The 207,945-nt window shown below is 43.7% G+C and overlaps 14 protein-coding genes and 1 long non-coding RNA gene across 35 annotated transcripts; 7 read left to right on the top strand and 8 right to left on the bottom strand.

Moving 5' to 3' along the window:
• Window positions 1-1,968: 1,968 nt before the first annotated feature.
• Window positions 1,969-22,602, top strand: mettl24 (methyltransferase like 24). Its single transcript, XM_040160379.2, has 5 exons — window positions 1,969-2,792; window positions 12,797-12,895; window positions 14,934-15,067; window positions 17,991-18,216; window positions 21,550-22,602. The coding sequence occupies exons 1-5, from the start codon at window positions 2,487-2,489 to the stop codon at window positions 21,865-21,867; spliced, it is 1,083 nt and encodes a 360-aa protein (XP_040016313.2). The 5' UTR covers window positions 1,969-2,486; the 3' UTR covers window positions 21,868-22,602.
• A 59-nt stretch (window positions 22,603-22,661) lies between these two features.
• Window positions 22,662-35,090, bottom strand: cdc40 (cell division cycle 40 homolog (S. cerevisiae)). The gene is made up of 15 exons (XM_040160378.2): window positions 34,314-35,090; window positions 33,851-33,937; window positions 33,176-33,305; window positions 32,971-33,057; window positions 32,705-32,850; window positions 32,241-32,337; window positions 31,876-32,015; window positions 30,602-30,676; window positions 30,459-30,504; window positions 29,051-29,152; window positions 28,009-28,124; window positions 27,228-27,361; window positions 25,065-25,141; window positions 23,663-23,807; window positions 22,662-23,256 (listed from the first exon to the last, which is right to left on the bottom strand). Exons 1-15 carry the CDS (start codon window positions 34,503-34,505, stop codon window positions 23,079-23,081), a joined length of 1,752 nt encoding a protein of 583 aa, XP_040016312.1. The 5' UTR covers window positions 34,506-35,090; the 3' UTR covers window positions 22,662-23,078.
• wasf1 (WASP family member 1) lies at window positions 34,823-73,388 on the top strand. 6 transcript variants are annotated; one of them, XM_078093332.1, is made up of 11 exons: window positions 34,823-35,127; window positions 50,308-50,462; window positions 51,464-51,598; window positions 58,277-58,430; window positions 59,826-59,943; window positions 64,188-64,271; window positions 67,509-67,565; window positions 68,076-68,239; window positions 69,768-69,947; window positions 70,871-71,442; window positions 71,619-73,388. In XM_078093332.1, the coding sequence occupies exons 2-11, from the start codon at window positions 50,330-50,332 to the stop codon at window positions 71,774-71,776; spliced, it is 1,755 nt and encodes a 584-aa protein (XP_077949458.1). In that variant the 5' UTR covers window positions 34,823-35,127; window positions 50,308-50,329; the 3' UTR covers window positions 71,777-73,388. The 6 variants fall into 6 exon arrangements, with proteins under 6 accessions (XP_077949458.1, XP_077949460.1, XP_077949459.1 ...); XM_078093331.1 differs by lacking the exon at window positions 34,823-35,127 and adding an exon at window positions 35,359-35,502; XM_078093334.1 differs by lacking the exon at window positions 64,188-64,271.
• A 1,098-nt stretch (window positions 73,389-74,486) lies between these two features.
• On the bottom strand, window positions 74,487-80,795 carry kif25 (kinesin family member 25). 3 transcript variants are annotated; one of them, XM_078093330.1, is made up of 15 exons: window positions 80,723-80,795; window positions 80,343-80,408; window positions 79,483-79,599; window positions 79,193-79,334; window positions 77,780-77,916; window positions 77,630-77,715; window positions 77,492-77,531; window positions 77,337-77,404; window positions 77,179-77,253; window positions 76,915-77,061; window positions 76,502-76,678; window positions 76,241-76,395; window positions 75,900-76,154; window positions 75,364-75,519; window positions 74,487-75,077 (listed from the first exon to the last, which is right to left on the bottom strand). In XM_078093330.1, exons 3-15 carry the CDS (start codon window positions 79,522-79,524, stop codon window positions 74,926-74,928), a joined length of 1,632 nt encoding a protein of 543 aa, XP_077949456.1. In that variant the 5' UTR covers window positions 79,525-79,599; window positions 80,343-80,408; window positions 80,723-80,795; the 3' UTR covers window positions 74,487-74,925. The 3 variants fall into 3 exon arrangements, with proteins under 3 accessions (XP_077949456.1, XP_077949455.1, XP_040016311.2); XM_078093329.1 differs by lacking the exon at window positions 80,723-80,795 and adding an exon at window positions 80,547-80,709; XM_040160377.2 differs by lacking the exon at window positions 80,723-80,795 and adding an exon at window positions 80,547-80,709 and having other exon boundaries at window positions 77,813-77,916.
• A 197-nt stretch (window positions 80,796-80,992) lies between these two features.
• ccdc167 (coiled-coil domain containing 167) lies at window positions 80,993-82,735 on the top strand. The gene is made up of 4 exons (XM_040160376.2): window positions 80,993-81,180; window positions 81,347-81,441; window positions 81,539-81,591; window positions 81,927-82,735. The coding sequence occupies exons 1-4, from the start codon at window positions 81,130-81,132 to the stop codon at window positions 82,043-82,045; spliced, it is 318 nt and encodes a 105-aa protein (XP_040016310.1). The 5' UTR covers window positions 80,993-81,129; the 3' UTR covers window positions 82,046-82,735.
• A 3,995-nt stretch (window positions 82,736-86,730) lies between these two features.
• gpr6 (G protein-coupled receptor 6) lies at window positions 86,731-91,198 on the bottom strand. 3 transcript variants are annotated; one of them, XM_040160369.2, is made up of 2 exons: window positions 89,580-91,198; window positions 86,731-88,226 (listed from the first exon to the last, which is right to left on the bottom strand). In XM_040160369.2, the coding sequence occupies exon 2, from the start codon at window positions 88,198-88,200 to the stop codon at window positions 87,193-87,195; it is 1,008 nt and encodes a 335-aa protein (XP_040016303.1). In that variant the 5' UTR covers window positions 88,201-88,226; window positions 89,580-91,198; the 3' UTR covers window positions 86,731-87,192. The 3 variants fall into 3 exon arrangements, with proteins under 3 accessions (XP_040016303.1, XP_077949464.1, XP_040016302.1); XM_078093338.1 differs by lacking the exon at window positions 89,580-91,198 and adding an exon at window positions 88,811-89,111; XM_040160368.2 differs by lacking the exon at window positions 89,580-91,198 and having other exon boundaries at window positions 86,731-88,742.
• A 327-nt stretch (window positions 91,199-91,525) lies between these two features.
• fig4a (FIG4 phosphoinositide 5-phosphatase a) lies at window positions 91,526-129,898 on the bottom strand. Of its 2 annotated transcripts, none has more exons than XM_040160366.2 (24): window positions 129,636-129,898; window positions 129,372-129,487; window positions 127,707-127,805; window positions 126,768-126,891; window positions 123,901-124,057; window positions 123,474-123,524; window positions 123,151-123,314; window positions 122,766-122,894; window positions 121,808-121,908; window positions 121,101-121,263; window positions 118,794-118,891; window positions 117,383-117,516; window positions 116,721-116,837; window positions 106,814-106,859; window positions 106,166-106,314; window positions 105,759-105,925; window positions 102,959-103,097; window positions 102,132-102,190; window positions 101,822-101,969; window positions 101,560-101,643; window positions 100,498-100,696; window positions 95,701-95,786; window positions 94,290-94,364; window positions 91,526-92,045 (listed from the first exon to the last, which is right to left on the bottom strand). In XM_040160366.2, the coding sequence occupies exons 2-24, from the start codon at window positions 129,432-129,434 to the stop codon at window positions 91,868-91,870; spliced, it is 2,730 nt and encodes a 909-aa protein (XP_040016300.2). In that variant the 5' UTR covers window positions 129,435-129,487; window positions 129,636-129,898; the 3' UTR covers window positions 91,526-91,867. The 2 variants fall into 2 exon arrangements, with proteins under 2 accessions (XP_040016300.2, XP_040016301.2); XM_040160367.2 differs by having other exon boundaries at window positions 100,498-100,693.
• ak9 (adenylate kinase 9) lies at window positions 129,893-140,462 on the top strand. 9 transcript variants are annotated; one of them, XM_040160352.2, is made up of 35 exons: window positions 129,893-130,209; window positions 130,418-130,515; window positions 130,616-130,679; window positions 130,758-130,810; window positions 130,899-130,995; window positions 131,122-131,234; window positions 131,368-131,526; window positions 131,784-131,894; window positions 131,994-132,068; window positions 132,330-132,431; window positions 132,574-132,713; window positions 132,802-133,100; window positions 133,322-133,440; window positions 133,665-133,800; window positions 133,923-134,019; window positions 134,124-134,230; window positions 134,373-134,567; window positions 134,787-134,917; window positions 135,040-135,246; window positions 135,328-135,612; window positions 135,697-135,821; window positions 135,928-136,147; window positions 136,265-136,318; window positions 136,392-136,607; window positions 136,929-137,147; window positions 137,263-137,479; window positions 137,602-137,803; window positions 137,955-138,101; window positions 138,230-138,447; window positions 138,552-138,748; window positions 138,905-139,074; window positions 139,471-139,569; window positions 139,676-139,778; window positions 139,868-139,982; window positions 140,100-140,462. In XM_040160352.2, exons 1-35 carry the CDS (start codon window positions 130,194-130,196, stop codon window positions 140,306-140,308), a joined length of 5,115 nt encoding a protein of 1,704 aa, XP_040016286.2. In that variant the 5' UTR covers window positions 129,893-130,193; the 3' UTR covers window positions 140,309-140,462. The 9 variants fall into 9 exon arrangements, with proteins under 9 accessions (XP_040016286.2, XP_040016290.2, XP_040016287.2 ...); XM_040160356.2 differs by having other exon boundaries at window positions 129,904-130,209; window positions 130,427-130,515; XM_040160353.2 differs by having other exon boundaries at window positions 130,063-130,209; window positions 135,043-135,246.
• A 7-nt stretch (window positions 140,463-140,469) lies between these two features.
• Window positions 140,470-143,824, bottom strand: LOC120807907 (required for drug-induced death protein 1-like). The gene is made up of 2 exons (XM_040160375.2): window positions 143,233-143,824; window positions 140,470-141,553 (listed from the first exon to the last, which is right to left on the bottom strand). The coding sequence occupies exons 1-2, from the start codon at window positions 143,512-143,514 to the stop codon at window positions 141,416-141,418; spliced, it is 420 nt and encodes a 139-aa protein (XP_040016309.1). The 5' UTR covers window positions 143,515-143,824; the 3' UTR covers window positions 140,470-141,415.
• A 57-nt stretch (window positions 143,825-143,881) lies between these two features.
• On the bottom strand, window positions 143,882-154,327 carry LOC120807901 (structural maintenance of chromosomes protein 6). 2 transcript variants are annotated; one of them, XM_040160361.2, is made up of 27 exons: window positions 153,897-154,327; window positions 153,483-153,652; window positions 153,176-153,305; window positions 152,654-152,759; window positions 151,646-151,782; window positions 151,029-151,090; window positions 150,823-150,903; window positions 150,624-150,725; window positions 150,267-150,386; window positions 149,955-150,053; window positions 149,637-149,783; window positions 149,386-149,474; window positions 149,110-149,274; window positions 148,485-148,663; window positions 148,114-148,315; window positions 147,830-147,944; window positions 147,419-147,579; window positions 147,103-147,238; window positions 146,862-146,942; window positions 146,476-146,646; window positions 146,019-146,156; window positions 145,529-145,674; window positions 145,246-145,371; window positions 144,916-145,021; window positions 144,630-144,782; window positions 144,450-144,547; window positions 143,882-144,247 (listed from the first exon to the last, which is right to left on the bottom strand). In XM_040160361.2, exons 2-27 carry the CDS (start codon window positions 153,609-153,611, stop codon window positions 144,154-144,156), a joined length of 3,273 nt encoding a protein of 1,090 aa, XP_040016295.2. In that variant the 5' UTR covers window positions 153,612-153,652; window positions 153,897-154,327; the 3' UTR covers window positions 143,882-144,153. The 2 variants fall into 2 exon arrangements, with proteins under 2 accessions (XP_040016295.2, XP_040016296.2); XM_040160362.2 differs by having other exon boundaries at window positions 153,726-154,160.
• Window positions 154,328-154,425: 98 nt separating this feature from the next.
• On the top strand, window positions 154,426-156,307 carry tmem18 (transmembrane protein 18). The gene is made up of 5 exons (XM_040160373.2): window positions 154,426-154,559; window positions 154,735-154,852; window positions 155,251-155,305; window positions 155,432-155,525; window positions 155,619-156,307. The coding sequence occupies exons 1-5, from the start codon at window positions 154,467-154,469 to the stop codon at window positions 155,715-155,717; spliced, it is 459 nt and encodes a 152-aa protein (XP_040016307.1). The 5' UTR covers window positions 154,426-154,466; the 3' UTR covers window positions 155,718-156,307.
• A 280-nt stretch (window positions 156,308-156,587) lies between these two features.
• LOC144389386 (uncharacterized) lies at window positions 156,588-171,374 on the bottom strand. Its single transcript, XR_013453386.1, has 2 exons — window positions 171,287-171,374; window positions 156,588-159,680 (listed from the first exon to the last, which is right to left on the bottom strand). It is a non-coding gene; the product is annotated as an uncharacterized LOC144389386 (long non-coding RNA).
• Window positions 171,375-186,467: 15,093 nt separating this feature from the next.
• On the top strand, window positions 186,468-190,784 carry alkal2a (ALK and LTK ligand 2a). Its single transcript, XM_040160370.2, has 6 exons — window positions 186,468-187,279; window positions 187,704-188,104; window positions 188,444-188,497; window positions 188,680-188,760; window positions 188,881-188,955; window positions 189,941-190,784. Exons 2-5 carry the CDS (start codon window positions 187,813-187,815, stop codon window positions 188,943-188,945), a joined length of 492 nt encoding a protein of 163 aa, XP_040016304.2. The 5' UTR covers window positions 186,468-187,279; window positions 187,704-187,812; the 3' UTR covers window positions 188,946-188,955; window positions 189,941-190,784.
• Window positions 190,785-192,076: 1,292 nt separating this feature from the next.
• acp1 (acid phosphatase 1) lies at window positions 192,077-200,414 on the bottom strand. Of its 2 annotated transcripts, none has more exons than XM_040160371.2 (6): window positions 200,316-200,414; window positions 199,783-199,856; window positions 198,847-198,960; window positions 195,187-195,248; window positions 194,241-194,346; window positions 192,077-192,416 (listed from the first exon to the last, which is right to left on the bottom strand). In XM_040160371.2, exons 1-6 carry the CDS (start codon window positions 200,356-200,358, stop codon window positions 192,339-192,341), a joined length of 477 nt encoding a protein of 158 aa, XP_040016305.1. In that variant the 5' UTR covers window positions 200,359-200,414; the 3' UTR covers window positions 192,077-192,338. The 2 variants fall into 2 exon arrangements, with proteins under 2 accessions (XP_040016305.1, XP_040016306.1); XM_040160372.2 differs by lacking the exon at window positions 198,847-198,960 and adding an exon at window positions 198,666-198,779.
• A 3,574-nt stretch (window positions 200,415-203,988) lies between these two features.
• Window positions 203,989-206,838, top strand: fam110c (family with sequence similarity 110 member C). The gene has a single exon (XM_040161478.2). The coding sequence runs from the start codon at window positions 204,741-204,743 to the stop codon at window positions 205,737-205,739; it is 999 nt and encodes a 332-aa protein (XP_040017412.2). The 5' UTR covers window positions 203,989-204,740; the 3' UTR covers window positions 205,740-206,838.
• The last annotated feature ends 1,107 nt before the right edge of the window (window positions 206,839-207,945 follow it).

The following is a 207,945-nucleotide window of genomic DNA, read 5'->3' as shown; positions in this document are numbered from 1 at the left end:
GATGAAGGCTAACAATTGTTCCAGTTTAAAATGAGCAATGTAAAAGAGAGATACAAAAAAAATCGCACATATATATATATATATATATATATATATATTATTTTTTTTTTTTTTTTTATGGCCCAAACAGATGTTTCCATGAGTGAGACAATTTAAGTCTCTTTGGTGTTAGAAACTGTAAAATTATACCAAAGACCAATCTCGACGGTTTTGATGAGTTTTGCTTCTGTGAGAATCAGAGAGGTAAAGTCCTGTGGCTTTGAAAATAACATATTGATTGTATCTTTAAAACGGTAATGAATTATGATAATTTTCCATATCCCTTTTGATTTGATCTATTATTTGCATTTACTTCAAATGTGCTTCAGATATTATGATGCCAGCAAAGCAGCAGAGAATAGCGTGATAACCAAAGCTTCATGTTGCTGACATCATCTGTCAACCGGTCTCTCAATGCTTAAAAAAAGTGAGACTATATTGTAATGTGTTATAATACAATTTACATGGCAACTGTGTGTGTGTGTCTGTGGTATTTTGAACACCAGGCAGTTAATGTTAATTTGCTCCTGTTGCACTGAAAACCTTTTTGTTGTGAAACTTGCGCCTGCATCTCTACATAGCTTCTAATCACACACACACACACACACACACACACACACACACACACACACACACACACAGACATTAGCTCATTATGGTTTGACACAGCAAGACCTCGAGGTCCTTTGTTCTATGTGTTGTTTTAACGCTGAAACTCTCCCTGAACTCAGTTTGATATTTTGGTGGAGGAGAAGAGGAAACAGCTTCTCGCCCTGAATGCGTTCCATGTGGCAGCGGATTTCGGTCGATGCAGTTAAATCACTGCAATGTGTGCAACGCAGAGAGGGGGGAGAAAAAAACATATCCTTTGTTCAAGCTGAAAAAGCTCGCTTCATGCACAAACACAAACGTAGTATGTGGAAACATGAACCTGAATCTTACTATGGAAAAAAATCATTTGGGTGCAAATCTTCATCTAGTTTAACCTGCTGCATACTTTCTAAATGCTGTCATAGCTTCCAGTGCCGAGCAGCTCAATTACCATTTGACCTACATCATTTCAGGCATTCACAGACTCTCATTGTGTTGTAATTGGTCCCGTATGAAGGTGATGAGAATAGATAACTAACCACTATGTGGCAGCAGAGGTTTTCCTGCTATAATCCCGTTTTGAGGTTTTAGAACTGACTTGAAATTTGACTTGATTCCTTGTAATAGTCTAGACTTTTTATACTAGGCATGATTATTTTATTTACAATGAATAATAAAAGCAAAAACCGGTTGACTAATTGCCCTGGTTTATTGTTCCCATACAGATATACAGACTTACCAGTGATAGAAAGTCAACGTTTCAGACAAACTGTGACTAATAATCTTATTGATTGACTGCGTTATTAGAGAGTGACGGGGACGTATTGTTTCGTGTTCGGGGAGGGCAGCACAGCACAAATTATAATTAAATGCAGAAAAAGGAGCGCTGAAAATTGTTAACAAACAATGGCAGATGCTGTAATCTTTGGAGGAGAATGAAACCAAAGTACAGAATTATTGCCACAGAAAATAAAACACAGAAGTTAGTTTCATTAAGTCGCGAGACATTATAAAACTGATGTGGTAACAGGAGAACGAATACAGGAACATAACACGTTTAAACTATAGAGGTAATTAGATGTTGTGATTTTTTATTATGGTAAACTGCTACCAGCAAGAATTTAAAGCAAATAAAATGTTATGAGGTGATAAAAAAGTCATGCAGCAGAATAGGACGTCAAACATCATTTTTCACGTCCCATTTTTTTACGTCTTGAAGCCCAAAAATAAAAAATGAAGTATGCAAATCGAGGCTGCAGTGTGGTGATTGGTGCAAAGTGTTTGCAGGTGGGGGGGGGCTACATGGGCCCAAATCTAGAGTCCCAGTAACCCGAGAGCGTGTCAGGCGGGAGACGCAACCCGAGGGAGGGAGCAGAGCGATGTGTGTGTGTGTGTGTGTGTGTGTGTGTGTGTGATGTGAGCCTGACAGAGAAAAAAACAAGGCACTTAAAAGGGGTGTGTGTTGGGGGGGGAGGACTTGAAAGCGTGAGGAGGGAGTTCCCAAAGTTTTCAGGAGGGCGGCACACATGGTGCTTTGGAATCCCTTCAGCCTCATGAAAATAAGCTGGCACGCACGACGCAGTTCAGGTTCATTCCCTTCGGCTCACACATGTGCAAATGTCTCATGAGCAGAGGCGTCCCTCGCGTTGACCCGCCGCTCTGAGGTCTCACTGAGGTGGACTTTTTGACCTGGAGGGACGAGGAGAGAGGAGAAGACAAAGAGTGGAGAAGAACGACTCCTTCTACAAGTGGGCGAGGAAGAATGGGATAGAAACATCAGAGAGGTAAAAAAACAAAAGTTCCCTTTGAGGAGATGGACTGAGGGGACAGAGAGGGGACGAAACATCTGGCCGGACATGGCCAGAGAGCGTCTCACCCGTGGACTTCTGCTGCGTTTGGGTGTTCTGCTCACGGCTGTGTGCGTGTGCGTGCATGTGTACCTGGACACCGGTTGGCGAGGAGCGCCTGGCCCCTCGGGACGTCCCACCCGGTCCGGTCAGAACCGGGGCCAACCGAGCAGAACCCAACTAGAAGCGGAGGAGCGGGACAGGAGCGTCAAGAGGAGAATCTCTTACGTCCGAACACTGAAGAAGGACAGCCGAGCCGGGAGGAGGGACGGAGACAGAGGGGAGCCCGCAGCTCGCCGCCGCCCGCACAGCAAGGTACGTTCTGGTGACCCGGTGGACTTCGGCGTTCTGGGTTTGCTGCGATTAAGATTCTTGTGAGGTTATCTGATCCCGGATCAGTGTGGCAGAACGCAGGAGGCGGCTTAAAGCTCAGTAATCCCGAGAGGGTCGATGAATGAAAAACAGGCAGCACAATGATGCACTTTGCTCCGGATGCAGAGTTTGTCACGGACGCTTTTTAAAAAGTTGCAGGTTTAAAGCCAAAATACAAATGAAACCAAGGAGACCATCTACACAGAGTCAAGTCTAACAAAGAGCCGTTCACATGCAATAAGTGTTGGAGCAAACCCAGCTATGCACTTATACGACACGATAGGGGCTTGACCCTTGACCTGTGAGAAGTGTGTTGAAGCAACGTTCTGACTAAACACCCACTTTCTTTGTCAATTCATGCTTTTGATTTATTATTTATTGAGTTTATCATTTGATCTTTCTCTTCATCCATTTCCCTTTTGTTCCATTTTACTCCAACCCTCCTTCACACACACACACACACACACACACACACACACACACACATGCACGTGAGAATCTGTCTTTCATTGACATCCTTCTCGCCTCTACTGACTCTTCTCTCTGTTCCTTTGGGCAACAAATGCTTGTCTTTAAATCTTTAATGACTTTTTTTTTTTTTAAATCACTGCGAGGCTATTATGCCACATCGAGGGATGGGCACTTGTGTGCCATCAATATTACATACCACCATATGCTCCACACAAACTTTGCCCTGGAGGGGCCCTGGTGAAATTTCTGTCATATCCTGCAGCCGATTAACTCGCTTTCCGTCTCTCATTCTGCATTCACCCCTTTCTCGCTATTTCTTGCTTTAATCAAAATCCCTGTTGCTTTTTTTCTCTCGCTAGGTCACGTTACCTCGTCCCCAATCTTCATGCTCTCATCTTCCTTCTGTGTCAATTTGAATCTTTAGCCCTGCCTTACACTTGTAAGCCAATGTTTCTCCTCCTGTCTCTTTCCTGGGTGCTCAGTAGCTCACAGCCAGCTCTCTCCTCTCGGTAAGACATTATTCAGGAAATAGCGGGATGGAAAGTGGGACGTTTCTTTTGCAAGGAAGATGAGGACAGTGACCTTGATGAATACCAATGGAGATCTTCAAGACGACAATCCTAGAGAAGCTCAGTGGTGAAAAAATAACCTTTAGGCCTGGAAATATCTTTAAAAGGCTGGATGCATGAAACGAATATATGCACACATTGCTTCCAGAATGTATAAATGAGCTTGATTGGAATAATGAGAGTCTGCAGGTCCCAGACACGATGCTGCCTTTGAAAAGGGATTTTATCAGTTTAGGCCCAAACGGATCAAACAGTTTGAAACACAAGATCCTTCACTTGTAGTTCTTGATGATGTGCAGGTTAACCACAGTGTGCCTGCTTTTTCTCTCAACAGATTGTGGAAAGATCTAAGTGTTACTTTGCGGCACACCATGAACAGAAATTGTTAGCCGCATCTCACTATTATCTATTTATGTTGCAACACTTTGCTCATATATCTCCGATTGTGTTTGACATTTGTTCTTCTTCCGACCAGTGAGGGATCATGTGGATAAATAGTTGAATGTCAACATGGTGTAACGAGGAGGATTTCTGTGCAAATTTTCATTATTAAGACCCCAATTATATCAAGACAATATATCAAGAAAAGAATATGAATAGTCGGTTTGGGCAAGTTTTCCAACTAAAGTGGAACTTTAGAGAGGTGCCGCAAAAATGTAAACACAACAAACCACGGGAAAATAAATGGAAGACTAAACGCTAAAACACATGCAAAAAATATGAAAGTACTACTGAGTTTCAGATCATATTTATGTTCTTGTAAACAGCAGCTGACAGAATAATCTCATGGTCAATTTAGTAGATGTATCAGAGCTTTTCATCGCAGCAGACGAATGTTTGAATATTTCATTGCTTACTGAGCACTTTAAAGACCTCTTATCTCTCTTTAAATTGTTTGCTCATTGATTCAAGGTCTATAAATTAGCAGTGCTAACACATTAAGCAGAGCACAAGTTATTTTTTACTTAAGAAAAGGGAGATGAAAGGACTGCTTTAGTAATAACCATTAAATGAAATCTAATCTCTTAGCAGTCAAGCATCACACACACACACACACATCCTCTTTAATCATTTACCTCACGCACTCATTCTCCCCCACTAAGGTTGAAGTTAGACAAAGACGTGAATTGTGTTGCTCCAAACGACAGCAGCAGCGCTGACGAAGGGAGGGGAAGAGAGAAGAGCAGCGGCCTGATGACTCAGCCTCCGGACTTTAACACAGTAATAAACACACTGCTGCCGCTGAGTCACAGTGAGGCACTCCGAGCAATTTCTCTCTCTCCTGCTGAAAAAACAACAACAAAAAAACGACTAAAAGCTTCAGAGTAGCTTAAAAACGTCGCCGGAAGTCACTAGATACGCTGCTTTGCATGACCATGCTCTCCCTCTGCTATCGGTGCAAGGGTTGCATAAGAGAAGCAAGTGCTAGAGATGTATGTTCTGAATCATTCTACAAATCTGTATCTATAATGACCACATTAGGCCGGCAGAGTTGACTCCTCTATGGACATATTTGTTGGCTTGAAGAATTCCACCAGAAAAATCTGGAAGATTAGAAATATTAATGGAACACATAATAAATGGTACGATATATCATTTTTTGTCTCGTCAAAGGAAAGCCATTGGTGGATAATCGTCTCCATCACGGAGATGGATGACAGATTACATGCCCTGCAGGTCAGGGCAACTTGAATTGTTATTAGTAATTGTTGCCTGAAGCCCAAAAAATCCCTTAAATTCCCTCAATCATTACATTACATGTCATTTAGCTGACGCTTTTATCCAAAGCGACTTACAATAAGTGCATTCAACCATTCCATCAAATGAAAGCAACACACACTTTTCTAAATTTGAATGCAAATGCTTTAATAATCGCAAACTGTGACTTTCGTTGCATCTTCGTCCCTGCCTGCTCGCCACAGCGTCCCATAATCACCTGTGACGGTTCTGCCAATCTGTGGTTCTACAGGAATTCTGTCCTGAACTCACACACGGCTTTCTCCCCGATGGGCCGGCTGTCATTCACATGTCGCACACACTCAACATCAAAGCCCACAGGCTTCACAACAGACATCCCACCAGGCCGCCCGGGCAGCTTTAGAAGGGTTTTCAACATGAAGCACCGAGGCGGCCCGTGGAAAAGACCATCCAGTGACGAAGGTGCAACGTCATGCAGTCCTGATCTTTTTTTTATCCTTTTTCCCCCTTTCAAATGAAAGCAGAGGAGGAGAATCAAAATAAACACAGCTACGCCCTTCGAGAATCCCTTGATCGTTACTCTCTTTGGATAAATCAGAACAGCGTTGATTGATTTTTTTTAATTAAATGGGAAGCGAGTTAATCTATAAACAAGGCGAGTCTTAATTAATTTGTTTCAAATAAGCATCGCCGTGATTCCAATTGAATTCTCTGATTAGTCCGTTGTTGGGGGGTTGAAAGCGCCACTTGTCTGAACAAAAGACACACAGCCAGTCTGTATTCGGCCCCCAGTGGGACTCGTTGACCGTGGCCATTTCTTGCAAAGCTGGAGGACCTGAGCTCCACGGAGGGAGAAGAATCTGAAGGTTGCCGTCTGTAATCCCAAAGGTCCGTTCTCAGGCTTTTTTAACCTCTGGCTGGGCGATTTGGGGAACCGCTCAGTCGCAATAAATCAAGGGCCTGGAATCGGACGTGTCGCATGTGTCACACTCAACTTCGTGTTCAAGGGACGAAGATATCATCCGTCACAAACAGCACCTTTAAAATGATTGATTTTACTTCGGAAGTAAAAATGCTTAGAAGCAAAAACATGCGTATGTTGTCATTGAAGCTGTCACTCATTTGTGTATATATATTAAATATATTACTTATTACCCAAATGGAACAGTGTCAAACTGGTGCTTTAAGGTTATCAACGCCACACGTCGCAAAATTTACACAATCGTATGATCAAAGGCACCTTAAAAGCAGCCAACATTTACAAGGAAATATACACGCTTAGAAATTCAAGCCCTTTTTTTCAACGTTTTTGGATCGTTATATAACGACAGCAGCATTGCATCAGCCCTTTATGCGCACGTCGGCTCCCCTGGAGGAGTGAACCGCACAGGCAACCCGCTTCGCTTGCACAATCCCAGATTAGCAATCGAGTCTAACTAAAGAAAACACGCCGGCCTGGAACCGTAGCCGAGTTATGAAGTGGGGGGGGAAAGCACAAAGAGACCTTTCAGATAATGAATCGACCCTTCTTGGCAAAATTACATTGGAATTACTATTTAACTGCCTTTCGGTATTGTTTACATGCTGTTTAAAGAAGATAAACGGCATGTGGAACTTTTATTTTGTCATAATTAGGAGCGTTATAGAACCGAAAACGATCCCCGTTTGTTAGAACCAGGCTGAGCAAAAAACAAGTCTGAGACCTGAAAGCATCTGATGTCTCCTCTTAAATAAAGATCCATACGAGCCCTGCGTAAGACGAGAAGACCCAAACCACATGTTCCAGATGTGGGAGCAGAAGCCACTTAACGCCCCCCCAAATGTCGACTGAGCAAACAGTGTGCCCGCTGTGTCGGACAAAGACTCCCACTGAAGAGGGAAAAGTCAGTGTCAAACTGTCAGGAGTCTCACAATGCTCCCCTCAGACACCGGACGCCCCGTCCGGAACATTCCGCAAAGTCCTCCGGCTCCCTTCCAGCTGATATGAATGAGTGAATTGACCTCCGAAGTCGCTCGCTCCGCTTCACACACGCCCCCACGCCCACCATGAATACCTGCACCTCGCCAACGTGACCGGAGAGCCAGTCGCAGTGAATCCATTACAGGGGCGTGTGACGAGCACCTCAACCACATGGGCCCGATTACCAAGACTGTGACGAGGCATGAACAGCACCCTGGCTGTATCTTCCAATTCATCACCATTTTCATACTCTGTCCAAGAAGCAAACAAATTGGCAGGAGGAGTGAAATGACGAAGGTTTTCCTGCTGCGTCGGAGGAAATGAATGTCGTATGGTGCTCAGCGGGCTCTTTCTGCTCCGCTCAAATAGATATCAAACACAGATTGCATGTCTGGGAGACCTTCCAGGAGGACGTGCGCACGTGTATGTGACTCACACACGCATGCAGGTTTTAACCACAAAGCTGCTAACAATGAGCCCCCATCCGTCTGTTGAGATGAAGCTGTGCGTCGATGACCTTTGCTCCCAGTTGCATACGTGCAACCATTTCAATCTGGGTTGTAATAGAGCATCATGAATAGGCCTTTGAGAATGCACGTATGAGTGAGATTGCCTTGATGTGAACGTTAACAGTGTTGTGACAGGACAGTGTTGCCAGGGCAACCCGTCGATCGTATGGATTTGCCGGATCCACAGCTTTCACAACTGATGCCGGTTGACTCCCAGTGAATAATTCTAATGGATAACAGACGGCCGGCGCTGCTGACCTTGTTCTCTGTACAGGCAGCTGTCGCCAATCTGCATTTTTTTATTCTGCTACTGAGCGATAGACGAGCCTCGTGTCCAGTCACGTGATTATTGTTTTTCGGACATGTTAGTATGGATGGAAATCGTTTTTTTTTTAAAACAGGGTTTAAAATGTTCGTACTCTTTCCTTTTGTGCAACCACTATTGATGAACTTCTGTTTTGTGTAACTCATAGATCAGGAGGTTAAGGCACTGATATGCCTTTTCTTTGTTCAGCAAAATCTATTGAAGATTTCGGTAAGGACGCACCTGCAATAGGAAGAATGCAAGATGGTGTCAGGTAGGCGGTGGCCTGAAAAGTGCTGAGTGACAATGGGCCTCTGCAGGCCTTCCATCAGATACGATTCACAACCGTGGGCAGATAGTGCTGCTGCAGAGTTTAGTTCAGCATGAGGAATGAGAGTGTTTGTGTGTGTGTGTGTGTGTGTGTGCGTGTGTGTGCACGCATTAATGCAACGCCTCAATTTGAAATAATAGTCAGAGGTTAATTCAACTTTACAATCAACTAGGAATGTTGTAGTTTTCTCTCTCTCTCTCTCTCTTTCTGGTTGATTCATGCCAGACGTGGGTTTGTCAGGTGCCTTTGAGGCTGAGACTAAACTCGTCTGAGATCAATGCCTTCATTAAAAAAGATCAGCGTAATCCTCCGCTTTAATTCCGCTGCAGCCTCCCCGATCGGCCGGCGAGCCGGACCTGCCGGAGGAATAACGGTGACGCGGCACGAAACCCAGACAGATGGGTCTGATCCGACTGCCAGTCTACCAGATTAGTCAGAATGAGAGAGCTCAGTGTGGCTGATTCTTTGTGATTCTCCTGTTTACCGTCACACAGTCATGCTGTCAGTATCAAGCCTTTTAATATACGTTTTCTATCACGCTCCTGTTATAACGATTCTCAATGTTTGATGAACACCTGATAATATGCTTCCCTGAGACCTGAGTTCTAAATACCAGCAGGTGGATGATGGGGATTGACACGTTGCACGTAACCACTAAATCAAACCTGGGAGATCTCTTTTGCTTTGTAAACTTTGTATCTGTCTTGTGTTGTTATCAATTCTCACTTGATTAACTCACAATAAACATCTCAGCTCCCCTCTGAACGCTACGATAATCCCAAAATGAGCACATCTAAAACCTTAAAATCTATAAATACATAGAAGTATACGAATGATTTCTGGTTGATGAAATGTGTGTGATCTCATGTCAATATAAATGATCAACTACACACAACCCCCCCCAAAAATAACATTATGTAATAGAGAAGAGAAATGTAATGAATGAAGTATCAATATAATTATTTGAGTAATGAGTAGAATTAATTTCCTGATGGACAAATACTGGGAAATCGCATCGTATTGTGCTTTTTAATATGATGGCGTTTTGTTTTAAAAGCAATGCAACTCTTCACTTTGTGTTGAATCTTACATTAAAGCAAAGTGAGTGTCACAGCGAAAGAAAAAACACTTTCTCCTTGAAATGGATTAGCGGGGTCCCCATGGAGCACACATCTGATGAGGTCTCACCCACTCCGTTAAACCAGAGGGAGGCTAATGTCAATCAGCCGCCTGCCGTTTTTTATTAAACCACAACTTCCCCGCCTGCCCGCTTGTCCGGCTCGTCTTGACCTTCATCTGGCACAGACGTACACTGTTCAGTTTTTACCCGAGCTGTCGGGAAAAATGCAGCCTGTCAAAGAGCATCAGCTCGTCAAAGAGCATCAGCTCGTCCTCGAGACGATCCACGGTGTTAAAACAACATTTCCCTCACCGCCGAACCGAAAAGCTCTGACCTCTTGACTTCACGGCCCGGTGGTTTGTCCCGGGATCATTTGCACTAATGGCAAAAAAAACAACAACTAAAAGAGCAGCAGGTCCGACGCCGTGGCAGCCGGCCTGCAGAACTGCAACAAGAAGCAGCTCACCTGTGCTTCACTCCTCCTCCGTGACAATTGACAATTCGTTTTTTATTCTTGGTGTAAATCCATAGAACTCCACTTGTTCCTTCACAAGGAGGCTAATTTCCCTCCCCTTCTACTTCCCCTCTTCTCACCCTCCCTCCTTGTTCTGCAGACCGTCCTCTCTTGTTTCAGTCATCCACCCTCTTCTGCCCAGTGGGGCCGGGGGGGTCATTCACGCTTGGCCTGGCATAAAACGGGGGGGTCAAGTTTTTCAGAAAGAAAAAAAAAACTACTTCGACTTCATACAAATTCATACGTGTTTTACTTCCAGCTGCTTCCGGTACTTAAACTTTGCTCTTCTCTCAAACTTACACATCAACTTGCACACTTTCAGGTGCAGGCGCGAACGCCTTTCCTTCAGAACGCCTTCTCTAATCATTTTCATTGTCAATCCATCCATTCATGTCAAGGCAATTACCTGAAATGCTTCTGCTGCGAGGTTGTTATATTTAATGTCACGGGATTATGGGCTTGACAGCAGAGGCCCGGCCCTTGTGAGTGATGTTCTCTGTGTTTGTTATTAACCCTGCTTACCTTTGCAGTGCCTGAGGCGCTGATGACTTGTTGCTTGACTGAACGCGGGGGGCTTTTGCGCTAATCTCATCACTTAGCAGGGATGATTCGGCAGTTTGTAGGGGCTTATAGAAACGTTATATTCGCACGAAGACACACACAAAATATCTATATTGGACCTCAGTTTAATTAAGCGCATTGAGCGAAAAAGAAAGTTTTCGTTAGCGCTGCTTTCCACTCACAACTTTGAACTAGAAACCTTGGATTCCAATGTTTACATTCCTTCTCTGCCATGATTTTCAATGAGGATGTGGGTGCACGTGAGCAACACTCTAAAGTGTGGAGGAATTGTCTAGACATGCTACTTACTCGACTTTACGTTTGAGATCTCTGCTGTGTGGCAGAGGGTCAAAGTCTGCGGCCTGTTTCTGCAACCCTCAAATGAGGAAAATCCAACCACAGAAAACTGTTGAATTTCACACAGAGAGCAGAAGGAATGAGAAGCAGCGTGTGCCAGCAAGAGTAGAAAAGACAGAATGGGAAATCAGGAATGCCTCGATTAAAGCCCAAACAAGCTTTCAGATGTTTTGACACGCCACAAATCGATTGAAGGCTCAATGCCAAGCAGTAAATACTGTTCCCGTGGATCCAACACTGCAGGCATTAAAGGGACAGACGATTCTGTCGACACAGATGATGCTCTCTTAGAAAATGCATAAGCCGATTTGCTGCGAGGGTGCATGTCCATATTCTGTCATGCTGGATGAATGAGTTTCTGAGAGTTCACAAGAGTTGGGTAGTTCAAGTTCAAATTAGGAAAACAAAGCCCCCTCATTGAAAATGAATTAGTAGATATTCCGCGCATGCGCTGCAGATTCATGACGTGTTTATGTTGAAGTACATTCAGATGTTTTGTCAACATGTTTTATCATATTTACAGTACGTGAGAATGTGCTTCATTATAAGGCAAGCGACATAAATGAACTGTGAGAGCGATTAGCTGTGTACTTCAAATATAGAATCACACAAAGCTACTTCTGTTGAAATGAACAGGGTGACTGAAAAGCAAAGCGGCTGAGCAAACAAAAACCTAAACTAACGGGCATGACTGTGAGGAGGAGGAGAGAGAAATAGGCCATGGAAATATGGGTGCGAAAGATTATTTTCCCAAACAGACCTGTTGTCCCCGTAGCGATCTATACACAGATTGCTCACCACATGTGCACACAGCATCCAACAAATACAAACGTCATCTGTTTTGCTAAGCCCAAAAAATGATCTGTTCAAAACCACGGAAATATCTGAAACTGCAGTGCCCAAAAAGCACAGACGACGGCAGGAGCATCCCAAGCAGGGCCGCACTGTATCCTGAGGAGAGCTTGTACATGAGCTGCTGATGAAATCGGTCCGTGTGTTTGTCCCAAGAACTTATTGTGCAATCAGAAACCACTCTGTTACACCCCTGTAAGGGCAGATAGAAAGCCACGAAGCAGGCAAGATGACGCTGGCTTCTCGGGGGCCTCTTTTTTTTTGTTCTCTCTCCATCTCACTGACTCCACTTTAATCATAAACAGACACATTCCTGTAGAAGGGAAGCAGAGCGCCGCCGTGTTTCAGGAATGCGATCGCACAGCAGCGCTGAGCTGCAGTGTGAAGCAGTGAGTCTCATTTTTCCACCACGAAACACTTTCCTTCCCCGCGTACCTTGCAGCGCAGAACGCGTGAGAATAAATGGGGCCGCCATTTTCACCTGAAACAACAATAGAAATCAACTTGACACTAACACACTCAAGTGAGCACATTGTGACCCAGTTCCATCAGTGTACAAATAACGCTCTGTTTGTTGTTATCCGTGCACTGGATTTCCTTGAGTGGCCTACTTTGATTTTTATTCATTTCCTTCTTTTTTTGGTTTGTTAATAACGTGTGTGTGTGTGTGTGTGTGTGTGTGTGTGTGTGCTCCGCTGCAGACTCCTCGGTGGCACATCGACCTGGAGCCCTGGGCCGCTGAGAGCCATTCTCTGGAGGAAGAAGCCAAAAGGTTCCTCAACTACATCACAACACGTCAAGTGAGTCATCATTGCTTACATTCTGGTTAAAGGCTCAGGTTGACGGGGAAATAAGTGTATTTCTTACTACTGCTGAATGCCCAAATAAAGTACATCAAATAAGGAAAGTGGAAAAGATTTTCATGGTAGATTATTAAGACGAAACAGCGTTATGAGTGTGAAACAGAAAACGTTTTTTTTTGGCTGGTTTCAACACAATCTGTCTTTACAGGGTTAAAAAAAAAGTGTTTTTCGTCCCTGCTGTTGTGTTTTTTATTTGCGCCGCTGTTAATGTGGTGTCATTTTTGCTTTTCTATATTTTTTTTATTTGGCTGTACTCTGACATCTTAAAGCGTTCACTGCTTTAACTTAAGGACCAAATATTAATGTAACACTGTAATTTAAAGAAAGATATTCAGATTATTTGAGGGGCTTTTGTTATGTCAAAGGGCGCCTGTCTAGACGCCTCTTACACATTCAGCTCAGTCGCCTCGCTCGACGGCACACACACACATAACTCATTACTCCATTGATTACCATACAGATGAAACTCTGAGCCCGTCTAATCAATGAGGTGTTGTGGTTTGTTAGTTAGCTTACGCCAGTATTACATTACTACAAATCGATTAAGATGTTCAGCATCATCATTTGAGTAAAAGCCTGCGATTCGGTGCCCTTGTCTCTGTCGTGAAGGTAAAGCAAAAGACGCAGCTTTCGCTTTACAAAACACAGAAGGACGTTTTGTGGCTCACATGTGGTGCTGTGTTGTTATTGTAAAGAGGGGATGAATAAGTCAACTTATCTTTCTCCCTCGCATAATATAACGAGAACACGGAGTACCGCGCTCCAAATGACTAAGGAAGCGTTCTCTATCTTCCACAGCAGACATTCAGCTCATAATGAATTAGCCCTGGGGTGTGTGTGTGTGTGTGTGTGTGTGTGTGTGTGCGTGTGTGTGTGTGTGTGTGTGTGAGAGGACGAGACAAAAGGATTGTTTGACGCCGTTGAAGCAAGCTGTCCGTCATACACACTGACAGGAACGGGTGGAGTTGGGGGGGTGGGGGGGTGGGTGGAGGGGGCGTAGCAGCATCCTCAGCTGTAATGCTGGCTGACTGGGTGCCTGGTGGAGCTGTTACTCTGAGAGACGGCCTGCGACACAATGGCCAATCAGGAGTGAGGACGTAAGGGCTCCTCCTTAGAGGAGGATGAGGAGCGGACGTCTAAAAGCGGGAGTTGGAGCAGCGTTGGCTCTGCTTCCAATTGCGAGGAGCCCTTCGGATACGGACGCCGCTTCCTCTGGAGGTTTTCCAGGGTCGTCCGAATGACAGGAGACCTCCCACGAGGAGCCCAAACACATCGCTTTCTCCTAGGAACATCTGGACTACCTCGGTTAGCCAGAGCACGGTACAGACGATGCCTAAGAGGTTCTTTTGAAGCTGAGAAAAAAAAAGTCGAACTCACTTCACAAGGGAATCTAAACATGCACAAAAATAAGATCCGTATGTCAGTTTTTAAGCTAACAACAGATGTGGGTTTGTAAGAGGCCGGCATGCAGTGCTAATTGCTCCCTGGCAACAGAATTCATCTGGAAAGCACTCTCACCGTTCCTGAATAAGAACGGTGTGCAGGAAGAACCGTAGATTTACATTTCATGTCTGCAAACTGACTCGGCCAGAGACAGAGCTCAAGGAAATGAAACATCAAACATTCGACTTGTGAAGCTGCACACAGACACACAATCAACACGCAGACATGTGTGCACATTTTGCCTGTGTGTATATAAATGTTTGTGCAAGGGGCCTTTTTGACCAAAACATACCCATACAAACACGGACTCGCCGCTGGTGCTGAGGCTGTGCGCCATGATGAATACCACTGAGGCCGGACACACGCCCAGACCCAGGGTCACATTCAGTAGCCGCCTCCAGTGATTTATAGCACTCGTGTTAGGTCACAGTACTCACAGTCTGAGTCAGGGAACGACATAACAACGTTGAAGAGACGGTCCAGTCGTCCATATCGAAATTGTCTGTTACAACATTTTCACTTGTGCGTTCAGGTGTCGTGCGGGTCGTTTGCCGGTGAGGAAGCGGCTCCGGAGGGGACCAAAGGAGCCTGGGCTGCATGTCTGGACCCCAAGTACAGCCTGACCCGCAGAATACACAGCAAACACTGCAGGGTGTACTCTTTTGGGTGCGTACGGACAAACACGCACAACACGCACGCCGACATGAACCCGGGAACGTTTCGCCACCAAATGTCAAATTTTGAACGTTGTGTACGTAAGCTTCGAGACGAGCCGTCATGCGTCTGTAGAGCGGTGGGATTGTTACCGTCGTTCAGTTGTCTGCAGAGCATCTGGTGCTGTGACAGCCTGTGATATATATCGAGTGGCCGTGTCAACTATGAGTATATTCAAAAGGAGAAATTATTTTGAATCACTTTTCCTTGAATAAAAAAGGGCTATTTTTCACACATTAGAAGAGAAATATCTGTCTCCCTGTTGGCCTTGTCTTTTAATGACTTCCAATTTCATCTGTCCTTGCCTGACAAAGTGGAAATATCACTTATTTTCGCCACGTAACACTTAGGTTTCTCTTTCTTTCTTTTTTTCTTTTTTGTAAAAAACACCACAGGAGGAAAGATAATCCTCTGTACTGCCGCCTCAAACGTCACGTGCACTCCACCTCTGCTTCCTTTCCTTGGGCAGCATGTAATCTTAAATGGAGTCAGCGCGGGCCAGCGAGGTATTTGACCTTGTTAAGATTGGCGAGTCAATCACTCCGTGTTGGCTTTGCCGAGTCGGGCCTCCACTTTGCTGAGGCGCTGCCAGGTTTTTCTGCAGGAGATAGGGAGGTTATTCATTTGACCGTTGAGAGACGGCACAGGTGTGCTGGCACCCGAGGCATACATGGGGGGGGGTGCTGTTTAAGACTACATGCCTCTCTATGGTGGAGGTTAAGGGTCAAATGGAGGCTTTGGAGAAAAAATCTGATATCCTCTGGCTTCTCGTCCGTAAGAGCCACGTCACTAGTTTTCCTTCTCAGATAAATAGACTGATCCCTCAATACCTCCAAAAGGGATTCAATTCACACACAGTGGACCTAAAACATGAAATTCCATAGAAAACAGAGACTTCAGAAGTCCCTGGAGCCCAGTTGGAATATCAGTTTAACTGCTCTAAAAAGTTTCACTTTTCTTGGCACATCAGTCGATCTTCTCCTTGCCATGTCGCTTATATGACCTAGATTCATAGTACCGTACATGCACACACACACACACACACACACGCGCGCAGACACTCATTAATCCATGCCAGGTGTGCAGAGTATCCTGAGCTCGGGACTCAGGAGACTTGTGCACTGCTGCACAGGAGACTCACAAAGCCACTGCCGCACATATCACTGGCTTTATGCAAATGTCAAGTAGAATTGTGGGCGTGCATTGGGAGGACTGAGTACATACACATACAGTGTATGCGTGTACACACATATTTTGTGTGGTTTTGCTGTCCACCTTTCACCTCTCGTACTCTACATCAACTCCCTCAGCCTCCTCCTCCTTCTCCCTCCTCCTCTTTTTCGATCGCACATTATTTTCCCTATTTTGAAGCGCAAGATCAGATGCTCACTTTAATAAAAGATGGTCGGAGACGATGAATCATACGTTGCCGTTACATAACAACCCAGAACACTCTTGAATTGGATGAATTGCCCCCTTGTGAAAAATGGGGAAATAATGATCGTCATTAGTTCTGGCTGGAGTGATTAATAATTATTTTTGTCAGAGTTCCAAGTCTTTATTCAGTGAGGGAGGATGTTTTTATGTCTTCAGTGTTAAAAATCTATTTATTTCTGTGGCGGCAATGGAGGATTCTGGAAATGCAAAAAAGACATTTAGACATTTAGAAGTCAATAGCTTGAACAGTGTCAAGATTTACAGTAAAACATACGCAGCAACTTTTTACCCTGCACTCAAAATGTTTTTTTTTCATTTCAGCATGACTCTGTGGCAACCAAACAGGGGAAATAAAGCACATGTGATTAAAACCAATAATAATAAGTGTATGACACATGAGACAGTGCAGGAATAGCTACATTTGAAAGGACCTCCTGCCATGATTACTATTTGGAGACGCTAAAGATAACATGACCCAACTGCAAGAGAAAGACACCAGGCAGCCGATTGTTCCCCAGACCACCCGGCCCTTGCTAACCACCGTCCGGGAGGGGGGGGGCACAACATCCGGAGACTGTTGACGTTATAGTTTAGTGAGAGGACAGGCGGACTGAGGGCTCTGTTTGTCAGGTTCACAATCCATTGGGTGTTTGTCACACACACACACACACACACACACACACACCCTTCACATCTGGTTGCCATGACATTCTATTCAACCATTGGAGAGTCACTGTTAGTGTCATGAGAGGGGATACTACAGCTAGTAGACACCCATCTTTTTCAGTGCTGTCACACAGGATGGCTTCTGATGCAGCGTGAACCCCACTACGCCATGAATAATCCCCTCTGGCAGTTGTGTAAAGTGTCCCAGCAGTGATTCCTGGCTAAAACGCCCCACCAGAGACAAGGGGGAAACTCTAACGGAAGTATATGAAACATTTGGCGCAGATGTCTAGTTGCATCTCAATCGCTCCCTGTATGTGCGCATCTCTAATCTCGCTGCTGGTGGGGATTCGTGTGGAGACCCAGTGACTCATCTGTGGGAGAAATGTGTACTCCCTCTGCGGCAATCGCACAACACAGCCGTGGTAGAAATTAGACACGAGGGAACGCGGAGACAGCGACTGAAGAAAGGAGAAGTGAAGAAAATTGCAGAATTCGAGAAGGCACAGGGGGAGGGGGAGGGGGGGTGAGGAGAGAAAAGCGTGGGAAAGAGGGAGAGGGAACGTTGGGGAGGAGAAGTACGGGAAAAGTGTCCCGCTACATTGATTTACACATCAAAACGAAGTTATTTATTTCTTGTTTCTTAAATCAGTGGCAGTTTAAAATGATATTATTTATTATTTGTGCTGAGGTTTCTAACCATCAATGAATTATGACGTCGCACATTGGGCCAAGAAAACCCTTTACAGTGCTGGTCTTGTGTGGGCTGCAGGCTGGGCGCGGACGATCGATCCCTGGAGCGATCTCTGGCGCGGGCGGGATGTGAGGTCCACTGCTTCGATCCCAGCCAGAAGCAGCCTCACCTGCTGCAGGGTGAAATGTGGCTCCATCGGCTCTCCGTGGACTGGAGGGATCCGAACCCGGCCGTCGTCGCTCAGCGTCAGTACGCCAGCACCAAGAAGCTGGCCACGATCCTCAACGACTTCGGACACAGAGAGGTGAGGGGCACGGAGCGGGAGGGCCCAAAATAAACAACTGGAACCATGTTTTTTTTCTACCTGTGTAAGTGAAAGGTTTTTACATTCCAGCGCACCCCACAACTCAACGCGGCCCATCATGACTCATTTTTCCAAGTGGATAAACACGGATATGTAATTAGCTTTCCTCCTTCGAATATCGTACTGAATGTTGCGTCTTCAAACCCCTCCTGGGATTTTGTCCCACCTCATTAGATGGGGTGATTGCACACGAGATCAATCATGTACACACACCAAGCCCACTGATAGCGAGCATAATGATGAACACAGTTATAGATCCGGCCAACAGGCCGGTTTATGTGAAGAATGAGGGATCATTCGCGCGCAAAGAAGCCAAACTTCCGCGCATTGGTCATAAAAACACCGCTGAAAGTCACTCAAGGCTCATATGTTTTGTCTAAGAAAACATCATTTTCTTTTTATCTACATTTAACCAGGAGAGGTTCTGTTGAGATCAAATACAAAATTCCTTTTCATTGGAGCATCATCAAAGATTACACATTCATATAGTATTTATCGTAAGGTTATGGAATCTTGCAGAGTATTTTCCAAGGCATGAAAGTGTGTGTATAGTTTATAGTGTTTATAAAAGTGAGGTTTCCCTTTATGTGCTGTTGTTTGTGCCCTACTGGCTTCGCTGGTTTGGCCCTTTTGCTGAGCAACACGACCAGGTTAAAACTATTTACTTTCATACAAAAACGCTCTAATGAGCAGTTTTTGTCATTAAAAAAAGTCATAATTCTCCAGTTGAAAGCTCGAGTTAATAATATTTTTTCTGGAGCCAAAAGCAAAGGGTTTTATTAAGATTCTGTGACAAGATATGAAGAAATACCTGTTGGTGCGTGTATGCGTTTGTGTGGGTGGCTTTGGACAGCATCCTGCTTCATGGGTGAAAGTACATCCGCTTGTTTTAAATGCAAAGCCGCGCACACATCCGTGTAACGAGGCATTAACGCCATTAAGTCCCTAATGTGCCGGAGGAGCCGAACTGCTTCTTCTCAGAGGCTCTCGTCCAGCATCTGTGAGGGGAAAGAAAAGCAGCGGCGAAGAAGGAAGCGTCGTGCTGGAAAGGTCGAAAAATGCTACACGGATGATTCATTGCCTGAGCTCCGGTGAACAGACAAAGAATCTGTCACCGCGGTGACAAATGTCAGGCGCAGGAACTCACGTCTCAGTTATGGAAAGAAACTGATCACATTGCTACGTGCAAAATACAAAGGTATTGGTAATAGAAAGCGGTACTTTCAGAATGAATGAAATGACGTGCTGCCACATTACAGGTAGAACACAAGCACAACATGCTTCCATCTTTATTTTATTTCAACAAAAAGCAGTCACGGTAATCGTTTCATCACATACATTAACGTTAATTAAAGTCCCTGCTGGAGGTGCGAGTTAAAGCTTTGGGGATCTGCACAGCTTTCACGATTCATCTCAAATGAAACTAATTTCCTGAAACTGCTCATGAACCATGCGTAGAGGTACTTTAACAAGGTGTTTCATTTTTGGTCTCATAATTTCAACTTATTAAATTGGAGGAACTATCTTTATCTGAAGTTTAACGGTCAGCTGCACAGGAAGTAAGAACAAAATGAAAAGCACAAATCGAATACACAGTGAGTGTAGATAAAGCTTCTAAAAGAAAGTACAGAATCAACAAACCTCTCAGATGTGAAATGAAATGTCACGGCTCACTAAGGAAAACCTTAAAAAAACGCATAATACCAAAAAAGGTCAGATAAGCTGTAATATTCATCTATCTGGTTTAGAGGTAACAGTTGAATTAGTGTGGCAAGACCGATTGTTGAACAAAAGGAGACATCAAATAACGGTTTTGTTTGTTGTTTAGCTGGGATTTGCCCACCATGAAATAAACACATTTCAGACATTTATTGCCACAAACGTTGGAATTTGACTTGGTGAATTGGTGCAATATAAGAATAAAATAAGATAAAAATACACAAGCAAGAATTAACAATATGAACAGATCAGTATGTTAAAACACGTCCAAATGTAAGTCCATTTGTTGCCATGGTGAGAGAAACCACTGTTCAAGTATTTATTTATTTATTGTCTGAGAATAAATGCATTTCTTGGCGAGGAGCCATCGTCTGCTTGTTGGGAGGCTGCAAGTGCTGCATGTAACATTTCATAAAAGCAACTGCTATTGGTACGCTTGTTAATTGTGCAAATAAAATAAATGAGTTATGTAACCACCCAGATGCTAGAAGGTGATATTGATTTGTTTTGGACGAAGCCAAGCCAGCCGTTTCCATGGTTCCTGCCTTATGCTAAGCTAAGGAGCCTTGCTCGGCCTTTTGACTGGATTGGATCAGAGGCTGAGAAAAAGGAAATAATAACGACACGTACACAGAAACGCAGCATGACACATAATTAAAAAAAAGCCACCCCCTTAGAGACGAGGTTAATACATCACCTCTTGATGATGCCATGTATTTTTTTTTTTCCTCCAAGAGGTTCCTGTCCAATTAAGCAGCACATCTCGACTCGTTGGAGCTTGTAGGCCCACGGGGAGGACGGAGGACAACACGTGGACTTGTTCTGCTGCTCGTTGAGAATCTCCAGGCCTTCGCTGGGCTCCGCTAATGAGGGCTGGGAATTCTGCAGCGCCACCAAAGACATCGGTTTTAAAGGAATTTCATGGTCGTGCTGTCACAGGGCGACTGATGATGTTTTTCAGTTTAGTTTCAGATATGTGAGCGTTTCCCACAATTAAAAAAAGTCCATGGCACCATGAAATTCCTTTGGTTAGTGTCTCATGTTATCTGTAATGAAATAAGACATGACACCACATTCCCCCGGGCCTATTTCTTCTTGTAATCTAAACCTCGCCTCAGGTCTTATCGCTACTAATTTAGTGGCTGCATGATATACTAGCTGAGAAAACGCCAACTCAAACACTGGGCCTAGAAAGAATAAAAGCCTCGTCTCCAACACGACTTTTACAGACATAAAGGTCGGACAATAGACATCTTTGGCAATGCAAAAGACTTTAAGGAATGTGTATTAAACAAGTCTCCTCACATGAACCCTACGGGTGCTTTTAACATTCACCTTATTAAGCTGTAATTTGCTCTTTGCTCCACTCAATCCATCACCGACAGCGCTGGAGCAGGAACAAAGGCCAAGCTTCACTTACTCCTTTTTATCAGCTTCTGCTTTCAATAATCCCACCGAGTTTATTGTCATTCCAGTCTCATGAATCGCTCATTTATTACCTGGAACAGGAAAAACCCAAAGCCAGTGTGTTCTCCCCCTCCCCCTTTGTTCTAGGTGGATGTGCTGAAGGCAGATATGGAGAGCGCAGAATGGAAGATTTTGGAGAACCTGATCCTGGAAGGAGTCCTGGACTCGGTGGGTCAGCTGTTGTTGGAGATTCACCTTCACTGGGCGGGCTTTGAGGTGGGAGGCGATGATCCAACCGTGGTGCGCTACTGGTTCAGCCTGCTGAAGGAGCTGGAGCACGCGAACTTCCGCCTCTTCCACGTGAACAGCGACCCGGCCGCGCCTCACCTCTTCCTGCATAAGAACGTCCTGAACGCCAGCAGCGCCTACACCCTGAGCTGGGTCAACGCGGCCTGGAAGCCTTAAAGGAAGCCAGAACGGAACCAAACAGAACGCACATCCCAGCTTCTGGATCAGAGCACACGTCGTTGCGAGAGCACGGCTGTTCTTAAAACGGACTTCCCTCCTCTGGCCCGACCCTTTTCTTTTAATTCGTGCCGTTACTCAACGCCTCCTGGCCTGCAGTGACCTCAGCCGCCCGCAGGGGCGGAGTCAACGTCCTGTAGTGGCAGTGTGGTTGGCTGCAGGTCAGCTCCTTGGATCACAGGGACCTCGATCTTCATGGTCCTCTCTGAGATTGACTTTGACTTCAATAGTCTCAACTCATCAACTGAACCACAGGAAATTGATATTTAGGGGCCGGTGCATTGGAGCTGCTTATAATACGCAGCAACAATAACAGGAATAAAGTGTCACCTCTAAATTTGTTCAGTGTGTTGGTTGGATCTTAGAATGTGTGGGCGAGTGTATAGGATTCAAAAAGAAAATGTGAACTTCAATTGTCATTTCTTTTTTTGTTATAAAAACCATTGAGATCTGCAGAAAAGAGCCTTTTGTGGAACTGCGGTTTCTTTTCCCCCTCCAGTTTTCTTTGTGTTCAAATTGGCCTCACGCCACTATCTCTGTTGCACCAGACCGTCACTTTGTGAAGATGTAGGGGACTAATTCCAACCTGAGCATGTAATTAAAATGAAAATGGCTAAATATTTCAATGCCGTTTGACAGAAAAAACGAAATAAATACGATTTCTCCGATAATAAATTCGATTTTGAGTTGAACTACGGGCGTGAATACACTGTCTTAGAGAAACTAATACATAATTTTTTAAAGAGGTCAAATTTACAGAATGTTTATTTCCACAATTGGATGTTCACACAATTGAAAACTAAGAATGGTTACCGAGGATTACAGAGGTACACTACATAGAACATTATACATTGAAATAACAAAAAGATATTTTAAAAAATGTCACGGTTCCACGCTAATATGCCGTTTGCAGAAGAAACTATTTTTAAATGCATGCGTGTGGTCATCTTTGTACAGATAATAACGCTTTTACTCTCACGGCGGGATACAAAAATACGCTGCAACAATTGGACTGGATACCAGTCCTGTGGCTTTCACTTTGTTTTTCACAAAATCCATGGGACAACCAGTGCCGTCTTGTCTGTCTATCGTGAACCAGTTCAGTTCTATTCCCCCTCCCAGAACAGACACACACGCACACATCCGGACATCTAGTCCCAGAGCTTGATCTGTCCGTCCCAACCGCAGGTGATGACCTTCGAGGTTTCGTGCGGATGCCACAGTGCGCTGATGCACACCTTGTCGTGAGCCTTGATCCGGTGGTACAGCTTGGTGGTCTTCCAATCCCAAATGTTCAGCTTCCCATCGGCATCTCCAGACACCACGTAGCTGGAAGAAAGGAGCAGAGATCAGCACGAAAAAGGACCCTGCATAAGGTCTAAATAAATAGTATTTATTCTAGCCAGGAGTTGCAGTGTTGCTATGGATACTGAAAGGTGGTCAGACCTGAAAATGTGTTGGGGCGAGAACATTAGATCATCTGAATTCCCTGGGCTCTGAGTGCACCCGGGGCGTTTTACAGTGGGTATCTGCTGAGTGCGATCTCACTGCTAAACTCAGTAAGACTTCCAAAACACCTCAAAGAAACCCACGAATCATCATTGGGTTTCAATTCTGTCAATTCTTTTTTTCTTCATTGGCTGAAATTGAATCTATTCTAAACTATTAATCAGCTCTGAGTATCTTCGCTGCCTACTGATCCCTTTCATCAGAAGATTGCTGAGTACAGGCTTACCTCATGTCGGGGGAGAAGTCCACTTGGCAGGCGTAGCCGGCCACCATGTGGCCTTTGAAGACCTTCTTCTTGTTCAGTCTGAAGCGATTTTGGGCTCCAAAGATCAGAATCTGGTTGTCCATAGACTGGCACGCCAGCCATTTACCTGGGGTAAGAAACAAGGAAAACAGCATGTAGCTAACAGCCAATAATACAACATGCTTATGAAAAAGACCCATTCAAGGATCAGTAAAGTTTAAAAGGTCCATATAAAGTAAGACAGCGGAAAATCATTTCAACACCCGAACATCTGAGCTCTGAAGGCTGACATTTGTACCATTAGCATGATTTCTTTACAAATGTGGATCCACGATGCTGCGCGTACGAGCTAAAAATGCCAGCTTATCAGATGCTCTGGCAGGTAGAGTCAAATACACATACGAGGTGGAAATATGCCTCATGAGCACAGACAAACAAGAAAAGGTGCAAACTCGAGGATTGAGGCGCAAAAGAAAACGGAACGGTCTCCTGCCGAGGACGCAGGGAGGAACAAACCACCTTGGCACAAACAAGAACGATGCCCAAAAGCCAGGAAGGGACTAGGGACAGTGGGAGGGGGAAGAGGAAAGGGAGAAATCAAAGTGGGCGGAGGGGGAGGGAACGGGCGACGACAGGAGAGCCGAGTTTGAGGGGAGCTGGAGCTGATTGGGTGCAACAGGGGATTCCCTGTTCAAATGGAGCCTCGCATTGGAAAAGGATTGATGGGACTTGTGTGTCACGTCTAAGAAAAATCATTCATTCGGCTGTTTATTCCGCTTCCACATGATACAGAAACGCAATGTCCCAATCACACGTCTTAACCCCAACCCTGAGCTGTGGACATTCATGTTAAGAAGCCGCATGAATCAGAAGAATCAGAATACATACTAAGTAAGAAAAAAGCATTTGAAATGGAATAGTTTGTTTCTAGGAAACCGGTAGCCTGTATTGTGAAAACACCAAGCCGTGAGGCAACTTTGTCTTGGCCCGGCACAGTAACTTCTTGGCAAAGACAGCGAGGAAAAAGACTAAGCTAAGCCGATCATCACCAGTATTGCTCATATTTATTAGTATTTTTTAAATGTTTTTACATTTGCAGATGGAGGAGAGCATCTTTCAGCTCAAGCTCAGCTTCTCTCATCCCTCTGTGACGTGTCTTTAATTGAAACTGCTCTACAGTTCACTCCCGCCTACACTGTGGGACTATCTACCCATCAATCACAATAGATCGGACCGGATCCCGAGGACTCCATCTAGACATCTCTCCGCACAAATTGACTGAGATGTCAAAGCGCATTGACCAACAATTAAAGATATGAAACCGAATCCACCTCCGTCCGGCGATATGGATATATGCGCCCCTCAGGCGCCTCTGGCTACTCACCGTTGGGAGAGAGTGTCACAGCTGGCATTGAGTGCATGCTGGGCTCAGCGATGTACTTGAAGTCCACAGGGATGTCCCTGAAAAACAAACAAACAGAAAAAGAGCACAGTGAGAACACTTGGAGAGGAGTGAAACGCTGGAGGGGCGAGCAACCTGCGGCCACCCCTCAAAGCTCAACAACAACTCAAAAGTGTGACCAATGCGTCTTTCTGCCTTCACACGATGTGTGTGTGTCTGCATCAAGTAAGTGGGCCGTTCCCGTTGGGCCTTCTGCTTAAACTAAAGCATGCCTGAGATGAGACCCAGCTGGAGCAGAGGGATGGCAACATGTTTGCACAGACCAAAGATGGTCTTTGAGGAACTGAAGACTGTTTAATGAGAAATGCAAACCCTTCTACACAACCAAAACGTATGCACACAAACACACACACGCGGGTTTGTCGGAGCAAATGCCTGCTGATGTGCCGCGCTAAACCCGGGAAGAAACAAAGCCATCAGATCTCTTCTTCTGAGCTCCAGAAATAACCGGCGTGAATGTTCTGTTGTCTGCAGCGCGGCGGGAGGAAGGGAAACAGATGACAAACAATCTATGGGGAGATTTGTGAAAAAATGTATGGCTTCTTGTTGCTTGTGGCGTTTTGCATCGATCGCATAACAAGCGGCACGTTTGTATATTTCATATGTGAGCTTTAGATTCGCAGGCTTGTCATCTGCAGGGAGGTTGAGGTTAAATTCTGTAATCAGCCGGCAAACAACAGAATCAAGACATAAGACGAAATGGTCGGCCAACACAGTCATCACGACTGGCCAAACATTTACAAAGTTATATTTAGGTCGGCAGGGCGTGCGTTTAAAAAGGTCAGGAGCACGATGGAAGTCGGGGCCCGAGGGAGATCGAGCACGTGGATGACATAGAAGACGTAGCAAAAATGTCCTTCACGCTTTCTCTTACATCTCAAAGAAAATCTTTTGTTAAAATGTATTTTTCGGCCCATAATCATCCCGAATGTCCCTTCGAGCTTTCTGAACAACAGCTTTGTGAAGTGCTGATTCTCCCTGCTGGCATGCTGGCACAGTGCACCAAACACCCCCCACCCCCCTCTCGATGACGAACGTCTGCTGCAGACGAAGCAGTCTCTCCAGAAAAGGTTAGTTATGATGGAATTTAAATAACGAGAAGGCTTTTGCAGCGTGACGTGGAGGGTTGGTCCTCACATTGTCACGGGACCGTTCTGTTATATTCACTGCAGGTCTCACCAGAGGGGTTAGCCAGAGGCTAATCCGCGGGAGAACGAGGGGCAGTAAAGCCGCTCTCTGTCCTGCACCGTTTGCTTCCACATTCCACAAAAGGACAAATAAAATGAAACTGCAACTTGAATTACAGGCTAAATAGGTCAAAGGGAAGCTTCATCTTTCAGACGGTCTTCAAATATTACTCGTCTCTGAGCAAAACAAAAAAATACCACCACCTGTTAATCCGCAAGTCACCAGAGCAACTACAAGCGGCTAAATCTGAAAATATCGGTCAGAAGGAGCGAAACTGAAGCCGGCACAACTCGGCGCTCAGAAGCGGTTATTCGCATGGTTTCACTTCTCAGAGCCCAGCGGCCTGATGGAGGAGCCCAATTGGTGGGTTTTCCTTAGGGCAAAAAACACGCAGCAGCACGTGTCACAATATCCAAACGCAAATAAGCTCCTGCAAGGCAGTGAACACGATTTTGTTAAAAAAAGAAGAAGTGGTTTTGCAAGGAAAGGAGACTTTAAAAAAAGGTTTACTTTGTCTAACCCGCCGGTTATCCAAGCGCCTCTCTCCTTTCCAATGATTTAATTTGTGGAGGCATTTCTAAATGCTTATTTATTAAGATGTACAATTGGCAACCTGGGCCCGGCTCAAAGAAGGATCCTGCTGGAGCTCGGTCGATGTACGTTGGCTCCGGGCGGGAAAAGAAACTGCCAGTGCAACAGATGCATGCAAAGCAGCCCCACCGAGGCGGAGGAGTCGGATTAGCGGCTGGGCGAGCTTCATCCACGATAGGCTTGTCTGGAGCTTTGGAGATCTCCTGTCCTTAAGAACCACTTTTTAAAGGAGCAGTGCGTCTACTAGATTATGTGTAATCAATTCAAAACACCGCAGGGCCGTTTTGAGCTTTGGTCTGTGCTTACCACTCCCAAACTCGAAGGCTCTTGTCGTCCGACGTGCTCACGAAGCGCCGGTTCTCATCCACAAAGGTGATGGTGTTGACGGCTCCCAGGTGGCGGTCGTACTCCTGAACGACCTCACCGGTCCTGATGTCCCACTGATGGAGAGACACAGGAGGTAAACACAGGATGAGCCAAAGCTAAATAAAGTGAATCAGTAAAACGGAGTCACAAAATCCCATCAAACTGGTTTCACCTTAGAAAAATGGCTTCACTGACACCGATGAGCTTTCCCGGAGAAAAGCAGATAGAAACGGCCCCCAGGCCTCACATTAAAAGGAAGCATTTCTGTCCAAACTAATTTGACATCCAACTCAATTCATGCCTTCTTTGGGCTTAATTTAGCTTTCCGATGCTCACAAGAGCAACCATCTGTTCTCAAAACCCCGAAGGGAGCTGCATGATTTAGCACAAACCCTCAATACTGTGCCAGACATTGTGATCGGGACTAGTGATCATCAGAAAAACTAGGAGACAAACTTTGGGCCGGCTGCACCTCGTCATATCATCAATGAATACTTTTTCAAACTTTCATCTGTAGAAGTTTGGATCGTATTTCTGGACTTTAAATCACAGAATGTTCCCCTTGCCTTCTCCTTCACCCAAATGCTAGCGGTGATTAATGGCTTTGCTCTAGTCCCGTCAGCCTCTGAACCTCAAGCCCCGGCTACACAAACACCGGAGTGTTTGTCCTGAGAGCACAGGGGGCCACGCAAAGAGAGCGCCGGCAACGCGACAACCCTACCTGAACTATCTTCTTATCAGACATGCCGGCCACGAAGAGGCTCTGCTTTTCCTCGTCCGGGTTGAACTTGACGCAGTACGGCACTTTCCTGTTGGTGAAGCGGGAGATGCACTGGCCTGTGGAGCGAGGGGAAAGGAAAAGTCAGAGCTGCGAGGGGAAGAGGAGATAAGAAATGACTGCAACACAGGGAGGCCCCTAAAATAAGAACAGAGGCTCCAATTCGGAATTACATCCTATTTTATGCTGCAACTGGGACAAACCTGGAATGTGATATAAGTGACATTCTAGATGCAAGGAACAACTTGTAATGGGGTACTAAGTTAACACCAATCACGGCATCCTGTTAACCGGCAGGGATGGGTGGGGGGGGGGGTTGTTGATTCTTTTCTGCCCTCTGCTGGAACGGCACACCCTTAAGATGAGCGGGTGGAGAATTTGTGATGAGACAGGTCTGCTTTGAAAATAGCATTCTTTGAAACCCAATTCCATTGAAAAGTTCAATGCCACCACACACACAGCGATGACATTTTAGCACAATATGGATACAAGACGGCATTTTAACAAGTATATCCTGTCGGTTTTGTGAAATGCCACAGGACACGTCCTACGAGATCAGATTGTGTCACAGATGGTGACGACATATCTGCAGACATGGTTTGCGGCACTGTGGAAATGTGCGACTGGATTTGAGTGTCTACGTTTGAAAAATGATCAAAATGATCCATCAATTAGCAAAATGGAGGAACGTTAGTGTACAATCTGTGTAAATGGCAAACGAACAACAACTTGGTAGAAATGTGTTTTTGACCTTCTGGAAACACACGAGTTCTGAAGAGAATTGTTTGATTAAGAAAAGGACAGAAGGAAGCTGAGGGTTCTGCCATTATTCACATTCTCGGATGCCGCCTTGTGAGATCAAGGTTACATATTATTGTACTGCAGCGGGTTATTGTGTGCGTCCATACACACTATACGTATAATGAATACCTTCCATTAAGACAACAACAAGAGGTGATGTGAAGGAGTCGTTGGTACCATCTACCTGTTTCAGTGTCCCAGAGTTTGAGGTAACGGTCGTAGGCGGCGCTGAGGAACTTGGTCCCGCTGTTGTTGAAGCAAATGTCTCTCACTGCTTTGCTGTGACCTAAAACAAGTGGAGCAAACGCACAAATATTACAAACAAACAAACAGACATGCGCCACACTAATTACATGCGCTCCACGCAATTGTTTACCACCTCAGGAAGACAATTCATTCAAGGAATGTGAAATCTGTGACTCGTTGAGGGACGAAGACTACGTGGGCTGTGGCAGACGAGGGATATGGAATCTTGAAATGGGCAAAAACGATAAAAAAACGACACGCCCGATCTGTCTTTTCCACCTCCTGCTTTTGAAATCCAAATCCAAATTCATGCAGCCCCCCCTTTAGCTTTCCTCGTGCAGTGCAGGTGATGAGAGGCCCCCCGTGGGCTCAGCGCACACGCAGACACGCCTCTCTAGTTAAAACTGGCTTTTATCAGGGCTACATTGTTTTCACAGCGATAGCGGCGGCGACTGAGCCCCGGTGCTCGCCTGCTCTGACCGCGAGGCGTGTGTGTGCAGGTCTGTGTGTACGGGAAAACACAGACACACAAACTACTGAAGGCAGAACGAAAACGCATACATAATGATATGCATACTGTTATTTCCTTCTTGATTGTTATGTTTGCCTCTTCCTTAAAAACGACGACACGTACAAATTAAATCAATGAGCAAAATAGTTGGCAATTAGCGGATTTCTCCTTGCAGCTCCATTAAAGAAAATATATTCAATTAAATTCTACAAAAAAATAAAAGGAAACGAGTGTGAAATAATGCTGTGACGTGAATAAACCAGACAGCAGAGAATAGAACTAAGTGCACAGCAACAAAAAACTACAATAGTCTCTAAAACATCATCATCTGACTCTGCTGCTGCTCATCAGCCACACAGACAGCCATTCTCTGTCAGTCTATCCCAGCCTAAGCTGCCTCCTCTCTTCCTGTACGCCAGCTCCGGGTCTCCTGCCCCCCTCCCCTCCTTCCCTTTGGCCCTGGCGCTGCTGAATTATGCACATTCTGAGAGGGGGTTGACAAGCGGAACCACGGCTGCAAACACTCTCGATTCAGACAATGTGCCGCCTCTGGCATGAGCGCAAGCGACCTGAACACATGAGCTAAACCCTCCAGAAACCCACCCATCCCTTTACTTTCCGTCAATGGTCAGAAGACGGGTCGCGAGTGCGGTTGAGCTTACAGGCTGTCCCTGCTGCGCATTTCTGTAAGCACATTTCACCTCAACAGGTTTGCTGATGATCGATTGATCGATCGATCGATCCAGTTAACTATCCTGAAATTATGTTTCTGTTTCCTTGAACTGATTATTAACATTCATGAGTGTTGACTAAGTCAAAAGTGAATTTCACTTACCAATAAATGTCCGTATGCACCTCCTCTCACCGTACACTTCCCACAGCTGTGGAGAGAAAGAGATTAAACAAGAAGTGAACACAGTTCGGCCATCATGGAATACTGTGGGTGTGAATGAATGCATTTGCTGAGGGGATTATCACCTTGATCTTACAGTCCATGGAGGAGGAGAGCAGAAGATGACCAGAGTGAGGAAATAGTCTGATGGCACTGACACCCTGGAAAACAAACAGACGGGAGAAGTTGGAAGGTTTTTTTTCTCCTGACCATGATTTCTATTCTTACATAAATCTTGCTCTACATTTTTGGCAACAGCAAGATTTACAGGGCAGAGTTGACAATGTGTGTGTTAACAAGCGTTTCATCATTTTAGAAACATCTGTTATTGAGCATTGAGGTGCATATGATATTGACCCGTATAATGTTATAATGCCACAGATCTGCATATTTAGAATGAAGAATTCATGAATGTCTGCTTGGACCATAAATCATCTATGATTGATATTATTGCTAAAATTGTTTATTAGACTAATGTCTATCCTTTTTGTATTGGTGAGAAACTTTAAAAACACATATTTTACTCTAACATTTAAGGAAAGGGCTTCAATTCAGCATTTATATTACATTTTTTTAATATTAAATCCATTCCAAAGGGGATACAGCGGATTCTTAATAAGCAGGGCAGAAAAGTGTGTGTGTGTGTGTGTGTGTGCGCGTGTGCAGACTATCCTGCCTTTGTTATAGTCATGGAAAGTATGTTGACTTTTAAGTTACCAAACTTCCTCCTAATAAATGTCATAAAACCTTGGTGACTACGCGTGTGCCATCCTCCATCTATTATCTCGACATCAGTGCTTCCACACGCTTATTATCTTTTCAAACCTCTTTGTATTTCAAATGAGGGCTGTGACTTGCAGCACAACGCAGATAGGAGCCAATTTAAAGCTTGAGAGATTTCTCTCTCCCTGAAGCGTTCCAGCAGGTCTGAAGATTGGATCGGATCTCTTGGAATGACCCAGTGTTTGCCTTTATATTTGAATCATGACAGTGGTTTCAATGAGGCAGAATGGTCTTGAATTTGTCAGGGACAAGCAGCGCGCGTACAACTGCGTTATCAGTTCCTTCAAAAGCACCGGGGAGGCTTTTACCAACTTAATCATAAATTCTAACACAGAGCATGATGGAATGTTCTCTCTTTTCCCCACAAACACCGGCGCTCTTTTTTTTTTTAGCACTTTGGAATAATTTTAAAACTACAGTATCAACCATCAGCAAAGTTCGGAGGGATAGAAGCGTCGGCTAAATGGCGTGTAATGTAATAATACTTCATTAGAATCATTAACTGGTAAGTAAAAGGGTCATGTATGTATGTATGTACACACAGAAACGCAAATAAGCCACGTCCCTTCCCACTGACCTTGGTGTGTCCGGACCAGACATGAATCTGTTTCTTAGGCAGGTAACACTTGTCTGGAGCCTCTGTAGAGCGCAGGTTGATACCAACATCCTGTGGGATGTGGAGGTAGGACCTGCCCTGGTAATCATACATGTCTTTAACTGCAGGAAGAGGAGGGGGGGGGGGGGGGGGCAAAGACAAAATATAATGAAAAACAATCCAGTTGCATTTGGATACAGCGGTTAGAGCCCACTGAACTGCTGACCTCAATTAACAAGAAGTCTTGTAAGAAATACTCAGCAAACCTCATTCGTCAAGGAAGATTGTCTAATGCCATGAAACTGGACTGGACATTATATGTTACTATATTAAGAGGTGCACGGTACCATGGAGAATAGTTTTCTCTTCTGCAGGAGCTTCTTCCTCGTTCTTTCCCTTCTTCTGCCGCTTGGCTGTGATCTCATCCAGCTCTTTCTGCTCTTCCTGTAAAACACATTTAAGCATACAATTACCAAAAACATGAATGCAGACTGAGCAAACTGAAGTCCGGATATGGGCCACTCTTTACTTTTCCCTGAGATCAGAGGTTTGAGTGAGTTGGTGGGGAACACTGTTCATGCATGAGGCAAATTACAAAGAGGCTTTCCATATGAACCATAAATCAACCATATTAGTAAGAGCAAGTCCACCTGTCTTACTGCCCAACACTAATCCTTACAGCCTGAACCTGGACAATGCCCTACCTTCTTCTTTGCCACTCTATGGAGTAGTGAATCGGGTTAATAATGGAGCAGTGACCTTTTCAAATACAGCCAGAATATTTGAAACCATATATTGAACACAGTTTTACCTCTGACGGTTTGGCACTATCTTTTTCATCTATGTATTTTGCCCATGGTCCAAGGAATGTATCAATCTCTCCTGCCTCGCCACCCTTGATCTTTTTTCTTTTCTCAGACCTCTTGTCCTTCTGTCCGGTCTCAAACACAGTCAGCCCTAAACAAAGAGACAGCAGACATATTTCTTACTTCATGCAGTTGAGACATACTATAAATAGAGCCGGTTCCATGTAGTCAGATGCAGACAAACGCATTGAAACATGGTTTGAAGGATCACCTTTGTTTTTCTCGGCCTCATCCACTGCGCCAATGTAGCTGATAGCGGTTACCTGGTGTGTGTCAACAGATGGATCTAAAGCATAACCTATAGGCAGAGAGAAGAGAGTTGTAAAAGGATCCCTAAAAGTCAGGATAAAAAGGAGGAATAGGAATACATTGGCCGCATGATTTAAATCCACCACACGGGTCACAGATGAGCTTACCATAGGTGGAGAAGGTTCTTCGTTGCTGTTCGAACATAAAGTCGTTGAGGTGAGCAGGTTCTGCATATCCAGATAACATGTTTCTGGGGGCAGCCATCTGCTGGCTCTTAAATGGGTTGACTGGCCCAAACTGAGAAAAAGAAATCAAACAAGCATTAATAACACAATAACTAAACATTGATTTTGGAAACATTAATTCTGCTTATTTATTCAATTGTGATTTAATGCATTCATGAGATGCAAGTGGCCGGCTGGTCCCGTTCAGCGCTGACTCTGCATTGTTCGAGGTGTGGCTATGAAAGACTCCCAGATACGTTGGTGCTCTGTAATTATGTAAGGACCAAATAATGCCCCCAAAAAATAAACTATTTATTTTATATTTACATGACTGGGATTGTTTCAATCGCAGATTGCCCGGATCTCGTTAAAGTGAAGAACCCTGTATCCGATCGGCAATTAATGATGAAACGTCACAGCATTTTCTCATAACTAGAGAATGTGAGACAACTTCAGAAGTTGCTGATTTAGCCACGTATCTAGCTTTATTTTCTTCATGCGAATCAGGGAGAGGAAGATGGGATCCGTCAGTTTATCGAATCAGGAGATGACGACTTGTAAAAACAAAAACGATCAACAACAATTGAAATCCGGTCTCATATTAAGACAAAAACTTACCTCTGGTGCAAACATGGTTTCAAACGTCGGGTTGTAGGTGACTTCTTTCAATGACGGGTCCAGATGTGTGCCAGTCTCAACAGCCTCCTAAAGTTAACATGCACAAATCAGCGAACTGATACATAGATGGAAAACACATACAACCTAAGACAACGTCAATGACGTCAGTTCTTCCAAAGTATTCGCGTAATTTTTAAAATAAATTAACGTGTAAGTGTTGGACAATACAACATCCTCCTGACATTCAAGTTTCCCGCTAACCGCTAACGCTAGCAACGTGAGCTTTGATCAATAACATTAATGTTTACACTTGTTAACTACACAATAAGCAATAATTAATTCAAAATGTTACGTTATTTGAATCTACACGTGTACCAATTATGCGTAAGCACGGAGGGATTCCTATCATGGGATTTTACACAATGTAACGTTAAGCTAACGTTGGTTAGCTCGGTTAGCTTACCTTAACGGCGACCTCGGGAGCGGAGTTGAGAACAGCCACAGACATCGTGGGGACAGATTTGAGAGGTTTGAGGTGAGCCGTGGCGTCCGGGTCCGTCGCGTCCACGTTAACGACACCGGTTTTAGAAGTTGACTCATTATCTGAATCCGAGTCGCTACCGTAGGAAACGAGGCAGGCTGTGGCGGCAGACATCTTGGATGTTGTGAATTCGCGTGAAGCTGGAGGGCTGTACTTCCGCTGTGACGAAACACGTCACTCACCCGGGGAGGAGGGGGGGCGGTGATAATGTAAGAAATAAAGTGTTGCAATTTTAGGAATAGCGTTACTTAAAGACTGAATTGAATTTACAACTGGAAACGAATGTTCTATTTGTAAAGCTACTCAAATATATACATGTCACACATCATACTACAGCTGCAACGCCAAGTAGATGTAGTGTGTGTGTGTGTGTGTGTGTGTGTGTGTGTGTGTGTGTGTGTGTGTGTGTGTGTGTGTGTGTGTGTGTGTGTGTGTGTGTGTGTGTGTTAATAATTAAATTATCCAAGGATCACATTATCTGCTCCTGTGGTGTTCGGTATTGTCCTTGACCTTTGCGGTGCATCTCTAGGATACACATCAATTGTGTCAATAAATGCATTTTATCTACAGCGGATGTTGGAATAATCGAACCAAACGAATCTCTTCAATGAATTAGATGTCACAGAATGACGGTCTGACATAACGAGCCATTACAGCGGGCGTGCGCGGCGTGCGCGAGCCTCCCACGAGCACAGCAGCAGTTGGAACGCTCTCTCGCGCCCCCAACAATAGAGTGGTAAGTACCATCATCGCCCGGTATAACGGGGACATTTTCTTGCGAATAAACGTCGTTTCCATCTTGTTATTTCGAAAATATTATCTTTGTCACAATAGCAAAATTAACGGGTTCTATTTTGTTACGAGACCCTTTTATTGGCTGGGCTGCACTAGTTTTTGAGCCGATTTCACCAACATCTACCGCGAGATTCCCTTTTGTAAAAAAGTGCATGGATTCTTCTCCGCCGCCTCTTCCACCAGGAGTACATTTGATATCAGAGACAGTACAATCATGGATCCGACCCGGGGATTTAAATTCTTGGACACGGCGGCGAGCTCTGCTGCTCACTGAGAATGGGAAGAATATAAACGGATTTTTAAGACAACATACCAGGTAATTATGTGACAAAATGCGTACCGAAGTCGAATTTAACTCGAAAACGTGACTTTAGTAACCTTACTCCAACGTTCTTGCATCTCCGCGCGGCAGCAACGAATTGCCTCTTTTTTTTAATACGGAGTCACCATGTTGTGAGAATACTCTTAAACTAGAGCTGCTTGACTCATAACGGTGTCGGTAACCCAACACTGCCTGGCCATCTCTGACCGCCACTACACCACTGGGGCAGTTTCGACAACGTTAGGACTCCAAAGTGGTCCAACCACCCCCCCCCCCCCCCCCCCCTTTAAAGTGAACAGCATGTTGAGCGATGCACACATCTGTAACGGGACCGCTTGTGATCAATTGAGAAAACCTCCACATCTGCAACAGCTCCTGCAGGAGGAGGAGCAGCGGCAGCGTTTTGACATGTTCAGCCTTAGCAAGACCATGTAGGTGAGAAACCGGGGGAGCAAATGATCTACATGCACAATTAAAAAAAAAATCAACATTTCGCGTTTAATGTGTTTGAATTCGTCCCTGGGTTGCGGCGTTTCAGGTCGGTACATTGTGAATTCGTTGACTCGGATCCGAGAGAGAGGGGGGAGAAAGAGGGGAGAGGCGTCGGGGTCTGTTCCAGCCAGCTCGGACTCCCAGTCAATGGTGGGGGGAGGGATGGTACAGCCCTCACCACTGGTGAAAAAAGGAGAGAAAAAATCATCATGCTTTGTGAAATTGGAAACCTTCTTTGTACTTCTTCAAGTCCAGCGAGACATGTGGGCACAGTGTCCTCGGCTTTCATATCGGGTGAGATATTGGGCGGCAATGGGCGTAGGGGGGGGGGGGGGGGTCACGTTGGACTGACCAGATGTTTGTTTTATTCCTGCAGCCATGTCCATTTAAAAACCCAACCGAGGTGTTAGGATGCTGCAGAAAACACGTTTCTCTACAGTGAAGCAAGCAGCCAATTTCACCTGCAAGCCCCTCAAAGTACAGAAGTAAAGTTGTGTGGCAGAGAGAGAGAGAGGGATAGAGAGAGAGAGCCCTGTTGTGGGAATTTGTCAAGTTTTTCTGTTGCTGGTGATTGAAATGGCAGCTGCAGAGCCCTTGATACTAGTTAACAGTGTCTGTTCCTCCTTGATTTATTTGAATTATGTTCACAACGGGCGTAATGATGAATCAGAAGAGACACAAACGCGGGTCGTGGTGACTGCATGTGATCATCTCGCTCTCTCTCTCTCTCTCATAAGGAATTTCTCTAAGTCTGGGCAGAAAGCGCTGACTCTACATATTAAAATTGGCCCCGCCGCTCCGTACACCTACACTGTCTGAACCGTGACACAATGGAACGTATCGAGAATGTATATTCATCCATAACGTTACAAAAAGATTATCCGTGCAGAAAAACGTACAGGTTCCCGTGTGGCGAAGAAGCAGCTTCGAATCCGTAGACAAAACAGTCCCAGAGCAGCACAGCTGTTGGATTTATCAACCTGCAACAGTGGCATCCAAGCTGTCACATGACCGGAGCCGTGTGACGTGCGTCGGCAGCCGCTCGGAGGAAGCGTACGGGTGCTCGAAACATTAGCAATATTGGATAAATTGAAAGTTGCCTTCGAAACCCTCAGAGTGGATGTGTGCTCACGGGTTCCTGCCGTGGCCTCAACCCCCCCCCCCCCCTCCTCCCCCGTTCTCTGTTTTGTGTCCCAAGGGGGGGTTATCTCCTGTGGTTCTTTTACTTCTGTTTTATGTGAGGTATTTTAAAGCCTGCAGGGGAAAACGTTAAACTCCGGTGAACAGCATCAGAGCTGAGGGGTTCACCCACACAGCCGTCTTTCTGCTGCACAAATCCTTACAGGTGTGTTCCCAAAATAGAGGCGAGCACATTGCCACGTTTTTTTACCTGATCCCGTACGTAAACTCTTTGCTCCGAGGGATGACATTCCTGCACAGTTTGCCCTTCTCTTGTTTTTTCTGGAAGGCTCTCGTAACAGAAGAGCTTTGGCAGGCCTCTCGCGGAGGCTTTTTGACCTCTTATTTGTTGACATTGCTCTGATCCCGTGCCAGTCTTTGGCGTTCTCGCGCCAGCATGGAGAATTTTCTCTTCTTTCTTTTTTTTCCCCGCGGCTCACTTTTTGTCTTTCGGGAGGACGCAAAGACCAAGACGGGGCATTACCAAAGAGAGAGAGAGAGAGAGAGAGAATGGCTGGAGATGAGAGTGAAGCGAGGGGTGGCAGCCTGGTATGAGGTGGGAAGAAAGTCAGCTGGGGATTCTGGGAAAGACGCAGAGAAAATGCACGTGTGTGTGTGTGTGTGTGTGTGCAATTCCCCTTTGCGTGCCATTTAGCGAGGCCACAGACGGACCTGCTATCTTCCAGCTGTTAGGATGCTCCCGAGGCTCCGGCACACTGCGGCCATTGTTCCTCCCCTCGGCCAGGCCCACGTCTCCATAATGCTGCCCCTGTGCCTGGTCAGAGGGACCCGGGGCTCCGTGAGCCTGTCTGACTGGTGCCCCTTGTGTCCTACTGCAGCCTCCGGCCTTAAATCCACCCTCCTTTAGTGACGTTTGTCGCGTATTTCATTGACCCAAGCACCTTTTTGCCCGTCTTTTCTCTAGTCCCTCTTACCACTTCATCTGAAGCTTCAACTTCATCCTCCCACTCTCAAGTCCAAAATACAGCCAGCAATTATTCTCCTCTCCTCCTCTGCCACTGGTTCTCAAAGCCAGTCCCTCAGTCCCTGTAATGCAACATCTCCTGCTGCCAACTGGTCTGTGCGCAGCGGCTGCGTTTGAATACATCCACCACATCACTTTAGGCTCTGATGACTTCTGGAAAGGGTTTGTTTTGCTTTGGTAGCGTCTCTGCCAATGGCAGCTCGGGAAAACGGCGTGCTCATGCTTTCCAGGTTTAAAAATACATGTATTTGTTTAGGCCAAGGAGTTTAGTGTCATCACAATCTTACTGTGGTTTAGAGCAGATCGCTTAACGCTGCGCCAACACGCAAAACAAGAAGGGGAAAGCTTCTGAGCCCTGCAATAATGGACTCTTTCCTCGTGCTCTTATGGGTCCTTCTGAACTGAATGAATCAGCCAGTAACGGCCTGGTATTTGGGACACGTAGCTCCGCGGTGTCCTGTGACTGACCTGGCCCATTGTTTTTTAGCAGTGAGCCAAAAGGAGCTTCACAACGGGACGAACTGTGCGCCGTCGGGGCCGCTCGCCAGGTGTCACGTGAATGTTCGGTCGGTAAATGTAGCCCGATACCTCTCTCGGCACAATGCGGACGCGGCCCGTTCCAAGAGGGAATCGGATACAGAGCTGCCCTCAGTAGCTTCTGGCCCGAGCACTGACCGTGTGTGTGTGTGTGTGTGTGTGTCACCGTGTGTTTGTGTTTACAAAGTCCACGGTGAGGTTTTTCTCCGTGCTCATATTAGAAAAACAATGTAATGGTCCTCATCTCGTAGGTCGCAGCGTATTTCTGTCCACGATCAAGCTCTAAATGCCGCCAATTGACATCAGAATGATATCTGCCGCTGTACCCGGAGAGCGTGCGCGTATTTGACTGGGTCTGAATACGCAAACTCATGCAAAACAGTGGACTCTGGCTAAACAACATCCAGAGTATTTCTCTCTTTTTCCGCCACTCTCCCTACTTTGAATATCTGTGCGCTCTTTTCCTCTGCTTGGTTTTACTGTCTTCCTTATTTCAGTCCCCCCCCCCCCCCCTCACCCCCACCTCCCCCTTTTCTCTGACGACTTCTCATTGAGCTGGTGCGGCCGGTGCGGCGCTCGTCGGGGAAGAGGGGGGGGTCGTGCACCGATCGATGGAGGGCAGCCCGAATCCCCGGCGGCGTCAGAAAGGAGACGTCCGCATTCGGTTGTAGAAGCGCCGCGTTTTCATTCCGTTTTCCACGAGGACGCGATTCCTTGGTGGTGGACGTAGAGAGACGAGAACAAAGTAGACATGTTTGTCCACCGTAGACGGTCCAAAACGCCCTCCCCCTGCAAATGTTATAAAAATAGCCTTCGATAGAAAGAAAATACCAAGGCCGCAGCTCACGAGGGGACTCTAAAGGGAACAGAGTGCTGAGAAAAGAGAAGGAGAACACAAGGCGAAGGAGCTTTTTAGCATCCTAGTGCGTTTGTCCGCAATTTCTACAGCAGGGGGGCCAACGCACACGGACAAACTGCTGCCTTCGATTAGGAGACAATATTTGGCCGGTTCATTTACAGCTCGCAGCGAGGATCCTGCTCCACTCTGCTTGAGGCACCAGGCTCGTCTGATTTGTGCCGGATAAAAGCCCAGCAGGGGGTTTGCGAGTGTACATTTCTCTTCTTATTTCAGAAGGTCCAAAGTGGAGGCGAGCTCGCGGCCCCTTTTTGTGATTTGTGATAGTTGGGGAGGAAGTGGCAGATTCACTTAAACCCCTCCGCGAGCGGCCCTCCTCGGCAATCACCTCCTCTGTGTCGTCGATAATCTATCACGCAGCAATGCTGGCCATCCACCAGAAGGATTCAGAGGTCGGGTAGAGGTGAGCGGATTGCTACCGGTGGAAGAAGCATCTGCTGAAGATAGGCCGTCGGTGGAGGGAGGTTGTGTTTCAGGGAAATAATGTAGTCTTCCTCTTCCCTCCTGTGTTGTGCGTGTAGAGATAGTGGTGTGTGAGTACAGCTGAGTACAGTATATTACTAAAATTGTACTCCATTACATTGATCCACAAGTTCCAAGCTTACTAAATCCCCTAAAACAAACCAGGATTGTTCTCTGGGCCCGTGGATGTGGACGATCAGCACAGGACCTCTGGGCCCCCCGACTCCATCGCCGTATCCTCTCGTCTTCATGGGACCGTGACTTGCTCTGGTTTGGAGCTCGGGCTGCTATTTGCACGGCCCGCCATCGTTGCATAAGAGAGAGAGAGGGAGAGAGAGGTGCACTTCACCGACTTGATGAATAATACAGGCATCTCCACGGACGGACTCTGAAATAGAATCCGAAACGAGGCTCAGCCGGTGAGCCACAGATGTGCTACAGATGTGCTGTGTCCACCCCGAAAGGGCAGCGATGGGATAAGACGCTGTGGATCGCACACTTGTTTTCATGGAATTCCTTCCCCCAGAATGCCCTGTTATTTTAACGGGGGTATATTTAACTTTAATAACACTACTAAGAAGTCGACCTTTACTTAAGTGTGTGTGTGTGTGTGTGTGTACTCAACACACACACGTGACCTCCATCCTCACACCCCACGGCGAGCTGTGACAGTCCCGTGAACCGCAGCAGATGGAGCACGTTAATAACGAGGCTTGACTTTGGCACGTGATGTCAACCCCCCCCCAAAAAAAGGAGTCAAATTCCTTTTATGTTCACACACGTGGGCAATAAAGTCGATTCTGATCCCAATGCGCCAGAGATGCCCAAACGCCGCATCGGCATTGGGAGTTAGACGAGCTCGGTGGGCGTGAGCCGCCTGGAGGGAAGAGCATTAAAGCAGCGGCCCCGCGTGGGACTCCTGCCTGGGGGGGCAGTGGGATAAGGTCAAAGGTCAGGTCAGTGCGGTGACGTAACCGTCGGTGGCAACCAGAGCCTGGTGCGTTCTCGTCGTGATTCCCACGAGTAGGCCCTTTCTTGAAAACAATGTCGAAGTGAAGCCGAACATCACTTTCAGTCAGTCATATCCATGTGTTGACTTTGATATATGTTGACATCTCATTCTGCGCTGGCTGAGGAGTTTTAGAAGACGGGACAGCACTTCTTCCCCAGGGGTCAAAACAATTACTTCCCGGAGTTTGAGCAGGCCAAATAAGTTCCAGATAGTAGTTGTGAGTCACGCACCGTCCAAAGCGTTGAGCATCTCCATCTGATCAGCACCCGGAGGTGCTTCAGGGCCCGTGGGAGGGAGGGATCTCTGGACAATGAGCAAGCGGAGTAGGTGTTTATCTAATAGCAAAAGGCCCGCGGCAGAGACGCTGACTGACGGGCCACAGTCCGACTGACCAGGAGAGATAACAAGGGATCGTGTGGGAGCAGTGATAACAATTGCTGGGGATTCTGTCTCACACACACACACACACACACACACACATACACACCGACAAGCCTCCCTTCGGACTGAGGGGAAGGCCAGGGGCTTGAAATATGCCCACTGATAAGACAAAACCAAGGGGAGAGAATAGGGGAGTGAAAGGCTTTGTACCTGCAGGGAGAATCCGACTTGTTTCCCATTGAAGATGTCGGAGACGAGCAGAGAGCCTCACAATACGAGAGCCAAGCGCATTGAGGGAGGGAAGGGGGCCGATACGGGGCCTTTTGTCCCTGTCCCGCTTTGGTCCCATTGACAACCATATCGCCTTCACCAGAGAATAGGCGGTGCTTTCTGGCTTGATCTAGTGATCAAATTCCATATCAGTGCGTGAGTGAAGGGAGGGACGTGTTGGGTGCCTCGTCTCATTTGTGATCCTGTGGACCCGCGTGACGTCTAACTATAGCAAATTGAATCAAGCAGTCACATTCTGCCTCAATCTCGTCAGGCGCATCTCGCTCCCGGTGAAAACTGCTTCGTAGTAGGCAATGTGAGTCAATGTCTTTAGCATTTTTCTATATAATGGCAGAGTAAGTGGTTTCTCCTTTTAAAGTGCTGCTAAGACGTGGCGGTTAGATCACGATTAGTCCTCTTTAGTCCCCGTCGCGCCGTAGACGACATTACTGTCTTTTCTTTCTCCCATTCGTTCTTTTTTTTTTCTCTCCTTCCATTCGTATGCAGAATGTTCAGCCAACATTTTCCAGACCAGTGGTCATTTTTAGGCGTAGCTGTCTGGGGCACGCGTGAAATGTCACGAGATACAGGTCACACGATGCCTGCAGCTGACCCTTTGACCCCTAATGGGCATGCCGTTCCTATAGAAGGAAAAAGGCCCAGAGGATAGTGACCCAGCGCAGCCTGTTTACCCGCCGTGTCGTGTCTTTGTGATTTATGTATAAGTGTCATGCTTCTTCCCACTCCTTTTTTCAAACATTTTTTTTTGTTGTGTCTTCGCTCTTTGTTATTCTATTTTTTTTGTGTGTGTACAAATAGTAACTTAATTTACGTAACGTAATTTTTTCCCCCTTTTATACATACAAAAATATTATATTAAATATGATTATTTTATTATAAAAATGTATTTCCATTAAATATGGAATTCATAATTGTTTAACTTGTTTAAAAAATTAACATTAACATTTTTTGTTAGCCGACTAAAGCTGGGGTTTTCGGCAGCTGCCACACTGTGCAGTACATTTGTGTGCATTAAACCTGTATTTAGCTTAGCGTGTTGCCGAACCCTGAACCCTCAGGCCTCCTCTTCAGAAGGGCACCTTGACTAACCACCGGCGCCCCGGCCTGCCAGCACTTTGTCCCCAGAATCCTCGTGATGCGCAGACACAGACTGTGACATTGGCCACAAACTCAGGAGACAGCCTATGAGAGGTTCTGCACAGCTGCCTTGGGCAGTGAGTGATCGGCCCAATTTATACAGCAAATCCTCCTCGCCCCCCCCCCCCTCCCACCCTACTTCCTCACAGATCCACTCCTCAGCTCCTGCCAAGTCGCGCTGTTCACTGAATGGGTGTGAATGTGTTGTGTAATCAGCTGATTGACCGTGCTCATACACAGTTGTTTGGTAAATGCTTCTGGTTGCTCCAGAAGAAAATCTTTGCCAACCCCAAAAAGCGATGTTTCTGTTTTTAAAACTCTGAGCGTGTCCTTTGTCGAAAGATTGAACCTCAAAGACCTTTTTTTCTCTTGAGGCACTGCTTGATTTTAAATTTAAAGAAAGTCTTTGTTTTATTAAGCTTTGAGTTAATGACGGGCTGGAAAAAGGGAATCGATAGCTGCCAGTTACTATTAAAGCACCCAGGGTACGTTCAGTGATATCCCCCCCCGCCTCCCCCCATCATGGCTTTACACTTTTTCTTTTGCCAAACGCAGTGGTGCATGCGAGACTGAAAAATACACTTTCCCTCCGAGCTATAGCGCCACACCTAAAAACCCCTCTCCTCCCCATTCTCGTCCCGTGACGTACTCGTCTGTGTAAATGTTGCCCTCATGGGAGTACAACAACATCACAGCATCACAGTGGCGCGGTACAGTATTTGCTATTCACGGGGAACTGTATTGCAATAAATTGAAACACAGAAGTATCAAGGTTAGGTAGGAGCTCCTTTTCTCCTGTGGTTTATCCTACCTCACTGCCTTGCAATGCATAGACCTCCTCCATCCCTGCACCGGAGCTTGGAAACTTATGTTGAAGGTGCAACAACAGGCAATGTTCTTCTTGAGATTCATATCTCCCACTTGTACAGTGTATTGTGCACACGTGTCATTATTTAACAGGAGGGACTGCATGCATCGTCATTACCAATATCCAGTAATACCATCGCAACTCTCAAAGTCTGATAAGTCTACGACATTTATTTAATAAGTTAATAAGGCCTGAAAACACACTCTCCTAAATAATAAGCAACAATAGAACCAGGAGCGCCGTACAAACAGTGCGTGGAGTGCCGCGGCCTCCTTATCAGTAAACATAATATGAAAGTCATGGAGAAAACGCTGTTTTTTTTGGTCGTTGTCTCCCCTAGAGTGCTTTCTGACGTGGGAGCTGACAGGGGTTCGCTGTGCGTTGGTTAGCTCGTGTGCATGTCCTTCACGTCTGCATGAACAGCAAGGGACTCGGTGTAGTGAAATTTACCTCAAAGGCCAAACAAGCACAGCTGCACAGTACATGCAGACATTTATTATTCAGCAGCAGGCTTTCAGTATTCACGCCAGTGGGTTTCTGTGCACTCAGCAGATAAACGTCTTTTGGGTCTGTTTGTTCATCGACGTTGTCACGTCGTGCATGAATATGCAGCGGCCGGACGTCAGCGGCGGGATGATGTGTGCATGTTTGCTGAATGAATGTCCGATGTGATCTACGCTCTTTGTAACGGTACAATGTGGGCTGTGTCCAACTCCTCGCCCCGCCGAGGTTTGGTTGTTGGACGCTCTGAATGTAAAGTGCAGCAGACAGACGGCCTCTGTTGAGTCACGTGGATTTCTTTTCATACAGAGAAAATATCTGATAAATGGGGAAGCTCAGATCCTCATCTTCTCCATAGAGCTGAAGGAGGGGGAAGGAAAACATGGCTGCAGAAAAACAAACATTTCTACAGCTGTATAGTCAGTCACCCTCTATACCTCTCATGCTTAGAGGTGCAACCCTGCAGCTGTATCATTCATTTTTAAAAGGTATAAGTTTGCATTTTTGAGTAAAATATAGATAAGATGAAGAGAACGTGTCCAGTCGACAATAGTCAGGAATTGCAATCTTGCATTCTGTCAGTATCGCAGCTGATGTTTGTTTCCTTTTTGGTCTGAGGCAACTTCTCAAACCCGTCCACAGCTTACTGGCGACCTTATAACTGCCTAGAGAGCCGGCCCAGGCCGATGGGGAGGGTACCTGCCAAACTCCAACGCACACGAGACTAAAGGCCACGAGCCGAGATACAGAGCGCTAACCAGCACACTGAGCCCAACCCCGCAGCACTGGGGCTGCAGGTGTGTGTTTTTATAGCCCCTTACTGGTGGGGGCCTGCAGGGTGTCATCTCACAGCTGAAGGGGCACCGGCTGGTGCAGAATTTTAATTGGACTGAAGAGTCGCTGGCACATGCAACGATACGTTCTGCCAACGTGATGTGCTGTGAAGGTTAGGGGGGGGGCGGGCAGGCAGATAAAGGGGGTTTGTGTGTGTGTGTGTGTGTGTGTGTGTGTGTGTGTGTGTTAGGGGTTATATGAGTGATATTGGTCGACTATTTGCACAGATCTTTGAGAAGAAACTGTTTTCAACTTTCTGGTTTTCCACATGTTCAGGTGATGTGCACGTTATTTCGTCTCCTAGCTGTGAAAAGGCGCCAGCTGTCCTCTCTAGTTCAACAGTCGCTTCCCACCAGCAGGGGAAGGGCGTTGAAACTCAAGACCAGCTAGTTTGTATGCGACAGGTCTCCTTTTCATTATGTTAACAATGTGTTAAAAGGTTTCTGCCCATCCGAGCTGTTTTGAATGGGAACACAGATAAAATTCCAGTCTTGTTTACTAAGAGAGAGAGGGAAGAACAAATAGCATTTAGGAATTATAGCTGCCTCATTAGAATAACACCAGCGACGAGCCAGACGTCCTACCTACCTGCCGCGTTGAGACTCGGCGGTCACAAAGGGAAGACACAAAGCTCCTTGATGACTTTTCAGTTTGACAACGTGCATTTTTCTTTTTTCTCCTCCTGTTTTGTTTGGAAAATGAGCTGCAGGTTTTCCCGCTATCTGCTCTACTAATTCAAACCAGCTGCTGTTGAGCTCCGGTCGGATCTCTGCTCGCTCGGCCAACGGCTGCTGCGGCTCGGCCAGTTTACCACAGAATAGAATCCGTGTGTTGACAACCAGTGACTTTAACTGTGGCTAAAAGAAATCGCGTAGCTGCTGGACATTTCCAGTAGACTAAATAACCCCTTTGTTCCATAATTTGCAAACCTCAAACCTCTACAAGAATGAATGCCGTTGTGTAGCTTTGTGTGTGTGTGTGTTCGTGTCACATCGTAGCCGATGCTGTGTATCCAGAGTCCGCCTCCACCAGGCGACCCCGAGTAAAAAGGCCCTTGACCTGCTCCACGCGGAGGCCTCCTCTGCCGTATTGTGAGGGAGTAAACGCCCCATTAGGATTCATTAGAGCCCCTCGTCGGACATATTGTCCTGAGTGCAATGAGCCGCACCCCTGCGGGGCCCCCTGCTCTCCGCCGGCACGTGGCGTCCCTCACCCCCTCACCCTGCTTTGCCGCTCGCGCACAATGGCTCCAGCAGCCCCACGTCTCCCTCTTCCCCCCCCCCTCCCCCCTCTTGTTTCGCCCTCCATTCATCAGCTGCTATCTCTGTTTTGACACATCGGCCCGATGCGAGCCCAGACGCCCCCTCCCCCCCCCCCCCCTCCCGCCCTCCCTCTCTCTCTTTTTGTCCACCGTCTTTGCCTTTTTTTTTTTGCCTCCCCCGCGATGTTACAAAGTGGCCGTCGCCATGGCGATGGGTGACAGCGGGGAAGTTTCGTCCCAAGACGTATGAGGCCGTAAAAGCAGCAAGACAGTGGTAATGGGTGGACGGAGAGAAACGAGGTAGGCGAGCCGATGGGGGGGGGGGATGAACGAAGGAAAAGAGGAGCAGGTTAAACATCTCCGTGTGCAGCGATCATTTAACGCTCATACGGGCCGCAGTGATGGCCGTCCTCCATCTTGCTGGCAAAGCCCTGTCAGGCGGAGGTGGAAGGACTGAGCTAATAGGGAAACCGTAGTTCACCCACAAAAGATCTTTCGACGGCCTCGTTCATTGAATTAGGATATAATTGAAAATGGAGGACTGTAATTTTCTCAGTGTTCGATCTGTCAATTCAGTCCTCCACATCCAGTCCCTCACGGAGCCCCTATTGTGCAGACAGGAAGCCGTCTCGGAGAGAGTTATCACCAGGCCCGACTTGAATGCTTCATACGCCTTCAGGGAGGATCAGCAGATAATCACTGTCGACCTTTTTATCTACGACTAAGAGCACTCTGTTAGTCCGGTATGAGTCACGGTGAAATGTTGTCAAGCTGAAAAGGTCATTAGAAGTGGACACGGAGACATTTTGGAAGCAACGTCTGAAATCGCCAACATCGACGCCGATCGGAAGACTTGAACTTGGCGCTGGCTTTTTCTCGTCTCGCCTTCGTTTTATTCATCTCTCCCCCCCCCCGTCAGAACCAAGAAGATGTGCGAGCCGCCCCTCGTAGGGACATGAGCAGGATTATCCTCAAGGGGAGCAGCGCTGTCGTGCGTTATCATGTCATTGGGTGGAATCGGGAACCCCGCGCAGACAGATGCAGCATGTCTGTGCGCGCGTGTGTTTGAGAGACCACAGCGGTCCTGAAACTCACGTCCAATCAGTGAGGCAGCAAATGTCTGCCGCAGTTATTAATCCCACGCACGGAATGCCGCCAATGCAGAGCGGCAAGGCCGTCCGAGGAAAGCCTTTTGAGATACGATGCGAACGAACGCTTTTAATGGTGCGTCGACGAATATTGAGAGAGCGTAATTGAGCCTGTGATGTTGTTCTTGCACTCAGAAGGGAAGCAAAACCGCCCCAACGTGAACTACTTCATAGCGGAGTTGTTGAGGACACATTGGTCCGCTTGTTGTTCTTTGTTTTATTTTCACAAACAGGAGTGATGGTGGAGGGTTAGACTTGGTGTTATAATTCTGTGGATAATTTTGGGACCCGGATCTTCTTGAGTAACTGCTTAACGTTCGAGCCAAAGTTCGGCATTCATAATCATTCTTGAATATCTATTTTAAAACAAAGGAAACTGTGTATCGTAAAAGCCCACGCCGGTGAGGTCAGCAGAATCCATCCCATCTTAACAACTACTTCTATGTGCTTTTATGTTGTGGGGCTCAGAGGGAAGGAGTGAATTCTGACTCCCTTTGGTGCTTTGGATCATTTCCTCCTGGTACGTCTGTGTTTATTAGTGGTGCTTGGGGGAATATAACAGTGCGCTTTTGCAGCAGATACATTTGTGGTCATCTCTGTGTGTGTGTGTGTGTGTGTGTGTGTGTGTGTTTGTGCGAGAGAGTGTGAAAAAGACTGTCCTGGGTATTGAAATGGAGAAGAGCAAATCAATAAACAGTTCAACGGTTAAACTGTCAAAGTTGATTTGACAGAAATAAAAGACCTGTTAAACTTTTTTCTTTTTTGTTTATTTATTTTCCTATATTTATATGGGTCTATTCATTTATGGGCCTATGAGCAAATATGTTTTAGTGGGCATTTGCTGCAATTTACACTAACGGCCGAAGTAAATAATAAATTGTTAATAATATGAGTGAAACAATGAACCTCAAATTTTTCTCACTGAAATAAGTGCACCTGAATCTGAGGAACCAGGCTGCTGCTCACCTGCCGCTCCGTCACTCCTTCCTCCTCCACCTCCTCGTTTGCTGCTGGGGTGATTTTTGTGAGGGGTTCGCATCGTCGACGCTTATTCAACAGTATTTTTGGAGAGTGAACTGGTTATCTTTTAAATGTTGCACTCCCTCAGAATCAAGATGTTCCTTGTTTTTCTTTCCACTCATTGACACATTATTTATTAAATCGGTCTTTTCACTCAACGCCACTCTTTCTGCCTTGACCTATTTCATCATTCCCCGCGTGACTTCTGACATTACAAGTTGGACGGGTCCACTTGAAAGGGCAAGGGGGTGGAGGGTGAGGTTGCTGGAGGAGGGATGGAGGGAAGAAACGGTTATAGCCACTGACGTGTCTCAGCCTGGACCTGTTTTTTTTTTTTTGGCAAACTGTACTTTGCCAAAACGGCCCCCAAACCGACGTGCAGGAAGGGAGTCGTGGCTTGAGGATTTCCGCTCGTAGTCGAAGCGTGACCTATGAAAAACAGCTGCCCAAACACGGGACTTATTAAAAGGGTTTGTGGGCACGCTACCCTCCAAAAAGCTTCTTCCATCTAAATGTTTGTGGAACAAAAACTGGATAACAATACTTTTTAAATTGTGCTTTTTTTCATTTTCTTTGTTCGTTTTGGCGCCAGGATGTAATATAAAGGAATCCAATGAGAAGTTTGTTCAATGCAATCAAACCTCAGCCAGCCTGATTCCTACTAAAGGTCATTCTACATGGGGTCACCTTTTGATGGCAGCGTAAAACCAGCCCCCTCAGCACGTGCAAAGAAAGATGACCCCCATAACGGTAGATGTTACATTAAGTAGCTTTAGGCCTGCATGTTAAAAGGGAAACACCTTAAAAAACGAAGAGGCGAGCGTTGGATTGGCCCTTCATTACTAAAACCTCTGGAGGCTGTAGAAAATGTCAGCGCACACCAGGTCAAGAGGTACCCAATCAGGAGAAGATGTTTGTAAAGAGTAGAGTTTGGGTTTGTATCTCGTTCCATCTTAAAACGACGGGCAGGTCCTCATTCTCTCCTTTTTATGGGCGTCTTTGCCCCCCCAGTTAAGATGCTTCCCAGACGAATCGCCTCAACAAAGCCGTTCGCTGGGCTCCCTCTCCCTCCCCGCCAACAATCCATAGCTGGGCCACTTCCTAGAATAGCCTCCCTTGCCCTACATTTTTATGGATACGGTCAATAGTCATGTTGATCCCTCGGTGACGGAAACACGGCCAAGGATACAGACGGAAATGAAAAGCACCCATTCGTCAATTAGCGTTGAATCAGTGCTTTAACAAGGCCTTATCACTGTCAATCAGCTGGTCAGCTGATCTTCAATCACAGTGACTTCAATGACTTCATCACAGCAGAGATAAAAGGTCATGCTGTTAGTTTCTGGTGGCGTTTTTTAATAAGGCTCTGCAAACATGCAGGAATAGCTTCACTCTCCGTTTCTTCTGTGTTTTTGGGAAATCGGCCTCGCTTTGGCAGTGAGCGCAGGAGAATTGGACCAAAGCAGAACGTCACCGCACCCCCTTAATGCCATTAGCACGGGCGAGGGGGCGGACGAAATGCTTGTTAGCCGGGCACCGCGTGAGGAAAAGGACAAGGTGACATGGCTGCTATTCAGCCGCCCTCTTCTCTTTCTTTCGGGAATCCCATAAAAATGCCTTTCTGCCCCGAGACTCGATCCCTGGGTGGTCCGAGCGAAAACTAAAAGTTCCTTTCTATTTGTGTCCACTCAAGCTAAATGACAAGGTATGACAAACGTTTCTCTTCATTGCCCCCCCCCCCCTCCGTCCTGCCCCTCTGCACCTCCCTCCTGCAGGTAGTGGTGTCACAGCAGAAGGATGCCGCTGGTGAAGCGCACCATCGAGCCCCGGCACCTGTGCCACACGGTGCTGCCAAGGAACATCAAGAATGAGCTGGAGTGTGTGACTAACATCTCCTTGGCCAACGTCATACGCCAGCTCAGCAGCCTCAGTGAGTGGCCCACACACACACACACACACACACACACTGTTCACCGCTCGGATGTTCGGCTCTGAGTCAGCTAATGCTTGTCCGTTTTTATTTCCGATAGTACATTGCCGGTATTTCAATATTCCTGAAACTAACCGTCAATTTTGATAATCGTTTTTGCAAATGCATATTCAGTTAATGATGAAAACTTCTTACACTACTTTGTCTTGTGGTTCAGTCTTTTTATTTTCTACACACACACACACAGTACCAGTCGACAGTTTGGACACGCTTTGCCATTCAATTGAATGTGTAACGTGTTCAGCTTTGTGGCAGCGTGCGTCCTGATCGTTCAGTTATAAAAATCCCAGCGCCCCCCGGGAGGGATCAATCACTTCGGGCAGCAGTAGAGACGGATGTGCCGTCACCCAGTTCAGAAGTAGTTTGGCACACTTTACTGACGGACAGACACGATGTCATGCTGCCCCGCCGTCCAGAATATTTACCATTTAACAAGAGTTACCATTAGAGAACAGCATTAGTAACAGTTTTCCTCTTTTAAAAAAAAATACATCCTATCACACAGCTGTCTCAAATCTCCATCTAAGCTGTCGGCCTCCGTCGTTATCGCCGCAAAGGACTCCCAGTCGCCGCTGACACAGCGTTCCTCAAACTCCCACGCCATCGCTTATCTCACATCTTTAAGCTGTGACGCTCCACAAAGAACGCACTCCTAGGCTTCTTTTTGTGTCTGGAAAAAGCCTTTTAGTGAAGCTTTTCACAACAAAAAGAGGAGCTCAGAGTTGTAGACTCCAGGTCCCCCGAGACCGCTGATGTGAAACCGAACCAACGGCTGGTGAAAAGCGAGAAATGACACTCGGGGAGAAAAAATGAATTAAAAGAAGAAAAAACACTGCTGCGTACAAAAGTGAATGGATTTGATTTTTGTTTTTTTGTGAATGAAATATGTTCTTTTAAAACAGTTTTCTGCTGTGTGTTTGTGTGTGTGTGTTTCTCAACAGGCAAATATGCAGAAGACCTTTTTGGAGAGCTGTTCAACGAGGCCCACACCTTCTCTTTCCGGGTTAACTCCCTGCAAGAGCGCGTGGACCGCCTCTCCATCAGTGTCACACAGCTGGACCCCAAAGAGGAGGAATGTGAGTGGTGTAACCACACACACACACACACACACACACACACACACAGTCACACCTTCAGCTCTTACTGCACCAAAGTGGATGTGCACTTGTTGGTGCCTTGTTGGGGGTAGGGGGGGGGCAGGGTGAGAGGGTAGCGTAGCTGCAGGCGAGTGCAATGGGCACAAAGTAAAAAGACGGGGGAGCGCAGCGGTTTAATCCCATGCTCCAAGGCACCGCATCGATTCCCCACGGGCCAGCGGTTTGTTTACGGCTCTGCACAATGCTACTCTAACTGCTTCCTTGTCACTGACACGGAGACAGTAAAAGGCTCACCGGGATCCACTCGGGAATGCGAGCGCAGCCTTTCGGTGGCCTCTTTTTTTCATTTTTTTTTTTTTTACAAGCGGATGAATTGTTTCTTAGCTTTTACAGGCTCGCGGGATTGGGTTTTAAAGGGTTTGCGGAATGGACTCTTCAAGATCCAGATAAATGCGCCCTAGCCGTGCATCCTGTTTTCTTCTTTCTCATTGCCTCCCCTTTCACCTGCCAGTCTCCTCTTCCTGCTCTCTGCCCACCACCCTTTCATCTTACCCCTGTGACTGCAGCCGTCCTAATTAAACGATTGTGTACGTGATCTAAATGTAGAAGTCTGTTGTGGACTGATAAGTGAATCCATACTATTCTTCTTCAGAGGTTGAAGTGCAAAGACACACTCATGCACTCCTTCTTTCATGCAACAAGGCCCACTATATTCCCCTGCATTCCCCTGATAAGATCGTAGTGTTTATCTGATAAGATACACATCTATAGATGGGAAATAACAGCAAAGCCAGTCTTTATTGTTCGGCACATGGCTTTTGTCCATATTCATGTCATGCTTGTGCATCTGTACGGTGATTATGAGTGATCACGTGCGCACGTGTGTGTTTCGCGCATCCCGTCATAAATAGGCTTGACTTCCCACCCTTCTGCCTGAAGCACTGGCTGTAGAGACAGTGGATAAGGATCAGCTCAGTGGCAGTTTAAGTGTGCGGTGGTAGGGGTTTTGGGGGGGGAGGGCGGATGGGAGTCAGAGGATTCGGAGGAGAGAGCAAGAAAGATGGAAGGATAGAGGGATGGGCGCATAATACAGGGCACTGCAGCAAAAGCAGTGGAGTGTAAAAGAATTGCACCGCGGAATTTTCTGGGCCAGGTAGAAATGGCCTCTTCTGCGGGTTGAAGATTTCCCGCTCAGTGCAACTCATTGGAAGGCCTAATAAATGGTATTTTAAATAGACAAGCCTGCTTAACTCTCCTCCTGTCCCGACAATTGTAAAAAAAGAATATTAATAATTTGACAGATGGAGAGTCGTTGGAGGGGTTTAAGCGTGTGTTTTTTTTTCCCGTTCTTCCCGTAAATGCCCCCTTCAGCCCCCCCTTCCCCCTCCGCCCTGTCTTTATCCTCTCAAACACATTCTGCTGTAAATAGTGGAAAGTGCATGCTTTTAGCACAATCGCACTGCTGGCCTTGTAATCGTCAGCGTGGGTCTGTGGTCGCCATGAAAGGAGGGAAGAAGAGGGGAGGAAAGTGCAGGCAAGGAGGGGACCATAAATCAGGACTGTGGAGGGATAAATTAGGGGAGGGAGGATGGTAGGATCGGGGAGAGGGGAGCACACAATATGTATTCTACAGATACTGTTGTGCCAAGTGCTTTAAAAACCCGCAATGACAAAAGAAATAGACATTTTGTGACCAACTAACAGATTGTAAATGATTCTTATTCACGGGGAAGTTAGGCTACTCGCTAGCCGTGGTACTTCCAGCCTTTACAGCGAGGACTTGCGGTGAATCACTGTAAAAAAAAAAAATATGATGATTGTGAACTAGGAAAGACCGCCCCCGCTCCATCAGCTAACTCCGCTAACCTCAACCAGAGCAACAGCGATGTGTCGTGATTCATTGGACAACGTACACCTCAGTCAACAGGCACGTGTTGGAGACAGTTAAACCAGCGTGTGCGTGGGGGAGAATAAGGCCCGCCGCATCATTCAGGACGCCGCCCACTCTGCAAACAGACTGGTTTCCCTCGTCCTCATCACGCAGCATCACCGATTCCGTTGCCTCAGCACCAGGCGGATAAATGGCCAGCTGCAGGGCGACTCCTGTGGTTAGAAAAAGAAGTTTGATTGCATGGATGGCTATGATGAAATTACTACTTCTCACTGGATTTATTACCTCTGTAACTATTTTAAATGTGAGTTTATGGTCTGAATCGCCAGGTGCAACTCTTCTAATACAGCATGGGTTAAGATCAACCCGAATATTTGCTGCTTCCTCCCCGTTTTGGGAATAGAGATCAATCCCGGCTGTTTCGGTCGCTCACACAGATGCGAAACAGCGGGAGGGCTGCAGGAATGAAATGCTGCACAGACGCACTGAAGGGAACGATGTCGCCACACGGACTCATGAAAGATGTTCAGCTGAAGGTCGTTGGGCTAGAGGAACGTGTGCGGTGTCATCTTGTGTGCTGTGGCTTGAGGTCAAAAGTGCTTAATAAGATGGATGACTGCACAATACACACGTGTACACACACACACACACACACACACACACACCGTTTGCTAAATAAACCTTTTTAAAGAGCAACGTCGTTCCCTTCAGGCCTTTGCACCCCTTCTCTTCTGACCGCTGACTGCCCCCCCCGACCGCACACACCTCCTGTCTTTGTTGTCCACCCTTGCCCACTCACATCTCTCTGATTGATCTCTGCTCCCCCCCCCCCCCTTGCGTGGATGCTATTTGTGTGCTGTCAGGCTGCCCTCCCACTATCACTCCAGCCAACCAAACCAATGGGCTGTAACCCCTATTTAACGCCAGCGTTATATCACCGCGCTGGCCGCAGGAGCCCCCCCGCCCCCCACCACGACCCCCTAGTCCCTGTGGGATCCGACTGTTTCTTAATTTACTCCATAGTCTCTCTTTACTCCTGCTTTTTCCATCAGTACTATTGCCAATTTTCCGTTTTCCAGTCCCTCACATGCCTTTTGATCTTTCTTTATTTGCTTCTTGTTTTTTTCCCCTTCTCCTGTTTGCTAACCCTTATTTTATTATTTATGTACCTCTGCTCATCTCCCTTTCATCGCCGCCAGTCTTTCCGTTTCTCCCATTAAGGTCTATTCAAATAAGCTTTGCTGGCGTGACTATTAAAACACCTACCAAAGCCGTAGCTGTAAATGCCGTTTATAATGGGTATATTATAAAACTACAAACTACAAAACTCCTATTTGTGATTTAATGTATCTTTATTTTCCTCCGTGTCTGGAAACATTCATCTTCTTAAAGGCTTTTATCGTTTTAAACAATCATTTTTTATTTTATTTTATTGCCCTTGAAGATTCTTAGATGACCCTTAATCTAGCAGACCTGTGTCGTGCAGCTGATTCAGAAAACGTTGGCGTGTGCTCGAGAGCTGCGTGCCAAGTTGTTTTGTTCACTGTAGGTGGTTCACATGTAAACTGGAATTAAGTGGGTGGAGTTAGTTTAACACTGAATATTGAGGAGGGAAGATTGTCTATATATTTGTCCGCTGTGCCAATAAGCGCTTGGCCTCCTTTTTATTAAAAACAATACAATATTCAAACGGATGAAAAATGCCTCAAAAAAACAACAGTGTATATGACATTTTATATCTCAATTTCACCACAGAGTTTATTTTTGGGAATATCACTGAAGCAATGCTGCTAATCAACGAGCAGGACGATTTGAAGGCAATATCCAATCTTTGTTCCGTTTTAATACAAGTGTTTATCCGTATGTGTATATACGTTTTTGAGGCAACAATTGCTTCTCATGCATCTCAACGACCCGCGACACCCAGCTAACAGTGCTAACAATGCCAACGGTGCTAACAATGGCGAAGGTGTTGACGGAGGTGACCTTGTTTGCCTGAGGGAGGGCCTGGGTGCCACTCCTCTGTGATGACACCATCGGTCGGAGCGGCGTTATAAGGTGTAACATCTCAGCAATTATGGAGAAGTTATAATTTACCCTTATGATAGGTCACCCAGAAGCATTGTGGGTGATGACCAGTAGACCGGAGTAAGAAACACTGATTAAAGCCTTCTAAAGGCCAAAACCAAAATGTTTAGCCAATGCACATAGTTCATTTACTCACTTCTTCAGTTACCTTGTAGCATCCCGTGTTTATACAAGAAGAGTCAGTAAGAGGACCAAATAAAAGAGAGGGCATATTTTCAACATAAAGAAGAAAGGGGTGGGAAAGAAATGACCAAAAACTATGAGGAGGAAGATTGATTAAGGGCTGCAGGAGGGGAAATATAGTGAGATGAAGGGCCATGTGCATGGTAAAAGATTCGGCCAATGCTTTTTCAAATCTTCAGAAGTTGTGTGTAGGAATGCATCGTAATGAGACCGGGGGCAAAGAGGGAAGACAAAAAACTGAATTTCCTTGAACCTTTTAAGGGAAGCTGAGGTGTGTGTGTGTGTGTGTTTGCAACATAACCTCCTCACCTCTCTTTGGTTGAGTGTGTTTCAGCCAGATGTTATCGGTCTCAGAGACAGATATGAGAGAGAGAGAGAGAGATAAACTCTCCACCACCAGCTTGCTGATAAGAAGTCTCACAGGCTGAGATCTGGGGCTGCTGCTCCACTTGACACACAAACACACACACACACACACACACACACACACACACATAAGCTTACAACCTCCTCACTAACTCACTCACTCAAAGTTCACTTACATTTTTCTCATTAGCTGAATGTCTTCATTAAACGGGCGTAATTGGTAGTTCAGCTGCATAAGTGACATTTTGTAATTCGATATCAGTGATTGTGTGTGTGCGTGTGTGTGTGTCCATACTGATCAGTGCTCAGTGTTGCCTGGCAGAGACTTATGGCCACCTCAGTCTGCATCAGAATCATCCTGACACACACACACACACACACACCACCCACACACACAGTTTCTCAACGTGTGTTGTTTTTTTTGCCTCTTCACATTTTAGTCACACCATCTGACGCTCTGCTCTCCCTAAAAGCATCGGGGCGGCGGGTCACGGCGTTCTAGGTCGGCGCGGAGCACTCAGCTACGTCAGATTGACACTCACCGGTTGGCCGAGGGCTCCTTCTTGCCCCCGGCGGGTTGTTTGTCATCACTCTAGAGTTCCCCAATGTCAAATCATCAGTGGGAGGGAGAACGGTGTTACACTTGCCCGACCTTCACTCTGACCTTTCAGTGGAAAGAGTGAAGGCAGGCAGCGAAAAGGCCGACAGGGATCCCCAAAGCATCACTTTGATCTTCATCAAATGTATCGATCTCCATATGACTCACTCCCCTGTGATTGCAGTAATTGTCATGCCACTGATTTATTTATTTATTTTCATTACTCACCTCTTGTGTCGCTGATCCAGGAGTTGAGTAAAGATCTCGGTCCACAGATGTACCTTCCTATTGGACAGTTCTGCTTTGTTTCCCCATGAAATGAGACATTGACCAATAGTCCTTCAGGTTCCTTCACTTTGGGACATGTCTCACATTTCTCTCTTACAGAGGTCATAATTTGTCTTTTTATTTATTTTATTTTATTTAACCTTTATTTAACCAGGTAAAAGTCCCATTGAAATCGAGATCTCATTTTCAAGGGCGACCTGGCCAAGAAGGCAGCAGCACACATTGTTAAAAAACAGCCATAAAATACATATACATGACATGAGTAAAACCACAATACAAATTAAGTTAAAAACAAAACACAAAGAAAAAATGGTCAAAAGCAGAGGCACCGTTCAATAGATTTTCGTTGTCTGTTTTATGGCTGTTGGTTCTTTCTTCTCTTTCCGCATGCTAGTTTTTATCGTCTTTACCGCCTTCTCTTATATATTCTCATCCTCTTCTCGCCATCAACGCATCCTCCTATCTAGGGAATGCTTCCTGTGTGTGTGTGTGTGTGTGTGTGTGTGTGTGTGTGTGTGTGTGTGTGTGTGTGTGTGTGTGTGTGTGTGTGTGTGTGTGTGTGTGTGTGTGTGCGCGCTCCTGCTCTTTGTTTTGCCGTTAGTGGCTCATTAATCCGTCCTCTGTTTACGTCCACTGACTCGGCTCTGTCCGAGCAGTTCTATTATCACCCCCCCCTCCCCCGTCGCTCTCCCTCTCTCTCCCAGAGGGTTACTTACCGAGCCCTGCTGGTGTTTGTTAATAGTGATACTTCAGTGCCTCAGGTGGCGGATGTAATTACCCAGACGTCAATGAAGGTCCTGATAACTCCATTGTTCTACTTGATTGGCTTATAGTAATAAATAGTTCAGTATCCGATTATATGATGTTTTATTTTTGTGTGTCGTACGATACAATATTCCTTTTGTATGCCACATGACTTTCAGTCTGGGCGCCATTGAAGTGTATCCATTTGTCATTCCCTCATGTTTAATTCAGATCCAGTTGCGACGCAGCGGATTTATTTCTTTTTCTACATGGCCCGACCAGATTGAGGGTTCGCATAAGTGTGGTTGTTTTTTTTCCGTCTTCCCCTCAGCAATTTTTCCGCAACCTGTTTTCTTTCTGAAAGATTCAGCTGTGCAGCGTTGAGTTATTCTCTCACCCCGCGTCAGCTGTACAAAAGACGTGCATTTATCTCCACGGCGTCTGACAGATGTCAGGGTTAGCCTGGCCTGACCAATACTCTCCTCCTTCTGCCCCGTAGTGTCTCTTCAGGACATCACCATGAGGAAGGCCTTCAGGAGTTCCACCATTCAGGACCAGCAGCTGTTTGACCGAAAGTCGCTGCCCGTCCCGCTGCAGGAGAGCTTCGAGACGTGCGAGCGGCCGCCACCCCTCAACATCCTCAGCCCCTACAGGTCAGACTCCAGTTTCATCACTTCACAAAACGCTGTCTGGGTTTTCTGGTTGCACTGGAAGTTTTGTTTTTTTAAAGTAATCGTATACTAAAAGTAAGTTCAAATGTGCACGTTGAGCCCACGTGTCGTTGATTGAGAAGCAACATCGTTCTTTAAGTAAAAAAGTGACGTTACATACACCTGGAAGGTTTAACTGCAGCTTTTTCTCAACCTGACAATCTTTTTTTATATTTATTTCTTCGTTTGCTGTTATTTGACCCATTCTTCAGCATCATACTTTTGCACACAAAAAACACCCGAACCTGCTTGTACACTTGTGTCGGTGCGCGTATTGTTATCCCAACCCCGGATAAGCAGATGAAAATAGATGAATGGATGGATGTACAGGAAGTTAGCTCCGGTTACCTGCCAAAAAAATGCCTTGCTCCATGGTTAGTGTCTCCCAGTGGGTGAAGAACTGTTTGGCAGAGTTTGCAAACTGAAGGCTGATGATTTGTCAAACACAGACAGCAGAGGGCTGTTGTTTGGTTATTGAGGGCGTGATTGAGAACGCTCCCATCTTTGAAAGGTTTTCCATACATTTCACAAATGGAAATACGAGTGCAGATGGCCATTTAGAAACAGGCCAGGAAGGAAAGAGAGACCGACATCACCGGGACAATTTGCAAGGCTTATTGCCGTATTGATATATTGAAGATGACGTCTCTGGAGAACATCGCTGGAGGTTAATCTCCTCGTCAAGGAGGACCTTTTCGATGGGATTACTACCTGAGTCTGTCGGAAGTCTTGTTCCGTTTCCCTCCCTGTAATCGTGGCGCTGCCCCCCCCCCCCCAGTGACCACCAACCACAAAGGCTTCTGTAATGCGAGTGAAGTGACAACCGAGAGCAGAGCAGAGTTGAGAGAGAATGAATGATAACACAGGACATGAGCTATTAATCATGAATTGATTACGTTGTGCGAGATTAAACAAAGCATAGAAGTATTTACCTCGAACTCTGGGAAATCAGGAGTTTCTCTTTCTACCATTCGCTGTACAAGAGAATAATTGGGTCAACGATGACATTAATAGTTTGTTGGAGCTGTAAATTGAATAGAGCTTAATTTGAAATGTGGCATCATCTACATCTGGAGCTCCTGTTGTTGATGGATGCCTCATTTTCTTGATTGAATCATTCGTAATTCGCATTGTATTTTTTTCCCAGGCTAAAATGTCTCCGAATGTCAAAGAAAGAAATATTCAGTTTATTGTGTGACCAACACGGGCAGAAAACCTTTGAGGATAAACATCAGCCTCTAAAATACATTCTTGTCATTATTTAGCCTTAGAAAAAAAAAAAGGAGCACAACAACCATAATGCAATGCGATTCCTGCGTCTCTTTTGTCCGTCTGCAGGGACGACGGGAAAGAAGGCCTGAAGTTCTACACCAACCCGTCCTACTTCTTTGACCTGTGGAGAGAGAAGATGCTGCAGGACACGGAGGACAAGAGGAAGGAGAGGCGGAAACAGAAGGTATGTCAGAACAACAACAACAACAAGCGCCGCACATTTCACCTTGTGGTCAGCGATTCGGGGGCCGTTCTGATTCCTGTTGCTGCGGTAGATTGACGTGTTTGTGGTGGGATGTGAGGACTCGAGCACCGAGGTTAGCCAGTGGGAGGACACGCAGTGCGAGTGATCAACGGGCTTCCTGTTGTCTCCGTAGATGAGGATCGACGTGTCCTGCTTGAATACACTGATAGAAACACAGTCCCGGCTGCAGACCGATGCATTGGTTTGCCTCCACACGGAGATGAATCACGTCTTCCTTCAATCGAGCCTTCTGCTCATTACCTGTGTGATGATCACATCTTCTTCTTAATGCGACATTGGGACAAACAAACAATAAAATGCACACACGCAACACACACACACACGTGCAATCTGAAGTTAGATTTTTATGCAGCGGAGTCACATAAGTTGAAGAAAAGCGCTCGTATCCCTCAACAAATGCAGAGCTTTAACCCCCCCCCCACCCCCCTCTTCAGAAAAGAGGGGTTTCCCACTCTGAGCATCAGGAGCTTAATCACTACCAGCTTGCATTTTCATGCGTGGGAAGCAGGCCGTGCTCCACATTTTGCCCCTTCAGTCAATCAAAGCTTATTATAGTCCCATTTCAATGAGGAACTAGGAGAGTGATTTTTCACCGAGGGTTTGTGTGAATGAAAGAGGACATAATTCGTTGGCGATGAGGTTTTTAACGATTGTGTGAATTGGCTCGTACGGCACAGAGGGCAAATCAAGCTAAGAATTAGTTGGTAGGATGTAAAATGAAGGATATTTATTTGCTGTTGTGTTCTGTTTTAGCATTCATCCCTTGTGGCTGAAGCTCATTCCAATGATTTCCTTGTAATTAAAGCCCCAGGTGGGCTCTGCTTGTGGAGCCATGTTCATTTCCCTCTTCCCCGTACTGGTAAGGCCGACCAAAGGAAAGGCCCAGGAGACATTCACGAGGGGAGCAGGCTGGATTAGAGGAATTACGTACACATACTTGTTGGTTTGTGTAACCATCGTGGAGGATAAGCGGTCTGAAGTATCGGGGCAAACACAGCGTGGAGGAGATATGTGTGTGTTTTATGGAGAGCCTTCAGAGTCAGGGAAAGAAAAATGAAGAGTTACTTGCATTTAATCACACTTTTCAGAAAGATGCTGGCGTCGTCACTGTCGCTCCTTTTCAGGAAACCACATCAGATTCGGTCGGACTCGTCTCCCTGGTAACCAAGACGAAAGAGGAGTAGCTTCTGCTGGCTGTACAAAACCAGCATAAATGCAAATGCCAGTTCGTCATAGTGGTGATATGTTGTCATAGACAAAGTGCTCCCCAGCTTTAGTTCCGGAGAACAACGCTACATGCGGACACACACTCACATTTCCTTAGCTCATTGAATCGTTCCGCCCCGTCGTCTCACAGTGCCTCTTGAGTCTCAGTGTTCATGAAGTGCGTGTGCGCGTGTCTGTTTGTCGCTGTAAATTATGTATATTCTTTGCACTCCAGTTTAATATTTCAACGGAAGATTAAAGATACCGGCTAAATCGTTCTCTGCTTTTTAAGTACACTTCTTTTCTTCCATGGGACAGTTTTGCCATCGTTAACCCGGATGCTTTCAGACACACACAGACAAAGGATGAAATGGATCTTTATCGACCATGATCCAGCATTCAGCCGCAGTGTCAAGGACCCGACGGGCCGTGCCACCTGCCAGTCACCGTGACGCTATCTGAGATTAGCTGCCAACACTTTGTCCCGTGACAGACAGCTCCAGCTCTGCCTCACTTTCTCCTTCCACCCTCAGGTCTCTGTTCTATCTCTCTCTCTCTCTCTCTCTCTCTCAGCTTTTTTTAGTTATTACATCACTAATGTGAACGTTTTTAGATATCAACGCATATCATAATGCGGCAAATACGTGCAAATATAAATCTTTTTTTTTTTGTTGAAATGCTAGCTTTAAAGGAAGGAAAGACAAACACAAGAAGTCTGCCCTATAAACATAAAAGGAATATACATGGTATTCAGGTCAATAAAGAGGCCTTGACATGTTTAATAAATAGAGATCAGGATTGTGTCTTAAGGGAGCTCCAGCTTTGAGTAGCTGACTCTTTTAAAAAAATGTCTCGACTCATCACCGCTTGAGTCCACTGAAGCGGGATAAGGGTTGTTGATGCCTTCGAGTGAGCAGGAACTGATTTCAGCGGGTTTACAGGGAGGGGTCACGGGTTCAGGTCAAACATTCCTTTTACTCAACAGAGGATAGAAAACAAATCAAATGTTGGAGCCTGGAGGGTCAAAGGGCCGCATGAGATGTGGGCAAAGGGTGAAAAGTAAATTCACGATGGAGTGAAGTACAATTTAAACATTACAAGTGTAAAGATTATTTTGTATGTCAGAGGCTTCTTTCAGTCAAAATAGGTCCAGTTCCGAAACTGCGCCTCCTCATTAAAGCGTAAATGAGAAAATAATTAAATTGCTTGATCAAACCCTACTTCGTCTCTTTTAATCAACAGCCATATTCTCTCAGAGTCGCATCCCTCATAGTTGGTCGGAGACCAAATTCACACACTCCACGTTACACACTGGCACACACAGATTAGGCAGCCAGTGATGAATGGAAAAGCAGCAGCACAGAGGGAAGGGAAAAGAAGCCTACAGTGTCCTAATCTCATTAACTCCTGTGTTAGCCTCGCTCTCAGTGGATTAGCGATAGACTGTGCGCTGAGCCAGTCGCAGGGGGGACGGAGAGACCGAGAGGAAAGTCCCGGGGACCGGGGGAGAAAAGAGGGGAAGAAAGCATCGCCGGCTCTCTCTGAGATCACACTGCATCAGGGGTTCGTCTCTAGCGACTGGAACTCCCGTGGAGACGCCTGCTTTGTCTCCGCCGCTCATTATCGTGCTCACAGACGGCGGAATGTGCCTGATCATCATAATGAAATACAGCTACATTTTTTGCCTTTTTCTTCTGTTTGAGTACTATCCTACTCCAGAAGTAGGATAGTACTTTCAGGCACGTTAATGAGACTGAAAGGAATTGTTGAGCCAGTATAAAAGGTTTCCCCCCTTTCGTAGGTGACTGATGCTACTACATTTGCAATGCTAATGTGATATACAGATAGTTGTCAAACTAGACAACAATAACAGCTTAGAGAAAACCAATATACTAATTTAAGTCTTGCATAAAGTCCTTCTGCGCACTTGTATAAAAGTTTAGAGAGACGGGCGCATCAGAACAGATCAGGATTATATATGAGGAAGTGAGGATGCTACACATTGGCACCGATCAGAAGAAAACATTCTTCCTACACATCCAGCCTTATTCCAAAGGACCCGTACATCAGCAGTCAACGAAGAGGGTCACATCTCCGTCTTCACTGCTTTCCCATGCTCGGCCCACTTGCTGCCGTTGCTACGGCAACGACTCTCGGGTCCATTCGAGAGACTTGAGAAAGCCGGCTCGGAGGATTGAGACCGACACGGCGTACAGTGCCCTGCTGCTACGGGCCACGGCAGCTGCTCTCACTGTCAACACACACACACAGGATCTTTTTTCGCCAGGCACACTGTATTGGAAGAAGTCCAACGCAAAAAAACATTAATTCTAAGAGTATTGAGAGAGAGACTTGAATGTGCAGATGTTGTAATATTGCAGATAAAACAGAGGAATTTATTAAACTTTGACCGTGGTGGTTCCGCAGCTGTGGCCTAAACTGTTATTAGTAAAGCACTGCCTACTTTAGTGCAAACAAATATCATTATCCTCATCCAAAAGAATATGCATGCTAATTATTTCAGCCTACATTAAACTGCAGTTGCATTGTGTAGCAGGCAGCGCTGGCCAGAATGAAGCTCTTTAATTACAGCTAACTTTTTCTTGCACCTATTTTAAACATGGGGATTGAGAAAGGTGGAAAATAATATATATATTAAGGTTATATGCACCAGCTCATTATCGGAGCATTCATGTAGGGATAAAAGAGCCGATGGAGAAAGACTCCAGACTTTCATGGTAATAAAAACAACTTTCACACTCAAAGTATGTGAAAATATCTGCTATTTAAAGCCCCGGGAAGACACCCAACGTACGTGTGAACACCTCAGTGGGTACCAGGATGGTGTTAGCGGCCCGGAATTGGGAATGTTGAAATACCGCTCCAGGATCTCTCTTCCTCTGTCTTCTCTGAACCTTTTGCTTTACATTTTTCTGACTCCTGGTCTAACTCTGCAGCTGGAAATGCCTTATCTTGTGTGTCCCAACGGCCTCATAAGAGTCCTTTCCGAAACCCCTCCTCCCTTCCTCACTGCCCCAGAGGTAAGCGCTTCTCCCGTCTCCCTCCCTTAACCCCCAACCCTCCACCAGAGCATCCGCTCCCCACACAGTAGCCTGCAGCCCCCCCCCCCCTCTATCCACTCTCCCTCTGGTTTGCTGTGGACAAGTGAGCTCCCCACCTCCAACCCAACACCTAACAAGCCTCCACTGTCTGCCGAACCTGCCCGGAGTGCATCCCAGTTCTACTCTGGTAGAATACACAACGCCATTGAAGCATCTTTATTCTGTTGTAGAAGAGTGCAATACACACAGTTGTTGCCAATGCATACATCCATATCCACCGCCACTGGAAATGTACTTCTAGTCTCAGCCGAATCTGATTAAAAAAAAAAAATGAGCGATCCTATTTTTTAGTCATGCTTTTAAGGGTAATTTGGGAATTCATCAACCTTCGACCTTATCTTGCCATGTTTTTGTTGTCTAAAAGACTGATGGGGACAACATTTTAGTATCAAAGCAGAATGCTTCAGGTGGAAACCGGTAAAGCGGCAGTAATAATCGCCTGGGGCAACTCCTCACCGTCAGTTCACGTCCACTAAAAGTGCTCGATCACATTACAGTCTTTTTAGCGGATGCCGTCTGCCGCATTCTCCTTCAGTACTCGATCAATTTCAACAAACTGTTGCTCACATTAGCCACTTTGACACAAAAACACATTAATTTGGTCGAGGGTTGAAAAATACCTGCACATAGTTACACTTTACGACCCTCGGTTTACACGATAAAGCCACCAAAGTAAGAAATGGAGGATTTTACGACACAGCATGGAGGCTCTTCACTAACAGCAACACTACTCAGTCACACGCCAGGTGATCGCAGACCTGAATTAACTGCACAGGCCTTTGGAATGAGAATGAGAAGCCCCCTTTAGAGGAGTTGCTGGTATCTGTTTAGTACACTTTGACACATTTCAGCAAAGATGTCTTCTTTGTTTTGTTACAAATATCCATATCCTAATAGCTACAGGTAGACATTTGCCTTTCTTAAATGTATGGTTATGATTTTTGATTGTGTCATCAGAAGAAATCAGGAAGCCTCAGATAATTACTGTGCAAGGCTGTACAACCCAAATCCAATGGATTACCAAGTGTGTATTGTGTGTGCGTGTTATTGTCAGGGTGGTCCAGTTGCCTCACTGCGGGGGGGGGAAGCATAGCCCCAGTTCTGCTGAGTCTGTCGCATTGAACATTCAGGCAAACACGCAGAGACACACGCGGGTACACGCGGAAATGGGCATACGAGCGAGTATGAAGGTGTGTGTGTGCGCGCAGAGGAAAAGTGTTCGCTACATGCAGGAAATCTACAACTGCTGCGCTGCACACACTCGCAGGGCCTGCGCAGACACTTTCTCCTCCAGCACAGGTCCATTCGGATGAAAGATGACGACCTAGCGGAGGCACGCAGCCCTCAGATATTACACACATTTATAACAGCTGCGACACACACACACACATTCTGATTTGACATTCGTGTTGCTGCATCACGCTCGTCACTCGGTGATGCTCTGCGTTGGACAGATGGTTGTCTGCCGGCATTGTGCGTTATGGGTTTTCATCCGTCTACCACCTGTCCCACCTGCCCCCTCATTGTTACACCAAAGCCGTTGCAGATGTTCACTCCTGTTTTTACGAATGTCGTCCAAAGGCTTCCTAAAATATCGGCATTGACGAGGTAACTGCAGAATCTTTAGGGAGTCCGACTGAACGTAGCCCCCCTATCAGACGCTTCAAAGCTCAAAGTTGCTCAAAGTTGGGTTAAAGGTTAAGATTAGTCTCTCCAGGTTTGTGTGTGTGTGTGTGTGTGTGTTACTCTCAGCCAATGCCTCATCACGGGTAAATGGGCCTTGTGAATCAGAAGCTAATCAATATTCATTTATTCATTTATTCCCACGCTTGCGTTCAACATCAACATCACAACCCACGTTTTGAAGACCACTGCACGTGCTCACGCATGCACACACGTGTGCGCACAGGGTCACAGGAATAAGCAGGGTCACCCTGGTTGATTTAAGTGACTTGAAGAAATTGATCAGGAGATTGTTTCAGAGGCACCTTTCTTTATTTTTACCTGGTCCTGAAACATTTCTCAGCACACACACAAATATGAGTACATCCACCTAGAAAAAGGTTTTGTATGATGTTTGATTCCTTTGAAGCCAGAGAACCAACAAGGGAATATTATGTTTGAGTGGAATGCCTTCACCCACAGCGTACTACAACATGCTTTAAAGCTCATTTCAAACCGACCTACACTTGAAGCATAAGACAGTGTTTTTCTTGTCAACAAATCCCCCGAGAAGACTAAAGCAACAATTGATTCCCTTAACACGTATTGCTTTGTTATGCAAAGCCTGATATATCAGATTCCTGCCATAAAGCTACTAAAAGCGCACCAGGCAGATGTGCACTATGCGGCATGTTTGTTCATTACAATGAAGATGGGCATTGTTTGTTTTAATCCCCCCTTTAGGGCTCAAAATAAAAGTGCTGCATAATCCTTCTAATAGTAATGTTTGCTAAATCTGCGGGCTGCGGTTTTAGAAAACGATTTAGCTTTAAAGAAAAAAGAAAAACAAATGTGTGACCCGTCATTAGATTTATATCCTCGGTATGAAACCAAAGGGCTGGAGGTAAGGTAGTCACAAACTATTGCTAAGCCTTATGCTCACACACCTTTACCCAACACATCTGGATAATGGGTTTCATTTCTTTCTATCTGGATTGCATATTATTTTCTTGAAACTTTCATTAAAATTTCATTTTAGTGTTGTTGTTGTTGTTGTTCTTGGACCTGTCACGTGTCATTTGGAGTTGACTCGAGCGTGTGTGTGTGTGTGTGTTTGCCATGTTTTGTGTGACCTGTTGTTGTAAGTCCTTTGTAGCTTGTCCTTCCATTCCAGTGAAATCTCTCTATTTCTACCTCAGTCTTCTTTCAGTGTGTGTATCTGTGTGTGTGTGTGTGTGTGTTTGGACTGGACTGAGTGTGCCGCTGCGTCCTGCAGTACCTGCATTGTGCCGCCCCCCCCGAGCGTTGTCATTTTCTGTTTAACAGCACTTCTTTCCCCCCTTTAGTCCCGCCCTCTCTAAACGGCTACTCTGTGTTTTGTGGCCGACTGTGTGCCGCGCCGTTGTGCTCAATCCTGTGCCGTGTTGATTCTGTGACCCTGCCGCCCTCACGGCCCCCCGGTGCTTCTCTTGTGTTCTCTTCTTTTTCTTATAGTTGCAGGACCCCCGCATGTATGACCAGGTCTATAGGTACTTGGACCTTCCAGGGCAGGTATGTGGAAATACAGCCGTTTATTTCAAAAACACAGATTTCTGCTGCAGCAGCTCGCTGCTTTGTTTCTTGTGTTTGTGTTTTAAATCCGTCACGTTCAGGTCTGGGTAGTAGGAAGTGCTATTTATCAATTACCTTATGTGAGTGTATAAAAAAAAACGTTCTAAAACTTTGTCAGTTTATATTCTAGTATAAATACGTGCTTGCACGATAACTGGATTTGGCCCGAGTTAGTCGACGAGCGCTCCCTGTTCCCCAGCTTGTACCACATCGCTGCCTAAACGCAGGAGGGATCTGCCTCCTCACAGAGCTCATTCAGTATTCTCTACTTGTAAACCGGTCCCTCGTGGCTGTTTGTATAGTGGTAACTTGCCATGATGACAATAGGATGCCGTTAACAGCAGCTAATCTGGTTTCTTTTTCTCTCTTCCTGCTCGCCTCCTTATCCTTTCCCTTCATCCACAAACCATCTCTTACCCCCATTTCCTTCCTTCGCTCCCCGTGCCATAGATAAAGGCGATCGAGCGCCCGCAGGAGCCCGAGAAGATACCGCGGATGCCTCACGATCGGAAGAAGGAGTGGCAGAAACTGGCACTGGGCGCCGAGCTCGCCCAGGACATTCCTGACGACAAACACAGGGAGGCCAACGGATCTGCTGGTTACCACGACAACAGGTACGTCCAGTATTCGTCACACATCTCTGAGTGTACAAAATATTTATGTGTACTTTCAGGCGTGCAATTAGAATTTCTTCAAGTGAGAAAGTAAGGGCTGCCTCGCCTGTTACTTACTAGCCGCTGTGAAATGATGGGGGCTAACGGGCAAATGCCTGCTGGTACTCCGTTGAAATACGGCACGGCGAGCTGCGGGTATTATATATCAGCAGGACTTAAGCAGGACATAGTTTACATGAATAAATTCTGCCCACTTAACGGGACGAGTTCATGCAATTTGTACTCGCAGCTATATTTAAAGCGCTGCGTCTCCAGCGCACATTTCATAATTTCTCTGACAGGCAACGTGATCAATAAAGAAATATTTCATGCAAAGTGATTGTTTATCTGATTTGTTAGTGCCACGGATCACTGACACAAGGCATTTTCTCCAGGCACTGATGAGGAATTACACCGCAGCGTCAGCACACACAGATGGTTGTGAAAGTGCTCCTTTGGTTTGTCACCCGAAAGCCGCAGAGCGTAATGAACACACTCGCCCGGACAATAAAAGCAGGACAGCACGGCCGACCGAGCCTCGTCGGAACTATAATTGTAGCAGAGGCACATTCCCAATGAAGAAAAATATATATCTAAAAGATACAGAAAAAACGGCAGATGCGTTACGCCCCTCATAGTAAAATAATGGATCGTTGGCTTTGACCATCTTCATATGATTCTACTTCTTGTATTTCCCTTTTTTTAATATTAAGATATCTAGATCAGATGGGTCCAAAGACGATGAGAAAATAAACATGCCGTCTCTAATTACAACTCAATGTGTAGTTTTCTCACTAATTCTCAAAAACAGAATCTGACAAGCTTGGACATAATTACATCCGATCTTTGATTTCATCACCAAAATAGTTTATTTTTCTTTCTGATCAGGTGTAATTACACGGTTGTACACATCTTTGTGTAACGGTCAAAATTTAGATCCACTGGATGATCATTGTTCCCAAACCTGATGCTGTATCCTCCTCAGCCTGTAGGATGATTTACAGGATCCGGGAGGAGAATATTGGTGATTTTGTAATACTTCTTTTTCAAATCTCTGCATTTATTTCTTCAAATTCCTGAAACATAATTCCGATGAATCTAGAGAGCTTATGGCACAAAAGGGACTTCTCGACATGTGCAGTAAAAATGCACGACAGGGCCTCACGAGTTGTTTTGATGGTTAGAAGCCCCCCGCGAAGAGTGTTGACCTTCATCCGGTAAAATCTGTGGCGAAATATGAAATCGTTTTACTTCCAGAAGACGAGTACAGAGACTGAATGAAGCAAGTGCAAGCTGTCAGCAGGATGCGAGACTTTTTTTGTTCCGTCTTAAGGGGCCTTAAGGGAAGAACTGGAGCTACGCTACACGTATAGAAGAAGAATACAACAGAAACTAGATTACTTTTTTTTTTTTTTTTTTAATCAGCGAGTTGAATTCAAAGGGCAACCAGACAAACTGTGAGTTAAGGACGACATGTCTCTGTGCTCAGGGCTCCCTCGTACATGGAACATTTGGACGGGCCCTTCTCGCTGGCGGCGCTGCCCTACACCCAGATGAACGAGCTGCTGAACCGTACTGGGGACAGAATGTATTCACGGCCCCACGACCCTCCGCCGCCTCCACCCCTCATGCACCCACTGGGAGAGATCAAGCCACCCTCTGTGATCAGGTGGGACAGGAGACCACACACAACCTCAGTTTCACGCCCCACCGGAAAAGCTTTTAATAGAGCGCTTTCGTGGTTGGGCTCTTCCACGTTCCCAATTCTGCTCATCTGATGCTACAACCAGATCCATGAGGGGGGGGGGTTAATTACTATTTGTCAGATACACACAGACAAAGTGCAATCCTGTTAGTTTATTTGGTTTGCTGGTTTGTTTTCGCTCTCTTCTTGATGACGAGGTTCAGTAATTGGCATTTTTTTATTTTTGCTTTTATCTCCGTTAGAGCTCCGCAGAAGGACGCAGAGGAGAAGGGATGGAGGTGTAGGTGGAGGTATTGCGGATCAGAGCTGAAGGAAAAAAAGGGAAAGGCTGAGAGCAGGATCAATACAGCGTTAAGGCCACTGAGCGCGTTACATGTTGTTTTTTTCTGCAGCGCACTTTTGCCGCATATGTCACTGTTTGGAGGGATGGAGAGATCAGGCGGAACTATTAAGCAGAAGGCCGCAGCACCACAGAAATATCTCATTGATTTTTCACAAGTCCTTGCAGCCATCTTCCCCTCTTGCTAAACTCTCTCCAGACATCTCGTTTTGATTTACTCTTCAGACTCTTTCTGACCCGAGGTTCTGTCGTCTAGCCGTTTTTTTTCAGTCCTCGTGTTCTATATTGAATTTTCTCACTTTATCGCCTCGCCGTATTTGATGTAGCGCACAAAACTCCACATGAGGCTGATGCACAAGCTGCACATAGTTCACTCGTTGATCGCGTGAACTACGGCTCTTTATTTTAGATTTCAATGCAATGCGAAACAAACCCTGGAGCTTCAAATGCGAAATGATATCAATGTTTTGTCCTCCTCAGATTTTAGCCGTCTTAATTTCCCGCCATGAGCTCCTTTTCTATTTCGTTTCTGTCTCTTCATGTCTAGTTCCAGTTCGGGTTTCTCCGACAGCAGACCCCAGTCTCCAGCCCGGACCGGAGGCTTCAACTCCAACACTCCTCCTCCGCCGCCTCCCCCTCTCCCACCTCCTCCTCCCCCGTTGCCCTCCTCAAGCCTGCGGGGCACTCCTCCACCCCCCATTCCTCCTCTACCGGTCCAGCAGCAGCCTCTGGCTATCCCGCCTGCCCCGGCTCCCCTCCAGATCGCCCCGGGGGTGCTGCACCCGGCCCCTCCGCCCGTGGCGCCTCCCCTTCACTGCTCCCCGGCCCATCTCCAGCAGGTCCTGGACAGGGGCCCACCCGCGGGCTCCGGGACCCAGTCGGACGGCAGCGTCCTGCCTCCTCCCCCGCCGCCTCCTCCTCTGCCCCACCCAGGAGCACGGGGCTCTTCGCCCTGTCACTCAGGCCCGCCCCCTTTGCCGGCCTTCCCCTCGGCAGGAGCCATGGCCTCGCCGCTGCCGCCCCACAACCTGCACGATTTCGGCAGCAAGAGGCACCATCCGGCCAATCTGCCGCCCATCAGCGACGCCCGCAGCGTCCTGTTGGAGGCGATTAGAAAAGGTGGGTCGGGCAAACAGTCACTGCTTAGTATGAGGTGCATGTTATGTTCTATAGTGTGATTCCTTGTGTGCTTTCTTAGTCAATTCCACACCTTTGGGTTTTTTGGGGCTGAGGTCCAGACAAAACATCGATTCAAAAGACTCAATGTGACTCAACGGTGAACTTTCGTCTTTCAGGCATACAGCTGCGGAAGGTGGAGGAGCAGCGAGAGCAGGAGGCGAAGCACGAGCGCGTCGGCAACGACGTGGCCACCATCCTGTCGCGGCGCATCGCCGTGGAGTACTCGGACTCCGAGGACGAGTCAGAGTTTGACGAAGGAGACTGGATGGAGTGATGGCGATCGGAGGGATGGGAGAGGGAGAAAAAAGCAGCGTTGGAAGCAGGAGGACAAATGTGTTCAGGTGCGCCCCGCCCCCCCCGCCTCTCCCCTCTCCTCCACCCACCCTCCAACCACTGCACTCACCTCGTCTTCAAAGAGACCTTTCTACTCCGGAAGGGAGGGAATCATCATTGTTGCCCACTTTTTTTCTTTTTTAATCGCCGTCTCGTGGTTCGTGTGTCGGAGTAGAATCTCCACTTTCTAGTGTTCCGAGGGAAGTTTTTGCATTGATTCTTTTCTGCACTACCACGTGACCTTGTTTTGTCTTTACTATTGTTAAAAAATAACTTCTTTTTTTTTTGAGGAACCACTTGTTTTTGTTTATTTGTACATCGATGTGAAGAAAAAAAATACGAGAAAAATGGAAAAGGAATAAATAAAGGCATGTTGCATTTATCCTTAGTTCTCCAGCGCCGTTCGGCCCCCTGGTGGCGGAACGTGGCATTGAATGAAGGCGGTTTTATTTTAGTCTTTTATTTACCTTTCTCTGCTAATACATTTGCAGTTTTCACGGGCCAGTAGTTGTTGATACTGACCACTCCACGAACGGCCCCTCGCTGTGGGCTGTCTTTTTTTTTTTTTTTTCATTTCTCTCTTGTTATCAGGACTGACTTTACCACTCAGAGCAAAGCAAACGATTGTGCTGGTATGTCATGTGACGATTGCTGTACGGTTGAAGTTGAAAGAAGGCGAGTCACATGTCGGCTTCGGCCACACGCGTGCATATCCATCCACTTACGTCTAACTTTGACCCCCCCAGGGAAATGTATGCCAAGAGATTGAGCTTTTTGTCTGTCCAGGATCCATGTTGACATCAGGCAACGTCAGAGGTAAACGCTGAGCCGGCGTTTTCTTTTTGTGTGTTTGTTTTTTTTTTGCATACTGAGCTCCCATCGTTTTTCTCAAGTTCCTTGCCGTAGAAATGGACACTGGAAGTGATTAGACGCTGTATATGTACATCACCTTTCCTGTCCCCGATGAATGCTGAGAATTCAAATGAGGACTTTGAATACTAAAGTAGGTGCCGGTGATAAAACGAGAGTCTGAGCGACATCAGATGCAAACCACTCAACACCACTGAAGGCAGCTCTTCCCTCAGCCCCCCCCCCCCCCCCCCCATCCCCTCCATGCAGTGTACCTGCCCGCTAACGAGAAGCCTTACCTCGTTTGGTTCCACAGCAGCAAGCAGCGTTCAAAAGATTACAGTGATGCTGCCTTTTCAGGCCTGAGAGACGAATACATTATGCCTTGTTTTTGGCTCATTTCAAAGAAAATGTCTGCCATCCTTTTCCGTTGGTTTGTTCATTTGTTCTTTCTTCTACTTGCCTTATTGTTCGTACAAAACGTATCGTTGAGTTGATGAATGTATCGTGCTGTTACTACTTACTTGCCTGCGCTTGTATGGATTTGCTGTTTCTATGTTTGGGGGGTAAAAGAGACGCGGGACAGAAACCCTGGTTTAAAAAAAGATTAGATCAATACTGTAAACCATGTAACTTATGTAACTGTTTACTGTAACAGTTTGCTTGAATTAATAAAAATCTAATGTTTATGTTTCAGCCCCAAATGTTAAGGGTTTATTTCTTTAATGTTTGTTCACAGGACGATGAGTCATCACCAAGAAAAAAAGAAAATTAATAATTAATCTAGAAAGCTGAAAACATATATAAACATAAATGTAAAATCATATCTTCCATCAATATATATTTAAGAAAGGATGTAATTTGTATGAAAAAATGTGTGTGGGTTCCCGGTTTTAAATATCTTTTTAATAAAGTGTCAATTGATTAACAGTTAAATCAAGCTCACAAACGTATCCACGTATAAGGAACAGGGTCCCAGATGTAAATAAAGAAACACAAGTTGACAGTTTCGTGTACCGTCACACATTCACCCTCACATCCTGCTCCTGTCATCCATCCTCATCCAGCTCTCCTCCTCCTGTGCGTCTTTGTTCCCGGTTGTCGGTCTGAACAGAGGCTGCCGCGGTTTACCTTGTCACTCTTTGTCCTCTCAGACTGCAGTTCCAAAGACGCTTTGGGCATTTGAGCTTTCACGTCAAGGCGGCGAGTGACTTCCGCGCCTCAAAAGCGGCTCAGCTTCGGGTCCGCGCGGATCAGGACTTGAATAAATCGCGTCGAGCTCTCATCGTACTGACGGGAGGAGGCTTCTCAGTGAGCTGTTCTATTCGTGCTCGGGAGAAATCCAACAACTACAACTTGAAGGAAATGGCCTGACTTGTTTCCCCCCCGACATTAAACTGTATTCGACAGACCTCAAATAGACTCAAATAGTTTCAGCAAATAATCAGCTGGTGCATCCTGGTAGTTTGTTCCTCGTACAACCCTCCTCCTACATTATACAGCTATTGTGCTCAAATAATTGATGGTAAAACAAAAGCTAAGAACAATACCATCTTGCCTTAATGCTAAAGTCGTATTGTATGCGTTTCTCCTCGCTGTAATCTTCACAGCGGCAGACGTCTTAGTGGAACAACCCCCCCACTGTGGCAGTAGTTTGTGTAGGAACCTGTTTTAAGCATAAACTGTGTATGAATAGTCGAGCGGCTGCACAACGTATTACTCAGACCCTCTTTTAATTACCTAAGGGCATTATTATTAGTAGCACATTCCCCTGGAACATACAGAACCACAGAAGGTACAAATCTTTTGCGTACCAGCAGTTTATTTTTATCTTCCTAATGAGACTTCTCCATCAAGGCATTTGGAAGGTTTATAGTGTTACAGATGCAGAATGCAATGACATGAGTGCAAGTACTGTATAAACATAACTACACGGCGTGGAAGTAAGCCTTTGCATGATGATACAGGACTGTTGACCATTGACTTCATCTACAGCTAAATGAAAGGTGAACGAAATACCGTGAGTTCATACTTCCAGCATCATACAAATATTTGTGGCTTCACATATTTCATCTATACTTCTGTCAAAAAGCCGTGCATTTCCCAGTTTAAGTAACAAGAACAATAAGGGCCTCTCTAACAGAAAAACAACCACGACGACAATTATACACTCAGATATGTTTTGCAGGCAATAACGTCCCGGGTCTATCTGCAAAATAGTGGAACGTGTTCTCTGGCCGGTCACTTAACTTTGAGGGTGTTATTCTTCCTGCGCGGCAGCTCCTTCTGGACCTGACGGGCCCGCGCGCCGAAGCCCAGAGACTGCAGAGACTCGGTGACGAAGCGCTGCGTGGGAGACACACACAGCATCACCAGCAGCTTGGCATCGCCGCCTGGTGGAAAGAAATAGCAAGAGGAAATCATTTAAACTAAAAGATTTGATTTCAGTAAATGCAGTGAGTTGTTGTCTCTAATATTAGGCACTGACAAATACAGTATTTGAGTATTTTTTCGAATTAGTTTGTGTACGTTTACGTGTGTGTCTCCATACGGGAATCGCTCAGCTAGATGAGGACATTGAGTTTGAACGAGTCCTTCCAATGGAAAGCGGACGTGAGAGACGTGAGCCATGTAAAAAGTGAGAACGTGTGTGTGTGTGTGTGTGTGTGTGCATCTCACCTATGGCGTCCTGTAAGACATGAGTGAGTTTGCTGTTCCTGTAGGGGACGTGTGGCCTCTGCTCGGCCAGAGCTCCCAGCACATCAGACAGAGCAGAGAGACTGCGGTTTATACAGGACACCTCCCACAGAGCTGCCCCCGACACTCCAGACATGCCTGGAACACACATACAGACACACGTTTGTTTGCCCCGGAGCCAATTCATCTGCTGAGACGGCAGGCACTGGTTGCATCGGGTTCGGTTTCCTTTTGCATGTGTACAAAGAAGTTGTTCAAAGGACCTGACTCTTCGGTTTCGCAGGTGCTTATTTGATTGTTTAATCTACGCAAAGCATATTTGGCTAGAAGGTACACCACTGAAAACGGCGGTGAGCTTACCTTGAATGATGCTCATTGCTGTGTAAGCGCTTTTTTAATCTCATCACAGACGAGATAAAGACACACTTGAATTTAATTGGAAGTGTGCGGTTTATCTGAATCCTCTTAATAAAGCACACCAGCAATAAGCAATAAAGCCAAAACGTTCCGTCCCTCACCGACACACTCGCTCCCGGCCAAGTCCACCAGCTGCAGCTTGGTCCTGAAGGGAGCCTGCGAGACGCTGGGCCTCGGCGAGGGGCACGGGGAATGGGAGGGGGAGCGGCACGGCGAGGAGGGCGTGCTGGCGAAGAGGTGGTCGTTGGACGAGCGGTGGGCAGCGCCGCCGGGGTTGGCGCGGCGACAGCCCGGGCTCCACCACTCCTTCTGGGCGGAGCGCTGCATCGCCTTCTTGGCACTCTGAAGCCTGCGGGCTGAACGGGGAGAGGAATCAAGGCACGGCGCAGGAGTCGTTGGCGCCCGGCGGGGGGGGGGGTGCGTGAGGGAATACGCGCCTCACCCAGGGCCAGAGCGTTGGGGCTCTTGGAGGAAACCGTGAGGGTGACGATGAGGTGAGAGCGCGAGGAGTCGGCGTGGACCAGGGTGGGACAGTGAGCCCGGAGCTTCAACACGCTGCCGATGACCTGCATGACCTCCGAGGCATTATGCACAGGCCTTGGGAAACATGTGAAGGGAAGCACACACGCCATCACCTTTCATTCCCAAAGCCGTTATGATCACATGACGACGCATGCGAAACGGCTGCTTGGGCTGCACTCACTCGTGTGTGAGGGAGGTGACCTGGCTGGTGCCGGCGGAGTTGGTGATGACCTCCCGGCGCTGGTCGGCGCCGCTGCCCTGCGCATCTCTTGCCAAAAGGTCAAGCACCTCGTTGTTGTAGACCTCCATCACCGACACCTCCACTGTGAGGGTCTCGGCGGGCTTCTCAGAGATCAGCCTGGGTCACACACACACACACACACACACACGCAGAAAGAGATGCTAAAACGTCCAACAAACGTCCAAAACGTCCAACACAATTATATTTTATTCCAACTCATAGAGCACATTATGAATGAATGGGATGAATTGGGGTTTTTTTTATTTCTGAGGGATTGAAGGACACACTTAGTACAGTAAATTGGGCCAGATCTCCTGAGCACAAAAAACTATAAATGTCACAATCTTTCCCACCGAAAGAGCTCAGCAGCAGCCTTGGGGATGATTCCCTGCTGTGCTTCCTGCTGCGGCCCCCAGTGCTCCTCCAGCAACTGGGATCCCATCATGGTGTGAGTCTTCCCACTGCCTGTCTGCCCATACGCCATGATGCACACATTATAGCTGCAGGGTAGAGATAACGTGCAAATCATGCTGCAGCCAAGCAGTCCTATTATGCCGTCATAGTTGGAACGAATACACTCAAGTGGCACGTGGTTCGTTGTCTGCTTTCACACTCACCCGTCCATCAGGGAAGTAAGGAGCGGCTTGACCTCCTGGAACACGGCCTCCTGTGAATCCTCTGGTCCATACACTCTGGAGGAGACGCAGAGCAATGATGGGTGAACTGGAAATCAAGCCGACTGACGCGTGAGCACAATGGGAGTGTTTGATTGTACCTCTCAAACTCAAACATCTTGTTTTGCACCGGCGTCCCTGTTTTGATGCAATTCACCATCACAGTGTCCTTCTCCGACAGCAAGAAAAACCACAAGACAGTGAGAACTCTGAACCAACAACGAGATCAAATGAGTTCAAAGATTCTGGAACTCACGCTGCTGATTGCAGAGACCACTTCCTCCGATGACATAGGCCTGATGGGGGGGGAGGGGGGTGGGACATAGGTTTTCAAGCACAGTACAACTCAGACCCAGTTATTGATATTGCCACGCCGGATCATGCGTTGACCCACCTGGATCCAGAGGTGGACGACGGGACGTAGTCGAAGGGTAGAAGCGGTCGCACCCTGCAGTGAACTCTGATGTTCCCCCTCAACTCCTGCAGCCAAAACAAACAACGGCAACGAAGGTCGACCGGCTGTCTTGCCGTTTACTTTTATTACCTTTGGGGAAGTTTTTAAAAATCGCGTCGTTACCACCAGTGCATTGTGGAGCGCTTTCCTCCGCTGCCTCTCGGCCCTGCACCGCTCCCTCTCCTCTTCCAGAGAGCGCTCCAGAGCTGCAACATCAGCTTGCAAGTCTGGGTTGGGAGAGAAAACAGTCCAGTCAATGTCCATTCATGCACTGAGGTCAAAGGTTTCTAGCACTGGCTTCTATGCTAAGATTTCACGTCTGTTGTTGAACGCTCAGCTTTTTTTTTTAAGGCAGAAGGCAGTAAAGGATGAATTGTTTTCTTTGTAAAAAAATTTTTTTTAAATCAACTGCAGGGCCGGAGGCATTTTCTCTGGCGTAAATCTTTGAATCCAGGCCAGGTCTTTAATCCTGGAGCACACAAGTGCAAACACACACCTGGCACCAAACGCCTCCTTTCACTCAGGACACAGGCTGATACGTTCAGGAATAGCCTCGGTGAACGTGAATAGAGCAGAATATTGTTGAGGGATTTCTGTGTCTAAAGTACGTTCGGAGCACGTGCTGCTGCGTAAGTCATAATCATACAAACACAAACATAAGAACTGCTGTGTTTTACGTTTTAATGACAAATACATGAATATATCTTCTAAATGGTTGGTTTATCTTAATAGGACGGGATGTTCACAGCGCTACCATGACTCACGTTCAGAAAAACTGGAAATAAAGTGCACTTTAAATTGAATGTATGAAAAATATCGTTGACTCAGTGTGACAGAAAAGGGAATATTTTTATTTGTTAGCTCTGATAAATAGCTAGATTTTACCATCACTAATAACAAGAAAAATCACTTTAATTAAAACCGCTTGCGGCGTTATAGCTTGTAGTCAGGAGGATCAGTTTCAATTAGACTCCATTAGAACCACTCAACCTTGGACAACCTCGGAGGGCAGCGTGAGAGAGGGGATGACGGGAGGGACGGTGTGAGAGGATTATGATGAAGCCGCCACACGAGCTGTAAACCCCTTAGGAAGGCAGGGAGACACGCGGAGGGAACGGTAGAAAATTGTAGAAAACGGGGCAACAGGACGGAGGGATCTAACAAATGATGCTTTAAAGTACGTCTTTAAAGATAATTGCAATCGCTTCAGAAAGTTTAAAACCTCCGCTGCGGTTTACAAGACTCAGCGGCACCTGAATAGACTGAGATTTGGCAAATAGAAGCAGAGCAAAGCCTTGTGCACACTCTATTAAGGATAATAAGTTCATTGTTATCGTAACACCCACGGGACAAAAGCGTTACCTAGACTTTTATGAACTGCTCCTATGAAAAGTTATAAAACATGTGCATCAGTCAGTGAAAGGTGGTAAATGATGCTACATTCCCTCAGAATCACAACGTGAGGACGATGTCAGAGGCGCAGCATCACACCCGGCTACTCACTCTGAACCTCGTCTCCACGGTGACCATTCAGAGAACAGCTGGCTTGCTCTACTTTGTCCAGCAGCTGCTTGCTCTGCTCCTCCAGCTCGCTGGAAAAACTGAAGTACACTGCGAAAAGTTCACTCAAGTCCTGCTTCACAGCCTGCAACGAACACACACAGAGGACTAATCAATTGTGTTGATTACTACTTCCCAGGGGTCGTGGTTTCTAACTACGACCTAACACAACAAACGGGCGTCCACCCAATGTAAGATGTACACACGGCATGTTGATCTGAGTGCATTTGTACCTGGACCTCAGCGAGGAGTTTGGCAAGGGACAACTGTGTCATCTTCTGAGCGTTGCTCTGGTGCTGATGCTGGTTCAGGGTCTCCTCTTCATGGTCCCGACGGAGTTTCCCCAAACACTGAATGGGATATGAAATCAATATGCATGATCTGCACCGCTACATTTTCCGCCATTGAGTTATTTAGCGGCGTCTCATCCGGTTGTGAATTATATGGGACTACTTACTTACATTGTAGGAAGTGAATTTACAGTAATGCACCGCATTAAAACGGTGCCGTTAGATGCTGCACAGTTAGTAAATACATATTGAACCTTGCCACCTTATTGAAACTCAATGGTATCCGTACCAATAATATGCACAATGTTAGGACCCTGAAAGCGGCACGTTATGTGAATTTCCTTCATTACACAGGTACTGTTTCCTATAAAGTCCTATAAAGCCAAATTAAACATTTTACCTTGAGTAAAAGTCCTAGCTAATTGATAATGACTCATTTTAGTATTTAAGTGTTGGCATTGAACACCTAAAGGCTCAGTCTACTACTTAGAATATTTTGCCCTTATTCTCATAATATAACAGACATACTGTACAGCATAAAAGGCGTTTAGGCGACACACGCAGGCTCAATTGTTCACTAGAATTTTTGTTTGCCTCGCTTATAAAACTTTAGGTGAAATTACATCATACGATCCTCCCTGCAGTCATGGACTGGGAAAATAATTCTAATTTAATCCAAGTGGCACAACATTTAGAATTATGTCCATCACTCCGTAGCGAATAGAATAGAAAAGAGTGATGAGGGATTCCCAAAGGCCTTAAGGTTTTACCGTGTGAGTAATGAATGGCAGACATCTTATTACCTCGGAAAGTCTTAAATGGAGAATAGCGTTCTCTGTCTCCAGCTCCAGTATTCGCTCCTCTTTACTCTGAAAACACAGTGAAATATTATAAACAGGATGGGTTCGGTGTGTCGAGTCACAGACTCCCAACCTACAGTACAACGCATGATAATTCTCCAAATGAACTTATTTCACATTCTGAATTACACTCCAGCAGTGATTTACCCTCAGTTTGTGCTCCAGCAGGTGTACCTGATGCGCAAATATCTGGTCCCGGTTAATAAAAAGAGGCATTTTTACCTCAAAGAAAAATAAAAACGCTCGTAGAGAATAAACACCAGGGATCTCTCCTTCCACAGACGGTCCAGTCAACTCGAATAATCCAATTAACAACAACTTACAACAAAGCGTCACCTGTCTGCTTCTGCGTGGAGGGGTGCGGGGTGGAGGGGGCGTTTCCGGCAGGGTTATTCCTGGTGAAATAATTTTAATTTGGCGTTGGATTAGTTGATAATATTTGGTATTTTCTGAAATTCCCCGCGGTTTTCTTAATTTGAAATGACACTTTAATTAATTTTATTTTTAATTTAAACATGAACAATATTCCAAATTGATGCAGAGTTTCTTTGCTTATTTAAAAAAAAGGAGAATGAAATGAGTGTTGACGTGGACGCATGCCGACAGAGGGCAGCGAAGGCCTCCGAGGAGACGAGCCGGAAGTAACAACTGGAGAAGAACGAAGAAGAAGAAAATCACTTCCGCACAGTCACAACTTCCCCGCCAGGTTCGCAGCGCTTTCCGTCACAAAATGGCTAAATTGAAAGACAAAAGGCGAGAGAAAATCAGTGTCGCCACTGAGGTAAGACGTTTAAAGACAGTTAACGTCAGTTAGCTCGTTAGCTTCCTCCCGCGTCCCCACAATATCTCACACACACAAGAGTTTACGTCACACATTTCATTCATTCACTCACTCACTCACTCACTCGTCCAATAGCCCAACTATGTTTTTTTTCTTGTCTCTGTAGATTGATCGTTTGGAGGAGCGGCGGGCGCGTTGCCACGACAACCTTGAGAGGGCTGAGTTCAGGAGCAGGAGAGAGAAGCTCTCTGACAAGGACAGGTGATGATGACGATGGTGACGTCATGCACTAATTGTCCTCATAGTGAAATGTATCTGACCTGCGGTTGGTCCTGGTTTCATCCTCTCTGCTGCACAGGCACGACCTGGAGGATGAAATGACTATCATCAATGAGAGAGTCATGAAGTTAGGTACGTATATAAATCTCCAAATCACTGTCCGGTAATGTTATATACAGGATATATATATTGGCCAATGCGTACCTGTGCTGTGACCATGTTAGTACCTTGGCATGTTGCTGAAGCGCATACTAGTAGGATTGATAAGGCTACAGAAACGCAGATTCAGATCATCAACATCCGGAAATCAGGATGGACTAAATCAGCAACTGGTTTATATTGTTATGTTTTTTACGCATTCACCACGCCAATGGAGCAATAAGTCACTCATCAGTTTCGTAATTGAATCTAACTGATAACCGACATGTTGGCGCCCTCACATTCATTTGTTTGTTTGTCATTTCCAGACAAGGAGCTCGAGGCGTTAAGGGGAGATAATCGGATGAACATGCTGCTGTCGGTTGCTCTGCTGGTTGTCAGCGCTCTCTTCTACTTTGTCTTTTTCTACAACGAAACGGGCTCCTGATTGCCGCCCGGCAACTTGAAAGCGGCCTTGCGTCTTGAAAGAACAAACGACCACTGGGCGACGTTGCCATGCGATGACGTACAAGGTTGCCGGCGGAGACGGAGCGCTGAAGCCCTTCAGTTTTCCCTCTAGATGGCGTCATGGTCATCGTCCTGATCCCTTCTCGTTTCTCATGCACATCTACTTGGACCGGAGTAAACGAGATAATACCGGGGTAAACGGAGTGATCCTCTTTCCTTCAGCTTGTACACAGGTCGGTTTTCATTGCTGCGTAAAGATTTCAGTGTATTTTAACATTCAAAAGTTTACCCCCCTTAAACACTTCAATGGAACGTTTATTACTTTTGCCTTATGCCACAATTATACCAAAGTAGTGATGCTTTTGTACAATATATCCTTCATCTAAATGGTGCCAATAAAGTTTGCTTGTCTTTTCGTTCACATAAAAAGGAACGTGTGTGATAATGCATGGTACACATGTCAAGTGTGCAGTTAAATGGTTGAAAATGACACATTTAGTTTTTTCTCTTGAAATAAGAGTTGCACAGCATGTTTAATCGTAACAGCATATAGAGAACCGGAAGAATGTAATATTATGTTTTTGATACTCATGCTGGCAAACGTGTTGAACACGTTCAGAAATGTCTGTAATACGCATGTGAAAAATTAGCAATAAAACTCATCATGGATCTATTTGTTTATTTCATGCTTCTCATCAATAAAAGTACTTGATGCCAATATATGACGCACTGTTTTGCAATTACAAAGGCCTGTCTAAAGGCTTTCTTAATTCATAGTGTGGTTTTTATAAGTAGCGTTTCTCATATGATTCATAGTCCTAATAAAGGCCCAAATTGGATGTCGCTTTTGAATAATGTTTTTTTCCGGCAACTAGAGAAAGAAAAACGTTTAACATGTTAAAGGACATTACCACTCATTGTGCAAGAAAAGGGTTTCTTATTCAAGACATTTATTGTCCTGTTACAATTTGAGGTAAATTTGAGAAGGTTCCATAGTTTTTCTTAACGTCAACGTAAAACCACATAGTAAATACATAATTAAATCATTCTTAAAATAGTTGGGTGCTGTAGGTTTAAATAAATGGGACTCAAATGGGAGACAATGCAGTTTTTCCAGGAAAAAAATCCATTTCAAATCCTTTCAGACGCTTTCATTTGATGCAAATGAAAGCGTCTGAACAGCAAATAATGTTGTGTTTGCCTTCTGTTCTACACTCTCTATTATGACCAACACAGTCCGCAGCGCGCCTACGCTCCCTCAATCCCTCCTCCCCCAATCAAACACAGGTAAACAAGCCCATTACGCAACACGCCACTGTTTCAATAGAATATTCCTTTTCACTGCGTGGTTTGATACTACGGCCCATTTTTTATCTGTTCTTCGTAGTTAATAAGTATGAAGACACAAATGAGTCTGACTACTCTGATAAGTGACACAAATGATTTTGTTATATTCTAGATTTGACTTTCGAATACCGTTTCAAGTATTTACTCTTAAATACAATAAATTTAGCTGAACTTCTTCGCATTGATGATAAAACAATTGATTAGTGGTTGTAGCACCGTCAGCGAGTTATCGGCCTACTTCAGGTCAACTGCTACAACCACTACTTTTAAAATACGCAAAAGTTCCCTCCGCTCTGCCTGCAGGTCAGACGCTGACCTTTTGTGCACTTTTCCTTTTGCACGACACAATGCGTTAAGGTGCCTCAATCCAAGACGGAACAGGACTTTTATTATAGATCTGTCTGAGCACCAAAATGCCAGATGTCACCTCAGATGATTTTGTTTCGGAAGCGGAGAGACGTTCTGAGCTCCTGAGGCTCAGAGTCAGCGCAGGTCTCATTACGTAAGTCTGATCATCTCTCCAGGCACTGAACCTTCCTCGCTGCCGGTTCACGAGAGCCACGTGACATCAGGAAGGTTTTCATAGGCATTGTTTTGTCCAAGTTCAATTCAATTAAATGTGTGTTTCTTGTATGTCGTGAATAAACCATGTGAAACTTTACTGAGGTCAAAGCGCAGGAGCCATAAGAACAAAATACATTACGAACCTTCTGGATCCTCAGATCTTCTGGAAGGTACAAATTTCACAAAGCAGCTCTCACTGTATGTTTTAACATAGATGTACCAAACTAGATATGCACATGTATCATCTGTAAACTTAAAAAAGAAAAAAAGTAATTTGGGTTCATAATCTACTCCGAATGTGGTCGGCCATTTTTAATTTTGTATGAATTGACTTTTTTTTCCATTCAATTTTTTTGACCAAGTATATTTAGACCATCACCCTGATATATATTGTTTTTCTTTTGCCTCACACACAGAACCCTCAACGTGCGTCCATGTGCGAGGGCCCGAGCAAGTCTGCTTGCAGCTTTAATTATAATAATTAAGGATTTTGTCACTCTAACCTGGTTACGGATATTGAGTTTTAATAGGAGTCAAATGGTCCAAACAAAGCCAGAATGCGTTTGATTGGCTTGAACCCACTGGGACTTTCTCCGGAATATCTTGAGGCATAAACAGTTTTAACGTGGAATCAAAGGCCTCCCTTCTTCAAGCCTTGATAGCCTCATAACTGCAATTATTATAAGGGTCAAACGTTGAATGTATTAGTTTGAAAACATTGGACTGCACATAGTATCTTCCAATCAGTGGAGAAATGAACAGAAGTACAGAGACATTTTTGGAATCCTGCTTCTTGATTTTTGATTTTTTAATTTAAAACTAAAACGCGTATTAAACTCATTGTACTTTAAAATACATTTCTACATACATTTCTTCTGAGAAAACCACGGGAGAAAAACTAATGCTCACCTGGTCAGCTTCAGGGATTCAATCTCTCACTCCCACACACACACACACACACACACACACACACACACACACCTTCACACATCATGCGCGCAGCGTAAACAGTACACAATACAGCTAGCAGGCCGCACATGCTACGCGCACCTACCCAGAACCTGGTAAATTGCCCATGACAAATCATGATGGGTTCTGAGCTAATCATAAGCACTCCATACGGTGCCATGCTGAGCCAACACAAGAGGCGCATGCACACTCACACACACACACACATGCGCACAAGTCAGGGTTGGGGTGTGTGTGTGTGCTCATCGTGGCAAATCCCAAAGACTAATAATTGAGTAGCCATGTAGGCAACGTTTTCCCCACAGGTACCATGCAGCTCCCTGTGGAGAGCACAATCAGTATTATTATTATTTTCTTTGTCTGTATTTTCTCCATTGTTCTCCAACAATCACACATTCCTGTATGAAAACGACAACCCAGAAGCAAAAAAATGTTATTTGGGTGATAAAATAATCATTAAATCAGAAGCATTTTCCATCGAGCTCATGGCTAAATGAGCGATAGCAATGTTCCTATGGAGAGCGTTTGCTCCACCGCTGTAATAAATGGGGAAATCAGTCGGCTGTGTACTTTGGTAATTGCCTGTAGAGCTGCTCAGGTCTGCACCGATCAAGCATTACATAATTCAAACATTGCTACCAGTGAGCCCCTGTTTAGTCTAATGGATGTAATATCAAAGGGAATATGAATTCTGGTGTTGTTAATAAAAACCTGTGCAAAAATAAACTCCACTTTGCTGCTGAAAACAGGCGACACAGGTGCTAAATGTACTTCATGGCGTTTTCTTTATGAAATAAGCATCTGCTCTTGTTTGGACATCATGTTACTGAAGTGAGGCACCGGATGGATATAAGCAAATAAATACTGATCTGAAAGTTAAAAAGAAAGATTTGTGCCTTTACTACCAAGTTTGAAACTCAATTAAATCAATGAGCCGTTGACTTTGGGACATTTAAAGTCTTTTCACATGACGTCTTGTAGATTTATAAATTCACACAATAAGCTCCTGAATATGTAGGAATGATTTTCAGATATTTTTAGATCACGTCTTTCCACCAATTGCACACGTGTAGAACAAACAGTTTTCAGGTTTTCTTATTTGCAGAGTGACCCAAAGCAACAGCTGTTAAGAGAAAAAAAACAAGGTGAACAAACATCTCTTGCTCTAAGAGCAGCCAGGCGTCAGTGTGCGGTCCATTAGTGGCCTTCAGCATCCCTCACCTTTCCCCCACTTTGTGACCCGCTTCGTACTGACTCAGGGATTCACGGCTCTCTAAACAGCCGATTATTACAGTTCATAGTCCGCACGAGGCGCAGAGGCACTGTTTTGCTGTTGAATAAGAACTCTTTGGTAAGACGTGAGTGGGAACGAGCAGCTGAACGGAAGAAAATAGTTATAGAATAAAGACTATTTTCCTCAAGAAAAATATCCATCATTGGACATCTAAAGTTGTGATTTATTAAAAAGCCTTGCAAGAAAAAAAACGTTTAAAATGGGTCTTCACACACGGCGGCAGGCCACGTGGTCTTAAAACAGTGTTCCTGTGGGACTGTGACGTCCTCAACCGCTGCCGGTTTAAATAAACTGCTGTTTGTTTGTTCATCCGGTCTCTATGAGGCCGATTCTGCTCTCGAGTCATAACTGTAGATGTGGATGAGACAAAAAGGGAGATAAGGCAACGGAGGAGCTACAATACGGCACTCAAAGCTGCTGAGCACATGTGAGAGTCCCAGTGAGTCTTTGGAAGACACATGCTGCAGTAATGACACAGAATGGAGCCACTGTTGGATTGGATTTTTTTTTATTCCTATTGTAGAAAAATGCACATCAAAAGACAATACCATACAAAATAGAAAAAGTGCACACAGTATTCACAAGTTGAAACGTTTAAACACAATAAGGGCTTTACAATACTGCTTTGGCCTTTCAAAAAAACACAGACTAAAGTGCAAGATTTTCCATTCCAATTCTCATTTAAGTACATTCACAGGTTTGTTTTGTCTTTTTCCACAGACGTCTTGTTCACAGGATTACAAAAAAAAAAAAATGTCATCCCAACTCGTATTGTAGTAAAGTGCATATAAACGATGCGCGAGGGACACATTTTGTATCTCCGGATCCTCTTTGTGTTTGTACGTTCACTGCCGACTGTAAGCCAATCGTCACCCGTCACAGCGGGATTCGTCTTTTCCCCCCAAACAAACACACACATGCACGCACGCACAAAAAGAGCCCCGGGCCTCTATTCAGACCTCACTCGGTGATCTGGACCGGTAGGCCTTGTTGGCCTGAAAGCAGCCACAGAGCAGCACGTACAGGGAGCGCTGGATCTCTGCGTTTCTGTAGGCGTAGATGATGGGGTTAATCATGGAGTTGTAGGTGGCCGGCAGCAGCGTGGCGTAGGTGTACACCGACGGATACTCCCTCTCGCCTACCAGGCAGTAGATGGCGAAGGGCAGCCAGCTGGCGCCAAACGTCCCCAGGATGATGGCCAGCGTGGAGACGCCCTTCTTGGTGGCGACGTAGTGCGACGTGGCGAAAAAGTGCTGCTGCAGGGCGATCTGGTGGGCGTGGCGGCACACGATCTTGCAGATCTTGAAGTAGAGGCTCAGCATGAGCACAAAGATGACGAAGAAGGAGACGGCCAGCAGCGTGAGGTTGCTCCGGGTCAAAGGGCGAACGATGCTGCAGGAGGCCGCGTCGTCCAGGCAGTTCCAGCCCAGCACCGGCAGCAAGCCCAGAAACAGGGACACCCCCCAGGTGCCCAGTAGCATCAGGTGCACGTACTGCAGCGTCTTCTCCGAGAAGTAGGTCAGGGCATTGTAGAGGGAGAAATACCGGTCCACCGTTATGGCCAAAAGGCTGCTGATGGACGCAGTGAAGGAGGCCACCAGGAAGCCCACGGTGATGAGGCTGATGGTCTCGGAGGAGATGACGTACTGGAACACGAAGTTGAGGATTAATCCCATGCCGGCCAGCAGGTCGGCCGTGGCCAGGCTCCCGATCAGCACGAACATGGGAGTCCTCAGCGTCGGCGTGTAGAAGATGATCGCCACCACTATGGCGTTTTCACAGGCGATGACCGTGCCCGACATGCACAGCATAATGTCCCACGGGTTGATGGGGAGGTCCAACGGGGCGGTGGAGAACTCCAGACTGCCGTTGCGCTCCGCGGAACCGCTCTCCATCCACGGGAGAGGTTCTCCGGCCACGGGAGCCAGAAAGGAGTCGTTCGCCACCCGCGACTCGTTCATCGTCTCCAGGTTGTCGTCTTCTCGTCCTGTGAGCAAGCAGGCGGGTTTGTTAACGTCGATCATTTTCCATCACCGAGAGTATTTTACGCTCAAACTACAGACATTTGTAGAACATCGTCGTATCATGCAAAAGGTTACAAGAACAACCTAAAACATTAGTTTCAGCTCACTTCCAACTTCGTCAACAGGAGTTGGCCAGCATGGCCATTTGAGGATTTGAGGCTGCTCTATTGTGACTAAACCGTGAAATAAGCCAATCGCACTAGTTTAGAAAGCCCTGCATCCACAAAACACTCCGTACACAACAGCTGCCGCCAAGGCTGAGCTTAAACTCTAGTTTTAGGGTGGACGCTCCCTTCTTATGGTCGCGGGGAAGCAGAATGAGTTGATGAGCTCTCCGTGGTGCTGAAATCTCTCCGCAGGAAACTACACAGACAAACAAACCCATGCGTGTTAAACATCGAGTTTATACACGATAAGACCCGCTCAACAACACTGCAACGCATTTTTGGAATACACAATGAAATGCTCTGCGTCCCGGTGGATTCCTGCCTCCAAAGACCACCGCACTGGTGTCAATAAACATGTCGGAGAAGTTCAAAACACGTACCTCCGTATCGAAACGTTGCGAGTCTCTCCGGTCCGACGGGAAGGTGTAAGAGATTCAAAGTGAAACGAGGATGGGGGGTGGAGGGGGGAGGCGGGTTGGGGTGGGATGGGGGGTGGGGGGTGTTCCAAACCCTTGTTGTCGGTCCTTTGCACGCCCTCAGGTGAAGCCCTTGATTTTGTTGTGCTTCCCACGCATGGGACAGACTCCCAGGGAAGAGCTGCCGTGGAGCATTGGCCGGTGCTCAGCTCGGGGGGCGGGGGGGGAGAGAGGTGCGTGTGATGCGGGAGGATCGACCGGAGTCGCAGAGGAGCGCTTAAATGCACCTTACTCCTCCCCCTCCAAGTCCCGTCCCCCCCCCCCCCCCCCCCCCCCCCCCACAGAGCCTCATGCATTTATTCAGCCCTTTTTTTCTCCTTCTCTTATCAAAACCCTTACAAACAAATACATTCTGATCCGAAAACCAGAGTACAAAAGTTTGCATTGGAACTGGAATTAACGAAGATATTTGTGATAACAGGTTGGACCCCCCCGCCCACACTTTTGCCCTTAATACTTTGCGGCATACTTTCAACAAGGTGACTTTGGTCCACATTGCCATGATAGCATCACGCAGCGCATCCATGATGCCAACCTCCTGTTGAATCTCCCCACGGTCCACAACGATACTCATTTAAAGATGCTCAATTGGCACTAAGGGGCCCAAAGTGTGCCAAGGAAATATCCCCCATTACACTATTGTCCAATTGTAGTCTCAGTTTTCTCTCCTTACCTGGCAGGAGCGGCAGCCGCTGTGGTCTTCTGCTGCTGTGGCTTCGTCAAGGTCCCACGTGTGGTGCCTTCAGAGATGGTCTCCTGCATTCCTTGGTCGTAACGAGCGGTTAGTCAATATAAAAAATCATTGAGTGTGATGAACCGCAACTCAATCATTTGTGTTAACAAGATATTGAACAGGTGTACCTAATAAAGTGGCCGGTGAGTGTACACACACACACACACACACAATATAATAGAATAATTTAACCATTATTTCTCGAATTGTTGCATCAGAAAAAACTGTATCCAAGTCAAATAATAAATTACACAAACATGGATGATGTATTGAAGGACAGGTTGAGGTGGTGGCGGTGGGGAGGGGGGGAGGGATTCAAAGCATCAGGGCAAAATGGTAACTAGTTTTAGTTTCTAGGCAACCGCTGTTCGGCCACCTTTTGTCATTAGAGAGGGTTTGTCTTCATTCGTAAGCTGAGCGGTGACATGAAGCGCCAAGTAACTCATGTCAGACACCGGGCTACAAACCCAACCAGACCAGATGAAAAAAATGGATCCCAGAATAACGGTTTTATAGGACAGACCAATCCAAACAAATTGAATTTCAGCCATTAGAGTGGCACTGCATCACCGGATCCCCCCCACCACTCCCCCCGCCACACACACACACACACACACACACACACACACACACACACACACACACACACACAGAGTTATTTTTGTGAGGACTACGAAGAACGAGCTGCCCCCAAAAATATCAGTGACGAGATGCATTTATTCATGTGTGCTGAGAGGTTTCAATGTAATGAGACACCTGCCATTATAAACATAAAAACATGAGAAAAACACGGCCTTGCATAAAAGACCTCTTTCCCTTCAAAACAGCCTCCAACCGCCTACAGTCGGAAATAGGCCGGTTGGAAAACGGGAGACGAAATGCATCAGACAGCTGAGCCGACACATGGCAGGAACAGGTTTACTGCAGAGACATAACACCTCAGTTAATTTAGTTTAACACTTCCCACAGGAGAAAACTTTGTGTTCACTCAGGCACATTTTAAAACACACATGATCGCTCCACGAAAACAACAACATAATTGGATATGTTGACCGACTGTACCTGCTCCTCGGCAGATGTCGTCTCCACCAGGGCTTCATGCCGGCTGATCTATGATCATCTCTCGGTGATGGCTTTAAACATCGTGATGAAATGAAACACTCGTAAAACAAAACAAAAAGTTATACTGGTGTTTGAAACCTTTTAGCGAATATTGTGATCAAGTGTGAGTGTGATTTAGAAAAAGCACAAAAGCCAACTTAATATTCCTCTCATCTAGTAAAAACAAACAAAGTAGAAAGATAGAAACCTCTTGATTCAGCGAAGAAGCTTCCAGGAGAAAAAAAGGGGGACTGAAGGACACAGATTGAAGTCCAGGTGAAGTTCCAGGTTTTATTTTAGGTGTGTGTCGTGCAATCACAACACTTCATCAGAAGTGAGGAGTAAGTGTGACAGACAGAATAAAAGTGAAAAGGCTGAATCAGGTGTGAAAAATGAATTAGGAAGAAATGATAGGACAGTTGGAGGGAGTGAAGAATGAAATGTTGTGACAATACGCGCTGTAAAAGTAGAGTAAAGCATTTTTAAAGCACTGTGCTAATAAATACAAGTTTGGTAGTAATCAGCTGTGATGCGTTTGGGCATCTCAACCCAAAATGTTGAGGTATCAGTGATGACCTTTATCTGACGACAGAAATAACATTATCTGGATATATATATATATATATATATATATATATATATATATATATATATATATATATATATATATATATATATATATATATATATATATATATATTTTGTGAGCAGCTTAGTGAATGCTCTGAATCCTGTTTAAAGAATATTTAATATTCAAAATAAATAATTATTTCAACTACAATACATACAATTTAATTAAATAAACTTTATTAAAACAGTTTTAAACAGCGATTAAAATTGAATTGAAATAAATACAAAAAAAGCACCACAGAGGTAGCCTGCTAACGCACGTGGGAGTGAATGGACAAACTCACGTACCTGGATAAGATTTAAATCAAAGGGCTGATTAAAAAGAAAAATCGACCTGGTCCAAACACAGGACACATCGGGTGGCACATGCGACATTATCTGCAAGCAGCGCAAGAAAAACTGTCCGTCGCTCTGTCCTGCAGCTCAACACGAAGTCACGTCAGAGTGACTGGTTCTGCCCATCGGTGACGAGACATCCGGTCGGTATCGTCTGCGTCTTACATGTATCGGTTCTTGACGTACTCCCTGTACATCAACATGTCCTCCCTGCAGAGCGCCCGCACCTGCCCCCGGCCCGTCAGCACGCTGCTCTCAAACTCCTCTCGGCTGTCCCGGTCGACCTGCGGCGGAGAAAGGCTGTAGATGCTGTCCTCCGGGAAGCAGGACACCGGCTCTCTGAGGGACAGGGGACAGGGCAAAGGAGGCGGAGGCGCGTTCGATTAATGTCACCGGGTGATGAAAAGCGAGGGGTGTTTTAACCCAACATCTAATCCATTGGGAGCAAACACTGACTTTCCGCCTTTTTTACCATATTTTCAGGGTTTCTCCGTGCAAAATCATGTTGTAGCACTCTTAAGAAATCACTGAGTAGCAAATGCCAGAATATAGCCCAAAGTTAAAAAAGGGGGGTTTAGGGAGCATGAACAAAAGTCGCACTATTCAATTAGTCTTTACTGTTAATTCTCCAATAAACCTAAAACTTAAATTACATTTTTTTTTATATCTTGCTTACTGCCAGGTTAGAAGATAAAAGCGGTTATACTCAGAATAAAGCTTATGCAAAGCGCACCTTTCACACAAATGAACAGAATGAAAGATTAATAGATCTTTGTCCCAATTGTGCGTGCATCCATCTATCCATCTCTGTGACTTAAAAGCTCATTTTAATTTGAGGAGGAAACAAATCAACACACCTCACTGATACCTCTCAGCGAGTATCCGCCATATCATGACGTATCCTTTTCCGCTTTTCCCTCCAGCGATTGAATCAGCTTGTCTCATGCCTGATCGGTCAACAAAATGAACTACACGGAGGGAGGACTCAGACTAAAGGACTCCTGACGGTGAAAACATATGTGAGGTGCCTTAAAATAACGCCGTTGCATAACAGCTGACGTACCTGCCGGACCTCGTGGACCGGACACGAGGACGACAGGACCGGTGTGGATGGACTCACCATTGGACGGGGACGAAAGGGGAAAATACAGGCGGGTTTGAGGAGGGGCGCCAATCGAGGAAAGATGAAAAGACATTTTTATTTCAAGCGCACTGAAGCCACTAACTGCTTTTGTCCGCTGCACCAAATAAATTCTGACAAATAGAAATGCACCTGTGCTGCACAATGCATTTCCTTTGAGGAAACAAGGCATTTCAGCTGGTGAGGGAAAGACAGCTGGGACATCCACGTCCATGGAGCATGAAAATGCCTCCAACCTCTAAATGCTCTCGTGCCACTGAGCTCGCTTTCAAAAGCTTTCAGTTTTTTTAATTTATTTTTTAAGTATGGAATTTGAAGACCAGTGCGCTTTTTACAGGACAAACTATTCTTGCCAGAGCCTCATATTTAGCATACAGACATTAGAGTGGTCTTAACTGTCAACAGGAAAATCGATTTCCCAGAAAGCTGAAACATGCACGTTATTATTTTCAAATCGGTGACAACTTTGAATCTCAAGTAAAAACATTGTGCCTTTGTGTGATTGTGCATAAAATATATAAACGAAAACAAGAATATGCATGTGAGCATTAATGAGATGACAATAATGAACAGAGGAAGCTTAGTCTTAGTCTTTTATCTTCTCTCTGATAAAACGCTACAGCCTGCAGCAGCCCGCCCAAGCGGACACGTCCAGTGTCTGTGAGCAAAAGGAGAATACGCATCGAGATGACTCACGGCGAGACATTTTGCCATCGAGACGCTGTCCGTGAACGTGTGAGTGACCGCTGGCGCTGCAAAGAAACGGAACCAGACAGAGAAAGAGAAGCTGCAAGTGCGTCTGTACGGCTGCACATTGTCATCCCACGCGTGTGTGTGTGCGTGTGTGGTTCTGGCTGAGTAAAAAAAATAAGCCCCCCCGCCGGGGCGACGGCCGCAGCCATCAGAAAGGCAGCAGGGGGTGAACTGACCGACCGGGAAATACGAGCGACGGCGAGAAGTGAAGAAAGAGGTTATTACGGATGAAGATTAAACAGCGCGCAGTCAGAGGATTTCTTGGAGACGTCCGCTCGGCGAGGGCGACTGGGTTCAAGTGTGACCTCTCGCTCCTGCAGAGCGCTACGTCCTCTGGCTGCCGGTTGCATGTCCTGCAGCGGTTCGTGTTTGGAGACACCCGGAAGCTGCTCTCTGCCATGTTTGTTTACATTCTGTGAATCATTTTAGCAAAAGATATCGCTCTTCTCCGCAATCACGACATCTGGATTCCTCTTCAGCTGCGCCTCCTGCGGTGTCTTGTGTCCTTCTTCCAATTTGTTTGTAGAGTTTGCATTATCCAGAGCGAGTTGACAAAGACAGATTCTAACTACTCATGTTGCAACCTAGTGCTTAAAATCCCACCTGTGTGACGATCATCGAGTACTTATGGGCTGAAATCGTTTATTATTTCACTGTGTTTGGGTTTATTTGTCACATGTTTTACTCACAGGCAGATGATGTTTGCCAGGTTTATGTGTTCGGTTCTTTCCACCCGGTGCTGGCTCTCTCCCAGATGTGCAAACCTACAGGAAAAAAAAAGAAAGACGGATAGAAAATAAATATCCTGCAAAATTGACAAAAATCAACTGTTTATTTTGATCCCTGGCATTGGCTATTTTATTGCATGTCCCTCCCCTCTCCTTCTAGCGCTCCATCTCCCTCCCTCCCCCATTTCTGGTCAAATGACTGCAAAAATGTCATCAAAACTAATTGATTATTGATTATTATTACCTATTTTATAAACGAGCGCGACGTATCTCCAATTTCACCTTCGGATGTTTTTCTTTTGCAAAGATACAATAACATGCAGCCGTTGAGAGTTGCCTCCTGGCGCTTGCTCGTGCTTATTTAATATTAATACACTGATTAGCAAAGCTTTGGCTGCAAGCTGACGTCTTTGGAGCAATTTCAACTCCCACCCTCAATAATGAATGCAGTTTCATTGTCATTATGTGCCAGTACAGCAGGAGGATATGAACAACATTCTTCACAATAATATGAATACAAAAAAAAGAGTCTGCTGCTTTGCATCATGATCGTCTGTGGAACAACTGGCATTGGTTTTCTTCGTCAGCACAGTACATTTAATCTGTATATGAATGATGAAAAACCCTCCAAAAGGAGGTCTCAGAGCAAGTTTGAGGGGTCATAACATAATTAAATGGATACAAAAAATAAGCACCAATAAATAGCGGTTGATTTTAAGGGGATCTGAGCTTTGTATTGCATTTTATTAATGTACAAGTTCATGTATTTTCTAAAATGTTTTTTATTTTTTTAAAGAAAGGACCATACATTATGCTTAAATAACACATTTTTACAGGCAAGAAGCTTCGGCTGGCTCCTTCAAATGCACATTTTATCCAACGTGCAGTTCATTTTCAGACTATCTCATCAACTAGGTTGCAGGTAGCAGGCAGGGAGAAAGGACAAAAAGAAACAAAAAATGAAATAGATATGAGGGGGCAAAGGTATAGAAAAGGCAGTGAGGTCAGAAGTGTGATGCACACAGCAGGGCAGAGTTGACAATGTCCCTTTTGCAAAATGACATATCACCCCCGAGGGGGCCGCTGACACTTACGGTTCGTCTCCGTCTAGGGGACTGGGTGCATTGTTCGTAACAATAAAAAAGAAAGCGTGTTTAATGGCCGACGTCAAAAAAAAGGCTGCAGTTTGCTTCGACGTGACACCAAAAAAAGAAAAAAATTCTCTGAACACAGTATTCTGAGAGCTGAATGCAAAACCATCAAACAAAAGCCAGCTAAGGTTTGTTGCTACCAAGCACGAAAACAATGTTAGTAGTGTTCGTGCACATGACGCATTAAGTGTAATTCTTAAACAGTGCATGTGTGTGATTACCTTTCATAAATGAGCAGGTCTTTCGCAGCAGGAAACTCAGCCAGATTGAGTCCGTAGGGCTCTTTTACCGACTGCTGCTGGATCTCCTGAGGGGGCGAGCGAGGAAAGGTAAGACACCGCAGTACGTGAGTCTACGTGCAAGACACAAGAACACAAACAGGATATAACGGAAGCTTCACCGCGGAAGTTCGGAAAGCTCGCCGACAACCTGCACCTTCAAACCGCAAAACAAGTAGCTGCAGCCCAAAGTATAAAATTCATATACGAGGTCGTCGGGTTCAGACGCTTCGGTCCAATCGATTCACCCCGGAGTGTAATTTAGGAAACTAAGAAAGTAATTGGATTGCCCCCGTCTGACGAGTTGGGTTGATGTTTGGAGACGGTGCCCTCTTGGGGGGTCTTGCAGAGAGTGTCCGATGATTAGAGAGACAATAACCATAGGAAACGAGATCATCCGTTTATAAAGGGTCAGACCAGTCCGAGCGGATTCTAAAGGGGATTGATGTGCGACAGGTGTGATCACAACTCTTTTAGGCATTAGCAAATCAGGACTATACAGGGGGGAAAAAGACAATAAAATCACAACCGAGTGCCGTGGATCAGGTGAGCATAATGTGTGCAATTAAACAAAAAGATTTATTACTTAAATTATGAGAAAATTAGATAAAGCTATTATCATTAGTTTTATTACAGTACTACGAAAGTAAAAAGAAAGGTGTCTCTCTTAGTCAGGACGTGCTGTGAGTCATCTAACGCTTTTCCTTATCTTAGTAAACAAAGAACATTAAGGCCAATAAATAAAACATTTTATTCCTTCATTTTATAAAAAGGTTTAGAATACGTAATTTAAAAAGGAGCATGTTAATGACCACTACACTGCTGGGATCCATTCAGCCTCTCCATCCAGCGAGGCCAGAACACATCACAACAAAAGAAGAGTGAGGCGGATCACATTTGCATCCAGAACAATACGTTGAGGCCAAAGTGGACACCAGACAACAGAGAGGGAGAAGTACGGTGTGATTGAGCTCAGTTTCTGTGTTGCATGCAAACAGCATGGATGCATCCTGCCTTGTGGTGCAAGACGGGAGGGGCCGTGTCGCGTTGTAGTTGTGCGTTTTCTTGGCAGACATCCGGCCCTTTTATAACAACTGATTATGATCCGACTTCTGCAATGTAAACCACGTAATAGTCCTTTATGGATATGTAATCCAAAAATGTGGAACTTGGTGTACAATATACTCATTTCTAATCATGACATGTGGGGAAAGTCTGACTGACTAATACATAGAATTCACCCTCCATGGTTTATTAGAACTTGGTTATAAAATGTGATATTATGGTAAGAGGTAATTAAGTGTTGCCATGTAATATTAGCTTTCAAATAAGATCAAAAAGGGGACAAAACTAAGGGTATTAAAAAGGGTCACTGATATAGTTGTACTTAAAATAGCCATATGGGTCAAAACCTGCTATTAAGTACATATTATAGGTATATTATATGCTTACATTAAATGATGGACTATATTCATCATTATATCTTCAAATCACATGAACATTTTTGAAAATCAGGAGGTAAATATTATGAAATCATAACGGTGAAACTCATCCTCGCTGATGTTCAAAGTAATAGTGTACAAATGACATGTTCAATGTCGTGACCTGCTGAAATAACGCATTCTATTGGATTCCTCGATAAAATGAAACAAAAAAAATCAAGTCATAATGATTACCGGGAAAGCCTTGTGATAGAAAAGGGATTTTAAAATTTTAAGTGCAAACCAATTGTCAAGGATCAATTTACCACGATGGTGGAAATGCTGCTCTGCACTCTTGGTCCCAAGACGGACGGACGTAGAAGGAAAGCGGAACCGGCCTCAGTGAGACGAGACCGCCATGAACGAGAAAACATTGATTTTTTCAGACTTGATGTACGTCTCAATTGTAAACCTCGATTCACTAAATCCCCGAAAAAGAGCCACTTCCTCGTCTTGAAAAAGGATGTGAATGCAATGCTGGCATAAAGCAATAAAGCAGGGATTTTTAGCCATAGACTCTTAAAATAACATTTACAATAAAGTTATGATATTTTATGAAAGAACAAAGGTCCAAGAAACAGCAACTGTGAATCCACACAGGGACAGAGACACACACACACACACACTGTGAATCTGTTCATGCAAGCACACGTATGTTGAGGGGGACTTGAAATGAGCACGTGTCATTACATGGGAGTAGTAATGATCTGCGGTTTAAATATTTCAACAGAGGCAAATGCGTGAGAGCGGAGCGTGTGCGTCCAACACGTGAGCGAGCTCTCCGTGTGTCAAAATATTCATGACCGGCTGCCGGCTCGAAGCCCCGACGAGGCGGGACTGGTGGAGAAAGGGAGGGGAAGCCTCAAGATCAAAACGTGTCCTCTGGGATTCTATGTGGATAAATCCCATTTGCTTGAAAAGTATGACAACATCCCAGTAGTTGCTATTTTCCTTTAAAATCCACCTTGTGGTCAATGGCGGCTGACATGAAGATGGGAATCGAGAAACAGTCCCCAATTATAACCTGAGAAAAATCTCAATGAATGTTGAAAGGACATGAATCAAACTTAAAATCCCACAAAAACCCAGATGACACGGAGGAGGCAGATTTTTTACGGATCATTAACAAAAGAACATTGTGGGCCGGAGGCAGTGACCTCAAGAAAACATTTGCTCAACAGCTGACCTCTTTTTAGAGGCGTCCCGAAATAACCACCGAAAGCAGCAGAGGTGTCAAGTAACAAAGTACAAATACCTTGTTACTGTACTTAAGTAGAGATTTTGGGTATCTATACTTTACTGGAGTATTTCTTTTTCAGACTACTTTTTTACTACTTACATTTCCACGTAAATATCTGTACTTTCTACTCTTTACATTTTAAAAACAGTCTCGTTACTTCCGGCTTCTCCAGATAAATGGCGCTACCCGGACAGAGTGAATGTGATTGTGTTTGGATGAGAAGTATAAACATTTAGCATCCAGACACCCGATTGGTTTTCTCCGCGATGCGCCGGCAGATCGGAGCGACACCGGGTGGGAAAAGTAGTCGGTGGAAAGTTGGTATTTATCGACATGGAGCCTCGTCCTCTTCCTCCTCCTCTTCCTCATGCAGAGTCCACGTAACGTTAGATGAGTATCTTCGTGACTGTGGGTTTGTCCTAAATGTTTTATTGAGTCTGGCACAACACAGCGACTTGCAAGCGGCGTATTAAATAGAGTGATGTGTGTCTTAATGCGGCTTTGCAAATGAACACAAAGGGATTCTGTATTTGCTCATGAAGCCTGAACATACTGGTTATTTGGCCAATGTTTTGATAAGCGACCGCTGCCAGTTCAGTGTTTCCCATCATTATAAACAGGGGTGCGCCCCCCATGACGTAGTGAACCTGGGGGAGACACTGCAGTCTACCTAATCGATGCGAACAACGTGTGTGTGACTCGTGTCACTGGAAAATGGGTTGTGGTTTTATCTGTTTAAGTCAGATACATATGTTGTGTTGTTGTGTCTCTGAATGTCGCCATGTTTCCATCATCCCAACGGCAGGTCACGTGATCTGCAGGCACCTTCTGATCACATTGTAACGGACTGACGTGTTGTGTGAGCGAGGTTACACATTAAGAGTTTGTCCTTAAACGAATTTCTTACATTACTTTTACACTTTAAGTAGTTTTGAAACCAGTACTTTTACTTAAGTAAAGAGCTTGAGTCGATAAAAAGTCTTTTTAAACCCTAGTATCTGTACTTCTACTTGAGTAATGAATGTTAAATACTTTTGACACCTCTGGAAAGCAGACTAAGACCATCCCAACACAGGGACACATACCCCCTGGTGTCCTAAAAGCAGACAGGATCCCAAGGCACGAGTCCTACGTAGACTTCTTAATGACACCGCGGCCTTCGAGGAGGAAGCCAGAGAAGAGCCGACCGCGTTTGCCACGTACGTAACACAAGGGACCAACCAGAGAGGAGCGGTGTTCCTTTAGCGTTTCCTGACGTAATAGTGATTATGCTGCATGAAAATCTGCATACGTATCCGGGTACTTTCCTAAAGAGTACTTCCTGCACAGACTAGTCATAAAAAAAAAATCAAAATGATTGAGAACACAAATATAGATAAACATAAATTACATTGATAAAAATACTTATTTTTTGTATTTTACTACACAAAGCAACACCCAACGAAGTGGCTTCATTTACTTTTGTTCACTTTGATTCTTGTAAATAAAAGCTGGTTTGCCATTTTACGTCTGAGTCGGAACCAGCAGTTGACAACATGAGGCTGATACCGATGCAACAGTGTTGTGTCTTGTACATTGTTTTTTAAGGCAGCAGTGTTGTTTCTTAACAGATATGTGCACAGTGCTGTATGAGTGAAGGGAAGGGTCCACTGTGCAACGAGATGGAGAGAGAAAAAAAAAAAAAAAAAGAGGAGTAATAGTGTAATTCCCACAACTCTCTTGTACTCTCCCTAAAACGATGATGAACACAAACGCGCGCCATCTACACCCCCTCGAACTCCAGCCAAACCAAACACAGAACATTCTCTTTGAGGACTTTGAGGAAGTGGGAGGGGCGTGACACACTTGCACGCTCCCAGCTTTCCTCCCTATTAAACCATTTTGATTTAGTTTTGCTTGTTTTCTCAGCTCAAAGCGAATTGATTCTAATCAAACCGTAAAAAAACGCTGTTGGGACAGTGAACGTGTTTCTCTGATGTGAACAGACGTCGGCCTCCTACATGCTTTGTGTTTTCGTACCTCCTGTGTCCGGGTGCTCTCTCCAGACTCCGTTAGCAGTTTGATTGGGGTGGAGCGTTGGGACACGGAGGCGTCATCGTCGCGGTCGTCCTCCGAGTCGTCCTCCGACGTGCTGCTGATGGCCTCTTCGCTCGGGGGAGGAGGCGCGCTGGCTGCAGTCTTCCTCTGGAGCAGCGTCTCCTCCTTGCTGCTCTTGCTGCTGAAAAATATCATTTTTCTTTTTTTTTTCACGTGCCGAGTTTACAGGAACCGTCAGGGTCAGTGGGATGTAGTGACTGTAAATAGTCTGCTCGAACGAGACTAAAACAACAAAGCCCGCGAGATGAATATGTCACATAAATGGTGAAAAAGCCGGATTCACAGGCTGTGATTATGCTCCTCATGCTGAATAGGATAGTTAGATAGTTAGATAGATAGATAGAAATGCTGAATTATTTTGAAAGAAATGTACAACAGCAGTGCAAATAAATGATGGTAAACACATAGTTAAGCATCTTCATAAACCAACCTTGTTCTTACCAACTTAAACTGTTGTATATTTATACTATGTGACTGTTACTGTTATTGTGATACTGTGGACCCTAAAAAGATGAGTGACCGCTTTGTGGAAGCGAACAGAGATCCAAATAGAGGAAAACACCAGAGCGGTGCAAAACATTGGAGGGGTCAGGTGTAGTGTAGTTGTGTTCATGCTGTCCTACAATGTTGTGGAGACTATTATCAGTCATGAGCACATGATGTTTTTATTTTGACATAGTACCCCTGTGTGTGGAGGGGGGGGGATGATTTTAAAAACGTACGCACACGGATGCAGTTTATCAAAGGCAAATTAAACACTGTGTGTTCTGAACAAAGATAGGAAAAAGGGAGATGGCCTTGTTTTTGGTAACATGAGAACACGGTGTCAGAATAAGCCGTGTGTGTGTGTGTGTGTGTGTGTGTGCGTTTGTGTTTCAGGACTCGGTGACATTGAATTTGTTTTATGAAAAAAAAAAAAAAAAAACACCAAACAAACAAACCATAACAAACGTGGACCTGTAACGTAACCTGAGATTCACTCACCCCAGCACTGACTTCCCCGTTTCCTCAGGCTTGCGGACTGTGAATGGGCTTGGATCCACTCCAACTGTCTTGGGCATAAATTCCCTTTATGAGCACAAATAAGAAGGGGGCACATTAGCTGGCCGCCTGCAGCAACATCAGCAGGGAATTAACATTTTGTAGCCCATAAGATGTGATGCAATAATCAACAAACATTTCACCAATGTTGACCAATGAATTCAGAGCATTATTATATTGATTGTGTACGTTTCGGTGTGTTCACCTGGCAGAGTTGGTCATGGCGATGCAGAAGGTGTCGTCGAAGGAGGTAAGCTCGTACGGTTTGAAGAACTCGGTGTAGATGTCGATGCTCTCCTCAAAGCGGTTCGCTCTCCTCACTTTGACCTTCTTCATGGTGTCCTCGCAGGAGACTGGAGAGCAAACACACCGACACTCAAGCTTTAATCACACCAATGCTACAAATGGATCCAACCAACTGGGGAGCTAAGGCCTGACGTTTCCTCTGTAAAAACAACGATGTATTGTCCCGTCAAAGATTATGGATATTGAAGACATTACTGCAGATATCATACCTTCATCATAGGGCACTGGGAGGTAGGACAAGACTCCTGCTGACCACCACATTGTGTAACTGGAGACAGACAAGAGACCCAAATATTCAAAACGTCAAGGTGGGCAATAGATCCGTATTATAAATGGTAAAATAATGAGACAAGCCATCGCCTTGATTCATGATATTACTGTTGACATTTCCTGGTTGGTGGAGTTGTTAAATCCACATTACTGAGGAGTATTTTATTGGTTGTGAAAGCACCAATGGTCATGCCTACTACAAAATATGAAAGATTTGTGTTAATCCCGTTGGCGCATACAAGGTCCGGCAATTATTTCAAATTTTAAAATAAATTGAGCCCTGAGAGCGCAATGGGCTGCATTCTAGGAAAAACTTACATTTTTCAAGAAATAAATACGTTGGACGCATTCATCTTGATAACACATCCGGCTGTGGCTGTGAGCCGGTAAGCAGACCTTCGGAGTGCCATACAGAATTACACCTCAAGGCCATAACTGGTTACGGAAGTCCCAATTTAATACCGATGCCGAAATGACCTCCAACAAGCAAACAAGCCCATCAGCGAGGAAATTATTTCTACTGTATGCTGTTATTTTTGGTGTCAGACTCCGTAAATTACATTTTCACAAGCAAAAGTATTATGTCGGCCAGTTAAAAAGGAAACAAGTGGTTTATGTCCCAAGTCGCTTACGGGAAAACCTCTTATGTCCACACAAAAGGAAAGGAACTGGAAGCTGCTTTTTAAACTCTCAACCGCAGTTTATGTATTCAGACGCAAGCACGTGTGTGTGTGTGTGTGTATTGGGAAGTGCACAAGTGTTCTACCTGCGTCTGTCTAGGGGGAGCGCCATGGTGTTCCTCTGATGCAGGTAGAAGTCTGTGGGAAGCTCCCACAGGTGCGGCCTGGACTCCGATGGCTGGTAGACTTGAAGAAACAAGTTGATGGCGTCCTGTCGGTCAGCATCTAACAACGACAACAACATGAGGGTATTATATCTACTAAATATTCTAGTGAGAGTCTATAGGGCTAAAATTAGATGAGGAAAATTGCATCATTCAAATCATGTACATGTCATATATGTCACTTGAAAGCTATTGGAAATTGGCTAGGAAACACAGTTTTTATTTGAATACTAAACCAATACCGCGGCTTAGTAATGATGTTTTTGTTCTTACCTACAGGGGAACTAATACAGTGCATATACTGATCTTAAACCGCATTGTTTGTTTTTTAAATTTTTGGTAAACCTATCGAACTGTCACACGTTTAAATGTCCCTCAGAACACACTTCACTTGTCCTTCATATTTGTAAGAAAAGAGCAGAGACTCTTCTCAGAGCCAATGAATTAAATATAATTGAAGCCAAACTCACTCAAGCACAAGTCCTCCACCACAACACGCCTGGCTCTGTAAGTGTTTTGCATGTTGCCCAGTTTGGTGTCATTTAATGCCTCCCCCAACTGTGAAGTTGTGTGCATGCGATTCCAAGCCTTGCAGCCATTTGAAACTAAAGTGGTTTCCATTAAAAACCTGCTGCCGAGCATTTCTGCTTTTCAATTTTCAGCCTGAGATTCATGCAACACATGTAGGAGCTACGGATGCGCTGTGCACGCGTGAAACAGAAGTAATTAGTAAAGCCACGCGATGTATTGATGAAATGCAAATCTGTCAGGTCTCTTTAATCAGCACACATAGCCTACCCGCAACTGCTCTCTTTCGATTTAAGGCTGCAAAGCAAATGGCAGCATGTTCTGTATGTCCGCTGTGAGTCAGAGAGAAGCTGTCAGCGTGCTCTGCAGAGATGTCAAAGCACGCGTCATCCGCTGCAAACGCAGTGACGATTGGTGTGAATGTTCCGAGAAGCATCACAAAAACGCATTTCCCAACATCTCCGTGATATTTTGAAATGTGCTTCACACTTGGTGTGAAAGGCATCGGCGATCACGGTGATAGTCAATTAGAGCAGAAGTCCTGGCCAATGAACAACCAACATCGAGTGAACGTGCGCGCAAGAAATTTGAATCTCAAAAAGGGAACTTCAGAACGTGAACGCTTCAGATTTCTGTCGACATTTCTTGCCTTTCTATATTCTACTTTGGTTCTTGGCAGAAGGTGCAGAGGCATAACTCAGCAACAGGGCAGCAGTCATCCTGGTGAAGGACTTCAAATGACGAGACTTGATATATGTCATGCTGTTACAGAGTGTGCAGTTGGTAGAATATGGCTACTTGCGTATTATAGTATGTGTGTGTGTGTGTGTGTGAACTGCATTATTTAAGCCACTTGACATTTCATTCTGAATAAACATTCTGCGACATTCCCAGCAGCCACTTTTCAAAATTGAGAACGACAAGAATCGAAAACGAAGGCACAGACAGGAGGTCGACTCAGTAAGTCAAGCAGCACCGCTCTATTACCCCTGACGTAAAGTGAGGCACTTCTATTTAAACCTGGACCCTGACATCCCATGTTTTTAAGTCCAACTTACAAATATGGACGATTATTTCTCAAATTGGGTCAGTATTGAACAAAAGCCTTATATAAAAGGCACTAAAATGCGTTTTTTTGTCACTTTTCAGCTGAGAATGTTATTTTAATATCATATAATCAGAACAAACAAGCTCTTTTAGTGAACGTAACATTGACGCTGGGCAATTACACTTACAGCTCGTTTCACAGCAGCCTTAAACCCTTTTCCCTCAATACAGGACCAATTTCCCGTTGTCCCCATTGACACCAAATAACAAGATTACCCTTTACACAAACTTCCTCCTAACTGGGGCTTCAGATGCCACCTGTCACTGGTGAGCTGTAAAAACACATTTTCAGAAGGTGCCATTTGAGAATATTACAAATTAAAATCACAGCAAAGCCGCTGTATCAAGTTGTGATTGGCAATTAGATAAAAGAGGGATGCAATCGAGAAATGAAATGTCCTAAAAATACCCCTATTGCAGTTGTTGACAACAATTGATGTTAAAAAACATCCTTGTTACCGGCACCCACAGTCCTCAGGGAACTACGCTGGATCGAACTGTGAGTCCTCAGCTGTTGTTGCTGAAATGTGTCCACATTTAGTCATTTTTAGACAGTGTGTTACATGACAGGTCGGTTGGAGAAATGGTTTGTAATTTGCAGCAACACAATATCCTTTTGGAAGATGTGGTGTTCAGGGTGTGTAAAGCGCTTCACGTTCGGTTACTTTTCCCCCATTTACACTGTTTTTTAAGGAAGCCGCAGACAATCAAAAGCAGAAAGGTGGGAGCTGCAATCACACTGAGCAGGTCTGTGTTGAGCTCTGAATGTAGTTGTACTGAAGGACACAGTACAGAACATACTGTCAAAGTGTCAAACTGAAATAGTCACGTGACACTGGCCAACAGGAAAAATCCCATGTTAGAGTTTCCATTAGTTAGTCTGAATTAGATTTGTTCAGGAAAATACTCCAAATGACTCAGACCAAGCAGTGCATTACGAGGAGCTCTTTCCTTCTAAATATATGACATTATCTATGGTCACATTGAACATGAAGGTTTGGGTTTTACAGGGTGCAGTGCAGTAGATTAGTAACCTGCACATAGAACCCCGTCATAATTAATTTTTGCATTTTTATCAGAAACGCACCTGAGAAAGCATTGCTGTAGTAGCGCGACAGCGTCTGCATGATGTCCTTTGAGTGTTGTGTCCAGGGAGCGATCTTGCGGTAGGTCTTGACCCGGTGGACCAGCTGGGAGCCGCCGTACTGCAGAGACAAAGTGTCTCCGTGGTCCTCGTACAGCTCCTCGAACAACCTGGTCCCCACACACACATGCCACATACGTTAATATGCTTTATATATTTTACTATATATTGTGCATCACACAGGGTTACAATACATGCTGCATTTAATGGGGGATCCTAATGAGTGAAAAATCGTAAAAAGAGTTCAGATATTTGAGATATACATATTTTTCTATTTTTCCCGTCGTCCTAAACACATTTACCAAAAGGTGTGTGAATAAAACGTATACACGCTTAAATACGGAGCTTACCTCACACAGTCGGTGTCGAACTGGAGTTTCGGCTTGTCAATCATTCCCAGTGCATAAAGCTGATAGGCCAGCGCACACTTTCCCACCATGAACTGGGCAGTGTTGGTCCGATCCAGACAGTCCACGCAGTTGGTCCGCAACACACCAGTCTATAAGAACAAAGACATGTGAAACTTACTGATGGCATTTCATTTCATTCATTCTTCTCCAGGACTTTAATGTATGTAGTCACAATAAAGTGTTTTCAATAGCAAGCATACCTCCATGAACTTACCTTTAGTAAGTTGCGGCCATTATATTACAGTTAAAAGCTTCAATATGTTATAGAATGTCACTTTATTTTCATGAAAAAACTCATTGTGCAACTATAGTAGTTTTGCAGCCATAGCAATGAATGCGGAGATGCTTTTTATACAAACACTACAAGATGCTTTGCCCTTGATCTCTCTCCTGAACTGATTAGTGGGTTTCTGTGGTTTTATTGTTACCTTACACAGCTCTATTAATAAATCTGATGATGATGAATGATTGGTCTTCATTATATAACAATATTATCTTGTACTTTCCTTCGTAAAAAAGCTGCAAGAGAGAAACACATTTGTAGTATTTGTATTTTAATTATTGACACAAATGTTTCAGCGAACATACCTGCACCCGTCCACTGGCTGTGATGTATCCACCTAAATCTCCCCACCTGACGAATGGACAAGAACACTTAAATCGACTTAAAGAATAAAATACTGCAACCATACAAAACCCATTAAAGTGCACAAAGCTGAAACCCTGTTATAACACTGTTATAATAGCCATTTAAGGGCTGAACATAATAGACTAGATACAAACTAGAAAAGGCATTTCCTGCTGAAAATGCGTTGGAATGCAAAAAGCTGAAAGCTGCACTGAATATTTAAAAATAGCTGAAAATACAGAAAGTTGAAGGGAATTTGAATACATTTGCTGAATATTTAAAAATAGCTGAAAATACAGAAAGTTGAAGGGAATTTGAATACATTTGCTGAAATAAAAGATATTAGAAAAGCTGAAATTAATTTGAAATAGCTGAAAATACAGAAATGGGAGAAGCTGAAAGGAATTTGAATAGATTTGCTGAAAAAGCAGAAATGAAAACAGCTGAAATAAATGTGAAATATTGCAAAACAGAAGTTGCAGGAGCTTAAATGAATTTTAAAAAGTACAGAAATAACAAAAGCTGAGATGAATAAAAAGAGGTTTAAAATTGTTTGTAGTAATGTTAGTTGTAATTTGGGTATCAGTACTAGCAGTAGAAGTCGGTTTAGTATCAATAGCAGTAGAAACAGCTGGAATACTGATACTATTAGCCATAGTAGTATTTTTAATAACATTAGTAGTAGTTGTATTAATAGCAGTAGAAATACTAGTAGTATGGTAGTAGAAGTATCAGTTGTAGTTCTACTGAGGTACTAGTAATATTCGTAGTGGTTATAGTAGTATTTGAAAGAGCAATGCGTATTTCAACGAAACCGCTTCATGGTTAAGGTACAGATAATCATTGAGGCTTTTAGTTTGTAATGATGGAATTGGGTGAGGGGGGGTTGGGAGACAGAATGTTTGTTATTCAAACTAAGAAGTTTTTAATTAATAGGCCTCATCACTAACATTACAGTAAAAATTCCCTCCATGGGGCTTTTATTTTGAAATTATTGGATTGGGTGGGGTGGGGGGGGTGTAGATAGAGGGAGGGAGGGTGAGAGGGTGAGGAAGGGAGGGGTGATGAGGAAGAGATAGAGGGAGAGAGGGAGAGGGGAGGAGAATTAGACATACTGACTGACTGAGAGTGATTAACAGTGAGAAGAGGTCAGGGTGGAGGGGGGAGGGGGGGCGAGTGTCTTTATCATATTGGTCTGTTGACAGAAAGCATAGCTGCGTCATGTGACTCCACTAATCAGGTCACAAGGAGCAGCTGTGAGTCACAGACAGATCCTGCAGCGTGTGAGTGCTCGTAACCACGACAACGACGCACCTGTGATCATTAACGAGCGGCTGCAAAAGGCAGAGACATGGCAGCGAGTTACACAGAATCCACACCTCAAACAAATGAGAACCAGCGCAAAACTATAACAGCTATCTAAAAAAGACTACGTTTGTATGAGACCCAAGACTCTACCGAACGCGTGGATGAGCTTTTTATGTCTGTCCGGTAATAAATACGGCTCCTATGGCCGTTGACAAAACGTGTACCTTGTGGATTTTTGTGAGAAATATGTCGGCAGATTTGTATTGGAGCCTATGGGGCTTTTGGCAGAGGTTGTGTCACTCAAACACTCCTTGCGCCAAAACTAAAAAACTCTGGGATTCCATGAACACATTAATCCAATCAGCACAACCATACCCTCATTAATCTGAAGAAATGAAGCCTCTAGAGTGTATACTTTGGCTGCAAGGACAGAAGTTCCATATTTTTTTAACCAGATTCCTGCGATGCCCCACACTCTAGCCTCGAGCTCTCCACTCTAGCAGACGCAATACACACTCATGTAAAAGTCAGAAACGGAGCGAAAAACTAGTGAAACATAATCAGTGATTATGAAAAAAGTACAATAGATATCAAGAAGCAGTTTTTTTCATAAAATAGTTGAGACTTGTGTCAACATTTGAAAGTTGAAATGATGTCTGTAGCTGAAAGATTGGCGAAGCTGAAGAATCTGAAAGTTGAAGAAGTTTAAGAGGATTTGAAAAACGATCTCCATTGGAAAACCATGTTAAAATATTAATGATTATAGATTTATATAAATTCAAGCTTAAGAGCTAAAAAGCTGAAAAGTCATAGCACCCCTCTCCTGAAGGAGCTGAATAATTTAATATTTGAATGGTTTTAATAGCTGAAAGTGTGAAGGAGTTGAAAGGCGGCGCGGAAGAAATAGAAGAAAAACTAGAAAAGGCATTTCCTGCTGAAAATGCGTTGGAATGCAAAAAGCTGAAAGCTGCACTGAATATTTGAAAATAGCTGAAAATACAGAAAGTTGAAGGGAATTTGAATACATTTGCTGAAATGACAGATATTTGAAAAGCTGAAATGAATTTGAAATTGCTGAAAATACAGAAATGGGAGAAGCTGAAAGGAATTTCAATAGATTTGCTGAAAAAGCAGAAATGAAAACAGCTGAAATAAATTTGAAATATTGCAAAAAAATACAGAAATGAATATTAAAAAATTGCTGTTGATAGAGGCATAAGAATAGCTGAAATTATTTTAAAGAACTGCTGAAAATACAGGAAGTGGGGAAGCTGAATTTCAATAGATTTTCTAAAAACAGAAGTTGCAGGAGCTTAAATTTGTTTAAAATTGTTTGTAGTAATATTAGTAGTAGTATTAGTTATAATTGTGGTGTTAGTAGTACTAGCAGTATAAGCAGTAATGGTAGGTTTAGTATCAATAGCAGTAGAAACAGCTGGAATATTATTAGCCATAGTAGTATTTGTAATAACATTAGTAGTAGTTGTAGTATTAATAGCAGTAGAAATACTAGTAGTATGGTAGTAGAAGTATCAGTTGTAGTTCTACTAGAAGTACTAGTAATATTCGTAGTGGTTATAGTAGTATTTGAAAGAGCAATGCGTATTTCAACGAAACCGCTTCATGGTTAAGGTACAGATAATCATTGAGGCTTTTAGTTTGTAATGATGGAATTGGGTGAGGGGGGGTTGGGAGACAGAATGTTTGTTATTCAAACTAAGAAGTTTTTAATTAATAGGCCTCATCACAAACATTACAGTAAAAATTCCCTCCATGGGGCTTTTATTTTGAAATTATTGGATTGGGTGGGGTGGGGGGGTGTAGATAGAGGGAGGGAGGGTGAGAGGGTGAGGAATGGAGGGGTGGTGAGGAAGAGATAGAGGGAGAGAGAGAGGAGGAGAAATAGACAGACATACTGACTGAGAGTGATTAACAGTGAGAAGAGGTCAGGGTGGAGGGGGGAGGGGGGGCGAGTGTCTTTATCATATTGGTCTGTTGACAGAAAGCATAGCTGCGTCATGTGACTCCACTAATCATGTCATAGGAGCAGCTGTGAGCCACAGACAGATCCTGCAGCATGTGAGTGCTCGTAACCACGACAACGCCGCACCTGTGCGGCTGCAAAAGGGAGAGACATGGCAGCAAGTTACACAGAATCCACACCTCAAACAAATGGGAACCAGCGCAAAACTATAACAGCTATCTAAAAAATACGGCGTTTGTATGAGACCCAAGACTCTACCGAACGCGTGGATGTGCTTTTTATGTCTGTCCGGTAATAAATACGGCTCCTATGGCCGTTTACAAAACGTGTACCTTGTGGATTTTTGTGAGAAATATGTCGGCAGATTTGTATTGGAGCCTATGGGGCTTTTGGCAGAGGTTGTGTCACTCAAACACTCCTTGCGCCAAAACTAAAAAACGCTGGGATTCCATGAACACATTAATCCAATCAGCACAACCATACCCTCATTAATCTGAAGAAATGAAGCCTCTAGAGTGTATACTTTGGCTGCAAGGACAGAAGTTCCATACTTTTTTAACCAGATTTCTGCGCTGCTTCAGCCTCTAGCCCGCGAGCTCTCCACTCTAGCAGACGCAATACACACTCATGTAAAAGTCAGAAACGGAGCGAAAAACTAGTGAAACATAATCAGTGATTATGAAAAAAGTACAATAGATATCAAGAAGCAGTTTTTTTCATAAAATAGTTGAGACTTGTGTGAACATTTGAGAGTTGAAATGGTGTCTGTAGCTGAAAGATTCGCGAAGCTGAAAAATCTGAAAGTTGAAGAAGTTTAGGAGGATTTGAAAGCAAACTCCATTTGAAAACCATGTTAAAATATTAATGATTATTGATTTATATAAATTCAAGCATAAGAGGTAGAAAGCTGAAAAGTCATAGCCCTCAAGCCAGAAAGGAGCTGAACATTTTAATATTTGAACGGTTTAAATAGCTGAAAGTGTGAAGGAGTTGAAAGGTGCCGCGGAAGAAATAGAAGAAGAAGCTGAAGAACTAGAAAATGCATTTCCTGCTGAAAATGCGTTGGAATGCAAAAAGCTGAAAGCTGAAATGAACTTTTTAAAATAGCTGAAAATACAGAAAGTTGAAGGGAATTTGAATACATTTGCTGAAATTATAGATATTAGAAAAGCTGAAATGAATTTGAAATTGCTGAAAATACAGAAATGGGAGAAGCTGAAAGGAATTTCAATAGATTTGCTGAAAAAGCAGAAATGAAAACAGCTGAAATAAATTTGAAATATTGCAAAAAAATACAGAAATGAATAGTGAAAAATTGCTGTTGATAGAGGCATAAGAATAGCTGAAATTATTTTAAAGAACTGCTGAAAATACAGGAAGTGGGGAAGCTGAATTTCAATAGATTTTCTAAAAACAGAAGTTGCAGGAGCTTAAATTTGTTTAAAATTGTTTGTAGTAATATTAGTAGTAGTATTAGTTATAATTGTGGTATTAGTAGTACTAGCAGTAATAGTAGGTTTAGTATCAATAGCAGTAGAAACAGCTGTAATACTATTAGCCATAGTCGTATTTGTAATAACATTAGTAGTAGTTGTAGTATTAATAGCAGTAGAAATACTAGTAGTATGGTAGTAGAAGTATCAGTTGTAGTACTAGAAGTACGAGTAATATTCGTAGTGGGAGACAGAATGTTTGTTATTCAAACTAAGAAGTTTTTAATTAATAGGCCTCATCACAAACATTACAGTAAAAATTCCCTCCATGTGGCTTTTATTTTGAAATGATTGGATTGGGTGGGTTGGGGGGGTGTAGATAGAGGGAGGGAGGGTGAGAGGGTGAGGAAGGGAGGGGTGGTGAGGAAGAGATAGAGGGAGAGAGAGAGGAGGAGAAATAGACAGACATACTGACTGACTGAGTGATTAACAGTGAGAAGAGGTCAGGGTGGAGGGGGGAGGGGGGGCGAGTGTCTTTATCATATTGGTCTGTTGACAGAAAGCATAGCTGCGTCATGTGACTCCACTAATCACGTCATTGGAGCAGCTGTGAGTCACACACAGAGATACTGCAGCGTGTTTACGAGTAACCACGGCAACGGCGCACCTATTGGATTGGGTGGGGTGGGGGGGTGTAGATAGAGGGAGGGAGGGTGAGAGGGTGAGGAAGGGAATGGTGGTGAGGAAGAGAGGGAGAGGGGAGGAGAATTAGACTGACTGACTGACTGAGGTGATTAACAGTAAGTAGAGGTCAGGGGGGAGGGGGGAGGGGGGGCTAGTGTCTTTATCATATTGGTCTGTTGACAGAAAGCATAGCTGCGTCATGTGACTCGACTAATCACGTCATTGGAGCAGCTGTGAGTCACACACAGAGATACTGCAGCGTGTTTACGAGTAACCACGGCAACGGCGCACCTATTGGATTGGGTGGGGTGGGGGGGTGTAGATAGAGGGAGGGAGGGTGAGAGGGTGAGGAAGGGAATGGTGGTGAGGAAGAGAGGGAGAGGGGAGGAGAATTAGACTGACTGACTGACTGAGAGTGATTAACAGTAAGTAGAGGTCAGGGTGGAGGGGGGAGGGGGGCTAGTGTCTTTATCATATTGGTCTGTTGACAGAAAGCATAGCTGCGTCATGTGACTCCACTAATCAGGTCACAAGGAGCAGCTGTGAGCCACAGACAGATCCTGCAGCATGTGAGCGAGTAACCACGACAACGCCGCACCTGTGCGGCTGCAAAAGTGCAGACACAGGACAGCGAGTTACACAGAATCCACACCTCAAACAAATGAGAACCAGCGCAAAACTATAACAGCTATCTAAAAAATACGGCGTTTGTATGAGACCCAAGACTCTACCGAACTCGTGGATGTGTTTTTATGTCTGTCCGGTAATAAATACGGCTCCTATGGCCGTTGACAAAACGTGTACCTTGTGGATTTTTGTGAGAAATATGTCGGCAGATTTGTATTGGAGCCTATGGGGCTTTTGGCAGAGGTTGTGTCACTCAAACACTCCTTGCGCCAAAACTAAAGAACTCTGGGATTCCATGAACACATTAATCCAATCAGCACAACCATACCCTCATTAATCTGAAGAAATGAAGCCTCTAGAGTGTATACTTTGGCTGCAAGGACAGAAGTTCCATACTTTTTTAACCAGATTCCTGCGATGCCCCACACTCTAGCCTCGAGCTCTCCACTCTAGCAGACGCAATACACACTCATGTAAAAGTCAGAAACGGAGCGAAGAACTAGTGAAACATAATCAGTGATTATGAAAAAAGTACAATAGATATCAAGAAGCAGTTTTTTTCATAAAATAGTTAAGACTTGTGTCAACATTTGAGAGTTGAAATGGTGTCTGTAGCTGAAAGATTGGCGTAGCTGAAAAATCTGAAAGTTGAAGAAGTTGAAGAGGATTTGAAAAGCAAACTCCATTTGAAAACCATGTTAAAATATTAACGATTATTGATTTATATAAATTCAAGCATAAGAGGTAGAAAGCTGAAAAGTCATAGCCCTCAAGCCAGAAAGGAGCTGAACATTTTAATATTTGAACGGTTTTAATAGCTGAAAGTGTGAAGGAGTTGAAAGGTGGCGCGGAAGAAATAGAAGAAGAAGATGAAGATGAAGAAATAAAGATTCGAAGAACAATACTTGGAATGCATCGTTAATGCATTCCAACAATAAAGATTCGAAGAACAATACTTGGAATGCATCGTTAATGCATTCCAACAATAATAAGTCGGAACTAGAAAAGGCATTTCCTGCTGAAAATGCGTTGGAATGCAAAAAGCTGAAAGCTGCACTGAATATTTGAAAATAGCTGAAAATACAGAAAGTTGAAGGGAATTTGAATACATTTGCTGAAAAGCTGAAATGAATTTGAAATTGCTGAAAATACAGAAATGGGAGAAGCTGAAAGGAATCAATAGATTTGCTGAAAAAGCAGAAATGAAAACAGCTGAAATAAATTTGAAATATTGCAAAAAAATACAGAAATGAATATTAAAAAATTGCTGTTGATAGATGCATAAGAATAGCTGAAATTATTTTAAAGAACTGCTGAAAATACAGGAAGTGGGGAAGCTGAATTTCAATAGATTTTCTAAAAACAGAAGTTGCAGGAGCTTAAATTTGTTTAAAATTGTTTGTAGTAATATTAGTAGTAGTATTAGTTATAATTGTGGTATTAGTAGTACTAGCAGTATAAGCAGTAATAGTAGGTTTAGTATCAATAGCAGTAGAAACAGCTGGAATACTATTAGCCATAGTAGTATTTCTTAATAACATTAGTAGTAGTTGTAGTATTAATAGCAGTAGAAATACTAGTAGTATGGTAGTAGAAGTATCAGTTGTAGTACTAGAAGTACGAGTAATATTCGTAGTGGGAGACAGAATGTTTGTTATTCACACTTAAAAGTTTTTAATTAATAGGCCTCATCACAGACATTACAGTAAAAATTCCCTCCATGGGGCTTTTATTTTGAAATTATTGGATTGGGTGGGGTGGGGGGGAGTAGATAGAGGGAGGGAGGGTGAGAGGGTGAGGAAGGGAGGGGTGGTGAGGAAGAGATAGAGGGAGAGAGAGAGAGAGAGGAGAAATAGACAGACATACTGACTGAGAGTGATTAACAGTGAGCAGAGGTCAGGGTGGAGGGGGGAGGGGGGGCGAGTGTCTTTATCATATTGGTCTGTTGACAGAAAGCATAGCTGCGTCATGTGACTCCACTAATCAGGTCACAAGGAGCAGCTGTGAGTCACAGACAGATCCTGCAGCATGTGAGTGCTCGTAACCACGACAACGGCGCACCTGTGATCATTAACGATCTACTGCAAAAGACAGAGACATGGCAGCAAGTTACACAGAATCCACACCTCAAACAAATGGGAACCAGCGCAAAACTATAACAGCTATCTAAAAAATACGGCGTTTGTATGAGACCCAAGACTCTACCGAACGCGTGGATGTGCGTTTTATGTCTGTCCGGTAATAAATACGGCTCCTATGGCCGTTGACAAAACGTGTACCTTCTGGATTTTTAGAGAAATATGTCGGCAGATTTGTATTGGAGCCTATGGGGCTTTTGGCAGAGGTTGTGTCACTCTAACACTCCTTGCGCCAAAACTAAAGAACTCTGGGATTCCATGAACGCATTAATCCAATCAGCACAACCATGCCCTCATTAATCTGAAGAAATGAAGCCTCTAGAGTGTATACTTTGGCTGCAAGGACAGAAGTTCCATATTTTTTTAACCAGATTCCTGCGATGCCCCACACTCTAGCCCTCGAGGTCCCCCTCTAGCAGACGCAATACACACTCATGTAAAAGTCAGAAACGGAGCTAAGAACTAGTGAAACATAATCAGTGATTATGAAAAAAGTACAAAAGATATCCACAAGCAGTTTTTTTCATAAAATAGTTGAGACCTATGTCAACATTTGAAAGTTTAAATGGTGTCTGTAGCTGAAAGATTGGCGAAGCTGAAGAATCTGAAAGTTGAAGAAGTTTAAGAGGATTTGAAAAACGATCTCCATTGGAAAATCATGTTAAAATATTAATGATTATAGATTTATATAAATTCAAGCTTAAGAGCTAAAAAGCTGAAAAGTCATAGCACCCCTCTCCTGAAGGAGCTGAATAATTTAATATTTGAATGGTTTTAATAGCTGAAAGTGTGAAGGAGTTGAAAGGCGGCGCGGAAGAAATAGAAGAAACATAATAAGTCGGAATAAAGATTCGAAGAACAATACTTGGAATGCATCTCAATGCATTCCAACAATAAAGATTCGAAGAACAATACTTGGAATGCATCTCAATGCATTCCAACAATAAATAAAACACAGTGAGCCCCATTAGGACCACAAGTACAGACACATTCAGCAGACAACTTGGGATAGACACAGAAGGAAATTGTTTTACAGTTCAAAAATCATGCAAATACCCACGATAAACCAGATAAAAAGCTATTCAACATGTTAATAAGTTACTTTTGGAGGTACTGGGAGTCCTGTTCTGTTACTTTTGGGCAGCCATGATGGCTCTTTTTCAACCTGCTTCTGAATGCTAAGCTGACTGACAACCGGCTGTAGTCTTAAATGTAGCATACAGATCGGGAGTTATATCAACCGTATCATCGGACTCTCGGCTGAAAGAGTTGGATACAGAACAAGGGCCATTTCCAGCCCTTGGTGTTGTCTGCGTTAGTTCTTTCTCCATGATTTAAGACGCTCTCATGCATCCCTTTCCTTTAACACTGCACTACAAAAAGAAGGCAAAGTGAAAATGATGGCGATGAAAGACCAATTTATGTTGTTTGCAGATGCTATTTTTAAACACACATCCTGTTTGAACAAAGCACTACATCTAGTCCCACGTGATGGTGTGTGTGTGTGTGTGTGTGTGTGTGTGTCAAGTCAAGTCAAGTCATTTTATTTTGTATAGCCCAGAATCGCAAATTACAAATTTGCCTCAGAGGGCTTTACAGTCTGTACACATACGACATCCTCTGCCCCGAAACCCACCATCGGCACAGGAAAAACTCCCCTGTCTGTGTCTGTCTGTCTCAATGAAAAGCTCACCTGTCATCCGGTCTGATGGTGTGACAGTAGAAGTTGGAGCGATTACTGAAGAAACCTGTGCGTTTAACCACGTTCTCTGCGATCATACTCAGACGGTCCAGGACGTTGCACAACTTACTAGGGGAAAAGAAATAGAAATGTCATAATAATGTACCCCTGCAGCTTTAGCGGAATCACAGTGATAATATCTTTGTATTTTTAATTAATTCATTTCATTTCATTAATTTTACATGAAGCAAGTCCAGATTCTGGGGGTCGGTGTAGCTGCCCACATTGCTCTCATTTGACACCAGGGGGGAAAATCAAAATGAACAATTCAATTCTGTCACTGACAGGAGGCGATAGCAACAATTTTGCAAAGGCCACAGAGGCAAATTAAATCATTTTGAGCATCTGTGGATTCCTAGAAATCCACAACTCTAACTAATTCAATACCAGAAAGTACATTACATTAGAAATACTGTTTTTATTTACATTCAGATGTAGTTTGTAGCGAGCCAGTTAGCCACTTTGAGTTGCTCTTTGTTGCTGCAGCTTGTGGCAATGGTTTACTTGACCCCACCAGAACTTAGTGTTGTATACTGGATAGATCTAAGAAAACTAAAAGCTGGCATCTGTATGAACTGAAGAATTTGGAAGAAAAACGGTACGTTTTGGTGTACCTCTTGGTGTAGCGGGCCATGTCCCAGGCGAGGTATTCGATGCAGTTTTCTGGAGGGAGGAACTGATTTAGGTTGATCACAGCTGGGTAGAGCTCTTCACTCAGAATCCTCTCATGCTTCCTTTTCTCTCGTTTCTGAAGCACATAGATAAACATGTGAGAAAAATAGGAGTATCACAAGTACGACTACCTCCTCCATCCAAAGAGGTGGGACATTTGGTCCCTTGAGGACACCAGCAGACATAATCTGACACGTGAGAAACAAGTCAGTTCTTCTCCACAGGCAGCTCCGGGGGGGGAAAAAATGGAGCTACAAGAAATGCTGTGTGCAGAACAAAGGAAGACGAGATACAGGATTTTAGCAAGTGTCTTAATTTAATTAAAAGAAACGTCAAGCCCAAAGTATCGATTGAGATCAGGACATCTGATGGGCTCAATTGCTGTTGGGATTATTGTCTCTCCAGATATATAATTAATATATAAACGGGAAAAAAATGATATACAAATAATATGATTACGGTAATAAAGCATGCATGCATCCTTTGAGTCGGCCTTGGTAGCCTGTGGTCACACAGTTCACTAAGGTATTACTCCAGGAAATTATTTCTCCACAACATTAGGCCTCTCTGATTGATCACCCTGGGTCATAATGGGCTTAGAATTCTCATTAAGCAGCTCACATCTCCATCAACATCCAATGCAGATCACGGCTGCAATTGCCATCTCATTCAGCGAGCGTGTGCCATCCAGTGTGGCACACACACGCATAAATGCACACACAGACTTACACTATGCACAGATGTGAGACTAGTGTAGCATGCGACACGTGCACATATACTTAATTATATGAATCTGCTGCTCACAGTACAGACAAGTTCAAAAAAGTGCAACAAAAAAAAAATAACCCATGTACCCAAAAGATGAGACTTTCCATGGGCGATTATGTATACACGTATAGCTTTGATCAGGTTTGATGTTTATCTGGTCTCATCAGCTGGCTGGTTGGAAAAGTGGCTCACATGCTTGGCCATGTGCTCTCTCCCCCTTAACATTCAACCATGCAGCTATCACGGCGTGACACCGGGGAAGCGACAGACCGTTGTGCTTTCACGGTTGACTGCCGAATCCTTCCTCTCACGAGTGTCCCCTCCCTTACTGCCTACAGTCTGCACTTGTCACATGGCCGGGGCTCGTGCGGACCTCCGAGGTCTGCGATTGGTCCTTTGCCTCACGGCTCCCCGATGCGTGCGACAACGTGAGCTTCAAGTCAAAAGGTTGTACGGCTGTGTGCCTAAAGGGGTCATGCGTGTGCATGCCAAATCGATTGATGGTTTTACAGTAACAATTGCTCAATTACATAAAGCCTATTTCACAGTATCTTACGAAGACGTTTTTTTTCTTTTGTGCGTTACCTTGACCAGGTTGAGGATGATGATAGGAGAGCCGAAACGCTGCAGCATCTGGTCAAAATGGAGCGCAGCGACGTGGGCGTAGGGGTCCGCTTGGTCCACTGGCAGAGAGGTCACACACAGTGATTTGTGTTAAGATAATTCATGGTATCGGGTTACAATCATTCAAATAAACGTCTGACAGGTCAGTATGCGTCGCAGTAGTGCCGAGCCACGGACCACAGATGAAAGTATTGCCACAGACACAATTCAAATGACTGCAAATATAAAAACATTGCAACTTCCCCAGAAAAAATAATCTCTATTGAAAACACACGAATAATGCCCCACAACTGTGTAAACAAGCTTGTGTACAAATAAAAGAATAAAGACGCAATTGAATTGATTTCATCTCAATATAAATTCTAAATCCAGCAGGGGAAAAACATTAGTATTATTTAGTTTGATAGTAGCTGAAAGTGTCAACTTTTTTTTTTTTAACAGTGTTAAAAATGTGAGATACCCAGAGAAGAATCCAAGCTCAATCAGTAGAATAATAAAGAGGGCCGGGGCCAGTCTGCTTACAATAAACAAATATTATTTGTTATTATTGTTGTTATTATTTGTCTGCGTGTGCCCCCCCTGCGGAGCCCCCCACCTGCAGCCAGCAGTCAAATAAAGCAGCCAGAAGAAAGATTAGAGGAAATAGGTCAGATCGCCCTAACTGGTATAAACGGGAGCTCAAGCACATACATTTCACTCATCATCACTTTGTATGCTGCACTTGCACTCAGGCCTGGGGAGGGGGGAGGGCGGGTGGGGGGGTAACATCTACATACAGTTTCACATTCTTACAGGTATGTTGGGAAGGGAATGTTGATCACGTCAATGACCAAAGTAACCCAATTAGGTCATCTCCATCACAACCACGATATTTGTCCACTTCAGAGCAATCACAAAGACCTTACCTCATGTAACCATGAGGACAGAGACGATGGGCACGGTCCACGCACAATGTGAAATTCTAATTCCGTATACACGCACCGCACTGACCTAGTTTTGTCCAACGCGTGTCAGTCTCTGCAGCCACCGTCATACTCCTCTTCTACAATTATAATTACTCATTGCTGTTATGATTAACAGTGACTTGCGGGTGGGAAATATGCAAATTCCTGTTCTCAGAGGATTAGATTGATGCCCCTCTTCTGCTAAAACATCCTTTAAAAGGAGAAAGTGAACCACTATATTGTCTTGTCGTCCATTGCCGTACTGTCTGCTGTTATGCACCAACAATAAATGGCAATAAATGTTTGCTGATTCCTCATTCTACTAATACCAAGGGCAGAATTACTACAATTTACAACATTTACGAAATGTCAGACGAGGACTGTGTTTAAGGATCAAAGCGGGAGAGGGAGGATGAGGTAACGCCATACACACAGAGATCTTAAGGACATGCTCAGTGTGAAGTAAATGCCATCTGAGGACAAATTAAAGGGCAAACTGGGAGGGGGAAAGATTAGAATTTAGTAAAGGCATTGTGTAGATGCAGGCAACAATATCTTTCCATGGACTTTCCCCCCCAATGTCCTCAGTTTCAGTCTTTATCCTACTTATATGAAAGATGAGAACCAAGAGGGCGGGGGGGGTGTCCTTTCTACATCCATTTCATTTTCTTTTTTTCTTAATCTATGTCCCAGTGGGTGACAGGAACGGCCCTTGTATAAAGATACTCTGATTTGAATGCAGTTTTTCCAATTACATTCTTCCTCTGTCCCCACTAGGTTATATCTGGTCCTGGACAGCTGCTATGAATGAATGAATATATTGAACATTCATGAATAGTTGAATAACCACTGTGGTGCTATATGGCTGACCACTGAACCAGAATACACACAAATATTTCATTTATCTGTCTTCACAATGACAAAGTAAACATAATAAACATCTTCTATTAAAGCCTGGGAAGCTTTGTCAAATCTCAACCTTTTCCACTATGAAGCAACTGTTGAGATCCATAAGAAAGAAATCTTTTATAAAAGAATATTATATAATAATATTTTTGGGGATTGAAAGCTGGAATGACAAATTGTTTTTAATATGGCTTTTATGTGAGATATATATATATATATATATATATATGTATAATGTTCTATCTATTTGGAGCCATATTGGCTTGTTGGGGACATGGCAGAATTTTTGTGGGCCTATATTCATCAATTTAATCATCATTTAGATCATGAGACTTCATGAGATCATGAGGCTTATATTGCAAACATGGACCATGATACGAAAGCGCTGTTGATGTGCAGAGTTCACCGGGAGTCTTACATCGTATTGGGGGTTTTGGCATCATGGTGGAAATGTCCTGGGACCAGTAGAGCGGGACGGAACCTCGCACCTGGACGTATGAGGAGTAACTTCCTGCTGTGAGGGACATGACTGAGGCGTCATTAACGATCTGCTCGGTCTCGACTTCATTAGCCACATCCCCCTGTGAGATGATACAAAAACACAAAAGCTCACCAAAATGATCCATTTTGCTACTGTTCTAGTGCTTCAAGGTCAAAGGTCAACAAGAAAAATGCACATATTAAATACTAAAGTCAGGACAGCCAAAGGTGTAATGGATAATATGAAAAAGAGGCATTCAGGGAGCGACCCGTAATGCATGCTGGCCCACTGACATGAGTTAGTGAACCAAAGCCACCATGAAACATCATAAATAACACCGGAGCTTGTCCTGCAGTAACAACTGAACCTTGTGCTGCAATCAAGCATATTTCCAATTTTGTATACAGTAAATCTACTTTACTTGTCCTTGACCACAATAGCAGGTTACTGAAAACTGTGTCCCAATCGCAGGACGGCAGGTTATCTACGTTCCCTCCCACAACACACCCACACAGACACTCATGCATACTGTAGGAGGAGGCAGCGGGTCATATTAACCCCCGTGATCACCCTGAGTCATCTAAATCCTCCCGGCGGCCTTGCCTCCGCTATCTATTTTTCCTGTTGCCTCGGCAACGCTGTACCTCACAGTTGGCTCCTCTTTTGAGGAAGCGGGTACCGGCAAATTTGCTGGAGCGCCTGGCAATAAGGGTGATGTAAACCGGTCGGCCGTAGATCAGAAGCTCTGAAGTCGGTATGTAAAGGAATAAAAACAATGATAATAACTGCTGAATCCATCAAACAAAACACATACAACATGCACAAACATTGGACATGCACTTACAGTAACGTGTCTTCAGAGTAGTTTTAGTTTTCACCCTCCCTGCAATCTTGTATTGGGCCTCATTTACGATCTTCAATAAACTCAAAAATAAAAGTGAGTCATTGTTATTTTCTCCTCTTAACCACTTTTGAGAACTTGTTTTCTAAACATCAATGTGCCACCTTCCCTTCTTATTGTTTTCAAATATGTATTTTGTATTTATTGCGTGCTTCAGGGTCTCGCGATGCACCTCTTATTGCATCCAACCACCCGCTGACACGCAGAGAAACAGTAGCGAAGGCCAAACCGTTTCCAGGAATTGTGTAAACACAAAGCACCCACACATTGTCACCGTGGCAACACGCTGTCTGATGACAGAGTTGATAGCAGCACTGACTGTAAAGAACACCTTATTGGATTAGTTTATACTCCTACTCCAACTTAAAAACAGACATAAAATATATTCAGTAAAAGTATTTGCCAATGAAAAAATAAGTAACTTGTTTAGACTGAAAGGTGAAAAGAATTATACTGCATAATGTGATTTATGCAAACAAGAATCGAAAAGATCCCAGTTCTGGTCTTGCCTAAGCCTCCCTGCAGCAGTTACCCATGATGCATCAGAAAATCCAGAAGACATTCGTTGTGCGGTCGTCACAAATCAGTCAATGCTAACAGGTGTTCTGTCCAAACAAAATCCCGACGAGGCGCTACACAGTTTGTCACCTCAATTAAAAGGGCCCACAAACAAAACTGACTCAACATCTCTCAAAGGATACTGGACTGGCCACAAAAGCCGTGGATTATATACATGAGCCAGTCACGATGCACTATGTCCTTGACTCGTTCCAGCAGCTTCCCGTTCCACACGTACTTGTAGTACGGCTCGCTCTGGAGGCCGTAAACCACTGTGGTGGAAGAGTGAGAACACACACAACCGTAGGATCATTTGACTGAAATGGGGTCCAATCACATCAATCCATTAGAAAGCAAGAAAGAGGGAAAAATAAACCTGAGGAGATGCAGGATGTGGAACAAGAAGTCATATTTTTTTAATTACAAGTGGACTTTCAGGACATCAAGGTCAAACAATTACACGCGTCTCTGCCAGCCAATAGAAGAAACACAATGTATATAAAGGCGTGTTGATCAGCATCCTCTCACCTTGTGTAGGTAGACCCTCGTCTTCAAAGATGTCAAAGCTGTCATGCTTGCTCTGTTTCTGTACTTCTTCCTCAGCGGAGGAAGTTGGTGACGACCACAGCTCGTAAGGCCTCTGCAGCAGAGTGAGGTTGTACTGCAGCGAGTGGCTCAGGTCGTAGCTGTAGCTGCGTGGCACAACAGGGAAAGCGATTGAAACACACAGATCCTCTGCTGTGACCAAAGGACATTTGGAGACATCACGCGTATTTCATGTCAGGCGAAACTTTACACTCTGACCAGAAAGACAAGCTGGAAATACAACCTTCTTGGTGAGAATTTCTTACCTGAAGTAAAAGTTACTGGACAGGTCCACGTTCTGAAAGATCCGCACATATCTAAGAGAGCAAAAATTCATTCAACTCATCTGATATAAGCATCACAAAACAAGTCATCTACAGAGGGAATTCATTCACTAAGCTGCTATATTTACTTCAGGAGGTTTATGATGATTGACATAACACATTTAATTGAGATCTCAGACGTCAGTAACGTTACGTGCGCACAGACCTGTCGGAAGTCTATGAAAATTTCACGTTTCGCTGTTGCTTGTTGGCTTTGAATCAGATTACAGTGACTCAATACTGGTCTCCTTGTATGTGGAGACTATGGTGTGTTTGAAAACAAATCTGAGTGCACACACACACAAAAACTCGCTAATAGCAACTACGCTTTGTGTTTAAAACTCTAATGCAGGGGGGAACGAGGCAGTACCTTGCTTCATCCGGGTGCGTAACCCTGACCGAGTCATTGGGGATGTAGATCATGCTGGTGTCTTCAATTTTGTAGATGGAGTGGCCACCGATGTCGGCCATCTTTCTACGCTTGGTGATCAGCACAATGTAGTATCCTTCGAGGAAACGCACAAAACCTGTGAAAATAAAAGTTTAAAAATGAACAATTTTTTTGTTTTTTTTTAAATAAACTGGTGAAATCTGTTTGCATGTCATACATCACTAGCTTACCTATATGCTACTGTCATTTCAGTGCTACATAGTAAACGTCTGACACGAAGAGTAACCCAAACATAATCAATGATTTACCTTCAGCTCCAGATGAGCCATGTTCTTATTGTTAAAAGGGTTTTTAGAGGTGTGTTTTTTATAGCCGCCTGATTATTGTGCCCCATTAAGACCAGTACTTTATGTAAGTGTGACACGGCTTCGTTACACAACGGCTGAAACGAATCTGTGCACGGATGAATTGCGTCTCCCAGGTGCAATTTTGCACCTAAATTAGACGTCCTTGTACATTCTGACTATTTACAATCACACACTCAAGTTTCATCAAAGGTCAAGTTGTGTTTCAACACACAACGAAAATGCACAATCATGCCGGCTCATACAGTATGATGATGGTGTGTGGATACTTAAGATAACAAATTACACAAGAACGAGGTCAAAAATGTCCCTCAACACAGTTTCACAAAATCAACGGTTTGCAGAATGTTATAAACGGGCTTTTTTAATTATTAGAACAATGTAAAGTTCACTTCATGCGTTGAATATACTGTATTGTATTTTTTTAAATGTACAACTAAATTCATCAAAGAGTAAACTGGATCACAGACTGCGTAAACAAAAGGATTAAATCTGCTCATTTGGAGAAGAACTTGTCAAGCTTTCTTGTCCGTCTAAATATTATAAATAGACCTATTTTGAGATGCAATTGTTTAATGTTCTTAATTCTTGTATTAGTATCTCACTAGCTTTTCCATGTTTTTGTACTTTCATTAAATACAAGGCACATTATGAACTAAACATGCATGCATGCTGAGGGAGGCATTTTCCATCTCAAAGTAGACAATATTGGGTAAAAATAAGTAAGACAATAAGAACACCAAGTCCATAGAGAGCAGGACTCAAAGTTCTCTAAAAAGAAAAAAAATATATATATATATATATGGTTTTAAAACTGTTTTAATTTTTTTCTTACATCATTGACCATCTGTTAAATAACCTAATTATTAGCCTATCCAAATGTTTGAAGGATTCCCCATTTGAAGCCACCACTAAACTAAGGATGACACTAATTGGAACCGATGGTCTATTTGTCTGAAACCTTTACTGTACTACTACCATCGGCTGCTGTATCCAAATTTAAGAGTTTCAACTATGTCATGAATGAGAGCAAACTAGATGTTCCTTCACTCTGGGATTTGGTGAACGACTGTTTGTTCATTTAGTTTCTTCCTGGTAGTGACGGGTCAGACTGACAAAACAAGGCAAATGAAAGAGAATAACAGTCTACTCCGCTTGTTCCTAATAAAATACAGTAGCAAAAATGTGCAAGTCAAGTGTCTCTCTTAATAGACTGAACCCGACCAACACACTTGTATTCCATCGGACACTGTGACATTGGAAAATAGTGTCTCGAGAACAAAGATGGCACGAGGCAACAATGGTAAAAACACCTCATTTATTCAAGCGGATGTCAAAGTCTGTCTGTGTCAGTGTGACCGACCCATCTGAAAGTTCAGTGATGACGCATAGTTATTGGTTTGGATGCGTTGCGATTATGCAGTTAAATACTTAGCATACTAAGCATTAGCATACTAAGCACATCCAGCTTCATTTTTTGTTGTTGTTGCCAGAAATGGATATGCAAACAGCCGGACACACAAACACACGCTGGATGACATGGTAAGAAGAATGTACCTTATTTACTTTAATTAATAGTTTTGCAGAAGTAGGAAGTGTCTGCAATTTTTATTTATTTTTTTCTTTCAAATGCACGTTTTTTTTTTGTGGCGAACAAATGATCTACGATAAACTAACCGCCCATGTGTGTTACGTGAAATGCAGGGCATGGCTATACATCATACTCACACACCGATTACTGCTCACACAGCATCTGGAGTGCGAACGCGGGCGGAGGACCGAGTGTGACGTTCAGTTTCACAAACGTCTCGTGTGACACAAACCTTGGCTTTTATTTATGGGGCGGACAGACAGAACAAGTTGACCCTGACAATGAGAGTGGCCTGTGTTTCCAAGTCTCGGGTAACCAAAAGGCCACAAGGAGCCACAATAAACATTTTTTTTGGTAAATGGGTAGGTCTGTGTCTTCAAACCATGATGCGAGCTATCCTACCAACAGAATGTAATCGGAAATAACTATTTATTGCAGTTTTAATAACATTTCCTGCCCCTTTTCTTTCAATTAAAAAAACGTAGACAGAGAAATGTTTTAACACAACGTAGTTTATACAGCAAATAAATATGAATGTCAATAAAGATTCTTGCTGCCTTCTCAGTTCTGATTTGAAAAAGAATGGGAAATTATTAGAAATGTAAAAAAAGAGATTCTTGATCGGGTCATGATATGAAACCTGACAATTTAATATTATAAGCTGCCCAAAAGCAGTTGCAGGACAAGTAGGGCTGTTTTGTAGTTTATTACAACGTTCTCCCAGGTGATCCTTTTATTTGATGTTTTTCCATCTCCAGCACTGACTGGAATATGCAAAACCAGGTCAGTATGTGCTGCTGTGGAACCACGGAGTTACATGGTGTTTTCAGTGCACGCCACAATGGTTGTTGACATGCCAGCGGAGGAGCGAGTGGAAGGACAGCACTTACCCACAATGCCAAAGGCTGATAAAGACCTGGACAGACCCGAAGAACCCTTCTGCCCAATCTTTGTGCGGTTTCCCAGGTCCAGGCGGCCCAGCAACTCCCAGACCTCTTGCTGGTTGTACACATGCTGCAGATAAATACACCGTGAGAAGCCATTCACATATTTAAATCTTTTTCATACCGTTAATTTTACCTTGCAATAAGAAAATAGGGGATAGTTTACTTATTTACCTGGTTTAAAACCAGTGAGAAATTATTTTCTTTGCGATAACGTGCAAATTATTAGCATGCATGTTTAATCAATGCCCTTTTTCTTCAAAAGGTTTAAAGATCCTCAATAAGGAAATAAAGAGAAGATTTTGAATTAATTGACAGCAGTTATGAGGAGGATATGCAAATGGGGCAACAGCCTTTGCATGTGAGTCATCTACACCCGAATCATAGCTTTCACAACATATTATCTACACTAAAAGATCAACAAAAAAAGTAATGCACTAACCCACTACAGTATGAAAAAGGATCTCTGAAGTATTTATGTTTTATACATTTAATTCAAAATGCGAAATGCAATAAGAACACGGTTTATAATCTTTATTCATCTGAAAGCGAAGGTAAACCTGAAACCAGTTTACCTTCATTGTTTAATCACATTCTAAATGCACTGTGCGTTATTAAACACGCTACCCCAACAATAGAATTAACCACAAACAGAGCTCCCATACATATTTAGTTACGGTTTTGATAAAGAATCCAATCCAAGCCTATAGATCCTGGTAATGAGCTGCAGAGAAAAAAAAGGAGGCGCATGCAGCACTGCACAGCTAAGCTGTCGCCCTTAATAAACTTGACAGGCTGAGTGATTGTTCAATTTTATCCGAGCATGCCGTACTTACATTCATTACATAAGCACACACATTAGCATAGCACTGGAAATCCACTTACCTTATCATCAATAATGACCAGGTCCTTGGGTTCAGTGCGGTCAATCTTCAGGACTCTGTGTTTTGTTTGTGCCTGATTGGTCCCCACCAAAAAATACCTCTGGAAAGAATATAAAAGCAATATACATTGTGACTTAAATGATTTATTGCAGAGCTTGCATTTGCCACATGGAGAATATGTATACACTGATTACAAAAAAATGAATGCTTTTAATTGTGATTGATTGCATAAGAAAACATCTGGAAAAATACATCTTAGAGAGGACACACTTCCTACAGTGCAGTCCTTTGGTTAAAGTGTTTCGGTCTTCAGGTTTTTTTTCCCCCTATAATGTGCAACATTTTCTCTCCACAATGAGCAACCCAAGTAGAAATGCATGAATCATAAGACACATAACAGGGAATCCACACATATCGTTCTACATGAGAATATACACCACATTGCAGAGTAGTTACAGTCGGGAGAACATTTGGGCGCAGCACATATTGAAATCGTAAATATTTTTCCCTTTTTCTTTCAAGTCATTATTTTACCTCACGCTGGGTTGAGAGATGGCTTAAGATTTTCTGCCCTCTAAAGAACATTATATATTGGGACACTTTGGATCAGTACAGTCCGCAACCATTAGAGCAATTTTGTCCTGTTCCCCAATATCTTATGGAGCCCTCTTTGTCCACGATAGTGAAGACAGTCCGTTCATCCACTGATGGGCAAAATGGGCACAGTGGTTCCATACGAAATTATGAAAGCTCAACTGTGACAAATGCTTTCCTGCTTTACCATCTAAGTATTTCCTGTCTATCAGCTGTCTATCACACTGTTATAGCCCGTCCTTATTTAACCACTAGTGCTTTGGAAAATAGGGAAAAAAAATGTACAGACAAACAGACAGCGATAAAAGCACCATGCACATGATGGTGCAGTCATGTGTGCTTACTGGCATGTTGATTTTACAAACTTATTCAACACTAAATTAAAATTTACAAGTAATCCTTTCTGGTGAATTATTATCATTGTGATTGTCTAGACACTACGACTGACACCAAGGGGAACCCTGGAGTAATAAATCACCACAAACAAACACTCTTTTGCTGCCATCTAGTGTTTGCCAACGTCCTTCATCGCCGTTATATGTGCAGCTTATGAGATTCTTAAAGTTAAGAGTGTCTTTCTTACATCAGAAAGACTAGAAAATCCATCGGTGCAGTCCGCATTGCAGCAAGGGATAATGCTTTTATCATGGGAGGGATTTATGTTGTGATGGAGATGTGATCATTTAAATGTCCTAGATACTGCCTGGCCTAAATACATAATGTGTCCTTGCTAGCCAGAGTCAGTCAGCTGGGAAAAAAAGTGTGTGTGCTATAAAGTTCCAATCCCAGTGTGTGCCTCCAAAAACAACAACACGTGAGTGGCACAACCTGCTGCTCCAAAAAGAAAACATGTGGACCTGTTTGAATGCACTTGATCAATAGCATCATTTTATAAAAATACGTTGTTTTTCCCATCATCCTGTTGTTCTAATCAGCTCTTTGTCGTGTGATGTAACTGGAAGAGGTGTTGTTTGCTCCTTGCAGGTGCAACCGAAGGACAAATTGATGAGGACGTGTCGGCGTCATTATGAAAAAAGTTACAATAACAGCATAAAGGTAATTGAGGACTTACGGCTCTGGTTTCATACAGAACCATCCTCTGGATCCCACTGATGGTAGCGGCTGACTGGGGCATTTTCTTAACCCTGTGTTCTCCACACTGTCAGAAAATCCAGTGGAGAAGACGAGCTGCAAAGCAAACAAAACACAACATAAAAATCCGTTAACTTCACATCGTGAATTGCAAAGGCGACCAGGCATTCCTACGTTGGTTAAACGTGTCACTGCATTAAGAACCTCTTATCGTCCTATTTCCTAGTTAATCAACGTCACTTACCATTAATTTAACGTTAGCTAACGTTAGCTAGTTGCGATAGCCAAAAGTCATCACCGGATTAGATCATATGCATTTCCCCCGTTAGCCTACACATCTTCTTTAAGCGTGTTTTAATCATTCATTTTGTGTTTAACCTGCTCAGATAACTACAGCTAGCATGTAAGTAAAAAGTAACATGACTTTGTTTTAGTCAGGTGACCGTTTCCGCCAATCTCGTGTCAACTGCTACGGTGGCTTGCAAAGCCCAAAACTTCGAAGGGCTAAAAACGCGATTAAAAATTGACGATTCGAGTGCTCGATCTGCCTTTTATTTGCGGAAAACCTTTTCAACGCGGTTTTTATAAATAATGAAACACACCTCTTAATGAAGCAAACTTCATTAAAAATTTCAAAGAGAAAGTTATTGGATAGCTTAGACGTCAAACCCACCGTAGTTCGTTGCTATAGTAACCGTACCGGGTGACGATTCACAACAAACGTTAGGTTCCGTAAAAGTTACGTTATCCTAGTAAACAAACGATGAGACAAGACATAAACAGATAAAAAATAAAAAAAACAATGTTCCAAAGTAAGGGTGAGTAAACTTATTTTGAAATATTACGTAAATTACTTGGCTAATTCATCTTTAACCAATTGGGGTTAAATTGATCACTGTTCACTGGTACATAATGTTAGCCTTGTAAGATCGTCATGTTAATATTCAAATACATTGAGAAAGGATCTATCCCCGTTCTGTCTATGACTTGTCATCCTCTCTGTACGTTACATGTATATCCAATAAGCTTCAATAGACCGGTTTGTGGACAACATAATAGAAGATGAAGCTGAGAGAGAGACTCTTCTTGCCAAACCCACCTGCTTCCTAATAGTTGGCAGACCGGTATTTGTCTTCGATTTGTACACACGTGCCCTAAATTCCTTTGATACTCATAATATAATCCATTGAATCCATCTGAATTTTGTGGTTATCTTTGTGGTAGGGTGTTGGCAAATCCACCTTGGCAAAAAACATAGCGGAGTCCTGTAAGTGTATCCTAATTGATGGTAAGCAAAATAGTTGTATTTCTGGTCATTTTCCAATCTTAATTCAAACATTTCTCACCAACTTTTATCATTTTTCAGATACAGATCTGCTAAACACCCACCTAAAAAATAAAACAAAGCAAGGCATGGAGGTGAGTATCCAAGGTTAAGTGATCCTTTTCAACCTTTCAAATACTATATATAAATACTATACTTTCTATATATTGCTTTTTCTTTTAGCTCCTGAATATCTTATCTGAGGGGAGAAGTGTACCAGAAGACATGGTGCTCCAGCTGATTCTTGCTAGGCTTAACTCAGCAGATGTGGAGCACTATGGTAAATCATTAAGCTCAATCGGTTTCTGCATCCTGGTCATGTATTCAGATCGCACATTTCAATTCAAAACACTAGTGTGAGCTCTGCCACTACTTGTACTTGATAAAACAATGTGGTGCAATCCAGGGTACGTACTGAGCTGCCTACCGTTCATGTCGGAAGAGTGTCTGAAGATCCACGAGCAGCTCGAGCTGATCAAAAACCTCAAACTAACACCAGATTTCATCATCAACATCAAGGTAATCCCACATGTCTCCCATTTAGAGTTCTACATTGCATTGAGCAGCAACTGCTTCAAGTAATTAAATCCCCCTTTTCTCTTTTTACACATTCATACGTATGTGTGAACTTAATGATGCGTTCCTCCAACAGTGTGCAGACAAGGACCTGGTCCATCGGCTGTCCCGTCTGAAGCTGCACCCAGAGACAGGCCAGCTGTACAACAGGGGACAGTGGATGCGTGTGGAGGAGTTTAACAAGAAGAGGGAGAACAAGGATGAGGAAGTGGAGGAGGAGGAGGAAGATGAGCAGGTATGGCTTCTGGGAAAAAAACGCTCTTTCCAATGGGTTTAAAAGTTACTGCCCTTGGCTTTAGAGAGTAATTTGATTTAGATGATTAATACTATTATAATTTCCTGCAAGTTCTGTCCTCAATGTCCTCATATTTTACGGTATTAGGAGACAGTAAACATTTCGATTTTGACTTTTTTTTAAATGGCACAGACAAGAAAGCTTGTCTGTGCGTTCAGGATTCCTTGTCGTACTAATTGGGTTTGTTTCCCCTGCAGGAACTCCAAAAGGATATCATTGGCCAAATGGTGTGGACGCCAGAAAATCTGGATGGAAATGCTTTTGCTAGAATCAACATGTACAAGGATACTGTGCTCAGACCACTGGAGGCGAGTTACCCCAAAAAAACAGATGCATGAGATGAATTGCCCCTTTTCAAAAGAGCAAAAATACTATGGTTACTAAATCGTATGTTCATTTTCTTTCAGGCCTACATATCAGGCCACAACCCCGTCTTTCTGTTGGAGCTGGATGGAAACAACCCACCTGAGGAACTGCACTCAGTAAACACACTAGGGACACATTTTCCATCTTCATTGTTGCATATTGCAAACATGATAACAAACACCACATTTTGGCATATGCTGTTAAAATGTATTTTTTCCCAATGTTATGTTTTTATTAGTAGACAACATTAGTCTGGCGCTTGAATTTGATAGTGATGCCTGTGTGGCATATGTGAGAGCATCTGAGCACAAGTGTGCAAGTTTGACTAACCATGTATTCTGTTGGCTGATTTATTGTTTTTATTGTTTGGTCTGTAGTCTGTCATGTCCCGTCTTGGATCCATGGCAATAAAGCGTGTCTCCATTCCAGTGCTCCTTCACCAGACCGATGATGAAGAATCACCAGAGGAAATTGACACGGTCTGCTATTAGTGACCATGTTGAGATTCAATTTTTTAAATGTATTGAAATCAACCCTTGTCTATAAACTCAAAAATTCAAACATACACTCTGCACTACATCAATAGAACTACTTCAACTCCTGAGTCCATCTCTTTTCCAGGACGATCTATTGAGATCAATGTCCTCTTCTAGGGCAGTGGCCCCCGGCTTCAGATGGAGAAGGAGCCGCTGGAGCCAAACTTGTCCCGTTGCTCTGAGGGAGGGCAAGGTCATTTCTGGCAAGCCTGAATTTTGTGTTGGGTGAGTGATTGTTGGCACAGAATCCATCTAGCTTCAAATGATACTGGCTGAGAATACCAGCTAACTCTCATTCCAACCTCCTCTGCAGCTTCCAGGACAAATTGTACCTCCTCTCCTCTCAGGAGGCATACCAGAAGTTTGTTACAAACCCCCGACAGTATTTACTTCATCCGATGCCCAGACCCCCTTGCAGAGTTTCCATCATTGGACCTCCGAAGGCAGGGAAAAGCACTCTGTGTAAGCTTCTAGCTCAGCACTACAATGCATCGGTGCTTGACATGGAGGTCTTGGTGCAGCCACTTCTGGCCAAGGTTGAGCAGGAGACAAAACAGATAGCTATGGAGAAAATCCAGATAAAGATGGAGCAGGATGGTGAGCAGAATTCAGGCAAGTTGGGTTTGCAGTATTTATACCGGACAAACAATGATATTTGAGATAATGAGATAACCAACACAATGTTCTATAGCTTCATAACTTTCCCCGCAACCATGTGTTATTTTCCACATCTGCATCTGAATCTACAATTCAACATACATTTGAACACGTCACTCATGAATCCCCCAGCTTTGCGACAGCACAATATACCATATTTGTTCTACTGTTTCCAGTGACGGAGGATCATCCAGAGGTACAGGCCATGGTGCACTCTGCTCTGGAAGAAGCTAGACATATGAGCACATCTCCCGTCGGCCTTAATGCCGAGGTACTGGAGAAGCGTGTGAAAGAGGTACGTCATGATCTGTAAAACGGCAGCTTTACTTACACAGGCTTTCTGGTCATAAAAAGAGATTTCCATTCCTTCCATTCCATGTTGCCATTGGCCATTTGTCATCAACAACAAACAACATTTCAGTCAATTCCCAGTATTGAGCCATCCTAACTAAAGTTGAGAGTTTGGCCTAAAATGCAATATACATGATATCATCTCTAACAGCTTCAATTCTGATACAGATTGAAGAAGCTGAAGCTGATTCTGGCTGGGTGCTTGACAACTTTCCCACAGACCTTTCTGAAATGAATAGCATACAGCAAGCTGGACTCCTGCCAGACATCCTCTTCTGTCTCAGAGACAGAGATGGCAATCAGGGTACGAGACACAGAAGCAGTGCATCACAAACAAAAAGTTGTGTGATTTGAATACGTACACTTGAATATGAATTCAAGTCCCGTCACTGTCTATTTAACATTGCACCTGAATCTGTTGAATAGTTTTGAAGAGATTGTATGAGACAAACAAGGACCGCGTGGACAACGCATTAAGGAAGAGGTTGCAGGACGAGCAATCCGAGAAGGAGAAACAGGCTTTGTGAGTGCATGTGCAATGATGCTGTCAAAATGAGATGTGTTGTTCTATCTGAAATGGATTGTTTATGGAGCTTTGTTATTGTGCTTGATTTCTGATCTTTGTAGAAACCAGAAGGAATCAGAAGTAGAGAACAAGCCTGCACAGCTGCAAACTGATCTCGAGAGGATTGTGGAAGAGACCACTACAGATCCTGCCATTACCGAAAAGAAAGGTGAGACACTTTTATTACGCTTTTAAATCCGTCCGGCTGTTTTTATATGTGAGAACACCGTATGTAAACACAGCAGAATCCAACTATATTAACTCCTCTCTCTCGTTCTTAAACTCTTCATCTACGTTCGGTGTTGCTCAAGCTGTGGAACTACCCGACCATTGGGACCTGGGTTACCCAGACAGCTCGGAGATGGATGACTATAAACTGCAACTGCAACAGTTTGTGTCCGAATGGGGCCGAATGCAGTCTGCATTAACCGCCGTCTACTCGGTGCTGGATATCGGCGACAAAAGCCCAGAGGACCTGCTTCAAGAGATGGTCCTTCAAATGGAGAGTGAGTGCAACCGTTTTTGTAGTATCACTCAAACGTTTGTTACACCACAAACCGTATTTATTTTGATCGGCCAGAATGGAAAGTCGGGTTTCAAGTCAATTCCATATTACTATGGTATACTACCAAAGATTTTTAATGGTTTATCTAACAATGTGACCACTACAGCTACTAGATACCCAGTTTGTTAGATCCAATCTAGTTTACATGCATGATTTTCAGAACCCTTTGAGCATGAATCTTGGGAGCTGTCAGCAGTGGACCTGAACATGGAGGCAGAGGATATCGAGGCGGAGTTGCAGAGAGCCGAGGAAGGCAGCAGTGACAATGACACAGCTGAGGGGGAGAATGAAGTAAGTATTTAAGCGTTTTTTTACTTTAGAAAGTGGTTTAAATACCGCAGTTTAAATGTCACGCCTTTTTTAAAATCATTTCTTGTCAGTTAATACCAGCATCTCCTTCCTCTCAATGAAAGCAGGGTGACTCAACATTCAAGAGGTTATTAGGAGATACCCAACATTTCTGTCCTGTGGCCTTAAAAAAACACAATATCTTGCGGCCATGCACGGACGAAATTGCCGCCAAGTACCGTGAGAAGACCTTCTACTTCTCGAGCATCGAAGCCAGGGACTCCTTCCTTGAAAACCCTGTTCAATTTGTTGCGCAGACTGAGCCTCTCAAGGTACGAGCTGACAAAGGTAAAGAAAGAAAAAGTCAGAGAAATAAAAGATTAAAACGGGTTTCTTGTCACCTTCTATCCCAGCCTCCCGTCCTGCGGATCTTTTTGCTCGGCACCCGAGGGGCGGGCAAGACCACTAATGGGGAGTGGCTCGCCCGGCAGCTCGGCATCTTTCACATTCAGTTCAGAGAGCAGCTCCAAACGCTCATCGTGGCCAAGACACAGAAACGGGTACCTGATACAGGTGAGGTGGATTCTTTCCTGGGGTCCCCTGAGGATTTGGAGGCCCTGATAGCGGAAGCCAGGGGGGAGGTTGAGGAGGAGACAGAGGAAATGGAGGACAACTCCTCCAATATGAGTGACAAGCAGGTCAGCTTTTAAAAAACTTGTTGTGTGTCAGTATTATGATGCCTGTGAGGATTATTATACTTTGAAATACGTTGTGTGTTGTAGCAACAGGAAGTGGTTCTGACGGATGAGGAAGAGGCAATCAAAGCCTACCTGTCTGATGGAGATCCACTGACTCCACAGATCCTGGATATGGTTATCGCACCATACTGGAAACAAGAGCCATACATGTAGTTGTATATGAACATAAAATACACTCTCATCCCGCCCTGTGTGCAGTAATATTAACCTAGAATCCTAAGGTGTTCCTTTACCTGACCGTTCTCCATCTTCAAGATCTACAGGTTTTATTTTGGAGGGCTTCCCCCACCATCCCGATGAGGTGCAGTACCTGTTGGAGAAACAGCTTTTCCCTGACGTTGTGGTCACGATGGCGGTGGATGTCACAGACGTCCAGAAGCGTCTGTTTCCGAAATTCTTGGAGAGCTGGCGGGAGCGCCGCAACCACCGGGACGCACAGCTGGGCCTCCTACGAGATCTGCGCAAGAAGAACAGGGTGAGCGAGCGACAACTCAGGAGAATATCCACTCGGCGCACTTTTTTATCCGCATTGTTCTGCATTGTGTATAGATTGCGTGTGGGTATCTGGCACAAGTAACTCTCTTTGGTACAGGAAGAGAAGATTGCCAAGAGGAGGGCTGAACTCACAGAGGCAGAAAATACAAAGGTAAAAAAAAAAAATGTCTCCATCAGCCCCTCTCCATCACCAGTTAAACTTCCTCCTGTCTCCAACGCATCAGCTCATAAATCGTGGGGAGGAAGAAGGCGATGAAGACGACGAAGCTGCAAGCAACGGAGAGGACAGGATAGAGGACATGCTGGAGGAGGAGTTTCCTTTGGAGGAGGAAAACGAAGACTTTGAGAATGAGGAGACTGAGGAGGCCGCGTCTGAGAGGCTGGAGGCGGAGATAGAGGAGCGTTACGTGGCGGATGAAAACAGCGTTGTTACTGTGACGGTACAAAGAAGCAAAACCTAATGTCGTGGCCAGACATGCTCACATATCAAACCCTTTTTAATACATTTTTAATAAGTTACAAAATATTTATCAAGTTAAACATCAGTAGACGTTATGTATATTATATTTGACAACATAAACTATTTTAATACAAACATTTTACATTCTGATTACCACAACACATCCGTTGGCGTTACAGAGACACAAGTTGGATCCAGGATCAACCTAATGTGACTTTACGTGGTCTGCATAATGTACATTGACGTGAAGTGTAATCTTCCATGTACTCGGATATTTTGCTTTATGCTGTTCTATCTTCAGGAGCTTCTGGGGGAACTAAACATACCCACAGTATCAATCAGTGCCTCTCGCAGGCTCGCTATTGTGCAACGTCAACTGCTCCAGAAAATCCAGCCCCTGCTGACCAACAGGGAGTCACTCTTCCAAAGCTGCCAACCCATCTCGTACAGCCTGGCCCATCAGCTGCTGCTCTCCTCCTACAAGCTCCACAGTGCCTTTGGCTGCTGGGATCCCATAAATGTATTTGTATTATACAAATGGCCATTATGTCTTTTTTTTTAAATACTTTCCTGACAGCCCTACATAACGTATTTCTTAACATAATGTTTTGTCCACACACCTCCCTCTTCTACAGCACTACAGAGACAGAGAGTCATTCCAGCCTCTGCAGTGGCCTCTCAATACCTCATATCCCCTGATCTTCCATCAGTATATTTACTTCTTTGCGTCCAAAGAGAACCGCAACACATTCATGCTGAATCCCTTGAAGTACCTCAGACAGCCAAAGCCCACACCTCCCATTCCTGTTAAAATAGCAGTTGTCGGACCTCCCAAATCTGGAAAGACCACTGGTAAAACCCAAGACAGCTGCAAAATCTTCAACACAGAATTGTCCCTCTTACACTTTTTCAAACGCTCATCACTCTCCTCTCTTCCCGTTCTGCATTCTTCTCCATTTGCTTTAACTCTACAGTGGCACAGATGTTTGCTGAGAAATATGGCTTGGCCCGTCTGTCCATTGGCGGTGTTATGCGTGTGGTGCTTAGCAAACATGAGCACACAGATCTGGTCGTCCAGATGAAAAAGTATCTCTCTCAGGGATCCGCCGTGCCCGATGAACTGGCCATTCAGTGTCTGGAGGTGGTGCTCATGAGCTCGGTCTGCAACACTCAGGGGTAAGATGAGGATTTCTGCCCCGTTAAGTTATTAAAGCTCAAGGCTTGAAAACATCCTAACTGTTACCTTAGCACAACCTTTGTGCTCTTCTGCAAATCTGCAAATGCTGCTTGAGGGTGCTTGAGAAAACAACATTTAATGGCATCGCAGGTACGTGTTGGATGGCTTTCCGAAGACGATTAAGCAGTCACAGCTGATGGCGTCTCGCGGCATCATTCCCATGATACTTTTTGAGCTGGAGCTGGACTCAGTGGAGCTGCTGAGGAGAGGTCTTCTGGACAAGATGAAGCCCAACAAGTTAGTGAGAAAAACACACACCAATAGCAACTATACTCATCTTTATAAATACATGGCTGTTTTTTCAACAACAAACCCCCAGCACTGGATGAAAACATGTTGTGAAGCCCTCTCTCCTCCCACTGCAGGCCTCACCTGACGCACGACAGCTCAGAGATCCTCCACTTTCGTAACTGTTGTTACAAGCAGGAGATGGAGCGTGTTAGGCCTCACTTCCAAGAACAATATCAGAACTGGATCCCGCTCGATGGCACGAAGAGCAAATGGTGGCTTTGGAACAGAATTACACAGGAGGTCAGCATCAGCATGAAACATGTCTCCAACTACCTCTGGAGGACACGCGGCGGTACGTGCTAGCTTAGCTTTCCCGAAATCAGCCTTTTACACTTTACATTAGAAAAGCTGCCAAACTTGATTAGCTCATTCTCCTTTTGCTCTTTCATTTTGAAGGGCAAGCGGCCTCCATCGACAGGCTGTGCATCACACCCGAGGAGCTGCAGTGTCGTCTTAAAGAGTTCGGTCACTACTGCCCAGTGTGCCTGTCGTTATGCTGCCACCTGGTGGACTGCTCAGAAACCGCAGCCTTAACTCATGCAGCTGAGTTCAGGGGAAACTATTTCAAGATGTGTGGCGAAGACCATTTAGAGGTCAGTGTGGTAATTGCTTGTCCAAATGAACAGTTTCCTCCATCCGGTGGTTTCTATTTTATGGATATCATAGAATAAAATCGTTCAGGATAAGCAAAATACAGATATTTCAAAATGTAAATATGTAACGTTTGTATGTTGCTATCTCGACCACAGCGGTTCCTGACCACACCTGATCATTTTGTGGCTCCCGGCTGTGCACACACGCTCCCACAACCCCACCTGTTGCCAAAAAAGATGACTGAGAGTCAGGTGAAAAAACGGTTCCCACAGCAGGTCGAGATGAGGGGCTTCTGCCCGGTCACCTATCTGGATGGAAAGCAAAGGTATGTTATAATGAACATTACATGGGTATTCACCTGTACTTGTTCAAAATGACCCATAAATGATTACTCACTTTTTCTCATTTCTTTAGAAAATATTTCCTACGATCCAAAACCAAGTAAATCAGTGTAAATGGTACATTCATGTGTGCACAGAAATACGTACGGACAATATACGCTACGTAGCAAACGAAACTGCTCATTGAAATGTGAATAGAAACAAAAAAAACTCTCCATCCTGTCATTGTGAATTTTCATACATTTGTATGTATGATACATGATACATGTAGGTAATAATGACAATAAATTATGAAAAACTGCCACATCTGCCACTCATAACCCACGTCTCTTTACTGTATGATGTAGTTCACTATTCACGGAAAGTTGACTTGTCCAAAGGTATGAAGCTCTGGTTCGAGGAAAGATGGAATATGCGGTCGAATTCCGGGAAAGGATCTACATTTTTGAGACAAAGCAGAAACAGGACAAGTTTCTGAGGTGCGGAAACTCTTTGTATATTTAAACGTTTTGTAACTCATGTGTTCTTGTTTTGAAGAAAATGTGGTATCATTTGGCCACTACAGATATGTGTTTATCTCTGAAGGATTCCTGAAGCCTACTGCGACCAGAAGCTGCCCACCAAAGTGCCCCCTCTTTGTCAACCTGTACCTCTTACATCCCTTCCAACTCTGGGCTATCTGGAACAGGTCAGACCCAAACTCAAACATATCATGTGATACATGTGTCTGGCGCCTCTTTAACATCTGCCTTGCTGAGTTGAGTCCTTTTTTTCTAGGGTGTGGCAGTGTCAGTCATCAAGGCCATGACAGCGGTTGGGTGTCTCAAACCAAAGTACCCCTTCCTCAGCACACAAAGATCATCGCTCGTCTATGTGGCCTTCTATCTGAAAGGTCAGCACAGTGTCAATGCTGCCGTAGGCAAAAATGAAATGCTTGTATTGAACAATCGTGGCGGCAATTATATTTCCTTTTCATCCAACCAATGATTTTTTTCTTGTGTTTTCCCAGCTTTCAACAACAAGACGCCCGAATCCACCCGCAAGAAGTACAAAAAGAAGCTGGCTTTGTTTGAAGAGGACTGTGCGCTCATTCCCTACCTGAGCTCAGCAATGAGAGGCAACTACCGGCCTCCCGGGGAGCGTCCCATTGACTTTGAGTTCAAACTAAATCGGTTCCTGGCCTTGGGAGACTCTCCAGTTGCTAACAGTGTCCTGTAGCTGTGCTATTTCCTATGGTGTTAATATGGTCTGACTACAAGGGGATGTGAAAGAAACTTGCATTAGGAGTTTGTTTTATACGCTCACACAATTCTGTGTTTCTCAGATTAGCTTGTGTTTTTTGTGTATTTTATGTTTAATAAGATTCTGAAAATTACTAATCTGTGTTGATTATTTATTTCTTTATTCACAATCCTTTGTCCACCATCATCAAATGACTTTGTTTTGTTGCAGTTTATGAACATTTGATCACACATCAACCTACAAATATCATGTCATGAAATACCTTCAAACTGAACAAACTCATACACGTACAGAAACACTGAAATGTCAGAAACTAGCTTCCAAATGCACAGCAAAAAGTTACAATCAGAGAATCTTCCAAACGTACATGAAAATGAAGTGTATCCACAGTCTATTAATAACCGTCTGTCATCCGCAGCCTGATGGCCGTCGGTATGATGCTTAAATGAGTTGATCATTGTTCCAGTCGGCCTGTTCACACCCCTTCAGCCCTGCTTTACTCCGACTTTGACTGTTTCCTGCCTGTAAAAAGGTATTTTGCCTCGATTTGCTTTGTCTGCAGCTGCAGCAAATGTTTCAGTCATTCCCGCTGTCCCACTGCAGGTGCCACATCCCCACATCCCTCTCCACACCTGAAAACAACAGCAAGATGCTTGACTAAAAATGCACATGTTTTTCTGTGGTTAATATGTAGTTTAGGTTTAATGAGAAGTACACAGCCTACATACTGTGTGCATTATAGCAAAATGTATACAGTCCATCTCTGATTTTGAGATCTTAACTGGGTATTTTCCCTAAAAATCTGGTCGAACGAAGGAGCAATCTTGTATATTATTAAGGCTGGAAAAATTGATAATAATACAAATGTCACACTAAGAAGCACAGATTTAAGGTTAGAGTATCATAAATATTATTAGTAACAAGTCAAAATGTCAGCAGTGAAAAAGGCCACCTCATTGTGTCAACAGCATAATACGCAGATCTTCATTACAGCTCTAAAAACGTGACACAAAATACTTTTAAACAAATGAAAAGTATTTGCTCGGTGTCCGTTCGCTGCAGAGGAGGTGCAGGTGGCTGGGCTCAGATTGCGTCTCTGCCTTGGTGATAGTCGGGGACGAAAGCAGCAGCCATCATGATCGGAGTAGAGTAGCCGAGGGCGAAGTTGTACAGACCGAGCTTCAGACACTTCCAGGTGCAGCGCAGGGCCTTCCCGACATTCTGGAAGACAAACCACACGTACTCACACATCATGCAGAATTAGGTTAGACAAATAAGGGAATTAAGAGCTGACACAAATTCAGGGGGAAACCTTATTTTTGTTGAAGATAACCTGCTCGCGTGGAGCTGTAGAACAATGTCACCACAGGAGCAGCTCTGCAGTCTCTAATTATCCCTAAAGCGTAAACAAAGCCCAGCGAACACCATTGTCTGCTGTTCAAACAGGAACGCTCGGACCGGCTGGAGCGGAAACAGGATGTCGGATCTTTTAGAAAAATGGAGCAAAAACAATCCGTTCTTCAGTGTATAATGTTAAAATGACTCGAGTCTCCAATAGAACATATTCAAACGTAATACTGATTGGTGAGTCAAGTAGCAAACTAATTACAAAATAATAATACGACGAGCCAAGATTAATAACTAAAAGTGTTTTTGAAGTCGAGGCTTATTGAGTCATTTGTGAGCTGCTTATCTGACATTCCGACCATGAAAAAGAGAAACAAAAGTATGTTACTGCTCAGTATAAACATGAATTCCAGGCAACTGATACAAATATTGTATCAATGTAAGTTGTGAACATGCTTCACAATCCATTTCCGTATGAATCACACATAAAGGAATTCTAACCGCTGAGGACTGGTGAGGATCTGAAGGGTAAAGGTGATCTTCACTCTTTGACTCTTCTGACAGTAATTGCACAGGTTTAAATAGTTTTCACTGTACTGTGTAAATGTGACTTCAAATGAGATGATTATTAAATGGTTTGTGTTGTGTGAAACACCCAAGTACGATAATGTAAAAAAAGTATTTTTAAAATATAATCAAAATATTATCTTGGGCAACATGACCCGCTTTTAAGAGTCTGTTAATGTTCAATACAAAACAAATATTACCTGGTTACCAATAAACATTTATTACGTTTTTTGGAGGTCATGGTTTGTATGGATCATAAAGCAACGTGTCCAGTGAACGAACCACTGCTGCTTCTGAGGAACTCACACGTTGCCTCTGCAAACTGCAATCATCCGTTATCAATTGAATGATTCAAAACCTGAAACCCGAATTACAAACTTTCCCACAACACACCAGATATAAGGAAGTGGACTTTGAGCAGCAGTGTCGTGACATTATTTCATCTCTTCAGCTATCGCAGACAGAGGTGGGGGCGGGGAGGGGGCGGCTGTGTGAAGCTTTTATAGCTCTTTAGGGATATTCGTTATTCTGAGCGGGTTGACGTGAGCAAAGATGAGCCACTGCTGCTCCCAAAAGGAGAAAACAGTGGAAAATGTTATCGGAACTGCAAGGTTTTATCTTCACTGCAATGATTAAGTTCCTAGGTTTTAGGACTACGGTGATTCGTGAGCTCTGAAGCTAGTTATGATCTCAATAATCCCAATATAAATGGGATCTATGTAGCAACAGCATAGAAAAGAAATTATTTTGAAAAATTAGATATTTTTGAAATTACTTGTAGTACAACGGTGGCAGGAGATTTGTGTAGATCAAATTCAGTTTTTCAGTTTTTCAATAATTCATCTATTGAAATAATTTGATCGAGGCTGACTAACGCCATGATGAGAGCAGTTGTGGTTCACTTTTTAACTTAATCACAGTGAAGCTGGTAAGGTGCCTACAGAAGTTCATGTTCATTGAATCTCAACAATTTCAAGAACACCAACCTTCTTGACTTTTTTGTACTTTCCTTTCTTCCTTTTCTTCTTCTCTTCTTTTGCCGTGACTCGCGCCTCCTCATCCACCAGTGGCTCATACCTCTCCGGCAGAAATGCAAAGTGAACCTCTCTGTGGCACCTCTCGTTTTGTGCGCCGTTTTCTGCCCCCGAGTGAGACGGACTCTCCTGGTCATCCACTTGCCGTTGGTATTTTGCCGCTCGCACGTTCGTTTTTTCACCTGATGCAGAATTTCCGTCGAACAACCCCAATGGAAGAGATTTGGGCTTCATTTTGTCTGCTGGTCAAAGCTCTGTGATACAAAAAACCCCTAAAAGGACCAGTTTCCCTGTGGGGGTCCGCTATGCTGTCAGCAGATGTTATGTGGATCAGGGGAAGTGCATTCCAGGGGGACAGACGCGTGTGGAGGACTTGGCACGGAGCCCTTAAAGGTGCAAACTTCTCTTGTTGATAAGAGGGACCTTGGTAGGGTTTTAAGTTAAATGTTTCAATTCACAGACGGATAAAATAAATGAGCGTCCCCACTGTTCGGTTAGTGAGATAAAAGAAAAGCTACTTGAACATTGACCACCCGTTAAGAGTGGAGGTGAATATATTCCTGGAATATGCTTTGATGGATACAAAAACGCAAACACTGCATTTGTTTCGATTTGTTTTAACGAATATTTTCTTACAATGAAAGACAACGCTTCAATGTGACCGTTTTGCAGGGGACATGAAAATACCTCCCCACGCTGTGCAGTAATCCTTGAAACGGGATTGCGTAACAATGCTTAAAACATATACTTGTTATCAGTGTCCCAGTGCAAAGCATTCAACTGCCCATTAAACAGAACATCAAACTAAAATGATTTATTTTGGTCCCTGAGAGAAGTAATCTTCTGACTAAAACCAGGATGACAATAGAAGTACTACTGCTCCTCGTCCTGATTTCTTTGTGTGTTGTTGCCACGGTCTGGATCCTTGAGACGGAGGATGCGGATGATTTTACTCACTGGAAGAGAGCTGAAACAACAAAGTAGAAGATGAGAGGGCCTTAAAGGTCAAGTGATTGATGCTCTTTCTCACAGAAACTGAGCAGCGTGCTAAATTCCCGTGGTCCCACTCCCAAATAAATCATCGTATCTCATTTACTATGAGAATATGCAATAAAGAAGTTGTCGAGTGGTCGTACTGCTTTGATAAGCGATGCTGTGTGAGTGCATACCTCATGCTCTGTGGGGTCAAGAAGATGAACTGTCTGTAGCGTTGACCAGCGGCCACCTTCAGCATCATGTCCATCGATATCCTCCTGTTCACCATGTCCTAATCGAAGATGAGAAAACCCAACGATAATTCCAAGCAGTTGGCAACGGTCAACTCTCTGATAAAAGTGGTCACTTGTTACCATGTAAACATCAAACTCGTCGAGACAGCGGAAAGGCGCCTCGGTGATGGCCCAAAGAGAGAGAACGAAGCAAACAGTGGAGAAGGAGCGCTCGCCTCCGGACAGAGAGCGCATGTCACTCAGGTCGGCCTTGTTTCCTTGGCCTGGCTGCACCTGCAGAAGAATGGAGGACACATCAGAAGCATTTCTTTTTAAACCATCTGGCCGAGAAGCTGTAGCGGCCATGTCTCGTGTTTTTAAGAGTGTATGATAATCAATGAAAAGATTTGCTCGAGTGTGGTCTTACGGAGATGGAGAGGGTTTCATTCTTGTGGTCAAAGGTCATACTTCCAGTGTATCCTCTCTGGGCCAGCATGCTATCAAAGTAGTATTTACAGCGGGCCGAGAGGAACCTGCAGGGAAAAACAACAAATGAACACATCATAGAAGTGATAATAAATCAAGGAGTCACAATTAACAGATTCCCCTTTTATAGGTTTTGCTAATCCATTAGATCGAAAATATATTTTATATATATAATATATATATATGAAGTGAATGAAAGAGCTTTTGAGAGACTTTCTCTAGCGAGTGCAGTGTAAAGGTCATTTTCCTGGACACAATGTTAACACCTCACCTCCTGAGATCAGCATACACCTGGAGTCTGTGGTTCATGACACTATCGAGACTTTTAATGAAGCTGTTGAGGTACTTCATTTGCTCTGCCATGTTCTTGTAGCTCTCCAGAGCCTCATGATACTGCCTACACACGGGAGGAAGGTGAGACCGACGTTTGTTATTTTTCTTAATTTAATTGAAGACATTTCAGTAGCAGTGTAAAGACATACAACCAATGCTTACACCCATGTGACTACGGTTCAGTCACTGCCGTGTCGGGGGGGGGGGGGGGGGGGACGTACCTGACAACGTCCTCGCGGTCCCCCTGATGTTCCTGCTGGGTAGTGATTTTCACCTTGAGGCGGTTGATCTCGCTGTCTAGACTCCTGGCTGTGCGTTTTACTTCTATCCGCTCTGGACAGATTTTTGTAGCCTTCGCCACAGATCTCTGAGTGGCGGAGTGAAATAAACCTTTCAGATTCAATGCAGCCGATAATATGGTGTACACAAGCTTTCCCTCACAAAAACAAGATCCAATATGCTCAAAAGCCACAAAATAAACAAGAGCGTTATCCTCTGATGTCAGCGTTGCAGTTTGGTTCTACAACCTACACTTAGATTTCTGCTGAAAGCAGACAGCTCCCCCCGCTGACTTAAAACTGGAATTACAGCCTCCCAGTTAAATGCCCTTGCCTACAAGTAATGTTGGCGTTTAGATTTCTTAAAGTAGCAATGAGGCCCTGCCAGGAAGACCTTTGCATCCAGTAACCCTGGTATCTCAGTATGGCCCACCTGAAGTTCCTGCTCTTTGCTTTCCAGGTCGGCTTCAAGGGCCTGTATGTTTCGGAGGTGGGCACTGCGTTTCTCGTCGTAGTGTTTTTTGTGATGCTTGCACTTCATCACCTCCTGATCAGCCTTACTCAGCTCCTCCTGTAGAGGGACAAAAAGGACGAGCAAACCAAGAGAGACCGCATGAGCTTTGCAATTCGGTGCATTTATTTATTGAAGTACTGGAGTAAATAAAGTTTGTTGGATTCAAACAATTCACTGTGTCTGTAAGGCAGTTTTAATTTACGCTCCTCCCTGTGTTCAATGTCAGGACTGCCCTTGTAAATCCACCTTGTGTCGTTCTCAAAGATAAACTCAAACAAACTACCAATGACCTTGGATATATGAAAATAAAGCAACAATACAAGGGGGTTCTGACTTGGCGCGGACATTTTGAACCTTGAGTTGGCCTCCATATTACCTTGACCGGGTCTGCATCCTCAAAGACAGTGTTGATTTGCTCTTTGCGCTGCTTGTATTCCTGCTCGGCCTTCTCATAGGACGCCTTGACTTCAGCCATCTGAGCACGAGCCTTATCGTACTCTGCACGCTTGGACGAGATCTTAGATACAATCTCTTGTAGATCTTCCTCCTGTAGTAGAGTGGTGACAGTAGCATATCTCTTGAGGAAATCAGAGCTGATTGCAAACATTTTGCTGACTCGGGGTGACTTATTTGGAGATCATATACTGACATTTCCTTCAGTCAATATTCCATATTTTCTTTCCCATGTGTATCCCCTGGGATAAATACAATGCAAGTCCATTGGGGTTGATTATATGCTGTACTGATGTGTTTTACACAAACCAGGGGATTGAGATCTTCTGACTGGGGCTCTTCCATATTTTGTAGATCTGTCAACTCCAGCTGCAGCTTTGTGGCCTTGTCCTGGAAATAATAAACACATTCATTAAAAACATCACTGTGGAACACTAGAAATTTATATTTGAAATTTGTGTTCAATTGTATGTATTAAACTGGCAGTCTGTCCATTCGGTCTATTATTTGGGATTATTGTTATAAATTGTGTATTAGCGGTATGGTTTACTTTGGTAGTCCTCTGCTCTACTTGAGTTCTTCTCAGCAGCCCTTCATTCTGTTTGATGTCATCATCGAGCTTTCTCATCTGTTGCTGGAAGCCAGATGCCTGAGCTTTCTGGTTCTCCATCTCCCTCTGCAAGTGCCTGGGAGTGAAGAGAGGAAGCAGGAAATAGAAGCATTTCTTGCAACTAATTCCTGTTCTCACGTGTATTTTAAAACATCTGAATCTAAACATGAGTTTTATCTATACAGACATTCTACATACAGGAAGCACAATTAAGTGTACGTAACAACATCAAGATGCACATAAAAGACACACACACCTGATCTCCTCCTCAACATCTCCCGAGAGGTAGTTGGCTCTCGTCTGCTCAGCAGTGTAATTTCGGTTGCTGAAGATCTGATCTCCCTCCTTGGAAAAGGCCTGGCTACAGTGCTGAGGAGGGTTTCTGCTCTGCATGATTCTTCGAGCCTCTGTTCGATTCTACGCCACCAAAAGTGCACATAGTAGAAACGCCAAGAAGAAAAGACTCACGTCAATGCCTGAACAATCCCATGTTGTCTCGATTTGGGTGTTTAGAGCAGTCATTTATATTTAAAACAGTTTAAGGGTTTAGCACAGCCTCGTTAATTAATTAATTAAAAAATGTACTTGCAAAACGCATTGGCGTGTGAAATTGATAATAACATGTGTTACTGCGACATTTCCTTGTGAATCAATCAAGCGTTTTCACCTTAATGAGTAGAATGCTCTCGATACCCCTTTGATCAATCAAGCAGTTGGCCACAACCGGGTCCTCAATTTCTAGAGCTTGAAGCACGGAGGGGTGATCAGGGTGATTGACGGCCCTGAAAGAAAGAGAACCAAACAAAGCCGCTGATGTTTTAGCAATAATTCATGCACGTACGTAACAGATTAAAACAAAGCTGTGTATTATGCATAACAGTGTTTCAAGGAAATGCATTATCAAAACTGGACTAGTTGTTAAGCAGTTGTTTTTGTGAATATTGGCATCACCTTGATCTTGTGTCATGGACTCTTGGAAGGAAATTGCTTGTGATGATGGCAGGTCTACGGCCAGATGGGAACATTTTGGACATGAGGCCCTGCAGCACCCGCTCGTCCTCATGGTTATCACAAGTGAAGGCCTGCAGCTGCCCTTTGAGACATACTTCGACAGACAAGGCTAACTCCGGGTCCTTCAGGCTAATTAGGTACCCTGTAAAAAAAGACAGGGTAAGAGAAAAAGAGCACTTCGCTGTAATACATATTTATTTTACACTGCAATGTCACAACAGAGGTCTCATTGTGTTTATTACGCATGAAAGGAGTCAGGCAATGAACATACACACATTTTCACCAAAGAATAGGTGGGGACCAAGTCTTACCCAGAGGTCCCCGAGGCTTGTGCTTAAACTGGCCCTTCCTGTGAGCTTCCTGGATGGCGTTGAGGAGCCCCGGCATGTGCTCTCCAAAACGCCGCAGCCGGTTGGACCGACTGCTCTCCATAGTCTGCAGGTTCCTTCTGTTGGCCTCTATAGACCGCTGAAGCACTTCCTGCTCTCTCCTGAGGACAGAAGGGGCTGGATGTTACTGTTTCCATTATTCCATTGCCGTATTTATTCAGCAGATCAATAAATCTGTTTTTATTGGTTCTAGCATGGAGCCGAAGATCTAAAATTAACTTTTTATTTTTATTTGGGTTGCTCCAGACAACAATGTTTCAATGCCCAGCCGCTGACAACACTTATTAGTGCTATCTGAAATTTAAAAAAATAGGGAATGTCCAAATGTGTCTAATTTGCAGAATTATTCAGAAGCATTGACAGAACAGAAAAGCGATGAATTCACATAATGGTATTCGTGAATGATAATGTGTTCTTATCCAATAGCCCCAAAACATTTTTTACAGCTTGACACCAACGGTCAAGCACAGAGTGGGGTTCCACAAACCGACGCTTTCTGATTCTTCCCACATTCGCTTGTCTTCAAAGCCCAGTTTTAGGTCCCCACCTCATCTTTCCTTGCTCTTCCTTGGCACGGTTGCAGGCATGCTGATACTGGTCAATCTGCTGGCCGAGAGTGGAGATCTGGTGGCTCATGCTTTCGAGCTCAGCCTGTATCTTCTCCATGCGCTCCGCCCTGGCCTGGCTTTCCGCTCCTGACGTCTGACTGATGCTACAGGTGTTTAAGAAAAGGAGATAGCAGGGTCAAGCAAGTCAACACAAAATGAACACATGTATAAACTTGAATTCAACACAGTGAATATGAAGATAAATGAGGTCATACCTCAATTTAAGATCATTTATCCGTGAGGATAGCTGATCCTTGTCTTTCTCCAGGTCCCTCAGGTTAGCCTTGAATCTGTGGACAGTGACCTGTAATCGGAGATTAGAAACACTCGTCAGTTACACAACAGTCATCACTCGAATGACCAGAAAGGAATAATCAATACAGTGATTAAGATGTTGTTTAAAGCTTTTGGTAGACTTATGAAAGCGACTGTACCAATGGACTGTATGCATTATCTGAACTCTGACCTCGCTAGACTTGAGAAGAGTATTTTGTCGCTGGGCCTCAACCTTGAGCTGGGCACATTCGGGCTGTAGCTCCTGGACTTGCTGTGTGATGCCCTCCAACTGCTCCTGGATCTGCTTGGATTTACTTTCAGCCTCCTCAACCTTATTCTGCACGATTACATGAACACATATCAGAGAAGGATGAGGGTTGAAGGTTGGAGGATAGAAGATGGCTATGCAAGCACAAAGTTGTGGTTGGAGTGCTCAAACAAAAGACGTTGTTATTAAATAACTAGTAAATACTTGATCTTAGGGAGAGTACTAAAATAAATGTTATACCTTCCATTCCTCCACCTTCTCATCAAACTTCTCTGTAGAATGTTTGCCCGACTGCAGCTTCACTTTCATTGGCTCCAACTCCTTCTCCATCTCAATCACCTGCAATATAACGTTAAATACGGGTAAAGCTGCTTTCACATCTAACATCAACTATGATTTGAAATCACCCTCAGCCTCTGTCAGTAATATCGAAGTATTAATTAATAAAGAAGCAGTTACTGCACTAACCCTTTATCATAAAGAACATGGGGGAGTGAACACAGGAGGTTGGAATTCCAAATTGGGAGTAGAAATAGGAGAAAGGGATCTCACCAAAGCCCAAGCCATTTGATTCTGCAAGTCCCCCAGTTTGGTGTGCATTTCATCCAAAGAGGCCATGTTCTTGTAGCGGTCCTCTTTCTCCTGGTACTTCCGCCTCAAGTCTTTCAAGCACTGCAACAGTGATGTAAATGCACTACAGTCTTGTAGCAATATTTTTTTTGACACGTTGGACCAGTAGAAACATTGCTATATTATCACCTTAATGCAGACAGTCGCTTATTTACACAACTAGCGAGCAACAATATCATTCATTTGGAGGTGTGTTTGTATCCATCCGGTAGATATCTATCTCGTGACTTGGTTTTTAGCAGCTTACGATGTGAATATGTCCACCAAGAGAATTCTTACTTCACCATGTTGCTCAACTTTATCCTCTGTAACATGCTTGGTGGTTTTGATGTACACAAAGTCCTCTCTCATCTGATCCAGTTGGGTAGCTTTCATAAAAAACTATAAGAGGAATGAAAATTGAAAAAAATAAATATTAAAATATAACACGAAGTTCACAAAAACAAATGAGTAAACAAATGTGTTTTAATAGAATCACCTTATATTTATCTCCCTCCCCTTTGGAGTGTAGAAAGTATTTGCTCATCTCTTGAGTGAGAACAGACACGGGATTGTTGACCTTTAGAGGAAAGGTGATAATCACTTACATACATACAATAACAGGTTTATCTAACATGATAACAATTTGTTGAAATGAAGATTAGGAAACATTGTCATGTTTGTGATTTGCATATGAGCTTATACCTGTATGTTGAAATTGTCAAGGACACACAACAGCTCTTCCTTTTTGCTTGAGACAAGTTGCCCTACAAGAGGAAAACAATTGTGTGTATTTATTAAATGGTTTCAGACAGCTATCAAAAGTAGTTATTTGCTTACTAGCAATGTTGATATTGTTTTCCCTTTTATTTTCACTCCTTCTTTATGCTGTGTATTGTTGTTGTTGTTGTTGTTGTTTTGTGTATTGTGAATAGGAATGCATTCATCATTACCCATCAGTAAACCAATCCTGGTCTATCAATGTCAGAAATTGATGAAAAACGACCAGACCCTCACGCGCCATTAACAAATTGCCATAACTTACATTGTGTCCAGATACGGAGCTATAAGAGCAGAAAATGTCTACATATAAAAGAATGGCCACCAACCATTTACTTAAATGGTGAATTTATTACCAAAAAAGTTGCAGATTCATATTTAGCTTTCAAATCAATTAATTGTTAATAAATGTTTCACATAGAGTTTCACATTTAAAATGAATACTTGGGGGTTACATATTATTGAAAGCACAGTTTGGTAGAACTCTTCCCACAATGCTTACGGAAAAAAAGAGTCATCGATAGCTCTTCATAAGTCTTTACCTGATTTGCCCCTCAGTTTATAGGTTCTCAGCCCCTCGCGTGTTATTCTCAGGTCTACAATGATGGCTGGGCCATACACCTCGGGTTTGTAAGCGTCCCTTCCTTTGTTACGCAGGGTGATTGATACATCGGCAGAGCTGAGGAAAGAGTAACACACAATCATTTATTGCAATTAAAATGATTCAATTTATAAACACAAGTAGGACTGAAAAATCCCGGGAATATTAAAAGTTGAAAACTTTCCATGGGAATTAACGAGAAAATTCTGGAATTAACAAGACCATATGGGAATTATTGGGAATAGACAGGACATTTTGGGGTAATTATACTGTTTTTATCTTGTCATATATACATACATTTTGTCAAAACAAAATGTAATTAAATAGTGAATTCCCTGTGATGGTTTCAGTTTACCAAGTAATCAGGCTGCCCCATGTTCCACGTCGAAGTGTCCCTGAGCAAGACACCTAACCCCTAATTGCTCCCCGGGCAAAAATGTGAAAAGGCCTTGGGTTTAAAAGTGTAATGGAAGTCGCTTTGGATAAAAGCGTCTGCTAAATGACCTGTAATGTAATGTAATGTAATGTAATGTAATCAATATGCTGGGTAGTGACAAAGACATTCAAAAACAACAGAACATTTTATGTTTACGTTTCTGGCAGACAGATGCATCGAGGGTCCAGCTGAGCCCGGCTTGCATTGTCTTCTTCTCAACTACATTTAAGTTCCCCGTTATATGCTTTTGAAAAACAAACGGTAAAAATTCCCAAGCTTAAATTCCCATACAGAGATTCTTGGAAACTTTCTGCCCCTTTGTAACCTTAAAGACAAGTTCTCAAAATGTCGAACACGATTGGATATCAGAGTCCTACTCTCTCATTGGGAAAAGATAATAGATACTTGATGATTTAATGGGATGTCCGCCTCGACTAACGCTCTTTAAAGACAACAACAACAACGTGCATGTCTAAAGGGGATTACTCTACATTGATGTGGTGCAAGGTTTACCTTTCTCCTTCCTTCACAAAACCCTTCAGGGATAATCCTCTGTTTGTAGCGTGTGCATTTCCGCCTAAGGCCACTATGAGAGCTGTCAGAATGGCACTCTTTCCACCTGTCGTATAAGCAGTTAGTGCACAAAAGAGAAATATTTTTGAAGCGGATATGAATGAAATAAATTAATTAAAGATAACAAGGACGTGAAATAGACATATTCCAGAACGAAGGTTAACTCAGATGTAGAGTAAAGCCCAAACTTTAGTTTACAAAAATACAGGATATATGTTGAATCAATTGAACAGATCCAACTTTAGTGAGTTTTCTTTCTCATTCATGTGATTTTTTAAGCAGGCATTTAACCATGGGAAAAAAGACCAAATTCAACATAACAGTTTATCAATGCTTGTGTAAGGGTTACAGTTCATGGCACAGATCTTGACAAACCCTGGCTACTAAAATGGGAATAAGGCACGCGTTTCCATTCAGTTCAGTTTACCCTGCGTCATGGAAAACTTCAGCGGTTGCACTCACTTCCATTGTTGCCAACCACAAAGTTGACATTGGAACCAAAGGTGAACGGGCCGAGGAGAGAGTGGCACATGAAGTTCTTAAGCGTGATGCTCTCCACAATTCCTGCATCGCTCACCACCTCACGAGCACACTGCATGTAAACACAGGTGAACGGTGCATTAGATTGGCCATTTACTCTACAACAGTCAGAGGTTAACGATATATGAACCACGGTGTGGGAGATTCTCAGAAGATCTGCAAAGACAGACTTCCTTGCAGGAACAACAGCTTCAGATGCGTGTGACATAGTTGGAGTGACGGTACCAACCTCCCCATTTACTTTGAGAGCTCCCTCGTCTTCATCAACGACATCTTCATCTTCCACCTCTTCCTCCGCAGCGGGTCTGACCCGCTTGTTTGACTGGTTAGGGGCAGAGCTGCTTTTCCTTTTCGACATCTTGGATCCCCAACCTAAGTTTCAGTTACCTAGCGACCGACCTATGGGAGGGTAGGGGCAGCTGTTCAAGTATAACGACGAAAACGAAAGTAACAACAAACAAGACAAGGTTACCTTTAAGTACATAGGTTCAACGTTAGCCGTCACAAACTAGCGTTAGCTTGGCGGTTAACTGACGCTGTATTCCAAATAGGCCGTTAAAAATATTAAGCCAGACCGCAGCTGGGCGTTGGTTAGAAGTAGCGAGAACTGCCACGTTTGTTTATGAAGTGGCTGTTTACCTACCTTAGTTTTCCGGCAGCTGCACAACCTTATGGACGGGAGGGAGGACCAACGGATACTCGAATTCGCGCTCACTGTTTCCGGCGTAATCTCGCGTGGTTTGACGAGTTCACGAATACGAAAACACATTCGCGTTACGCATATCAATAACAGTCTTATTTTACTTAATTCTACTAACTTGTTTTATTTACTTAAATGAAATCACCTTGCTGTTGTGTTTGTTTTTAATTTAATTGTGTAGAACTATTATTTAATTTAGTGCGTACAAGTGAAATCAAGTACATTGCGCTTAGTTTGTTGTATTTTTGTGTGTAGTGTGGAGAAAAATAATAACACAATATTCTCAAAAAATGCCTTTTGAGGACATCACGACTGAAGAAACGGCTTTAGAGCTGCACACTGAGCACTGACCGTGTTTACAAAGGGAGTGTGTCTGCAATGCAACGTGGATACCAACAGCCGTAAAACCCAACGAAGAAGAAGAAGTAGCCGTCGCATAGATGACGTAATTTTTCTGTGACAAACTGCCCGGACTTGTTTACAAACGCTCTGGCCAAGCAGGGCTTTACGAAAATGACGGACCAGAAAGCAGAGAATATTAGCTCTATTCCCATCGACGAGTTCAGTAATTTAAGAATCACATCCATATGGACGTTTCTCACGTCTGTAAGTTGCAGTTGTTATTTCCTGCCTCGAGGGGCTAGCTATGTTAGCTATGCGTTAACGTTAGCTATCCCGGGCTAATAGTCATGTCGCCTTTTAATGAGCCATCACTACCCACTTGGAGCAGTTATCTTTCACTGACAGCTGCCCAATGTGTGCTTCCATTTACTGTTCACAGGTGCAGTGGTCGGAGTCATGGCTGATCGGTCTGTTGGTGTTCCATGTTGTGTGTTTGTTTCTGACCGTGGTTACGTGCAGGTACTACAGAGCTCAGATTTGTCACTTCCTGCTCATGGGTAAGTGAATAAATGAGATGCCTTCACTAACTAACCCAGGCCTAATGTAACCTTTTTATTTATAATAATAATGAATACACACTTTTAGTAAGTTAATCAGGCCTTAAAGCATTAGAATATGTAATGTATTTAATTCATGCATACTAGTGTCATGTTACCAAGTATCTCCCTGTCTGATCATGTAGTTTTGAATTTCCTATTGTAGATCCATTAAGGCCAAATACTGAATGTGTATTACAGTTTGTGTTACCCAGTAAAGATACGATCACGATAATAAGATTTTAAAAAAACGGTTAACAGTCAGTAAATTCTGTAAACCTTGCTGGATCTGTTTAACAAGATTATCCACTTGAGTGTTGTGGCTGTAGTGTTAGCTGACTGACATCTCTACCTCACAGTTGGTCTGGTGTACAGTGCTGAATATTTAAATGAGCTGGCAGCCATGAACTGGAGGTAAGTCAATTGTTCAGAAAAATAAATTCTTTGCTATTTTTTATGTAAGAAATAACGTGTATGTTAAAAATTAAATGAAAAAAAATTCATTAAGAAAATTTCATGAAGTATATTTGTTTTTTGCAGGTCCTTTTCTAATTTCCAGTACTTTGATTCCAAGGGCATGTTCATATCTTTGGTGTACTCTATTCCTCTTCTGCTGAATACAGTTATGATTGTGGTAAGCTTTACTGTCCATCCTCAGCCTTGTCACATCAGATCCAATGTAAAGGATATTGCACGTTGTGTAAACGTTCGTGTCGTTCATTGACAGGTGGTGTGGGTGTACAGGACATTTTCCACTATGACTGAGCTGAAGACACTCCAGCTCAAGCAAAAGGCCCGCAGAGCGAAGAGGGAGAAGAATGACTGATTCCTCTCCCTGCGTACGAATGGGCTCCATTGGGAGGCATTAAGAGTCAATGTATTGGCCTTGCTAATCCTGAATTTTGGAGGAAGAAGGTAGATTCCTTCTTATGACCATAAATGCATTGTTCGTTGATGTTGGTTACAACTGGGTGTTTGTTTCTGGTGAAGACTTTTGAAAGATGCCGGAAAAATACTTACTTTATGATATAAATGGACCGCAGGAAATTTACTGTTTTTCGTATGTAATGTTGTTTTAAAAATGTTGAAATGCACAAAGAAAGAACGTGTCTTAAAATTACTTTCATGATTTCGAGAGCTCTTAAGTTAGATTTAAGACACCTGAAGGGTGTTATATGTATCAGGGAAAAAGGAGGAAAAATAACTTTGTTATCATGCTGTCATTATTATTTATGTAAGGAGAACTACAGGTCAGGCATAAATCCATAACTGGTTATTATCTGTCTAAGATGACGGAAGAGTTTATTGACAAAAATTGCCTCAGCATTTGTTTTGCATCTCGTTGTAAAGCCATGACGTATTTAGTTTATTAAACAAATCCTCAGCAGGCCACTGTGGTCTAAACTCAAATCCAAATACATTAGTGTAGTGCTCTCTTTACTTGTGTGCCCAGAATGAGTCAAACTTGTCTGCTGTCGTTTCTTTAACTGCTGGCAACAGCAATCATTTTCAGCAAGAAAGGAGTTCAGACTCAAAGTATAAATCCTTTGCCCTCTTTGCCTGTTATGGCACTATGAATCCAAATGGTTTGCATTGCATTTGCATTGAATATCTGTGTATTAAATCAAATCTGTGGCTCTATTCCAGAATATGCAGTATGTAGAGATTTACAAGCCCCAAACAGCTTTCATAGAAATTTTATTTTGAGAAAAGTTTTTCAAAACAGTTTGAAATATACTAATGCCGCTTAAGGTACATACACCACAACTGCTATGCAGCATGTCAAGTCAAGTTTAATCATCCACATGAAGAAAGGGGTCTGTTTATGTCTGAACACTGCAGCAGTGTGTTACGGTCAAAGCTTTAACCTCCCTATGGTTTCAGTTATGACCTGAGGATGTTGCTACGCCACTAGAGAGCAGTATAAACTAGATGACATCACACAGGTCCTAGTGGCCATCGATGTGTTCTTTTCTTCAACTCGCACTGTCTTTGAATGCATTTGATGTATGGTGTGTGGGTGTTCTATGCATTCATCTGTCGGGACCCATTCATTGTAAACTTGTCATCATGGTAAGCTATTAGATGACAGGGAGGGAGAGAAATGAGTGAGTTGTAATGGTGCAGGTAGTGTGTCTGCGTGTTGCCATTTGTCACGGCTCCATCTCTTTTGTTGGACACACAGGCATCGCCTTGAAGATGCCTGCTTCATGTTACCACTGCATTAGGTAGATCTCAGATGCAACCAGCTCAACTTTTTTCTTGACACTTAAAAGTATAAACGGTCACAGAAAAGTTCAGAAGTTTCTCTGTGAAACAAAAGATGTGCTCTGCTACACTCTGACAAAAGTTAAAGCCAAAACTAATAGTTGATTTATCTCAGATATGGCTGCTTTCCTCTGCTTTGACATGTAAAACGGTACGTTGCACAACACCCAGTCAGCTGCAGTCCTTGGGGGGGAAACGCTGTGGATGAAAGGAAGAAAGAGGGTGACCGTAACGTTCAGGCCGAATGGTGGAGAACAGCGTGCGTGACAAAGATCTGGAAATGGTGCCTTCAGGATGCACCTCAGAAACAACTCATTGAACCTGATGGCAGGTGAACTGTGAGATTGAGTGCTATAACGAACAAGGAGATGAAGTCTGGGTAATAAATAATCAAGTTGGTCCGCTGCCAAGTTGGAAAAACCAGGTAAAGCCTCCAATAAAACTGATAAAAGTTGTCAATGAGTGAGGCTGTTTTTTGCAGTAGGATTACAACACAAGTGTAAGAAACATTTTGAGATCCATGCCCAGAAACTGACAGGCCCATCAAAGATGAATCATGTCAATGCGGGAGCTGAAGTTGAGGTTCACACAGGTCTTTTTTCAGCCAAAACTTTACAGATGGGAAACTGATGGCACATAGAGTTATGGATTATAGATCAGCAAGATTGTGCACTGCCCACGTGTTCCACGCTTTGCAGGGTTTTATGGTCTAGCTTGGTAATGAACCCGTAGCAGGCAGTGATGGTGCAGGAGTTGAAATTCCTCAAAATATGAGACGATTCCTCAAATTGCTCTTTATCCTTTCCACCCAGAACTTAAGGCGTACTTCCTTCCTTGCTTCTTCCACCATCAGCTTCCTAGACACCAGTGGGTCAGAACAATTTCGCACACACATATATATGATAAACATATTGTCACTGGTAATCAGGCTCCCCCGATTGAATTGATGTTGGTATCGGAGTAGAAAGTTGCCATTTATTGTGTTAACAGTAATAATGGTTTGTTTACCTTCAAGAACTCAATTTTCTATTTCAATGTATGTTTCCTTATATACCTTTTTTTTTCATTGATACGGTTGTCTTGCTCTTAATTTAGGCTTTTTGTTTACTCTTATAAAATAATGAAACTAAGTCTGGAGGTTTCAAAAATGTTAACTGGGCCAATAGTTGGCTGCTCATCCAGTTAAAGGGGAATATCTGAGTCCTTAGTGGCTCTGAGGGGAAGCTGCATTTATCTGATGAAGTTACAATACTCAACGTAATAAACAAATCTACGTGGAGGTTTCATGCATGAAAAGCATTTCAACACTTCACCTACAAGCCGTCCTCCCACTCACAAATGGCTGGCCTGGATCCGTAGAACTTAATTGTAATGAAGTGACAGAGAGTGCAACTAAACACAACGTGCATTTTTTTCAGTGCATTTGAGGGAATGTGACTAGGCAGATGTTGTATTGGCCAGAAACAATCATGCACTTTGAGTTTATATCTTGAGCACAGAAAGGAAATGAGCTCAAATTATTTGTTGTCTGTCACAATGTTCTCTCTCACTATTTCTGTACCGTTTATGTTTGCTGCTGCTGTGTTTCTTAACATTTGTGGTGTACAATCCACTGGTGAAGCTCTTTGGGATTCTTTGTTTGTTGCAATGATATGCTCATAAGAACCGTTTTCACATTTACATTTCAAATGTTCTGACTCTGACGCTTTTATCCAAAGCAACTTACAATAAGTGCATTTAAGAGGAAACAGACCCAAGACAACAAGAATAAAGAAGGTACATTTCAAAAGAGAAAAAGATTTGTATGCTTCACTGCCAAAAGCTTCTTGAACCTGATCATTTAAGACATTAATATCAAAATTGAAAAAACAAGTTGATTATTTTACCAGCTGCAGCGGTGAGTGGCTGGACTTCATTTCACCCCAGGTGGGTAGTTGTGAACAAACGGGTCCGGTGTGATTGCGGTTAGTAACTCACGAACCAGAGATTTTCCTCAGGAGTTGGAAGAGAACAAAGACTGTGTTCTGAAAGAGAGTAACTTAGATTAATCTGATGACCGCAAACTTGTCTCCAAAGGAATGCCTTGGTTGATTTGTAATGGCTAAATGAGCGTTTTGTCGCTCATTTACGTTTGTCATTAAAACTTAAAAGGCAGGCAGGAAAGGTGAATGCTGGAGAAGGCTGGAGAAAAGAGGAGCACTAGGAGGAGGCCTTTCGACGAATAATAACAATACATCCCCCCATTCGAAGAATTCGTAATGCTGACAACAAAAACACCAGTTAATGAATCCTTATATTGATTTCCCGCACATTAATAAGCACCGTAATTGTTTTACTGGCTTACAGCTAGATTAAAGAGTGTTATTAGCAGTTAGTATGTGTTATAATACACATAAATGGTCGGTGGTAGGAGGTTTAATTATAACACTATCAAGGGATTAAAGGCTGCGTGCTTTGACCTGGTGGAGGAGTCCTGTAGCAGCATATCTCTGCAGGGTGAGTCACACTGACCAGGCATGCTCTGTAATACAATATAAGAGAAAAGAGAGGGAGAGTGAAGGGAAAAACTGGAATAACGGATGCTGAGGGATAAGTGAGTCACTCAGTGTGTGCTTATGAATATATCTGTGTGATACATATGATTATATGGATATATTTTATCCGAAATATTATACATGCTGGTGAAATAAAAAGCCCAGTGTCTGATAAGGATTAAAATAAAACAATGTACTTTCATATATTTTAAATTCATACAACATATATCCTCGTATTCACTTAACCGTTATCAATGTATTTGATCGAATACAATATGTTTCCAGGGTACAGACTATAGGCCACAAAAAGCTGAAACTCCGTGACTCACTCTCAGAGAGTTATCGATCACCCTGTATCAATTACTACAGTACACACTCAGATGGATGATGACTATGGCGTTATATTTGTGCCACAATCCTGAGCGCGTAATTTTAAGTTTTGAGCACAGAGAACTATATTTTAGCAAAGAAAAACATTCCGTGCGCGCAGTTTACTCAGGTGCCCTCTCCACAAACTGGTTTTCTGCGCGCAGGCAGCCGTTGCTGCGCTCGCTCCACCTCTTCACGCTGCGCTCGCTCGACGGTTCACTCACGCGCTCGCTCGAACTGCAGCAGCGTTACATTTGTGCCACAAAACCAACCAATCAGAGAATTAAAGAAGGTCAATTGCGATTGGCTGTTGGTCTCCAATCACAACGCTTCCTAAAGAAGACAAAAACGAGTGATATTAGAAGTCCGACTAGCCACCATCAGACATGACCGAAGCAAATGATGAGAACAGCAAGTGTTTTAATCCAGGCCATTAGCATTTAGCACAAATGCTGCAAACTTCAACAACTCGCTGAGCTTCCGCGATGCTGTAGGTAGTTCTACTAGCGTTGTGATTGGAGACCAACAGCCAATCACAATGGACCTTCTTTAATTCTCTGATTGGTTGGTTTTGTGGCACAAATGTAACGCTGCTGCAGTTCGAGCGAGCGCGTGAGTGAACCGTCGAGCGAGCGCAGCGTGAAGAGGTGGAGCGAGCGCAGCAACCGCTGCCTGCGCGCAGAAAACCAGTTTGTGGCGAGGGCACCTCAGTAAACTGCGCGCACGGAATGTTTTTCTTTGCTAAAATATAGTTCTCTGTGCTCAAAACTTAAAATTACGCGCTCAGGATTGTGGCACAAATATAACGCCATAGATGACCACATTCTTTCGTCATAGTTTGCTTTCAGAGTAGCTACTGCGCATCAGTTAACTTTATCATTCCAATTAAAACATCTTAGCTGTTTTTCCTCTTAAAAAAGATCTATTTTATTGTTTGATTATAAACAGATTATAAAAATTCTATATTTATTTTCTTGACTCTTGTAGTAATTGCCCGTATTTCTATTTCTATCACAAAGGAATATTTCTTCAAGTACTTGGCCATAAACCCATGATTCTGATCTTTAGCACATCAAAACACATCCATTTGCAATAAAAATGGACAGTGGTAAGCCAAATTAAATTGAAAATAGCTACTGAGTTGTTTGTTTTAAACATTAGGGTCACAAAATGTTCCCAAAGAAACAGATTTGATTTCAAATGGAAAAAAAAGGTGGGTTACTCAAAGGGTGTAGCCAGAAATGTAGGTGTTTAGGCTAAAGAGCGCAACAGATTCTAGGAAGTATTACTCCGCCAAGAAAACTACTGGCACGGTGTTCTGTGCATCCAGGTGGAGGGGCGTAGCCCGGGCCAAGAAGGAACCCATTAGATTTGGGAAGCACACCCCAATCACAAATCTATCATAAACTAGTTCCCTTTTTGTTTATGTAGGCAAGATAAAAACCAACATCATACTCCTCAGGGTACTCCATAACATTCTCATCACTCCCTGTTTATGCATGCTGCCATTTTCACAGCGACTAGTTCCGTTCTGTTACAGAAATCCCGTCCATTCATCCTAAAAGGCTGCAGATCATGCCAAGTCTTCCACTGTGGTCCTTGGAAATTGCTTACATCACAGACAGACAGTGTCTCCTTAATTCAGGGACCTTTGTGTGACTACACACAGTAACAATGAGATCATAGTGAGCAATCTCATTATACTGTTTGCCTACAGCCATTATTATCCAGCAGTAACAGAGCCAGATGAGAAGATGAGCAGAATTTAGAAGAGTTTGTTTCATTCCAGATGTGTTTTGACTGAAAAGTACATGTAAGTGTTACTTACGATAAATTGGAGCAATATCTATTCACCGTTGTTGCTATTTCTTCCTATTATTGGTTCATATGTTACTGCACACATGGTTTTGTGTAAATGTTGGCACATCTAACAACCTAAATTAACATTTTGTACTCATCCTCCCTGGTTATGACCCCGCCAATTTATTCCCTGTCCACACCAAAATCGTCCAACAGAGTTGTCTATCTTTAACAGATGTTGCCGATGGTTTATCTGGACGACAAAGTCTAATGTCCCAGAACACCAAACTCTAACCGCTCCTCGCCAAAAAAACAGGCCCCTAAAAAGATGTGTAAGGAGGGAAAGAGCTGCAAGTGTTGAGGTGAAGGACATTAAATGGCACAAAGAACTGGAAAGAATTAGATAGAGTTCTCAGCCGAGTGAAATGTCGAAATACAGCCCATCCATACTTCTGTTTTGATAAAGACATTGGAGATCTCAGGAATTTAACTTGACAAACCTTAGATATTGAAGTTCATAGAGTAAGACTGCATGGTTTAACAAGTGTTATTTCCAATGAAATCCTGACAAGTGTGTTAGTCTCCCAACATAATATCATATATCCGTAGGTGGACACGTGCAAACGCACTCACATAAACACATAAAATGTATCCAGATGTCATAAACTGCACAGTATTTAGTAAGGAAGAAAAGTAGACAGTACACAGTAAGGAAAAGCAAAGGCTGTCAACTTCATATGCAGTCCCTGTCTTAAGGGGAATAATAGCAGGAAGGACGAAAATTGAGCCACGGATAAAGGATCTGTTGAATGAACTAAGCTTATTAATGTCAATTCTCACACATTGGTCTGTCTGGACAACGTGTACACTCAGGGGACAGTGTCTTCATTGTCACTTATGCCAATTTGGTGGTCCTATCTAAAATGCATGAATCATAGTCCATTATTTCGATGGGTTTTAGGACTTTGTAACTTAGAGGGAGATGCCTCATTTCCTCTGTGCAGCTGCAGGGAGGACGAGAAGACCGGTTTAATCAATCACTTTCAATCTATCGTCCAAAAAACTCGGACGGATCCATGCTTTCAAAATAATCATGTGTAAGAAAATCAGGTCTTTGTCAGCCCGGGAGGAAGATAGGAAGCAGGCGCAGGGTTCTCAGGTAGGAAAGGAGATCTTTATTTATGCAGCGAAGGTCCTCCAGACAGAGTCTAAAGCGGGCTATGAAATTATCCTAGGTCACACTTCTTCCGATAAAATAAACCAGGAAGAAGTGTGGCTATAAAACTATCAAAAACAAAATCACTCCGCTCTAGGAGGAAAACAAAAAAAACTTTTAATCTTATCAAAATAACAAACGCACTCTTTTAGACGGAGGCAACGTCCCAAAAACAAAATCACTCCTTCCGGAGGAAAAACAAAGAACTATGAAAGATTAATGTTGCATCTAACCTAGGAATACAAAACTTTAGCAAAACCAAAAACAACCTGCGTGGAGGTGAAGGCACTGGGCCGATCGAAGATCCTGAATAACAACAAAAAGGAACCTGTGACGTGGCAGAACGAGGTAGAACACATGGGTAATGACGACACACTGGCACAGGACAAAGGGAGACGCAGACTATTAATACACATGGAGGGGAATGGGGAACAGGTGGACACAATCAGGAATCAGGGAAGACAATCAGACTGGTGACACATGAGGAAGGGTAAGTGACCTGAAACGAGAGGAGTTATTATTTCAAAATAAAACCGTAAATGACAAGACAAAATGCCCCACAGAGTAAAACAACAGACAATTTCACCGCGGTGTGACAGAACCCCCCCCTCTAGGACCGACACCTGACGGTCCAGGTAGCTCAGGGTGGTCTCTGTAAAAGTCCTGAATAAGTGAAGGGTCATCTATGTGGCGCCGCGGGACCCACTGTCTGTGCTCAGGACCGTATCCCTCCCAGTCCACTAAATACTGTTTACCCCTGCCTCTATTGCGTACGGCCAATAGTCTCTTGACTTTATAGAGTAAGCCTCCGTCGGCTGCTTCCAGTGGCGGCGGGGGCTCAGCGATAGGAACCATGGGGCTTTCCTTGGTGGGTTTGACCTGACTGACGTGGAATGTGGGGTACGCCCGAATTGACCTGGGCAAACGGAGACGGACGGCAGCGGGGCCAATTACTTTGGAAATGGGGAAGGGCCCAACGAACCGCGGTGCTAGTTTTTTGGAAGGGACTTTGAGGTGCAGATCCTTGGCTGATAACCAAACCCGTTGTCCCGGTTTGTATTCTGGTGCGGGACGGCGTCTTCGGTCGGCTGCCTTCTTTACTCTGTCCCCCTGTCTGATGAGCACTTGACGGGCGGCGGCCCAGATGCGATGACAGCGACGAACCAGGGCATGGGCGGAGGGAACTACGACTTCCTGCTCAGAGTAAAAAAATACAGGAGCCTCGTAACCGTATACACACTTGAAGGGTGAGAGACCTGTGGCAGAGGTGGGCAGCGTGTTGTGGGCATATTCCGCCCAGGCCAGATAGGAGCTCCACGCCGTCGGTCTTTGTGACACCAGGCATCGGAGGCTTGTCTCCAGCTGTTGGTTGAGACGTTCGGTCTGGCCGTTGGCCTCCGGGTGGTAACCTGAAGTCAGGCTGGCTGTGGCACCGATGAGCTGACAGAACTCCCTCCAGAACCGTGAGATGAACTGGGGCCCCCGGTCTGACACGATGTACTTGGGAAATCCGTGAATTCTAAAGATGTGTTGCATCATGATTTGGGCAGTCTCTTTAGCTGAAGGTAGCTTAGGCAAGGCAATGTAATGTGTCATCTTGGAAAAGCGATCCACCACGGTTAAAATCGTGGTGTTACCTTTTGAAGCCGGGAGCCCCGTGATGAAGTCCATCGAAATGTTCGACCACGGCCTGGATGGGATGGGTAGGGGTTGCAGCAGTCCCATGCGTGCCCCGGTGGCCGTTTTGTTCCGAGCACAGACCGGACATGCGTCGACGTATTCCCGGACCCCTGATTCCATGGATGGCCACCAGAACCGCTGAGATATGGCGAACATTGTTCTCCGGACTCCTGGATGACAGGTGAGCAGCGAGGTGTGGGCCCACCGAATCACGTTTGGGCGCAATTCCACTGGAACAAACAAACAATGCTCTGGGCACCCACGAGGTGGAGGCGCCCCCCCATTCGCACGCTTCACCTCTTGTTCTATCGGCCAGGAAACTGTTCCAACCACACAGTTCTGTGGAAGGATGGGTTCTGGTTTTTTGGCCACTGGTTCCGGGTCGTAGATGCGTGACAGGGCATCTGGTTTAACATTCCGGGACCCCGGCCTGTAAGACAAGGTGAAGCAAAAGCGGTTGAAAAACAATGCCCACCTGGCCTGGCGTGAATTTAGTCTCTTCGCTTGTTTGATGTACTCGAGGTTCCTATGGTCTGTCCACACGATAAACGGATGTTGTGCCCCCTCCAGCCAATGTCTCCACTCCTCCAAGGCCACCTTGACCGCTAGCAGCTCCCGGTTGCCCACGTCATAATTCCGCTGTGCAGAGTTTAGTCGCCGGGACAAGAAGGCGCAGGGGTGCATCTTGCCATCGGCCGCTGACCGTTGCGATAAGACGGCCCCGATCCCCTCATTGGAAGCGTCAACCTCTACCACGAACTGGCGCTGTGGGTCTGGCAGAGTAAGGATGGGCGCCGAGGTGAAGCGACACTTGAGGTTCTGAAACGCCTCCTCTGCATCTGGGGACCAGTTGAACCGCACCTGGGGGGATGTCAGGGCGTGAAGGGGACCAGCTATCGCGCTGAAGCCTCTGATAAACCGCCTGTAAAAGTTAGCAAACCCCAGGAATTGCTGAACCTTCTTGCGGCTATCGGGCGTAGGCCACTCAGCCACCGCGCTTACTTTAGCCGGATCCATCTGGACTCTTCCAGGGGCTACAATAAAACCCAGGAAGGAGATGGTGTCGGCATGAAACTCACTCTTCTCTGCTTTCACATACAGGTGATTGCAGAGAAGACGTTCAAGGACTTGGTGTACATGGCGTTTGTGTGTGTCTAGATCTGGTGAGTAGATTAAAATGTCGTCGAGGTAAACATAAACAAAGTGGTCAAGAAAATCTCTGAGGACATCGTTAATCATGGCTTGGAATACGGCAGGAGCATTGGTGAGGCCGAAAGGCATGACTAAGTATTCGTAATGACCGCTCGGTGTATTGAACCCAGTCTTCCACTCGTCTCCCTCTCTTATTCGGACCAGATGGTACGCGTTGCGCAAGTCCAGTTTTGTGAAGACTGTGGCCTGCTGGAGCTGATCAAAAACAGAGGTCATCAAGGGAAGTGGGTAGCGATTCTTTATTGTGATGTTGTTAAGTGGACTATAGTCTATACATGGTCTCAAAGACCCATCCTTTTTTTTAACAAAAAAGAACCCGGCACCCGCAGGTGACGATGACGGCCGGATGAGCCCCGATTTCAGAGATGCATCAATGTACTCAGTCATCGCCTGACGTTCGGGTCCCGACACAGAATACAAGCGACCCTTAGGAATGGTGGAGCCGGGGATGAGCTCGATGGCGCAGTCATACGGTCGATGTGGAGGGAGAGACGTGGCCTTTGTTTTATTAAAGACCTCCTTGAGATGATGGTAGCAGGGGGGAACGGAGGTCAGATCTGGGTACTGGGGCTCTGTGACGGGGTGAGCAGAAACAGTGTTTATTAAAGTGGTGATGGGTCGGTGAGGCTTCTCCCGCAAACAATTCCCTTCACAGTCTTTTCCCCATCCCATGATCTTGCCCGTAGGCCAGTCTAAGTGGGGGTTGTGGCGAACAAGCCATGGGAATCCCAGTACTAGGGTGCTTGTCGGTGAGTGAAACAAAAAAAAATTCATCAGTTCTGTGTGATTGTCTATGGAAAGTACAGCAGGCTCAGTGACATGTGTGATGGTGAATAATGCTTCCCCACTTAAAGCACTAGCCCTGATGGGACGTGCGAGAGTCCTTGTCTTTAACCCCAGTCTGTTTGCTAGTCCCCAGTCCATTAAGCTCTCGTCAGCCCCTGAGTCAATTAAAACATCCAACGTCATGACTGTGGTGTTGTGTTGTACCTTAATGGAGGTCAAAACCCGTGTCGATGAGCCTGGAGCCGTGGGTCGGTTGCCTAACCACGGCGTCTTGGCCGTACATGCGGCTACCAGGTGACCGAGCTCCCCGCAGTAGAAACACCGACCTTCCCTCAATCGGCGCTGCCGTTCTTCCGGGGTGAGCCGAGCACCACCCAGCTGCATCGGTTCGTCTCCGCCAACCGGGGAAGAAGACCGGCGCTGATCTGGTGGCGCCCGGCCGGGAGCCCACCCGGAGGGGGCGGGGTAGTGCTGTGAGCGATGTGGAGCGTCCAGGCGTTGTCCCTGGAGAGCCCTAAATTCCAGGAGCCGATTATCCGTTCGGATAGCGAGGGCGATGAGGGAGTCCAGGTCTGGAGGAAGGTCCAGAGGCAGCAATCGCTCTTGGATGGGCGCAGCCAATCCTTTAAGAAAGACGTCATAAAGCGCTGTGGTATTCCAGCCGCTCTGCACCGCCAAAGTCCTGAAGCGAATGGCGTAGTCACAGACGGATTCTCTTGTCTGCTTCAGCCCACTGAGCTCTCTTGCCCGTTCTCGCTCTGTTGTGACCGGATCAAAAGTTTTTTGGAGCCCTTCTTTAAAATCCTGAATGGAGTCGCAGATTGAGGATCCGCTTTCCCATTCTGCGACGGCCCACGCCTTCGCCCTTCCCGACAGGTGGGAGATTACGTAAGCCACCTTGGCTCGATCTGTGGGGAAGTGTTGAGGCGAGAGTTCAAAATGCATGTCGCAGTCTATGAGAAATGCCTTACATTGTCCATGGTCTCCCGTATATCGCTCGGGAGGTGCCAGCCGAACCCCAGTTCCTGCGTAGGGGAAGGTGGGAGGGGGCGAAGGTTCAGGTGCAGGAGGTGCCGGGTCCCTCCTCTCAGAACCTCTGAGAAGCTGCTGAAGCTGACCCGCGAGACCCCCTATCTGGTCAAAAACAGCAGCCTTGAAGTCCTCCTGACTACGGGCCAGGCCTCTGAGTCCCTGGCTCAGTGAAGTCATCTGCTCTTCCTGCTGGAAGAGACGCTCCCCCTGAGAGGCTAGGGCCTGCGCGAGAAGGTCCTCCCCTGCTGCTTCCATACTGGCCAGTGTGTACTGTCAGCCCGGGGGAAGATAGGAAGCAGGCGCAGGGTTCTCAGGTAGGAAAGGAGATCTTTATTTATGCAGCGAAGGTCCTCCAGACAGAGTCTAAAGCGGGCTATGAAATTATCCTAGGTCACACTTCTTCCGATAAAATAAACCAGGAAGAAGTGTGGCTATAAAACTATCAAAAACAAAATCACTCCGCTCTAGGAGGAAAACAAAAAAACTTTTAATCTTATCAAAATAACAAACGCACTCTTTTAGACGGAGGCAACGTCCCAAAAACAAAATCACTCCTTCCGGAGGAAAAACAAAGAACTATGAAAGATTAATGTTGCATCTAACCTAGGAATACAAAACTTTAGCAAAACCAAAAACAACCTGCGTGGAGGTGAAGGCACTGGGCCGATCGAAGATCCTGAATAACAACAAAAAGGAACCTGTGACGTGGCAGAACGAGGTAGAACACATGGGTAATGACGACACACTGGCACAGGACAAAGGGAGACGCAGACTATTAATACACATGGAGGGGAATGGGGAACAGGTGGACACAATCAGGAATCAGGGAAGACAATCAGACTGGTGACACATGAGGAAGGGTAAGTGACCTGAAACGAGAGGAGTTATTATTTCAAAATAAAACCGTAAATGACAAGACAAAATGCCCCACAGAGTAAAACAACAGACAATTTCACCGCGGTGTGACAGTCTTGAGGTTGTGATTATGAAGCACATACATGCGTTTGATTTAACGACCATCCCACCTCCTGTTCAATATAATATAATAATATGAACTATATTTAATTTTAATATAAAAGTAAAAAAGAAAGCGATTGAGGATATCATGGACATTGAACCAACCATGCACCAGTATTCTGACCGTGACTCTGATGTGTCCCAGTCATGTGTTCATACAAACATAATTTCCTTTTTTCAGAATCCCCAATGAAAAACCTGCATACGCTACGTGAAATAAAACACCTTCATACTGTAAGGGTCATATAATGTGCATGGACTGCAAATGTAATCAATTTGTATCAATAGCTGTGAGCTGAAAACAATTTGGATTCAATAAAGATACTTCATTCGAACCCACAGTACTTTTGGCCAAACACTTTCTTGCCAAAAGTTATCTGAGCAGATTGATACCAGTCTCTGCTAGGTGTGTTGTCAAATATGAAACGGGTGTCTGCAGCTTGTTAGCGTCACAGAAACGAGGGGAAACAGCCGTCCTGGCTCTGTCTGAAGAAAGAAACGGAAACCCATTTCCTCATGTTCTTAAACTCTTAATTGTGTTAAATTGTTTTACCAATTTATTTGAACTGACGAAGACATTAATATTTAATCGTAGGAAATGGGGATATATTTTGGACTCGTGGCAGGATTCATTGTTTAAGGTTTTTATGCTTTTTAAAAGTTTCTCAATTACGCTAAGACACCCATCGATTGGATGGTAAGAAGATCTTAACTGATCCTCAGCAGCACAAAGAGAGAAGTACCAATAAGAATAGATCACGTAAGAGGTATAAACTGGTGTAAAGGTGGAAGCTGTTCAAGAATGAACAGAGAAATCTGTTGAAGTGCTTTCAGAAAGTGGTTCTCCAACGTGTTCCGGCAGAGGCGCCCGGACCCTTACCGGTAACCACGGCCCCCCTCACTGTACCAATTTCCAAATGCCTCGCGCCATTGTTTAAATACCATTAAATCATAGTTATCTAAGAACGTAGTTCCGACTGATGTATTAAACACAGTGAGAGATGAAAAGAAGTACTTAGAGTGTGTGATGTTCTGAGAAAGATAACATCTGGCTGAGAAAGATGGATTCTAATAGAATATGTTTTCATAATCACAAGCCTTTGTACTTTGCCATGAACAATAACTATCTTACAGTGCTTTGTATCCTTCTGGACAGGTGAGTCATCATATTCATCTCCATCTCCTGGATACAACCAGAATTCACGTGCACCACATTAGGAGGCTCCGATCTGCAGATTCCCACATCCCTGTGCGCTATGAGTCAGTCCACCACGCTCACATGTACTGAGGAGCTCCGTATCCAATCGGGTCGTCTCAGGTTCAGGTTTTAATCATATATGTGGTTCTCCCTTTATCACCATATATACCTTTACTAATATGGTTTACGCTTATATTGTGGAGAAAAAAACAAACATGTGTGAATGGGAAACAGACGCAGAGGTGATGCATAATAGTTAGCAGTTTGCTGTGGTTCATTTCTCACAGATGTGATCCGATCCCAGAAAGGATCAAGTCAGTAAAACACAAATGCACTTAAACATTAAATAGTGAATTACTTATGTCATCGTTACCATTTCAAATATGCCTCGTTCAATTACTCAATACTTTTTTTTTATAGAATACCGAAGACATGAACTGCACAGATTTATTTAAAGTGTCAAGTGTTCAGAGACACAATACTTTATTTATATTTTAGGTTACTGGTAGAATATGCAAGTTGTATTTACTAATTATATATATATATATATATATATATATATATATATATATATATATATATATATATTAATAATGTAATATTTCTAAGGGAGGGAGTATTAGCAGACAGAGGCACAGAACAATGTGCACTTTGCAGTGCTCATTATAAGGAGGGTTAAAATACTACCACAGTACCAAATATGTCCACTTTGAACAAAGCTGTCCAAAGAACACTGAGGTCAAATCATATCACACCAGCAGAATAATTGTAAAATCAATGACACAGAAAGGGAAGGCTAAATAGGCACTTCACTAAAATTGTGATTTGAAAAAAAGCCATATTGCTAAAAAAACATTGAGAGGAACACTAATGTAAAACATTACGTGTCTCCAGCTGGTCATCAAACATTTTGTCCCAACATTAAAGGATGTGTTGACACAGTGAGGGCGTTTTCCATTAAAACAGAAATGTTACTTTTTTGTGTAGTACTTGAGCCTTTAGAGCTCCTGGACCCTTGACAAAGTTTTGCAAGTGGAGCCTAAAAAAACAAAATGTCACCACTCTGACCTCATAGCTATAAATCATAAAATGACCACATATGTCGCATTGAGACTGAGTCATTCTACAGATTTAAATAAAAAAATGATATTTTCTTCATTGTTCGGGGCCGTCAATCACAATCTCAGCTGGCCTCGTCAATCCGAGACAGAACAATTACATCGTTAGCGTTTCACCTTACTCCTGTCTCGTTTAAATAAGAAGTTGCTGTTGCTGTTACTCACCCCTCTGCCGTCCCGTCTCTGCCAAATCTCTATCAGCTTCATCAACTCATCGGTCTGTCAGCCTCATCAGCCGCCACCACGAGTCTCCAACGGGGGGATTTATCTTGCTTCTCGTCAGGGCAGACGCCCCTCGATTACAAATCTCACCGTGCCAAAGCCCCTGTGGAAACTTCATCATAACACTCATCTGTTTGTAATGAGCTATTATCTTTTCTTTTCGGTGACTCGCCTCTCCTGATTGAAACTATTGTGGGTCATTGCCAAAAACCATTCCACACGGGAAACCGCCTCTTACAGAGCCAAACACTAAAGGTGTTACCTTATTTTCACTGTGAATGTCATATACACGCTCAAATATCCATGTAGAGGTAATAAACCATCAAGGCGGAGGGGGAACTCTTTGTCTATTTAATTATCTAATAATTTTCCTGTGATCCACATGCATGTTAATCTCGTCATGCCAAAGACAGAGCCTGCACTAACTTAGTTTAAGTTTAATTTTCTGCATCATATATACTTTTGTTTCATCCTTGTGCACATGTGCTAGGATAAACAATAAAAGCAGCCTTTGTCATCTTTTTACAGACGGCTCTGGAAGCGACAGCTTCCGTGTGACGCCCTCACTCTGTGTACGTCTTAATGGAAAACCGTTCTTTGCTACGCGATCCCATTCTGCGCCATGTCACTCGTCTTTTTTTTTCCGCTGCTGTTACACATCTCACAACCTGCCCTCTGCCCATGATTTAATGTTTGGAGAAAATGAGATCAACACAGGATGCTCTGTCACAATACAACTTCCCTTCCACACCGCAGGCAGAGACAGCTGGATGCATGCTCTTCTTCTCCCATTAAAAAAGTCATGCACAGTGCCGTCTCATCCAGTTCTCCCTCAGCGTTGTGCTGAATTAAAGCTGATTGCTCCCCGCTGATAACCAGGATAGCCGACGGGATCTTGGTCACGATGTTTGATCTTCACATACAGATTGGGATGACCGAGTCGAAGCAGGCGGAAGCAGTGGAGGCATATTGTGAAAGAGAATTATGAAAAAAACAAAAAATAGATAAAAGAATCTTCAAGAATGGCTGCAAATCAAGTAGGATCATGACACCCACAGCTGGTAAAGGGTCATTGCTTGAATGTTTGGATAGTTCTGATGAGCCAGTGGCACCTCGCTGGGTGGCTCCTGCCTGAATGGGTGGATGATGACGTGACACCAGACAACCATTGAGATGTGTTTTTTGTACAGATTGAAGGAACAAGGTATGTTAAAGTAAGTATTAATAACACGTTTTACACTCTTTACACGTGTTCATCAAAGCCGTACACAGAATGACATGTGCACTGAATAAACAGATCAATGCCGTTGATGTTAACTATCGGGACTTATCTGCGTCATGGAATTTATATGAAAAAACGCTATTTGACCCTGAGCGACTCCAATCTCACACATGCATCCTGTGAGCCTCTGACCTCGGGGTGAAGTTACACTTTTAGAGGTTTTAGTTCCATCTAAAAACTAAGCTATAAAAGGCTGGACTAGAACACACAAAAGCTCCCGTGTCCCATCTTTGTTTGATTCCGTAGGAATGAAGAAATCAAATCTTGGGATTTTTTAACTTCATCCCTTAATGCGTCTCTGTCGATCTCTTCTACTCGCTCATTCTATTTGTTTTCTTTCCTTTCCAGGTTAACCCCCCCGTTGGAGACAGCCATGTTCAAGAATACACCAGGCTTACACTTTGGCCACTTTGCCAGTTCATCACCAAAACAGACAGTTGTTCACCCATGTAGACAATCACACCCACGTGTCTGAGGAATGTCTGGGCACAGATCACTGTTGGGATTTAATTCCGGCATCTGAGAGGTGACAGCGACGGAGGCTCTGCGTTTCCCTCCAGCCCTCGACCGACATGGATTCATAAATGCTCCAATCTCCTCCGCTTAAATGTCAGATACCCAATGACGGAGCACCAGCGGGGCCTGACAGGAGATTCGGTCCAAAAATAATCCTGAAGCCCCTTTTGCGTCACCGGCCGTGTTTGCTGCAGGTTTCCGTCCGAGACGGGGGAGACTTTCTCGTCCGGACGTTTCCCCTCCTGCAGAGACATTTCTGTCACCGGGGGTAATTTCCCACAACAAGCACAAGAGCGCTGTAGGTTACGCAAACACCTGAAGGCAAAGCAGAGATGAGAAGGGGATGTTGGGACTTCAAAGGCGGGATAGAAAATAAATACAATTTATACAATTGTATACAATTTGTTGTAGTATTAAATGATGAGTAAGGATGAGATACAGTCTTTCTCCTCAACAAATATATCCATCTATCATGTACACACAGATGCTGGTAAATGTCATGTGCAACTTGCATGCATGGAGTGTACCTGATGGTTTTTGTCATTGAAAATAAAAATATTGTGCTGTGTGCTTTAACTCACCCGGAGACTAATGTCATTTTTTGAGATAATAGCATTTGTGGGGAAACGGAGACCTTAACCTTCCTCCCAAATTCGAATGAATGCACGCAGCAGGAATGATGTCACTGCTAACGCAATAAGAATAAGCAAAGTCTTAAAACGGTGGAATCAGTGGCGGCGTATGATGACTCATAGCGACTAAAACCAAACCGTCGTGATCATAGAGAAAGAAAACGGCATTCTCCTGAACTTTGCTTAAGAAGACTGTTACTGGCTATTACCCAGTGAATCTGCCCTTCATGGAAGTGACTGATTCTATGACAGGACGCTGTCTTTGTCCTCCCTGACCATGGTCTGCTCTCGCGCCTGATTTATAGGGCGCAAAGTGACTCAGCTTATCCAGCGGACAGACTTGAAGGATGGAACTACTGGAAGAGGGAAGTCCAAACAAAGTAAATATAGGCTACAAATTCTGCTTTGGTTAATTTGAAGAGGAAACTTGTTCATAACTTGGATCACCAGTCTTTGACTTTTAATGGGAGACGATATCTTGAAAGTGAACGTATCATTGTATTTCTGTTGAAGAAGAAGAGTCGAATGGAAGGTGCAATAGAACGCTGCACTTGGTGGCAAGGAGTCCTACGTGGCTCTGGGACGACGCGGCGCTACTGTTCCAGCTTACATCACACCTGCACAATATAAGGTTAAAAGGAGCAGTCAGACAGCTTAGCTTATCCTTGAATGCTCAGCTTTTACTCACCACATGTAGCCTAATACAGTTTAATACTCACCACAATAGACAGCTATATAGCTGACATGCAGAAAGAATCGACGTAATGGGAAATTCATGTTTTATATATTTCTTTCTTGTTGCATTGATTTATTCATCCACTATTTCCACTTTGCATCACTGTTGCTTAGCTTCCTGAAGTGACATTTTTATGGTCTTCCCTTTTTTATGAGGTGCTCATTGATAAATAACGAGGCATTTCATTGGGCTTGCACTAGTGGGGATTACATGGCACATGGCCTATGTCAACAGGTTGTGTGACATGATGGATGTGGGGGCGAGAACAAACAAACAAATACTAGACTCTTGATACATATAAAACAGTCAAATGGCTTTTCAGCTATTCACTCTACTGTGGAGAATGTTTTTCCACATTTTCCAAATTATCCATGGAAATAATTTACCAGGCACTTCAGGTCAATTGGGTTGACCAACCGGGGCTATTTCTAATGACCACCTCTTTTCTGCAACCGGTCATCTCGACCATCGGGCGGTACAAAGTGGGTCAGTAACTGAAGCTAAGAGGCGTTGAAGTTGTCAAAGCTCAATTACTTACAGTAACCTGAGATCATACATGAATGAACGTCAAACCTACATTTCCGTGATGGGTTGGCCCTCCTCCAGTAGGGACAGCCCGCCATCCTTGACGCACCAACCACGTACGCTGTGTTCCTTCACACTTTCAATGAGCAGATCCATCAGCGGATCCTGGGAATTTGGCACGTTAGACGGCCCAGGCTATAAGCTTTTGGTACATAAGAGCCAGGAGAGCAAATTCCCGAAGTTACTCAGAGTTGAGAGCTGAGTTTTTGGCCGTCCTGCCTTTCGTTTGAAAGACGTTGATCTCTTTGTTCTGAGGGCCTGGATATGATCATTCAGCGACTGCAACTCCTCATTCAGTGACTGCAACTCCTGTGTGGATTGAACGGTTGCTAAATAAACAAAGGATGCTACAAAAACAACGCTTGGTATCTCCGGGAGTCCTCCACGGAGAATACTGGTCCTCCCAAGAAAATAATCCTCTGGTTGTCAGCTGCAGTTTTTTCCAAAGAAGCAAAGAGTAAAGCAAAAAGAAATAAAGTTGTCAAATATAACCATCCATGTAACCAATCGACCTTTTTTTGTTTAGATCCCGCCGACCGCATCAATATTTACCACTCCCTAGGCTCCTATACTACTGCACTAATCCATGAGTGATGTTTTCAAATGAATACCATTCAAGTCTTTTTCAAGCCCTTAAATAAAGATCCTAGCATGTGGGCCATTGGATAATAAACTGCTCAGATCTCAAACACTACAGATCAAATGGATTCGCGACAGGTTTAAATATTAATCGGAAATGCACATTCAAAGAAAAAGCAATAAACTAACATTAAATAGGTGAAATCAAAATGAATCTAGACTGTCTAATGACGCACAGCGCTGACACGGTGAGTTCATCCTTTAATCTCGGGTTTCGTGGTGGATGTCTGCATATCATTATCAGTGAGACATGGTTGCAAGTCCGGTGTTGTCCGGCTGGTCAGTGGTCAGAATTTCTCACCACATCCGCTTCAACTAAAGTAAATAAATTCTTGCTACCCCCCCCTAAAATTCCAAAATGTCAATGCACATCTTTGGTGAACTCCCTTCCGTGATTGTTTTGTTCAGCTCTTTGGAACGCCATCGCCGCAGTTATGTCCTTTGATGCTGATAAGCAGACGGGGGCTGTGACACGGCCAAAAGTTATGAGGTGATTTGTAGCTCATGAATCGTCTTAAGAGAGTGTGCAGAAACCTCCCACTCTCTACGCCCCGTGCAACGCCCTTTACCCGACTTTCTGGGAGACCGCACTTATGATCACTAACAGTGTGTGTGTGTGTGTGTGTGTGTGTGTGTGTGTGTGTGTGTGTGTGTGTGTGTGTGTGTTTGTGTGTGGGTGGGTGTGTAGATGTTGTTTTCTATAATCAATAATCTATACCCCCTCCCCTCAGGGATGACCTTTAGACTTGCATTCCCACCTTCAGAGCCGTTGAGCTGAAGCAAGATGGGAAATAAATGTTCATGCAGCTGTTAATACAACTGAGAATCAATTAACATTCCTTTCAATGCAATACGTCTTAGACAAAATGTAAAGCATAGAGAATGAATGACTAATAAGATACTTAAAAAGAGAAGCTGTGGCACAAGCATATGCTAAATCTTTAGAAAAGGCATTGTTTTGGCACATTTTTTATTTATAGTGTTGTTGTTATTATAGATAGTGTATCGACGGTAAGAGCAGAACTTATGCACACTTTTAGATTAACGGATGAGTAGAAGGAGACCGTGGATCAACAGGACAAAAGCCTCCCTTGAAGTCAAAAAGCTTTATCTTTGATTTGCTGAAACGTAAAAAATTAGCATTTTGAAATTAACAACTAATAACTGAAACCGACTTGTTTCAATGGGCAAAAAAATCAAAGCTAAATAGATATAAATAGGGCGATACCAATCTGTCAATAACAATATTACAGAAAAATTAAGATAGTCCAACTTCACCAAAACTTCATAAAACGTAAGACACAAACAGAAACAAAGTTGAGGGGTTTAGACAATATTAATCCCAAGAAGACAAAGAATGTAAGAGACACTCCAGACATTGTATTTAAGGATATCTGCCTTTTTATCTTCTTTCAAATATGAAACATGTTCATTTTTCAACTCTACAGGGCGAGCTTGCTCTTTGTGAATTAATCAGCAGACATTAGATACACACAGAGCTCATGGTGACAGGTCGCCGTGGTTATGAACCTCGGATTAAAGCTCATCTAAATCATCTCCACTGATCTTGGCAAATACCAAAATATGGAGAGGGAAGGACGGACAGACGGGAACATAACATCTGGAGACAGAGACAGTAGCAGATCATCATCATTTCTATTCTTTAATCTTACTTTTTTATCCAGCATCCTGGTTAGTTCATATTTTCAAAAGCTCTTGGCTTACCTCTTGTATACGGTATCAGATCAGAAAAAATGGGTTTGTTTCCTTCAACTTTGTATTTCTGCAATGTTATTTTCCTTCAAGTGCTCGTGACCACTGATTAATCTCTACACAGATTTTTCCAGCTTCTTTAATCACACACAAATTGGGCATATAATGCCCTTTAACCATCTGTCCACAGTCCCCTTTTCCCTGATCTTGTTTTCTATCTGCGCTTTTCATTCTCAGCCTTCTCCCTAAACATTTTTCTTCTCACTATTTGTTGGTTTATGGCCTCCTAGATTTCGGGTTCACTTCACTTGGCTATTTCTCTATTTATTTTTCTCTGGAATTTTTGAAGGGAGTAAGTTTGATCTCAACAACGCAGCAGCATAAGGATGTCAGTGCAAAGCGTATCGAGTGTCTGAATAAACAGAGGAATATTGGAGAAAAATAATTTGCAATTAGACGCAACCTCTTGTGTGAGTGATTGTGTTACTGACTGTATGCTTTTTTTATCTTAAAATATTATGTTTGTTAGTATGCAAGACGCTTCAGACAATATCCTGTTTCGTGCCTGAGGTCAGGTTATCTTGCTCTGTCATCAGATGTAACGGGAATACAGCGCATCCTGACACTGAGGAAGAAGGGGAAGATGGGAAGTGTATTTTACCCGTGTCACATACTATAACCAGATAAAATACTAAGTATGTACTTACTGTGTAACTGGTACACCACAGAGCTCCATTAATACACTTTCAAAAGAAAAGGGTCAGTTACTTCCCAGGAATGAAGGCTTACTGTAAAGCCACTCTTTTCGCACTGTTTAAACAAATGAGTGTGGCATTTAATAGAAGTCTGACCCTGGATGGCCACACAAGAATCCCTTCTAGAAGTGGCTGCCTACAAATAACCAGCTGCTTTTCGTAATCCTTCCAGGGTCACATGGAGGCCCGACTGTATAGTCCGTTGGGGGATTATTACTTGAACCTGATCTGCTGACTAATTTCTCGACTGTTTGTGAATTTATTTAATGATTCATCATTAAGCTCAGATATGGACCAATTCTAGACCTTTCATTATGATAGAGTTAAATAAAACCGTTATGCATGTGTGGGCTATACAAATGTCATCTGGGAAGTGTGCAGTCATACATTATGCTATAACTATTACAGTCGTTCCATGGAACTGGCTCCCAGAGACAGGCTGCAGCCACAGTAACTGATCCATGTCTGAGTGCATTTTCCGTACAGCGATGGTGAGGTATTTTATAGAGAATACACTGTTGTTTTTCTGGCTGATTAGATTAATTAGCTAAAACATCTGACCTAATACCAAATCAAATATTTCTTGGAAGGTATGATGGTTTTATTTCTATCTAGAAACTGTCCCTTCCATATGGATGCATGCTTGCAGAGGAAAGCACACTTTCTAAAGTAATCCAATACAAAACCAGAACATTTATTCTTCCAGGGGGAATTCACAAAGCTCTCACTTACATTTACAACCAATGAGCTGATGCGACCTCGTGTCTCTCTCCCTCTCTCTCTCACCCTTTCTCTCTCTCTGTTTCCTTTCCTTGATCTGTTTCTCGCTCAAGCTTGATTGTGGCCCTGCATAAAAAGTGTGTTGGTATCAATTGCTCCCAGGGCGAACAACATCTGCAGAGCGTTCTTTCAACTTGATACAGCATGAGCTCGGCAACTGGATTCTGATAAAGATATGAAATCAAGCCTTTCAGGCATTTGGCAAAAGGCTATTTTGACCCTCAGGAGATGTTGGATCATATGATAAGGCATGACTAATCAGGGGTGGCTACCAAAGAAGAGAGGAATGCTCTCTGGTCTCATGTCGCTGCTGCAGTAGGTATTGGATCAGCATTGTTTTCTTGTCTTAATGTCATCTCTTCGAACTGCAAAATAGGTCAGCACGGCAAATCGGTAGTTCTCTGAAATTTGAAAATTGGCAGACACTTGAACCCTCCCATCTAAACAAACAAATTCCGCTGTGTTGTCCCATTTGTTTCGCGAGACTCCTCTACTAAACCAACTATCGGACACGGGTTTGCATTTCATACAGATGTGGGAGGCCCTTCAATGATTGCATAACAAAGGGCACACATAACAGTAATCAGTCATTTGTATTAATACCATGCTGCAAACACATGCTCATGTCTGCAGGCTGAAGGAAAGCTTCATCACCTCATGTTCAGCCCAAGGACGTGAACATGAGGTAGATCATCAGATAATAGCAAGCACACATCAGTATAGTTATACAAGCATAAAAAAAGAAATGCATGATCAAAAGAAGAATGCAGCCAAAAGCACTGGCTCAGGCTCAGCCATTATTTTTGTTTTAGAATCTGGCCGAGAGAACGTAAGATAGAGGCCTTTACTTATGCAACGGGAGCACAAAACAAAATGCCTGTTGAAATCGTTCCGGGGGAGATCACCTGCTATCCAATCACAGATCACACATCGGTTGTGCATAAACCTGCAGAAGAGAAAACATTATGCAGTTGGGAATTCCCAATTGGCCTTGGAGGTGGGAACATCCATACACAGCATTCTTTTCAGTGAACTCCACAAGATTCCCTCTGTAGCTAAAAGTGAAGGCCGTACAGGTGCCTTCTTTGTGACATCTTCTGGTTCTGCTTCTGCAGCTTTTGGGGATTTAAAATACATTCTTCTTCATCTCAGCAAAAAGGATTGATTGCAGTTACCATTATATTACCCCTTTGAGCTGGATCCTTTCAGGATACCCCTCCTTAATATGGAGTCCCTTGTTCTAAAGATCTGCAGTGATTTTTCAACATCTGCATTTTCTTGTTAACATTTGGTTGCCATAAAATTCTTCGTTAAGTTTGCAGACGTTGACACTCACTTCAAGCTGTCAATGGTCTCCTGCAAAGCCGAGCATCTTAGGAGATGTCCTGTGGCACCGAGAAGACTTTCGAGGATAAGGGGAAACAGGAGCTGCTGAGCCATTGAATGGTCTCACTCAAACAGATAGAGCCGTCACACTTATCGGTTCAGAAGAACAAAGCCAAAGAATCAGATCGCATTAAGAAGCACAGATTCCACTTCCAGGAAAATGTTGGTGTGTGGTGACAGACATTTGTTTTCTGGTATGAAATGTATTTATTCAATGATTTGTAGTCCAGCCTTGGAAATAAAGTAGCTTTAACTTTCATGCCAATGAGGCTTGTTTGAATTAGAGAGAGAGAGAGAGTTATAGTGTGCGGTACTGTAGCACTTATTGAACCCACCAGTAATAGTGTTCTTCACTACAACTGTGCTTTTTCTGCTTCAAGTACAGTATGGAAGCTTTAACATTTGTTATATTTCTTCACTCATTTCTTCATGTTGTCTTTCTTGATTGCCGTTGTTTCTCTCTTCTCGTGCATGGCTGCATGGAAAGATGCGTTGACTGGTCTTCGCAGCAATTGTCGATTTGCTGTGAAGACCAGACGCCCAATCCTTGTCAACAGACAATAAAAATAGAAAATCAACTCAAAGAGAAGTGACCTCTGCGCCCGCGTCTCTACATTCCCTGCACGCTGCGCTAACACCAATTACACCGACAGCTTAAGTGTGCCGAGGCGTGAGCAAGTCCACTAGGAAGGAATACAAAAAGACATTACGTTGTGGGGGATCAAACGTTTGTTGTTTGTGTGTATCTTCAAATGCATGTTTCCTTCCTTGGTTGAAACGCACATAATAAACAGCTTAAAGGAGATAGTTATATTTGCAAGGCTTGACCTGAAGTGCCCTTCCAATAGCACTGAGCATGTGTTTTTGTAGTTGCAGTGGAGTGGAAGCCGGCCAGGTGGAGATTGCACAAGTTGTGCTGACCAGAGCCCAGGCACCATCGAATGTCAACCATAATAATGCATAACACACACGCTGGTTTGTCTGGAGATACAAAGTGTTGAAGAACACTACTTCATTCCTTATTCTTGACTCCAAAAGATAATAACAAACATGTGGATGTTACAAAGAGGAAAACTCTTTTGCATTTGTGGATTTTCTCCAACCAGGAGTGGAGGAGGTGGTTTTAAATTCCTATTAGATTAGAATTTTATAGAAAGAAACAAAAACAACAGAATACAGGTGATTTTATATGGATTTGTGTGTTTTCGGTTAATTTGCCAGCAGGAGCAGCTCATCTGCATTTCAGAAATGACTGTTTGTACAACTTGTCTCATCGCCCCAAATCCTTTTCTGTCTTGTGTAAAACATTTTTTAGAGCAGCTGTAATACTTGGGATGGCTCTTCGTGACAAACCCTCAGAGAATCATCACCTGGACTCAGTGCAGCTTTGAGCTTGTTGTTGGGGTTTTCCAGCTCAGAAATGTAATCTCATCGTTCCATCACTGCTCTTACTCATCATTAACTGTCACAGGTAGTAAAAAAAAAAAATAGCAGTTAATTTAGCAGCTCTATATTTTTGCAGACATACACAAAGACAGTGATTATTGCATTTACATTGGCTAGATGGCCAGAAACAATCCCAATGCTGCGATGTTAAGCCGTTGAGCAGGACAGTTTTTTCTAAATGATGATGCAATTCGGCTGGCCACGCTCGGCTGTTTGTTGCGTTGTTGCTCTGCTAAAACACAGCATTACTTTTTAGTTTTAACAGTTGCCTCGGTGATACTGTTGAGTACCGTGTTTTCAAATGCTCTGGTCACCGAGTAGCCCGTTCAGAACTACTGCAGGCCTATTTAATAAATGAATGGTATGCTTGAATGGTGAAAACTTAAAGATGGATTTCCTGGATGACCTCTGTTTAGACATGTGTCCCAATGTAAGGCCATTTGAATAACCTTTTTTGGTTTGTTATGATTATAAACATGTATATATGCTTTTCTCACTTCTACTCATACAGAGACAGCTGCTGCTTGCCTCCATTCTGCAGCGCTGGATGAGGAACACATTTCTTCTTGGCTCAGATTTGAGGTTCTTCCTTGATTGCAATTCTCAGATAAGTAGACGTGAAGTCATTTTTCATTTTGACAATATAATTTCTATTGAATCACAATTGTTGGCAGATGCATGGGAGATCTATTGTTTTATTCAACCGTGTTCTGTGTTGTTCAACCTAGATGACCGTGCCTCATTACAACAGCTGGTAACATCCTCACATATTTACAGTGGATCATGAAGGATTTGACTGATGGACTGCACATGCTCATGAAATGAAGAGATGACTGACCAGCCAACATAAAACACTGCAGGTGACAGTTGACTTAGCAAACACACTTTGATGTCAAAGCCTCCTATCGGTCAAGATAAACCCACTCGTTTTCCCCAACAGACCCGAACAGCAGCAGTGCGTTGCAGAATTATTGGAATGCGGAAAAGGAAATGTATGGATTTCACTATGGTTTAACAGGTTAATGCATCAGGGAGCATCGCGCGTGTGTGGCAGGTTTGCTACATAGAGTTTCCTTTAAAAACTTGACAAGCTGACAAAATGTCAATAAAGGAAATACTGTTACACCTTAACAGAACATTTGAAACATACACCCGCGAAATTCAAGTTTTTCCATCACAACACACAAAACTTTTTTTAAACTACACAAATACAAATTAAAACTCAACCAACTCATTTTGCCACCATTCCAACGATTAGAAGCTGAATTGTTCTTGACTAATTCACAAAACAAGATATAAAAATACATGACTTCCTCTCTCTGGATGGTTGTTGGCGACGGCATAACATAACATTATCTGCTCTTATTTTCAGATGCTATTTTTGTTGTTGGAGACGTAACACGAGCAAAGAGAACAAGGAGGTTATTGAATGGCATGTTCCCCACGGCTACTAAGGCTGAAGTGGCACTGCGTTATTCTTCCTTGCGTCCAACGATGTTACGTGACTGGATGCAGCAAGAAGAGCGGATCTGCAGCTGCGCACCAGAGGAAATAAGCATGACCCTTTTACAAAACAAAAAGAGTATTATTGGCAGATCCACATGAAATTGAATGTAGTTTGTGGTCATTTTTTATCTACAGAAGGATCGAGAATACTACTCTGTAGATAATTACAAGGTTTCCCAAGGTTATATTCTGGGGCTTATTCTATTCAACATCTACACGGTTCCATTAGCTCAGAATATGGAAAGAAGTCTGGTATCATAGTTATGCAGACACCTCATACATCTACAAAACCATATCACCAGTGGACTATAATCCCATACAAGGTTTGGATAAATGCATTGAACAAACCAGAATCTAGATTTCCGTCATTTTCTTCAATTAAATGAAGATAAAACAGAAGAAATGTTTTTGGGGGCCAAGGACAAACGATTGAAAGTCAGCTCTCAGCTTCAATCACTGATGTTAAAAAACAAAAACCAAGCCAGAAATCTACGTGTAGTTATATCACCTGTATATATTGAGGAGTATAGTACTCCATTGAATTTATTTTGAATATGCCGATTAACATACATTTTAGTACCTGCAGAGTACATAAAATATCCATCAGTAATCATTTAGTTTTACACAGTTTGTGTCCTGCGATGTTATACAACCATTGTGCAATTGAAACAGTGCGAGTAAGGGGTTGTGTTGGCTTTGGACTGCTTTACTCACATAAAGAAAAAGATTCAAGTTGGAAGTTCAAGACTGGGCCTCCCAGCAGGGAGGATTACAGAAACAGGTGCTCAAACAGGGCGTTTGAGACAGAATACAGGTGTATTCAGATAGCCAGTGACAGAAAATCATAAAGCAGGTAAACATGTTTCAGTAAAATAAAATACTAGAATAGGGCTGGTATTTAGCGTTTTAACGAGAAAACCAAGGCTATCAGAGCTATCAGATTTTACAGTAGTTGTATACACTTTATAAACTTTGCTTCTTCACAGGTATTTAAAATGACCATATTTAATATTTACTATTAACACCCCGCTCAAGTTAAAGCAAGGTAAAAGCCAACCATCTGCGGAAAGTCAGAGGAGAAGATAAAGAAGCGGTGAAAGATGAACACTAATCAAAACATGAGGGAACATGATAAATCTGTTTTGAATTTGAAGGATTTTCTATAACCAGAAACACATGTAGAGAATGTCTAGCATGGATACCACAGTGATATTTGATTTCCAATAGGAAATAACAAGAATTTAAAAACTTTTGCCTGAATATAGAAAAGATGGAAGAGTACCAGTTTATAAACAAAGATTTTGCCGTGCATGTCAACGAAGCGTATTTTGGTGAGACACGAATTCCCTGCAGCGAATGAACGTACATGTTTTCTATTTCAGAAAATAACTTCAACTGGGTCATTTGATACAGTCCAGGATTTAAAAGAGTTACTACCATTTAGAATGTCAATTTAAATTAATCGTAAATACATTTCCAACAAACTTGAGTGTCCTTTGCTGTGGCCAACATCAGAGGAGGCATTGTTTTTTTTGACAACGTCTTGAGAACAAGTAATCCAGGAAAAAAAAAGAGGCATGTTTATGGGAAAGACGACCACATCCCACTGAATCAATAAGAACATTTGCAACATTTGAGGAAAATACAACTACTCAGGAAAACAAAGAACAACATGTTTAAACCAGTGACCACCGTACCACATGTATGAGGTATACCACAGGGACATGACTCATGGACTTACACACATTGGACAACGTATTTCCACATGTGACACGGTCTTGCAATTGCATGACCACAACCCCCCTTGTGTTTCTGTTCATACTTTCTGCTTTGCTGACATAACAGCATTAGTCGAGGGTAGAAAGACAAACCCACGGGCAAGTATCGAACTGCACACAACAATACTGGCAAATGTGAAAAATGCCAGCCATAGTTTGTATTGACTCGCCATTTATTCATTCAGTTTAGAGGTGTCACAGGACAACAGTGCTGGTTTCTTTTGCACGATTGTACACTTCAGTTGTCCATCTATGCCGAACAATTTCAGTGGCAGAACCCATTTAAACTGCAGGTGTTTCATATTATTTCAAACACTACAAAGGTGTTGGAGGATAAAATGTGCAGTAACTGCAGAATGGCGCCCCCTGCTGAAGTTGTTGCCCTTGCAGAATATGGTAGTGAACACGAAAAATCATGTATTCATTCTGCTTTTTATCTGATAAATGAAACAGTTGACATTTAAAAAGTGGTAGACGGGTGGGTACGCGCAGGTACACCACGTGTGCATTTAAACTCATATATTTAGTTAGTGGATATTGCAGTCCTGCTCTAAATGGTGATGGAAGATAAAGTTGACTTTTTTATAGTTAAATAATATTAACGTGTTCCACGTGCATATCAGAAGGCTCTGCTGCAGAGGTGCTCTGCCTGTAGCACATTTAGGAAGTGGAATCAGGATTGTCTGTCTGATGCATATTCTCAAACCACAGCACCTGCTTCCCAAACTGACTAGTGATTCCATTGTGCTAATTATTACACCGCAGAAAAACAACTGAATGCATCTGTAACCTCAAGGCAGATTTCGTCTCCTTGTAAAGAGAATCTAGTACACAATCTAATAACTCAATGTTATTTGATGTTTGAATACACTTCCAAGAAGTTCGACTCTCTCTGATCCCAAATCATCCTGGTGTGAATCACCACAGGAACCAAATATCGGTTGTTTTTTTATCATCGCTTTGGTCGGTACATTTGCCAGACTTGTGTTAAGAACACCGGTGTGTCATTACACAGGAATGACTTGACTGAGTTACCGCAGAGACTTGCAGAGAAGAGGTTTAGAGCTGTGTGACAGCGCGCGCTGTCCTTTCAGCACCAAGGTTTTACGCACGACCACACTTACTTACTTACTTACTTACTTACTTACTTACTTACTTACTTACTTACTTAGCGGTGAAAAAGAGAGAGGTTCGGTCGAACTACTCAGATACGATGTTACAACTTTCGACTTGTGTCCCAGCATAAACTTGAAACATGAACGTTTCCCTCAACGCGTTGTTATAACGGAGTAGAACTGGTCAGCTCGATTTGAAGAGGGGTGAGGGGGGTCATGGGAAAGATTTGCACGCCCTGATTTAGAGAAAGCTGTACAAACTAATCTGTGGACAAGCCTTCGGTGGGGTAAAGCTGTTTGTTCTTAACGGGCACTACAGTGCAACGTCCTAAAAACGGGTGTTTTAGTCTTTTTTTTCCGAATAATCAACCTTAAACTGAGCGTAATTGTGTCTCAATTTCCATGATCGGTGCACTATGGCTCTAAACGAAGTTAAGAGAATCACATTAATATGAGAGCGTTTCCACTGAGATGGTGGTATTTGCGATGCGCGCTGAGCTAATTGGAAATTTCATTGGAAGTATTAGTCGGGAAAACGCTTCCTGTAACTGCCTATCGCACAGATAAATGGAGTCACCGAAAGGAGGGGGCACAGAGAACTTCCCACGGCGTTCATCAGATGGTCAGTCGACTCGAGTGGACTTCCCGCTTCAGGAGCGCCAATAACAACGCGTGCTTACGTTATTGCCGCGGACACGACAGAGTAAACCACGGGACAGCTCGGCACGTCGGCGAGACGCACTGAACGGCGAGCCGATCCGCGACTTCGGCGGCGGCGGCGGCGCACGCCGGACTCGTGGAGCGACCCCGGATCGTTCCGGCTGTGCGTCCACTCTCTCTCCCTGAGGGCTGCCCGGAGGAGACGACCACTGATGCTCAGCAAACGCTCATAGGACTTCAGACGTTTTGTGGTTTTTTTTTTTTTTTTTTGCAAGTGAAGGACAGACTTTTTGGGCACATATTTGTGGAGCGGCGGAAACAAGAACATAACGTTGTTTTTTTTAACTTTCCATGTTGTTCATTGTCGGACGCAAGGAACGTAATCACACAGTATTTGTGGCTCAAAGGTAATTTCTCGGTTTTTATGCCAATGCCTGTTTCTGTAATGTATTGCTCCTCTTGTGATCTCGTGTATTCATCTCTTGATCTAAACTGTCTTGTGCTAAATACATCAATTCAAAGGACTTAAGAACCTCTCCTATTGGGTTATGACCAAAATAGCATTCAGAGAATTGACTCGTGATTTAACGATTTTAAATATTGTATGACAAAGCAGTCATAACACTTCGACGCGTGAAGAAAAGGCAACGATGCATGATGTTGGATAGAATTTAGAGGACGAATAACGGGAAAGTTGTCGAACAAAGTCGCAAAACTGTGACTGTTTACTTGACAAGTTATTCAACTGAGATTTTCTGTGAATGAAAGCTGCATTTGGACGCGCGCGTTCAGATCCGACATCACCTTGACGCCTCGATCTCTCCCTCTCAGGTCTACACTTCCAACTTTTTGGAGAAGGAGTTCACTTCTGCCTCTCTCTCTCTCTCTCTCTCTCTCTCTCTCTCTCGCTCTCTCTCTCTCCCCTCTCCCCCCCTGAGCTATGAGCGGACTGCGTAAGCACGTCACTGTCGGACTGGTGCTGCTCGTGTGCGCGCTGACCGGTCACTGCGGCGAGAGCGCGCCATCGGCGGCCCCGTCGCCCGCGGCCGCCGGCGCCGAGCGCGTCAAGCAGGACTTCAGGCGGATGATGGAGATCGTGAGGAACGTGGAGCACGGCCGCGCTCGCCCCGTGGCCAACACGGAAGCCGCGCCGACGCCGCGGACGGGGAGCCCCGCGGTGGAACCGAAGGATTTACGCAACTCGAAGAGCAACAGAGGCGATCCGGTCGTCGGTGAGTGATTGAATGATTGAAGAGGATGCTGCAGCTCTGATGCAGGGTGTGGGCTACTGGGATGATATTCGTTTGCAAAACAAGTACAGACAGATGGAACGGGCGGGGGGGGGGGGGGGGGGGGGGGGGGGGGGTATAACTTACCTGGGGCTATGTGCAGGTATTTGTTCGGAGATGCTGGGTGATGACATGTAACAAAATGTATATGCATGGAAACCCCGTTTCTAGATAACAAAGTTGACCCAGGTTGTAATTGACCAAATTACCCCAGTAAATGTATTTTAGTCGTCTGAGATATTTTAAAGGCAGCTTGAACCCGAATCTTCTATCTCTCTACAGCTGTGTTCCCAAGAGATCTCAGGAAGAAGGAGAAATTCATCAAATACATAACAGGTGAGGCCACTTGTATGTCACTGGCGTGTTAAGCAGGAAACTGAGTCGGGAGGATGTCTGAGGGACAAATGATTTTTTTTTTTTAAGTGAATAGCCTTACGTGTGCCAGCTGTGAAACAGACGTCAGCGCAGGTGGCGCAGAGCTTGAAAATGTTCACACAGCCTTCTGTCTTCCCTTTCAGGTCCGCTTTACTTCAGTCCAAAGTGCAGGAAGCACGTGTACAGACTCTACCACCACACCAGAGACTGCACAATACCTGCATGTAAGATTTTTACACACACACACACAGAGGAATGTCTGCGTTTGTCAGTCCAATGTCATCACGCCGTGTGAAAAGCATCCACTCATACGCAGGTCTCTGCTGTTAATCTTCTCTTCTCAGACTTCAAAAGATGCGCTCGGCTTCTCACGAGACTAGCTGGCAGCCGGCAGTGCACGGAGGGGTAGCACACGCGAGGTACAAGCTCTTCTCCTAATCAAACATGCTTGGTGCTGAGAGGACATGCATGCATACATAGGACGTATTGTTGAAGGGGTGGCGTGTAACGCGGTAAGGCCAGGGTATCATTTTCCAAAAGGTATAACAATGCCGCTATGAGTCTTACTTTGGAAACGTTAAAAGTAAAAGGATCATTATATAAATGTACTCAAACATTCCAAAGTAAATTATCACAACACTATGTCCCAGGACAGGGGCTTAAAGGCTTACTTCTTCTGATGCACTGAGTTCAAGTTAATGTTAAACAGCTATGATCATTCCATCCGGCATGTAGGCCGTAACATTAACAGTGTTCAATTGCCCATCTTGATTCCCCGCACTGTGTGAGTACAACTTACTCTTGCAGCTGGAGCGCAGTTTACACTATTATGTTGTTATTGTTGCTATTTTGTAGCAATTTTAGTATAAAGTGGCATTCATGCAAAGGACCAGCAAACCTAGAATTAACATACAGAACATGATCCACCAGAACATTTAAGTTATTATTTGCATATGTGTTTCCATTTCATTTATCTACTTATACCTCTTCTCCACAAGATTTCTGGCAGAATATTATCATAGTTATATTGCTGTCTTGAACAAATTATGATCATTTTGGTAACATAAATAATAATCCAATTATGTGATACTTCAAAATGGTCCATCGTACCCAATCATTCCTTTTCCTTTTCATGGGTTAACTCTATTTTGCTGATATGCCTCTACTTGAGGTTTGAAATTGTGGCATTTAAGACAGAATCCTGTGCCGTCAAGGTCTAAAGTTCACAGTTTCTGGTTGGTAATATAATATATAGTAATATATACCTGCTGGGTCAATACACACGTGCCTCAGCAGCAGCAGCACGGTTTGGTAATTTATTCTGAATCTTTTTGGCAAGAAAACATTTTGTTACCGGCTACCCAGTTGGAGACGGCGCTGAATTTCACTTCTTCTTCATTTCAGGTAGAACGCAAGCAAAGTCCTCCGCAAGAAGGAAACTTTGGGGAAAAGTGCCTTGGACAGTGGGAGAGAACCACCCCCCAAAAAACATTGACCAGCCCTAACTGACATTTAGGCTCAGTACTGCCCATCCATGACGTTTTGCTCCGCTGAGGCGTGGACTTATTGCGGCGGAATCACCACGAGTGACGCAAATCAGCCAATGAAACCAGACCAAGACAAACACGGTGAAACTGAAGAGTGGAGAAGGAAGGAAACGCCGGGCTGGAGAGAAACAAACACGGGGCCTACTTTCCTGCTGGCATCCAAAAAGATGTTGTGAAAACAAAACAACAACAACAAAAAAAGGGATTGCATATTTTTTTAATTTAGCTAATTTCTTTGAGAAGAGAGCGAGATCCAAATGTACCATATATTTTTTATGACTAGCTTTCTGCGACTGGTTCGGTCCAGATGAGTGTTTTGTGTTGAGCCGATACCTTCCGTGCCGCAACTACCCGTCATGCAGACGCGCTCTCACAAACCCTGTGCCCACACTGAGAAAGAACTGTGATTAAATTATTCATTGCGTTGACATTTCTCGGTCTTGGCGATGTTTGAAAAAAGAAAAAAAAAGGAGGAAGAGCCAGTTTTAATTGTAGCCCTCCTGGGAATCTAAAAACTATATTTATACATTTGAGTTTCCCTGTACAGACTATAGGCCATTTAACACAAGAGAAATATGTATATACTGTAAAGCATAGGAGGAATCCACCTATTTACCATGAATGAAAGTGACTGCATTCATCAAATGGCTGTTAACTACACCTATAAATTATAAGATTGGTACAAAGGTACATGAATCGTGCTTGTTGTCCGCTGCACTTTTTTTCTTTACTTTCCTTGTTGAGATGTGGAATGTTTCCCTGGTTGACCACATGACTGGGCCGAGTCCTACACTGCAGCTCAGCTTTGATAAAAACATTCAGAGAGAAAAGTTCTTTTTAAAAAAGGGCCGGTTCACCAATTTACAAAACAACCGAATTTCTCCCTTTCGCTAGTAAAATGTAGCTTTTAGTTTTATTGGGAGATTTGATAAATGAGGTGCATCCTGGTGGTTTAGGGAAGGTTCTTGTTGAGAAAAACAACGCCTTTTAAATCCATAGACACACTAAACATTTTTCACTGCTAGTACTTTATACCTCAACAGTAAAAACATTGTTCACTGTGCAACCTGTGGATTATCCAGGGCAACGTGTCTGGAACATAAGCCCCTGGGGAAAGCTATAGCGTAGTCTGCAGGTTATTCATTAGGTCTAAAAAAGGAAATGTAACATGCTGATTACTGAGTGAGCTTTAGAAGTCGGTCACTCTGACCCGGCGTACACGTTTCCCCCTACTTTCAGGTATCAAGCATCCCATCGAACTCCCTGCAAGAACACGTTTCCAAAACTGTCCAAAACTATTCCTTTAACCTGGACTTTAAAACTTGTTTGCGTGTTCCAGATTGGATTTTTTTAAATTTTTTTATTTATTGGATCAACTCCTTCATCAGACCTGAGGGTATCTGTTGTTTTTCAAATCTTGCTCCATTAATCTCCGGTTCGCATGCAAGCTCCTTCACAGTAGACGCCCTACTTGACAAGGGAGCCCACCCTAAAACTAAATTCTTTTACAACTGGAAACCGTCCAGTTGGTTTGTCCAACCGTTTGAGTCAATCCGCGTTTAATGATAGGCAGTCCTCCCTCACTGGAGGGCCACCATCTATTAAGTAGCCGGTGGGGATCAGCAGAATACATTGAGTGTATAAAAAGGACCATTCAAGGAAAAGGAGTGGGAGCAGTTTGCGTTTTCTAAGAACCCCTTTTAAAAGATGAATTAGATAATTGATATCTGATAAAAAATGAATCATATTTTGTGTTATTAGGTCAGATGAAAAGGAGCAGTATACCAAAGAAAGCTGTGCAAAGACAAGAACCTAACTATGAGGCGTCCAACTAAATATGCAGGCAGATTAGCATTTATGCTGGCGTGAACTTTGGCCCATGTCGACCTTTGGCCTCTAAACCTCAGAAGTCCTGTCATCGTCTGAAGGATGGCTTCATACATTGAAATATTTAAGCATATTAAAAATGTAAGGACGAATAATTCATGGGTAAAATAAGTCTGATGTTCTAATTTTATTAATCACATAAATTTACAGTCCACAAACTTGTCCAAGCAGCATTGTTTTAAAGATACATGTTTGGTTTGTATAACATTTACAATACTAAAAGAAGTGGGTTTCCTGGTCTTCCAGTGGCATCCAAAAGAGTGTTATGTACACTGCACATAATTATATATGTGCGACGCAGTCAAATCATATTTGGTTAATTTTTATTGTTAATTCCACAGATTCAGATCATTTAAGGTTACATGTTATTAGGAGTTTTTCTCCAAGAATGCTTTGCAGCAGCGTACACACTGTTCGTACACCTTCTCAAAGTCTTCGTCACTGCCCTATGAAATAAAACGGGAAGAAAATGATGTAAATAATAACATACATGCATACGGTTGATTCTATACAATACAGCTGTAGATATGCAGAGGCCATTTTTATGGAAATAGCTTTACAGCCATTGCAAACTTCACATTTGATGATTTTTAGCAGCCAGAATGTTTACCAATAGACTGCTTATAAGAAGTGGGCAAAGTCCCCATGAAGTCATGGGTTCAGCATTTCTGTCATTCCTATCTTGTTTTGTTTTTTTTAGAACCACAAGTGAGGGTGAAGCAAAGTGCAACGGAACACTGAATGACACATTAATCGTCTCACTTCCCCAAACTGAAAAAACACTCTCAAAAGGGTTAAAAGTTGTAGTCCGACGCCGTGCTGGTAGCCACGTCCTAAAGTTTTAACATCTATTTTCGACCGGATGGGACACTGATCTACTAAATGAACGTCATGCCGTAATACTAAGCGATCAGCCGGGTGATCAGGGAGACTGCAAGTTCAAGACACTTGTGCATAAGCAGGCAACTGGGAGTTGCAGCCTGCCTTTAAATCCTAGTATAAAAATGTTGACCTAATGATGGCGCTAGATGAAGTCAGAAGAAAAGCCAATTTACAATTACAATTCAGCTACTAGAGCGAAGCCACTATCTTACCCGATTTAGAGGTATCAAAGTGACAGCAAGGATAACCAATGTGACAATGTGTCACATCAAAATAGGACCTTATTCACAGTGCCTCTCCACCAAGCAACAGCATTGTGATCGTCCACTTTGGACAGCAGATGCAACACTAAAGAAAGTTTTGCACAAGCTGCCGTTGCAGGGAGTTTGTGCAAAGTGAAGCCAGAACAACTTGAACTCTCGCCTAGTGGCTGGATGTTTGTTAAGGAAATGCCTGATTTGAAATGCTGCAGAGTTTATGATGCTCAGAGCAATGATTTCTATTCATTTAGCAGCCTCACGCTGGAGTCGCTTTTTGTCATTTTGTGTGGCCGCACTGCCTGTAAAGAGCATTAGTTCAACCTTTGTTTTGGCAAAAAAAACTACTGGTAGACACACTTCCTCTGACCATCGCACAGACAAGTGACACGCCAAACTCTTAAAAAATAAAATAAAATGGTTACTAGCTTCTTTGCCATGTATTCCAAATGAGGAATCAAAGAGACGACGGCCATTATCGCCGTTAAAGTTCCCAGTGTTTTTCTTCATGAAACATGCCTGGACAGGATCCAATCACTCCCATTGGAGAGTAAATGGTCTCCACGGCTACATACTAGTCATATTCTGTCCAAAACTGAAGCCTCGAACAAGTGCACAGCCATTGAACGCAATATAGCAATTGTTGTTTTTTTTCACCTTCTCCACGAGCATTGACACGGCCGAGGAGAACATTGAAGTCAGTCGGATTTTAAAACAATTTGTTGATTTACATGTAAAAATGAAATGAGAACCAATATTGCAAAAAAGATTAAATGTTCAAATGAAGGCTGTTAAGAGTAAACAATTTAAAACATGATTAAAATATAGACAGATTTTGTGGCGCTTTCTCTAGATTTAGCAAAATGACACAGTTTTGGATAGTAACCGTAAATTCCTTTGAGAACAGAGATGGTATTCATCCTTTCGGATAGTTAAATTGGATTTATTTGAATGATTTCACACGACTAGCTTGAATTAAAAATCTTTAGTTATCTTGTTATTCCGACTTGTACCACTGCCGTTTCCCCTCGGAGTGTCCAAAAAACGGGGATTAGTATGATCAAACGTTGAGGAATCGCCCTAATTATGGCTAAAAATGCCGGCGACAGGCGAGTTTACTTTAACACTTACATAGTATGGGTCTTCGATGATGCGCTGCTTTTTCGGGTCATATGAACCCAGAAGCTCAACCTTTGCCACGGCGTTCTTCACAAGATTTGCTCTTCGGTTCAGCTCACTGTGAAGAGATGAGAAAGCTATTAACACGTTTGAACATGAGAACTTTGGACCAGAAATCTAACTCGATATAGATATGAGCCGGAAGATCATATATGAATAGCTGTAAAACATGATGATACTAACATCCATGGGATTAAACGTCCTTCCAAAGCACAGGAAAACGGAATAAGCGTTATTATGCAAACATTTCTACAATAGAGAAAACACCTAAAACTAAGGTAATAATATTTGAAAACTTAAAGACGGATTAACAATTAATAAATCACTTTCAATGTGACAACAATGAGATGGGCTGTGTGGGATGGCAAACTAAACATGGACAGAGTGCCTTTTGTCTCATTTTCTCGGTCTGCTCAGCTTAACATTTGTGGAGAAAAAAAAAAAAAAAGAAAAAAAAACATGATGTGTGAGAGCAAGGGGAACAAACTGCCCCAAGAGCAAAGACGAGGCATCCAAAGAACTCAGTAAGCTGCTTACAGATCAGATCTGCCATAGGCATGTGATCTCAAAATGATCCCTAAACGTTCAAAGTATCAAAAAAATATCCCTCCCCCTGACCTTTTGGAAAGAGCTTAAGAAAGGATATTGCTCATTAAAAAAAGGGAGGTATTCACCTACAAGTATACGCCACGTTACCACCACTTCGATGTGCATGTGAAGGAGTAGCACAGATCCCCACCGAGCCAGAAGGACAACCTGGTTCGGCCCCTTTCAAGGAAAAGGTTTCCCTTGATCCCAGGCAGCCTTTGGTGAGCCGAGTCACTCGACACCTGCGCTCACCTGTGCGCCACCGTCACGGCTGCAACAAACAGTGCTGCTGTAACGGACTCAAGTGTACCTTAAATTGCTCTCGTCCATGCAGAGGATGTACTCAAAGGTCATGAAATCATCGTTGGTCACCTAGAAGGAGAAATTCAGGAGAGAGAAACACATATTACGTCGGGCTTTTGGTGGGGTTCAAATACGGTGAAATGGACGTCATCTGAGGGTTCAAAGTAAAGCAATAAAAATCAATAGTTCTCAAAACAACAATAAGGGCCAACCCTTTGATTACATGGTCAACATCTTTTCCAGGAAGAGGTTTTTTTTTTATTATTTCATTTCATTTATAGACCGTTCACCCTCCTAAATCTGCACGAGAGCTGTTTTGGGGTTCCCATAGAGTCTTCTCCTCTAGCAAGGCAACATTTATAAAAGAAAAAAAAAGGAAAATCGATTTCATCAACATGTTTGCTAGACCTCAAGAATACATATAACACGTTTTGCGGAGTCTCAGTGAATGTAAACATAATTTTGTTTGTTTGCATGAGAACTTCACAGGGCGCCAGTGTGTTACTGCACATTTCGTCCTGCTGCTGTTTCACATTAAAAGCTTACAACTTGCAAAACACTTTTATCGTGAGATGTATTTGTAACCAACGTTCCTTCTGACACAAATTGTTCCTCAAAACGGGATTACAAAACAATAAAAGCATAATCTGCAGCATTTTTTTGTCAGAGTCTCATTTTCAGTTTTTGGAAGGCCGTAAAAAAACAAACAAAAAACACCATGGAGCCAAAATGAAAACGAAATGTTGTATGCGATGACACCAATGTAATTATGACCTGTCGCAATAAACCTTTTGCAGATCAGATTCTTCTTAACTTATTCATGTGTTGGATCTACACTGTAAATAAAAAGAAGTTTTTTGTTTTTGTTGCATTTCTGACAAAGAAAAAAAAAAACTGCTCCCGGAGTTGTTGGCGCATTGAACAACATCTGCGCATTGAACAACATCTGCGGTTTCTACCACGGCTGAAATCTTCCGGACACCATTGAGGAGGGGTGTTGAGTAAAGTGTTTCCTTTACGAAGAACACGAGGCAGCACCCTGAATAGTTTTGGGTTCCGAGAGTCAGTTTGGAGGAATGCCGAGATAGAGGTGGATGAATGAGAGAGAGGAACCAAAGACATGAATAAAACTCCTGCGACGCTCCAGATGTTGATATCAAGACATTCAAACCCAGAAACTTTTTCGCGTTTATACCATTCACACCCTTTCTCTGTAGTTGTTAAATTGACAGCAGCTGTTGACCCTTCCGCTCATTTCTACTTCTCCGAAATATCTGCCTGAGAGCAAGCCGGTGGTCGGAAAATTGCAAGTTCAGAAAGTTCAAGAGAAGACCTTTGAAAATCCTGATACGATGCCAAGAGAGATGATATGATAAAAAAAAAAAAAAGATCAGGTTCAGGCTCCTGCAGGGATTGTGCGTTCTATGGCTCACTGCTTTTACCACTACGACACGCCAAAATGTTTTCTTTGCTTTACCATTTCCTCAAATTTGTCAAATTTAGAAACGGCCAAATCCTGTTCCACTTTTTTGGCCAGGCGAGATGTACAATCCCCCCTCCCCTTCTTCTGGATCCGTCCCGGGACATCTTACCAGTTGGACGTGCCTGGGAAAAGCCTCTAACGGAAGCAGAGGCTCCATCAGAATGACTGACAGTTGGTCGCACCTACCTTTCCTGCACACTGGAATGAACTTTCCTCGGGTAGTGTGTGGATTATGTAAAAGTTTTCAAATATTGGCGACTCAATAATGAATTGATGAGGATGAAATCGGAATTTCCGCTCTAATAAATCTATATGCAAAAGGAATAGAAAAGTGGGTGGAAAGGGTGATAAAGGGAACGAGAAAGGTGCAAAAGCTTGTCAAAGCTCATTGTGTGTATTTGGTTGGGCTTAAGCCCAAGGGTTGAGCCTCCCCATCCCGGCTTTGAGGAGATTAAAACGAGGGTCTGACCAAATGGTTTGCAGAGAGACAAACCGACGAGACGGAAGATCTCAAGCACAGGGTGAAAACCTCCAAGGAAGAGCTTTTTAAGAGCACAGAGGATAAGCCCAAAGGCCCTATATGGACAAACATCTTGGTGTGATTTCAGACCTGTTTATGGTTTTGAAAGAAATACAATACGACAATTGCTAGATTCTCTGCATCAATATTTTCCCTATTTCAAAGAGCAGTAGAGAGACAACCCTGGCCAGGGTTCCCTTTCAAAATCAGATACACATTGTGCTCGGGAAGATTTTTTACTTTTTTTTTTTTTTATATATATACCATCAAACCTTCCAGACATTTCACTGACCACTGGGTCCATAAAATGAGAACAGCTGGTCCCCCTTTAGAAAGTTCAGCCAACCTTAAGTGAGCGTGAGACAAAGTTAACGTTCACAGCTCTAACGTTACGGCTAACTTCAAATTGACAAGAAAGCGTCTCTCGGCGTTACGCACGCAGCGGGTACCTCCGCTAGCCGACACATCGGCGGGCCGAAGGGAGATGACACGCGTGCCGTGGTAGCAGACAAACTATTTTTTCCGGTAAGAAAAATAAATTCTAAATAAACCGAACGCATCCCTAACACCATCGCACGTAGGCGCCATGTTTCTGAGCTCAGCTGCCTGGTCCACCAGAGGAGAATGACCTCTTGTGGTGCGAACAGTAAACTACAACACACAGCACGCCGGTTATACTCTGGTGTCACCACAACACAGGCCGTGATAATGTAAAAACACCACATAATGGCGAAATGCCTTTTGCTAAATTGATCTTTTATCATGTGATATGGAAAGCGAATATTTAGTGATACGATTTAGACGTATCCAACGGCGGCAAAAATAACATCATAGAGAGCCTCTCTACCTTTCTTCATTGGCTTTCCTGTAGGATGATCTGAAACGTGACGCTATAAAGTTGAACTTGGCGGGTAGTTGCTCTGTCGCTCGATTAGCTGCACTTCATATTTTATGTTTAAACCCTGCGTTGTCTGGAACAAGTCCCTTGAGCTCTTAAATCCTATTATTGTGTCATTAGATGTTGAACCTCTGCAGTCTCCCGTAGATTTATCACAGGAGGTGACTGTATCCAAGGTTTAAGCTAAACCAGCTGAAGCTTGTTTAGAGAGAGTAGTGTTTTAATCATTTCAATTTGATACAATTTGTTTTAAGGTTTTGGCAGAGAAAGACGCCAACTGAAAAGGCATAAATACGCAGATTCATGGTATTTGACATTCCTCTTAATCTGCAATGTTGGCTTTTTCTTACGTCGAGTGCAGCTGAAGTTCAGGGGAACCTGTGCTTGATTTGCAATCGCGTGCCGCTGACTATGCAGCTGCGAGTCAAAGCCTCGAGAGAAGTAACTTATTATTATTATAACTTATAACTGGAAAAAGCTACGGTGCACAATGACGGTTCAGCAGCACCTGTGAGTCTCATTAGGCGTCATTTTACAAACAGCCTACTCGTGAGGCGAGAGGAGCCACGGGACGTCTGGTTGTACCTGTCGGGCCCTGTGGCTCGTCTCAACGCCATGCTTCCTTAGGCAGGCCACACCGCGGGCATCCGGTGAGCTGCCTATATTCCAGTCAGATGTGGCACCACTGTCTATGACCCACTGCAACAACAGAGAACAAAAAAGGCGGCGCTAACTACGGCTAAGAGGGATGAGTGCGTGGTCGTACCTTCCTGGCCACATGCTGCATGGGCACGCCGTGACGCTTCATGCAGGCTTGACCGCGGTGGTCCGGAGGGTTTCCTATCTCATAGTTGGAGGTGGCAGCACTGTCTATCCTCCACTAGACAGTGTAGAGCATGGGGAACAGTAACACAGCACAAATGATCACGCCCTCAGGTGCAGATGTGTGCTGACATATAAATTTGCAGGACCATGTTGAACTCTTGAGGACAGGATTAAAAGTGAAACTTAACATTCATCAGTCCTCGTTAATAATCTTTCGAGGCTGCGGCTGGATAGTTATGTGTATTATTAAGTCCTATAATGATGAATTAGTTATTTTACTACAGTTACTTACATCTTAAACTTGTGTACTGTGTTTAACATTTTACCCAGTGTCGTATTGCCAAATTGTACTTCATATACAAATGTTGCAAAAAGTCTGCAAACCGTATGAAAACATTTTGAAATGAGATTACCCAAATAAATCAATCAATTATCCAACCATATCATTAGTCTGCCATCGGCTGTTAAAGGGATAGTTGAGGTTGCAGTGAAGATAAATGACGAACTATGTGTAGTCAGTGTATTAGTCAACCCCCTTAATTAAAAGCAGCAATCGAAAAACAGAATTCTTTTAAGTGAATGCCATATTCAGAAAACTTTTGCTGCCTTTTTTTCCTTCTCCAAACTGGAAGCAACACTGTCATACAACCACCACACCGCAACATTTTAAGTTACCCGCTAACAATACTGTAGGCATGCTTTTAAAAATGCAGTGTTAAAATGCAGTTCTTAAGTTTTCAAAGCCTTTGATACTTTGTTTCTAGCGCTACTTGGCGGCTGTGCTCAATGGCATACATGTAATACAGTGCAAACATCAGTGGCTTGTATTATCAATGTTGTTTTGATTGATGGAACAATGAATTCGTCTTGACGTTACCTTCTCCACAACGCCAGCGTCTGCTGCCATCTTCCTGAAGACTGCTTCAGCGATTGGGGATCTGCAAATATTCCCTGTCAAAACCACAAACACCGCACATTTGTAAAGCTATGTTTAATAATTTCATAAGGGGCTTATGAAAGATTTTACCAAAAACTGTAACACCTGCAGGATTTTATGAAGAGTAACAAACGCATATTCACTACATTTTACATAACATTTGTTACTTTTAAATATTTTTAAATAAAGAGCCACAACTTAACTATATAGCACATCTGACATTGACATATAATAAACGTGCGAAAGATTACAATATCTGTATCAAAAGTGAAATGTAATGTTATGTTTATTGAATACTAAAAGGGACACTGTGGCACAATGAGGCGCGAGGAGAGGAGTCGAGGAAAGGGATCGAGGCCATAACCGTAGTGGTAAACGAGGAAGGTCCCAGGTAAAGACACTCGGTGTTTATGCAAATCAAACGTACATTAGATGTTTTTTAACACCTGGCTTTACACCAAATGCGAACTTACCCAAGCAAACGAACAAGGCAGACTTCTTCCCGGAGGTCGCCATGTTTTTTAGGTGACGTTGTGTGACGTCACACGTGTAGGCCACTTTGTGCCTGAACAGAAATGTTGATGTTTTTTTTATTGAGTGGATAGAAATTTGTGAAGCTTTTGAGAAAACGTTGTAAAGTTTTTCACCCTTGTTAAAATCATTACATTTTTTCTTACTGTTTAACAGACGCATTTTCTCATGCATTCCTTTTGGATTTATTCTTCAATCATCTTTATTATCCTGTAAATTATCTTGTAAATGTTAAAACGGTCGGTCATATTTGTGAGATATGATGCATGTGTGCAACTATACTGTCAACACTGAACATGTACAATATCCTGCTCACAAATTAATACCTCATCAGTAATAATTGAATAGTACAGTCAGTCATCTGAAGTTGCTCCCAGGGTTCTCCTCAATCCAGCTACAGTCAAGCCACTAAGCAATGTGGACGTCATAAAGATATTCATACTTTCATATTTTGGCTAATGTTTTGCGTGATCATGATAGGAAAGGCCTTTCCGGACCGAGATATTTATAACAACAGATTAGAGGGTGTTTTACAACTTTCTCTTTGCTCTTGCGGATGCAGGTTTGCCCCACATTTGGATAAGAAATCCCACATATATCTGTCAATGTAAACACTTGTGGACTTTAGCGATGATCATGTAATTGTCTAACTCATTGGACGACGGCAAACAAAAAAAACATGAAAGGAACTCAACATTTGGTATTGCCTGTAGCCTACTTGTTTTCTACAAACTATTTGAAAAGAAAACAGCGTTACAAAAATAAGTGAAACCATTTAGCAACGAATGGTTTTAATTGTATTTACGACTGGCTTAACTGTTCTCGGGAGAGCATTAACTTGATCTTGGAAAATATGTTCCAAATTGGTAGAGAAAACCACTAAACACCAGCTTGTCATTGGTGGTCGTAACCTCTCATTAGCAAGTTTATATTTTCAGCTCTGAGTGGGAAAACGTGACAGTATTGCTCTCTAGCCAAAACCAACATAGAGCCCCGTTCTTTCTCACACTTACCCTCCACCTTGATGTTGACATCTGGGCCACGCTAACAACATCTGCATGGAATGTCAAACGGAAATTCTGACTCTTCTTTTTGACTCTACGTATAAACTATGTTGATGCAGCTTTATAAAGCCGTTGCCAAACAGCGCCATAAACTAATTCAGAATCAAAGCCTCCTAGAACAAACACGATAACCGTCATTAAGGGGAGAATGTATTGCATGATGGTTTAATTAGAATGCTTCTTGGTAATTAGTACTGCATACATAATCAGCAATTATCAGTTGCTTTACATAGTCAAGCAACAACTGCAAGCAGGAGACGCCTGCAGCAATTATATTTCATGATTTACAAGCCCTTTTTTAATTGAGTAAGCCAGTTTCATTCACGTTTCGATGATGAATGGTAATTATTGTGCATGTCCCAATAAAAACACAATTAGCGGAGGCTGCAGTGTCACATTAAACTGTTGGATATGTTTTTCCAATTAGAGTTCCACATCAAATCAAAGTGAGATGGCTCCGGGGAGAAGTGAGTAATGGTGACAATGTCCATAATCACTCTGACCTTCTCCATCCTCCTCTCTATTTTCTACAATTAGGAAGAAACAGATTTCACCAGTAAGTCAAAATACGTAATCTGATTGCTCTTTTTTTCAAAGCCACACGCAGCTAGATAGCAATATATCTCTGCCAGATATGCAGTGAAATATCTAAACATCTCAGCACTTGGTCATTGTCATTCCGTCGCTTTTCATCTGGTGCTCGACTAGTCCAGCAAAGGCAGGACGGTGACTGTTGTATCCACTTCTTTACGGAGACCATCGTGACAAACTGGATGAAGCTGCACTTGAAGGGCGCTCCGCAGGAATGAGCGGGGGAGTCAAGCGGGACCAGAGGGGGTGGACCCTCTGTTTACCTCAATGATGCTTGGTAGTTCATGGGACATTTGTGGTTTATGTCCAAATTGTTTTTTTTGCTGCTATTTATAGTCTACCTGATGCAAATTTTAAAAAATGCACTGCAATTCACTACTGTTTTTGTTTGATTTGTTAGCAAATGGGCTTCAACTTTTGTGGGGAACTCTGTGTTGCATAATGATTATCAATTATTCATCAATAATTATCAATAATTATAAAGCTTTATTCTGTATGTTGAGGTGCCCTTGAGGGAGACACTGGATCCCAGGTTGCTCCCCAAATCTTCTACAGAAGCCCACTGCTCCTAAGTGCTTTGAATAAGACGAATGGTCTTATTAGGTAACATAAGGTCAGGTTTCATGTTCCTATGTGCATGTGATGTAGGGTTTACTCCAGGTTTCCCCAGCTCCACACTTGTCTCGGGAACAGCTGAAGGGGACTAGTCGAAGAGCTCCCACGCGATCTGTGCAATCTCCATGTGTGTCTGTTTTTGTAGTAGAGCGGGGGGTAAGCCTTATTTTTAAACCGAGACTGTTAACCACCGTGAAGCTTATCTATGAATAAAACTGGACACCTCTCTGCTCTCTTTCTTAAACAAATAAGAACCGAATATTCATATGTGGTATTCTCTGGGTGAAAGTCCCAGAGTGGCGTTGTCTCATTGCGGCCAGGCACATCAGTTGCACCTGTCACATGTATATGTAAGCCATTCAATTAAAGCTGGGACTCGTAGTCCTAATTTGACAAGAAGCCAGTTCAAACATATTTTTACAAGAACGACTTGTTCTTACTGAAAAGGACACATCTTCCGTACGTCCGCCTAAGCACCAGACCTCAAGGGCATAAGATAATAATTCATTGGAAGTGGAGGTCAAGGAACAATAAAGTAGAAGTAAATACTGCAGAAAGTGAACCATTTTAGGGAAGCCAATCAAAATAAATTCTTAGATTGAATTAATGCAACACCTTAAAAAACAGATGTGGTATGAAAACTATAAAAACATGAACACGATTGCATGAATTCCCGGTTATGCTTTTTTTCTCCGTTTTTCTTCCGAGCAATCAGTCACACCTACTCGTGTCCTTTGAAAGCAACAGCCAGAACATGTTTTGAAACCCAGGAAAGTCAATGGATGGAAATATCCATCCATCCATATCCATAAATCTACCCATCCAATGCGGATTAACATTCTACTCACTACTGCCAAAGCCAGATGTATTGTTAAAAAATAATTAAGCTTTAAACAATTAAATAACATTGGTCCAGTTTGGTTTGTTTTCGGGTGCATCATTGCCTATAGAGACCACATTTCTCGCTGTAGAAATCCCTCGGCTGGGCCTGTTGTAGAGTTGAGGAAAGTTTGCCAAAGTGCAGTCACTCACTCAGAAACACTTGTTGGATAGTGTGCGGATGTAGAATCAAGCTGAGCTCAAAAGGAGTGTTTTTGCTGTTGTTGCCAACTCTCATTCTGTTGCCAAAGTTTTGGTTGCCAGTATTGGTTGCCAAAGTGCGTTGGTTTATTATCATCAATTGATATTCTTTCGCACATGTTGCATATTCGCTTGATCAGCTGCTCTGGCTGTCCTTCAGGATACCACTGTGTGACACTACACAAATGTTTACACGTACACTTAAAGAAATACACAATTAAACATAATTGTTTTTGATTTTTTTTTTGGTGTGTTTTTTCATTCAGATGGCTTACATGCACGTATCAAAAAACGCTGTCACGGCAAAATGGATTAAGCATCAAAGAAAAATAACTGATGTTTTATTGTTTTTGAATAGTTTAGGCTGTTTTTGTTAGTTGGCCATTAAAGAGTGTTACTTTTTACAATTACAATTATAACTCAAAATCAAGCCAGTGTCATAATAACCCATCAAATATCTTCAGAATTGCACAATACTGTTTTGATTGACAGATGAAAATTTCAGTTGCCGTTAACAACATCAACATCAGTACAGACTCTCTATAAGGTAACGATGCGGAGGAAAGCATTGATTGTGCAACATATGCACCATATGACTTTTGTCAGTGTCTCTGGTACATGGGATGACAAACCAGAGACAGCACTTGATGTTGAACGTGTTGTAAATACCACTAAATTTGTCCTTAGTAGGATTTTTTTCAAAAATTGAGCAACGGGGGTGAAGGCCCGCATTCCCTCGAGGACGAGGGAAGAAATGATCGCCGCTGCAGCGTCAGCTTTCACTGCTCTCACTTGGTATCAGGTGTACTTTGAACAGCCTTGTGTTTGGTTAGAACTAGTCTTGCACAAGACGGGTGGGGTAGAGTGGTCTGTGTTTGTACAGACAAGGTGAAGTCTCCCGTTGTAATACATGCTCAGGCAAAGGAGGGGCGTGAATGGAATCTTTTCCTCGAGAAGAACGCACGCTTAAGGATTACCCACTCTTTGCAAATAGCTGATTTGAATGGTCAAACCACAATGGAGGCAATCAGTGGCACCACAAAAATCCTGGAGAAGGGGCCTGAATACCTCCGAAGGCAAATGGAACTGGAGAGCGAGACGAAGGGACGCATGAGTGCGGTGGAGAGGCTCGCTGCGACCAAACTCAAATATGTCAAAAGCAAGCTGGTGGTCAACTCCACTCAGGAGCCGGTCGTCAGCCTCGGCTCGGCCTCTGTGAGTAGCGCTGGATCTTCAAACCTCAGCTCGAAGCGCGGTGAGAATCTCTGCGTCGGGAGCAACTCGAGAGCGGCAACGCACGCTGCTCAATTCGCCAGCTCGCCGGGGCAGGTGCGTCGGTCCAGCTCCAAAAAGCGACGGGACTCGCTGCTGTTTTACAGGCAGAAATGCGAGTTGCTGACAACGTCGGCGAGCGACCGGAAACACCATGTAATACCCAAGCTGCTGCTGGGCTCCGTGCACAAAAGGGCGCCGTTACCTGGTTCAACAGAAAAGGAGTGTGAAGGTGAGTGCAACAAGGAGAGGGTCGTCCCACCTATGGGAACAGAAAGGAGGAGGAATGGAGCAGCAGAGCAACGCAGCACAGAAAACAGGAGTACTGGGTCAAAGGTGACAACGGGATCTGTGAGAAAATCTGGCCTCCTAACAGTTCCCGAGTATGAAAAGAGGTCCGGCAAAGGGGTCGGTCGGTCTCACTCGGACATCAGCTCCAGGTACTCCAAAAGCTTTGCAGACTTTGATGTTTTTTTCAAGTACTGTGGGCTGGGCGGTGAGGTCATTGAGTCTTTGGGGAAGGAGAACTTCTCGGCGCGCTCAGATGAAAGTGTCAGCCCTTCCACGTCGGACAATTGCTTCTCCAGGAACAGCGGGGAAAGCGACGGCCTGCTGGAAGACGAGTTACTTGAAAAGACGAGTCAGGGGACGTCGGTTATTGAGCGCAACGCGAGGGTCATCAAATGGCTGTACAGCTGCAAAAATGCTGTAGAAACTGGAAAGACGTTAAGAGACCTGCATTGAGATGCCGACCTCGACTGTTGAAGAGTTGATAATAACCCCTTGCTTTTTTCTGTGATTTTGTTTATCTTTGCCATAATAATCGTTTCATTGTGTCATTTGGTTTCTGGGCATACTGTGTGTGTGTGTGTGTGTGTGTGTGTGTGTGTGTGTGTGTGTGTGCGTGTGCCAATTTCAGCAGAAACGTCTGGGAGGAATGACACTACTTTAGAAACTTGCCTTAACGTTGTGTGTTACATAAATTGCACAGAAAGCCCCCCGTTACACACAGAAACATGGCAGCTGTTATGATCTAAACATGTTTATCTGGAAAATATGTATTTTCTTGTGGTTTACTTTATTTATCAAACTGTGCGATCTTTACAGCACAGCTGCAACTTCAAGATCCAACTTGCGTTAAAGATCCAAAATTCTGACACACATGGAGACAATAACTCTTTTTCTGAGGATAAAAACAATCAAAAGACCATTAGTGGCCTATAAATGGTCTACAAATACACTTTCAGGTTGCCTGGGCTAAAGAAAGATTTGTCATTTTCAACAGCACCACACAGGGGCAAACGTGTCAATGGCAAACAGAGGAAACTGCACATAATGCTTTTATATTCATAGTTGTAAATGATCTGCAAAACCAACAACAACTGAAACTCTGCTTCTCTCTGACTCCTCTCTCTCTCCACTCAGAAACAATATTTATGTTTCGGCATATACTCATTACTCAGCTGCACCCATATTTTAAACACGCCTTTCCCCTTTGCAGAAGCCTGGCGGACACATTCGTATCAAGACAAGTCATGTCGTGCCCTCTCTCGTCCTTTGCTTCTTAGAAGTTGATGATTCCATGAGAGAAACAGCTATTTAACGTTGCATTCGTGGTTCAACCTACAGGAATGTACAGTACAATGTATAATAAATGTGCAATGTGTAATAATTGACTGAAAATACCCTGCTAGCATTGCGTATTATTTCTTATTATATTGGAATTTGTATTATGTAAAATGACTATTACCACCCCAACCAGTGAGACTATGGTTATGCTGCTGCCTGTGTTTTACAGTTAAGTATTTTGCTACACAAATAAAGTTCATATTTTTCTTACATATTCACGTTTCCTGATTCCTGACAAACTTTTCTCAAATGTATCAATGTTAAAAAGTTGTGTGCACATTTCCTCCTATATTGTGTATTGGATTCTCTGGATGTAAATAACACAGTGAGTATATCATCGATAGGGCCCACTAGTGGATGCTTAGTAGTTGAAAACCTTTTGAATGTGCGATATTTAGCCTAAAGGTGATATCTGACTATAGACTGAACCGGATCACTGCGTTAAAATGGCAGTAGCAGCACGCTAGTATACCAAACCGTTGACCGCACTGTAATTACATAACCACAAATAAACCGGACTGAATAGATGAATGTAATGCTATTTTTAGTACATCAGAGGAGAACAAAGAAAAACATTTTGCAGTAGTATTTTGTCAAAAAAGATATAATATCTAATGGCAGCTATTCAGCCATCTTGTTACAGATACACATTCACACAGTATAAGTTTATCTGACCATGATTAGCCTCCGAACTATCTGGTGTCACAAAACCGTGCTTGTACGTGTACAAACCTCTTAAACTCTTAGCAACATTCCACCTTCAACAGATGTGAAACAGCCTTCAATCAAACTCCGACTTGAGTTATTAGGCCTAAGAAATGATAGGACTTGGTTCCAGCTGTTTAAAACCCAGCTACGTAAAGTGATTTGAAAGAATGTTTCCAGTATCATTTTAGCTTTCAGGCAGTCTGATACCTACGTCATCACTTAGAATGTGCCCATGAAGACTGGGGAAGTGGCTTGAACTAGCTTTCTAAATAACTTGAAGAACTAAAAGGCGTGAGACTAGATTTAGACCCAAAGGGACATGCAACTTCCCTAAAAAAGATATATGTGGCAACCAACGATAAACAGAAATGTTATTCCCTAACTCTCCAAATAAAGTTTAAAATCAGAATGAGCAGCTGTCAGAATAGTAGTGACCTAGATTTTATTTGATCTAATGAAATCTGTGAATAATTGATTCAAATGCTCCTTGATGAACCACATCATCATCTTCTCATCACTCCCGTAGTTGTGTTCCCAACCCCCATCTCCAAATCAAAACATAAATACATGTGTGCAGTAAGCTGTCACGTGTGGAAGAAGGCCCCAACAAAAC

The sequence above is a fragment of the Gasterosteus aculeatus genome, chromosome 18 (assembly GCF_964276395.1).
Source record: "Gasterosteus aculeatus chromosome 18, fGasAcu3.hap1.1, whole genome shotgun sequence".
NCBI lineage: Eukaryota > Metazoa > Chordata > Actinopteri > Perciformes > Gasterosteidae > Gasterosteus > Gasterosteus aculeatus.
This window is presented reverse-complemented; position numbering and strand designations above follow the sequence as displayed.

Coding starts and splice junctions, on each gene's coding strand:
- LOC120807901 (XM_040160361.2), bottom strand. CDS start 153,611: ATGTCGAAAAGGAAAAGCAGCTCTGCCCCTAACCAGTCAAACAAGCGG. Junction 147,945..148,113: donor GTCCATGACACAAGATCAAG/GTGATGCCAATA, acceptor TCTTTCTTTCAG/GGCCGTCAATCACCCTGATC. Junction 144,783..144,915: donor ATGAAACCCTCTCCATCTCC/GTAAGACCACAC, acceptor ATTCTTCTGCAG/GTGCAGCCAGGCCAAGGAAA.
- ak9 (XM_040160352.2), top strand. Junction 130,811..130,898: donor AAACAAAGCAAGGCATGGAG/GTGAGTATCCAA, acceptor TTTTTCTTTTAG/CTCCTGAATATCTTATCTGA. Junction 133,801..133,922: donor AGACAGAGATGGCAATCAGG/GTACGAGACACA, acceptor TCTGTTGAATAG/TTTTGAAGAGATTGTATGAG.
- wasf1 (XM_078093332.1), top strand. CDS start 50,330: ATGCCGCTGGTGAAGCGCACCATCGAGCCCCGGCACCTGTGCCACACG. Junction 58,431..59,825: donor AACATCCTCAGCCCCTACAG/GTCAGACTCCAG, acceptor GTCCGTCTGCAG/GGACGACGGGAAAGAAGGCC. Junction 67,566..68,075: donor ACTTGGACCTTCCAGGGCAG/GTATGTGGAAAT, acceptor CCCGTGCCATAG/ATAAAGGCGATCGAGCGCCC.
- acp1 (XM_040160371.2), bottom strand. CDS start 200,358: ATGGCGACCTCCGGGAAGAAGTCTGCCTTGTTCGTTTGCTTGG. Junction 194,347..195,186: donor ATGGACGAGAGCAATTTAAG/GTACACTTGAGT, acceptor ATCTCTTCACAG/TGAGCTGAACCGAAGAGCAA. Junction 192,417..194,240: donor TCATCGAAGACCCATACTAT/GTAAGTGTTAAA, acceptor TTTATTTCATAG/GGCAGTGACGAAGACTTTGA.
- tmem18 (XM_040160373.2), top strand. CDS start 154,467: ATGACGGACCAGAAAGCAGAGAATATTAGCTCTATTCCCATCGACGAG. Junction 154,853..155,250: donor TTGTCACTTCCTGCTCATGG/GTAAGTGAATAA, acceptor TCTACCTCACAG/TTGGTCTGGTGTACAGTGCT. Junction 155,306..155,431: donor CTGGCAGCCATGAACTGGAG/GTAAGTCAATTG, acceptor TGTTTTTTGCAG/GTCCTTTTCTAATTTCCAGT.
- gpr6 (XM_040160368.2), bottom strand. CDS start 88,263: ATGATCGACGTTAACAAACCCGCCTGCTTGCTCACAGGACGAGAAGAC.
- fig4a (XM_040160366.2), bottom strand. CDS start 129,434: ATGCCCCAGTCAGCCGCTACCATCAGTGGGATCCAGAGGATGGTTCTG. Junction 123,525..123,900: donor ACGCACCCGGATGAAGCAAG/GTACTGCCTCGT, acceptor TTGCTCTCTTAG/ATATGTGCGGATCTTTCAGA. Junction 116,838..117,382: donor ATGGCCCGCTACACCAAGAG/GTACACCAAAAC, acceptor CTTTTCCCCTAG/TAAGTTGTGCAACGTCCTGG.
- fam110c (XM_040161478.2), top strand. CDS start 204,741: ATGGAGGCAATCAGTGGCACCACAAAAATCCTGGAGAAGGGGCCTGAA.
- LOC120807907 (XM_040160375.2), bottom strand. CDS start 143,514: ATGAAGCCCAAATCTCTTCCATTGGGGTTGTTCGACGGAAATTCTGCA. Junction 141,554..143,232: donor AGTACAAAAAAGTCAAGAAG/GTTGGTGTTCTT, acceptor TTTGTCTTCCAG/AATGTCGGGAAGGCCCTGCG.
- cdc40 (XM_040160378.2), bottom strand. CDS start 34,505: ATGTCTGCCGCCACAGCCTGCCTCGTTTCCTACGGTAGCGACTCGGAT. Junction 32,016..32,240: donor AGAGAAAACTATTCTCCATG/GTACCGTGCACC, acceptor CTCTTCCTGCAG/TTAAAGACATGTATGATTAC. Junction 25,142..27,227: donor AGCCTTCGAGTTTGGGAGTG/GTAAGCACAGAC, acceptor TTTGTTTTTCAG/GGACATCCCTGTGGACTTCA.
- mettl24 (XM_040160379.2), top strand. CDS start 2,487: ATGGCCAGAGAGCGTCTCACCCGTGGACTTCTGCTGCGTTTGGGTGTT. Junction 2,793..12,796: donor GCCGCCGCCCGCACAGCAAG/GTACGTTCTGGT, acceptor GCTCCGCTGCAG/ACTCCTCGGTGGCACATCGA. Junction 12,896..14,933: donor ACTACATCACAACACGTCAA/GTGAGTCATCAT, acceptor TTGTGCGTTCAG/GTGTCGTGCGGGTCGTTTGC.
- kif25 (XM_078093329.1), bottom strand. CDS start 80,615: ATGCCTCTTTTTATTAACCGGGACCAGATATTTGCGCATCAGGTACAC. Junction 77,062..77,178: donor CTTACTTCCCTGATGGACGG/GTGAGTGTGAAA, acceptor TCTACCCTGCAG/CTATAATGTGTGCATCATGG. Junction 76,679..76,914: donor GCTGCTGCTGAGCTCTTTCG/GTGGGAAAGATT, acceptor TGTGTGACCCAG/GCTGATCTCTGAGAAGCCCG.
- ccdc167 (XM_040160376.2), top strand. CDS start 81,130: ATGGCTAAATTGAAAGACAAAAGGCGAGAGAAAATCAGTGTCGCCACT. Junction 81,181..81,346: donor AAATCAGTGTCGCCACTGAG/GTAAGACGTTTA, acceptor TTGTCTCTGTAG/ATTGATCGTTTGGAGGAGCG. Junction 81,442..81,538: donor AAGCTCTCTGACAAGGACAG/GTGATGATGACG, acceptor TCTGCTGCACAG/GCACGACCTGGAGGATGAAA.
- alkal2a (XM_040160370.2), top strand. CDS start 187,813: ATGAGCGGACTGCGTAAGCACGTCACTGTCGGACTGGTGCTGCTCGTG. Junction 188,105..188,443: donor CAGAGGCGATCCGGTCGTCG/GTGAGTGATTGA, acceptor ATCTCTCTACAG/CTGTGTTCCCAAGAGATCTC. Junction 188,761..188,880: donor AGACTGCACAATACCTGCAT/GTAAGATTTTTA, acceptor TTCTCTTCTCAG/ACTTCAAAAGATGCGCTCGG.